Source organism: Lissotriton helveticus, chromosome 5_1 (assembly GCF_964261635.1).
Source record: "Lissotriton helveticus chromosome 5_1, aLisHel1.1, whole genome shotgun sequence".
Taxonomy (NCBI): Eukaryota; Metazoa; Chordata; class Amphibia; order Caudata; family Salamandridae; genus Lissotriton; species Lissotriton helveticus.
Genome location: NC_136065.1, coordinates 1,931,728,722 through 1,931,989,806, shown reverse-complemented (window position 1 = coordinate 1,931,989,806; position 261,085 = coordinate 1,931,728,722). Strand labels below are relative to the sequence as shown.

General features: G+C 47.1%; 1 long non-coding RNA gene across 1 annotated transcript; it reads right to left on the bottom strand.

The window, feature by feature from the left end:
- Nucleotides 1-57,021: 57,021 nt before the first annotated feature.
- On the bottom strand, nucleotides 57,022-260,309 carry LOC144753889 (uncharacterized). The gene is made up of 2 exons (XR_013594587.1): nucleotides 260,210-260,309; nucleotides 57,022-60,229 (listed from the first exon to the last, which is right to left on the bottom strand). It is a non-coding gene; the product is annotated as an uncharacterized LOC144753889 (long non-coding RNA).
- Nucleotides 260,310-261,085: the final 776 nt, after the last annotated feature.

The window sequence follows — 261,085 nt, the reverse complement described above, 5'->3', positions numbered from 1 at the left end:
TCTTGGTAACTTTGTTCACCAGAACAGATTTTCTTGCCTGGACCATGTAGATTGACCACAATGGGGATCTACACCGAAACACTCTGGACAATCTCCCCTTGCGGTCTCAGCCAGAGGGGCGGATTTACCTCACCCTGCAGCTGAGGTAAAGACCCAGGCTTTCTCCAATGAGGGGGGGATCTTTCAGGGAGGTACCCAATTGCAAGTTAAGGAACCAATCGACTCAAGCTCTGTCCCCACATCGCAATTGGAGGAGCGTGCTGTATTATCTATCTTGTCGCCCACCATACCCGGGTTGGGCGCTTTGGCTAAGCACACATGTGATACCGTGCCCGCATTAAGCGAAGTTTCTCCGCAACCCCAAGGCTCAGCACTAAGCGGGGCTTTCTTGCAACACCAAGGCTCAGGGTTGGTTATTCTGTCATGGAACGTGGCGGGCATCATGAATAAGGTGGGTACTCCGGAGTGGGAGACCCTGGTCGACGGGAGTGATATCCTTCTCCTACAGGAGACGTGGGCAAGGGAACCGCATTCCATGAGGGGGTATGATATTTCTGAAATCCCGGCAAAGTGGAACGGCAGGGGGAGACCCTCGGGTGGTCTAGCAATCTGGGTGGCGAGCCACATTGGGTGTCAGGTGGAAAGTATTGACACTTTCTCCCAGGACATCCAGTGTGTCCTCCTCAGTTGGCCTGGCAAAAGGTCCTGGGCAATTGTAAATGTCTACTCTCGACCAGTTGCTGTGGGCAATGAATCTTCCACCCTAGTCGAACTCTCATCCTTTCTAGGTCAATTACCAGCTGACCCGAAAATAGTGATGGGAGGGGACTTCAATTGCCACTTTGAACCACTCGAGGGTCTAATGGAGGGACCCCTCACAGCTGAGGATGATTATTGGGGAGTTCCCACCTCCTCCTCACCTCACCCCAAAGCATGGTCCCCGTTGGCAATACAACTCACCTCCCTCACTTTGAATTTTGCACTGAGGGCGTGTAATGGGCGCACTCCCTCCGATACTCCATCGGTGTGCACATTTAATAGAAAGGGGCACGAGTCCAGGCTGGATTATATTTTTATTGATATATCTCTATGGCCGAAAGTGAAAGACTTCAAAGTGGTATCAAGAACAGATAGTGATCACAATTCCCTTGTGCTGGAAATTCAGCACCCAGCCCCCGCTGTAGGGCCGCCAACTATTGATGCCGGAGGCGACCAGGGGGACATACTCCTCACTACAAGTAGGCGCCGGGTGAAATGGGGGAAGTTGGTCAATAATGAAAACGCCATGAATAAGCTATATGGCATAGTACTCCCCATGTTTCAGGAGGTGGATGCTCTCATTAGTCAACCTAGACTCTCTGACTATAATGAGAGACTTTCTGGCATCCATCAGACTTTGGTCAGGGACCTTGCAGATGTTTTTAACCCGGAGGTGTCCTCAAGAAGGAAAGTTACCCGTATTGCGACTTGGTATACTCCTACCTGTAGGAAAATCAAATCCGACCTACTTTTAGCCATCAAAGAAGGTAGTGATAGGGAGAGGGTTGTATCCCTGAGGAGGGAGTATAAGTCAGCATTAGCCAGCGCTAGGGCTGAGTGGGATTGGAACCACTGGCAGGAACTGTTTGAAGCCCTTAAGTGCAGAGACTCTAGGAAGTTCTGGGCTCTGGTTAATAACGGTACAGGGGTGCTCACGTCTGCTGTAGAGTCTAACATTGCCCCCTCTATTTGGGAGGCCCACTACGGAGCATTATATCATGCAACCACACTATGGCCCGATGGGGTGGCGGCGGAGTTCCCCTGTCCTCCAGATACGGCCCTGGAATTTTCTTTAGGGGAGGTGAAGACAGCACTGGAATGTCTGGCCTTGGGGAAGGCTCCAGGGTTGGACAAGCTACCCGGTGATCTGTTCAGGCACCATCCTGATATCTGGGCCCCGTACCTTCTCATTCTTTTTAACGCTATATTAGGAGGTATGGTGGTTCCTCCCTCTTGGTTAGGGGCCGAAATAGTGCCAATCCACAAGAAAGGTTCCCCTTTGAACCCAACAAACTATAGGCCAATTAGCCTTATAGACGTCCCCCAAAAGCTCTTTGCGCGTCTTATTTTGAACCATCTAATAGACTGGGCAGAGGACAATGACATTCTGAGTCCTCTGCAGGCTGGCTTCAGGAAGAACACGTCGACCATGGACCAGATCTTCCGCCTCGTCCTCCTTTATTGGAAGACCGTGAAGATCGAGGGGGGAAGACTGTACATGGTCTTCGTGGACCTGAGGTCAGCCTTTGACCTAGTCCCGCGCAGAAAGCTGTGGGAGGTGTTGGAAAAGCTAGGAGTTCCCCCCCAGCTTCTTAACATCTTAGTTAGGCTGCATGAGAACAACTATGCGCAGGTCAGGTGTGGGAAAGACGGCAAATTATCATCTAGGTTCCCCGTTTGTCGAGGGGTGAGGCAGGGTTGTGTCTTGGCACCAACCCTGTTTTGTTTATACATCAACCATGTCATCTCCCACCTGGAAAATGTCAATAACAACAACGCTCCTTGCTTGGCAGGAAGGAGGGTACCGGCAATTATGTTTGCCGATGATACCCTCCTTCTTTCCAAATCCCCCATGGGGATCCAGAGGATCCTGGACGGATTCGGACTTTTCTGTGCTCAGCACGGGTTGGAGGTAAACACAGAGAAGACAAAGTATATGATTTTTAATCCACCCACTAAAACAAGGCCTAATCCCACCCTGGGGACTGTTAGCCTCGAGAGGGTGTCCACCTTCATATATCTGGGGGTAACATTACAGGAAAATCTATCTTGGGACCATCAGATAGTACGCTCAAGGGTAAAACTGTCTCAACTGTCTGGTGCAATTCTGAAGGTGGCCAATTCTTCGTCCTTCAAGCCTGTAAGCCCGGCCCTCGAAACTTACAGGTCCCAGGCCAAGGCAGTGGCCATCTATGGCAGCGAACTCTGGGGGCATAAAGCGGCGAAGGACCTGACAACAGTTGAAAACAGTTTTTTAAGGCGCTTACTGGCTCTTCCACGTGCAACGCCACTCTTGCCCCTGAGAATGGACTTGGGGCTCCCCCCTATTGCAGAGGAGCTTGTGTCCAAACCAGTGAAGTTCTGGCACAGGCTCTGGTCTACGAATGAACTGCACCATTATAGGGAGGACCTTACCCACGTCATGAGCCTCAATTGCGGTGGAAAAATTCCTTGGCTTGTCTCTGTGAAAAACGAACTGATTGCAATGAATCTCCGTGACCTTTGGGAGGACCCAGCGCGAGGTTGTCAAGCAATCTCGCGCAAAGCCCTGTCAAAAAATTTTAAGGATAGGTCCCTTGCACTTTTGGTAAACGCTCAAAATAGTGGCACCCTCACTTTGCGATTTTTAGAATCCAAAAATTCATACACTTTTGAACCTTTTATGGATTTTATTTTTCCCATCCTAGCGAGAAAACTCTTTGTCCAATGGAGGCTTGGCACACTGCCTATCAAAACTTTCACATCCAAGTGGTCTAACACGGCCGACAAATCTTGTCCCTGCTGTAAAACCCACTTGGAAGATGATCTTCACATTCTGTTTGTGTGCCTCGCCTACCAAAGGCCCAGGAAACGCTGGATAGCACCACTATGCAAGAACCTAGAGTTCAGAGAGTATGCACAGGCATACAGGATCCTGAAAACCAGCACCTTGGGCCACATTGTGTTTGCCGTCTCTAAATTTCTTATGGCTATATGGCTCATCAGGAAAAAATATCTGCTGAACCCTCTTGAACTTTTAGTGTCTTAATCTTTTTTCACGCCGGTTGGGTGCATTTTATAACATGTATTTCTCTTAAAAATAATGTGTATTTTATTGTATGTGTTGTTTTTTACTGCATCTTTTATGGTCTACATGACCGAAATAAAGAATTTTTGGAATTGGATTGCAGAGCCCCTCGAGCGCACGATGGAGCCATAACACATCAGCCATTATGCACCTTTCGTTATGTGTAAAACATGGTAAAGGGTTCTGGTTCTTGAGAATGATGCCAGGGGCGGCTCTAGGCTCATGGCAGCCCTGGGCAGGGAGCGTAGGTAGAGCGCCCCGTAAGAGGGGGTCCGGGCGGGGCGAAGCCCGGAGGTCAGTGAAGAGGGGGGGGGGGTCAGGGTGTTTGGAAGTGGAACAGAGCCAAATTCCTGCCAGGGACCGCCACGCAAATATGTATCCATCCTCAGAGGATTATTATATTAAGGAGATATATTGGTGTGGTGCCCCCTGGGGTTTGGTGGCCCTGTGCAGGTGCACAGCTTGCACATGCCCAAGGCCGCCCCTGATGATGCAAAGGCTTGTGCCATTCCTCCGAATGACGGAACTGACGTAGGTCCCTTGTGGGTGTATTTCTTTTAAGGTTAAAGTGACACCCCTCACATGAACGAAATCACCTGTGCTCTTGTGTAGGAAGACGCCACCCACCGCCCCTCTTTCACTTTCTTCTCTGGCCTCGGCCCTGTCCCCCAGGTCGCCTCGAGTCCGAGTCATCGTGGGTTCAAGTCTCTTCCACTGAGTATTTGTTAAGAGGCATTCAGTAAAGAGGTTTTAGTGTGTGTGAGCAAAACAGCGCTTCAAATGAAACAAAACAACTGTGACTGCACGATAACCGGAGCAGGCAGACGACACAACAACACATGTGACTGCATGACAACCAGGGCAGGCAGACGACACAACGACACATGTGACTGCAAGACAACCAGGGCATGCAGACGACACAACGACACATGTGACTGCAAGACAACCTGGGCAGCCAGACAACTCAAAGACACCTGTGACTGCATGGTAACCAGGGCAGGCAGACGACTCAAAGACACCTGTGACTGCATGACAACAGGGGAGGCAGACGACACAACAACACATGTGACTGCAAGACAACCAGCACAGGCAGACAACTCAAAGATACCTGTGACTGCATGACAACCAGGCAGGCAGACGACTCAAAGATACCTGTGACTGCATGACAACCAGGGCAGGCAGACGACAAAACGACACATGTGACTGCAAGACAACCAGGGCAGGCAGACGACACAATGACACATGTGACTGCAAGACAACTAGGGCAGGCAGACGACAAAAACACATGTGACTGCATGACAATCAGGACAGGCAGACAACACAACAATAACATATGTGACTGCATGACAACCAGGGGAGGCAGACGACTCAAAGACACATGTGACTGCATTGCAACCAGGGCTGGCAGACGACACACCAACACATATGACTGCATGACACCAGGCAGGCAGATGACACAACAACACATGTGACTGCCTGACACCTGTGACTGCATGACAACCAGGGCAAGCAGATGACACAAAGACACCTGTGACTGCATGACAACCAGGGCAGGCAGACGACACACCGACACATGTGACTGCATGACAACAAGGGCAGGCAGATGACACACCAACACATGTGACTGCATGACAACAGGGCAGGCAGATGACACACCGACACATGTGACTGCATGACAACCAGGGCAGGCAAATGACTCAAAGACTCCTGTGGCTGCACGATAACGAGGGCAGGCAGACGACACACCGACACATGTGACTGCATGACAACAGGGCAGGCAGATGACACACCGACACAGGTGACTGCATGACAACCAGGGCAGACAGACAACACAAATACACCTGTGACTGCATTATTATAATTATTATTATCATTAGCAGATTTATACAGCGCATAGCTGCCCCAGCGACGAGGCGTCCCATTGCTACCAAAAATGCCTGTAAGTAGTGACATCCCGGGAAAAGGAGAGAAAGTTATGCCGGTAAAAGCCAGGTCTTTATGGCTTTCCGGAAAGCTAAGTAACCTTGGAGCCCTCTAATAGCAATCGGAAGAGAGTTCCAGAGTTTGGGCGCCAAAACATGACAACAAGGGCAGGCAGACGACTCAAAGACACCTGTGACTGCATGAACACCAGGGCAGGCAGACGACACAACACCAGGGACTGCATGACAAACAAAGAGCAGGCAGATGACTCAAAGACACCTGTGACTGCATAACAACCAGAGAGCAGGCAGACGACACAACGACACATGTGACTGCATGACTGTGACTGCATGACAACCAGGGCAGGCAGGCGACTCTAAGACATCTGTGACTGCATGACAACCAGGGTAAGCAGACGACTCAAAGACACCAGTGACTGCATGACAACAGGGCAGGCAGACGACACAACAACACATGTGACTGCAAGACAACCAGCGCTGGCAGACGACTCTAAGATACCTGTGACTGCATGACAACCAGGTCAGGCAAACGACTCAAAGATACCTGTGACTGCATGACAACCAGTGCAGGCAGACGACACAACGACACATGTGACTGCAAGACAACCAGGGCAGGCAGACGACACATGTGACTGCAAGACAACCAGGGCAGGCAGACGACTCAAAGACATCTGTGACTGCATGACAACCAGGGCAGGCAGACGACACAACAACAACACATGTGACTGCATGACAGCCAGGGCAGACAGACACAACAACACATGTGACTGCATGATAACCAGGGCAGGCAGATGATTCAAAGACACCTGTGACTGCATGACAACCAGGGCAGGCAGACGATTCAAAGACACCTGTGACTGCATGACAACCAGGGCAGGCAGACGACACAACAACAACACATGTGACTGCATGACAACCATGGGAGGCAGACGACTCAAAGACACATGTGACTGCATGGCAACCAGGGCAGGCAGACGACTCAAAGACACCTGTGACTGCATGACAACAGGGCAGGCAGACGACACAACAACAAATGTGACTGCAAGACAACCAGCGCAGGCAGACGACTCTAAGATACCTGTGACTGCATGACAACCAGGCCAGGCAGACGACACAACGACACATGTGACTGCAAGACAACCAGGGCAGGCAGACGACACAACGACACATGTGACTGCAAGACAACCAGGGCAGGCAGACGACTCAAAGACACCTGTGACTGCATGACAACCAGGGCAGGCAGACAACACAACAACACATGTGACTGCATGACAACCATGGGAGGCAGACGACTCAAAGACACATGTGACTGCATGGCAACCAGGGCAGGCAGACGACTCAAAGACACCTGTGACTGCATGACAACAAGGCAGGCAGACGACACAACAACACATGTGACTGCAAGACAACCAGCGCAGGCAGACGACTCTAAGATACCTGTGACTGCATGCCAACCAGGCCAGGCAGACGACTCAAAGATACCTGTGACTGCATGACAACCAGGGCAGGCAGAGGACACAACGACACATGTGACTGCAAGACAACCAGGGCAGGCAGACGACACAACGACACATGTGACTGCAAGACAACCAGGGCAGGCAGACGACTCAAAGACACCTGTGACTGCATGGCAACCAGGGCAGGCAGACGACACAACAACAACACATGTGACTGCATGTCAACCAGGGGAGGCAGACGACTCAAAGACACATGTGACTGCATGGCATCCAGGGCAGGCAGACGACTCAAAGATACCTGTCACTGCATGACAACCAGGGCAGGCAGATGACACAACAACACATGTGACTGCATGATAACCAGGGCAGGCAGATGATTCAAAGACACCTGTGACTGCATGACAACCAGGGCAGGCAGACGATTCAAAGACACCTGTGACTGCATGACAACCAGGGCAGGCAGACGATTCAAAGACACCTGTGACTGCATGACATCCAGAGAGCAAGCAGATGACACAACGACACATGTGACTGCATGACAACAGGACAGGCAGACGACACAATGACACATGTGACTGCATGACAGCCAGGGCAAACAGACACAACAACACATGTGGCTGCATGATAACCAGGGCAGGCAGATGATTCAAAGACACCTGTGACTGCATGACAACCAGGGCAGGCAGACGATTCAAAGACACCTGTGACTGCATGACAACCAGGGCAGGCAGACGATTCAAAGACACCTGTGACTGCATGACAACCAGAGAGCAAGCAGATGACACAACGACACATGTGACTGCATGACAACAGGACAGGCAGACGACACAACGACACACGTGACTGCATGACAACCAGGGCAGGCAGTCGTCTCAAAGACACCTGTGACTGCATGACAACAGGGCAGGCGGACAACACACAATGACACATGACTGCATGACAACCAGAGAGCAAGCAGATGACACAACGACACATGTTACTGCATGACAACAGGACAGGCAGACGACACAACGACACATGTGACTGCATGACAACCAGGGCAGGCAGACATCTCAAAGACACCTGCGACTGCATGACAACAGGGCAGGCGGACAACACACAATGACACATGACTGCATGACAAACAGAGAGCAGGCAGATGACACAACGACGCCTGTGACTGCGTGACAACCAAGGTAGTCAGACACCTGTGACTGCATGACAACCAGGGCAGATAGACGACTCAGAGACACTTGTGACTGCATGACAACCAGGGCAGGCAGATAACACAAGAACACATGTGACTGCATGACAACCAGGGCAGGCAGACGACTCAAGGACACCTGTGACTGCATGACAACCAGGGCAGGCAGATGACTCAAAGACACCTGTGACTGCACGACAACAGGGCAGGCAGTTGACACAATGACACGTGTGACTGCATAACAACCAAAGAGCAAGCAGGCAACACAAAGATGCCTGTGACTGCGTGACAACCATGATAGGCAGACAACCGTGACTGCATGACAACCAGGGCAGACAGACGACTCAAAGACACCTGTGACTGCATGACAACCATGGCAGACGGACGACACAACGGCATATGTGACTGTATGACAACCAGGACAGGCAGACGACACATGTGACTGCATAACAATCAGGGCAGGCTGATGACTCAAAGACAATTGTGACTGCATGACAACCAGAGAGCAGGCGGGCTACACAATGACACTTCACTGCATGGCAACCAGAGAGCAGGCAGGCGAGTCAAAGACTCCTGTGACTGCATGACAAATAGACAGCAGGCAGACGACACAACGATGCCTGTGACTTCGTGACAACCATGGTAGGCAGACAACCATGACTGCATGACAACCAGGGCAGACAGATGACTCAAAAACACCTGTGACTGCATGACAACCAGGGCAGGCAGACGACACAACAACACATGTGACTGCATGACAACGAGGGCAGGCAGACAACACAACGACACCCGTGACTGCATGACAACCAAAGCAGGCATACGACTCAAAGACACCTGTGACTGCATGACAACCAGAGAGCAGGCAGATGACACAATGACACATGTGACTGCATGACAACCAGGGCAGGCAAACGACACAACAATGACACATGTGACTGCATGACAACCAGGGCAGGCAGACGACTCAAAGACACCTGTGACTGCATGACAACCAGGGCAGGCAGATGACACACCGACACATGTGACTGCATGACAACCAGGGCAGACAGACGACACAAACACACCTGTGACTGCATTATTATAATTTTTATTATTAGCAGATTTATACAGCGCATAACTGCCCCAGCGACGGGGCGTACCAGCGCTACCAAACATGCCTGTAAGTAGTGACATCCCGGGAAAAGGAGAGAAAGTTATGCCGGGAAAAGCCAGGTCTTTATGGCTTTCCGGAAAGCTAAGTAACCTTGGAGCCCTCTAATAGCAATCGGAAGGGAGTTCCAGAGTTTGGCCGCCAAAACATGACAACAAGGGCAGGCAGACGACTCAAAGACACCTGTGACTGCATGCACACCAGGGCAGGCAGACGACACAACACCAGTGACTGCATGACAAACAAAGAGCAGGCAGACGACACAATGACAACCATGGTAGGCAGACAACCATGACTGCATGACAACCAGGGCAGGCAGACGACTCAAAGACACCTGTGACTGCATGACAACCAGGGCAGGCAGACGACACAAAGACACCTGTGACTGCATGACAACAGGGCAGGCAGATGACACACCGACACATGTGACTGCATGACAACCAGGGCAGACAGACGACACAAACACACCTGTGACTGCATTATTATAATTATTATTATCATTAGCAGATTTATACAGCGCATAACTGCCCCAGCGACGGGGCGTACCAGCGCTACCAAACATGCCTGTAAGTAGTGACATCCCGGGAAAAGGAGAGAAAGTTATGCCGGGAAAAGCCAGGTCTTTATGGCTTTCCGGAAAGCTAAGTAACCTTGGAGCCCTCTAATAGCAATCCGAAGGGAGTTCCAGAGTTTGGCCGCCAAAACATGACAACAAGGGCAGGCAGACGACTCAAAGACACCTGTGACTGCATGCACACCAGGGCAGGCAGACGACTCAAAGACACCTGTGACTGCATGCACACCAGGGCAGGCAGACGACACAACACCAGTGACTACATGACAAACAAAGAGCAGGCAGACGACACAATGACAACCATGGTAGGCAGACAACCATGACTGCATGACAACCAGGGCAGACAGACGACACAATGACACATGTGACTGCATGACAACCAGGGCAGGCAGACATCTCAAAGACACCTGCGACTGCATGACAACAGGGCAGGCGGACAACACACAATGACACATGACTGCATGACAAACAGAGAGCAGGCAGATGACACAACGACGCCTGTGACTGCGTGACAACCAAGGTAGTCAGACACCTGTGACTGCATGACAACCAGGGCAGATAGACGACTCAGAGACACTTGTGACTGCATGACAACCAGGGCAGGCAGATAACACAAGAACACATGTGACTGCATGACAACCAGGGCAGGCAGACGACTCAAGGACACCTGTGACTGCATGACAACCAGGGCAGGCAGATGACTCAAAGACACCTGTGACTGCACGACAACAGGGCAGGCAGTTGACACAATGACACGTGTGACTGCATAACAACCAAAGAGCAGGCAGGCAACACAAAGATGCCTGTGACTGCGTGACAACCATGATAGGCAGACAACCGTGACTGCATGACAACCAGGGCAGACAGACGACTCAAAGACACCTGTGACTGCATGACAACCATGGCAGACGGACGACACAACGACATATGTGACTGTATGACAACCAGGACAGGCAGACGACACATGTGACTGCATAACAGTCAGGGCAGGCTGATGACTCAAAGACAGTTGTGACTGCATGACAACCAGAGAGCAGGCGGGCTACACAACGATGCCTGTGACTTCGTGACAACCATGGTAGGCAGACAACCATGACTGCATGACAACCAGGGCAGACAGATGACTCAAAAACACCTGTGACTGCATGACAACCAGGGCAGGCAGACGACACAACAACACATGTGACTGCATGACAACCAGAGAGCAGGCAGGCGAGTCAAAGACTCCTGTGACTGCATGACAAATAGACAGGAGGCAGACGACACAACGATGCCTGTGACTTCGTGACAACCATGGTAGGCAGACAACCATGACTGCATGACAACCAGGGCAGACAGATGACTCAAAAACACCTGTGACTGCATGACAACCAGGGCAGGCAGACGACACAACAACACATGTGACTGCATGACAACGAGGGCAGGCACACAACACAACGACACCCGTGACTGCATGACAACCAAAGCAGGCATACGACTCAAAGACACCTGTGACTGCATGACAACCAGAGAGCAGGCAGATGACACAATGACACATGTGACTGCATGACAACCAGGGCAGGCAAACGACACAACAATGACACATGTGACTGCATGACAACCAGGGCAGGCAGACGACTCAAAGACACCTGTGACTGCATGACAACCAGGGCAGGCAGATGACACACCGACACATGTGACTGCATGACAACCAGGGCAGACAGACGACACAAACACACCTGTGACTGCATTATTATAATTTTTATTATTAGCAGATTTATACAGCGCATAACTGCCCCAGCGACGGGGCGTACCAGCGCTACCAAACATGCCTGTAAGTAGTGACATCCCGGGAAAAGGAGAGAAAGTTATGCCGGGAAAAGCCAGGTCTTTATGGCTTTCCGGAAAGCTAAGTAACCTTGGAGCCCTCTAATAGCAATCGGAAGGGAGTTCCAGAGTTTGGCCGCCAAAACATGACAACAAGGGCAGGCAGACGACTCAAAGATACCTGTGACTGCATTCACACCAGGGCAGGCAGACGACACAACACCTGTGACTGCATGACAAACAAAGAGCAGGCAGACGACACAATGACAACCATGGTAGGCAGACAACCATGACTGCATGACAACCAGGGCAGGCAGACGACTCAAAGACACCTGTGACTGCATGACAACCAGGGCAGGCAGACGACACAAAGACACCTGTGACTGCATGACAACAGGGCAGGCAGATGACACACCGACACATGTGACTGCATGACAACCAGGGCAGACAGACGACACAAACACACCTGTGACTGCATTATTATAATTATTATTATCATTAGCAGATTTATACAGCGCATAACTGCCCCAGCGACGGGGCGTACCAGCACTACCAAACATGCCTGTAAGTAGTGACATCCCGGGAAAAGGAGAGAAAGTTATGCCGGGAAAAGCCAGGTCTTTATGGCTTTCCGGAAAGCTAAGTAACCTTGGAGCCCTCTAATAGCAATCGGAAGGGAGTTCCAGAGTTTTGCCGCCAAAACATGACAACAAGGGCAGGCAGACGACTCAAAGACACCTGTGACTGCATGCACACCAGGGCAGGCAGACGACTCAAAGACACCTGTGACTGCATGCACACCAGGGCAGGCAGACGACACAACACCAGTGACTACATGACAAACAAAGAGCAGGCAGACGACACAATGACAACCATGGTAGGCAGACAACCATGACTGCATGACAACCAGGGCAGACAGACGACACAATGACACATGTGACTGCATGACAACCAGGGCAGGCAGACGACACAAAAACACCAGTGACTGCATAACAATCAGGGCAGGCAGACAACTCAAAGACACCTCTTACTGCATGACAAACAGAGAGCAGGCAGATGACACAAAGACACATGTTACTGCATGACAACCAGGGCAGGCAGACGACACAATGGCACATGAGACTGCATAACAACAGGGCAGGCAGACGACATAGCGATACATGTGACTGCATGACAACCAGAGAGCAGGCAGATGACACAATGACACATGTGACTGCATGACAACCAGGGCAGGCAGACGACACAACGACACATGTGACTGCATGACAACCAGGGCAGTTAGACGACTCAATGACACATGTGACTGCATGACAACCAGGGCAGGCAGACGACACAATGACACATGTGGCTGCATGACAACCAGAGAGCAGGCAGATGACACAATGACCCATGTGACTGCATGACAACCAGGGCAGGCAGATGACACAACGACACATGTGACTACATGACAACGAGGGTAGGCAGGTGACACAATGACACATGTGGCTGCATGACAACCAGAGAGCAGGCAGATGACACAATGACCCATGTGACTGCATGACAACCAGGGAAGGCAGATGACACAACGACACATGTGACTACATGACAACCAGGGTAGGCAGGCGACACAATGACACATGTGACTGCATGACAACCAGGGCAGGCAGATGACACAGTGACACATGTGACTGCATGACAACCAGGGCAGGCAGATGACACAATGACACATGTGACTGCATGACAACCAGGGCAGGCAGACTACTCAATGAAAGACAAGAAAGAAATGGAGTATTAGAGAATGAGAAGACCCTTACTATTGATTGGATTCCCATCACTCACCAAGACACGTAACTGCACACAGACAGAGGACACAAAGACAGGTAACTGCACACAGACAGACGACACAAAGACAGGTAGCTGCACACAGACAGACGACACAATACAGGTAACTGCACACAGACAGAAGACACAAAGACATGTGACTGCACATAGACTGTCTGCTGTCTCTGTGACATACGTGACTGCATGACAACCAAAGAGCAGGCAGACGACACAAAGACACCTGTGACTGCCTGACAACCGGAGAGCAGGCAGATGACACAAAGACACGTAACTGCACACAGACAGATGACACAAAGACACGTAACTGCACACAGACAGATGACACAAAGACACGTAACTGGACACAGACAGACAACACAAAGACACGTAACTGCACACAGACAGATGACACAAAGACACGTACCTGCACACAGACAGATGACACAAAGACACGTAACTGCACACAGACAGATGACACAAAGACACGTAACTGCACACAGACAGACCACACAAAGACAGGTAACTGCACACAGACAGAGGACACAAAGACACATAACTGCACACAGACAGACGACACAAAGACAGGTAACTGCACACAGACAGACGACACAAAGACAGGTAACTGCACACAGACAGAAGACACAAAGACATGTGACTGCACATAGACTGTCTGCTGTCTCTGTGACATACGTGACTGCATGACAACCAAAGAGCAGGCAGACGACACAAAGACACCTGTGACTGCCTGACAACCGGAGAGCAGGCAGATGACACAAAGACACGTAACTGCACACAGACAGATGACACAAAGACACGTAACTGCACACAGACAGATGACACAAAGACACGTAACTGCACACAGACAGATGACACAAAGACACGTACCTGCACACAGACAGATGACACAAAGACACGTAACTTCACACAGACAGACGACACAAAGACACGTAACTGCACACAGACAGAGGACACAAAGACAGGTAACTGCACACAGACAGACGACACAAAGACACGTAACTACACACAGACAGATGACACAAAGACACGTACCTGCACACAGACAGATGACACAAAGACAGGTAACTGCACACAGACAGAGGACACAAAGACACGTACCTGCACACAGACAGAGGACACAAAGACACGTACCTGCACACAGACAGAGGACACAAAGACACGTACCTGCACACAGACAGAGGACACAAAGACACGTACCTGCACACAGACAGAGGACACAAAGACACGTACCTGCACACAGACAGAGGACACAAAGACACGTACCTACACACAGACAGAGGACACAAAGACACGTAACTGCACACAGACAGAGGACACAAAGACACGTAACTGCACACAGACAGACGACACAAAGACACGTAACTACACACTGACAGAGCACACAAAGACACGTAACTGCACACAGACAGATGACACAAAGACAGGTAACTGCACACAGACAGACGAGACAAAGACACGTACCTGCACACAGACAGACGACACAAAGACACGTACCTGCACACAGACAGATGACACAAAGACAGGTAACTGCACACAGACAGAAGACACAAAGACATGTGACTGCACATAGACTGTCTTCTGTCTATGTGACATACGTGACTGCATGACAACCAAAGAGCAGGCAGACGACACAAAGACACCTGTGACTGCCTGACAACCGGAGAGCAGGCAGATGACACAAAGACACATGACTGCAGACAGACGAGACAACGACACTTGTGAATGCACCACTATTAGGGAGAAGACAAACGGCACAAATACACCTGTCGATGCACAACAATTTGGGACAAGACAGGCAGACGACACAAAGACGCGTAACTGCACACAGACAGAAGACACAAAGACACGTACCTGCACACAGACAGATGACACAAAGACAGGTAACTGCACACAGACAGAGGACACAAAGACATGCGACTGCACATAGACTGTCTTCTGTCTATGTGACATACGTGACTGCATGACAACCAAAGAGCAGGCAGACGACACAAAGACACCTGTGAATGCCTGACAACCAGAGAGCAGGCAGATGACACAAAGACACATGACTGCAGACAGACGAGACAACGACACTTGTGAATGCACCACTATTAGGGAGAAGACAAACGGCACAAATACACCTGTCGATGCACAACAATTTGGGACGAGGCAGGCAGACGACACAAAGACGCGTGTGTCTGCATAAAAAGGAGTGGCAGGCAGACGACACAAAACACCTGTGAGTGTACAAGCTAGGGATCAGGCAGACGACACAAAACACCTGTGAGTGCACAAAAACTAGGGATCAAGCAGAAGACACAAAACACCTGTGAGGGCACAACAACTAGGATTCAGGCAGACGACACAAAACACCTGTGAGTGTACAAGCTAGGGATCAGGCAGACGACACAAAACACCTGTGAGTGTACAAAAGCTAGGGATCAGGCAGACGACACAAAACACCTGTGAGGGCACAAAAACTAGGGATCAGGCAGACGACACAAACACCTGTGAGTGTACAAAAGCTAGGGATCAGGCAGACGACACAAAACACCTGTGAGTGTACAAAATCTAGGGATCAGGCAGACGACACAAAACACCTGTGAGGGCACAAAAACTAGGGATCAGGCAGACGACACAAACACCTGTGAGTGTACAAAAGCTAGGGATCAGGCAGACGACACAAAACACCTGTGAGTGCACAAAAACTAGGGGGCAGGCCGACGAGACAACAACACACGTGACGGCACAAAAACTATGAGGCAGGAAGACAACCCAACGACAGACGAGACTGCGCCGCACTTAGGAAGAAGCTAGATAACACAAAGAAACCTCTAGGTGTACAAAAACTAGGTGGCAGGCCTACGACACACAGACACGCGTAACTGCACAAAAACTCGGGGGCAAGCAGACAGCACAACGACGGGCGTGACTGCGCAGAAACCAGGGGGCACTCAGATGCCACAAAGCCGCATGTGGCTGCGCAATAACTAGCGGGCAGGGCCGGCAGACTACACAAAGACACATGTAACTGTACAAAAACTCGGGGGCAGGCGGACACCACAACGACGGGCGTGACTGCACAGAAACTAGGTGGCAGTCAGATGCCACAAACACGCATGTGGCTCCGCAATAACTAGCGGGCAGGCAGAATACACAAAGACACCTCTGAGGGCACAAAAACTAGGGGCAGGCGGACGACACAAGGACACACGTGAATGTACCACACATAAGGAGAAGCTTGACGGCACTTGTGAAGCACAACAAGTACATGGCAGGCAGAGGACACGAAAACACCAGTGACAGTGCTGGGGCACAATATTATATCGAATTATCGTTACCCGAAGTATTCTTCGGCTCTTAATTGTATATTTAAAAATGGTTTTCTGAATGCCGCTTTTCGTTGGCGCGTTTAAAACTGATCTGATACTACACTATTAGTTTAAGTTTAGACAATAAAATGCATTACTATTTAAGACCAATCCTCTAATCACACACCTCTTGTACTGGGAGGCATAATTCCATATTGCACGTAGGCCGCTCCCTCTTACCTCCAATTGTTAGTGTAAATAAAGAGTATAAACAGTACATTTGTCTTGAACACGTTTCTTTTTAAAATAAAAAAGACACATTCGCTAACAAAATGGAAAATGCAAGGTAAGCCATGCACTTCAGTTTGACTTTTCACGGTCCTTACACCGAACACGCTACAAAACCCACGAAAACATATTCACCGAGCAACGAAGCAATTTTAGTTCATTTAACAGTCGGGGCGACAGTTTACTTGAGTCAAGTACTCTCCCAAGGTGACTTCTCGTTAATTTACACATCCTTAATGGAATTATTCTTAATAGAATTACTCACAGCCCGAAGAACCGGCGTCCTTAGGTCTGTTAGCCATTGTTCGCGTTCGATATATATGTATATATATATATATATATATATATATATATATATATATATATATATATATATATATATATATATATCACATAAAGAATTCGCTGAATATTCACCGCTGGGGTGTACCGCCGGATGAATCTGAAATAAATTAGCCAGTACCACGTCTCTCCAAAGATTACACATCTTATGCACGCTATGTTATTTTGTCTTTGGTTATCGTATGCTATATAGGGTGCACTTTAGTGTAGCGCTGTGTCCAACAAGTACTTGGTTTCTTGGCGCTGCAGAGATCACTCTGGGCGCGGCGGGAGAACGCGCAGTCGAGTATGTATCTGGTGAATTTGTATTCGTATTTCAAGGACATAGTAGTAACACCTGCTCTAAGAATGACATGAAAGAGAAGCGACAATTCTTAGGGATTATCGGCAAAGCATAGCTGTTTAATCCGCTGCGAACCACACCATGACAGAGCGCGCGCTCTACGAACGACAAATAACGACTAAAGTATTGGTTACGGAGGGTGTCTGCAGGTGGACTACGAAATCCAATGCGTCAATACACCCGGTATCATATGTAATGTCTAGTCCCTGTTGTGTGGGTGTATTTCAATTTATAATGCGTTTTATTTGCCATAATCAGGCGGTGCGTCGGTCAGAGCTGGAGGTATTCGCGTAGGAACCAATGGCAGACACACTGATGGACTATTTCATGACACCGTCGAAGGAGGTTAGGTGAATTGTGCTTCGCTTAGGAGGTGACGTGTGTACACACCCTACAGATACGGTGCCTGAGATGGCTCCTGAACGCACCCAGTGTTTCTTCTAGGCGTAAATATAAATCTTCGCTTCCTTATCAACTCTAAAGAAATGCACCCGCTCTTCTTCCCACACGAGCATTTATCTGATCTGTTACAAAAGCAACACAAATTCTCACAAAAGTCTTAAATCGTCCTCTCCAAAAAATAATATTGCCACCTGGGTGCCCTCTCTCGAGGGCCCACTAATGTGAAGAGATGGCGACATCCTTTCTAACTTCCATCCACACAGCGTGAGTTTCTCTCGGAAATAACCAAGTGCCTCCGGATGCTTGGCGCTATTACAAATAAAAAATGACGCGCGTGGCTCACTCGGGCCTCCTTGCACCACCACCACCACACACACAAGCACCCCTTAAATTGTCGACTACCAGTAGACATTGAGGTTATTTTTGAAATTATGGGTGAAAAGCGCACTAATTATACGGCTACGGCCATGGTGTGGCACAAACAGCGTGATGAGGTCCGGAAACCCAAAAACAGCACATTCCACAAACAGAGAAGTAGGACTACACTTTTGCATCGTCCAAGGGGCTCTGGATGATTCCGTGACAACTGCCGCCATATAGAAAACATAGACAATCTGGTACCAAGAGAAATAAAATGCGACTTTTACTCAATCTTCGTTATCAAAATGTCTTTTTTGCGAGGGGCTGCTGACTTCTTCTCTTGAACCCAAGAAAACTTGCCAGACGGTGTAAACCTGGACTGTTCCAGCAAATCCTTGCGGCCCAGGCAGCCTACCGTGAAATTAAAAAAAAAACTCCCTTCTGCTTCCAACTCTCCCACCTAGGCGCACCTGCAACCAGACACCTCCCCAATCAGACGCGCTGGTCCCCCTGTAATCCCTGAAGACGTGTTCAGTGCCACGACGCCACCGTCGTTTTGGGGTGTTATATAGGAATGCTAGACACCATAACCCTCCTCGCCCAGATCTAGAGGAATTGGATGTTAACACCAACTGCCTTGAATTTATGTATCTGCATGAATGTATTCCGCTTTTCAACAACCAGATCGATATTCGTTTATTTTTCTGTCGGGGTTCGTGGTTTCCTTTGAATGCTATTGGTCCTGGTTTGCGTTTTTTTTTTTTTACTGGTGCTGTATGAGAAAAGGTTCGTTTGGGTGTGTGTATCCTGGGACCTTGTGAGACACATTCATAGGCCCTGCGCAGGCAGAGCACTAAGTGTGGTTCCAGAGTCCCTGTGAGACACCGTCACTGGCCCTGCGCAGGCAGAGCGCTGAGTGTGGACCTGCTGTGAGTCCTTGAGAGAGGCACCTATTAGCGCTGAGTACAGCTCCTTGAGTAAGTCCTTGTCAGACACAGGCACAGGCCCGGCGCAGGCAGAGCGCTGAGTGAGGTTATAGGCGCGCGTGAATCCTTGTGAGAGGCATCTCTAGGTCCAGCGCAGGTAGAGCGCTGAGTGCCGCTCCTTGTGAAACACATCCATAGGCCCAGTGGAGCGCTGAGGGTGGCTCCGGGTGTGAGTCATTGTGAGACACATCTTTGGCCCGGTCCAGGCTGACAGAGAGTGTGGTTCCGGGTGTGAGTCCTTGTGAAACACACTCACAGGCCCGGCGCAGGCAGAGCACCGATTGTGGCTCCGGGTGTGAGTACTTGTGAGACAGAGTCACAGGCCCGGCGCCGGCAGAGGGCCAAGAGTGGTTCCGGGTGTGAGTCCTTGTGAGACACAGCCATAGGCCCAACACGCTAAGTGCGGTTCCTGAGTCCCTGGGAGCAGTAGCCACAGGCCCGGGGAAGGGAGAGAGTGTGGTTCCGGGTGTGAGCCCTTTTGAGACGCATCCATAGGCCCAGAGCGCTTAGTGCTGTTTCTGAGTCCCTGGGAGCCGTAGCCACAGGCCGGGGAAGGGAGAGTGTGTGGTTCCGGGTGTGAGCCCTTTTGAGACGCATCCATAGGCCCGGGGCAGGCAGAGAGTGTGGTTCCGGGTGTGAGTCCTTGTGAGACACAGCCAAAGGCCCAGAGCGCTGAGTGTGGTTCCTGGATCCTTGTGAAACACATCCATAGGCCCGGTCCAGGCAGAGCGCTGAGGGCAGCTCCGGGTGTGAGTCATTGTGAGACACATATTTGGCCCGGTGCAGGCTGAGAGTGTGGTTCCGGGTGTGAGTCCTTTTGAGACACATCCGTAGGCCCGGGGCAGGCAGAGAGTGTGGTTCCGGGTGTGAGTCCTTGTGAGACACAGCCATAGGCCCAGAGCGCTGAGTGTGGTTCCTGAATCCTTGTGAAACACATCCATAGGCCCGGTCCAGGCAGAGCGCTGAGGGCGGCTCCGGGTGTGAGTCATTGTGAGACACATCTTTGGCCCGGTGCAGGCTGAGAGTGTGGTTCTGGGTGTGATTCCTTTTGAGACGCATCCGTAGGCCCGGGGCAGGCAGAGAGTGTGGTTCCGGGTGTGAGTCCTTATGAGATGCATCCATAGGCCCGGTGGTGCTGGCAGAGCGCTGAAGGCGGCTCCGGGTGTGAGTCCTTGTGAGACGCACCCATAGGCTGAGTGCGGTTCCTGAGCCCCTGGGAGCCGTAGCCACAGGCCCGGGGCAGGCAGAGAGTGTGGTTCCGGGTGTGAGTCCTTGTGAGACGTAGCCATAGGCCTGTAGCAGGCCCAGAGCGCTCCGAGCGTGCTTCCGGGTGTGTTACAGCAGGTGTACGGACCCCCTATTACATGAGGTCTGTCACAACAGCCTAACAGTACCACGAGAGGTGAAAGCGAGAGACAGGCTTCAGCAGAACCGCAGACACTTTCGATATTCTCAGAAGAGGCTATGAAAGCAAACGCGCTACTATGGTGCAAAAGTGATTCACTTTGCGGATTCACTGAGAAGCAGATATTGGAGAGAAGGGCCTGTTTCAGTTACACGCCCACTCTTCCCTCTTACGGTATGAGTGCTTCCAGCCTTCCATGGAGACTGCAACGCACGTGCACTTTGCAGTCAACCGCTTCGGTTCCCAGTGACCACCTCACAACCAACCACTCACCAGAGAACGAAGGCACAGACTTAGACAAGGGACACAGTTGAGGTTGTTGAGCCAAGAATTCGCTGCACCCTAGAAGACGAAACATGTCAACGTGAGGTTTCAACACATTCCAGTGAGGAAGGGAACACACTGCTTGTTTTTCCGAAGATTTCACCGATTCCTAGAAATGTTTTCGCGTAACTGATGGAAACCACACACACAGTAATTCACACACACGAACACTCACTCAGACACAGGAAAAGAGACACACAGAAGCATACAGGAGACACTCGTAGAGACACATAGAAACAAACAAACAAACAAACAGAGAAACACGCGCAGACGTGTTAGTAGAAAAACAGACTTTGACAGAAAAACAGATATACACACACGCAGACAAATATACAGAACATACAAATAAAAACACACATATGGAGAACATAGACAACCAGAGGCGGACAGACACACAGAAGGTGAACGAGGACACAAATACACATTCAGGCGTACGCAAATAAAGGGACGTACACATAAATGCTGCCACGTATACGGTGAAAGAAAAAGTCTCAGACACACGCGCACATAACACACAGATCTACGCACACATATAGAGATAAACACAGGAAGAGTGAAGCGATTGAAGGGAAACGAAGAATCAGATAGTGGTGGAAGAGAGGCACCAAAGACACAAATAAATAGGAGAAGAGAGGCATAATTAACGAGACAGTGAGCGACAAATTGAGAGAGTGGGAGTGCTACCAGAGGGAGACAAAACAGGAAGGAAAATAGCAACGAACAGAAAGATGGTCGATGGCAAAATACTTTTTATGTGCACTTCCGCCGCTCAAGAACCGGTAAAGCTGGACGGACGCTTGTTAAAAGTCTGTAAACAGAGACCGATAGCAGCAGCCTATCTGACTGCCTTCCCCAGCCCTCCCCGAGATGACCCACACATTTACACCAAAACCCTCAGGCCTGACTTGCATGTTCAGGTGAGAAACTGCACAGCAGCGCCCCCAGCGACAGAGCTCCATCCATCGCAGACCGCTCATCCGAAAATGTGCCCTTCGGGAAAAGGAGCTAGGACGAAAACCTCACGAGGAACAGAGGCAAATACTGTGAGGAGCTAGGCACATGGACAGGAAGCACGAGGAACTGGGGGCACATGGACAGAAAGAACGAGGATCCGGGGGCACATGGTAGGAATCACGAGGAACTGGGGGCACATGGACAGGAAGCACGAGGAGGTGGGGTTACATGGACAGGAAACATGAGGAGCTGGGGCACATGGACAGGAAGCACGAGGAACTGGGGGCACATGGACAGAAAAAACGAGGATCCGGGGGCACATGTTAGGAAGCACGAGGAGCTGGGGGCACATGCACAGGAAACACAAGGAGATGGGGACACATGGATAGGAAACATGAGGAGCTGGGGGCACATGGACAGGAAGCACGAGGAGCTGGGGGCACATGGACAGGAAGAACGAGGATCCGGGGGCACATGGTAGGAAGCACGAGGAGCTGGGGGCACATGGACAGGAAGCACGAGGAGCTGGGGGCACATGGACAGGAACCATGAGGAGCTGGGGCACATGGTCAGGAAGCACGAGGAGCTGGGGGCACATGGACAGGAAGCACGAGGAGCTGGGGGCACATGGACAGGAAACATGAGGAGCTGGGGCACATGGACAGGAAGCACGAGGAGCTGGGGGCACATGGACAGGAAGCACGAGGAGCTGGGGGCACATGGACAGGAAGAACGAGGATCCGGGGGCACATGGTAGGAAGCACGAGGAGCTAGGGGCACATGGACAGGAAGCACGAGGAGCTGGGGGCACATGGACAGGAAGAACGAGGATCAGGGGGCACATGGTAGGAAGCACGAGGAGCTGGGGGCACATGCACAGGAAACACAAGGAGCTGAGGCACATGGACAGGAAGCACGAGGAGCTGGGGGCACATGGACAAGAAACATGAGGAGCTGGGGCACATGGACAGGAAGCACGAGGAGCTGGGGGCATGTGGACAGGAAGCACGAGGAGCTGGGGGCACATGGACAAGAAGCAGAAGGTGCTGTGGCATACATGCAGGAAGCACTAGGGACTTGGGGCATATGGTCAGGAAACACAAGGAGCTGGGGCACATGTGCAGGAAACACGAGGAGGTACGGGCACTCGCGACCACCTCTCAGCCGTCCATATAAATGAATAGTCGGTCAGACAATAGAGAATACAAAGCAAGATTATTTATTAGTATACGCTCGAGCGGAGCCCAGTCTGACTAGCCTCCTTAGATTGCTGCAGAGGGACTGACCCCCGCCAACATTTCCAGTACCCACTAGGGACACGCCCAGACTCGAATTTTCCAATTAGTAGCTGGTGAACACAGGAGACACAGAAGGATGAGCTGCTATCCTGAGACCGGGTACATGTCAGTTTCAAGGTTACTCTGCCCGTGCCCGCCACTCTAAGGGTGGGAGCAGGCTTATTCTAACAAGAAAGGTATGTAGTAACAAAACAGTCTATTCATTAGTGCAGCAAAGCTCAACCTTGGAGAAATAGAAAAAAAAAACATCGAAGCTGCCTTCTGCAGAGGCAAACAGAATGAGACAGAAGCTTAATTTCGGTCTTGGTATGAAAATGGTGGAGGAATACAAAATGGTGTCGGAAATGCTAACTTAAAGTGTACAATGCAAAGGGAAATAGACCAAAACAATATTCCATTCCAACAGACCCTCCTTTTAGCATTTGATAACTATTTTGTCTAGCATTAGAAAGCAAATAACTCCTTGCAAATGAGGAAGACCACTATTACATGTTAATAGATACACTAATAATATTCGAAAATACCATAATTTATTGCGATGAGGTCTTGGACAGCCTGCATCATCATAGCTGTAGGCTTGGTATCATGTACTGGAGGCTTCGGTGTGGGTGTTAATTTTTTAACACAATAAGCACAGCAAGCAGGAAGGCAATGTATGGACAGGCAGCATGTGAAAATTATACCTGCAATTGCTACCAGAAAGATAAAGATCCCCCACCCCCAGGAGGCTAGTAGATCCCAGAACCAACGAGAAAGAGTTCAAGTCACATTCTCTTGGTGGATGTAGATGCGAGTCTATGCAACTTCTGTTTAGCAGCATAACATTAGGGGCATTCGTCTGATATGTACATGCAGCAACTGCAGCCTATGATGCGACAGGCCCATCCCCGGTCAGCAAGAATGACGTCTAACACCATCCGGTTCTGTAGAGCAACAAGCCTCGTAGCCTGGAGCTCAGCTGTAAGATTGGTCAAAATTCCTGCTGTAGTATTAATGACACTTCTACAATTCTGGGGAGCCGAAGACTGCTAAGGCTATTGAACATAGTGCCCCAAAAGGGTATGATATCCTTCATAGCATCTGTGAACTGCTGCAGAGTGGTGTCTGTCTGATATATGCCTTCTGTATTAATAGCTCTTCAAATTCAGGACAGATGGGCACTCCTACGCTGCAATCGATGGTCCTTATGATAATTGGGCGGTGCTATGTACACTGGGAGAAGGAGGAAAGATAGGTAACATATACCTGACTATCCCCCAGGAAGCCAAACATAAGCTTGAGAGCCACAAACAAAGTAGATATGCGGTGGTAGCAAAGGCGGGCTACTGCTCTTGCTCAATGTATATACAAAGTTGCAATTACTCTCTCCCACTGTTACCTTCCTAAGCCTTCGAACAGAGAAACCAGCTGTTGTGTTGACTACTGACACCGGCATTGCCTCATCCTGAGTAATATTACGCATTTGAAAGGAGGGAAAATATTCAGTGACGTTGAACCCCTGGAAATCCAACATTTCATTCTGAAGGCATCTACAATTTTCTCTCTCTCATAAACGTTCATGCAAGCTGTCAGAGACAATGTTTCAGGGGTCCCTTGTTCTCCTGGGGTAAACCCTTGGTGGACACGTATATATTCTAACACTGTGCGCTAATCAGCAGATGCCATAGACATAGTACAAGAATGATAATGAATGTACACCATAGTCAACAATTCAAACCATGTACATTGATACTTGTATAGCACACTACTCACCCGCAAGGGTCTCAAGGCACTTGTACGAATACCGCTGTGGAACCCATCCTGGCTTTCCCTGTGAGGTGTCCACTCCTGGGCACCCCCAAGGTGGAGGCCAGGCATCCTTAGCATTGTGGGGGCCGTTGTGGAGATTAAGCAAGCTATTGCCCAGAGTTGCAGAGTGGGACTCCATGATTGGAATAGGCACCGAGGCGAGAAATATCAGGTCCGTGGAATTTTGAGCCCAAGACCTGCCGAGGCAGGGAATTGAACCCTGGTCCCGGGCTAGATCTCTGCATCAAGGTCTGCCGCTCTAACCATTGAGCCACACTTCTCCACCAAACCATCCCTTGCAACTCCAAAGATAGGACAAGGGTAACAATAACAGACTATCACTCTTATGTGTAACTGAAGGGAGCAGTCCACATATTCAACAATTAGTAACATTAGACATATCATGGACTTGGTGAAGCTTTAGTAAAAACACATTATCTACATATGTCTTTCTGTGTTCACCTTTCTGAGGGGCCAAAGTATCAGGGGGAACAGGCGTTGTACCAATCAGAGACTGCACAGGATATTTCTCCTCAAAAAAGCATACTATTCCAAGTACCGCTATCAAAGAAATCAGAACAATCCTCATGAAACTATATGGCTGTACCTCCTCAATAATTGGGCGACCAAACGGATACATTGTAACCAGAGGAAAGGAAATGCAATGGAGCTGACAACAAGAAAACAAGAAAGGGGCAAATGTTCCCAGTGTCCTTCTGAGCGTCACTGGTCGACTCCTATTGTTCATCAACGTTGGCGCTGTTGACCACTGGCAGTGGAGCTAGGCGATCCCAGCTCTTCTGAAGGAATCCCACCTCGCTCAGGATAATGTACCCCCTTCCAAGGGAGCACACTCTATTTATCCTGTCCAATATCTGAACAATTCACCAATTTCACCTCTCCCTATTCTACTGTGGCCTGACTTATCGAGTCCGTCTCTGCTAATCTGACTTTTCCTTTGGTGCACTGTTCTTCCATCGGGGGCTACTCCAGGCACAGAAGGGTTAGCAAAAAGTTGTTTGGACACAGAGGGGCCAGTGGGCAGCGACTCAAGCACAGATGGGCTAGCAGAGCGGGGTTCCTGAGTGGCCCGGACCTCAGGGGGCACCGCTGCATTCAACACTGCATTATTCTCATTCTCCTTTTGGGTCCATGTTAGCTGGGCATCCGAAAAAAGGACAAAGCAGGGCACCTGCTCCCTGATGCCATCAAGAACCCATTGATCGTAAGGCAGGGACAAAGGCACTCGGCGGCAGTGATTGGTATGAATCCTGTTCTTTCGGCCGGTAACCTTCACAGTGGTGTGGGTGCCAAGGAGCACCTGCACTGGCCCCTTCAACCACGGCTCCAAACTTCCTTTCCTCTGAAATTGTCGCACTAATGCAAAATCACATATCGTGTCCTGGCCCCTCAGGTGCTGACGGAAGGGCGTCTTGGATCTGTTGGTGAATAGAAAGCTGACTTTTAGTTAACTCAGATAGGTAATCTACCAATAGAGGGTATTCAATTTCTGAAAATGTACGAGGCTGTGGTACACCCCACACATTTGCTGGGCATCCGAACGCAACCTCGTAAGGTGACAGTCCTGTCCTAGAGTGTGCCGTGACTCTCGTAGACAAAAGGGCTAATGATAAAGCATCTGTCCACTGCAACCCTGTGCTCTCCTGAATCTTTTCCAATTTCAGTTTGAGAGAAGGGGGGCGGAGCTTGCCTGGAACCAAAATGGCTGCCATGATGTGGGCAAGCATTGCCTTAATGAGATAAAGCGGGTCCATTCTAAATCTTCCCTCCTGCCTTCACGCCAACAGTATCTTGACTTGAATTCCCAAGGCGGGGCCACGATTGCACATGATCGAGCCTTTGTGTGCTAGAGAGGACTGACTAACCAGGATTAACTCTGGTTTTCTGTAGGCTGTCATCCCCTACCCCCCCGCCCCCACACCTGTCCTGATGAAGACCTGCATTGACTACACAATAGAGCATAGATTGGGTTGAAACGTAGACGTTCTTTCACGGTCCAGACCAAGGCTCTGCATGCAAAAGATTAATTTGTATACAGCAACAGAGTTGTGTTCTCTGTAATATTCTGACCTTCCTTTCCCTTGTACATATTTTAATCACCTTGTATATAATACTCACCAAACTTTATCACTGAGCACAAATGTCACTTGATCACGAATCACCTTAACCCCTTAATTGCTGCCGTCGGCCAACGGTCGTCACGGCCACTACCTCCCCAGTGCTGCGCACGACCGTTGGACGTCCATTCAGCACTAGTTCCAATGGACAGCGCAGCACTGGGGAGGTTTATTTACAAGCTCTAAAGGGGTTAAAGTTCACCTCGTGTTGACAGCCCTAATTTACAAATGTGTGGGTATATATAAATGATTCAATTTATATAAAATGACATAATACCCATCAATTTGCATTGCATTTGTTGTTTTTTGTTTTATTGTTTTGTATTCCATAAGTCAAAACAGCTCAGCTATGAATATTTGAGGATTGTAGAGAATGACATATTCACATATAATATGAATTGTTTGGATAAGAAATAGTTTGCACACCCGACAGAACCATTGTTTTTGTTTATTGAACTATTCTACTTGTCAGATAAGTCATTGCAGGTGGGGGTAAGAAATTGTAAAATCTCAATGTGCGCAGAGGAGGGGAGGGGTTTTACTTTTCTGAAGAAGCGCAGAGCAATAAGAAAAAGCGCATTTGGCAGCGGAAAGGGAACTCAGTACAGTTCGGTATAGACATACATAGAGTCATGTTTGGTTGAGATTGACTTGGATAGGGAGTCCACTGGTACTAACATGCTCACCAAGACAACGTTCATCTGCAGCACAATATTTGCTCGATGGCGACTGGTCAAGTTGACACATTTGGAGCGTACGTAAGTGCGCAGGACTCAGGCAACATCTGCCCCAGTGTATGAACCACAACCTGGAATTTTTTTGTTTCCTTTTTTGTTTGTTTATTTTTATTTTATTTATAAAGTTTTATACAGCGCGAACAAGATCCCAAAGGATTTCAGAGTGCTTTACAAAAGGATGGAAGGAAGGTAATAAATGCAATATCAACATCAATAAGAATAACATACATGTATAATTAAAGGACAAAGGGGTTAAAGGAGAGTAATACAATAACAGGTACATAGCAGGCTAAGAGAGGACAAACGATGAGGTAGAGATAAGTAGTAATCAATGAAGGTCTAACGGTTGTAGGATCAGTGACTTAGAGCAGATGATCCTAACCCATTTACGGTAAGAACTTGTTCATTAGGAATCTTTTGGCTTCTAATTTGACAGCCACCATTGAGGAGATTCTGCAAACTTCTGGGTGGAAGAGAGTTCCAGATCTTTGGGGCAGCGCCGGAGAAGGCTCGGTGGCAGGTTCTCTTTTTGCTAAAGATATGTGGTTTCAAGAGGAAAGTGTTAGAACTTCTTGAGGGTCTACCACCACTGCAGAATTATAGCTTTTGCGCTAGGTAACTGGGAGTTTTGAAATGGAGGGCTTAGTGAGCATGACAAGCAATCGTTAGCTGAATTCGAGATTCGTAGGGCAACCATTTAAGTAATTTTAGGACTGGGGATATGTACGCATTTCTTTTGGTACATGTAACCAGTCTAACCGTAGCGTTCAGTGATGCCCTTAGAGGAGCCAAGGTATATTTGGGGAGACCACAGAGTGTAGTGCTGCCATAGTCTAATCTCGGCAAAACAAGTGCTTGGACCACCTGCTTCAAATCAGTCTGTGGAAGGTATGGTTTGATATTTCTGAGTATCCTCATCAAGTGATTATCTCCCTTACACACATTGCTGATATGATTCTTCATGTTCAGATGCTTGTCCAGGGTGATTCCATGAGCTTTGGCTGAGTCTATAATGAGGGGAGAGCAGTTGAAGGCAGTGAGGTGATTCAACCAAAGGTCTAGCTGGGGGATGTGGTTTGGAGGAGAAATGAGAAAGAATTCTGTTTTGGAGGTGTTGAGCCGGAGGTGGTTCTCGGTTAACCAGTTTTGAGTTGAAGTTAGAGTAGTGTTGAGTGAGATGATGTTATCAGGGGAGGAGATTTTCAAATAAAGTTGGGCATCGTCCGCATACATATGGAAGAGAATGTTCGTGGAGTTTAGTGTATTAGCTAATGGTTCCAAGAACAGGTTGAAGAGTATAGGAGATAGGGCGGACCCTTGGGGGACCCCCATGAGTACTGGAAAGGGCTGGGAGAGAGAGTGGTTTGCCTTGAATCTTTGTGATCTGAGGTGGAGGAAGGACGAGAACCATTGTAGCACCCAACCAGAAAAGCCCATCCTGTTGTTGTTGGTTGGAATAGTTTCATATGACCAAACAGTAGAAATAAGGGGTTTGTTGATGGGATTCTGCCGATGCGAAGTTGGGATATGCATGGCGTGGGGGGGGATTCTGAGTCAAGTGGAAAATCTTAACTACAGTGCACAGAAAATAGCACAGACCAGGGTAAGAGTGGCATTGTACATAGCAACGCAGGAAGTCACACAAACAAAGGTAATTGGAGATAGATGGGTTAAACACCTGAATACATGACACAGAAACAGCCTATTACGCTTAATTTACTGACCTGGAATGTCCGAGGCCTGAATGATAATAGAAAGTTGGGAAAAGTTCTGGCATATCTCACCAGACACAATATTGATATTACGTTGTTGCAAGAGTCCCACCTCCCGCTCAACAGTACAATGCTTAACCGCAAGGGGCTACATGGTAATGTGCACGCGGCTGGGTTCATGTTTCATGCCGGGCGTCATCACCTGGTTGAATCAGAAGTCAGGTTTGCAGCTTTTGACATTGGAAACGGATGGGGATGGGAGATATGTTATTTCGAGATGTAGTGGAAAAGGAATAGATCTGATTACCGTTAACGTATATGGCCCAAATGATGATAACCCCCAAATTCTTTGAAGGGATTATAGAAAAGATTCAACAGCACGAGGCTGCCTCACAGTTATGGGGTGGGGACTTTAATTGTGTTCTAAACCCACAATTGGGCAGGTCAGGAGGGCCGGAACGATGCCCCACTGCAATGGCTCACGTAATCACAGGGGCGATGGCGCAATTGGATCTGTCAGATGTTTGGAGAACGAGATTCCACGGCAAGGGAGGATATACACACTATTCTACATTCTATAACTTACACACATGGATTGATTACTGATTGGCGTCTAGGGATTTGTACGCAAGAGTCCAGGATTGTGCAGTGCTACCTCGCTCTTTGTCAGATCACTCTCCAGTGCTCTTGGTCTTGGAGTGCTCACTCGAACGTGTTCCACCTTTCACATGGCGATTTCCTCCTTACTCCTTATTAGACTCTGTTTTCAAAGCTGACATGGCTGAAGCGATAGAAAGTTTTTTTGAACACAACATTGGCTCCGTAGACACTTTCGCAGTTTAATGGGAACCTTTCAAAGTTTATATTAGGGGAATTGCTATGACTAAGCACTCGGGTGTCCTTCGGGCGCTGCGAAAACGACTATCCAACTTGGAGGACAAACTACAGATGCTGGAAAGTGTACTACAGTCCGACCCTGATGAGCGGGTGCAGGGAGAGCTCTGAGAACTGATCCCCGAGTTCCATGACACTGCTGATTCGAAACTAAAACACTTAAGCAAGTATGCAACAGCACGCAATTATGGAGAAAGCGAGAGACCGGGCTCGGTCTTGGCTTCACTGCTGAGGAAGCGAAGGTAGAAAGTAGAGGTGACGGTAATTAACGGCGAGCAGCCGGAACCCCTCATGACTCCACTGGACATAGCTGACAGATTTTGGCACTATTATTCTAATCTGTATACATCTAGAGCTGGAGAACTTGACGCTCAGATTTTAGATTAATTGACCCGCATCAAACTTCCGTGGCTGACGAATACACACAGGGAATACCTCATGCACCCATTGGAAGTGGAAGAAATAATGACAGCGCTGGTAGGAATGAAAGCCGGTAGCGCCCCAAGTGCAGACGGGCTACCGGTATCCTTTTAAGGACTTACTCACTCCACACCTACACACGCTGTTCGAAGAGATCTATGAAAGTGGTCAGCTGCCTTCATCTATGAGATAGGCTCTTATTGTTGCCATTTTAAAACCAGGCAAAACACCAACGGAGTGCTCGTTCTATCGCCCACTGTCGTTGTTGAATGTCAATACAAAGCTGTACGCTACAATATTGGCTAATCACTTAACCTCACTGTTCCGTTGCTGGTTGCTCTGGAACAGGCTGGCGTCGTTCCCAGTAGAAACCTGACGTATAATTTAAGAACAGTATTCGGTGCGATTCAACATGTTAAGCCGGAAGTGCAAGCGATTGCAGTGTTCCTGGATATGGAGAAGGCATTCGATTTGGTCAAATGGTCTTTTTTGGGACAAGTTTTGATGCGGGTAGGGCTGGGGGGAATATTTCTACAGATGTTGGGCGTACTTTCCAGGAACCCGACTGCTGGAATAAAAATAGGGGACATGGTGACAGTCACAATACACATCACCAGAGGGATGTGGCAAGGATGTCCGCTCTCCCCGATTCTCTATGCTCTGACTGCGGAACCATTGGCCTGCGCGCTACGGGAATACCACAGATACAGAGGTATTAGTTTCCTGGGGTACGAGTTAGTTATATTCACGTACGCAGATGATACGCTGCTATTTATATGATACCCCGAACACAACCTATCCCCTGTCCTTCAGGAGGTGGTCAAGTTTGGCACACTATCTTGCTTTGAGGTTAACTGGACCAAATCAATCATATTCCCACTCACTACTGCCACGTTGCAGTTTGCCCCCGAGTTCCCATTGCAGTGGACGTCAGATCCGGTGCGCTATTTGGGAATCAAATTACATACGGACTTGGAGGTAGTGTTTCGAGAAAATTACAGAGTTGCAGTTAGTAAGTTAGAAGATGACGTTGAGCCATGGATTAGACTACCACTCTCGCTGACGGGCAAGGTCTCAATCATGAAAATAGTTGTGTTGCCACGATTTTTGTTCCTGTTTGCTAATATACTGATGGTCCTCCCTAGCTCTTTCTTTCGCACACTCACATTGTTACTACTCAGGCTGGCCTGGGCTTGGAAACATGCTAGGATACGCTGGGATATATTTACATTGCCTTACAGGATGGGCGGTCTTGGGGTACCGGACCTAATTCTGTACTATAGGGTCACGCAGTGCGCGCTTGCTCATTTTTGGATTCATGGCCCTGCCGATACAACGCACATCCGGATTGAGAAAGTAGTCATAGCACAACTTCCTCTGCCAGTGCTGTTATTCACATCTCCGGACCGCAGAACTGGGATCCTCGATTCAATCAATTAGACCGTACATGCCTGGCACCATCTTCTCAAGTTGCAAGCTGGAGTTATAGTGTACTCCCCATTTGCTCCCCTTAAATGGTGTCATTGGCTACCCACATGCACAGATAGAGAAGTAATTTGGGCGCTGAATGATATGAACATTTCAAAGATTGGTGAACTGTTAAAGGGAGGCACGGGGAAGACGTAGGATGAGGCGACTATACAAGGTCAAAATACCACATTGTTACACAGATTCCAATTCCACAGAATGAGGCACTCATTAAAAGAAATTCTGGGAAGTGACCTCGCTGAGCCACCTGATGTCGCCCCACTCACAACCATGATAAAAATAGAGGTGCCGGTGCGGATTGTGTCTAGGTTATACAAATCAGCACAGGGTTATCGGGCCAACCATTATACCAAAGCCCGTCTGGTCTGGCAGATAGACTTGGGGATGGAAATAGACATTGGAATGTGGAAGTACTGCTGTGAAAGCACAAAACGAATATCTCTGAATGGCAGACATAGGTTGATCCACTTTAAATTACTCAATAGTATGTGCTATATCCCTGAAAGATTACATAGGTATGGGCTGAGAGACTCAGCTGACTGTAATAGATGCAGGACTTTCCTGGCAGACTTTTTATATTTAGCATGGTTGTGCCCGGGAATTGCTATCTTCTGGGTTTTAATATTTCAGGCACTTGTAGAAATCACTAAAGAAAAATTGACCCCAGACCCTGCACTGGCACTACTAGGATATTCTAAACGCCTACCCAAAGCTATCAGACGTCTAATTAACATGGGGCTACTAATAGCAAGACGGAGGGTAGCAATTTGTTGGTCCTGTGGCCCGATTCCCACTATAGACAGCTGGTCAAGGGACATGATGTACTGCTGCACACAGACTGAAAACTACAGTGAACTACTACCACCACGCAGCCGACCAAAAATTTTGGGGGAGCTATATAGAACTTATAGAGCTATCAAGGATAACAATGAGTAAAGTAGGGATGCTCCTGCTTAGCTGTAGTAGGAAAGGAGCCAGACGAAGGGGAGGAGATAGCGAGGATATGCACAAGTTTTGATACAGTACTTAATGTATGTTCAATGCCTATATGTGATGCCTGCACGAATAAGGCCGCAATACAATTTTGGGGAATGTTTTTGCCAGTGTCACAGCTTTCTAAATGACAATTTGTGATGCATGCCCTGGAAGATTAATGTACTCCAGCTATGTAACACAGAGACATAAGGGGAATGTTCTGAGGTCTATTGTAATATCGATCATGTATACAGACTTATCACAACGTATCTCGGTATCTTGTGTTCGTTTAGGTTTTTGCAGTATTGAATTGCAATTCTGAATAAAAATATTAATAAAAATAAACTGTTTGAGACTATCGTTGTACTTCTCAACTAAGCCTGCTGAATGGGAGTGATGTGCGGCACAACATTTCTGCTTGATATGCAGACCATCACACACTAACTGGATGACCTTTGAATTAAAATGGCTGCCATTATCACTCCAAATCAAACGGGACAAACCAAAACGAGGGAAGAACTCCCTTAGGAGTGCCTTTGCAGTCGCCACAGCTGTGTTTTCTTTAGTGGGGTAAGGCTCAACCCATTTACTGAAGGCATAAACAACCGTTAACACATATTTCAAATTGTTGACTCGCTCCAGTTCTATAAAGTCCACCTGGAGGACTTCAAAAGGAAAAGTGGGAGGTGCAAAATTACCAGGGGGCATGTGGGTACCCTTCCCAGGATTGTGCATCATGTATACCATACAATATTTGATCAAGTGGGCAGCCGTTTTTGGAATATTGCCATTCTGCCATACAGGGTCTAACAGTTAGCAAATACCCTTAATACTAATAGGGGCTGGGCCATGGGCCAATGTTACTACAGGTAGAACGTATGCATCTGGCAACATCCATCTCTGCTTCCCTGACTTATCAATTCAACATCCCTCAGCATTCATATTCACTGTACTTTCTTGCCACATTGCTAATTTCTCTACTGTGGCCTTGCTCTGGATCTCCTTTATATTTTCAAGTGTATCCTCAAACATGGAGAACTCGGGCACCCACCTTGCGGGACCCGCTACAAACATTCTTTTCATTTTAGTTCGGGCTGTCTCCTTAGCTGTCTGATCTGCAAAAGTGTTCTGCTTACCCACGTTGTCAGTGACTTTCTTATGGGCGCTGCACTTTATTATTGCCAATTTCTTAGGAAAGGCCATAGCGGACAAAAGCCTATGTATAAGAGGGCCATGCTGGATGCGTGTCCCATGGGAAGTAAGGAACCCTCTCTCTGCCCAGAGCCGCCAAAAAGTATGGGTGACCAGAAGGCGTACTGGCTGTCAGTATAAATATTAGCAACCAGTCCCTTGCTCAATTCACAATCTCGAATAAGGGCGACTAATTCAGCTGCCTGGGCGGACTGATAGGGAACTCGTGATGTCTCAACAACCGTATGCAGCGTAGTAACTGCATATGCTGCAGTAGTGGTGCCATCCGGTAATTTGAAACAAGAACCATTGGCATATAGGGGGTCTTTTAGAATCCTGGTTGTGCCACGAGACCAGTACCTGCACCTCTTGGGGGCCGCTGCCGGGGCCACACACCTGCTCAGCGCTGCTGTTTCCGCTCTCCCTCCGCCGCAGCACTCTCCACATTGCTACTGCTGCCGCTGAGTGTGGGAGAGCGAGAGGGATAAAAACCACATCTCCCTGCAGCCCCTGCGACCGGAAGTCGCAGACCGGGCTATCGCGCCAGGAGGCGTTTAAAAACTCGCACCATACCCGGCGGAGCGGGGGTCTTTTAGAATCCTGGTTGTGCCACGAGACCAGTACCTGCACCTCTTGGGGGCCGCTGCCGGGGCCACACACCTGCTCAGCGCTGCTGTTTCCACTCTCCCTCCGCCACAGCACTCTCCACATTGCTACTGCTGTCGCTGAGTGGGGGAGAGCGAGAGGGATAAAAACCACATCTCCCTGCAGCCCCTGCGACCGGAAGTCGCAGACCGGGCTATCGCGCCAGGAGGCGTTTAAAAACTCGCCCCATACCCCGCTATGCGGGACGCGCACAGGCGGCGCCGGGCTAAGCCCGGGCAAAGGGCGGGCCATCTGTGGCCGTAAGAGGCCGAACGAGGCTGGGCTGGGCCATGGACCTTGGCTTTTTCTGCCCCTACACACCTCAAAACCTGTAAGACTCTTTATGCTCCATATTGTGTGTTATTTAGTGTGCCTCTGTAGACGTTGTGGCTTATAGCAGAGCCTGCTTAAGTAACAGTTGTAGTGCCGTTATATATTGCTCCGCATTTATTATTCTGATTTAAAATTGTCTAAACTCAGGTCGGCCAAAACCCCTCTTGTGACGAGCACAATGGACAACTACTCGGTTAAAGTAGTAAGTAAAATCAACCAAGAAAGGCGCCTTTCATTAAACCGGATAAGTCCTCCGGCCTCACCTACAAGTCAGGGCGTCCTCCCAGTTACTCCCTCTCTAGAACGCAGTTGTATTGAAGACTCGCAAATAATTATTGAGCATGAAACATCTGCACCTTCGGTGCAGATTCAGGCGGAGTAGGATAATCTTCTAGACATTTCACTATAACCCTCTCTGATAACTTCGCCGGCACCCTCCCCGGTACGAAGAGTAGTAAGGGCCTGTAGGAAGCAAGCTGCTAAGCGGGGGAATAGGAAACCTAAAAAAGCTGGGTCCACACCCATTAGCACTGGGGGAGTAATTGACACCTCAACTCAGGCTGAGTTGACTAATTTGAACTCTGATCAAATTGATCTGCTGGCTAGTATTATCGAATCTAAATTAGAAATTATGATTAAACCTCTTGTGGCAAAATTAGATGAGGTAACAAAAGAAGTAACTAGACTGGGCGGCCTTTTGAATTCTCATCTAACTCTGACCAAAGCAAATAAGAGTGTAAAGGCCGGCAATAATGTAAACAAGGAAGCAGCTGCGCCTTGCAATGGGGGGAACAGGCTGACACATACTGCACAAACTGCACTAGTCAATGTCATTCAATCACCCCCTCTACCGGCCATTATTCGCCAACCCTCTGTACAAGTTACTCAACCACCCCTCACGACCCCTAGTAACCAACCTACTATAACAGGGAGGAACAACGAAGGGAGGAGCGCAGTAAAGAGAAGATGCTCAGTCAATCTCCCACCAGAATGTGCACCTTATATAGTCGTACTTACAAATGTACCTGAGGGGGATTCCTATCTCACTGAGTCCCGGCCTGAAACCCAAGACATAATATCGACCCGTAGAGTCAGTTGGATAGGAAACTCTAGGAAAAATAGTAGGGGGGATTGTATTATTGTTAACTTCAAGCATCCGTAGCACGTTGCTACAGTCCTGCTTAGAGCGGCTTCCCTATCAATTGCCGATAACATTGTATGTGCACGCCCTCTTGGTTTCTTTTATAACCATCTTAATAACACCACACACTTAAATACTGACCAGCCCAAGCCATTTCAATCTCTACCTAGGCGATGCTTTGTTACCCCTCTTCCTCAATTTGGAATCCAACCACCAAATAGTCAGAACCCATACTGTTATAGGCTGTCCAGGCAATATAACCAATTTGATCAACCTCTCCTACTGGCCAATCGAACCAGGAAATCTCCCTGAACCATATTATCATGAAAGATTGTCTCCTACTAGAAAATTATAGTAAGATTGAGTGGCTGACTTACAATAAAAACAACCTGTTTAAACTAGGGAGACCGGAGCTTTTCTCCTCACCAGAGTCAATAAGACCGAAGGACTTTGCTCTAATTAAGGGAGCAATGGCAGATTTGCTGTCTCTGGAGAGAGAGGAACGTGAACTAAAAAAAACCACTGTAAGGGCCAATCTCATTATTACCAGCTCACCTGGTCCTGAAATCTACCTTAATGTGGTGAACCGTCCTTTCCATAGGCTTCTCCTAACCCGCTTCCGTTTTAATCTGATACACCTGAACTTAGGACTGTTCCCTTCTTGGAGTACCCCCGAAAAGGCATTGCCATGTTCCTGTGACAACTTTTCCACTCAGAACACATTGCACTTTCTGATGTTCTGTAGTCACTACACGGAATTAAGGATGAAATTCTTGGTCCCAATACTTAAGGAGGTGGGTTTTTTGCAGGTCAAGCCTGCCCTCTTGTACTTGCAATTATTACAGTCCCCTAGGACCATTTTTCACGTTGCAAGTTTTTTGGTGGGTGCTGTAAGGATAAGGAACAGGAAAAATTGTCTGACTAATTGTACATAAATGAATTTGGATGTAAATATGTATGATGTCTGTACTCTAAAAAGTGACAGGGAGGGCAATCAAATGGGCTAATGTTCTTATTCTATTTATTGTGTTTTTAATCTATGACATTTTTACTTTATGAAAAATCTCTGGAAATTTTTAACTGGCTTATGATTCTGTTTTTATTATGTATAAAGAATGTATTTAATTGTATACCTTGTATAGTACCATTGTCTTTTTACGATATTGATTTATCGAAATAAAGTATTCTGACTGACTGACTGACATCGGCATATAAGTCCCCTTGAGGGTCAGATAAGGGAACATCAGTCAGGTCTACCCGTCCCTTCGTCTCCGCCTCCGTCTGAAAAATGCAATCATGCATATCAACTTCCTCACTTTCGGAAGGGAGGAGTAGCAACGTCGCTGGATTTAGAGTGGCACATCTTTTAAGCGTAACATGTGGTGCAAAAAGAGTCAATTTGTAACCGGTCAGACTTCACTGGTGAAGTCCTGTGTCTTAGTTTTATTCAAAAGTGTGTCCACCGCATGGGGTACCATGACTGTGAGGTCAGTATCTAGTAGGAGCCCAGCCGATTGCCTTGTAGTAATGGCCACTTCCGTACCCGCTCTTAGACAGCTCAGGAAGGCTCTTGCGACTCTGGGGTAATCTTCTACCCTCCTTCGACAGTAGGTGACCTGGATAGGTGACCTGTCAACAATATTGAAATTTATAAAGGGACACTTCACGTCCATGTTGAGCCAAACGGAGCAATAACTTAACCCTACTGTCTTTGCATCCCTTTGCAGTGTCAGAAGCTATTAGTATATCATCCACATATTGAAGCACTAGCTTTGAAAGCTTGGCCATATGTTCTAGGGCTCTAGGTAGAGCCCTGAGGAACTTGACAGAATCTAAAGCTTCTGCCAGCTAGGGTAAAACCGAATAGATGTCTGCTATCGGGATGGATCAGAATCCTAAAGAATACATTTTTCAAGTCAATGACAGAAAAGAATTTAGCAGAGGAAGTAATCATTGTCAGAATGGCATTAATGTCAGGGACCACTGGGAACGGACGGACCACTATTTTATTAACTGCGCTCAGATCAATCACAAAACGATAAACATCTGGGTGATCATCGGGGGAGTCTGAAGATGCCTTTTTTAGAATAGGAAAAATAGGGCTATTACAGACATTGGCTGTTGTTTCTTCAACCTCTCTCATCTCAATCAAGTCCTGTATAGTCCGCAACGAAGCTCGCTACCCCGCTTGTGGAGTTTTGTACTGGGGAATATGAGGCAAAATGGCATTGTCTTTAACTGTATTGGAAACCGGGGAATTTGCAATAGGTCTACATCCATGTCACCTATTGCCCAAAGTGGGCGGCACATCCTTAAACTCAGCAGGAAGGGGTGCATCTTTGGACAGACGCTGCTTGGAGCTGATCACATTCGGACCCATTGTCATGTAAAGACCTTCCGGAGAGCAATAAATGGTTGCATGCAACTTCTTTAATGAATCTAGGCCCATTACATTTTTTCCACAGTTTGATGTCAATAGGAATGGTGAATTCACAGTAAAAGGTCCTATAGTCAATGTAAGTGGCTTGAAACTGTGGCTTACAGCCGGTACACCAGAAAATCATACTGAATCGTTATTATGGCCAGACAGACCTGTCCCAGGGACTAGTGACGGAGAAACAGAGCTATTCATTGCACCTGTGCCCACCAAGAATTCCTTAGCTGAGCCATGCAAATCTGCAATAACATAAGGTCTGCGCTGATCTACAGGTATCTGGACTGGTCCCTCATTCTGTCCCTGGCTGTCCTAGCTGTGAGACATTCCTGTCACTTCATCAAAATCATAGTCATCGTGGTAATACTGGCCACCCCTTTTTCATCAAAATAATTACTATCTGAACGATCCTGCGATGTAGCAGCATGCTGGGCTCTGTCCTGTCCACAAGCTCCACGACCCTGTCTACTAGAACCTCGTCCTCTAGGGGCCACAACTTTCTGCAACAACACGAGATACTCGCTACGCCAGTGTCCCTCCTCTTTACAATATGCACATTGATTTAACCCTACAGGCGTGGTATTCCTGCTGGTCCAAAACAATTGGCGGGCAGCATCACCTAGTCCTCTACCATTTCCCCGAGAAGCCTGCTGGAAGAATATTCTTGTCTTCAATCCCTTGTGCTTTTTCTCCACCGTCTCCTTCTGCTAATTTTCCCTTTGAGCATAATACTGTGGCATGCTCAATATTACAGAAGGAGAGAATGTCGTCCAAGTGCTCTCCGAAGCCTGCAACCGAGACACAATCTCTGAGAGCAGGTTCGTAACAAATCTGTTAACGAACAATTGGACACCCCCTCCACCGACAAATCCTGTCCGCTAAAGTCCAAAAACGTACGCTCAAACCGAGTGAAAAAATCAGACACTTGTCCCAATCTACTCTTCTTGGTGGAATAAGAGAATGCAAACAAGAGATAATTCAGCCAGGCAAGGCTAGTATCTCGGCCCTAAGCTTCTCACCAGTCTTCCTCTCCTGATCCCATGCTTTAATCTGATGCCATGTACCACCCAATTCTGCACCGTGGTCCTGTGTGTGTACCTGCCTCCAAATATCAACAGGTACCAGTAAACCAAAGAACATTTCAATATCCGCAAGCATCATCACTGTCGATGAAGCGGCCTCCATCAATTCCTTATAGTCCGCAGTAGGATTTTTCCTAGGGTCAGGTAACTGAGTCTTAAGGGATAACATCTCACTTCTCTTCCAGGGAGTATAAACCCATTGCTCTTGGAACTGAGCCTCTACCTTTGGTCTGATAATGACATCATGCTGGTCTCGCTGCTCTGGTATTTCTGGGTGATACATGGAGCGCACCTCCCTCATCGGAAACTGAGACACCATCTTTGGGCTCTTATCAAGCAGCCTACTCCGGTAGGCAACCATTGTCGCAACATTACCAAACACCTGACCAGGCGCCATGTCAGCTACTTAGACATGATCCTTAATATCATAGATAATCTGTGGCACTGCATCATTAAAACACTGCTCCCAAAGCCCAATCAAAGCAGCCGACATGTGCTTAAGAGCATGCTGCTGGACAAAAGGCTCATAGTATTTCATCACCTCCCACACATCCTCCACACTGTAAATGGGGTTACGAGCCCACTGAGCTGCTTGGTTAGCCACCACCTTTTTCTCGGCCTCCCCACATTGGATCGTATGAATGTCTGTCCTAACCGGTCCTTGAATTTCATCCAGTCCTTATCATCATGGCCACGTACTGGCTTGTCCAGACTCTCTCACGCTGGGATCTCCGGTCCACCCATCCGATCCCGATGTGGCCCGACCCCCCTACACGTCTGCGGGTAAGGAAGGGTCACTCACCCGATGGAGTCCATGTTCCGGCACCGACTGAAGGAAGTGACCCGATTAGAGCCACCCGGGTCACTCGCGGCTACCTCTCAGCCTTCCATACATATGAAGAGTCGATCAGACAGTAGAGAATACAAACCAAGTTTATTTATTAGTATACGCTCAAGCAGAGCCAAGTCTGACCAGCCCCCTTAGATTGCAGCAGAGTTATCATGGTTGAATAGGAATTGTGGGTTTCCTCTTGCCTTTTCAAAGACATAATATCGACCCGTAGAGTCAGTTGGATAGGAAACTCTAGGAAAAATAGTAGGGGGGATTGTATTATTGTTAACTTCAAGCATCCGCAGCACGTTGCTACAGTCCTGCTACAGAGCGGCTTCCCTATCAATTGCCGATAACATTGTATGTGCACGCCCTCTTGGTTTCTTTTATAACCATCTTAATAACACCACACACTTAAATACTGACCAGCCCAAGCCATTTCAATCTCTACCTAGGCGATGGTTTGTTACCCCTCTTCCTCAATTTGGAATCCAAACACCAAATAGTCAGGACCCATACTGTTATAGGCTGTCCAGGCAATATAACCAATTTGATCAACCTCTCCCACTGGCCAATCGAACCAGGAAATCTCCCTGAATCATATTATCATGAAAGATTGTCTCCTACTAGAAAATTATAGTAGGATTGAGTGGCTGACTTACATTAAAAACAGCCTGTTTAAACTAGGGAGACCGGAGCTTTTCTCCTCACCAGAGTCAATAAGACCGAAGGACATTGCTCTAATTAAGGGAGCAATGGCAGATTTGCTGTCTCTGGAGAGAGAGGAACGCGAACTAAAAAAAACCACTGTAAGGGCCAATTTAATTATTACCAGCTCACCTGGTCCTGAAATCCACCTTAATGTGGTGAACCGTCCTTTCCATAGGTTTCTCCTAACCCGCTTCCGTTTTAATCTGATACACCTGAACTTAGGACTGTTCCCTTCTTGGAGTACCCCCGAAAAGGCATTGCCGTGTTCCTGTGACAACTTTTCCACTCAGAATACATTGCACTTTCTGGTGTTCTGTAGTCACTACACGGAATTAAGGATGAAATTCTTGGTCCCAATACTTAAGGAGGTGGGTTTTTTGCAGGTCAAGCCTGCCCTCTTGTATTTGCAATTATTACAGTCCCCTAGGACCATTTTTCACGTTGCAAGTTTTTTGGTGGGTGCTGTAAGGATTAGGAACAGGAAAAATTGTCTGACTAATTGTAAATAAATTAATTTGGATGTAAATATGTATGATGTCTGTACTCTAAAAAGTGACAGGGAGGGCAATCAAATGGGCTAATGTTCTTATTCTATTTATTGTGTTTTTAATCTATGAAATTTTTACTTTATGAAAAATCTCTGGACATTTTTAACTGGCTTATGATTCTGTTTTTATTATGTATAAAGAATGTATTTAATTGTATACCTTGTATAGTACCATTGTCTTTTTATGATATTGATTTATCGAAATAAAGTATTCTGACTGACTGACTGACATCGGCATATAGGTCCCCTTGAGGGTCAGATAAGGGAATATCAGTCAGGTCTACCCGTCCCTTCGTCTCCTCCTCCGTCTGAAAAATGCAATCATGCATATCAACTTCCTCACTTTCGGAAGGGAGGAGTAGCAACGTCGCTGGATTTAGAGTGGCACATCTTTTAAGCGTAACATGTGGTGCAAAAAGAGTCAATTTGTAACCGGTCAGACTTCACTGGTGAAGTCCTGTGTCTTAGTTTTATTCAAAAGTGTGTCCACCGCATGGGGTACTATGACTGTGAGGTCAGTATCTAGTACGAGCCCAGCCGATTGCCTTGTAGTAATGGCCACTTCCGTACCCGCTCTTAGACAGCTCACGAAGGCTCTTGCGACAGGGTGAAGAAGAGCAGAAAATAAACACATGTTCGTTGCTTAGCTACAAAGGCCTGTGTTAAGACAGAAAGCTCACAACCGGCCGTCTCTTGTACATACAGCACAAACGGCTTCATGTAGTCAGCATACCAAGCACAGGTGCAGAGCAAAGCGCACATTTTAATTGCTCAAAAGACTGCTGACATTTAGACGTCCAAGGCAGGGGTTCATGCACATCTTTAGTGGTTAGCGCGAGCAGGGATTTTGTTAGTAATGATTAATTAGGGATCCAATGGTGACAGTAGTGATGCCAATAAAAACGTGCACATCCCTCTGAGTTTAAGGAATAGGCATTTTCACAATGGTGCTAATGTGCTCCGGGGCAATCTTCTACCCTCCTTCGACAGTAGGTGACCTGGATAGGTGACCTGTCAACAATATTGAAATTCAGAAAGGGACACTTTACGTCCATGTTGAGCCAAACGGAGCAATAACTTAACCCTACTGTCTTTGCATCCCTTTGCAGTGTCTGAAGCCATTAGTATATCATCCACATATTGAAGCACTAGCTTTGAAAGCTTGGCTATATGTTCTAGGGCTCTAGGTAGAGCCCTGGGGAACTTGACAGAATCTAAAGCTTCTGCCAGCTAGGGTAAAACCGAACAGATGTCTGCTATCGGGATGGATCAGAATCCTAAAGAATACATTTTTCAAGTCAATGACAGAAAAGAATTTAGCAGAGGAAGTAATCATTGTCAGAATGGCAGTAATGTCAGGGACCACTGGGAACGGACGGACCACTATTTTATTAACTGCGCTCAGATCAATCACAAAACGATAAACATCTGGGTGATCATCGGGGGAGTCTGAAGATGCCTTTTTTAGAATAGGAAAAATAGGGCTATTACAGACATTGACTGTTGTTTCTTCAACCTCTCTCATCTCAATCAAGTCCTGTATAGTCCGCAACGAAGCTCGCTACCCCGCTTGTGGAGTTCTGTACTGGGGAATATGAGGCAAAATGGCATTGTCTTTAACTGTATTGGAAACCGGGGGAATTTGCAATAGGTCTACATCCATGTCACCTATTGCCCAAAGTGGGCGGCACATCCTTAACCCCTTCGACGCTCATGACGAGCTGGGCTCGTCATGCAGTAGCCTCCTGCTACGCTCATGACGAGCCCAGCTCGTCATGAATGTGCGAGGATCGCGAAATCCCAGCACAGCAGGGGAATTCCCATAGCATCCAAGAGGTTAAACTCAGCAGGAAGGGGTGCATCTTTGGACAGACACTGCTTAGAGCTGACCACATTCGGACCCATTGTCATGTAAAGACCTTCCGGAGAGCAATAAATGGTTGCATGCAACTTCTTTAATGAATCTAGGCCCATTACATTTTTTCCACAGTTTGATGTCAATAGGAATGGTGAATTCACAGTAAAAGGTCCTATAGTCAATGTAAGTGGCTTGAAACTGTGGCTTACAGCCGGTATACCAGAAAATCATACTGAATCGTTATTATGGCCAGACAGACCTGTCCCAGGGACTAGTGACGGAGAAACAGAGCTATTCATTGCACCTGTGCCCACCAAGAATTCCTTAGCTGAGCCATGCAAAGCTGCAATAACATAAGGTCTGCGCTGATCTACAGGTATCTGGACTGGTCCCTCATTCTGTCCCTGGCTGTCCTAGCTGTGAGACATTCCTGTCACTTCATCAAAATCATAGTCATCGTGGTAATACTGGCCACCCCTTTTTCATCAAAATAATTACTATCTGAACGGTCCTGCGATGTAGCAGCATGCTGGGCTCTGTCCTGTCCACAAGCTCCACAACCCTGTCTACTAGAACCTCGTCCTCTAGGGGCCACAACTTTCTGCAACAACACGAGATACTTGCTACGCCAGTGTCCCGCCTCTTTACAATATGCACATTGATTTAACCCTACAGGCGTGGTATTCCTGCTGGTCCAAAACAATTGGCGGGCAGCATCACCTAGTGCTCTACCATTTCCCCGAGAAGCCTGCTGGAAGAATATCTTTGTCTTCAATCCCTTGTGCTTTTTCTCCACCGTCTCCTTCTGCTCATTTTCCCTTTGAGCATAATACTGTGGCATGCTCAATATTACAGAAGGAGAGAATGTCCTCCAAGTGCTCTCCGAAGCCTGCAACCGAGCCACAATCTCTGGGAGCAGGTTTGTAACAAATCTGTTAACGAACAATTGGACACCCCCTCCACCGACAAATCCTGTCCGCTAAAGTCCAAAAACTTACGCTCAAACCGAGTGAAAAAAACAGACACTTGTCCCAATCTACTCTTCTTGGTGGAATAAGAGAATAAAAACAAGAGATAATTCAGCCAGGCAAGGCTAGTATCTCGGCCCTAAGCTTCTCACCAGTCTTCCTCTCCTGATCCCATGCTTTAATCTGATGCCATGTACCACCCAATTCTGCACCGTGGTCCTGTGTGTGTACCTGCCTCCAAATATCAACAGGTACCAGTAAACCAAAGAACATTTCAATATCCGCAAGCATCATCACTGTCGATGAAGCGGCCTCCATCAATTCCTTATAGTCAGCAGTAGGATTTTTTCTAGGGTCAGGTAACTGAGTCTTAAGGGATAACATCTCACTTCTCTTCCAGGGAGTATAAACCCATTGCTCTTGGAACCGAGCCTCTACCTTTGGTCTGATAATGACATCATGCTGGTCTCGCTCTCTGGTATTTCTGGGTGATATATGGAGCGCACCTCCCTCATCGGAAACTGAGACACCATCTTTGGGCTCTTATCAAGCAGCCTACTCCGGTAGGCAACCATTGTCGCAACATTACCAAACACCTGACCAGGCGCCATGTCAGCTACTTAGACATGATCCTTAATATCATAGATAATCTGTGGCACTGCATCATTAAAACACTGCTGCCAAAGCCCAATCAAAGCAGCCGACATGTGCTTAAGGGCATGCTGCTGGACAAAAGGCTCATAGTATTTCATCACCTCCCACACATCCTCCACACTGTAAATGGGGTTACGAGCCCACTGAACTGCTTGGTTAGCCACCACCTTTTTCTCGGCCTCCCCACATTGGATCGTATGAATGTCTGTCCTAACCGGTCCTTGAATTTCATCCAGTCCTTATCATCATGGCCACGTACTGGCTTGTCAGTATTTTGTAACACTGGGAAATAGGGGAAAACCATAGGGGTGAAAACAGAGTTACCAGGTAATAACGTTGCTACTGGCGGTGTTGTTGGCGTAAGACCTGGCGAGAGGGAAGCAGAGACAAAAGATGTTGCCGGAACACCAACAAACATAGTTGCCACAATCAGCGCATGCAAAGAAAGGACAGGAGGTGCGGTGGCCAAAGCAGATGAAGCAGCAGTAGCAGAGGCAGAGACAACAGAAACAGAAGAATCGGGTGACTGAGGCGGTGGGGGAAGTACAGGGTATACCCTCTGCGGGGCATACGGTGGTCGAGCATCCAACAATTCCTCCACAAATTTATCATTATCATCTCGGGTTAGAGACTTTTCACAATGCAATCGAAAGTTCCTATCGGCACATTCTATTCCTTTCTCTGTTTGCTCTCTATCATATGCTACAGCTTTCTGAGTCACTGTCTGCATCTTTCCCTTCCGTCTCGGTTTAGCCTCCTTTTGCCATATTGTTAGGGAAACAAACATTGACTTATTCTTGCAAACAATTTATCCTGAAAAAAATAATATTTTTGTTCATCGAAAGTGCCCGTCAATGGCCACTACAACTCAGCATTGTCCTTTGAATATTTGTGCTGTAATGTACTAAACAAAATAGGGCCAAGGCCATGTTTCACGTACATGTCGAAGTCGGGAAGGCCTTCTGGAGGTGCAGGCTGACTCTCTTCCAAACGAACATCAGTAGAACAACGACAACCCACTCAACACAACTTAATGAAACATGGTATTTTTTTTCACTATTTATGTCGAACAGATACTAGCAAATATTGTACCAAGTTTGGGCCTCAGACCCCACCAAATACAAACCGAAATAATACCATGCTCATAAAAAACTCAAACAAATTCAAGTGCTTGTCCAAAAAAGGTCCTCAGACCGCACAAAGCACAAACCGAAATGGCGCCGTAGCCACCACAAACCAAAGCAAACTCACCTGGTGCACACAGGTCGAGCCAATTTATTCTCCACTGCTGACTCTTCGGACCAAATGGTCAGATCCAAGGGTTTCACCGTTCAGGACCCCAGCCGGGATGACCACTGGCCGAGACACCAGCCGGTCAGACAGACGGGACAGCTGCGAGTACCAGACTCTCTCACGCTGGGATCTCCGGTCCACCCATCCGATCCCGATGTGGCCCGACCCCCCCTACACGTCTGTGGGTAAGCAAGGGTCACTCACCCGATGGAGTCCCTGTTCCGGCACCGACTGAAGGAAGTGATCGGATTAGAGCCACCCGGGTCACTCGCGGCCACCTCTCAGCCTTCCATACATATGAAGAGTCGGTCAGACAGTAGAGAATACAAACCAAGTTTATTTATTAGTATACGCTCAAGCAGAGCCAAGTCTGACCAGCCCCCTTAGATTGCAGCAGAGGGACTGACCCCCGCCAACATGGTAATACATAATAAACATTTCCAGTACCCCTAAGGACATGCCCAGACTGGAATTTTTCCAGTTAGTAGCTAGTGGACAAAGGAGACTTAGAAGGATGAGCTGCTATCCTGAAACCGTGCACATGCGACATCGATCCATGTGACAGAAAGAATGAGGATCTTGTTCCATAGTTGAAGAAGCACAAGGATCCTGCATTTTTACCTCTCCTCCCGCGGACGTCCCGAAAAAAAACATCAGACCTTCCACTCAAAATAGGTCAGATGGTCTGCTACACCTACCCCGACGGCTCTACAACTTTGGTGTAGAGTTTCAGATGGCAGTGCCTGTGTGGGCACCACTGTGGAAACATGAATGTCTACACAACTCTAAATAGGACAGGCAGCCGTCATTTTGGTGGACAGGATCCTTCCCATGTTTGTGACAGAGTTCTTTGTCCACCAAATTCTAAATCGGGCCCAAAGTTCAAATGCTAGGTCTAGTTAGCGGTAGGCCTACTCAACATTTTCCAAGCCTGAGATGCAAGTACGTTTGTGACAAAACAATAACCCCTTTCCACATCAGGCCCCCTACTTTACTAGAGCGAGGACCTATGATGTGACAAGCCCAGGACCCAGTAACTCCATGTGTGGGCCGCACTATCGCCCTCGCAAGGTTCCTCCTCTGAAATGTATTTTGGACTTGACCAGGTCCATGATTTGACTCATCATTTACAGATGGAGGTTGCTGTGACAAATTTTAACGCACATAGGGGCATATTAGCAAGAACCTCGTTAAAATGATCGCCGTTTTAGCGGCAGGAAACTGCCGCTAAAATGGCGATAATGGGCTTGCTAATATGCGTTATAGAATTCCAATGGAAGCCCAGGTTAGATGTGCAAGACATCTAACCTGGACTTCTATTGAAATTCCATAACACATATTAACAAGCCATATTAGCAAGCATATTGTCGCCGTTTATGGGGCAGTTTCCTGCCACTAAAACAGCGATAATTTTAACGAGGTTCTTGCTAATATGCCCCATAGAGTTTAGAGTAGATTTCCTCGTTAATGAGAACTGTGTCTCATTTTAAAGAATATTGATACCAACCCATTAATAATTGGGTCATTTTTAAGTATTTGATTAGTTGGGTGGAGGGTGATTTTTTCTTTGCTCCCTTCTTTAAAAAATATAGTAAAAAGTGGTCGATTCCCATCAGTTTGTACTTCCATCAGGCTCCTGTAACCTGAGATCATTCTAACACCACTGCCACCAAATACTTGGTTCTGCCTCACTTTTTCACATTATTCTCTTCTCACCGTTTGACCCTCAGCATGGTTCATGGGAAAAGTTGTGTTTTAGATTTCCTGTAAATTTTAATTCATACTGGAGTTCAGCTAATGGTTCATGTTGCCTTGTTTCTCCTGGCATTTCATTATGTATTTTCATTAAAAAATTACCCCATGTCAACTGTTTTTGACAAAACTGTCATCTGACAGATTGTGAAGAGAAATGCTTACGAATATTACGGATGCACTGTACATACATAGTGAACAGCGCTGTAATTTTTCCATTAATTTTAAGTATGATTTTTATGCCTTAATTATGCGCTCCGAAACACGATCGGGGAAGTCTGCGCACAATAAAACAATTCATTGAAATTAAAACATCTGTTTAGAAACTCTTCGCAAGCGCTAACATACAGATGAGCAGGGAATCTGGACTTTACAAGGAAACGCGCCTGTTCCCTCGGCCCTTCCCCCATGGAGATGATGCTGAGACTGTTTTAAAGAGGGCAACGTACATTTATGGGGACAGGAAATAACACATTTCCCCTATTACAGGCACCAATAACGAGTAGAACAAAAAGATGAAAACTCCTTTGCATACGGGACAGACAAGGCCTCAAGTTCAAGGCCAAGTTGAAAGTCGGCTTTGATGGCCTGCCGGGGTGTGAAGGGTTCTGTTTTCTTCCCTCCCCCAGGGGGTCAGTAGTCAGTCTATTCATGGGCCTTTTAGTGCCACAGACGGGCCCATGCTCCACAGAGTTATAGGCCTCACATCCTACTGCGACACTCATGAACAACCACGACAGCACGGGCACTTAAAACGGATGCCTGAACACGACTCAAACACAAAACACGAAGGGTGGGCTTCAGCCATTCAAGAAGCTAGCGTTCCCAAAATGGCGGCCTGAATGATCGAGTAGCGCGTGGAAACTCTGGGTCTTTGCTATCCTAATCCCGCCAGGAATGGAATTTTGCTTGTTAAGTACCAGTGGAAAACAATAGTGGGGTATTTAAAAAAAAAGTCTGGGGATTTTTCTTTATTATTGTTTACCTTAGCTCTTCTCAGACGGCTGACTGATAAGTTTAGGTTGAAGTTTTCGCGAGGAACCTTGTAAAACGTGTAACGTCTCCTCCTCACGTGAAACGTCTGGTTCTCATGTAAAGCGCTCTAACGCCCATGGGTCGCGTTCACTCTCCATACAAAACTGCAAAAATTAGCTCATGCCATCTTGGAGTGATAATAAACGATACACTTTTCTCGGTGAAACATTCTCTGCTCTGGGCAAGCTGAAAGACTTGGGAGTGGAGCTGATACAATGATGAAAAAATCCTTTAACTGTCTGGATTTGAATCAAATGAACAAACCAGGGTAGATTACTTGGCCTGTTTTAGAGGGGGGGCCCTCAAAAGAGGCGAGAAACCAGGCGAAGTTGGACGACCAGGAATACCACAAGAGTCACACAAAGTGCAACACAAGGATTTTTGATAAGCTTTACAAAAAATGCTTTAAATGACTATTATTAGGTTACACCGACCTTTCGAGTAACATATAGGAATACTCAGAGAAGATGCGACAGACACAGTTTTCTAGGTATACTAGCATTGGTAAACATACATGTACTACAATATGAAGCCAGCTGTTGGGAGGAAATTCAGGTATCAATTACCATCAATGGCTCCAGAAGTTCTAGTGAATGTTAATGAAAAGCCGCCCTTAAGAACACCCTATAATATGTAAAAGTGGGCCTCCTTCGTTGTGAGGGATATCAGAGTAAAGGTTGAGGGTTTCATTTTATATCACAGACACCCTTTTGGCTCCATTCTCCTTGCCTTCTACCATCTTAAATTCAAACTAGGTACACAAATGAAATGATCATGAGTGCAAATCGACATCCGTAATTAATAAAACATGAACTTACGAATGGAAATCTATTTACACACATGAAAAAGGACACAAGCATTTTTAATAATTAAGTGGAAGTAAATCTGTGCCTCGGTCGGGGAGAGGTGGGTCTAGTGCTGGCATGCCTTGCAGAAGAGATTAATGAATACCCACAAACTTTACGTTTGGGTATATACACAGATGTTTGCAAGGCAGAATCACATTCTGCATATGGTCGGAGATGTGCTTCTGCCAAGTGCAGGATTTAATCAATTCATGGATGAGAATGAGGAGAGGACACATCCAAAATGTATGGGGTGTTGGAAAAGAGGTCTCTCCACCAGGAAACACGAAACTTCCCAGTACTGTACAGAAGGCACATTCTCAAATGTTGGGGAGGTTCCTTGGATCCTGTGATTAAAAAGGGAGTGGTAATTGATGCCATGGGAATAAAGGGTAGCGATAAGATTATCTAGCGTGGACACGTCTCTTCTCCATTGCTAAATACTTAGAGAGCATATGGGCAACTTGAAAAAACTGTCCATTAAAAGCTTGCACTCCACAGTTCCGCTGGTGTCGGGGCTTTGCACCAATAAATTACCAAAGGGCTGTTTGGCAGGACCAGGGCCGTGTGAGTCCCAAAGCATGAGGGTCCATGGCAAGTTAAGAAAATCTACACAAGATAAGATTCAAAGTCCAAACCATGAAGATTATTCAAATTTTAAAAATAATTACAGACAATAGAAGGTAGTTAGTCAATTCAAGTTAGGATCAATATATACCCTAAGTCAAGAGAATATTTTTAAGTACAGATTTAAATTATGGACTGTCATGGAGTCTGTCTCTGGAGAATAGGGAATAGGCTCTGGCACACAGACCAAACACAAGCACATTTTATAGGTTCAGAAATCTAGAAAAGCACGCTTTTTGAATTGTGTCAAGTGGTACCATAGAACATATTAATACAAGTTACATGACAGAAACCATTCAACTTTTCAAAAATTGTGGCACGTAAAACAGGATTACTCTAGGAACAAGCCTAAAATGAATAGTCAAGTAACCCGTTAACCTGTATATATGGGAACATGGTATTACGCTGCTAAACAGTGAACCATTAAAATGAAACCACAAACAGTTGTGGCTGTGAGTGTTTTGCCACATTACGAGAACAACTCTGGCATGGCTTCCTTCGAAGCACAAGATTGTTACAGTAAATGAAGATTCACCGCAAACTGAATCCCATTTTGACTATTTTGTGATCAGCAAAGCTCTGTTAAGTGAAAAACATGCAAGTAGCAAGCTTTCCATTGCACTTTTAAAAACCACATTTTCTTGAGCTGTAAATACAAAATGAGAAAGGGCTAGCAGATTAATTTGTGTTGCCTTGTCATGCTAACTTAAACACACATTAACAAACCATAGCATTTTAATTAATACATTTGCTCTGACACTTTCATTACCTCTGAAAAAGGATAAATCTTCATTACAAAGCTTCAAGGGAACTCTATCTATTAAGGCCAACATCGGCTTCCACAGACCCATTACATTATCAGATTGACCAATGCCCTCATTTACATTTCTTTCAGGCAGCAGGCACCTTAGCAAGGAGGCTTGTTTCTTGCTTTGCTGTCTGTCCCTCTGTTGGCTTCACAACACAGGAGGCTCCCTCCCTCCTGATTCAGATGAGGCATCTCAGCTGTCAGAATTAACCATCCTGGGCGCATGTCTTTTAACAAAAAATAAGAGAATTGTTTTTATGTTAGTGCTGTAATTATTAAAACTGATCTGACATTCCCCCTCTGGTAATGTTTGAAATAATCACAAAACACACTACAGAACTCTACAATAAACCATTTGTCACTTTTAGTTTTTTCATTTCTTCCAGTGCTTTTAACTCCTTATAAAAGTTTTGGTTTGATGTTTTCAAGCTCAATTTCTTCTCTCTTTTCATCTTACTGGTCACTGTCTTCCTTTTACAAGGACATGTTAACCTTTGCCTCAAGCATATAACTTCAAAACGGTTTAGTACAAGAAATAGACCAATTAAACATAGAAATATTTATCCCTGCTATTATAATTATTCTTCATTAGACCTTCACCCACATCACCAAACCATTCACTAATCTTGGCAATTCCCTTTCCTGTCGTAATGAACCATGAACCAACCACTTCCAAAATATTATCTTCTCGCAGCACATTAGTTATGTTATGACTATAGTCTGCCTATACAACCTGTCTGCCCCCTCCCTGGTCACGGTTGGAGTCCCTCAAGGTTCAACCCTGTCCTGCACCATCTTTAACCTTTACCTGGAACCGCTTGCCGAAGTACTATGCTCCGCGAACACCACTTACCACATGTACATGTACACTGACGACACCCAGATCTACATCAAAACCTCATCCCTCGAGGAGATTCTATCTCTGATGAGGCCTTGAAAATGACTGTCCAATGGCTCGCCTCCAATCAATTCAAACACATACAAAACACAATTTCTCCTAATTTCCCCACCAAAAACTAACTCTGAGATTCAGACATGGATTAAGGCTATTACAGCTCTAAACTGCCCACCGACCATTGTTGACTCGGCCAAATCTTTGGGCATAACCCTTGACTGCAACTTGAACATGCAAGACCACATCAACTAGATGGCCAAAGCAGTCTGATTCCACCTGAGCTACCTCTGCAAACTGAAACCCTTCCTTGAAGCTCCCGACCTAAAAATAGTAGTCCAGGCACTAGTCCTCTCTAGACTGGAATATGGCTGTCCTACCCTCTCGGGGCTACCTAAGATCTCCATGGCACCTTTAAAAGCCTGCCTCAACGCGGCTGCTTACTGGTACGAGGAAATTCAATCACATTTCACCTCATCTGAAATCTCTGAATTGGCTTCCTCTCAAGGCCAGAATTCAACTCAAATTGGCATGCATTACGCACAAGGCACTATACTCAAACTTCCCTGCATATCTTGCACAGAAACCTGTTATCTGGAGGAACCAGAAACTCTAGGTCCGCCAGAGACCTCTTGCTCCAACCTGCGGAAAAAAAAACCCTACAATCGGGCCTTTTCTGGGGCCGCACCAAGAGTATGGAGCTCTCTCCCGCCTGCCATCAGAAGAATCCCCTCACTGACACGATTCAAAAAGGATGCCAAAACCTTCCTTATGGGCAAATTCCTCACTTAATTTTCGCCTCAACCCCCAGACATCTGAGACTATCGCTATGAGTAAATGCATAATGCAAAATGTACTTACGCACCCTCTATCCCTTATGTACGTTTATGGCCATTGGCTGAAATAAAATAAAAGTAAAAGGGTGCTGTGCCATCGATCTGGAGTAGATCTATAGTAACACTGATATTAAAAAATAAGAAATAGAGAAGCTCCCACAACCTGTTTATTATCTCTCTGCTAGAAGCAGTTTTTTCGAACTAATATGAAAGTATCTGGAAGAAAGAATTCAACTGGAAACACCTTGTGATTTAGTCAGGTAATTCAGGTTCAGGTTCAGGTTCACTCAAGTATAAGAGAGATTCATCATTTCAGTCCCCTGAATTATTTAGCCATAAAACCTGCAAGGCCATTTAATAGTCTCAAAATAGTTTCTTTCTGGACTTTTGGGCTTCTTTAATTCTGGGGGATTGTTGAGGAATATTATGAATGTAAGATTTAAAATAGACACAGAGAAGAGATTGGTCATAATTTTGGTGATGCTGCATACTGGGACATGGATCAGATACCATTTAGGTTGATGTGGTGCCTATTATTGTGAGTATATCGCCTGGCATAACAATCGTACCCTAAATCCCACTATCCATCTTCTGTGAGCTCTGCCTTCCCAGTAATACCACGCCACTTGAATCCAAGCAGGATTGAAGGGCTCTGCTCAGTTTTGCCAAGCTTTGAAATTGAAAAAGCTGCACTGTGTCGAGTGGTGATACCAGCCACCGCAGGATTTTAGATAACTGGTGCAAACATTGGTTAATAAAGAAAACGGCTGCATCATCTGCACACATTATAATTGCTTAATTTGTGATTGTGTTTAATTTTTAAGCATTGTCTGACATAACATATGAATCTGTGCAGAATCCAAAGGGTTTCATGCAGTTGGCTACACAGTTCCAAGCAGCAGGTGCTCAACGTTTCATGTGCCAGCAATCAAAGCTCGCAGTGATACAAAACATCAGAATGCAAATATTCATTGAGCTCCATGCACCATAACATTTTTTGCAGGATTTGTCTCAACGAGATAAACAGCTCCAGTTTTTCTACTATTTGGATGATACCACGTTCAAACACTAGGGGATGACGGTTTCACTGGGGTGATGGATCTTTCGGGGGCAACAACATGGCACGGTTTTCAGTGGACAGGAGCGTAGGACGGAGCCTAAGCCGGTAGGGTCTCTGACTTCCAGAGAAGTGGGCAGAGGAGGAGATCGAGTCGGGAGAAGTGAAATATAGTAGGGCCCACGAGGTAGAGTAGGACTGAAAAAAATGGAAGAAAGGGTGGAAGGAGGTTCGCTTTTGACATTGAATTGCAGCAGAATGTGGTACTTTATGCCTTTGATTTTTTTAGGTTTTTTTTTCTCCTTTTCCTTCAGAGCTCCATTGGTTAGTCTGTCAATGAAATGAGGTTATGAGTCTTCTTAAAGTAAATGCTTGCAACATGAATGGTTTAAACAATAGGCAGGCTATTAAGATTATTATGCAATGGATAAAAGAGCATCAGATCAACATAGTTCTTTTGCAAGAAACTCATTTCAAGTCTGCGAAGTCTTATTTCGTCCTTACTTGGACTGATCAAACCTTTCTGTCATACACTCAATCCAATGGTGTCTGCATTTTTTTGTTTTAACATTTACAAAAGTAATCCTTCAACCATACTATAAACCAGGCCCTTCATTATGAAACAAAGCCATAGCTTGTATAAATATGAAATTTGCCTCTTTACAATATTGACCAGAAACATGCATTATGAATACAGATAAGGTACAACATCCAATATTAACTTACCTGGTTCAAGGGGTGTATGAGTGCATGCCAGAGCCAATGAAAGTCCTAGAAAACCCCAAAAAGGCTAATCACAAGACCCCACTCTTTTCTTTATAGGCTCTGAGTTGAGAATGCAGTGGGTGGACACAGGGTAGGCTGTAGCTAAGATGATAAGCAGTCATGTGACCTGCTCACAGCAAATTCCAATGCAGCAATAAGATGCTTCTGCGGAGGCAGAACATTAAATATTGGGACTATTGCATTCGAATATATGGGAATATTTTGCATGTTGTTCTTCAAATCTGTTTTTAAACCTTAGGTGGTTTCAGTTCATTTATTTCAGAAACAGTGCTGCCAAATAACGGCTTGATCCTATGCCTTTCAATACTTTCTTGAGGAAGTAAGAGCTCCAAAGTTCTCTAGTAGTAGTCATTTTGGCTTGCAGACCATGAACCATTGGAAAATGTGTTATGAATAGCCCTTCAGAACTCCTCTAAATCTTGTAAAAATGCAGCCAATTTCTTCATTAAATGGTCGAAAAATACCACATACAATTTAACGAAATTGACCTTCTGAATTAGGGCTTTGTCTTGTTTCCTAAGTGTCTTTTTCTGTGAGAGTTTTGTCTGAAACTGTTGTGTTAGAGGTCAGTTTCCTGAAGATTGTAGCCCACAGAACTCATGAAATGGCAATTTGACTTACAATTCATGTAACCTGTTCTCACCAGGGCTGGATTAGCCATTCAGCAAATAAGCAAGTGCTTAGGGCATCAAGGGAGGGGGTCACCACAGTGATAAGCGTGGCCAAAATACCACCTGAGTGACTTACCTCACTCACCTATAGTTACCAAAATAAGTCAGCCGGACAGTGGAGAAGAATAAACAAAGCAAGTTTATTAGGCCACAAACTCCCATATGAGAGGGCCCTATATCGACCTCACCCCTAAGAGTGTGCCGAGAAGGACTGACTCACATCATCATGGTGATACATTATATTACGAGAAGGCAGAGTAAAACACGCCCATAATGGAAAAGTACTGGTCCACCAGGGATGTGGACAATGGTCTCATACAAGAGGCATCTGCACCTGCAATAGCAACACTTGTTATCATCTCCCAAGGACACAGAGCCAGGCCGCTACATCCCCAGCGCATGAGAACGGCCTGATAAGGAGTTTCGCTAGCAGGAGTTTCAGTTACAGTAAACCAAGAAATGCATATATGCTGACACGAGGAATTACTCCTATTCCTACGGGAGGGGGAATGAGCAAGTACAGTTTGCACGCAGAGAGAATAATCCAAAATGGTGGCACACATGCTAAGCTAAGAACACTGCAAACAATATCACACGTATAAGTGAATAACTGCATAATGAGAACATGAACGTAAATGCGTAAGTGTAAGTAATTAGTTAGACACATTCCGCTAACTCATAAGCATAATGTACGAAGGGGGGCGGGGCTTGGGATTGACGCCTATCAGACCCTCCTTTTAGCGGACTGTGGCTAACACGTTTGTTTCCATTTATTAACCAAAAGGAGGGCCTTTACAGCAAAAATCCATGGGCAGGGGAACTTAAACCATAACATCATCATGAATCAGTATTAACCAATTCGCATCAGTAAGCTCAACAGCATCGGAGACAGGGTATTGTTTCAATCGTTTCGTAGACTTCTTCAAATTGCTGGCACACATGGAGCAACAGGGAGGAAGGCAATAAACGCAGAGGCAGCATGACAGTAGAAAACCTACAACACCTATAATGACCATGAATATTTTTCAACCCCAGGAAGAGAAAAGACCCCACAACCATGTCTGTAAGGACCAGGTACCATTATCTTGATGAAGTTCAGCAGCCAACCTATGAAGTTTCTGCACAGCCAAGTTAACAGTCGGGGCGGAGTCAGGAATATATACGCAGCAAGACGTCCCGATGACGCGGCAAGCTCCACCCCTATCTGCCAGGATGACGTCAAGAACCATTCTATTCTGAATCGTAAATAATCTCATAGCCTGCATCTCTAGTGACATGTTAGCTGCAATATCAGCTTCAGTGTTCACTACCTTTTCCATAACCCGTGAAAGGCGTCTAATGGATCTACTATTAAAAATAGGGCCCCAGAATGGCAACAGACCTTTAGAAAAGTCGTTAAACTGCTGCCCAGCGGTGTCTGTCTGATCGACGTCATCAACTTGAAGATCCCTCCTTTTTCGCTGTCCTTGCCCCACGTCAAACCTCCTATGTGTCTTGTGATAATCTGAAGGTGCTACATAAACAGGAGGGAGTAAATACGCCAGGTAGCATGTCCCACCCCAACCCTCAGGCAACCACAGGTACCCGTTATCACCACACACAAAGTAGACATTAGGGGGAGTGACAAGCGAAGGGCTAAGGGTCAACCTAATCGAAGTGGTCACATTACAAACACTATCACCCACCTTTATCGGACCTCTACCCTGTATACAGAAATAAGGTGAGGGTCCCACTACAGCTAGGGGCACTAAAGAATGACCACTACTGTTTGTAGCAGGAGGGCGTCGATATGCTAGAGAAGAGTTTAACTGTAGAAAACTCTCTCGTACCTGATCAGTGTCATTAGGTATCAGAAACTTGTCCAACTTTTTCGAGCAAGTTTCTAAGAATGTTTGGTCAAAACGTCCATCGGTAAATAATCGTCCAAGGGATGAGGGAGGCAAAGGGCGAACCCGCATCGTCAGTGTAGACCTACTGTCAGGGAGTCGTGGGGTGAGGGAGTCCGGCTGCTGAAAAAACTTCACCCTACCTATCAAGGTATACCAGCCAACGCAGCTATTCACAGGGGTCAATTGCAGTGCCAATAACCTGTCCTTCTTATACGCTGCAGAAGGGAGCAACCCACATACCCAGCAATCTGTCACATTGTATACTGCGTGTGCATGATGTAACGTTTTTATGAAGACATTATCACGGTAACCTTTTCTCATACATTGTTCACCATAATCGACAGTAACCATATTATGTTCTGGTAAGGGAGAAGGGGTAGGGACCATTGTGTGGACTGGGTAAGCTTTGTCTAGAAAAAACAGTATTCCAAGCATGATCAGGAAGACAATAATGAGCACTACAATAACCACAATTTTACTTTTTCGTGATAGGGCACGCCATGGTGAATCTGGTTCCGGTCTGCGGGGAGCAGCAAAAGGCTGTTCCTCATCGGGTATTGGACGACCAAAAGGGTACATTTCTGCTAAAGAACGGGGCAAGGGATATCCTAAAAGTTCAAAAACTAAGGACACTACTAAAAAGTTCAGACACTCCAAAACCGGCCAGAGGGGTTCTTCACCCTTCGATGGGCTGTTCTCCCTATGTCCGTTAAAGCCTCATAGGCAGGCTTTCAGCTTCGCAAACCCTATTCCCTCGGCGGAGCCACACAACTGTAGTGACTCAGGAGCACTAAACTTGGGCCCACGTTTGACTCTAATGTTCCATCCAACAATGTCTCAGAAGTGCACCAGGGCTCCTTTCAGCAGTCCATCCCTATTGCTGCATTAACCTATCGACTATAGTCCACTCCTATCCCTATCTCAGCCCTTCTTCCAGTGCTCAATGCATTTGCCTCTCTTTCCTGGGCCGCAAGTTATAGCGAGTGCTCCCTCGCACTTCGTGGTCTGAAAACAGAATTGGTTGGTCGTTCGAACAAGAGGTGGCTTCGGTCACCGGAGCACCGTGACCGATAGAAGCCTTGCTACTCGTACTCAGGGCTGGCTTCCGTGCTTTGTCGTCGTGCTCCTCCCCAATCAACACAGCATCAGTGAAAGGGAGATACTTAGGCAGCAATTCTGTTTCGTGATCTGCAATGCCACCTCTTACCCAAGCATCATAGGGTAAAGGCAGTGGAACCTTTTTCACATGAGAGGCATGCGTCCACGCCTTACGACCGTCCACTCGAAGTGCGGTGCGGGTGGTGAGCAGCACCAACCTCGGCTCAGACCACCTGGGCTCCAAGCAGGACTTCCGCTGGTACTTCTTAACGACGACCCAGTCCCCTGGGTTGATGCCGTGACCGGGCCCCTCAGGCAGCGGCTTCAGTGTGTCTGCTACCTGCTGGTGAACAGAATGGAGATCTTTAGTCAAGGCATACAAGTAGTCTGTCAACATAGGATATTCTATCTCTGAGAAACATTTGGGTCTAGGAACTCCCCACACATTTGCTGGCCTGCCGAATACAACTTCATGGGGAGAAACACCTGTCTTGGAATTTACTGTAACTCGTGTGGAGAGTAGAGCAAGGGGAAGAGCGTCTGGCCACCGCAACCCAGTACTTTCCTGTATCTTGGCCATTTTCAGTTTCAACGTACCATTAAATCTTTCAACTAAACCCGCCGCCTGTGGATGTAAGGCTGCGTGGAATTCTTGAGAGATTTGTAATCCCTTACATATATTTTTCATCAGTTCTGCATTGAAGGATGTACCGTTATCACTCCAGATCACCCTAGGTAACCCGAACCTGCTGAAATATTCCTTGATCAACATTTTAGCTGTCGACATGGCTGTACAGTCTTTTGTTGGAAAGGCCTCCACCCACCTACTGAATGCGCACACCACCACAAGTACATATTTGAGATTGTTCACTCTTTCCATTTCAATGTAATCCATCTGTATTACTTCAAAGGGGTATGATGGGGGTGCAAAGTTACCCACAGGGACAGGTGTTCCCTTCCCAGGATTGTGTGTTAGACAAATCATGCACTGTTGTACCATGCGTGTGGCCACCCTGGAAATGTTCTTATTACTCCATACGGGGTCTAATAATTTACATATTCCTTTAGCACTTATGTGAGCTGGTCCATGGGCCATCGTCACCACTGGAAGGACATATGCATTTGGGAGCAACCATCGTCTTTTGTCAGTCACATCCGTCCAACACTCATCCGAGTCCAGCTGTCCCTTTCCATTCTTCCATTCCCTCAGCTCCTCCTCAGTCACTTTCTCCTGTATGTTTCGCACACTCTGTACAGTATCTGAAAACATATTAATGTCTGGTACAGATCTAGCCGGTCCAGCCACAAACATTCGCGGGAGTCTGTTCCTGGCAGTTTCTTTGGCTGTCTGATCTGCAAACGCGTTTCCCTGTCCCACATCATCAACCACTGCTTTGTGTGCGCTACACTTTATGACTGCCAGCCTTCTGGGAAGCGTTAGAGCCGTCAACAAGCGCAATATCAATGGGCCGTGTTGAATGCGCTGTCCGTGTGATGTTAAAAATCCCCTCTCTGCCCACAGTCTTCCATAGCTATGAGCCACGCCAAAGGCGTATTGGCTGTCAGTATAAACGTTCACATCCAATCCTTCACTCAGTTCACATGCACGCATCAACGCTATTATCTCTGCGGCCTGAGCTGAGTTATACGGGACTCTAGAAGTCTCCACCACTGTGTGTAATGTTGTCACTGCATATGCTGCTGTTGTGGTGCCGTCCGCTAATTTAAAACAGGACCCATCAACATACAACTCTCCGTCAGGGTTATGTAGGGGTTTGTCCGTCAAATCTACTCTCCCTTTTGTTTCCTCCTCCGTTCGGAACAGGCAGTCATGTGCGTCACCAGTTTCCTCACCCGAAGGGAGGGGCAACAGTGTTGCTGGATTCAGGGTAGCACATCTTTTTATCGTCACATGTGGGGCAAATAATGTCATCTCATATCCTGTCAGACGAGCGCTAGTTAAATGCTGCGTCTGTGTTCTGTTTAGTAAAATGTCCACTGCATGTGGTACCATTACCGTAAGAGCTGAACCCAGTACGAGCCCTGCCGACTGTCTTATCGAGACTGCAGCAGCCGCTGTAGCCCTTAAACAGCTCGGAAGCGCTCTTGCCACATTGTCGAGCATTGCAGAGAAGTAAGCACACGGTCTCTGTTTCCCTCCAAAATCTTGTGTTAAAACAGACAACGCGCAACCTTCCGCCTCGTGCACATAGAGTACAAAAGGCTTCTGGTAATTGGGTGTTCCCAAAACGGGTGCAGAACATAAAGCAGTCTTCAACAACTCAAACGCTTCTTGGCATGCAGGGGTCCAAGGTAGGGGTTCACACACTTCTTTCGTAGTCAGATACAGCAGGGGTTTCGTTAGTAAAGCATAATTAGGTATCCACTGACGACAGTACGATGTTATTCCCAAGAATGCGCGCACCTCTCGCTGTGTGTTAGGGACTGTCATGTTAGTTATTGCCCTGATGCGCTCTGGTGTCAGCCTTCTCCCGTCCTTCGATAGGAGGTGACCGAGATAAGTAACCTCCTGTCGACAATATTGGAATTTAGGGAGAGACACCTTGTGTCCCTTCTGAGCCAAATGGTATAACAATTTAACTGTCGACTCTCGGCATCCCTCCTCATTGTCGGAGGCGATGAGAATATCGTCCACATATTGCAACAAGACATTGCCCTGTGGGAGCTCCAAATCATCTAACTGTGCCTTTAATGCTTGACTGTAAATACTGGGACTTTCTGTATAACCTTGAGGAATTCTCGTAAATCTAAAACTGCGTCCGGCCAATGAGAATCCGAAGAGGTACCTGCTATCTGGGTGTACGGGTATACTGAAGAACGCATTCTTAAGGTCCAATACTGAAAAATATTTTGCTGACGGAGGTATCATGGTCAAAATGGTAGTAATGTCAGAAACCACTGGGTACTGGGGCTCAACCACCTTATTAACATGGCGTAAATCAATCACAAAACGATAGACATCAGGTGTATTCTCACCCTCGGCACCTGAGGACCTTTTCAGTATCGGAAGTATCGGGCTATTACAAATGTTAGAGTCTGTCTCCTCAACCACCCCTGATCCGATCAAATCCTGTATAATCTGCAACAGAGCCCTCTCTCCATCTCTAGAAATCTTATATTGAGGTATGCGAGGCAGCTTTGCTCCCACCTTAACATTTATGGACACCGTTGCAATGTCCATCTTACCCACATCAGTATCGCTACAGGCCCACAAGCTCGGAGGGACATCCCTGAATTCAACTGGGAGGGGTTCATCCTTTGAAAAACATTGCTGCGCACGCGCGACTGAAGGACCCATTGTAAGGTACACACCATCCGGAGAGCAGTAAATCGTAGCATGCAATCTTTTTAACAGATCCAAACCCAGCAAATTCTCACCACAATTCGAAGTCAAAAGAAAAGGGGAGTCAACAGTAAAGGGGCCAATCGTAAGTGTCAATGGCTTAGAGATGGGGCTAATCACCGGGGTACCAGAAAACCCCACTGAAACATTAGTCTTGCCAGACAGAGCTGCCCCTGGAACCTGAGAACGTGCTACAGAACTTTTCGTAGCACCTGTATCCAATAAAAATTTCTGATGGGATCCCGACAAGTCTGCCGTTACATAAGGCCCACGTTGATCAACATCCACAGAAACAGGTCCCTCACTCTGCCCTACGCTGTCCTAGTTATAGGAAAATCCTGTGAAATCATCCTCGGCGTACGCATCGTTGTAGAACTGTCTATCCCTGCCATCATCGCCCTCCCTCTGAGAATGCCGTCTATCCCTTCCTCCGTCAAAATAATTTCCTCCAGGTCTCCTACCCTCCTCAGACTGCCTATTGTCTCTAGGCGCTTCTCCCCGACCTCGCCCCCTACCAGGTCCAGCCTGGGACCGCAGTAGTGGACAATCCTTCCACCAGTGCCCTTCCTGTTTGCAGTTAGCGCACTGGTTGGGTCCCAAACGCTCTCTTCTCTCTCCCCTCCCGAAACTACTTCCTCGACCACCTGACGCGGGCGGGGCTCCCCGTCCTCTGCCCTTCGCTACTTGCTGCAACAAAACCTTCGTCTTCAAATCTTTCGCCTTCTTTTCCTGCCTGTCTTTATTCTCATTCTCTCTATGTTCATAGTACTGGGCCATGCTTAAGATGCCTGAGGGGGTAGATGTTGTCCATTTACTTTCAGACGCTTGCAGTCGGGCCGATATTTCTGGCAGTAAATTCGTAACAAATCTATTGACAAAGAGACGCAGCCCACCATCTTGAGAGATATCCTGCCCGCTAAAATCCATAAACGTTTCCTCGAAGCGAGTGAAGAAATCTGAAACTGCCTCATCCTTTTTCTGTTTGCAAGCCGTTAACTTATCCCAATCTACCTTTTTTGGAGGAATGAGTGAATGCATATATTTAATTATGCGCCCGGGTAATGCTAGTATCTCAGGTTTCGGTTTTTCGCCTGGCTTACGTTCCTTATCCCAATCTGTAAATTCTGCCCAAGTCCCGCCTAACTCCTCTCTATGTTCCGAACCCTTCACCTGTCTCCACACATCCACGGGAACCAATAATCCGAAAAACAGTTCAATATCTGCTAACGTCATTACTGTTGAGGATGCTGCCTCTGTTAATTCCTTGTAATAAGCCGTTGGGTTTTTTCTAGAGTCGGGTAACTGCGCCTTCAGAGCTAATACCTCGCTCCTTTTCCAGGGCGTATACACCCATTGTTCTTGGAAATGAGCATCTACACGTGGTCTGGTTACTGCCAAGGTGGTCGGGTCTATTATTTCAGATACCTCAGGGTGAAATATAGGGTGTACCTCACGCATTGGATGTATCCCCGGGAAGTGAGTCTCACCTGTTACCGTTAGCTCATTCCTGTATTCCAACAAATACCTCAGACTACGGAGCACTTCCCCCGCACCAGTATTAGCCCTGTAAGCATGAGCCTTAATATCGCGAAGAATCGCCGGCGCCTCACCGCCATATCCCTGCTCCCATAACGCTATTAGGGTCGTTGACATGTGCCACAAAGCGTGCTGCTGCATTAAAGGCTCATAATCCTTCATAGTAGACCAAATATCCTCTAATGAATAAATGTTATTCCTGGCCCATTGACAAGCTTGATTAGCTACCATTGTTTTCTCGTCTAGGGGTACAGTACCGCGTGTTAGTAACTTTCGTACCTGATGGAGTAGACCTCCCTCCGCTCCTCTAGCAGGTGTTCGCAACGCGCTCTGAGGGGTGGCGCTGGCAGAAACAGTGGGGATAGCAGGGCCAGTAGAGAGCACCGGGGATAGCGCAGCAGACGCAGGGCTCGCCGCCGAGAAAGGGAGCAAGGGTGCCGTGGTAGAAGGGGAAGTAGGTCCCCCTGCAGAGGAAGCAGGTGTACCGGACAAGGGAGGGGCACCGACTTGGGGAACTGAAACCACCGCCTGTGGGGCGGAATCCCCGAGCACGGGGTACAGTGACTGTGGAGCATATGGGGGAGGAGGTCGAGCGCTCAAAATATCTTCCATCTCGTCTACGTCCTCTTCCTTTACCACATAGCACTTATTTTCCAACAACCGAAAACGCCTATCTGCGCGCTCAATCCGCAGTTCATTCTCTTTCTTAGTGTGTTCTCTCGCCTTTTGCGCCATAGTCTGAGCCGATCTTTTCTGAGCAACCTTCTCTTCCCTTATCTGCCGTTCCCGTACCTCCTTCTGCCACATTCGCAAAGAATCAAACATACTCTGGCGGCTGCGCCTAGCAAATAATTTGTCTTGTAAATAGTCTAATTTTTCTGCATCGAAAGAACCCAGTAGGGGCCACTGCAAATCCACATTATCCATTGTATACTTATGCCATAAAGAGGAAAACAAAATAGGAGGCAAGCCGTGTTTGACGTACATGTCGAAATTTGGAGAACCTTCCTGAGGGGCAGGTTGGCTCTTAGCCAATCTCACATCTGAGACCTCATCGCAACACCCGAAACACCGCAATTTACTAAAGCACGGCATTTTGTAATCCTACAACACACAACAACACAGGGAAAAATTCACAATATCATATGCATATATTAATCAAACAGAATCCGTACTAAAACACGTGTTACAAAAATGAGACAAGGCCCGTCGACCAAGTCCTGGGAAACCTGGACACTACCGCAGACTGAACAGCCTACACTCGCTGTTCCGAGACTGGGAAACCAATCCGTTTCCCGGGCAGCACTACAAATCGGCAGGTGCCACACCACGCGGGACCCAGCACTCTCCCGTAAATCACCACATTAGGTGTTCGGGTGAGCCCAAAATCCTCGCGCAGCAAGCCGCTCACCAACCCGCAGTACTATCCAGTCGGATTTTTCACAAACCCTCGTTCCCCAATCTCCATCAAGTCTGTCAGAGCGCTATCCACGCCCTGAGTTTCCCGGAGCACACTAGCCCCAGAAGCACACCGGCTCCTCCAATCACCAGAGACACACCGGTCTCACGGAGCACTCCGGCACCTCAATCACCAGTCGGACCACTTACCTTCCGTGCGCGGTCCCGACCTCTACCGTTCTCCACTTCCGGCTGGCTGGACCAACACGGTCAGCTCCAAGGTTCCGCCTTCCGGACTCCGGCGTAGGATCACGGACCGAGACCTCCTCCAATCAGCAGGGTGGGGCAGCGCTGTGAGAACCAAGCTCGGCATCAAAGTGGGTACCCGGACCCACCGTGCCGACCAGGGGGTCTCCGGTCTTCTGCTACCCACTTACGGGTGAGAAAGATCCTAATCGCGGAGTCCCTGTTCGGGCGCCATCTGATAAGCGTGGCCAAAATACCACCTGAGTGACTTACCTCACTCACCTATAGTTACCAAAATAAGTCAGCCGGACAGTGGAGAAGAATAAACAAAGCAAGTTTATTAGGCCACAAACTCCCATATGAGAGGGCCCTATATCGACCTCACCCCTAAGAGTGTGCCGAGAAGGACTGACTCACATCATCATGGTGATACATTATATTACGAGAAGGCAGAGTAAAACACGCCCATAATGGAAAAGTACTGGTCCACCAGGGATGTGGACAATGGTCTCATACAAGAGGCATCTGCACCTGCAATAGCAACACTTGTTATCATCTCCCAAGGACACAGAGCCAGGCCGCTACATCCCCAGCGCATGAGAACGGCCTGATAAGGAGTTTCGCTAGCAGGAGTTTCAGTTACAGTAAACCAAGAAATGCATATATGCTGACACGAGGAATTACTCCTATTCCTACGGGAGGGGGAATGAGCAAGTACAGTTTGCACGCAGAGAGAATAATCCAAAATGGTGGCACACATGCTAAGCTAAGAACACTGCAAACAATATCACACGTATAAGTGAATAACTGCATAATGAGAACATGAACGTAAATGCGTAAGTGTAAGTAATTAGTTAGACACATTCCGCTAACTCATAAGCATAATGTACGAAGGGGGGCGGGGCTTGGGATTGACGCCTATCAACAGAAATTTTCAATTGCGAGATTTACCATGAAGCAAAACGGCAGATGGTGCAGCGGAACTTATAAATAAAGTGAAAGTGTACAAAAATAAACATTCTTTTCCATCTTACTGTACGTTTTGTTTCATTAAAAAAAAATATATGTTTTTCGGTTTATTATTGTTCATATTTTGAATATTAGATAAATGTGGGAGCACCACAATCTTTAAAGTGCTTAGGGCCTCTAAAGATCTTAATCCACCCCTGGTTCTCACAAATCAGTAAAGCACTGGGTCTTTTCAATACCCTCAGAGCATTGATGTGCATTATATTTCCTCTCACGGTATATAATATTGCTGTAATCGCTACCTACTGTCATAGAAATCACACATACCGTTTTCAAAGTATGGTTATGGTGCACTGTATCACGCATTGCTCTAGTACGGTTACTTCTGGCTACCTAATTTCCCAATAACACATGCATCCCATGTAAATATAAATATTAGTATGTGTAACTTGCCTTTAAATGGCGCTTCATACTGCAGTTTTTGGTGTCTCTAAGAGCTGTCAACAGCACAATCTTAATTTACTTAATTACCGACCTCAAATGAGTGAAAGCTTGAATTGACCTCGGCGTGACCGATGACCTGCAGGTTACAACATAGTTAGTGATGAGCATTTAACTCACTGAGCCATTGTGCCAGCTAAGTTCACCGTGGCAAATGTTTTCATAGTATGTATTGTGCTTGTTGATATCCATTTCACCATCTATTGTTTTACGTGATTATCTCTAAAATGGAGACCTTACATTATTGTTTTCTTATGTATTTTCTTTGCTCAATACAAAATTATGGGTAGAATTTCCCCAGCACCAGTGAAAAAAGTGGAAAACATTTGTGTGGTAAGTATCGAGTGTTTCACGTGCACTGTTTTCAGATGTGTAGAAGGAGAGTTTCTGCTGCAGAGAAAAAGCCTCAGGAGGCAGAAAAAAAATATTGGGCATATTTCATTGGAATATATTGAAATATTTTACATGTTGTTCTTCAGATCAGTTTGTAAACCTTAGGGGGTTTCAGTTAATTTGTTTCAGAAATTGTGCTGTAAAATGAACTATTTGATACTTTGGTTCTCAGTGCTTTCATGAAGAAGGAAGAGCTCCAAACTTCTCTGGCAGTGGTGTGTACGGCTTCCAGACCATGAACTATTAGAAATGTTTTATGAGTAGCCCTTCAGTACTCCCCTAAATCCTATAAAATGTAGCCATTTTTTTCCTTAGATAGTCGCAAAATGCACCATAATATTTGACGCTTTCGCTACCTTATAATCTGGCACTTCTCACCACTAAACTTGTTTTAGACTCATAAAATCTGGCATTTCACACTGCAACAAAATCTGACAATTGTGAACTATCATACAGTTCGAAACTGCTCACTTCAATGAAGTCTGGCACCTCTCCTCTATCGTACATTCTAGAACTTCTCACTGTCATGCAGGCGGGAATCCAACACCACATAAACTATCCTTGCACACTACCATGCTCTCTGGAAAGGCGCCCATTTATCACTACCATGCAGTCTGGAGGCTCTCACCACAATGCGATCGGGCAGCTTCACTAGCACACATTTCGATATTTCTCACCTATACATGCAGTAAGGCAGCTCTCGCAAACATCTGTTACGTCACTTATGACTACCATACAATCTAAGACTGCATAGAGTAGGTTACCACCCTACTATACACTCTAGCATTCTACTCTGCCCAATAATATGGAATTGCTTACTAATATCTATTCTAAAACTCTCATTACAATACAATCTGCCATTTCTCACTTCCCTCCCACTCTCTCTCTGTCACCTACTCTATCATTTCTCACTACCACACAATGTAGCATCTCTTCATATCAAACAACGTGGAATTACCATCAATTCTAGCCGTATAGTCTGTAATTTCTCCTTACCACTCAATCTGGCATGTCTTCATATATTGCACTCTACTATTTCTCAATGTCATCCAGTCTGGCAGCTCTTCCTATTATATAGTCCGGCATTCCGCACTGCCGCCTAATCTGGCATCTCTTCCTATCATACAGTCTGACATTCCCCCATTTTACATCTCTTCATATTATACAATCTGACATTTCACCATCACCCAATCCGGCTTCTCTTCATGTCATACAATCTGACATTTCACCATCACCCTGTCTGACATCTCTTCATATTATACAATCTGACATTTCACCATCACCCTGTCTGACATCTCTTCATATTATACAATCTGACATTTCACCATCACCCAATCCGACATCTTTTCATATCATACATTCTGACATTTCACCATCACCCTGTCTGACATCATTTCATATTATACAATCTGACATTTCATCATCACACTATCTGACATCTCTAATCTAACATTTCATGACATTAACACCCGTTATGATTACTCAGGCTCTGGGTAACATAAGTGACTCTGTCCATTCTGTTAGTTTACGACTACAACAATTTCGCACAGTTGGCATGTTGTATCATACACCAGAGAGGGCAGGAGCTAATAATGGCAACGAGAAGATCAAATGCCCTAAATGTGGGTCTCAAGCTGCAAATCTTACTCATATGTTTATAGAATGCTCGGAATTGCGGACTTATTAGCAGAAGATTGGTCAAGTGTTTTTTAGTAAGTTTGGTGTGGGCCCTATGCTAGCGGATGTAGAAATTATGCTAGGCTATAAAGCTGATAAACCAGCTGTCGCATGGTCTTTCTCAATAATGATGGGGGTAGCTAGGCTAGCTATTGCTCGAAGGTGAATTTCACCACTACCTCCAATTATTTATGATTGGTGGTCTATAATTAAAGAAACCCATGGCCTGGAAACTGCTCTGGCAAAGACTAGGGGATTAGGATCTATGGTTAAGATTGGGAAAATTTGGGGTCCTATTGTCGCAATATAGATTAATTTAGATAAAGAAATCTATTACCCGGTCTTTATGCATGCAGGATTGATGGGTTGTAGTAAGAACGATTATTTATAGTGTATTGTAATTATTTTTGTTGAATTTTTGCTGATCAATTATACCAGATGTTGATTCTGATTATATTTATCTACTCGGATTTAGTGAATGTACTTTAATGATGACAGCTATTATTATTCACTGTGATTTATGCTATGAATTTATGCAAATAATATCCTAATGTGATGTCAATAAAAAATATTTAAAAAGAAGAAATTTCACCATCACCCAATCTGACATTTCTTCATATTATACAATCTGACATTCCGCCATCACTCAATCCGACATCCCTTCAAATTATACAATCTGACATTTCCCCCATCACCCATTCTGACATTTCCCCATCACCCAATCTGACATATATTCAAATTATACAATCTGACATTTCCCGTTACCCATTCTGACATTTCGACATCCCCATGGAGAAGTGTGGCTCAATGGTTAGAGCGGCAGACCCTGATGCAGAGGTCTAACCTGGGACCAGGGTTCAATTCCTGCCTTGGCGGGTTGTGGGCTCAATTTCCTCGGACCTGATAATTCTCGCCTCGGTGTCTATTCTAATCATGGGTTCTCTGCAACTCTAGGCAATAGCTTGCCTAATCTCCACAACGGCCCCAACAATGCTAGGATGCCTGGCTTCACCTTGGGGGTTCCCAGGAGTAGGCACTTCACAGGGAAAAGCGAGGAAGGGTTCCACAGCGGTATGCGTACAAGCGCCGTGATACCCTCATGGTCGATTCGTGGGCTATACAAGTACTACATTTACATTTACCCAATCTGACATCTAATCATATTATGCAATCTGACATTCCCCCATTTTACATCTCTTCATATCATACAATCTGACATTTCCCACTATCACCCAATCTGACATCTCTTCATATCATACAATCTGACAGTCCCCCATTTTACATCTCTTCATATCATACAGCTGGCAATCCCCCATTTTACATCTCTTCATCAATCTGACATTTCCCACTATCACCCAATCTGAAATCTCTTCATATCATACAATCTGACATTTCACCATCACACAATCTGACATCTCTTCATATTATACAATCTGACATTCCCCCATTTTACATCTCTTCATATCATACAATCTGACATTTCCCACTATTACCCAATTCGACATCTCTTCAAATGATAGAATCTGACATTTCCCACTATTACCCAATCTGACATCTAATCATATTATACAATGTGACATTCCCCCTCACTCAATCTGACATCTCTTCATATTATACAATCTGACATATCCCACTATCACCCAATCTTACATCTCTTCATATTATACAATCTGACATTCCCCCTCCCACCCAATCTAATATCTCTTCATATTATACAATCTGACATTTCCCACTATCATCCAGTCTGACATCTCTTCATATTATACAATGTTTCATCCCCCCTCTCACCCAATCTGACACCTGTTCAGATTATACAATCTGACATTTCCCACTATACTATCACCCTCACTGACATCTCCTCATTTTATACAATGTGATATTCCCCCTCTCTCCCAATCTGACATCTCTTCATATTATATAATGTGACATTCCCCCTCTCATCCAATCTGACATCTCTTCATAATATACAATCTGACATTCCCCCCTCACTCAATCTGACACCTCTTCATATTATACAATCTGACATTTCCCACTATCACCCAATCTGACATCTCTTCATATATTACAATGTGACATTCACCCTCCCACCCACACTGACATCTGTTCATTTTATACAATGTGACATTCCCCCTCTCACCCACACTGACATCTCTTCATATTATACAATGTGACATTCCCCCTCTCACCCACACTGACATCTCTTCATATTATACAATGTGACATTCCCCCTCTCACCCACACTGACATCTCTTCATATTATACAATGTGACATTCCCCCTCTCACCCACACTGACATCTCTTCATATTATACAATGTGACATTCCCCCTCTCACCCACACTGACATCTCTTCATATTATACAATGTGACATTTCCCTTTATCACCCAATCTGACATCTCTTCATATTATACAATCTGACATTTCCCACTATTACCACGCTGACATCTGTTCATTTTATACAATGTGACATTCCCCTCTCACCCACACTGACATCTCTTCATATTATACAATGTGACATTATCCCTCTCACCCACACTGACATCTCTTCATATTATACAATGTGACATTTCCCTCTATCACCCAATCTGACATCCCTCCAGAACGTACAATCGGCCATTTCTCACTATCATCCAATCACTCATCCAGTTGAGCAGGTCTTTCCTGCTCTCATACAATCAGCAATGAAGCTCGTGCTATTCGTTGACAGTGTAATTTCAATTTACGATATTTCACATTCTTCCTTTAAAATGTTGGACTTTTTTTTTAGTCTGGGCATTCTTTGCAGGACCCCTTGAGGTTTAGGGTCATTTTCTTACAGAATCCTGGAAGTGCAGAGTTTATTGCCGTGCTGAGGGCTGTGCGGCCCCTTTTATTAGAAAGAACCAAAGACAGAGCAGTCAGCGGAGCAGAAAGGAGGATTTGGGCACTTCCGGCTCCGCCTAGGAGAGGAGTGTACTGTAAACAAGGTGATGAGACTCAAAGCACTGGGAGAGAGGCAGAGACACTTAAATCCCTGGACATGTTATTTGTGGAAAATGGTTCAGGCAGAAGCCAGATCAGAGGCGCAGCTAGAGCTACATTTCGGGGGGCTACTAAAAATTTCAGGGAGGGGGAGGGGGGAAATGGGGGTGGTAATTCTTCAAGCAATATGCAGAGTGGAGATGAAGGGGCTCTAAGAAGGGGTGAAAACACAACAAAGCCTTGTTAGCAAGTAAATGGTCTTTTAAAGACCTGTGAAGTACTATGGTGCAGCTGTGTGTGTGCCCGGGAAGCTGTCTCAGCCCGGGCTGACACACACAACGGGGGTCGGGGGAGGCTGAAGCCTTTTGAGCCAATGGGCGTTGCGCGCCTGAGCCAGATGCACCGGCGCTATGCAGCTCCCTGCGGTTTCGTGGTGAGAGTAGAGGGGCACTGGTCTGTGAGGAGTCCAGGAGACGTCAGACAGGCCTTTGCCTCTAAAAGGCCAGCGGGCAAGGCTAGATTCGTGGCGAGGCCTGTTCTCAGCAGGCCATTGCTCACATAAAGGGGCAGTCCCGTGCATGTGAAGTATGTCCAAAAGTTGGAAGAGGTCAAGTAAGACAAGCAACTGTATCTCATGCACATTGTTTCTTTTTTGTAGTTTTATATAGCGCAAACTCGACCCGAAGGTATCAGAGCGTTTTACATGAGCACCAGATACCTTACACACGGACACATTAATTTTTAGGCATGGGGAGATTAAGTGATTTGCCCAGAATTACAGGATGATTGAGCCTCTGACTCAAATCTGTCTCCCCAGCTTCAAAGTCTGCAGCTCTAGCCATTAAGCCATTTCCTCTCCCCAAGCCTTGTTTATCAACTTGAAAAGATCTGTGCTGAAGACACCACCAAGACCTTACCCGAGGCTGCTTAAGTTTAGAAGGAGAAGGAGCTTAAACACACTTACCATTAGACACCACCAGGGCCGGACTGGACAAGCGGGTGCTAGGCGTTTTCCCGGTGGGCCGGAAGAGGGTGGGGGCCAGTTTTGGGTCAGTGGGGGCTGGTTTTGGACCAGTAGGGGTCGGTTTTGAAGCAGTGCTGCAATACCGGCCTCATGTAACACAAGCAGGAGCGGTGCTTCTTACTAGTACACCCCTACTGGGGCCAGTCGAGCAGATTGCCAGGGCTGGTTGCTGTCCCCAGTCCGGCCGGGGACACCACGCTTTGTCCAAAGCTGGAGGTTCCTGCCTGGAGGATCTTCTGGCACTTCTTTCTCACTGTTTCCGCAAGTCATATGGAATGAGGAGGGCAGAGGACTTCAGAGTCCAGCACAGTGTACAGAAGGTGAAACCCCGGCTTCTTCTTCATTGTCAAACGAACGCCATGTGTTCCTGGAAAGGCACAGGAACTAACATTTAAAACAACCCTTTCCAAGATGGTGTTTAGTCCATTGGAGGATGTTGAGGTTCCCAAGCCTAGATGCCAGACAGTTTTCTTTGCTGTAATATCAGTTCCTGCTTGAGGCATATATAAGGGAGCATTATACAAGAGAAAAGTGTGTCGCAATGCATCTCTTACATCAAAAAAAGGAGAGGGGGGACCTAGAGCTTGTTCTGGTCCAGTGTCCGGGCTCCACAAATGACTGTTAAATCACAAGGGACACTGTTCCATGAGGAGGGTGCAAGGTGTCACCCTGTCAAAGAGGAAAGATGTAGAATAGGGAAGATGAGAGAGGGAGAGTGAAAAAAAGAGCGGCATAGAGGTTCATCCCCAGTATCAAGGATTCAATCCCGAAGGGGAGGGCCAAGTCTTGCCTCTTAATCGCCCTCACACACCCCGAAGGATGTCATGCTTCATCATCGGGCTCTTGCTCCTCGTCGGGCCGGCGCTACAATGCCCGACGGGCCCCCGAAGGGTCGCTTTGATGGAGGTCTTTTAAGAGAAATGCTGTTTGGTGAATGCGGGTGTGTGGGGTGGATCTGGTAGAAATAGGTGGTGAGGTGCGTGCGTGAATAGGTGCAGTAAAAATACCTAGGGGTATCCATCAATCAATCAATCAATCAATCAATCATTTGTAAAGCGCACTACTCACCCGTGAGGGTCTCAAGGTGCTGGGATGGGGAATGCTGCTACTGCTCAAAAAGCCAGGTCTTGAGGAGTTTTCTGAAGGTCAACAGGTCTTGGGTCTGCCGTAGGTGGATGGGGAGGGTGTTCCAGGTCTTGGCGGCGAGGTGGGAGAACGATCTGCCGCCTGAGGTCGCTCTTTGGAAGCAGGGGACTGTAGCGAGGGCAAGGTCGGCGGAGCGGAGCTGGCGGGTGGGGGTGTAGAAGCTGAGTCGTCTGTTGAGGTACGTTGGTCCGTTGTTGCGGAGTGCCTTGTGTGCGTGGGTGAGGAGCTTGAAGGTTATCTTCTTGTTAACCGGGAGCCAGTGCAGGTCTCTCAGGTGGGGTGTGATGTGGCTGCGGCGAGGTATGTCGAGGATCAGGCGTGCAGAGGCGTTCTGGTACACTTTGGTACACTCTTTAATAGTGTGGTGCCCCCTGTAGGTTAAAAAACCCGGAGGTTGGTTAGTTACTAAAGGGCTTAATGTGCCTGTTCTGATTAGGGCTTGAGTGATGGTTCGTCTGGTGTTGATAGGTAGTCATTTAAATATTTTCTGGAGCATGCAGAGAGTGAGGAAGCAGGCGATTGAGACTTCATTGATCTGCCTTTTCATGGTGAGCTTGCTGTACAGCATGGGTACTCACAAACATCTTCCAAGGGGCCAATAAGTTTGGTCTGTGATGTGACCAAGGGCCGCATTGTTGCCAGGGGGGTGGCGGTTGGGTGGGGGGAGTTGGTGGAATGGTGGGTGTAAGGAAAGCGAAACATAATTGCACAATGTGAAACCAGAAAAACTCGGATGAATCCCAGCTTCTCCATTAATCAAATTGTGTGACCTAGGCAATTGTTTTATTTCACTTTCCCACCTTCTTCTTCATTATCACAAATAAGAGTACCTCAAAATAAATGACTTAAGAAAGTGCGCTGTACAAAACCTTCTCCTGTTTTTGATTTGTTTAACTATAACTTAGTTTATTTATAATAGGAACCCAGTTCACCCAAAAAGATGCACATATCAACTGATTTGCCTCTTTATTTGACCATTGTCATTATTGTCAGGGTGGAGGGAAGAATTAATGTTTATAAAATCATGTTTTAAAACTATCACTTTTAAAATAATACTTCCTAATGCACTGATATAATCTGATCTACAAAGGTGAAACAGTTCTGCGGGTTAATTAAATACACTTTTTGAATTATGTAGAGACCATCATATTTTTACACTTTTACTTCTAGAGGTCTTTAAAAATGAAAATGTTCTTACAGTTGTGCAGTGCAGGACTCCCTAGTTACTTCCTTTCTTTAACACAAATTAACATTTAAATAAATGTTTGCTTGTTTATTTAGCTTCAGTTTATTGTTATTGCAGAGTCCAGTAAACACTAGCCCAGAGTTGCTGTTGAGCAGGGGGCCACATTTAAAGGTCAGGAGGGCCGGATGCGGCACCAGGGCCGTACTTTGAGTGTCAGTGCTGCACAGGATAATGCCGAGGTTGTGGGCTTGGTATGGCAGAGTGGATGAGGATCCTAGTTAGGAGGGCCTCCAAGAATTGTTCCACAGGGAGGTGTAGTTCCAGAGGATCAGCACTCCAGTCTTGTCTGTGTTTAGTTTTAGGCAGTTGTTTTTCATCCAGTCGGTGACGCTTGTCATGCAGCTGTGGAAATTGGCCCTTATGGTGGAGGGTTCTTCTGATAGTGAGATGATGAGGTAGGTGTTATTTGTGTAGGATATGCTGCTTAGTTCATGGGTTCTGACGTTGTTGGCCAAAGGGCTAATTTAGGTGTTGAACAGAGTGGGGCTGAGGGACAAGCCTTGAAGGACGCCACAGATGATGTTCTTGGGTTGTGAGGTGAACGGTGGTAGGCGGGTTCTCTGGGTTCTTCCATTGAGGAAAGAGTTGATCCATTTGAGGGCATCTCTTCTGATTCCAATGTGATGAAGCCTTTTGATAAGGGTGTGGTAGGATACAGTTTCAAACGCTGCTGAGAAGTCGAGGGGGATCAGGGTGGTCGTTTTTTCCCCGATCCAGGAGTGATCTGATGTCATTGGTGGCAGCGATTAGGGCGGTTTCGGTGCTGTGGTTGATGCGGAATCCGGATTGGGAAGTGTCCAGAAGATTGTTGTTCTCCTGGTGTTGAGTAAGTTGGCGGTTAATGGCTTTTAAAAAATAAATTGGCGGGAAAGGGGAGCAGATCTATGCACCAGTAGTTCTTGAGTTCACCTCGACTGGAGGATGGTTTCTTGAGAAGAGGTTTGACTTCTGCGTGTTTCCGTTCTTTGGGAAAAGTGAACGTGATGGTGGATGCGTTGAAAATTCCGAGGTTCAAGATGTGGTGGGGCCTGCGGTCTGTGAGTGTGCCTGAGAGGTTGGCGTTCATGATGGCAGTGGTGTTCTGTGTGGTGAGTAGGTAGTCGGGGTTCACATCTGTGGGAGCAAAGAGACTGTAGAGGTTGTAGAAGGTGGGTTAGGGTTCGAAGTTTTTGTTGATGGTGGGGATCTTGTCATGGAAGAAGTCTGCCAGGGTGAGGGGGAGGCAGGCTTTCCCTGTGCATTTCAAAGGGCTCTTTGATTCAGTGACAGATGACAAGGAAAGGGAAAGAATACATCTTAGTAAGAGTGAGAGGGGACTGATAAGGGAATCATAAAGGTAGGACTGAGGGCCCAAGATTAACCTTTGATGCACAGATCACTACTGTTGACATCCAGGTATGAAACCTGGTCACTCCTGTGAATCTTGTTGTGGGTTAATCAGCTTCTGAGTCCTGTCTGCTGTGACAGACATCTTTCAGAAGGAAGGATGAAGGGGAGGGATGTCCATATCAAAGAAGTTGAATCCAACATAAAGCTTCAAAGGTCCAGCCCCTAAATCGCATTTTGTATCTGGAAAAGAACTATAAGTAGGGGAGTCTGAGACCACATACTTTGTCTTCTGCCCTGTAGACAGAGTCACTCCTGAGGCGGAAGCCGGGAGCAATAGAATCTGAACTGATACTTCGTGTGTTTTTAATATTGTATGCTGTGCTTTTAAAAAACGGATTCACTTATTTAGCTAAAACCTGACACCCACCTCAACCACGCCGAACAGCTGATCACTTGCTGAATTCGGCAAACGCTCGCTTTCCCTGCCGCCATTGCTAGGAGCGAGGAGCCTAGAGACACGCCCATCTCTGGTGGCCACGCCCCCTTTCTAATATAAACAGAGCGCGCTGACTACTAGCGCTGCCCTGTAGACAGAGTCACTCCTGAGGCGGAAGCCGGGAGCAATAGAATCTGAACTGATACTTCGTGTGTTTTTAATATTGTATGCTGTGCTTTTAAAAAACGGATTCACTTATTTAGCTAAAACCTGACACCCACCTCAACCACGCCGAACAGCTGATTACTTGCTGAATTCGGCAAACGCTCGCTTTCCCTGCCGCCATTGCTAGGAGCGAGGAGCCTAGAGACACGCCCATCTCTGGTGGCCACGCCCCTCCTATGCCTAAACTCCTACAATAAAATCATGAATACATTCCGGAAGCGCAGCGGACGTGCGCAGCGGGCGCGACGATGGCGCGCCGACGCCGCGCCAAAGGGGTGCCAGTCTGCGCCAGTCCGCGCCGGACCCGCGCCCAGAGCCCTAATTCCTATCCTGCCTCCACACCTTCCTAGTAAGTCTCTGAAATACTTCTCCTCCTACCTGACGGAGATTCGAAACACCATGCTCCGCCAGGATTGCCCACTTCTTAACTTAGACGCGCATTCCGACGTAATTTACAAAGCCTGCCCTAATTGCAATCTCAAACGCACCCACCCCCTCACTCAGACACCCCCAACTCCTGGAGCACCACATAAAGAGACCATGAGCATTAAATGCGCACTAGTGAATGCGAGATCTATGTGCAAACATAAAGAAGAGGTGGCCGAACTAATATCGGCACACAAATTGGATATTCTGTTTATAACAGAAACATGGGCCGACTTGGCTTCTGACCCCGATCTCGTGACAGCCGTCCCCGAGGGCTATTACATTGTTAGACAAGACAGACCGGCCGGAAAAAAAGGAGGCGGCCTCGCTATAATCCTACTGCAAAACCTAGCAGTAAAAACCGGAACCTCAGCCACTATCCCGGCTGAAACATTATCTTTCTCCATCACGCTTTCCCCCACCCAAGTGTTCAATGGAGTCCTGCTCTATCGCCCCCCTGCGGCCCGAACACCATTTCTCCAATCCATTAGCACTTTATTAGAAACAGTGCCAGAAGTCTCTGACTTCACAATACTCGGAGATTTCAACTTTCATTTAGAAAATACTTCAGACAAAGACACTCTGAGTCTGATTGAGGACCTTAAGGCAGTCGGCCTAAACCAGCTGGTCACCTTACCCACACACAAAGCAGGCCACACTCTTGACGGATTGTTCACGAATAACCCGGCCATTGCCCCTCCTACTGTAACTCCAATTGTATGGTCAGATCACGCAGTGGTGGTTTTCTGCGTTAGTGTTAAAAAACACAAAAATCAACCCTCGGCAAAAAAACAACAGAGGCTCAGTAGGGATTGGAAAAATATAGAAATGATCACCTTAGCCGAGACTCTTGGAAATACTAAACCACCCCCAGTATCCGACCCTCAACTAGCGGCAAATAATTATAACCAATGGCTTACAGATACCTTAAATCAAGTAGCGCCTCTAAAAAGAGTGCGGTCAAATCGTGTAACACCATCAGCCCCATGGTTCTCTGAACGGCTAAGAATAGAAAGACAGAAATGCCGCAATCTAGAAAGGCGTTGGCGAGTCAACTACGATAACAACGACAAAGAAAGATACAAACAAGCGCTATCAGACTACAGGAAGACGCTAAGACTGGAAAAAAGCAAATATTTCTGTGAACAGATAGAAAGAGCACAGAATTCCAGTAAGCAATTATACCAGACAGTGGCCACATTAACAACGATACCAACAGCCAATATCACTGAAACCTCCCAAGACCTCTGTAACAAAATGGCCGACTTTTTCAGGACCAAGGTAACTGAAATTTTCGATAAATTTAACAACATCACGAATGAGGAACTGTCAGACAACACCAAGAACACAGAACTTACGTCCTCATCTCTGAATGAATTTATCCCCCCATCACTAACAGAAATAAAAGATCTCATTAATACTACTATGTCAGGATCCCCTCTTGATCCATGCCCACCAACCATTATCAAACTAACATCTGATGTAGTAGCACCAATCCTGGAGAACATCTGCAGCACCATCTGCGAGACAGGAATATATCCCCAAAACTGGAAAACTGCAATAATAAAGCCTCTTTTAAAGAAACCAACTCTCAACACCTTGGAATTAAAAAATTACCGCCCTATAGCAGCCCTCCCTTACCCATCAAAAATCCTTGAAAAAGCCATAAACAAACAGCTGGCCAACTACATTGATCAAAATAACCTGTTAGATAACACCCAGTTCGGGTTCAGAAGAGGACATGGAACGGAGACAGCGCTCATCAAGGCCTCTGAAGAGATCAGACAGATCCTGGACCAGGGCGGTTCGGCTGTTCTGATCCTACTAGATCTATCAGCGGCCTTCGACACGGTCGATCATAACATCTTGATCGACCGTGTCAAAGCCATGGGCATAAAGGGCAGGGCGGCGGAACTTCTGACCTCTTTCCTGGCCAATAGAGAACAGTCAGTGAAGATGGGGAACTTCTATTCACCAACGTTCGTGCTGCCATGCGGAGTCCCCCAGGGATCCTCGCTGAGTCCGACACTGTTTAACATCTATGTGTCGGACCTGGCGAGGATCATTAAAACCCATGGAATGGGAGTAACTTCGTACGCCGACGACACCCAGTTGGTGTTGGCAGTACATAAAAACGGGATTGAAGTGGCAGCCAACTTTCAGACTGGTATGAGAGCCATTAGTCACTGGATGGACAATAACTGTCTAAAACTTAACACCGATAAGACCGAGGTAATGGTGTTTGGAGACCTAAAACCATCTTGGTCTCCGATCTGGTGGCCATCGGAAATGGGCAATCCACCTATCCCAGTTTCCAAGGTCAGAAACCTAGGAGTGTTGTTTGACAACAAACTGAGTTTCACCAATCACGCCAACGCAGTGGTCTCTTCTTCCTTCTTCACGCTACGGAAAGTGAAAAAGCTACTACCCTACCTACCACTGTCTGCAGGAAAAACCCTGATGTCCTCCTTGGTGTTATCCAAGGTGGACTACTGCAATGGGCTTCTGTTGAATGCCCAGGAGCAGGTCTTCAAAAAGCTACAAATGGTGCAGAACGCCGCGGCGCGAATCCTGACCAGAACACCCAAGTTTGCACCGATCTCATCAGTCATTTACCAACTGCACTGGCTCCCAATAAAAAAGAGAACAAAATTCAAGGCTCTGTGTATTATATACAGAGCACTGAACAGCCAAGGACCCGACTTCTTTAGGGAATCTCTGCAGCTGTACGTTCCCAAAAGAGCGCTAAGATCAGCCTCATCCGCATCACTATGCATTCAACGAGTGAGAACAGTCACCTGGGGAGACAGACGCTTCATGGTGGCCGCCTCGAGGCTCTGGAACTCCTTGCCCCATCACATAAAAACCAGCCCCTCACTGTTGCCCTTCAGAAGGCAAGTGAAGACATGGCTATTCACTCAATAATGCACGCACAGGATGTGCCTCTTTGTCTGCCTAGCGCCGAGACACCATTCATGGTATTTGTTCGCGCTTTAGAAATTTAGAAATAAATAAATAATTAAGCAGTCAGCCGGGCTGCATGAGGAGGGGAAGCTCTGCAAGACTTCCGCCTGTGACCAGGACTAGGGGCCTAGCCTGCTAGTCTCGCTGTTGGGTGAGGGGACATCACCCAGTGAAACCAAGATCACCTGCCCTGGAGTCCTGAGCGCCGTTACCTGCCTGCTTGCCAAGACCTATGGGAGCTTGAGGGAGAGGAGCATGTTTGAGGAATCAAGATCCAGGGAGTAGCCCAGACGTATGGTGCTCCTGAGCAAGGTGTGAGGAACTGTGCCGCACCGATCGGGTCGTTGCCCATTTGCTGTATTGGGAAGTTTGGCGATCCCATACACCAGGAGGGACCATCGAGCCTCAGGGACTGTGCCACACCAATATGGCTGTTACCTGTTTGCCACGTTATAAAGATTGGCAACCTAGTATGCCAGAAGGGGCCTCTGTGCACGAAGGACAGTGCTACATCAATTGTTCCATTGCCCGTGTGCAGCATTGTGGAAATTTGTGACCCCTTATGCTAGCAGGGGCTGCCGTGTCCTGAGAAATGGTGTCACATCAATTGGGTCATTGCCCTTGTGTGGGAAGTTGCAATGACCCCAAATGCCAGGAGGGGCAGTAGAAGAGGCAACCTGAGGCCAGCGTGACTGGACAGTGAAGATCGTTGGAGTGACCCCGTATGCCAGCAGGTACCCTTGAAGTGCTGAGGGCGGAGGTCTGGGTTGTTGCCCATGACCCAAATTGGTGCTACAAGTAAGACGAGGGAGGCTTTGTATATGAGGAGGCCCAAAAACAGAGGAGACGCAGTCAGAGCCCAGCTATAGCAAGGAGACTGCCCTCATCCCCAAGCAAGGACGAACAAGACTTACTGTGTCTCAATGGAGCAGGAGCAACTTTGATCGTCAGGACACTGGTAGGTGAGGCTCAGGAGAGAGAGTCGACATCTGCCAGGAGCTGCATGTGTGAACATGTGCAGCCCAAATTTTCCGAATCCAATGTATTGCTGCCAGGGTTCATTCCGCCAGAGCAGGTAAGCTGAGGCCTCGGTCTACCAGGCCCTGGGGGATATACTGCATTTGGTTTTTGCAACCCTTCTTGACTCGAAGTAACTACATCTAGTTGACTGGGGCCGAAGGAGAAACCCTGTGAACATGGCCTAGTTGTTTACATTCCCTGGATATTGCCGCATGTGAGTGGGAAATAACAACACACCTGTTGCATGGGAACTTGGTAGCCCGAGTGGTGGCCTGACAACTAGTAGGGTGCCTACCTCGAGGGGGGCTGTGGTATTGCATATTGAGTGTTGTTACTTTTTCTTTTTTAACAGATTCTTTTATTGGTATTACAATAAAAACAAATACAAAAATCAAACTGTGCACTGATAATTCTTTGACACTGTCTTAATTGAAACATAAGACCTTTCCTTTTCCTCCATCCACCGTCAACAGCAATGTTGGACTTGACCACATTAGGCAGCATTTCCTCCAAACTGACTGGGGCGAGGTCATCACATATATTACCTTGGTAGCTATTCCAACGTCCCCAGATCTTTGCCCACTTTTAGGGCCACCCCTGGCCTTCATATACCACCCACTTGGTCAATATACACCAATCTACATCACATTTCCAGTACACCAGCTGCAGCGCTTGTTCCGCGCCCCATAGTCTTGCCACATTCAGTTTAGCAACAGCCAACCCTAGGGTGAACCGGATACGCTCCATAAGGAGCAAATCTGTTTCTTCCCAGATATTCAGGAGACATCACACTGCTTAGGTAGTGGGGGAATTCCACATACCTCACCCATACATGCAACCTCTAGCCGGTGTGGTCTGAGTGTGATCGGAATAGTGAAGGATCTTTAATTGAACTAGGTGGAAACCCACCTGTATACACACCTCAGCAGGGGACACCAGGGCCTCTGCCCACTCGTTGTCCTCCTGGACTTCCAAGTCATGGTCCCAGTGCTCTTTCAAATGCCTGAGGGTGTCAGGAGCATCATTGAGTAGCTTTTTGTACGTTAGGGGTGAGGCTTTATGTGGCATGTACTTGTCAAGCAGTCTATCCTTCAGGGGCAAAGACTCAGAGAAATCCGCGGCTTTCAGCAGCACCGCCCTCAATGCGTAACATACCTGTATGTAGCAATATGTTTTGACCGGCATCAATTGGTAGTCCTGCTGCAAGTTTGCTAAGGGAATGTCATCTTACTGTGTCCACAAGACTCCCACCCGATATAGACCAATGAGGTCCCATATGTCAAACTTTACCAGTGTACCGAATGCTGCTGAGTCACAGATGAGAGTGGCCTGCGTGATTTTTCCCCTCCAGCCTAGGGCCTGTGTGGCTGTGTGCCAGCGATCAACTAGAGTCCCATTGGTCCATGAATGTTGGTGTTATGTTATGTTAATTTTTATTTATCAAGCTAATTATCACCAGCAGGTCTCTAAGCGCTGTCAAAAAAAGATCCAGCCTTCACAAGAGGGGATTCAGACTTCACCCCATGCCTCCTCAAAAGGTACTGTTTTTAATTTCTTCCTGAACAGGAAGGAGGGTGTGTACCTCGGAGTACTGTAAAGAGCCCTGAGATGTCCCCTTGGTTGCAGCACCAGTCTATCTATCTGGAATGCTGGTTCCTCCGGGGAACGGAAGACCCAACAATTTATTGTGGTCAATTTAACCTCCAGTAGTATTTTTGTATATCAAGTAGGGCTATCTCCCCATCATACCATCCCTTGTCACGTTCTGTTGCACTATTCATGCAGGGCCCCCATCCCAGACCAATGCCCAAACATCACTGTTAGAACTGGCACTTTCTGGTTGGCTGAAGGGGTGCCCCCAGACAGGCAGAACCTACCGCTCCCATCAAAGGTGGGTGATTACACTTGCTGTATAACCTGTGCTCACCCTTGGGTAGCTTGGCACTGAGCAGTCAGGAGTTCCTCAGCGGAAATGTGTAAAGCAAAGGCACAGCAGTCACATGCAATAAATACACTGAGCGTCACAAAAGAGACTTCACACAGGATGTTTGTAAATAACGTTTATATTCAACACACATATTCAATCATTATAACATGAACATCATATACTTTTGGCCATAAAATACATTTGGAAATATTACTAGCAGTACTAGGCCCATTTGTATCGTTATGATATCAACAGTATGTACACTGTGCACAACTCCTAATCTACCCCCCAATAGAGAGAGAGAGCACCCTTATGCGGTGCAACACGCTATCCACCCCAGGCCCACCCTAGCAATCCTGATAATATAGTCCTGCACAGTTATAGTGGAAACCCCGGGTCACAATGATATCAAACTTATGTACATACATGAAACAAGAACACTTTTTAGCAGCACCATGGGCAGGAGCCACGCGGGTAAACCCAATGTCAAATGTATTGTGCTTTTGCCATGAAATCAACGTATCAAGCAGCACCGTCGGCCAGTGTCGTGAATCCCATGCGGTCCACTGACTATCACTCCCACTCACACCGCACCACTGCAGGATGTGACAGATACCAGTCCAGTCTGTATGGAACACTCTTGCACACATATGCACTCAGCACCTTAATGCGGTTCTACTAGTACCCTGCAGGTCCAACGATCACACCCGCATACTCCATGACCCCAGCCTTCCTACACCCTCTTGTTCACCCCGATTGTGCTATACCCCCGGATGGAAGAAAACCAGCCTGCCTCCCGGATACTAGGCCTCATGCGTCCAAAGTCACACTTTGAGGCCGATTCCGATGTGGTTCGGAAAGGCTCCGATTCGTCCAAATCTGATTCGGAATTCGCCTTTCGAAACGACTTAGACACGCTTCCCAGGGACCGTTTACGATGGCTGGATAGCATTCGTACTGTCCGACTCGGTTCTGAAAGGCATTAGGAGTAACGGAGTCTTTCGGAGCCGAATCATACAGCTGTATGGACACGGTTTCCAAACGAGCGATTACGATGACTGATTTGGATAGCCGTTCCAATTCAGTCTGCCTGACTCAAAACAGCTGTCGGAATCTGTCTTTGAGGGCCCATAGAAGGTCCCACTTCACCCAGGGCCTTCCTAATTGGTCCTGTGAGAGTACCCATGGAACACTTCTCCACAACCATGCACAGTGTGGCAGGCACCATGGGGTGCCTGCCGCAGGGTGCAAAGTTTTCCCCAACCACCCCTTTTTTCAATGGGAAGCTGTGTTCTTGTGTGGAACACAAGCTCCCATTGAAGTCAATAAAAGTCCAACCGAACGATGTTGGGAAGCATTGCAATCGGTCGTTCGGACTCGCAGGACCCGATTCGTTGGGAAACGATTCCGAGACCGATTCGATCTGAACAATTTCCGAACGACATCGGAATCAGCCCCTAAGTCTTGGTCCTCAGGAAGCAGGTGGGGGTATGTAGCAAGTTTTAATTTGGAGGTAGACATAAACAAGGGATGGTTAGCAGTCACTCAGGAAGTTCACCCACATATCTAACAAGCATTTGCAATGCAATAGGTCTCGCATTAGGAAAGTTTGAGCTATTGGTATTGTAAATGACAAATTTTGTATTTATGTGTTGGTTTTGAAAATAGCTAAATTATTAGCTTTGTCATTTACAATGCCAATAGTTTTAACTTTCGCAAATGTGACACCTATAGCATTTGTAATGCAATATGTGTTGTATTTACGTGACTTCGATGTATTGATATTACAAACAACAATGGCTTTTTTAAAATAATTAATACGTAAATAAAAGTTATTGTAATTTATAATGGCAATAGCTTAAACTTTGGTAAATAACTTTTGTGAAGATTATGTTTAGTCACAGATTGATGCTGTGGTGGCTCTGAGTGATGTTGTGGTGCCCCTGAGTGATGCTGTGGTGGTGCTAATTGATGCTGTGGTGATGTGACAGATAGAAAGAGCGAGTGCGATATATAGATAAAGTGAGGGTGACAGATAGCTAGAGGGAGGGTGATAGATCGATAGAGGGATTGCGATAGATAGAGTGAGGGCGATAGATAGAGAGATAGATAGTTAGAGGGTGATAGATAGATAGACAGATAGATATAGTGAGGGCAATCAATAGATAGATAGATAGATAGATAGAGTGATGGCGATAGATAGAGTGAGTGCGATAGACAGATAGAGTGAGGGCGATAGATAGACAGATAGATAGAGTAAGGGCGATAGATAGAGTGAGGGCGATAGATAGAAAGATAGATAGCTAGATAGATAGAAAGATCGAGTGAGTGCGATAGATAGATAGAGTGAGGGCAAAAGATAGATAGATAGATAGAGTGAGGGCGATAGATAGACATATAGAGTGAGGGCGATAGATAGATAGATAGATAGAGACAGAACTCTGACATCCGAGAAAATCGGAAAATAGTCGGAGAAGAAGTCGGCTGAGGGGGATGAGAAAGGCAGGGAAGGAACTTAGGAGGCTGCACAAGAACTGGCCACACTGGAGAACAAGAAAAAAAGTTGCACAATACATATCAATAAAACATTATCACGAATAACAGTTTCCTGCGTACACTGAATCACAACCAGCTGCACGTTGCCAAGGCATGCACAGCAGCCAAAGTTTGTGTGCACACATTGATAATTGCTGTTCAATAAATGGACATCAAAGCGTCATGAAGAGCAGAAGAAAGAGTGGTACATCCCAATGACAGATAAATTACCCCATGACCTTTTTTTATTTTTTTTTAAACGCTCCTCGAGAAACCGACAGAAGTTTCAGCTATTTCAAAACAGGAAACCAATGAAACAGTCAAGTGCCGTGTGCACGCGCAGCATGTTGTATAATTTGTTATTGAATGTATTAATGTTTTTAGAGTTCGTTGTGGTCCGTAATGCTCTCTACCTGTTGGATTTTACACTACTTTCCTATATACAGCTACAATGTTAGAATACCATATTATAATACAATTAATATTACATGTTTCTGAAGAAATGTTAGTGCTTAAAATATCACATTGAAAGAGAGATCTAATTCCACAGCAGCATCAAAGTCTGTCAGTGGTTATAATATTTATTTTATGAGAAATGCATAAGGCAACCAGCATTATGTATACAAGGTCTCCTTTATTTCTTCGTGTTTTAGAATGGCTTACAAGGGCTAATCTCGGTCTTTAGAACACAAAACATTCTTCGCATTCACAAATGTGACAATACAGTGCAAAGGTGGGCTGCTCAAAGGTGGTGCTGTGCATGCGTTAAGGTTGGGAGTCACTCCGGTAACACACAGTGCATATGGTAAGAAACAGATGTAATGCGGGAACAAGCAGCTAAGTAAAAGTTTATTCATTAAAAAATATATATAATGCAGAACCCTCACCTCAAAGCAAGCGGGACTGCATTAAAAAACACTAGATAAAGCCGGGTTCCTTCTACTGTAAAATCCAGGCAGAGTACACTTTGTGTGAAGAAGTCCTCAACAGACACCACCACAACAACAACGTTAAACGCTATTTTTGCATTTTGGCAATGGTAAAGCATCAGCTATCACAGAGGAAACAAAATTAAAAGTAGCTGTTTGTCATTGCGGAGTCATGGTTCCTTCTTAGGGCAGTTCATCGCTGCTCCCGTCCCTGGCTGCCCCCAGCAACCCATGGGATCGGATGGAAAAGTCTTAACTCGCTCTCCTGATAAACTCACTTGCGTGACCCCACTGACCCCCTGATGACATCACCCAGCACAGGCCTGACCCGGTATGGCCATGGTGGCATCCTGACCAGCATCACCCAGCCCTCCTCTCTGATGACGGACTCATCTGCGGCTCAGTGCTGGCTGGCTGCAGTCTCGGGTGCGCGAGCCAGTCTTCTTCATACCAAAAGAAGCAGTGACGCACGGGAACCCACAACAAGTGATAACAAGATGTGCGCGCGCAGTCATGAAAACGAAACCTAGCGTGGGGGCGGGACTTCCGTCTTGTGCGCGAATCAGCGCCCACGGAGTTCCTGGCCCGAGTAGCAGTGGTGACGCGGGGCTCCCATGCCCGAGGGAGAGCCCCGCGGAGGCTACAGAACACCGGATTGGCGGTAAGTGGGACTGTACTCGGCAGCGGCGGGGGAGGGGGGGCGTGTGTGTATGTGTGCGCACATGTGTGTGTGTGTGTATGTGTGCGACAGCGGGGGTGTCTCTGTATGCGTGCGTGTGTGTATGTGCGCTCGTGTGTGTGTCTCTGGTGAGGTAAGGGGGGGAGCGTGTGTGTATGCAGTGTGTGTGTGTGTGTGCGCGTGTGTGTATGCGATGGCGGGGGTGCGTTCTTGTATGGATGCGTGCATGGGTGCTCGTGTGTGTGTGTCTCTGGGTATGCGCATGCATGTTGGAGCTTCCGAGGCAGGAGATGAGCACGGCGCCGTGCGCGCCCACGAGGTGCAATCTGTGCTCGTGCCCATCTCTTGTCCACATTCCCAAATACGGCTGACAATAGGTCTAGAAGCAGACAACAGCAATCAATGCTTCGCATTGAATGCAGGTCTGCTCGACCTAAAAACACAATGGAGTCATGTAGTTTCTTGAACTGCCTCTGAACTGTCTCGGAAGTGTTCCTTCAACCCAGTCAATCTCAGTCTCGCTACTAACTGGTGCCAAGTTGTCTTCGGGGGGGCTAGGTATGGGGAGATTGGGGAGTAACACAGGGGAGCTTCTCGATAGTAGGAGTCACCCTGAGTGGTACACGATGATCAGGGTCATGCCCAGGCAATCCGGGCACAGCATCTGGTGCGAGTTGGTATGAATCACACCAGACTCTTCAGGTCTCAAACACGAGGAGTTGCAAATTCTGTACCTCCCTGGAAATGAGGCACAATGACCAGTGCACATTGAGATGGGTTGCACCAGGCAATTCCGGTCACACAATGAAGAGTTGCAAAATCCGTACTTCCATGGAGAGGAGCCACTACGTCCAGTACATGATGATACAGGTTGCACCAGACCATTCTGGTCACAAACACACACACACAGGCACAAGTTCAGCACAGCCAGGAAGGGCGCTAGAGGGCGCACAGCGAGATGGCTGCGATGTAACACAGCTCTGCTGGACGGAGCAAATCAAGTCTAAAATCCTGCTGTTGCTGTGTCCAAAAGTGACTGAAAATAACCGATTGCGTTGCTGAATGCCCCTAGCAGCAAGCGAGAAGCAAATATACAGTCAGAATGCTGTTCCTCATCGCTTTTACTGCCGTTTGAGCTCACAGACCGGCGATCGCAAGATGGCGGCGGCGCTCTCCTAGATTCCAGTGCTGAAGGTTTTGCATACTACTTGCGGCCCACGCCGTGCCCTGAGGTCCCTTGGTAACTACAGCCTGTTGCTAGCCAGCCTTCCGGATGAAGCAACACATGGCTCCATGAGCCTACCGCCCGAAGGTGAGAGCTGGGTGATTGTGAGGTGAGAATCCCTGCCCTGGGAGGATCCTGCAGAGACGATCGCACCGGGAGCCGCTGTGACGGAGGCTTTCTGGCTGGGCGACTCCTGGGAGACGTGTGCCACCTGCATCGGCTCATCTTGGCATGCGACATACATAGCTCACCTGGTTGGAGAATATACAGCCAACGGCCCGGTGCTGTGGCCGACAATCCCGCACAGGTCTCCCACAATGCCTGGGTTGTGACTGTGAAAGACGTTGATGCAACTGCCTGGCCCCCAACAACATGCTGCACTGAAAACCCTGCTGCCACGCCAGGCAAGACTGAATGTACATTTGCACCAATGTGGTGAGAAACTTGGGGGGGGGAGGGCTAGCGATTGTGGACTAATACACTCACTGGAAGGCCTAAGTCCACATTGGTGCCACTACGCAGCACGCACAAAACTGAGGCGGGAGACTGCGATGAGCCCTGCAAACTGTGGAACTTCGGAGATATAGCGCATAACATCGGGCTGGAGGTGTGCCCAAGCCAGGATTACACAACACTGTCATGGGATCATATGGGCCTAACTGTCTCGTGCTTCACTATACTGGTGCCTTACATACCCCGAGCCCGATAACCATCCTGCTGGGACATTGTTGACACGCCGAGTGGCAGAGGTGGTCATACTGACTCTGGATCTCGATCGACGCACGGACAGCCCAGCTACTGAAGCTCAAACAAGATTTTACACAAGGGCTGAGGCTGAGACTGTACAGCTGCTGGCTGGTACTGTGTGGTGTCGTCGAGACTGTGGGGGTGAGTGGGAGACTCGTACATATACCTTGTTTCACGAACAGTGGCTGCACGCCGTCCGGTGGTACCAACATGGGGAAATCCGAGCGAAATCAGCCCGTCTAACTTTCGAGCTGCGCAAATCCAGCAAATCCAGGCAACAGGCGGTCTCGGACTCGGAGGTCGATGCTCCTTCAGACAGTCTCACAGCCATTGAGAAGACGCTATTAGCCGTACAAAACAGCTTGCAGATGACTGACGGAAAAATTGACAATCTGAATCTCAGAATGGACCACATGTCCACTAAACTGGATAAACTTGCGCTGAAACTAGGGGAAGCCCCAGGCGTAACAACAGGACTGCCCGAGTCCACCAATACTGGGGGCCTAGAACTTTATATTGAGACTCTGTTATAATCGATATTTGGTGCCAAGAATTTGTCAAAGATGTTGATTGGTGAGCATGCTCATAGAACATTGATCGCCCGACCGCCGCCGGGAGCTCCCCCGCGGCCTATAATAGCACACTTTCTCAATTACAGAGACCGTGATACAATTTTACGCCTAGCCAGAGAAAAGTGTAACATTATTCATGAAGGGAATCATCTCGCTTTCTATCCAGACTTTACAGCCGCTGTGCAAGCGGTGAAAAAGGAATGCCTCCCAACCAAGAAGCTCCTCATCGCCAAGAAGATTCCTTCCGCAATGTTATATCCTGCGCGGTTGCGTGTTGACGGGAAATCAAAGATCTTTCACAATCCCAAACCGGCATTGGACTATGCGAAAACCATCAAGCGGAGACACCGTACGCCTCCACCATCCTGGAAGTGATGAAGATGCGTCATTCCAACAAAATTCGGATTGATAGTGGGTGCTGCTTATCAGAGACATTTGGCTACTTCACCAAAGGTACAGCGAGACTTCGGACAATAGACTGGACACTGGAGCCGGGAGTTCACGATGGGGGACTGCTATCACTGCAGTTGACATCCTGGTCAATGGACTTGCAGATAAGATTTCATCAATATCCAGGGGAATTGTTTAACTTACTGGTTATTTGATTGTGGAAATGCAAGGGAGGGAACTTAGTTGATGGAGTCTCTGTCCACCTCCCATACATCTTGGGAGGGGTACTGTGCCTCTATGCGCCTAAATGGGTGATCCACAACACTGTTGGTTACTTGTCTGTTGTTTTTTGTTACCCTGGGCGTAGTTCGCGTAGTAGCGCTACGCGAAGCTACGCGAAGTGCACTTCGCACTACACGAACTTCACGTAGCACTACGCGAGCTGCGTAGTAGCATGTTCGCACTGTGCAAGATGCGTTTTCAATGATTGCACAGTGCGGACAAGCAACCAGCACTGTGCAAGCATTGAAAACGGCATCTTGCACAGTGCGAGCTGTAGTTTTCTGCTGCTCGAGTAGATTATTACTCGAGCGGCAGCTTTCTCAACGCGAACAGGTAGTTTCTCATTGAGAGCGGTCGCGAGCATGCGCAACCACTCACAATGAGAAACCTGACCTCCTCGCGTTGAGAATCTCGCCGGGATGTCATTTTGCTTGCTCGCGGTCGCGAACATGACGTTCAGCACCGCGAACAAGCAAAAAATGACCGCTGCACTACGCATGTTCGCACTGTGCTACGTGCAGCTCGCGTAGTGCGAAGTTGCGAAAACTTCGCAAACTCCGCGAGCGTAGCGTAGTGCTTCGCCCAGGGTTAGTTTTTTTACATTTCGGGGAGGGAAATGGGATGGCTTTGGCAGGTTGGGGTTGCTGAAGTGGGTGGGGGGCTGGCGAGTGGTTTTCAGGGTCTGCAACAACAGGTAACATCTGGGGGACCAAACCATGCTGCCAGGCGGGGGGCGGGCGATTTGGATATTTTGAGTTCATTTTGGAATACGTTCTCCTTGATTGTAGTGTTGGTAGGGATTGAGCTTGCATGCACTGAAATTACTTATTACATGTTAAATTGGAATTTGCTGTTACTTACACAACACCCCTATGGTTATAGGTGATAGATGTACGTATCTAACATGGAACGTCCGTGGACTCAATTCTCCTCAAAAGATTAGACAGGTATTTGCCTATCCGGAGAGACAGGGAATTCAAGTTGCTCTACTGCAGGAGACGCACCTCACTAATAGGACTGAGTCTGGGGTAGCACGTAGATGGGCTGGATACAAGCTTGCCTCATCTTACTCCGCATATGCTAGAGGGGTTCTGATCCTGGTAAAAAAAGGTACACCATTTACACCCTTAAAAACATACAATGATGACGAAGGACGCTGTGCCATGGTACACCGCAAGCTGGGTATGACACTGATTACTATTGTCAATATATACGGCCCTGTTGTAGATGATCCGCAGATTTTTCATCGCATGCTTAATGAGTTGCGAAACTGGTCGGAATCGCAACTATCCGGGGGGTGATCTCAACACTCGCCTGGATCCAATGAAAGATAAATCCGGTCCTCGCATTTCTCACACATGCAAGGTAGCTGAATGCATAAGAAACACCATGGTGGAATTTGGCTTGCTAGATGCTTGGTGCATTCGAAACGCCGAAACACGCCCTGGTACACATGCCACACCCACACACAACAGCTGGTCCCGCCTGGACTACTGGCCATTGTTCGAGAAAGCCAATGACTGGGTTACGGAGGTGGGGACCCTACTTCGTACAATGTCCGATCACAACCCAGTACAACTGATGATCATTATCCCTACTAATCTGCGGCGACCATTTACCTGGCGGTTTCCTGCAGAGGCCCTTTTGGACCCTATATATGAAGACACTATCCGTAAAGCGATAATACAGTACTTTGAATTAAATGTAGGAACTGTTGACAGTGTGGCCACCTTGTGGGAGGCCTTAAAAGTAACCATATGTGGGGTCTGCATTAGCACCACAGCAGGAATCCTGCGGGATATCAGATATCAATTGAAAAAACTAGAATCCTCCCTAGGGGACTTTGAACAAGAATACACGTCCACACCATGTACATCCACATTAGCCCGCATACATGAGAAACTTCTGGAATATGACTCGTTATCAAAACAAGAAGTCAATTATATCTCACATAGACACATCGCCATATCATACGGGGAAGGGGGCAGATTGGGTAGACAACTGGCCTTTAAATTCAAGTTTAGGGCCGACCACAACCACATCTCTAAAATAGTGGATGACCAGGGTAACGAGCACTTCGCTCACCAAGACATAGTGGACCAATACAGGGATTTTTACAAATCTATGTATACCTCTCGTGGGAGTCTAGATGATGTGAGAGCTGCAATTCTCTCCCTGCCAAATAAAAAGGCACCAGAGCCAGATGGCTTGTCAGCGGAATTTTACAAAGCATGTGTGACGCCTTACTTACTCGAAGTGTATGCCGAGGCACACGAGACCGGCAAGCTGCCGCCCTCCCTGAGACAGGCCTTGGTCATGGCGCTGCTTACGAAAGACAAACCTACGTCCACCTGTGATTCGTATCTGCCTCTTTCACTGATCAATCTGGACGCGAAAATCCTTGCCAAAATTCTGGCTACTTAACTCCAGCCGTTAATGCCACATTTGATCTTATCGTATCAATCTGGTTTTATACCTGAAAGATCCACGTCTCACAACCTGAGAACCATTTTTGCTATGTTTCACGTACTGAACCCAGGCCTGCAAGCAGCAGCAGTTATGCTTGACTTGGCTAAAGCATTTGACTCGATCGAATGGCCATACATGTTTCGCGTTTTAACTCGCATGGGGTTTCTGCCTGTCTCCTTGAGGTGGGTGCACCTATTGTATACGGAACCATCAGTGAAGGGTTGGAGGGCTGACTTCCAAGACTTTTTGTATTGAGCGAGGCACACGGCAGGGGTGCCCACTATCACCACTATTATTTGCCATTATGCTTGAACCATTAGCCTGTGTGATCAGACAGCGCCATAGAGAGGCAGCGTTAAATTTTCACCATCGCCCAGTGGGCATATCTCTATACGCTGATGATATGGTGTTGTTTATTCGAGAACCACAGCAGTACCTTGCCCCGGTGCTACAGGAATGTATCTGATTCGGCTTGTTCTCTGGCCTCACCATAAACTGGGTTAAATTGGTTGTAATACCATTAACGACAATCACCACTCCCCCAACTATGTAGTATCCACTGGTATGGTCCACAGAGTCGTCAAGTATCTAGGAGTGTGGATACACTGAGATCCTGAAGTGGTCATTAGGGAGAACTATGGAAAAGCATCTATGGCCTTAGAACAACAAGTGGACAGATGGTCGGCGCTACCATTGTTCCTGGCAGATCGCATAGCTCTGATAAAAATGGTTATTCTACCACGCTTCTTGTATCTCTTTAGTAATATTCCTATAAAATTGACTGCCCAACTTTTTAAAACCGTGCAAACTCTTTTGCTAAGACTGATTTGGAGGGGTAAACAGGCCCGAGTAGGCTGGAATACGCTCATATTGGACTATGACAGAGTCGGGTTTAATGCTCCAGATTTTTATCTTTATTATCTATGTGCCCACGCGAGAGTATGCCTATCACTGGTATCATCTACACAATTTTACACCACACGTTGCAGTAGAAGACGGTGATGCACACCCCGTCCCACTTGCCGGAGTGCTTACACACACATACACACATTGGCACACCGAGGTCGGAAATTAATACCATGGATGTTACTATAGGGGCCTGGCAGACAAACTGGAAAATTACAGACAAGCTTCCCTTATATACCCCGGCTTTGCCACTTGCATGCCATGCAGCACTTACAGTGACACAGGAGCAGGGGTCGATGAGGTTACTAAAGGAGGTTGGCATGGACCGAATGCAGGACATATATCCTGATGGGCATTTTATAACAGCTGAAGACACACAACACATTATCAATCAACCACTATTACGCCAATGCAAGGTCCACTGATTGAAGCTCGCACTTAAAAAGCATTACACGACCTTCCCTGCTGAACCTCCTACATCAAAAGCCCTACAGCTCCTACTGGTAGCACCCACACGCGTCAGATGATTACTAAATTACACATGGCGGTGAGAGAGGAAAAAGTGAGAAATACTGATTGAAGTCTGTACCGCTGGAATGTGAGGCTCGATCCCCCACTGACATCTCTAGAATGGGAACAGATTTGTGCTCTTACGGGCAAACTCACCTCTAATGGGAACTTGAGGCTCATACATTTTAAATATATCCACCAGGTATACCACACACCTCTCAAACTATATACCTGCGGTCTTAGGGACACGAGTAACAGTAAAAGATGTGGGCACTTGGATGCAGATTTCTGGCATCTGGCGCGGTACTGCACACCAGTGACTCAATATTGGGAGGAAATACTAGATTGCATTCAACACATGTCAGGAGCTACAATGGAACACACACCTGTAGTTTGCCTGCTGAGTTATGTTCCTGGACTGAAGGGAGTGATAGGCAGGTTTGTAAAACGTGCACTTTTATTGGCAAAGCAACACTTAGCACTCTCCTGGGAGGGTAAGCTGACCCCACGTCTTAAACATTGGGTTTGAGACATGATATAGTGTAAAGACAATCTCTAATTATATGCTGAGGAGCTTCCTGTGACCTCTAAACTTAAAGATATATGGGAACCCTTGTGTCAATATCTCTTAGAACAGACTCAAGAAGAAGCGGTCCCTGACACTGAGGAAAGTTGAACCTTATTTCTGCATTTAAATAACAACTGTTGTGCAAGAGTTCATACTTTTCATGATCCAGTACACTAGATGCAATGTGAATCACAGTGCTTATGATGTTGTTTTACTATATTACTTGATACAGTATCCGCCCTGCATGGTGATGGCAGTCACTGTCTACTTTTGATATCAATAAAAAGAGTTTAAAAAAAAGTTCAGCCCAGCCACATGAGTTAGAATGAGGCACTGTTACGGGGACACCCCCACTTCCAAGGGGCGCACCATGTGAATTGCACACTGCATGTAATGAGCATGCAGTCAGCATGTCGCATGAGAGAGATGGGGCACGATCAACATAATGGGCCACACGGTGTCCTGCAACCACCAACTAGAGTGGAGTAGTGTGGCTCACTGGTTAGAGGCAGCAGGCCTGAGAGCAGAAGTCAGCCCGGGACCAGGGTTCAATTCCTGACGTGGCAGGGTCGTGGACCTTGGTCAGCGGACTTGATAATTCTCGCTTCGGTGCTTACTCTAATCAGGGGTTCCACTCGGCAACTCTGGGCATTAGCTTGCCTAATCTCCACAACGGCCCCACCAATTCCGGGGATGCCTGGCTCCACCTTGGGGACTCCCAGCAAGGGACCATCCCACAGGGAAAGCCAGGACGGGTTCCCCAGAGTTATACAGCGCCGGGACGCCCCGTTGCTGGGGCAGCTGTGCGCTTTACAAGTATACTACATTTACATTTACATTTATGAGTGTCAGGGCCCCTGCAGTACAGGAACCATGCGCTTAGATGAGGGCAATATTTCTTGGGCTCCACACTAGACAATTGGATCTCCAGACACAAGTTTTTTTTCACCCTCACACTGCGCTACCAGTTGGGATTGTGTAGCCGATGTGAGTAATTGAGAGGGCACCGCTCTCCAGATGTCACAGGTAGATGGTGTATGTCCCTTGCTGGAAATCTTGGATATCCTCCCTGAGATCTACGGTAGAGCAGGAGACCCACACACGGGCCCTTGGAGAGCACACTACAGGGTGCCACACTTCAGCAAGTCTTCAACCCAGGCCAGCCACTATTCAGATAGGGCATGAAGTCGGTCAAGCCATGCCGAGGCAATGCACATCCGCAAAACTGCCATAGCTACAAATATAAAATGACCGGATTGAGCCTGCCTGGCATCATTGTCTACCCCAAGCAAAATTATTGATGATGTTAATGTAATTTCTATTTTCAGTGACATTTTCAGAAATGCTTCTATAGCATCCCAGGTTGGTTGCAAATGTGGGCACCTGGCAAAGATATGCACTATATCAGCCTCAAGGCTGTCACAGCGAGGGCATTTTATTCCACTTGTTCCTCCCCACTGCGCAATCCTTGCAGGTGTGTAATACAATGAATAGAGTGTTTTATAATGCTATGCCTGAAGGGCCGCTGAGCATAAAATTCTCTGCCCCAGGTCTAGTGAGCCTTGGAAACATTCCTGCGCTATACCTAACTTATGTGCCCATTTGCCTTCATATTTCTCCAAGTCATCTTGCTTATATTCAATGAATTCGGCATAGAATCGTCAGGGACTTCCAATGTTGGACAACTTGTTTCAATCTCCATAGTGGTGGCAGCAGTTTACTGTAAAAGAACAAGTCAGGATCCATTGTTACATAAATCCAGAGGTAGTGGAACCCCTCACAGACTATCCGCTGCACAGTCACAAGGTAATTGTGGCAGCCATCCCTGTAGTTTGTATACTTGGGAATTTCTCCACATAATTGCATATCCTAAGTAACGACAGAAGATGATAATGATCTGCATTAACCTGCTCAGCGTGTTTTCAGGATCTGTCACATAAAGCAGGACATCACCAGCTATAAAGATATTTTATTCTCCCAGTGATGAGTCCATTGCAGACTGCAGACTAGTGGATCCTGCCCGATCCAGCTGCCAAGGGATGTAGAGCTTGGGCAAAGATTAAGGGCGACAACGGGCAGCCCTGTCTAGTACCTCCCTAGAGCCTAAATTCAGGGGATGTCCCTCCATTTACCCTCACCTGTGCCAACAGATGTGCGTACAAAAGCTGCATCCAATGCATGAAGTGAAGGCCAAAGTCCAGTCTAGCCAGCACCTTAAACATAAAGGCCGACTCCACCAAATCAAATGCCAATCTGGCGTCCAGTGAGATCACCAGTGCGTGCTCCTGTAGATTAGGTGCCTGGCTTAGCATGCCATGAAGACATCTCAAGTGAAGGGCGGTGTTTCGATAGGGCATAAAGCCCAACTGGTCCTAGTGGACCAGGTCCGCAATCACCTTGGTCAGGCAGGAAGCCAAAGCCCTGGCCAACATCTTAACCTCAGCATTGAGGATTGATATTGGCCTGTAAGAGGCGCAATCAGAGGGTGGTTTTTCTCTGGTCTCTGGCAACGAGCCTTGCAGCCCGCTATCCTTAAACATCTTTAACATATGAGGAGCCAGTTTCTGGACCACTAGTTTGTATAGCTCAATTGGCACTCTGTTAGGGCCAACGGCCTTGCCCTAGTTCAGATCATGTATTGCTCTTATTATTTGATCTTCTGTTATCTCCTCTTCAAGGAGAGCAGGGTCTGAGGTCGGGAGGCTTGGCAGGCAGATGTTGGATGCTGTCATGACCGGGGAATATAACCTCACTCATCCAACCTGCATCTGGTCACTGTTGCTGGAGTTCAAATAGACAGAAAAGGAGGGCGCTCCTTTTGGTTCAATGTTGCTAAGCTCTGGAAATGTCTCCCCATGGTCATTAGGGGTCTGGACAATGAGATGTGCTTCCACAAAGCCATTAAAACTTGGCTCTTTCAACTGTGACCTCTTAGATGATTGATCCCTCCTGAACTCAGTCTTACTGTGCTCCTTCTTTCTCTTAGCGCTGGGATGCCTCTGGGTCGCTATGTGCTCTATAACTACTATACTATACTATACTATATTATACTATACTATACTATATTATACTATGCTATGTTATACTATACTACACTATTATGTGATAAGTTGAAGCTTCATCCCACCCCACATTGTAGGGGTATAACGCTGGAGCTTGCACTAATGCCCACTCCTTGGCGAATGAATGTTTAACTGATTCTGGAACAAGGTTGGAGAAAGCAGGTAAAATTACTGTTTCCCCCTCTAGGCAGTTCATGATACAAATTCTGGCGACCAATCTTTTTGAGCCAAGAGAATGTCATTGTATTTCGTATGATCGATGTGGGACACTCACTATCTTATCTGTGGTTTCCACTTGGATATAGTCACTCAATGCTACTGCTGCCAGACAATCCTTGAGGCTCCAGCGAGCTATTGTGACTTCTGACGCGCTGTCAAGCATGGTCAGAGCCCACTCCCAGCTCAGAAGCAGTGTCCTCAATATTCATGGCATGCTTGACTTTAAGCCCAACTACCTTCTTCTTTTTCAATTGAGGCTTGGACTGTTTAAGTTTATCTTCCTTTTTTATCATAATGTCAGAAGAGCATTGTGAGTTCTTCTTCGATTTCATGTATTCCTACGATCTGCGCTCTCACCATCCACCTTTCGTCTAGCATTTTTCGGATGACTCCTGAAAGCAACGAGAGGAATGTGTATCAGTATATTGATACCTGGCAGGTGTTTTAATATTATTTTGGTTAGGCAAATAATAGTGTTTTTCACCCAACCCGTGCTGTAGTCTTTTCTTTATTTTTCTTAATATCCTACTTCTTCTTAGAAGATTTGGGTGCTTGCTTCAAGTTATCCTTTTCAGAATTACTCTTTAATCTGTGGTTTGCTAGGTCTGACTTCCAAATGATCTCCACCTCCTGTTGTATAGGTATTCTTCGATAATTTTAAGTAATTTGTGCTCATGTTCTCCCAGAGCCAGATATGTGAGTTGCTGGCGTATAGCCAATGCTGCTGCTTCCCCTTTAATGGTATTTAACATTAGGGCAGAAACTGTGGCAAAGTTGCCCATCAGCTTCATCCCCAAACCCAGGGCAAGGGCTGCCCCGTACTCATTTTGGACTTCTGGCAAAACAGCTAATGAGGGTGAACCATGTGTTCTGTTATATACTGCAGCAAACACTGTTCCCCAAGTGGCAATGTCTTCCACTGGGGGAGCCATACCCATGTTAAAAGGTAGGGCCGATGTCGACCAAGAACCCTTCAGTATTTGCCCGGCGTTAGCCGCCTCTCATACCATTCGAGATTACCAAACAAAGAGGCAGGCGCTGGAGACAGAAGGCAGGAAACAGGAGTTTATTCCGACGGAGCAGAACACGTCAAATCAGACAACAGGGTATCTTCTCGAGGTGCTCTAACCGCATCTCTGAGGCCTGGCCTCTTATACACAAGTTTATGGCTTTATTACATTTATGACATCAGTGGTATTGCTTTGAAGTACGAAAAAGGCATCTTTGGAATCCCCGGTTCAGGCCCGTTCTCACACATATCTACAGTAGGGTCCCCACCCAAATCTCAGCATGATGGCTATCGCGCAGCTGGACATTCCGCTGGGAACAGGAATGCGGGCGATCGGTCGGATCTAAGGGTGGGAAGGCATTGATTAATCCCCGCTCCTTTGATGTGAGGCGAGGTCCTTCTGTAGGGGGCAATAAACCGTATCTGTTGGGCTAGGTGATGGCCTGGGATCAGGCCGGACAATCGGGCAGGGAGGAAGAGGTTATCAAAAGGGCCTGTTCTGTGAATGAGATGAAAGAGTGAGGGGGTTCAACACGGGATGTGGCCCGGGGACAGGGTCGCGCTGGAGGTGCGTTTATGGCCCAAGCAGGAGAGACCGGGGGCTGTCGGGGCACGGGGGGATGCTTGCGAGGCCGGGGAGTGAGGGGGAGAGACGCGCAGGCTATTGGCAGTGGGCAGAGAGGCCACGGCACACAAAATGGCTGCCACGTACGTGCACGTATGGATCTGAAAAGGACAAGATGGCGACGATAATGTTTATGCCACAATCCAGATTTTAACAGTCCTCCCTTTTCAACATATCTAGCCAGCTTGTCAATTTATGTCTATCCCCATTATATTACGTATTTCGATATCATACAGAGCTTTCATACGTTCAGCTTCGAAGTTCGGAGTCTTAGGGCAAATACAGTTAGCAAACAGTGAGCACAGAGGCGGCAAGCATTGAATACCCAGGCAGAGTCCACATATTACGACGATTGGTATCAGTATGATCATGAACAACCTCCATCCCCAGTCTTTTACAGCACTCCAGAACCAACTCCCAAGTGACCATCCGTCTTGTTCCTGATGAACTTCTGAGGAGAATCTGTGGAGGTGTTCAATGGCTTTGTAGACTGAGGGCGAATTGTCTGGTATGTAGGTACAACAGCTGGACCCGATGATACGGCATGCTCCTCCACGGTCCACCAGAACCACATCTAGAACAAGGCGGTTTTGAAGAGCCACCAGACGGACCGCCTGAAGCTCGGCTGTATTGTTTGTGAGGATACCAGCTGTAATGTTCATCGTTGTTTCGACTGCCTGGGATAAATGCCGAATGGCACGACTGTTCGCCATCGGACCCCAAAGTGGAACAAGTCCCTTTATGGCATCCAAGAATTGTGCTCCAGTGGAGTCGGCCTGCTCAATGTCCTTTGCTCATTTTTGTCGGTGATGGTTTGCCGGGGCCACACAGGGCAGAGGAAGGATGAAGGCAATGTAGCAGGTACCTCCCCAGCCCTTTGGGAGCCAGGTGTAGGCTTTTGTACCGCAGACGAAGTACATGTTTGGAGAGGTGACAAAAGAGGGCGGGTCCGTTGAGTCCAAAGTTCTGGTGATGCGGCAAGCGTTGTGGCCCACCAGTTGTGTCCCATGGCCTGTGATGCATACAAGGCCCGAGACATTGACGACAGATAGGGCCACAGTCAGGGTGGCAGCCGTTCGTTTCCGGAGGTAGGAGAAGGTGGGTCTGGCTGGATTGTTGAATACTTGCATCTCCACCCTTTCTTTGGCGGGGATGTCCATGTGAACAGAAGCATTGGAGGATAGAGGGCAGAAGGGAGCAGCAGTTCTTCCGGTTTTGTTCAGCCAGACCCCATGATAAAAGTGCGACATAGTTCCGCTGAAAGTGGCATTGTCTCTGTAGCTCTCTTGCAAGAGGATCAGCCAAGCAAGGCAGGAACCATGAACAGAGAAAGGTGAAGGGATGAAGGGGATGGAATGTCCGGTGGCATGTGGTATCAACCCACAGATCCAGCAATTCGTGGCATTGGCAGCAAGGTTGTGTTGGTGCAGCAACTGTACGAAGGAGTTGTTCCAGAACTCCTTACGCCTTTCTTGGATTTGAGGTGAAAGAGAGACCAGGTAGTGTTCTTTCATGGCGGTAGGCTGTGCAGTCGTTAGAAATGTCTTATGAGCCGGTGCGTTCTCTTCCATGATCCAGAAGGTAGTCATGAGGAGGAGGCAAAAGAGAAGTGCGATAAGAAGAGCAATAGTCTTTGAGCTGTGCAACCTGTCAGTTTTCGGGTTTCTGTAGTGGGTCTTCGGGTGTCCGGTTGCTTCCATCATCTTCGTATCGGGCGCTTCCATCCTCTTCAAGGTGCTCGGTAGTGGGCAGAACCACAAACTTCGTTGGGCTTCTCTCCTGGCAGCCTTAGTAGTGTTAGGCCACCAGTCTGAGAATTGTAACTTAGTCAGTGGTCTGCTTAGCCGAAGCTCCCTTCTTTCGTCGCAGGTTATACCCTTCTCTGGATGGCACAGTGGGATCAGGGAATTCCGCCAATTCGAGTGTCTCTGTCTCAGGGTAGCAGCTCAGGGATGGTCGGTCTTTGTTCAGGAGCTCTTCTTGGGTGGTCACGTCTTCGGTCGACGTCAGGGTCGGAGAGATTTTCTTGCAATGATGTGCATGCAGCCAATGTCGCTTTCCCTCCACTCGAAGCGCTGTTCGGGTGGTGATCAAAACTTGCCAGGGGCCCGTCCAGCAGGGTTCCAGACTCTTCTCCCGCTGGAAGTTCCGAATTAGGACGAAATCTCCAGGCTGGATGGTATGTCCGGGGCCCCTGGAAGCATCGGGGATGGCCTGCAGCACCTGATGATGAATAACAGACAGTGTTTTAGTTAGGTTATACAGATAGACAGACATTAGGACGTCCGGGACGTCGTGAATAGATGTCGGTTTGGGTGCAGACCAGATACTCATGGGTCGGCCAAAAACGACCTCGTAAGGGGTCAAGTGGTGTTTGGTGGGGGTGGAACGCATTGACAGCAATGCCAGGGGAAGAGCGTCTGGCCATTTTAGTCCTGTGGTAGCCACTATTTTTGCCAGTTTTAGTTTCAATGTGGCGTTGTGTCGCTCGACCAGTCCAGCTGATTGGGGTGAAAAACTGTGTGGAATTTCTGTCGTACCCCCAGCCCCTTCAGTATAAGCTGGATAACCTCGGCTACGAAATGGGGGCCATTGTCACTCCATAAAATACGACAAAGGCCGTAGCGAGGGAAGAACTCTTTCAGTAGTACTTTTGCAGTGGCAATGGCAGTGTTGTCACGCGTCGGGTAGGCTTCCACCCATTTGCTAAAAGCGCATACAACAACAAGTACATACTTCAGTCCTTGACATCTCTCTAACTGAATATGGTCCATCTGTAGGACTTCAAATGGGTGGTTGGGGACCCCAAATCCTCCTCGGGGTACGACAGTTCCTTTCCCAGGGTTGTGTTGCAGACAAACTAGGCATTGTTGGACAAGACGTTTGGCTGAGTCTGTAATTTTGTTGTTATGCCACACTCGGGAGACAAGTTCCGCCATAGGGGCTGCTCCTATGTGTGCAGGGGAGTGAGCCATGGTCAGTATAGGGATCAAGTATGAATTGGGTAGCAACCATTTGTTCGTGTCTTTTGTCCGCCAGCAGCCTTCATCGTCCTTCAGTCCCACCCGTGCCCATTCAGTCAATTCGTGTGGTGCACTGGCTATCTGGATGTCCCTAATGGTCTCCCTAGCGTCCTTCCATTTTTCTGTTTGTGACCTGGTCACGTATATGCGTGTTGTCGTCCTATTCTCTGCTGTCGTCCGGGCGGTGATGTCCGCCAGTGCATTCCCCTGTCCGACGATATCTGTCACCTTTTTGTGTGCCTGACATTTGATCACAGCAAGTCGTTTGGGAAGGAGAACTGCTTCAGTCAGAGCGGAGACTAGATCTCCGTGTAGGATGGGGGCGCCGTGTGAGGTCAGGAATCCCCTTTCCTTCCACAGGAGCCCAAAATGATGCACCACCCCGAAGGCATACTGGCTGTCCGTGTAAATGTTTGCTGTCGTCCCTGCTGCTAGGATACAAGCTCGTGTGAGGGCAATCAGTTCTGCTGCCTGTGCAGATTTCTGTGTGATGCGGGCGGTCTCAACTACAGTTCGGGCTGTGGTGACTGCATACGCAGCTGAGGTGGTGCCATCGGTGAGTTTGATGCAAGAGCCATCCACCCATAGCTCTCCGTCAGGATCTGGGAAAGCTGTGTCTCGAAGGTCCACTCTACTCCTAGTCTGTTCGTCCGTGAGGGTCACACAGTCATGTATAGGGGGCACATCAGGATCATTCTCAGGCAGAGGCAACAAGGTGGCTGGGTTCAGTGTGGTGCATCGTTTCAACGTGATGTGAGGTGCGAGCAGTGTCAGTTCGTACCCAGTCAGTCGTGCGCTGGTCAGGTGTTGTGTCTTGGTCTGGTTTAGGAGGGTGTCAACAGCATGGAGCACTAGTACAGTGAGGGGATTCGGGAGTACGATCCCCTCACTTTGTCGGATAGAGACAGCAGCAGCAGCTACTGCTCGAAGGCAGGCAGGCAAAGCTCTCGCTACAGGGTCAAGAGTGGCAGAGAAATAGGCACATGGTCGTTGTTTGGGGCCGATGGTTTGGGTCAGGACAGACAAAGCGCATCCCTCCCTTTCGTGGGTGTAGAGAGAGAAGGGTTTTGTATAATCAGGGGTTCCTAGGACTGATGCTGAACAAAGGGCGTCTCATAGTTCCTTGAAGGAGGATTGGCATTCAGGGGTCCAAGGGAGCGGGAAGGGGACATCTTTAGCCAGTAGGGAAAGTAGTGGTTTCACAATGAGGCTGAAATTTGGCAACCATTGTCGACAGAAGGAGGTGAGGCCTACCAACGAGCGGACTTGCTTCGGGGTTTTAGGGATAGGGGTCTCTAGAATAGCCTGAATTCGATCGGGTGTGAGTTTTCTCCCATCTTTGGACAAGAGGTGGCCTAGGTAAGTGACTTGAGGTTGGCAGAATTGCAACTTCTTCTTGGAGACCTTGTGGCCGTTTTCCACGAGGAAGTGCAGGAGTTGGATGGTGGCTGTGACTGCGAGTGGAGTGGTGTCGGCCGCCAAAAGGATATCATCGACGTACTGTATCAACACCACTCCATCCGGTAACTGGACTGCATCCAGCTGTCTCTTGAGGGCCTGGCTGTAGATGCTTGGACTTTCAGTGTAGCCCTGGGGTGCTCTACAAAATCTATATGAGCGGGATTTTAAAGTGAAGCCGAAAAGGTAGCGGCTGTCTGAGTGGATGGGGATGGAAAAAAATGCGTTCTTGAGATCGATTACCGTGAAGGTGGTGGCAGTGGAAGGAATCAGGGTCAGAATGGTGGTAATGTCTGAGACTACAGGGTACTGAGGTACGACTACTTTGTTGACTTCTCGTAGGTCGATGATGAAGCGGTACGCTTTTTCATCTCCCTCACCCTGCTTCTTCACAATGGGTAGGATAGGGCTGTTGCAAACATTGCTAACTACTTCTTCTACCACTCCTGCGTCTACCAGAGACTGGATGATTTTTACCAATGCCTTCTCGCCTTCGGGCGATATCCGATACTGTGGGAGTTTTGGGAGCACTGCGTCCTGTCGAACAGTTATGTGTACAGGGTCTATCATCATGCGTCCTACGTCCGAGTCAGTCTTTGCCCATAGGTACAGAGGTAGGGTGTCGAGTAAGGGCAAGTCAGCGTCAGTGATGGAAAACATGCGTTGTGTGTGACAAGATCTGAGCAGCGTTGGGTTGTCGTACAGAATGACTCGAACTCCGTCTTGTGAACACCTAATAGTAGCTCGAAAATGTTTCAACAAGTCAAGTCCCATAATAGCGTCGGGGGTGTTGGAGGAGAGCAAAAACGTCGTGTCAGTGGTGTTATTGTCCAAGTTAAAAGAGATCGGCGTGGACAAGGGATTGGCGGAGGGCGTTCCATCAAAACCTATTGATGTCACATGTGAGCCAGACAAGGGTGCCCTGGGAATCAATCGTTTAGATAACGCACTACGTGTTGCACCAGTATCTACCAGAAATGGAGACTTCGTACCTAGGACCTTAGCGCTGACATAAGGACCTTGCTGGTCAACATAGAGCTCGACTGGATCCCTTCCTTGCCCTTGGCAGTCCTATGCAAAGTCGTGGGCATTGTCGCAGTCAGACTGTTGGCACTGATTCTGTCGGGGACGGTCAAACATGTTCGGTCTGCCAGGTCTGTCATTGTTGGTGTCCTTTGTGTGCCCTCGTCCCTGTCCTCTATTCCTCGGCCCGCCCGCTACGTCTCTCGTGTCTTTATTTCTGAGTGCTTCTTGCAGAGCTGGACATTGAGATTTCCAATGGCCAAATCCTTTGCAAAACGCACACTGGTTCTCATCGAGGTCTGTTCGTGGAGCGCCGGGTGCGGGTGTGCGGTCTCTAGGGGGTGGATTTCTAGGAGCATTCGACTGGTAGTTCCCTCTATACTGTTCCCTTCCTATAGTCACCCCTTGCAACTGAGCAATCATCACCCTCTCTTTCAAGTCCTTTTTATTTTTCTCAGTCGCTTGATCGTTCTCGTTCTTTTGTCGCTCATAGTATTGAGCCATCTGAAGGATAGCTGCGGGCTTGGAGGCCGCCCAACTACTCTCGCTAGTCTGTAGTTTCTGCGAGACTTCTGGTGTCAGGCCTTTCACATAGTTCTGGACAAACAAGCGATGTCCGGTTGCAGTGGTCATGTTCTGGCCGCTGTAATCGGAGAACACCGTTTCAAACCGGGAGAAGTATTCTGATACGTCTTCCTGGGGTTTCTGGCGACAGGCCGTTACTATCGACCAGTCCACCTTCCTTTCTGGGACTAAGGTTTTTAATTTCTGCACGATCTTGTCTGGTAGGTCTAGGATGGCTTTCAAAGGTTTCTGTCCCGGCTCTCGCTGTTTGTCTACATCACCGAGTTGTATCCAGGTATGTCCGAACATCTTTCCGGATTTGCTTCCACACATCAGCTGGCAGACATAGCCCGAAAAACAAATCGATATCCGCTAGGGTCATAATCGTTGAACCCAATGCGGTGGCTAATTCTGTATAGAAGGCTGTGGGGTTCTTTCGCAGATCAGGCAAGGACTTTCGGAAAGTCAGGATGTCTTGCCGATCCCATGGTTGGTAAACCCAGTTGTAAACTACCCTCCCTCTCGCATCTTGGTGGTTAATATCGTCGTGCGTTCCCTGTCCTCGTGGGGGGAGCCAATAGGGGGCGGCCTCCTTTATGGGCATCATAGTGTCAATTTTTTCTACTCTGGCTTCAGTTGCTGCAGGAGTCGTGGTGTTAGTCTCTGGTTTCAGTTCCGTGAGGTGGCAGAAAACTTCAAGCGTACGCGTGAAGAGGTTCGCCACATCACACTCGCCCCCATCTCCGACATCAATTTTCCTATACAAAGTCGTTAGGTTTTCAGGGCCTTTTCCTTGGTATCGGTCCTCGTAGGCATTAAGGGTGTGGTAACAAAGGCGTACGACAAAGTGTCGTCTGTGGCTATTGGCATATGTATTGTACATATCCGTTACATAATCCTCACTTTCCTTTCGCACCACCAGTGTCTTTACAATCTTATCGATCCCAGCTCGTTCGTCCTTACTTTACCTATTCGATCTCGCGGGGTCTTTCCTCCCCGCTTCGGGATCATCTGAAGTCGCTACTCGCGCTGCGCTGAGTGCGAGGGGTTCGGTCGGCGCAGAGGCCATGAGGACCGAGGCTCCGGCACTACTCTCGCCTGTCGTTGGGGGTTGCGGGTGCTGCGCTAAGGGTTGGGAAGGGGCGTATGGAGGGGGCATGTAGATGATCGGGGGACCTAGTAGTAAATCATCGTTCGTTCGCTGTTTCGAAGGTAGCTCGGGGTAAAGTGTAGAGGGTGTCCTGACGGGACACTGGCCCGATGATTCGGAATCTTGTTTTAGCTTGGTTTCCTCTCTTTCTTTTATTTCTTCCTTCAATTTGTTAGCGGCTAGGTGAGCTGCTTTGCGTTATTCCTTTTCTAACCTGACCTCATTTCTCTTTTTCCGCTGTTCTGTTTCTTTGCGCCACATGCCGAAGCTGTCGAGCATGGTGGGTGTTGTCTTATTGTTATAAAGGGCTGTTCCCAGCGAGTTTATTTTATCGTTATCAAAGGATCCTATCAGTGGCCACTGATTTTCCCGATCCTTTCTTGTGTATTTATGCCACAGCTTACTATAAGCCACGGCGACTAGTCCATATTTAGTAAACATGTCCTTATTAGGGGTGCCCTCCAGTGGAGCCGGATGGTTCACCTCCAATAAGCGGTCCGGGCTGAACCAACTACCAACAAATGGGGCGAAGACAGGCATGACGGGTTACAAAGGGGACAAAAGTCTGCACTACCTATCCTTCACTATCCGCAAAGACTAAACAGAGTATTGCGACCCTGTGCTTATTTGTGAATAGAGAATAACCCAAAGAGAACCAATTCCGAACGATCAATGTTCGGATAAACAATCAATCAAATGAGGGATAAAAATAGGCATGACGGATTACAACGGGGGCAAAAGCCTGCGTTACCTATCCTTCACTATCTGCAAAGACTAAACAGAGTATTGCGACTCTGTGCTTGTTTGCAAATAGAGAATGATCCAAAGAGAACCAATTCCAAAACAGTAAATGCTTGGATAACAATCAATCAAATGGAGAGGGAAGCAGGCACGACGGATTACAATGGGGGCAAAAGCCTGCGTTACCTACCCTTCACTATCTGCAAAGACTAAACAGAGTATTGCGACTCTGTGCTTGTTTGCAAATAGAGAATCTCTCAGAAACAATCAAATGAGTAATACTAGTATTTTCAAACAATCAAACAATCAATTTGCAATTCGTCGTGTTACACGACCTTACCCGGACCGCATGGACGGTTTCTCGTCTTCCGCTTCCAGCGCCCGATCGTCCTCTATTCTCCGTAATTGCTGTGGCACTCCTGATGGTTCCCAGTCAGGACCGTAGATCACTCGAGAGAGAGGTCTGCTCAGAACCGGTGAAGTTCGGATGATCGGCTGCCAGACGAGGGTCTATCGGGCAGGAGCTCTTCCCGATCGTTGCAGTTGTTCACACTGTCGTCGGGACCTCTCCCACCGGATCCACGTGTCGCTGATGGGCCCCACGTTTGGGACACCAATTGTTAAAAGGTAGGGCCGATGTCGACCAAGAACCCTTCAGTATTTGCCCGGCGTTAGCCGCCTCGCATACCATTCGAGATTACCAAACAAAGAGGCAGGCGCTGGAGACAGAAGGCAGGAAACAGGAGTTTATTCCGACGGAGCAGAACACGTCAAATCAGACAACAGGGTATCTTCTCGAGGTGCTCTAACCGCATCTCTGAGGCCTGGCCTCTTATACACAAGTTTATGGCTTTATTACATTTATGACATCAGTGTATTGCTTTGAAGTACGAAAAAGGCATCTTTGGAATCCCCGGTTCAGGCCCGTTCTCACACATATCTACAGTAGGGGTCCCCACCCAAATCTCAGCATGATGGCTATCGCGCAGCTGGACATTCGGCTGGGAACAGGAATGCGGGCGATCGGTCGGATCTAAGGGTGGGAAGGCATTGATTAATCCCCGCTCCTTTGATGTGAGGCGAGGTCCTACTGTAGGGGGCAATAAACCGTATCTGTTGGGCTAGGTGATGGCCTGGGATCAGGCCGGACAATCGGGCAGGGAGGAAGAGGTTATCAATTGGGCCTGTTCTGTGAATGAGATGAAAGAGTGAGGGGGTTCAGAACGGGATGTGGCCCGGGGACAGGGTCGCGCTGGAGGTGCGTTTATGATATTATGATATGATATGATATGATATACCATTTATATAGCGCACTATCACTCCAAGGAGCATCTTGGCGCTTTGACTCAGACCGGCCGAAGATGGTTCGCAGTCATACTGTCCAGAAAGGGGAGGGAGCTAACCCTTACCAACCATGCGCTTGCTGAGGGCCTATTAGCACTTGATTTCAGAACCTTTCCCCAGGCCGATCTGCTATACAGTTTAGGCGGTTTCCCATTATGGAAACAACTAAAAGATCTGATCCCGCTCATGCCTCAGCTATGGTGGGTAATTCCGCACTTGACTTAAATGATTGACTACCTGTCAGCATTAATTCCGCTTGCACCCCTGGCGAAGCCATTTTTTACGTTTATGGCCCAAGCAGGAGAGACCGGGGGCTGTCGGGGCGCGGGGGGATGCTTGCGAGGCCGGGGAGTGAGGGGGAGAGACGCGCAGGCTATTGGCAGTGGGCAGAGAGGCCACGGCACACAAAATGGCTGCCACTTACGTGCACGTATGGATCTGAAAAGGACAAGATGGCGCCGATAATGTTTATGCCACAATCCAGATTTTAACACCCATTGGCAAGTATAATGCGAGAATTCTGTGTTTTTCCTGAGGTCCCTTATGGAGAAACACTGCTTCAAGCTAATTTGTTTTTTGTGCAATCCAGAATGGGATTTCCTCCCGTCTGGTGGAAATTTTACCCATGACTGCATTGATGGTAACGGGACTAATTCCTGGTGTAGCCAATTGTGGATGTGCAGCTTGAGCAGCCCTTGCACTTTTTACTGTCATTGTTCACATGACGAACTGTGTCAGACATCTATATATTCTGACTAGTCTTGTGTACAATGTACAAAGTTGTGACGCGGTCAGATATGTTGTGTCTGGAAATGGTGAGCAACTGACTAAAACTGGCCATGTTGCGCCCTCATTGCTAACGGAACCTGGTCTAACTTCATCTGTGGTGTGTGGTAGGGGTCTTCAAACCAATTTTGGGGTTCTTGGTATGTTCGTGGTATTTCTAGTGCCTCATAAGCTATGTAGTTATTAGGAACTGCAGCAGCAGTGCAACCATGAAAAAGTGTTGTTCATTCATTTGCTGCTGGGATTATGACCCACGAATAGAATACTTTTCTCCTGAATGCTTTGTGAACTTCAACCACGAAGATAATATCTCAAACCATAATGGGCAGTTTACGTTGTTGGAGCATCTGAGCAACCACATGTCTGCAGTAGCTAGTATGTTAATTGTTCTTTTGTAGTCAGCTATATAAATATGTGGATTTCAAAGAGGGTACCTCTATGGGGTGATCCTTTGAAAGTTTCAAACTTGAACAGCCTACAGTTAATACATAGGTGGTTGACTACTCAGCTGAGGATAATCTTTCCCTAACACCTTGGATGTCTCCTGTTACTAGCTGAGTAGAGGTCTTTGGGTATACAATAGTAAACTACTTCGACGATCCATTAAATAAGAATGTTGGTGGCGCAATGTCATATTGCTTATACTTTCCTGTGTAAAACTGCACGTTTGTTGTACAACTTAAACGTCAGGATTGTGCTAGACTAAATTTTGAGAACACCCTCAGAATATGTTGGCCTAAGTCCTACTAAGTTCACAGTACACCATCTGTACCTTTAACAAGGTAACACATGGATTGTGCAAACTAAGAACATGACAACCCTGACTCCTAAAGGAAATTGTGGAAACAGATCTAACCATTCCATTTGGTTACTTATGCATACCCAAAGAGATACACAAGAAATACTCTGCAAGGTGTTTCAATACCTATTGAAGCATTGTGATTCAAGAGTAAAATACGTGCACTGCAATAATCAATAGAAGGAAACAGAATAACGTAATTAGCATTATGAAAATGGAGGTAAAGATAAACAGTTCACCCATTGTGCTATTACAGTGAATATATGCTGGCATATAAGTACTGTAGTATATTGCCCTCCTACCTAGTGCTACCTAACCTAGTGTGTCTAGAGTGGGTGAATCTGCAAAATCCCTGTAGGGTGATCTAACTTCCCATTACATATGGATAAGTGTCATAAGGGTGCCCGTCTTGGTAGAGAGTTGGGCATCCTTCCTCGCAGAGGTAAACAGGAATCAGCTGGGCCGGAATTCCGGCATGTAGTGAACCCGTAGTGTCAGTGAAATGCTCCTCTAACTAAACAAGAAAGTGATGTCATTTATACAATAAACATCACCTAAATTGCCAATCCGAAATCTCAGCCAGGCAGCTACTGTTTTTGTTTTTTTAAACAAATCAGTTTTTTATTGAAAAGAAATCAACATAAAACAATGCAAATAAAACAAATACATTGAAGAGCAGTCGTCAAGATGTTCAAAGTCACGCAGCTTAAAATTGCAGTTAGATACAAATCAGCACAATGGGTCAGTTACAAAATCAGATGAATCATGGTCCCATTTATCTATTAAAACCGCTATTGTTGATTCTATTGTCATAGCTCTGTCGCTGAACGGACAATAATAACAACAACATTTTGCATGGAGAACTTAGCCCTTGTACAGAATGTTCATGATATTGTGATAATGTGCCTACGAAGTGGAAATGTAAGCAATACTGTTTCAGAGAATATTATCCTGCACAGGCAAGCAATAAAATGTGTTTAAATGTCATTGTGTTGAAGAAAGAAGGCAACCAAAAGACGTGAGCATGTAAAATGGTGGTGTTCCTGCTCGGGCCTAATATAATCACATGACAGTATATTTGGGCGAATCAGGTGAGGTTGTTGCAGAGGAACAGCAGGTGACTGTGCAGTGCTACATTGAGGTGCACTGGCAGGCCGCCATTGGCCACAGTACCGGATTAATAGCCATGGAGGGTGTGCATGTCAGCATTAGGGTGCCTTGGCAAAATAGTGTGCAGGGTTTTTCATTGACACAGCTGTGGAAACTCATCATTGAGGTACATTACGAGAGTGCTATAGCTATGGACCTCCATGTTGGGATGGCAGAGAGTGTTACATGTCTAAACTAGGCGCACAAGGATTTGTAGTAGGGTTTTCATTATAGAGAAGAGGTGCAAAATGTTTTGGGGGTGAATGGGGAGGGCAAGCATGGGATGGCAGGCACTAGAGAGAATGGACAGGCGCCTGGTATTGTCCGGTGTTTAGCGAGTGCCATGGGCCCTACAGCAAGGCAAAACGCATCTCTTTGTTGAATATAAAAGCACCGCTGTGCAGAGGGTGCAAAGTGCCCCTCACACCTCTGGGCCCACTAAGGATAGATAGGATCCCGGGGTGGGGGCAAACAAGATTCAAAGGACGATTTCTTTCTGTACTGCAGGATCACTCTGAGGTGCCATGGTGGGTGTCCGTCAGAAACTAAGGGGGTCGTAGGCTGAGCGAATACGACGAGCTCCAGAGCAGGTACATTGGAACTTTATATTTAATTGCATCTGTAGACACTGGTCAGGATTGATGTACATTGGCAGGGCTGCATGTGAGCATCCTCCCCATACTATGCAGGGGTAGAGAAACAATGAAAAAGCTGAATTCGTTTAGCTCTTGTGAGGATTTATTTTATTTATTTATTTTTGGCAATTTTTAAAGCGCTGCAAATACCCGTGGGTGTCTCGGCGCTAACAGCTAAAAGACACTAACCAGATAGTAAACAGAGAAACAGTGACTAAAGTGATCCACAAGAGTGTCATTGAGAAAACAGCCATGTCTTTAGCTGCTTTCTAAAGACAATCAAAGATGGACTGGTCTTTATATTGAGCGGAAGAGAGTTCCACAGTTTCGCCGCTGCTATGGTGAAACGTCTGTCTCCCCAGGTCACTTTCCTTGTTCTGGGAATCTGAAGCATGTGAGCCGTGTTGGAACGCAACGTTCTAGGGGTTGGCAGAGGTTTAAAAGAACTTCTCAGAAATCTAGGTCCCATGTTATTTATTGCCTTGTAGACAATACAAAGGGTCTTGAACTTCGTGCGACTTCTGGCTGGAAGCCAGTGCAGTTGGTCAAGATGTCTAGAGACAGAGCTGTATTTGGGAATACCTAGTAGGACTCTAGCAGAGGCGTTTTGTATTAGTTGCAATTTGGAGATAACCTTTTTTTGAGCATTGAGGAAAAGGGAGTTGCAGTAATCGATGCGAGAAAACACCAGTGTGGATATGAGTGTTTTTCCCATAGCTGTGGGAAGATACGGTAGTAGTTTCTTTATCTTCCTTAGGATGTTAAAGGAGGATGACACTACCGAATTCGCATGATGATGGAAAAGGAGCTTGTTGTCGAATATCACTCCCAGATTTCTAACTTTACTGACAGGTTGTGGTGGGGATCCTAGTTCCTCTGGCCACCACGAAGGGGACCACTCAGGTTGAATGTTTCCAAAGAGCATAACTTCTGTCTTAGCAGAGTTAAGTTTTAAGCAGTTGGAGGCCATCCAACTGCTAATGGCCCTCATACCATTCTTGAAGTTTGCTGCGACCGTAGGTCCATCTTTGTGAATAGACAGCACCAGCTGAGTATCATCAGCGTAAGTTGTCAAGTTGATGTTATGCTCCTTTATAACCCTCGCTAAGTCCGAAACATAGATATTAAAAAGGGTCGGACTTAGCGAGGAACCCTGAGGGACTCCACAGGGAAGGCTGAATGTGGGTGATGTGAAAGTACCCAGCTTGACCGCTTGGCTACGATCCGCCAAGAATGATGCAATGAGGTCCCTAGCTTTATGTTTAATGCCGATGGCCTCGACACGGCCGACCAAAGTTACGTGATCGACCGTGTCGAAAGCCGCCGACAGGTCCAACAGTATCAGGACAGCTTGTCCACCCTTATCCATTGTGGCCCTGATTTCGTCTGCCGCCTTGATCAGGGCAGTCTCTGTACCGTGACCTTGCCGGAAACCAAACTGGGTTTCATCTAGCAAGTCGTTGGTATGAATGTAGTCAGAAAGTTGTTTGTTCATGACCGATTCAAAAATCTTGGCAGGAAACGGCAGAGATGCAATGGGACGATAGCTGGAGGGTAGTGTAGGATCTAGGGAAGGTTTTTTAAGAAGCGGCCTAATAATGGTGTTTTTCCAAATGGTAGGGTAAGAACCAGTGGCAAACATACTGTTACAGATTCGTGCCAATGGCATTGAAATAATGTCTGGGATTTTATTGAGTATGGATGGGTGACAGGGATCCAAAGGGGAACCAGATTTGATTGACTGAGTTAATTTGTAAATGTCATGTGGGTTCGTGCTGGTGAATTCAGTAAATTCAGTGGAAGCTGTCAGAGTCTCATGTAGCTCGGGGTCAGAGGTATCAGAGGTTAACACTTTGGGGCTGAAGTCCCTAAATATAGATGTGACCTTTTCAGAGAAAAAGTCAGCCAGTGTGTTACAGAGATTTTGGGACGTTTCCGTCCGAGGATTAGAAGGTTCAGCAAGATGGTTGACAACTTCAAACAGTTTCTTCATGTTGCATTGGGCTTGGTTTATTTGGGCAGTATAATAGATGTTTTTCTCAGATATTATATTCTGCTTATAGCTGAGAAGTGCAGCTTTATAGGCACTCTTATCTGCTGAGTTGTAGTTTTTACGCCAATGTCGTTCCTTGTTACGACAGTATTGGCGTTGGAGTCTGAGGTTTTCGGTAAACCATGGGGCCGAAGGGGTCTTCCTGTTACATTTTCGTGTTTTGAGGGGAGCCAAGGTGAGAAAAGCTTTTTCCAGAATAGAGGTGTAAGTAACTGCTACATTATTTGGGTCATGTGTAGTGTCTATACTAGCAAAGTCGTCAGTGAGGATCTGAGCAAGTTGATTAAAATCAAGGTTTTTCCAATCTCTATAGGTGAAGTCAGATTTTAGAGACGTGGTGTAAGGAGCTGTAATTTTTATTCGTATATCAAATAAAATGGCAAAGTGGTCTGACCAAGTTAAAGGAAATATAGCGTTTTTGATAATATGAGGGTCATTAGTGAATATACCGTCAAGTGTATGGCCAGCTTCGTGGGTTGGCTCTGTGATCACTTGTTCAAGACCTACAGCAAGCAGATCGTTAATAAGCTGGTCAGTATCTTTGTCTGACCGAGAATCAAGATGAAAATTAAAATCTCCCAGGAGAGTGAAGTGTTTGTGATCTGCAGATAGCTCGCTCAGTTGATTAAGTTGAGAGAGAAAGATAGAGCGGGAGCCTGGAGGTCGGTAAAGAAGGCTACCTGTGAACGTTTGGTTGTTGGTGAGGGTAATTGTAAAAGCCAATGCCTCGCAACTTGAATGTTTAAGGTCGATGGTTTTCACGCGGAGGCAGTTACGGTATATTATTGCAATCCCCCCACCTTTATGGGCAGAAACGCGATCCTGCCTATGAACACAGTAGTCCTCTGGCATCGCAGCCTTAAAGTCAGGCCCAGATGCATTGTCTCCCCAAGTCTCAGTAAGAAATAGGAGATCAATAGCATAATTATTGAGCAACTCCAGAATGTCAATTTTATGACAAGGGAGCGAGCGGGCGTTAACAAGTGCGGCGTGTATAAGTTTCTGGGAGTTGGGTGAAGTGTGGGTTTGGGTAACCGTGCTCTTGTTAGTGCACAATGTACATAGGAAAGGACCTCCAATAGGGTCAGCTAGTAAGCATGTAGGAGGAACATGTACAGTCTGAAAAGTGGTATTGAACTGACGTAATTCAGTAGCAGTGTAGACTAACCTTGCTGAGGGTGACGATGTAAGGGGGGTGGCCCTGGGCTCGGTCCAGGCTCGGACGGGCGCAGACGGGCTTGGCTTAGGCGCGGCTTCGGCGCGCGCCCGGCGCGCCCGCTGCGCCAGCCCGCTGCGCCGTCTGGAGACAATGCACATTATATAGCTAGTTGAGGAGGGCGTGAGTCCTGCGCGACTAGAGCGCTGACCCCGCTATCCCAAGATGGCGCCCACCGCTGCCTGACGCGTCAAGAAATCGCCAAAGACAGAGGTAGGGAGAGTTGGAAATACGTGTAAAGGGTGTCAGAGTGCCTGCCAAAATTCCCAATTACTTTCTCGCTATAAAAAGCCCCCAAGAAGAAATTATCGATCTCAGTACAATTTTCTCGCTACCTGGTACAAAAACGCTAAGAGACACAGTAAAACACAATTAAAACAATTTCGCTGGAATATCACTGGTGTAGCGCGAGTAGCTCGCAGCCCCAGTCGCTATCACAGGGGAGAGCTTCTTTAGGAGTGGTATACAGCTGTTTTGCATAGATAGAACTATGTGTAGGAGAAGTCGAGGTGCGCTGGCCAACGTAGAGCTGCACTGGCAAAGCAGGGTGAGCTTCTCAGCCACAGAAAGCATGAACAGCTGTAGAACCATTTTGGGATATGACCGCTGAGCATGGAGGGGGTTCCGAGTGCACAGGGGCATGGGTGCTCAATACCTACAATCAGATACATTCACCAAGCCGCAAGGACGTGGAACACCCTCCCCTCCATCTACGTATGACCCAGAACCTGCTGACCTTCAGGAGACACCTCAAGACATGGCTGTTCGACCAGTAGCTGCCTACCCCACTGCCCCCTTAGCACCTTGAGACCCTCACGGGTGAGTAGCGCGCTCTACAAATGCTCTGATTGATTGATTGATAGACCAAGCGTTGAGCATGTTTCTCAATACTGGAAGGCCATATGTGGTTCTTGTTATCAGCACAGTGGTAGCGCACAGGGTCAGAAAAGGGGTACATTGTCAGAGTGTTGAGTGTGGTGCTCAATGCTAAAATATTTGAAGTGTTCAAGTTCATGGATGCAGTGCATTGGCAAAAGCTGAGTGTGGTTTTCAATTCTGCAGCGGTACTGACCCCCAGCAGCCATGCTGAAGCACAGGGGTATGGTACATTGTCCGAGCTCTGAGTGTAGTTCTCACAGGGGCAACACCTCCATTATGCCCCAGTGCTGGAAGAATCAGACCAAAACCTAAAATAAAATGATAATAAAGCAATTAATCAAACTGCTTTATTTTAATTTTATTTTACATGTAGAAGCCGGAGCCGTCAGCCAAGTCTTGGGGGTGGGGCCATCAGCAGCAGAAGTGGTGGGCATAGGGCACTGCTGTCAGTGCGCATGTCGATTTGGCCGGCCACCTCAGGATGGCCAAATCAACATGCGCACTGATATCTCCCCAAACGGAGCTGCATTGCCGGGCGGAGAGAACAGCAGACGCAGGCTTGAAGCCCCCTTTGGAGTGGAATTCAAACCCGCTTATGCCAATCCCAGTTCTTCTTGAGAAGCGCTGAGATTGGCCGTAGGGGATTCTGGGAACCTGTGCTTATTGGCACTGCAGTTCCTGGATTAAAGGAGCACAAGGCGAGGCGCAGGTGCTGAGTATCACAGAGGTGGCAGCCAACAGCAGAAAGGTAAGTGTACTTTTTTAAAAATTATTTTCCCCATGCTGCCCCCACTTCGTACTGGCAGCAGCCGCCACTGGTTCTCAGTACTAGAAGAGATGCTGAAGTTCAGGAATGTGGTGCGTTGGCGGAGGCTGAGGGTGGTTTTCAATACTGCACGGTGCTGACCCCCTCTCAGTACAAGAAGAGGTGGTGAAGTTTAGGAATGCAGTGCATTGGGGGAGGCTGAGTGTGGTTTTCAGTATTAGAACTGGGGAGGTGCTGACATTTAGGAATGCAGTGCATTTTCAGAGCTCTGAGTGTGGTTCTCAGTACTAGAATAGAAGAGGTGCTGAAGTTCAGGAATAAGGTACATTGTCAGAGCTCTGAGTGTGGTTCTCAGTACTAGAATAGAAGAGGTGCCGAAGTTCAGGAATAAGGTACATTGTCAGAGCTCTGAGTGTGGTTCTCAGTACTAGAATAGAAGAGGTGCCGAAGTTCAGGAATAAGGTACATTGTCAGAGCTCTGAGTGTGGTTCTCAGTACTAGAATAGAAGAGGTGCCGAAGTTCAGGAATAAGGTACATTGTCAGAGCTCTGAGTGTGGTTCTCAGTACTAGAATAGAAGAGGTGCTGAAGTTCAGGAATAAGGTACATTGTCAGAGCTCTGAGTGTGGTTCTCAGTACTAGAATAGAAGAGGTGCCGAAGTTCAGGAATAAGGTACATTGTCAGAGCTCTGAGTGTGGTTCTCAGTACTAGAATAGAAGAGGTGCCGAAGTTCAGGAATAAGGTACATTGTCAGAGCTCTGAGTGTGGTTCTCAGTACTAGAATAGAAGAGGTGCCGAAGTTCAGGAATAAGGTACATTGTCAGAGCTCTGAGTGTGGTTCTCAGTACTAGAATAGAAGAGGTGCTGAAGTTCAGGAATAAGGTACATTGTCAGAGCTCTGAGTGTGGTTCTCAGTACTAGAATAGAAGAGGTGCCGAAGTTCAGGAATAAGGTACATTGTCAGAGCTCTGAGTGTGGTTCTCAGTACTAGAATAGAAGAGGTGCCGAAGTTCAGGAATAAGGTACATTGTCAGAGCTCTGAGTGTGGTTCTCAGTATTAGAATATAGACAGTGACCTAGCTAGCCGTTGTGCTGCCCGTGACAGTCCCTGCGTTTGCTGCTCAGCGGTCGCTTGTAAGAGCAAGGGGGTGCTGGCGTTTCCACGTCAGCCCACTCGGCTGCAGGTAAGATGGGGACACTGCCCCCAAAGCTCATGCCGCCCTGGACGGACTGCTCCCCTACCCCCCATTGTCAGAGTGTTGTGCTCAATGTTAGAATATTTGAAGTGTTCAAGCTCATAGATGGAGTGCGAGGGCACAAGGGCTTGCTCGATGATGAGGATGGGGCCTGCTTTACGAAAGGAGAAGGGAGGGGTAGGGCATGAGGGCTCGTTTTATGAGGAGGATATGGGAGTGGGGGCAGAGGAGTGGGTGGGCCTTAGTGTTGGGCCCGAAGTATTCTCTGAAGGGGTAGGCCTCAAGGGGGTGGGAGTGCGGGCCTCAGGGTCAAGAGGGAGGAGAGGAGGGTGAGATACCGGCAGAGCTAGAGCCTGCATGGGGCATCCATGCCTGGGAGGGCCTGGATATCTTCTCATCCTGAAATGACAAAGTGAGGGGCCTGGCCAGGGTTGGCCAGCTGGATGCATACTTGGCAAAAGGGGGTTCTTTGCATAGTGAGGCAAGGGCCACAGGCCAAGGGAGGAGGGAAAGGGGGGGCCAGGGCAGGAAGGTAACTATGGGAAGGGGACACAGGTGGGAGTAGGACGCGGTTTTGTTCAGGGCCAAGCATCTGCGTCTGCACTCGTCGTGGCCTTGCTAGAGTGTGCTAGAGTGGAGTAGGGATGAGGAGGGTGGGGCGATGGCAGGGAGGGGGCAATGGAGTTGGGGGGAGGGGGGATGGACAAAAGCAAATACTAGTCAGGGTAAGAAAAGAAGGGTGGATCAGGCAGTAGGTTGGCAGGGAACCAGTACATCAGAACAGACATTTGTGTTGCAGGGCGAGGAGCGGCGCAGCATGGCAGACTCGGCAGGGCTGGGGGTGATTCGTGGTGCCGAGGAGAAGCGAGGGTGGAGCCCAGAATGGCGTGCCCGTTACCGGCGTGGGAACCCATTGCGGCCAGCAGAAGTAGGCCCAGAATGACCTAGCTGGCCCCAACACCCAGCGGGTCTCAGTGGACCGCTGGGGCAACAAGTAGGAACATCAGATGGGTGGGGGTGCTGGTGGAGTACGGCGGGTACACCTGGCTCCACAGCAGGCAGGAAGCGCGGTGTCCGGTAGGGCCCATAGATCAGATTTAAATCAGGAGTGGTCTCAGAATTTGGGGCAGGAGGAACTCGATTTTGATGAAGAAGGCCTTGAAGAAGGCAAATAATAATAACAATAATAATAATAATAATAATAATAATAATAATAATAATAATAAATAATAATAATAGGGAAATTTATAGAGCGCCTGGTTACGCGCACCGGCATGTCCCCGCGCTGTGACAAGTGGAAGCGACAGAATCAGGCGGCCAATAGCAGTGCAAGTCTAGCGGATAAAGAGATAGGTTTTAAGTTTCCCCCTGAATCTAGATTCAGATGGCTCCACTTACTCTCACTTACTCTGCTTTGCCGAACTTTTAGACAAGGAAGCTGTTTATCACCAACGGAGGGATCTTTAGTCCAAAGGGGCTCTGCTGCCAGGTCGCGCTGCTGGTGGGAGCAGTTCCGCATTCGGCGGCAACTCTGCATGCTCCCAGTGTGCGCTGGACCAAAGAATTAACACCAAACTACAGCCGGCCATACCGGGGGACTGCGAGGACCAGCAGCCTCTAGCTTGCACAGCTGGTGCCTCTTCCCCCGGCGGCCGCGCCCCCTCATCACTGCTCATTTAACTTTCGCGACACCCGCTCCGCGGGTGCCGCTCACTTACTCTGCTTTGCCGAACTTTTAGACAAGGAAGCTGTTTATCACCAACGGAGGGATCTTTAGTCCAAAGGGGCTCTGCTGCCAGGTCGCGCTGCTGGTGGGAGCAGTTCCGCATTCGGCGGCAACTCTGCATGCTCCCAGTGTGCGCTGGACCAAAGAATTAACACCAAACTACAGCCGGCCATACCGGGGGACTGCGAGGACCAGCAGCCTCTAGCTTGCACAGCTGGTGCCTCTTCCCCCGGCGGCCGCGCCCCCTCATCACTGCTCATTTAACTTTCGCGACACCCGCTCCGCGGGTGCCGCTCACTTACTCTGCTTTGCCGAACTTTTAGACAAGGAAGCTGTTTATCACCAACGGAGGGATTTTTAGTCCAAAGGGGCTCTGCTGCCAGGTCGCGCTGCTGGTGGGAGCAGTTCCGCATTCGGCGGCAACTCTGCATGCTCCCAGTGTGCGCTGGACCAAAGAATTAACACCAAACTACAGCCGGCCATACCGGGGGACTGCGAGGACCAGCAGCCTCTAGCTTGCACAGCTGGTGCCTCTTCCCCCGGCGGCCACGCCCCCTTATCTTAGCACAACATAAAAACCAGTCTAGTCCCTCCCGCAGCGCGGGACGCAGCGCGGGGCGAAGCCCGGGCAAAGGGCGGGCCCGTTTAAGCCCGTTCTGGACTGGGCTACCTTATGTATGGTTGCCTGCTCTATTATCCTCCTTTTATTTGTTACTGTCAGAGTATTTTAACTTTTATCCCTTAACTTGCTTCTCCTAGCTACACTAGCACTAGCGAGCCATCAACTGGTCTATAGTATGTCTCCCCGAAATACTAGAAACACTGTTAAAAAACAGGCTTTGGCAGCGGCCGAAGTCATCGGTCCGATCGACCAATTTATAACTAAGGCTAACGATGCCATCGAGCAGGGCATTATCTTATTAAATCGCCGAGTCTCCCAGGACCTGGCCATTGCGAGACGTTCCTCTATGGGCCTACTGGCCAGTGCGGTAACTCCGCTACGTTCAGCGGAATTACCCCTGCCAGTGTTAGTCCACGCTGAGGTAAACACGGTGCCTAGTATAGTGGACCTCTCGGCAACTTTGGATTTGTCAGAATCTCACCTGTCTCTTGAAAAATCCCCACTTATATTTGCCACTTACAGTGCCCCCGATCCCTCTTTAGTCACAGAAAGGGGTATTCGAGAAGGGGCCATTCCCAAAAAAAAGCCAAAAAGAAGGAAAACCGCTCATTCGCAGAACTCCACTACCTTTCCGTCCATGACTATCCCCAATACCCCTTCTGCTTCTCATCTCCCCTCCCAACCTATTAACCTTGTACCAACCCCCGATCAACCACCCTCTCTCATGCTAGCACCTGTAATGATTCCCACCGTTGATAACTTAAATCTTAGCAGCTCCAGTAGCTACGATAGTGACAGTAGCCTGGATGACAACGGGAATACAACTAATATTACCTGTGCTAACGATACCCTATTGCTTAACAAAATAGGTGAACTACTTAAGTCGTACCTTACCCCAATTGAAAAGGTATTACATCAGATGCAAATTCTACTAGTTCAACTAACTCAACCGTGCTCTGCTCCCGACCAAATCAGGACTAGTATACAAATACCAAATCCTGCTTTAGGGAAATCCCTATCAAACAATAGTAAAATCACTAAGCCCAGTCTGGCAAAAACGACTTCTCTTAACAACAACACTAACCAGATCTCCTTGCCGAAACCTATTCAAAAGCAACCACCACCTGCTCAGTCTAAGCCTCAATCCTCATCGAAGGCACTGAAACTTTTACCACCCAAATCCCTGATTAATTCTAACAAACCAAATGATCAACAGCCTACTCAACAAAAAAACCCTTCTCAGCCTTCCCTTCCCACCCCAGCACCCTCCCATCCGAAGCAACAATCGGTTGGCTTTAACAACGTCCCTAAAAACCGAAAGAGAGGGCCCCGTCCTGTACATCTTCCACCTGAGGCATCTCCTTATGTGGTAATTATGACAGGTGTCCCGGAACTCCCCCCCAGTCAAGACGAGCCAATCTGGTCACTCAAGAACAAAGTTATCTATTGGTTGTCCAACAATAGACCCCTATCAACTTTTTCGGACAACAGAGTTACCACCGTTCGCAGAGTGCCATGGCTCGGCACTGTGCCCAAAAACATTCAGGGCGACTGCATCATAGTGAATTTTGTTGACCCTAACACGGTAGAGCACATTTGCTCCTGGGGCGATCGCACTTCTGCTGAAGGGATAGCCACCCATAACCTGTCATATTTCTACCCACCAGTTCCACGTCATAACACAGTCCCCCCTTGGAGTTGGACGAGAGTGGGTAACTGGGATGGTAACAGAGACCATGGTCACTGGGCAGGTTATGGCTTTTCCAACTCAGTCTTCGGACATCCTTCCAATTGGAGAGGTCCACCATTATCCAACAGATATGAATGTTTGGACATGGTTGACTGACCATTAGTCCTCACCGTCAACATCCAAGATTCCATAAACACCCAGATCCCCATGATCCATTCCTTAGGCAAAAATCATCTTTCCCTGCCCGGCGCTGTCATTAAACCCTTCTCCTCACTGCCAAAACCCCTCTTACATTCGCCATCTTTGCAGGTTTGTGCTTTTAGTTCTGCTCCTCCTACTACTTCGGAGGAGATACATATAAGTCAACAAAATAGTTTATCTATATCAACTAGTTTATCTAATAACACTGTCTTTTCCACTACTCCGTCCCCCCACATATGTGTTTTAACACCGTCCGATCACCCCTTGACCTCATATACCCCTTCAACCTCTACTAAGGATATTGCTATCATGTTCTGGAATGTAGCGGGCCTTAGGTCAAAACACACTTACAACCCTGGATCGACCTGGTTAATAGCCATGACATAGTTTGCCTCCAGGAAACCTGGGCCATTGAGCCGATTCACATTCATGGTTTCAAAACCTTCTATGTGTCCGCCACTCCATCTGCTCAAGGAAGACACAAGGGCGGATTGGCTATCTATGTCTCGAACCAAATTCCGTTTACCATGACTGAATTATCCCAGGTGTCTGCAATCTCTCAAATCCTTAAGTTTACTGTCAAAAGCTCTGTCTACTATGTTATAAATATGTATAATAATGTGCCATCGGTTGACAGTGTAAAGTCATTGACGGAAATTACTCGATTTCTGCATGACCAGAAAGTTATAAATGCTCAGTCACAATGTTATTTTGTGTGGGGTGGGGACTTTAATGTCTATCTATGTAGTAATTACAACAAAGGTGTATGTGGCCTTCAAGACGAGCATGACTCTCCCATTACCCACTTTGTCCATTCGAGCTTAGGGTCAGCTTTCAATACATCTTTATTCTCACTGGAACTTGAATTTGCGAACGATCTTGTAACACCTGCTGTCGATTTTAAGCCAACATTCCATGGTAGAGGATTGCTGTCAACGATCGACTTTATACTGTGTTCGCAGATTCTAGGACCCAGACTAAAAAACTTTTCTACCGGCACAGACCCTTCTAGCGACCACTTTCCTAATAGTATTACTATAACAATTACCCTGGTTCCCGTATCTAGCACCAAGCCCAGTATTTTAACGCAGCAATCACTGGAGATGGGTCGAACTAATGGTTACACAGTAAAGTGGTCTAAGATTAACCCCAAAGACGTCATTGAAAAGGTCATCCAACAAACCCTCCCTCAAATATACACCTGTTTAGATGAGACTTCTCCTCCACAGCTGATTCTGTGTAGTTTTGCAAAGATCCTAGAAACCATGCGGCAGGAACTTACCCGCCATCACAGCATGAAAAAAGATAAAGATAGTCGGGGGTGGTTTGATTCCGATTGTCGTAGGGCCCATAATGCACTCAAACGAGCCCTTCACACCCAAGACAGGGATGCAGTTCAAATCTCATTTTTAAGAAGGCAATATAAATTGGCCATAAAAGCTCGTAAGCGTGAAATAAAAAATAACCTTTGGGCCCAACTCCATGAGAGTACAAAATCAAAGGACAGCACGTTATTTTGGCAAACAGTCAAGTCCCCTTTTTTGGCAGATGATACCGCCTCTTCCCATTTAGATGTGGCGATACCTGCTGAAAAATGGGTAACCCATTTTTCCCAGATATTTGGGAATCCACCTCCAACTACTGATGATACCACATCTGGGGAGACCTGTACCAATAGTAATAACATCTTTCCAATAGACATTCATTTTGACCTTGGAGACGTGAACATAGCACTAACGTCTTCCAAGACTGGTAAAGCACCCGGCCCTGATGGGGTTCCCCTAGATATATTTGTGAATAACCTCGAATTATGGTCCCCAATAGTAACTCAAGTCATGTCCGCAGCCTCTCAGGTTGGTTTAATTAATTCCTGGTCCACTTCTGTCCTTCTCCCTATTTTTAAAAAGGGAGATAGAGACAATCCAGCTTGCTACCGACCAATTTCCCTCTTGGACTCGCTGGGCAAGGTCGCTGGGAGACTTCTCCTGGAACGTCTCCAGGACTGGGCGAAGGAGAACAAGATCATCACAGACCTCCAGTTTGGGTTCCAAGAGGGATTAGGTACAGTGGAACAGGCTCTTAATCTTACCTTACTTATGGGGAAATATGCTTGGGCTAAAGGTGGCAATCTTTATTTGGTCTATGTGGATCTAAGTTCCGCATTCGACTGCGTGATTCATTCCAAGCTATGGGAGATCCTAATCAAACTGGGAGTAGACCCTCCAATCCTGAAGTTCCTCCGAGAGCTTTATTCGGATGCCAAAGCCTGTGTGAGGTTTGGTATTAACGGAGAACTAACGGATTCTTTTGGAATCACAAAAGGAGTTAGACAAGGGTGTGTCCTTGCCCCATTCCTATTCAACATCTATACTAATGGCTTGGAACAAGCAATGCTGATAGGGAACAAGGACCTCCCCTGTATAAAGGCTCGCCCGATTCCAGCACTTCTTTATGCCGATGATTCGGTAATTTTAGCAAGGACGCCCAACCAGCTCCAGCTACAACTCAACAAGTATTGCCAATATATGCTTTCCCTTGGTCTTAAAGTCAACAAATCTAAGACCTTTGTAATGCATATTGGTAAGAAAGCCCAGAAATGTAAGTCCATCTATATTGAGAACACTAGGTTAGATAGTGCTAGGTACTATCCGTACTTAGGAATTCTCATTGACCATCAAATGACGTGGAAACCTGCCATATCTAGTAGAAAACTGCAGCTCCAGCGCACAACATCAGCACTAACCTCATTCTCAAGGAAACTGGGCAAGCCGGCTCCTGCAGCATTATTGCAAATCTATCAAGCTAAATGCATAAGCGTGGCTACCTATGGAGCGGGTGTATGGGGCTATGCCCCTGTCCAAGAACTCCAGGTAGTCGAAAATGACTTCCTGAAGTACATGTTAGCCCTACCCAGAAGTGCCTCCAATTACGGTAGCCATATGGAACTCGGTTGGGAGTACCTATCTGACACCATAAGGTACCAACCGATTCTCCTGTGGCATCGTATATGGACCAAGGAACAATGTCTTCTAACTCGGTCACTAATAACGGATTGCCTCACCTTGACCCATTGGAAAAAGATTCCTTGGCTGGTGTATGTATATAAATTTCTGAATGATTTGAACTGTCTAGAGTTTTTTATAAATCCCACTTCACTTTCGACCATATCTAGAAAGTCTTTAAAGAAGCTATGTGTCTCGCATTTGAGCGATTTACGCTTGTGCTCCGAAATCAGCAAGCAGTCGACTATTCATCTAATGTCGATTCAATCTTCATATGGTCTGCAACCCTACCTGTTTTTTTATTTGTCTAACCATGACAGATATGTTTTAACCCGTTTTAGATTTAACTCTTTCTACCGCCTTGTCTCATTCCCTACACCCTCAGATTGGTCACGCGAATTGGCCAAATGTCCCTGTGATGACTGTACCCCTCAGTCTATGTTACATGTAATTTTATTTTGTACTTTTTATGAAATCCCACGCAAACGTTGGTTGGTCCCTTTGCTTAGATCACTAGGACTGAGAAGATGCAGACCTGCCCTTTTGGCATTACAATGCTTAGATTCTCCTTACGTTGCAAAAACAGTAGCTTATTATTTAAAAGCTTGTATCAAAATTCGGTCTAATCTTGCGGCGTTTGCACAGTAAATATATTTTTTTTTTATACTGTTGTTATTTTTTATATTAATACAGAGAAAACTGATTTCATGCCAAAACGGACATATTACTGTACATAGCTGTCAAATATTATATGAAGAACAAAATGCTGTAAATAACTGTATATGAATTGTACGATTTACTTTTATGATTGTAAATTCAATCGAATAAAGTTACTTTTTGACTTTGACAGATGGCTCCAGGCGCAACTCCGACGGCAGTCCATTCCAGCTTCTGGCTGCCAGATACCGGAAGGACCTGCCCCCCATCAGAACCTTTCTTACTTTGGGGACTTTCAGTAGCCCAGCACCGGTGGAGCGCAGGGCACGAGATGGCTCATAGCGAGAAATCAGGTCCCGCAACGGTATCGGCGCCTTACCGTACAAGATGCGGTGGCATGTGCACAATGCCTTATACTCGATCCTACTTCTCACTGGGAGCCAGTGAAGTGCCTGAAGAGCTCTCCCTGAGGCCGACCTTCTGGGTAATCTCAAGACTAAACGGGCCGCGGCATTCTGCAGTACCTGGAGACGACTGATGTTCTTTCCCGTCGCCCCCAGATATAGCAGATTACTGTAGTCCAGTCGTGCCGTTACCAGGGCATGCACCAGCGTCCTTCGGGCCTCCGCAGGAAGCAAATCAAGGATCTTCCGTAGGCTTTTTAGGACACCGAAGCATACCCCCACCACTCAGTTAATCTGGGGTCCGAATGTGAGGTCAGCATCAAGCCATACACCAAGATTTTTGGCTTCTTGACACGGTGTAGGTGTCACCCCCAGACAGGATGGCCACCATGCCGACGACCACACCGACGGGCCTCCCCCCACCACGAGCACCTCTGTCTTGCTGCCATTTAACTTTAGGCAGTTGGTAGACATCCAGGCTGCCAACTCCTGCATGCAAACTCTAAACTTCTCTGCAGCAAGACCGGGCGCGCGCGATAGGGAGATGGCCAGCTGCGTGCCATCGGCATACGACACTATGCGAAGCCTATGGCCCTCCACTATGGTACCCACTGGGGAGACATACAGGTTAAATAGAGTTGGGCTCAGGGACGACCCTTGGGGCACGCCCTGACCCAAATCAACCACTCTCGAATAGTAGTCTCCCTGCCTGACCTGAAAGCCTCTATCTATCAAGAAGGACTGGATCCACTTCAATGCAGCGCCAGAGATCCCACCTTCATTCAGACACTGTAGCAAGGTGGCATGAGCTACAGTGTCGAATGCTGCGCTTAGATCCAACAGGATCAAGGCCATAGTTTTGCCCTCATCCACCCCCTGCCTCATGGTCTCAACTGCCCTAAGTAGGGCCGACTCCGTGGAGTGCCGGGGCCGGAATCCGAACTGAGTATCGTGAAGGAGGCTTGCCTCCTCCACAAACTCCATTAGCTGCATATTCATGGCCTTCTCCGCCACTTTGGCCATGTCGGGTAAAAGGGAGATTGGGCGAAGATTTTCTAATTTTTCGAAGCTAATGTTTGGCTTCTTTTGCAGGGGAAGCACTACCACCTGTTTCCAGTCTTTGGATACGGTATGGGTCCTAAAGGAGACATCTAGTAGATGCCTAATGTAGGGCTCCAAAAGCGGAAGGCTATCGGCCAGACGTTTAGGGGATGTCGAGTCCCTAGGGGAATCCGATTTTACCAACCTACAGATCTGTATCAACACATCTGGAGGAGGAGTAGTAAAATTTGCCAGCACATGTAGGCCCTCGGTTTCCCTAGGAGCTTCAACAAACTCAGATCCTGCCATGGTCTGGCTAGGGAAGGAGGAGTATATTTTAGAGACTTTTTCCGCGAAGAAATCCGCGATACGATTGCACGAGTCCACCAAGCAATCCCTTGGTGCAACGGCGGACTTTCCTACCGAAAGAGTCTTATAAATCAGGAACAATTCTTTCGCGGAGTTCTCTGCCTCCCTGATTTTATCAGCATAGTAGGCTGCTTTAGCCTTCCTAATCCTCCCATGGTAACTGCGCCTCTTTACTAAATATTCTTGTTTGACCTGGCTCCAAAAGGCCACCCGCCACTGCCTCTCTGAGCGCTTGCACTCCTCCTTAGCTGCCCGCAGCTCATCGTTGTACCACTGGGCCGTTCTCTGAGTACGGCAGCCCTCCTTCTTCCGGCATAGAGGGGCCCTGCAGTCCAGTGCCTCCATAATGCGTTTGGTCAGATTGTTACTGGCTGTTTCCACATCCTCCCCCCCCGGTCCCCCTCCCGATGTAAGTGCCGCATTGAACTTTGTTTGCGAAAACTTAGCCCACTTGCGGCTAAGATAGTTTAGGGGTGCCTGTTCCGGTGCTGGAGGAGGATGATCGGGAGGAGGGGCCAAGTTAATGTGTCGACTAGTATGTTTCAGGCACTGGCAGAGAAGCAGCGAAAGGCGCTTGGGCCTGCGGTGAGGCCACCGAGGACTTCGGAAAGTACAGGGCCACTGGCGAGGTGGACTGCAACTATACAGGCACCCTCCTTGGAGCCAGGTAAGGCCAAAAGTGTAAAAGCGAAGCCTTTAATGCTGTCAGTGGGCATGGGGGGAGGGGCTGAAGGAAAGGAGAGGGTGGTTAAGAAAAGGGAAGTACGTCATTGACATTGGGATAGGCACAATGGAAGCAGGAGACACAAAGGGGACAAAAATAGAAAGCGGGACCAACACAGAGAAAGTGTCTGAGGACAGTGAGAAGAAAGGAGACAAAAAATAAGGACCAGAGAGCAAGGAACTAAAAATTAAGAAACTCCCATACATCGTGTTGACGAAGCCTTTAGGGGCAGACTTATGCTGGCAACGAAGAAACGCATCTGGAAAGGGGAATATGTCAAAATGCTTAAGCTGCTGCATAGGGAGGTGAGGTCCAAAGAAGGGTCCAAAGAGGAGGAATATAAATCGGCCAAGCAGCAGAGGATCCAGTTGACGATAGGGAACTGGACAGCAGCGTTTTTGATATACGCAAGTATATTTTGTGAAAAACACCCAGAGCGCTGTGTGGTATTATTTAAATACATGGATGTCTTTAGGAAGAAACAGAGGGGGATACGCATGGGCCCAATATGATGAGGAATTTAGAGCATGCATAGCATGGGACCCCGAAGTGAAATGGGGGGAGATGTACACAGATTTGTGGTAGAATATAATGGGAGCGGCCAAAGGGGGGAAGGCAATATTTACGCCAGCGGTTTGCCTATTGTTTATCACCCTTTCAGAAGCGACCCAACTGGGAGGGGTGGGGGTACAGGGAAGAGTCAGTCAGGATTATTTAACAGAGGCTTGTGCACACAGAAGTTCTGTAAGTTTCGCCACAGCTGCTTTAAATGTGGAGGCCGGCACACACTGGTCTACTGCTTCGGGCGGGGGCTGAAACCAGCAGGGAAGTCAGCAATGGCACCAGACAGGGGGGGCACCAGCAGCAGTTTTTGGGCATGCGGGGAGGTAAAGGGCCCCAAGGGCATGTGCCAAAAGTATTGTACTCCGGTTAAACTCGAGAGAGTGGATGTGGGGCTACAGGGATATGAGGATCAAGGGGCAGCACAGGTTTTGAGAGACGGGTTTAGATGGGGGGTTTGTTTGCGGTACAAGGGTACAAGACACAGAAGATGGACAGATAATTTGAAATCAGCCACAGAACAAAAACAGATAGTCAAAGAAAAGCAAAATAAAGAGGTGAAAGAGGGGAGGATGGCAAGGCCCTGAGGACTGGCCCATGGAGAACCTAATCATTTCTCCCATTGGAGTGGTGCCAAAAAAGGAAACGGGTCAATACAAACTGATACAGCATTTGGCCAGAAGGGTCCTCAGTCAATGATTTTATCGCTGGAGGCAGCCACGGTATCATATTCATCAGTTGACGTGGCCATGTCACTAGTAGTGACAGGGGGCGCAGCTGCACCAATGGCAAAATATGACATAAAATCGGCTTTTTGGTTGCTTCCAGTCCATCCAGATGACTGGGATCTTCTGGATATCCATTTTGAAGGAAAATGGTAAGTGGATAAAGCAATGTTGATGGGATGCTCTATTTCATGTCCATTTTTGCGTGCTTCAGCACGTTTATACAGTGGCTATTTTCACCGCACACAGGGCACCAGCTGGTAACACACTATCTGGATGACTTTTTTTTTGTGGGTTCCCCGGGCTCTGCGGAATGCAAGGCAGCACTGGACAGTTTGCATGAGCCAATGGGGGAACTTGGGATGCCACTGGCACTGGAAAAGACGATGGGCCCCAGCACGGCACTGTCTTTTTTGGGAATTGAGATTGACAATAGGGCAATGTGGGCATGCTTACCAGAGGACAAATAAGAGATAATGTTGGTCTTGTTAAGAGGCATGTTGTCGCGGGACAAAGTGAAGGTTAAATAAATACAGATACTCTTGGGTCATCTCAACTTTGCGTGCAGAGTAGTGAGGGCATGAATGAGATTATGTAGGAGACTGGGGCGAGCGTTGTCAGGGCAATATTTATCTCACAATCACGTTCGGCTTTCTGCTGGGGTGAAGGAGGACTTGAGGATGTGGACTGTGTTTTAACAGTCATACAATGGTGTCCCCCTGGCAAGAGAAGAGGACCTGACATGGGACGTGCAAATATTTTCTGATGCAGCAGGTAGCAGGGGCCTTGGCTTGTTCTGGTAAGAGAGGTGGTGTGCAGAGCAATGGGCATCACATTGAAAGGACGGTGGCAGAAGCATAGCTTTCCTTGAATGTTTTCCTTTAGTGGTAGCGGTAACACTATGGGGTCGATTCCGATTCGGGAAAAAAACCGTCCGTATGATTTGTATCTGGAGCCCTCTCCGTACGAATCGTACCTGTCCGTCCGAGTCGCGAAGTACGATCCGTATTCTGTGAATCCGTCCGAATCGTCGCGATCCGTACGTATTGCAAGGCTGAAACCGTGAACCGCACGACTCGTACACATACCGTACGACTCGTACACATGCCGTACGACCCGATGAGTACGATCCAGACCGGGGTACGAGGACGCGATTCGTACGGTCCACATCAGGTAAGGGCGAGTCGTACGGAAAAGCACACAAACACATACACACCGTACGGTCCGTACCCCCATAATCGCAGGGGTACGCACCGTACCCCTGCGATCATGGGGTGTACGAGCCGTACCCCCATTGTACGATCGGTGTACGAGCCGTACCCCCATTGTACGATCGGTGTACGAGCCGTACACCCATCGCACAATGGGGGTACGGCTCGTACACCGATCGTACAATGGGGGTACGGCTCGTACACCGATCGTACAATGGGGGTACGGCTCGTACACAGATCGTACAATGGGGGTACGGCTCATACACAGATCGTACAATGGGGGTACGGCTCGTACACCGATCGTACAATGGGGGTACGGCTCATACACAGATCGTACAATGGGGGTACGGCTCGTACACCGATCGTACAATGGGGGTACGGCTCGTACACCCCATGAGCGCAGGGGTACGGTGCGTACCTCTGCGATCATGGGGGGTACGCTCCGTACCCGGGGGGGCCGTTCCGTACCTGTTTCGGCGCGAACTCTGCTTGTACGGCTGTTTTCAGCTCCCGTAGAAAAAGGGTCGTACGGTGCGTACCCGACACGTATCGTACTTGCTGGGTCGTAAAAACCAGCCGCGAACCGTACAGATGTCGCGTACAGCGGGTTCCGAGGGAGAATCGTACGGAGATTAGAGTCATACGGTGTCTTGTACGACTCGTACGGAGTACGGCTCCTGGTACGAATCGTACTTCGTCGTACGTACGGGATGTTTACAGGTACGATTCGTACGGGGAAAAAACGCTCCGTACGACGATTCGGAGCGCTTTTTACCAGATCAGAATCGACCCCTATGGGGGGAGGAATTAGCTCATGAGAAAGTTCTCTTTAGAGTGGACAACATAGCAGTAGTCGAAATTGTGAATCGCCAGTCCACAAGGGATGAGCAGGTTTTGAAATTGCCAAGAGTATTTGTGTTGGGCTGCTTGAGACACGATATAGCTTTTAGGGCATTACACATGCCAGGAGTGGACAATGACATAGCGGATGCTTTGTCTCGTTCACAGTGGGGGAGATTTCGTGGGCTGGCCAAGGATGCCGACAGGACCCCGATGCCAATGCTACCCCATTTGTGGTACGTAGGCAACATAGGATGCTACAATTGGTGGTAGGGTCATTGTCAGAATCGACTAGGGAGGCATACAGCCTAGCATGGAAAGAGTTTCTGTGGTCAGGCGCACAGTGGTGGGCCTAGGGTTGGCGGTGGTCGGAAGATGTTATTCAGTTTATATTGGATCTGATTAACAAAGGTTTGTCGAGGGTCACAATCGCCGGGAAGCTAGCAGGTATTGCCTTCATGGGTAAGCTGCTATTGGTTTACCCTCTGGCGGCAGGGGCACCAGGAACTAGAATTCTAGAGGGATGGACAAGGGAGAAAGGTTCTGGGCGAAATCTCAGGAAGCCGCTTTCTTGGCGGAAGCTGATTCAGTTATTGGAGGTACTCCCTGAGGTATGTAAGGATGAGCTAGAGACATGCCTGTTCTGGAGGGGGAGTTTTCTGGCAAGACATGGTCCCTCACAGGACTGGGGTCCAAATATGGTTGAGCCGGTCCAAAACAGGCCAGAAGGGGTTAGGAAAATTGGTTAGGTTGCAAGCAGTGGACCCCCCTTCTACGTGCCAACTCAGGTGGGCATCTCAATGGTTCAGCTTGTCAGGAAGGTCAAGGGGGGCGGTATTCAAACACTCGCAGTTTTGCATAAAGCTTTGCACCTCATCGGGGTAGATGGGGTGGGTTTTGGAACACATTCTTTCTGCATTGGGGCAGCAACAGAGGCAAGCAAAAGGGGCTGGGCACAAGAGGATATCATGCATCTGGGCCGCTGGTCTTCCGATTGCTCCAGGCTCTATGTGAGAAGGGGAAATGGGGAGGAGCATGCGTGGGCAGCAATGTATGAAGCTCATGTTAATTTCTCTCATTTCAGGCTCGGTGCCTGTCCCCCAGGCGGAGGAATTGACCATTTGGGTCATACGGCACTCATTTGTGAAATGGGCACAAGTGCAGGCGCGACAGAGCTACTTTCGTTTAAACTTAGGTTTTAAAGAACGCATGTTTAAAGTTGTGTGGAGGCATGTGCTGGAAGGAGCTAATACCCTGTTAAAATAACTGGATGTTGGGCAGTACGTGTCCCGATATTTTGGTGTTACGACCAGTGCAAAGAAAAGGCTGTGGTTTTGATGAGGAGTATGATTAAGGAGCAGTGGGGAGGTTGTTTTGTTTTATGGATCGAGTTTGTGCCTCGCAGGGTGTGGCGTGGAGCCGTAATCCTGGTGCTATCGATAGGGCTAGGCGAAAGGTGAATACCGAAATGGCACGTTTTTGCAGGAGTCTGGGTTTTGGACGGATTCGTCACTCCGAGATACGTTTTAATAAAGTGGAATTTTTCAGGGAGGATGATGGTGTAAACCTTTCTAGGATGGGCTTGGACCTATGCCTTTTGGAAGTCAGGGAGGTGTTTGCAAGGTCTTTGAATGTGCAAAGGCACACGGGCAGAGGGCCCGTTGACCAGAACAGAAAGGGAAGCAGAAAATGGGTAGGGGACACTCCTCCTTTTCTGGGTGGCGGGGTTTTATGGTTTAAATCTTTTTATTGATTTCAACACAAAGAAGAAAATAAGGCCCTTGGCCCCTCAGTGATATGTAAAGAGACAAAAATGCCGCGTTGCGACGTTACCATAGGTAATAATCATGGAGCGGGACCACGGAACAAACAAGGAAGGGAACAAATGAAGGAAGGGAAATTCCCCCCCCCTCCAGCCCACCCCCACACTCCACCCCCATCCCCCCCCACCCACCCCTCATCCGCCTTGAACCAAAAAAAACAAGATGGGAAAGAAAGGGGGAAGGAGTGTGGAAAAGGGATAGCAGCCTGGTATTCAGCGGCCACTCTTGCGAGCTGTCTGGGAGGTGCTGCTTGGAATCTGTATGTTATGGAGATGAAGCAGGCGCAGGTATCGAGGACATGTCAAATCCCGAAACTCGGATACCAGCAATGTCAGGAAGGGCCGCCACAGCTCTGGAAATTCTGACCCCCTGCAAGCCAACGTAAGAGTGAGTTTCTCCATACCCAATACCAGCCAGAGTCTCTGAAGCCAGCTAGTATGCATAGGGAGCTGGGTGGAGCACCAGTGTATCAGGATATTCTGTACTGCCGACCCCAGAGCAATTGCGATCTGCCGACCCCTCTTGGATTTGAGTGGATATGTCAATGGTTTAGGCAGACCTAGTAGAATGTAAGATGAGAATTGTGGGAGATGTGTCTCAAAGTGTAAATCGATTTTGTCAATCACTTGGGTCCAATATGATTGTATGCAGGTACAGCTCCACAGAACATGCTCCAACGTACCCACCTCCCCGCACTCCCTCCAGCACACGTCACTCCTTCGGGAGTCAAAGTGATGTAAGCGTTCTGGCGTGTAATACCAGTAGGTGACAATCTTGGTCAGGGTTTCAGTGAGGCCCATGTGGTAGGCCGAGTGCCGTGCCCTATGGTATATGCCTTCCCATTCCTTGTGGTTCAATGTTCGTCCCAAGTCTCTTTCCCACCAGGCACGTGTGTAACTAGTGTTGGCTAAAAGCATTCTATAGAGGTCAGAGATGATCTTCTTATCGGAAGTGCGTGTTACTAGCCATTTCTCATAGGGGGTTAATAGACGCTGTGCCTGTGGTTTGACTTGTGGGTGTAATGCCCAGTGACGGATCTGGAGACATGGCAAACGTTCCGTTTCTGGGATATCATAGTGTTCTTTGAGCTGCGGTAAAGGAATGATGCCGCCAAGTCGAAGAGCTGACCTAGGGACCTACAGAGAGAGGAACGCCATGCCTGAAAGGCCCATGCATCAGTGCCAGACTGGAAGTCCGGATTGTCAAACAATGGTGTGAGGGGTGAAGGAAAGGTGGTCAGCTGTGAAGACACGCTTGTACGGTCCCACGAGTCCATGATAGTGCCTGTGATCCACGAAGCATATAGGTTAGGAGGGGGGTGAGATTTGCGGAGGAAGAGAACACCCTGCAGTGGTCTACCTGCTACAGCCTGGTCCTGGAACAGCCCATGCTTCTCCGACTCCAACCGTAGCCATTCCACCATATAGCGAAGCTGGACAACGTGATAGTATAATTGGATGTCTGGTACCCCTACTCCCCCCCCCCTCCGGCGGGAGAACTGCGACCTGGTGTCGGAAGCGGGGTTTACGGCCATGCTAAATGAAATGCGACAGATCCGCCTGGGTCTGTTGAATCCAGCTGGGCGGAGGCCGGAGAGGAAGAGTCTGGAAGAGATATAGGATCTGGGGGAGGATAGTCATCTTGGTAGCCACAATCCTGCCCAACCAAGATAGTGAGCAATGTTTCCACCTGCTTAATTCTGCGCGTATGTGAGTGCGAAGCCTAGAGTAGTTTATGTCAGCGATAGCTTGGATAGTGGGGGCCAATTGGATACCTAAGTAAGGAATTGCCGCTGTTGCCCATTGCACTGGGTGTTCCTCCTGGAAAAATGTAAGGGTGTGCGGGGATAGGGGGGTGTCCAGAGCCATGGATTTGTCCATGTTGATTTTAAACCCCGATCCGCGCGCGAAGCTATCTAGTTCAATAAAGAGGGCGCGCAGGGCTGTGACTGGTTCTGATGGAGAGAGCAGAATGTCATCCGCATATAAACTAATGGTGTGGATGTCCCCCCCAAATGTAATCCCGGTTATATGGGAATGCCTTCACACTGGCAGCGCCAGAGGCTCCATATAGAGCGCAAAAAGGAGGGGTGACAGAGGGCACCCCTGCCTTGTGCCCCTGCCCCTGCCGATGGGAAAGCGAGAAGATGTGGGACCATTAACTCAGACCGTCGCCATGGGGAAGTGCTAGCAATTTAAGAATTGGGTACGAAACTTTTCGCCTAAACCAGCAGCCATCAGTACCATCTCGAGATATGGCCAGTGCACCCTGTCAAAGGCCTTCTCTGCATCAATGGCCAGGAGCATATATGCCCCCTGGGTACGGGATGCCTTTTCTATCAGGTGGACGATGCGTTTGGTGTTGTCACTAGTTTGCCTCTGCGGTATAAAGCCGGCTCGGTCGGGCTCAACCAATTGGGCCATATATGGTGCCAGGCGGGCTGCTAAGATACTGGTTTATAGTTTAATATCTACGTTTAACAAAGAAATAGGACTATATGCGCTGCATTCCATCTTGTTTTTCTCTGGCTTCGGGATAACCACTACTGCAGCCTCCAACATCTCCCCCGGTATGTTGCCAGAGCGCTCGAAGGTGTTGAAGAGGCTCGTCAATATGGGAGCTAACTGGCTGCAGAATGACTTGTAGAAAGTGGCCGTATATCCATCAGGGCCGGGTGATTTACCTAATTTGAGGCGAGAAATCGCTGAGATTAATTCCTCCATCTATATAGCTCTGTCTAGGAACTCGGCCTGAGACTGGGACAAGACGAGCTTATGGGCCTGTGCAACATACTCAGCGCTTTGTTGAGCATCAAGAGAATCTCTGGTATAAAGGTCAGCGTAAAAATCTCTGAATGCTTCAGCTATCGCTGCGTCATCGGTAACAGAGTCACCCCCGGGTGTACGGATGGCCTGCACTCCCTGACGTTGTCGGTTTTCACGTAATTTATTAGCGAGGAGGCGACCACATCTGTCCCCTGCTGTATAGTAGGAATGTCAGAGTCTGAGAGCCGCATATTCAGCCTTGTCCTGATCTAAGGCTGCGAGCTGCTTTCGTTCTACACAGAGCTGCCGCCAAGCGCGCGAAGCCCCGGTTCTTTGGTGCAGCTGCTCTAACTCCGAGACCCTCTGAGTGAGTTCCGCTCTCTTACGACACCTTTCCTCGTTCTGAGCTGAGGATATGGCTATGAATTCTGCCAGAGGACCGCTTTTAGTGCCGTCCATTGAGTCCCCGGGGAGGTGTCCTCATTAGCATTGAGAGTAATAAAGTTAGTGATAGCTTTCTGAATTTGTTTGATCACTATGTGGTGATGTAGTAGCGTGTCCCGCAGTCACCAGTACCTCAGGGGTCGGGAGGAGCGCGGTAACTGGAAGGAAGCCAGGACCGGGGTGTGATCTGAGAGTGATGCAGTCCGAATTTCAGCGTCTGTGGCATTGGCTCAGAAGGAGGTAGTGCTGAGGAAGTAGTCAAGGTGGGCATACATCTTGTGGGACCCTGAGTAGAAGGTGTAGCTGCGAGTACGTGTGTGAAAGTGTTCCTAAAGGTCCGAAAGCCCTAGGTCCTGGAGGTGTGCCTGCCCCATGTGTGAAAGTACTCCCACTTGTGTTGTCCTCTGGCAGGAGCGATCTAGGTCATTATCAAAGACGATATTAAGGTCCCCCCCAGTAACAAGTGGCGGTCTGAGGCTGTGGCTGCTTCGCGGAGGGCATTGAGAAAGAAATTTGGCCTGCCCTTCATTGGGCGCGTAGACAGACCCAACGACAAATGTCATATCCCCCAGCAGGAGCTGGTATGTGAGCAGGCGACCCCTAATTTTGGCCTCCTTCTGTATGACCCTACCGGGGAATGAGCTGGAGACCAGAATGGCCACCCCTGCTGACTTCGAGGTGCAAGAGGAAAACAGTTGCGTGGGGGAAGAACTAAGACCTCACCCTGTGGTGATCTTTAGAGAGAAGGTGAGTTTCTTGAAGGAGGCAGATGTCCGCCTTGGAGTGTACCAAATAGTTCAGGACTGCTCTGCGCTTAATCGGGTTAATTAAGCCCCGCACGTTAAGGGTGAGGACTGTGAGGGAGTCATGTGACATCAAGGGGTTTGATAGTGAAATTTTGCTGTGAGTGCGGCTGGGCGTAGTGCGCGTCATGGTGCAGGAGGTCTAACCAGTAGATCAGAAGGGGAAACATATCAGTAGGGGCAGGTGGGGAAGGCGGACGAGGGAACCCAAACTCAAAAAGTCCCCAAAAAACTGATAACAGATCATAAGTCCCAACGGGGAACAAAAAACCCAGTCTCTGTAAAAAAAACATGTTCTGGAAAAAGCGTCCACCCTCCCGGAGGAGCCGGGAAGTCGGCGAAGTGGGACTCGTAGTGTGACCAAGGGGGGAGATCCAGGTCACCCCGTTGCCCACCCATAGTCAGAGAGTCACCATCAGGTACGAATAGGTGTTCAGTCCTCATTCAGCGGCAGGGCTCGGTTGCGCCAATGCATCAGTAGCAGAGGTGAGTGTGTCATGTTGACCCTTCGCTATTTCCTGCTTGTCCGGTTTTCGGAATTGCGGCCGTCATTTAGGTCGTTGCCACCCTGAGGGAGACATCTCCGGCTCCCGATTCAGTGCTCCGCCGGTCATCCTCCTCGTTGGGCACCGCCAAATCCAACAGCTGGCACGTGTCGATGAGGAAGCGCATCTGGTGAAGTTTACCCTGAAAGCGAAAAATTAGGCGGAACGGATGACCCCAGGAGTAAGTGACGTTTTGTCACCTAAGGTGCTCTGTCACTGGGTGGAACTGTCGCCGTTGCTGTAGGGTGTTCAGGGACAAGTCCTGGAAAAGCACCGGGGAGTGTCCTTTGTAGGAGATAGGGTGAAGGGACCTTGCCTTTGAGAGGATAGCTTCTTTGGTTTTAAAGTCTTGCAAACAGACAAGGATATCAGCAGGTGGGGCGTTGGGCGCCCGAGGTGGACCAATTATATGTGCCCTGTCAAGGACAATGGTGGTGCCAGCAGGAGCAGCCAAGATGTGTCGGAAGAGATCCTCTGTGAATGCAAATACTTCTTTGGTATCGTCCGAAACTTTCACCCTCAGGATCCTGATGTTGTGGCGACGTGACCTGTTTTCTTAGTCTTCCAGGTGTGTTTGGACGTCCAGGTGCTGATCCTGCAGGCGGAGCATCTCTTGTTGGAGCATGGCCACCTCCGTTGTCACGGCGTCGCTCTTGTCCTAAAGGGTTGCGACTCGCTCACCCACACCGTCTACATCTCTATGGATTTCTCGCATCTCGGCAGTGAGTTCCGTTTTCACAGTTTGTATATCTGCCCTGAGGGTGTTGAAAAGCCATTCCAGGAACGCTTTAGTAATGAGTTCGCCTCCGGTGTCAGGTTGAGCCCGAGGGGTCACCATCTAAGAAAACGTGGTTGGTAAATCAGGGTTAGTCTGCGCTCTTCCAAAGATATCCTTCAGGGACTTCTGTTTCCTCGTTCTGGCCGAGGATATAGTCATGAGGTCCTCGGTATGGAGCCAACGTAGGGGCACCACAATCGTACGCCCCACTGTCCGAAAGCAGGCTCTGAGCGTCTATCTCGCTGCCCTCTAGGGCATGCCACAAGTTCCTGTGCCTCCAAAGTGCCCCTGCCGCCCCAGAGGAGTTCAAATAGGGCGTCGCCGACCAGGCCCAGGCTGAAGCACCCCCTCCCGCCAGGCTCGTCCCAAACCGTGGGGTTCCACAGGTGGTGCAGAGTGCGGCTCACCTGACCGAGGGGTCTTCCTGTAGCTAGCTAAACCCAGAAGTCAATACATCCATATAGGGGGCCACGAGCCCGAACTGGCGTGTCCCAGGGATCCCAGTCCCGCCACACTCTCCACCAGGTTGCCAACACTCGCCCCTCTGCCTCCACAGCTCCTCAGTCTGCCTCCGGCCACTACTCCAGGCTTGGTCCAGGCACAACAGGCCCACCCATCCACTCAATCTCTGTCTTGGAACCCTCCAGAAGGCACCAGCTGGGGGATGCGTGAGTGTGGCCGGGGGACCTAGGCTGCTCCAGGCTCTTGATAAGCAATTGAAACTGAGGTGCCGTGCAATGGGCCCCCCCAGTGGGGGAAGTTGAGGTATCCTGGGGAGCGAAGTTGAGTCCCTGCCTCCCCGGCGTAAGGATTGCGTTGTCCCCCAGGAAGCTGCCCCGGCAGTCCGGGCCCGCAGTGGGGGAGCGTCTCTGTCTTCGCTAAGGAGGTAAGTGCCCATTGTGTGGGAGCCCGAATCCACTGCTGTCTCCCCCAGGTGTCATGGGCGTAGGGGCGCCTCACAGCCCAGGCCGAACTCAGCTGCGTCTATCAAGTAGCTGGCTCCCAATCGCCACCACTCAGCACCGCGTGCGGGGCCTCCGCTCCCTCTCGGCTCACCTCCACCGACAGCCTGCTCCAAGATCGAGGCCGGGGCTCTTGCTGGGCGCTGCGTTGTGCTGGGAATATGGCAGCGTTGATGAAGGAGGGCTCTCGCCTAATGGCGCCGTTGCTGTGACTCCACAGCCCCTGCCCTCTGCGGCGGCTGGGCCACACGCCTGCCCCCTCACCGATCAAGGCGTGCGCCCCTCCCTGGACCGGTCCCAGGAAGCGCCACGGGGTGTAACCGGGTTCAGCCAGGCCACGCGGGTGTTCCACACCGCTGGTCTCCGGCCCCCTTTGCAGTTCTCCTTCTCCGCTGTGAGCCGGGGGGGCCAGTTACGGTTGTCGCCTCAGGTGCTTGTAGCGATGTCTGGGGAGGGCCGCCGCCACAAATGCAGGAGAGGGAAGGTCTCACCTCGATCGCCGCCAGATAGGTGCTCTGCCTCCAGGCCGTCCGACGGGGTGCCGGCCCAGTGCCGCTGACGGGATCCACCACCGTTTGGGACTCCAGTCCCTAGCGGCAGCGAGATAGGTGGCACAGATCCCTAGGTATGTTGGGGGTGACCCGCGTGTCTTCCAGGTCTGCCTGGCTGAGGCCCTTGCGCTAGATGCTGGCCTCGACGGCTTCCAAAGCGAGCCATCCATCCTTCAGGGCCTCCGCCACAGCGTGAGCCACACGGGCCAGCCGCTCCCTTCTCCGTCCGTTTCAGCTGCTGGCGCTTGGCGACCACAGCCTCCCACCACCGACACCGAGGGCACCGATGTGTTGGAGGAGTCTTCCGGGACCGGAATCTGCTGTCCTGACTCTCTTGGGAGCTGTAAGAAGCTATTTTCAGGGGGCGGCGAGTAGGAGCTCCAGAGGTCACGTCCTACCTCGCTGCCATCTTGGCCACGCCCCCATGTCGGGGGTTTTAAAAGTTTGCCAGGGTTGACAGAAGTTTTTGGGGTACCGTTGAAAGTTGGGGTCATGGGCAAGAAAAGGGTAGGCACGTAATTTGAGGTTCAGTTGTAGAAGTTTGGTGATTTCGTTTCAGAGAGGCAGGCATAGGATGTTGGTTAATAAAAGTGTATATTTTAACTGCAATACATTGTAATGTTGTTTATATGTTAATGGCAGGCTGGGGGCCTGTTGAGGGGATCGTAGGGGTGGGGTCATTACCCCCAGGTCGCTTATGTCCTCGTCCTATTCATTAACAATGTGGAGATAACCATCTCCCGACAGAAAAAAAGACAAGAGGAATGCTGGGACCCTAATACTGCCCCTCCCACCGGGAGTACATAAGCAGTACTTACCCAGCATCCCGCCTGTTCTTTTTTTCTGTCTGTCGACAGAATGGCCATGGATGTGCTGGTGCTGCTCCTGCTGGGCTGGAGTGGCGGTGCTTCTTCCTCCACCCGCCCGGCTGCCTGGCTGTGCGGGCGCAGGGTTTTCCTGGACTGTCTCTCGGCCTGCCAGGCTTGCTGGGAGTCAGTCTCTGTTCCTGCCAGGATCCTACTTGGCCACGCGGTCCTTTGTGGCTGGGGCGTGTGTTCCTGTTTCCTTACTGTTGGTGGGTGTGTCTTCCCGAGGCTGGCCAGGTGGGACGTGCCTCGCTTGCGAAGGTTCCTCGTTTCTCCAGGATTCCTGCTGGCAGTTGATGAGGGGGGTCTTGGTGCTGGTGTTGGCCCCCACCCCGGGTGAGTCCCGCTTGGCGGTTTTATTTTCCTTCTTCTTTTCTCTTCATGGGCACTTCGTAGCATAACATGCTTTATGCTGTTTCCAGGACAAACACCGCATTATGCAGTTTTGAGTGGGATGCCGTTGCCCTCCAGATGGCCCGGGACGTTGCCTTCGGTGTTCCTCTGTGTGACTGGCGAGGTGTTGCAGGTTTCCCTCCGCCTTCCTGTTGCACGGACGGCTCGGTTGTGTGCCTAGTACTGCGGGGTGCTCTGTCTCTGCTGTTGTGTGCTCCCGCTGCCTGTGCCTATTCGGCTGTTGGCGGTTTTGATCCCTGCATTATGTTGGTAGAATGCCGGCTCATTGGTAGGGTTTGTGAGCTTTCTTCCTTACAGCCCTGCACCACGCGCGGTGCGTGAGTCTTGCACTGGGTACGGCTCGTGTGTGTTGCGATCATTTGTTGCAACTCATACCTTCGTGGCTCTTGCTCTGCCTTCCGTTCTTTTGTTTTGATCTGTGTGGTCCGGCTGATTGGCATCTCATGCATGTTGCCGTGCTGCACTGTTTTTGGGCTGCGGGTTCAGTCCCCGGCCGTGATGGCTACATGACATGCTGCTATGCTGTGCTGTCTGCGTTGGCTGGTTTTGGTCCCGGCGGGTGGTGCTGGGCCCTTCGCCTTGCATTTTCTCTCCTCCTGTGGGCGACTGCCTCTCGGGTGGCCTGCGCTCTTCATTTTTGGCCTTGACGGTCTCTGTCCTGCCTGCTGTCATTTTGGGCTCTTGTGGCATCTGCCCCCTTTTTCTGTTGCTGGGGTCTTGCCTTGGTGTTGCGGGCCTCGCTGCTGTGGCTCGATTTTCCTTTGCGGGGTCAGGCTCGCCCCCCCCCCTTCCACCCTGCGCTTGCTGTGCGCTGGTGGTTTCCTGCCCTGTGGCGCTCCGTCCCTGGGTGGTTGTGCCTTTCCTGGTTCAGGGCTGGTATGGGTGATGCCGTGTTGGAGCATCAGTTGGGTTCCTCGTGGTCCCCCCAGTCCGTCTTGCATGTTTCCCGGCCTGGTTCTCTTTGTCGGTGCTGCGTGCCTGGTGGTGTGTTTTGTCTGGCCTTTGTTCCTGGCTGCATGTCTCTCCTTTGCTGTGTGGTGAGTCCTGGTGTCGTCCCTGCCACGCCTGCATGTCTGGCATTTCTTTTGTGTTTTGCCAGCCCTTGAGGGTGTTCCGAGGTGTTCGGCTGTCGTCCTGGGTGGTGCTGTGTTTCTGCCTCCCTTTTGGCGCAGTGGCCGCAGATCTGGTGTCTTCCTGGGGTTCCCTGCTCTGGCCGGTGGCTGGCTTCCCTGGGTGTTGCGGGTGGCCGCCGTGCCCCTCGCCCTTGTTTGTGTATGGTCGGTTGTTCTTCGGCTGCCCCCCTCGCTGGTGCTTGCCCTCTCTTGGGCTTTTGATCCTGCCGGGGTCTGCCCTCTCTTTCTGTCGTGCCTGCCCGGTCCTGCTCCTCAGGGTGTTCATGGTACTGGTTCTGTGGTCTGGCCTCGGGGTGCTGGGTCCGCAGTGTGGTGCGGTGTCGGCTTCCTCCTGGTTCCCAGAGTTTGTGTCTCCAGCTCTTCCTTTCCTTTGCACCCCTCTCCCCAGGGTATGTTCCCTGTGGCGGTTTGCTTGTTTGGTCCTTGGTGGTTCGTGCCCCTGCTGTTTGTGCCTGGCGGTCTTTCGCTGTTGCCCTGTCCTAGGCTCTGGCCCCTGTTTTCCCCTCTTCCGTTCTACAGTTGGAGTTCCGTCTGGGCTCAGGGGCGGTTGCTCCCTGGGGGGAGAGGAGGAGGGGGGGCTGGTATGGTCTGGTCCCCTTCCTGGGTGCCTGGCTGGGGTCCTCTGGGGCTTTCTGGCTCCTGTGGGTTTTCTGGCGCCTGTTGGTCGCTTTCTTTGGCCCTGTGTCTTTGCCTGTGTTCTCTCTGACTGGCCTGGCGGGTCACTCCGCTGGTGTCAGGCCCTGTCCTGGTGTGACCGTCTGGGCCTGCTCCTGCTGTCGGTTCTCTTTCCGGGGTTGCTTCTCCTGTGGTTGGGTGTCCGTTTCTCTCCCTGGTCCTGGTGTCTCCGGTCTGGGCTGTTGGGGTTGCCCCAAACCGAGTGTGGGTGTTTGCCCCCTTCTCTTGTTGGGATGTGGTTCTGTGGTGCTTGTCTTGGCCTCTGGGGTTTCCTCCCTTATGGCTGCAGGTTGTCCGGGGTCTGCTGCTGGTTGGCCCTCTGGCTTCTCTGCTTCCTCCGGTTTCCGCTCGTCGGTTTTCTCTGTTTGTTTCTTCCGGCCTTCTGTGTGGTCCGGCGGCCCTCCTGCCCTTAATTCAGCCTTTGTGCTGCCTGGGCTCCTTCAGGAGGCTGGTTGGGCCTGCGTGGGAGGGTTGCTTGGCTCCTGTCCTGGCTTCCTGGTTCCTTTGCGTTTGTTGTCCTGTTTCTTAGCCTGTTTTCTTGGCTCCTTTCCGGCGTTGGCTAGAGTCGGGCCTGGTTGGTTTCTGGCCTGTGGGCTGTGCGCCATGTGGCCTTTTCCGCTGCTCCTGCCCATGCTGCTGGCTTGGCCGGGGTGTTGGGTGCCTGTGTGGTCCTCCACTGTGCTGGCGCATGTTTTTTCTGCCCTCTGTGGTTCGGTGGTTTCTTGCCTGATTGTTTCCTGGTTTGGGGGTTGCCAGGGGTTCCCGTTGCCCTGGGCTTGCGCCTTGTCTTGTTTTCCCTCCCTCTGGGGTTGTGGGTTTTTGGGGTTGTGGCCGGTGGCCCTGTCCCCTCCCTTGCTGGGCCTGTTCGGTTCCGGCTTGTTGGTTTCCGGTTTTTTGTTGGCTTCTCTGTTGTTTGGTCTACTGTTTGTTCTTTCTGGGGGCTTCTCTGGCCTGTGGTCTTTTGGATTGGCGTCCTCTGCCTCTGCTGGTCTGGGTTTGGGGCTGTCCTGGTTCGGGTAGCAGCCCCCTTCCCTGTGGGGTTTTTGGCCACCTGGGGTTTCTGGTCTCTGTCTCTTTCCCTCTCTTTTTGGCCTGGCCTCTTGTGGCGGCTCATCCCTCTGGGTTGGGTGCGTGGTGGTTGTCGTTTAATGGCCCTGGTGGTGCTGGAGTTTCTTTCCTGGTTCCTGGGCCTCCTCTGCTAGGTTGGGTTGGCTTCCTCCTCTGTCCTCTCTGGGGGGCTGGTCGTTTGGTTTGGTGGGTTGGGTCCGTTTCTGGCCTGTGCTTCCCTCCTTCCTTGTTGGTCTGGGTGTTTGTGCCTGCACCCTGTTGGCCGGTCTTGGCTTCTTGCTTTGGCCTTCTTCTGGGTGGTCGTGTCTGCTCGGTGTCTCTGCGGCTGCTGGGTCCTGTGTGCCCTCCTACTGGTTCTGAGCTGGGCTGGCATGTCAGGGGGGTCCCTTGGCCGTGTCCTTTGGGTCTTTGCCCTGGTTGCCCTGTCTTCGGTTTGTCTGATTTTTGGGCCTCCTTGTTGTGGCTGTGGCCTTCAGTTTTTTTCTTGGTTGTCTCTGGTCCGTGTTTGGTCCCTGCTGTCCTGTTCGGGTTGCGGTCTGGTAGCTTCCTGCGGTCCCCCCTTCCCTCCTTTTCGTGCTCCTTTGGGTTGCTGCATTTGTTATGGTTTCCTGGGTGCGTTTGTGGGTTCGGAAGGCCGGTTTTCTGCTTTGGTATGCTCCACATTGTTAATGAATGGGACGAGGACATAAGGGACCTGGGGGTAATGCTCTATTACTTACCGGTAATCTTCATTACTCCGGGTCCCGTTGTCCTCGTCCCATTCATACACCCCTTCCTCCCGCCCGGGCGGCCGGCCTTCCTGTTTGAGCTTGGTTGTACAGGCAGGATGCTTATGTACTCCCGGTGGGAGGGGCAGTATTAGGGTCCCAGCATTCCTCTTCTCTTTTTTTCTGTCGGGAGAGGTTTATCTCCACATTGTTAATGAATGGGATGAGGACAACGGGACCCGGAGTAATGAAGATTACCGGTAAGTAATAGAGCAGGGATTAGATATCAGATGTATAGGGAGGTTTTAGTTTTGTAAGGCAGTTGCCAGGTATGTTATTGTGATATGCGCCTGTTTCAAAAAAGGGGCTTTTTTCACACATCAAAATAGTTTCGTGTCTGGTCTGCACCCCTCCCTCCCACAGTAGAGATGGCACACAGACAGGGGCAGGAAGTGAACCAGCAGAGGTGGGCAGGACAGCTATCAACCTCATGGCAGAGGTGCATCGAGGGAGCGGGCGCTGAGGACCCTGCCAGTAAATAAAACGAGGGGGGTAGTGCTGCCAGCCAGGCATGGTGCCCACACGGCCGTAGCTCACGTACAGACACGCACAGCTCCTCCCCACACACAGGAGTGGGCGCGTCGCAGTGCTTACTCTACCTCGGTTTAGGACGTGACCCTGCCAGCTCAGGTTTTACAAGGACGGAAATGAAAAGTAAACTCTGTCTGAAAGCTTCACCTGCGCATTTAAGGAGACTTTAAAAGGGGCCCTGGAATGTGCAAACACACCGGGGACAGAACTGGGACAGGCCCAGAGTTCAAAGGTAAGGGGGTTTAAAGGGACACACCCCGCCAGGGAGAGATAAGAGAGTCCGAGGCAAGTGATGGAGGGAGAAGACGTGCCTCGACTCCCTCAACTACACACTGCACTTAGAAGCTTCATTTACACACTCAGCGCTTCTGCGAAGGCGCCTCCCGAACAATAATCATCATAATTACGTAACGCTTCAGAAGGAACTTCTGCCTTACTAATGAGTAGAAATGAAAGAGGTTACAAACATCGAATTTAATGGTACTCAAATCACCGGACCAGGGAAAGATGACAAGCTGAGTGTGCCTTGCTGGCATGGGAACTCGTAACCTGCAACTCACACCAACCAAGCCCTGCAGGTGAGCGTTCATCTCCCTAAGCCATCCTGCTGGGGTGGCCCAGGGTGCGTGTATTGGTGTCTTTAAACCAAGTGTGTGGTTGGGAGGGGGATAAAATGCGGACCTTTACTGATGAAATTCTGCGTAAATAACAGCTCGCGCTTAGATGCAGAGCTGGTATTTTTGACTTACGGTGTTTGTGGTGTCGCGGTGGTTAGAGTCGGCCGGATTCTCTTCTGTGCGCTCGGGGAGTGCGGCGTTAGTTTATTTTCTCTACATTATTAGTGGATAATCAAAACAAAAACTACTTGCTTCTTAGAAGCCTGGCGCCGCCTCGCGTTGATTCCACCCACTGCCCCCCGTTTCCACCACCCTGCACTTCCTGTCTCCTTATCTCTTTCTGGTGGGCTCATTTTCATCCACGCGTCTTCCTTTGGTCATAGTTTTCTTACCTTTAAAATCTTTTCTATCTTTGTGCCTCTTGCGATGAGTAAAAGTCTGAGGATGTGCAAAAAACGAGTGCCGCTACGCAATAAGTGCATACACCAGCACAAATAAAGCAGTGTACAGCCACATCTCATAATGTTGGAGGCGTGTGCCCCTTTCAGATTTAGCACAGCTCTTCAGTGATGCCGCCCTCCGGTGGATGGTGCCTATGTCCATCTGTCACCCTGAGCTGCCCCATTTACCGAGAGATGCTTATCAGCCTTATAGGGGACGCAGACGGCTTCTTCCGATGCGCACTCCTAAGAACAGGGCCGTTACCACCCACATCCCGTCCTAACAAACTGCAAGCAGACATCTCCCACAGCATGTCCTAGCGCACTGCATGCAGGTGACTCCTTCAGCATGCCCTAACACATTGGATGCAGGTATGTCCCATAGCATGCCCTAACGCATCTCACACAGCCTGCATCATTGCCTGCAGGTTTTTCCTACAGCATGCCCTAATGCACTGCATACAGGTGTCTCCTACAGCATGTCCTAACGCATTGCATGCAGGTGTCTCCTACAGCATGCCCTAATGCACTGCATGCAGGTGTCTCCTACAGCATGCCCTAATGCACTGCATACAGGTGTCTCCTACAGCATGTCCTAACGCATTGCATGCAGGTGTCTCCTACAGCATGCCCTAATGCACTGCATGCAGGTGTCTCCTACAGCATGCCCTAATGCACTGCATACAGGTGTCTCCTACAGCATGTCCTAACGCATTGCATGCAGGTGTCTCGTACAGCATGCCCTAATGCACTGCATGCAGGTGTCTCCTACAGCATGCCCTAATGCACTGCATGCAGGTGTCTCCTACAGATTGTCCTAACGCATTGCATGCAGGTGTCTCCTACAGCATGCCCTAATGCACTGCATGCAGGTGTCTCCTACAGCATGCCCTAATGCACTGCATGCAGGTGTCTCCTACAGCATGTCCTAACGCATTGCATGCAGGTGTCTCGTACAGCATGCCCTAATGCACTGCATGCAGGTGTCTCCTACAGCATGCCCTAATGCACTGCATGCAGGTGTCTCCTACAGATTGTCCTAACGCATTGCATGCAGGTGTCTCCTACAGCATGCCCTAATGCACTGCATGCAGGTGTCTCCTACAGCATGCCCTAATGCACTGCATGCAGGTGTCTCCTACAGCATGTCCTAACGCATTGCATGCAGGTGTCTCGTACAGCATGCCCTAATGCACTGCATGCAGGTGTCTCCTACAGCATGCCCTAATGCACTGCATGCAGGTGTCTCCTACAGCATGCCCTAATGCACTGCATGCAGGTGTCTCCTACAGCATGTCCTAACGCATTGCATGCAGGTGTCTCCTACAGCATGCCCTAATGCACTGCATGCAGGTGTCTCCTACAGCATGCCCTAATGCACTGCATACAGGTGTCTCCTACAGCATGTCCTAACGCATTGCATGCAGGTGTCTCGTACAGCATGCCCTAATGCACTGCATGCAGGTGTCTCCTACAGCATGCCCTAATGCACTGCATGCAGGTGTCTCCTACAGCATGTCCTAACGCATTGCATGCAGGTGTCTCGTACAGCATGCCCTAATGCACTGCATGCAGGTGTCTCCTACAGCATGCCCTAATGCACTGCATGCAGGTGTCTCCTACAGCATGCCCTAATGCACTGCATACAGGTGTCTCCTACAGCATGTCCTAACACATTGCATGCAGGTGTCTCGTACAGCATGCCCTAATGCACTGCATGCAGGTGTCTCCTACAGCATGCCATAATGCACTGAATGCAGGTGTCTCCTACAGCATGTCCTAACGCATTGCATGCAGGTGTCTCGTACAGCATGCCCTAATGCACTGCATGCTGGTTTTTCCTACAGCATGCCCTAACGCATTGCATGCAGGTGTCTCTCAGAGCATGCCCTAATGCACTGCATGCAGGTGTCTCCTACAGCATGCCCTAATGCACTGCATGCAGGTGTCTCCCACAGCATGCCTTAGCGCATTACATGCAGGTGTCTCCCAGAGCATGTCTTAGCACACTGCATGCATCTGTCTCCCACAGCATGCTCCAACACACTGTAAGAAGGTGTCTCCCAGAGCATGCCCCAATGCACTGCATGCATCTGTCTCTCACAGCATGCCCTCAACGCACTGCAGGCAGGTGTCTGCCAGAGCATGCCCCAAAGTACTGTAAGCAGGTGTCTCCCAGAGCATGCCCCAACGCACTGTAAGCAGGTGTCTCCCAGAGCATGCCCAAACGCACTGTAAGCAGGTGTCTCTCACAGCATGCCCCAACGCACTGCAGGCAGGTGTCTCCCAGAGCATGCCCCAACGCACTGTAAGCAGGTGTCTCCCAGAGCATGCCCAAACGCACTGTAAGCAGGTGTCTCTCACAGCATGCCCCAACGCACTGCATGCAGGTGTCTTCCACGACATGAGCTAGCGCACTGCATGCAGGTGTCTCTCCGAGCATGCCTTAGCGCACTACATGCATCTGTCTCCCACAGACATGCCCCAACGCACTGTATTTAACAACAAGGGGTGGTGATGGACAGAGTTTCTGAATTAAGCAGAATACTCTCACCCAGTCAAGAGATCAGGGCTAGATCCAACACCGTTTTTTAGCACTGTAAGCAGGTGTCTCCCAGAGCATGCCACCACGCACTGTAAGCAGGTGTCTCCCAGAGCATGCCCCAACGCACTGTAAGCAGGTGTCTCCCAGAGCATGCCACCACGCACTGCATGCATCTGTCTCCCACAGCATGCCCCAACGCACTGTAAGCAGGTGTCTGACAGAGCATGCCACCACGCACTGTAAGCAGGTGTCTCCCAGAGCATGCCCCAACGCACTGTAAGCAGGTGTCTCCCAGAGCGTGCCCCAATGCACTGCAGGCAGATGTCTCCCCGAGCATGCCACCACGCACTGTAAGCAGGTGTCTCCCAGAGCATGCCCCAACGTACTGCAGGCAGGTGTCTCCGCGAGCATGCCCCAACGCATTGTAAGCAGGTGTCTCCCAAAGCATGTCACCGTGCACTGTAAGCAGGTGTCTCCGAGAGCGTGCCCCAACGCACTGCAGGCAGGTGTCTCCCAGATCATGCCCCAACACACTGTAAGCAGGTGTCTCCCCGAGCATGCCACCACGCACTGTAAGCAGGTGTCTCCCAGAGCATGCCCCAACGCACTGCAGGCAGGTGTCTCCGCGAGCATGCCCCAACGCATTGTAAGCAGGTGTCTCCCAGAGCATGCCACCGTGCACTGTAAGCAGGTGTCTCCCAGAGCGTGCCCCAACGCACTGCAGGCAGGTGTCTCCCAGAGCATGCCCCAACGCACTGTAAGCAGGTGTCTCCCAGAGCATGCCACCACCCACTGTAAGCAGGTGTCTCCCACAGCATGCCACCACGCACTGTAAGCAGGTGTCTCCCAGAGCATGCCACAACGCACTGTAAACAGGTGTCTCCCAGAGCATGCCAACCACGCACTGTAAGCAGGTGTCTCCCAGAGCATGCCACCACGCACTGTAAGCAGGTGTCTCCCAGAGCATGCCACCACGCACTGTAAGCAGGTGTCTCCCAGAGCATGCCACAACGCACTGTAAACAGGTGTCTCCCAGAGCAAGCCAACCACGCACTGTAAGCAGGTGTCTCCCAGAGCATGCCACCACGCACTGTAAGCAGGTGTCTCCCAGAGCGTGCCCCAATGCACTGTAAGCAGGTGTCTCCCAGAGCATGCCACCACGCACTGTAAGCAGGTGCCACCACGCACTGTAAGCAGGTGTCTCCCAGAGCATGCCACAACGCACTGTAAACAGGTGTCTCCCAGAGCATGCCAACCACGCACTGTAAGCAGGTGTCTCCCAGAGCATGCCACAACACACTGTAAGCAGGTGTCTCCCAGAGCATGCCACAATGCACTGCATGCAGGTGTCTCCCAGAGCACCCCCCAACACACTGCAGGCAGGTGTCTCCCAGAGCATGCCCCAACGCACTGTAAGCAGGTGTCTCCCAGAGCATGCCACAACGCACTGTAAATAGGTGTCTCCCAGAGCATGCCAACCACGCACTGTAAGCAGGTGTCTCCCAGAGCATGCCACCACGCACTGCAGGCAGGTGTCTCCAAGAGCATGCCCCAACGCACTGTAAGCAGGTGTCTCCCAGAGCATGCGACAACGCACTGTAAACAGGTGTCTCCCAGAGCATGCCAACCACGCACTGTAAGCAGGTGTCTCCCAGAGCATGCCACCACGCACTGTAAGCAGGTGTCTCCCAGAGCGTGCCCCAACGCACTGTAAGCAGGTGTCTACCAGAGCATGTCCCAATGCACTGCATGCACGTGTCTCCCAGAGCATGCCCCAACGCACTGCATGCATCTGTCTCTCAAAGCATGCCCTCAACGCACTGGAGGCAGGTGTCTGCCAGAGCATGCCCCAAAGTACTGTAAGCAGGTGTCTCCCAGAGCATGCCCCAACGCACTGTAAGCAGGTGTCTCCCAGAGCATGCCCAAACACACTGTAAGCAGGTGTCTCTCACAGCATGCCCCAACGCACTGCAGGCAGGTGTCTCCCAGAGCATGCCCCAACGCACTGTAAGCAGGTGTCTCCCAGAGCATGCCCCAACGCACTGTAAGCAGGTGTCTCCCAGAGCATGCCCAAACACACTGTAAGCAGGTGTCTCTCACAGCATGCCCCAACGCACTGCAGGCAGGTGTCTCCCAGAGCATGCCCCAACGCACTGTAAGCAGGTGTCTCCCAGAGCATGCCCCAACGCACTGTAAGCAGGTGTCTCCCAGAGCATGCCCAAACACACTGTAAGCAGGTGTCTCTCACAGCATGCCCCAACGCACTGCAGGCAGGTGTCTCCCAGAGCATGCCCCAACGCACTGTAAGCAGGTGTCTCCCACAGCATGCCACCACGCACTGTAAGCAGGTGTCTCCCAGAGCGTGCCACAACGCACTGTAAACAGGTGTCTCCCAGAGCATGCCAACCACGCACTGTAAGCCGGTGTCTCCCAGAGCATGTCACCACGCACTGTAAGCAGGTGTCTCCCAGAGCATGCCACCACGCACTGTAAGCAGGTGTCTCCCAGAGCATGCCACAACGCACTGTAAACAGGTGTCTCCCAGAGCAAGCCAACCACGCACTGTAAGCAGGTGTCTCCCAGAGCATGCCACCACGCACTGTAAGCAGGTGTCTCCCAGAGCGTGCCCCAATACACTGTAAGCAGGTGTCTCCCAGAGCATGCCACCACGCACTGTAAGCAGGTGCCACCACGCACTGTAAGCAGGTGTCTCCCAGAGCATGCCACAACGCACTGTAAACAGGTGTCTCCCAGAGCATGCCAACCACGCACTGTAAGCAGGTGTCTCCCAGAGCATGCCACAACACACTGTAAGCAGGTGTCTCCCAGAGCATGCCACAATGCACTGCATGCAGGTGTCTCCCAGAGCACGCCCCAACACACTGCAGGCAGGTGTCTCCCAGAGCATGCCCCAACGCACTGTAAGCAGGTGTCTCCCAGAGCATGCCACAACGCACTGTAAATAGGTGTCTCCCAGAGCATGCCAACCACGCACTGTAAGCAGGTGTCTCCCAGAGCATGCCACCACGCACTGCAGGCAGGTGTCTCCAAGAGCATGCCCCAACGCACTGTAAGCAGGTGTCTCCCAGAGCATGCGACAACGCACTGTAAACAGGTGTCTCCCAGAGCATGCCAACCACGCACTGTAAGCAGGTGTCTCCCAGAGCATGCCACCACGCACTGTAAGCAGGTGTCTCCCAGAGCGTGCCCCAACGCACTGTAAGCAGGTGTCTACCAGAGCATGTCCCAATGCACTGCATGCACGTGTCTCCCAGAGCATGCCCCAACGCACTGCATGCATCTGTCTCTCACAGCATGCCCTCAACGCACTGGAGGCAGGTGTCTGCCAGAGCATGCCCCAAAGTACTGTAAGCAGGTGTCTCCCAGAGCATGCCCCAACGCACTGTAAGCAGGTGTCTCCCAGAGCATGCCCAAACACACTGTAAGCAGGTGTCTCTCACAGCATGCCCCAACGCACTGCAGGCAGGTGTCTCCCAGAGCATGCCCCAACGCACTGTAAGCAGGTGTCTCCCAGAGCATGCCCCAACGCACTGTAAGCAGGTGTCTCCCAGAGCATGCCCAAATGCACTGTAAGCAGGTGTCTCTCACAGCATGCCCCAACGCACTGCATGCAGGTGTCTTCCACGACATGAGCTAGCGCACTGCATGCAGGTGTCTCTCCGAGCATGCCTTAGCGCACTACATGCATCTGTCTCCCACAGCATGTCTTAGCGCACTGCATGCATCTGACTCCCACAGTATGCCCCAACGCACTGTAAGCAGGTGTCTCCCAGAGCATGCCACCACGCACTGCATGCATCTGTCTCCCACAGTATGCCCCAACGCACTGTAAGCAGGTGTCTCCCAGAGCATGCCACCACGCACTGTAAGCAGGTGTCTCCCAGAGCATGCCCCAACGCACTGTAAGCAGGTGTCTCCCAGAGCATGCCACCACCCACTGCATGCATCTGTCTCCCACAGCATGCCCCAACGCACTGTAAGCAGGTGTCTCGCAGAGCATGCCACCACGCACTGTAAGCAGGTGTCTCCCAGAGCATGCCCCAACGCACTGTAAGCAGGTGTCTCCCAGAGCGTGCCCCAATGCACTGCAGGCAGATGTCTCCCCGAGCATGCCACCACGCACTGTAAGCAGGTGTCTCCCAGAGCATGCCCCAACGTACTGCAGGCAGGTGTCTCCGCGAGCATGCCCCAACGCATTGTAAGCAGGTGTCTCCCAAAGCATGTCACCGTGCACTGTAAGCAGGTGTCTCCCAGAGCGTGCCCCAACGCACTGCAGGCAGGTGTCTCCCAGATCATGCCCCAACACACTGTAAGCAGGTGTCTCCCCGAGCATGCCACCACGCACTGTAAGCAGGTGTCTCCCAGAGCATGCCCCAACGCACTGCAGGCAGGTGTCTCTGCGAGCATGCCCCAACGCATTGTAAGCAGGTGTCTCCCAGAGCATGCCACCGTGCACTGTAAGCAGGTGTCTCCCAGAGCGTGCCCCAACGCACTGCAGGCAGGTGTCTCCCAGAGCATGCCCCAACGCACTGTAAGCAGGTGTCTCCCAGAGCATGCCACCACCCACTGTAAGCAGGTGTCTCCCACAGCATGCCACCACGCACTGTAAGCAGGTGTCTCCCAGAGCATGCCACAACGCACTGTAAACAGGTGTCTCCCAGAGCATGCCAACCACGCACTGTAAGCAGGTGTCTCCCAGAGCATGCCACCACGCACTGTAAGCAGGTGTCTCCCAGAGCATGCCACCACGCACTGTAAGCAGGTGTCTCCCAGAGCATGCCACAACGCACTGTAAACAGGTGTCTCCCAGAGCATGCCAACCACGCACTGTAAGCAGGTGTCTCCCAATGCATGCCACCACGCACTGTAAGCAGGTGTCTCCCAGGGCGTGCCCCAACGCACTGTAAGCAGGTGTCTCCCAGAGCATGCCACCACGCACTGTAAGCAGGTGCCACCACGCACTGTAAGCAGGTGTCTCCCAGAGCATGCCACAACGCACTGTAAACAGGTGTCTCCCAGAGCATGCCAACCATGCACTGTAAGCAGGTGTCTCCCAGAGCATGCCACAACACACTATAAGCAGGTGTCTCCCAGAGCATGCCACAATGCACTGCATGCAGGTGTCTCCCAGAGCACGCCCCAAAACACTGCAGGCAGGTGTCTCCCAGAGCATGCCCCAACGCACTGTAAGCAGGTGTCTCCCAGAGCATGCCACAACGCACTGTAAATAGGTGTCTCCCAGAGCATGCCAACCACGCACTGTAAGCAGGTGTCTCCCAGAGCATGCCACCACGCACTGCAGGCAGGTGTCTCCAAGAGCATGCCCCAACGCACTGTAAGCAGGTGTCTCCCAGAGCATGCGACAACGCACTGTAAACAGGTGTCTCCCAGAGCATGCCAACCGCGCACTGTAAGCAGGTGTCTCCCAGAGCATGCCACCACGCACTGTAAGCAGGTGTCTCCCAGAGCGTGCCCCAACGCACTGTAAGCAGGTGTCTACCAGAGCATGCCACCACGCACTGTAAGCAGGTGTCTCCCAGAGCATGCCACAACGCACTGTAAGCAGGTGTCTACCAGAGCATGCCCCAATGCACTGCATGCACGTGTCTCCCAGAGCATGCCCCAACACACTGCAGGCAGGGGTCTCTGAGTGCATGCCCAAACGCACTGTAAGCAGGTGTCTCCCAGAGCATGCCACCACGCACTGTAAGCAGGTGTCTCCCAGAGCATGCCACCACACACTGTAAGCAGGTGTCTCCCACAGCATGCCCCAACGCACTGTAAGCAGGTGTCTCCCAGAGCATGCCAACCACGCACTGTAAGCAGGTGTATCCCAGAGCATGCCACCACGCACTGTAAGCAGGTGTCTCCCAGAGCGTACCTCAACGCACTGTAAGCAGGTGTATCCCAGAGCATGCCACCACGCACTGTAAGCAGGTGTATCCCAGAGCATGCCACCACGCACTGTAAGCAGGTGTCTCCCACAGCATGCCACAACGCACTGTAAACAGGTGTCTCCCAGAGCATGGAAACCACGCACTGTAAGCAGGTGTATCCCAGAGCATGCCACCACGCACTGTAAGCAGGTGTCTCCCAGAGCGTACCCCAACGCACTGCAGGCAGGTGTCTCCCCGAGCATGCCACCACGCACTGTAAGCAGGTGTCTCCCAGAGCATGCCCCAATGCACTGTAAGCAGGCGTCTCCCAGAGCATGCCACAACGCACTGTAAGCAGGTGTCTCCCAGAGCATGCCCCAACGCACTGAAAGCAGGTGTCTCTCAGAGCATGCCCCAACGCACTGTAAGCAGGTGTCTCCCAGAGCATGCCACCACACACTGTAAGCAGGTGTCTCCCAGAGCATGCCCCAATGCACTGTAAGCAGGTGTCTCCCAGAGCATGCCCCAATGCACTGTAAACAGGTGTCTCCCACATCATGCCACCACGCACTTTAAGCAGGTGTCCTCCTTAGCTTGTCCCATGGAAGTAGGTGCTGGTTTCTGTTGCCCACATTCTTCTGCACGCAGGCGGGCATCTGCCGGGGGGGAAGAAGACGCGCCTGTATGTACTTCCTGGGATCTTGCAGGGCTCCTTGAGCAAGAGATTCCCTTGGATTGTAATGCAGAAAGGCGCCCTCCCTTCCGCACGAACACACACACACTAGGGCTCCCTCTCACTCACTCACCTGATGATACAAACCGCACCAAAAGGCGCCCAGGTGAGGAAAGCGCTTCGTTGCCCTACCAATGGGTGAAGGCGCTATACAATCTGGATAACATCTCAAGCAGGGTTTTTTTTTTCACCGTGACCAGCCACGGATGCCTTGGTATTCGTTTCTTCAGTAGTTATTGTCTTGGGCCTATCCACAGGACAGCTGTAGGATTTGTGTCTAGAAGATTTCATTGCTTCTCCATGTGCTTTCGTACATGTGGGTTCCTCCCACAAAACAACCAGGGCAAGCGACTCACCTTCAGAAAGCAACCCAAAACATAACACATTGCATAATTAATGACTGGTTTGTCAAAGAACTACCTTTTCTCTGTCTGCTCCCACAGCTCAAAGTGAAAACCAACACACCATATTCAATGCATCATACACAGCACTTACAATACACAAACGGACACACCTCCAATAATCCAAATTTGGGCTTTCACCAGAGAACATTCTACACCTAGTCGTAAATAACACCACAAACTCCCGTGCAAATGTCACCTTCAAATGGTCCTACCCTAACAGTACAGATAGACACCATTTGTGAGAAATGGGCTCTTCTAGGACATAATATCGAGATAAATAGTATGAAGACACAAAAATACCATCTAAAAATGTTGAGAACCCAAATATCAACATCCTATATAACACAAAAAGACAAATATCGACAACAAAAGCACAGTTGTAAAATTATTTTAAAAGTTTTAAAAATATTAAAAATAACTAAATATTGAAGTAAAACATGTATTGTCAAAACAGTTAAACAAATCATGACCTAAGCCATTAAAAAACAAATATTGTAAAACAAAATAAATCTACAATTCACTAAAAAATTGTTTATATATTCATTTTAAACATATTTAAAGTATAAACATATACTAATACCAACACAAATATAATTCATGTTCATCATATAAGGTCACCCACTAGGCAAATTCCTTTACTGGACACAACCACTAGAGTTCAGTTATCAATGGGTAAGTTCTCATAACACCAGGTTTTTGTTTCAGTCATGGACATGGACATATTAGCATATCACTGTGTAAGGCATTTCATGTGACAAGAAGCAATCTGAATCAAAAATTTGGTATGTATAAAATAGACATAAGTTTATTACACATTTATCTTGAATTTTTTAAAAAGCAGATATACAATAAAACGTCTATCCCAAATGTGCATTTTGGAAAATTACTCTTACAAAGTAGACTGTAAACTGTCGCCTTCATAAACTGAAAAGATTTTGTAAAGATTTAGTGAAGACTGAATGCGAACATTAAAGTTTTTCTTCTTAAAAAAATAAGTAGATCGCGATCACGTGACCAGTTTGCAGCCACTCACACAGTCCTGTGTATCTACCAATAGCAGACTGGCTGCTATTTAAAGAATAACTAACAAAATACCAGCGTTTCCTACTGGGATCATCAGAATCCAGAACGCTGTAGACGGAGGTGCAGGGAGGCCAGCTCTATTTATGCAGGTAAGAAACACTGAAGGGTTGAACAGCTAGGTGCTTAAAATGATGCCTTTACGCTTAGATAGTTACCGCGCCAGCAGTAAATCAATGCATTTTCAAACGGTTAGATCAAGTCCCTGTAGCACGTACTCCGTGTTAGTTATAAAGCATACTGGATGGCACCGTACTGCAAGAGCGATGTGGTTACGATTATACTAGCAATGCGGTGCTGGCATAACACCGTGCTCCAGTCCCACTACCATACGGGTTTCTGCAACGATTATTAAAATACTTGTGATAATGTAACAAGCCCCACGTATAGAATAATGTGGAAATTTTTAAACAGGGGGTAGTTAAACAGCCATGAAAGCAACACTGGGCAATTTAGAACCCCGATGATGCTGGCACAAACCTAAAGTATGGAGGGCAATTTTGAGCGCCCGCTTCCAATGACATTAATATCCCACTGTGATGACCGCTGGCTATGTAAAGGGAAGAATAAAAATAGAATAGGCAGCTAATAACACTATTTTTGCAAAACAGATGGCAACTAGCTTAAAAAATTTTAAACAAATTTTTTTAAAAAATTTATTAATTTACAGATGGAACTGATATCGCAAGCAGTATAACAACAGCCATGAAGCACATGTATTAAACGGCTGTAGCGATTACGCAAGAATTGCTATCGGTAAGTTATATTCCCAATAGGCGACAGACTAAGTATCCACGAAATAGCTGCAAAAAGAGGGGAAATCTTCGATTAAAAATAGTAAAAGACCTTATTTCTCCTAAATTGCAGTGTATACAGATGTAATAGTGTACGAATCCTCTGGTGGCCCCTCCGATACAGCGATAAGTAATCAACACTCACAATTGAGGTATTTATGTCACCCATTGACTCTTTATTTACCTTTCGTGTATAAATAATAGTGGATACTTAATTCATCTCTGGTCTTTATCTGTACCCCCATAGCGAAACGTTTTATCCTATCCCGAATATATGGGACGTTACTATCTTCATATGTGGACCCAAACCAGGACACATCTAGGCTTTGTCATCACAAAAGCTGGTGACTGAACAAATTGTGAATACAGTCACAAAATCTGAAGGTAAGACATCTTCATACGAGTGGCCGGTTTATTGACATACCCGCCCAGTAATAATTGAAATAGATCTCTTATTCTGGAGACTCCCAGTAATATCACCACACTTTGTGTTATACTCCTCAAGCAAATTCAATGGCACAACCATTAGCATAAAAAACGACTGTTCTCGATAACGTTTCGTAAGCTGACATCTCTCGTAACTGTTCATGAGAGGACACCAGGACAAATCGCTGAAATGATAGAATGTGATTGATTATGTGACAGCTGCTTTATTGTTTTCTATTGATGTACACTTGTTATAATATTGTAGTAATATTGTGTTTCTTTTTAGAAACTGTCCTGATGAAGGTTTTTTAAACCGAAACGCCGCGTCGACCTGTGTTCCTTTGAACATTTTTAACAATTTTTTGTGTATATTTTTATGTATTTGTTGTATTCGTTGTGTACAATATATCTGCTTTTTAAAAAATTCAAGATAAATGTGTAATAAACTTATGTCTATTTTATACATACCAAATTTTTGATTCAGATTGCTTCTTGTCACATGAAATGCCTTACACAGTGATATGCTAATATGTCCATGTCCATGACTGAAACAAAAACCTGGTGTTATGAGAACTTACCCATTGATAACTGAACTCTAGTGGTTGTGTCCAGTAAAGGAATTTGCCTAGTGGGTGGCCTACGTAGCAGGTACCCCACCTTTTGATTATTCTCTAACGTAGGGACATTGCAACACTTTTCTCTGTCATTTCCCCTGGTCCCAATTTGTTCCTAAGGGGTCCCCCTATACTTTCTTTACATCATATAAGGTCCACAAACCAATAAAAGATTACTAACCCTGCAACCAATGAAATTAAACTTAAAAAGAGTTAGCAAATAAAAAGACTTTCTTCAATTCAATAAATAATATAAAAGAAAAATGAAAATATGCAACTTTCTGCTACAGCAGACGCTGCCACTGCTGGGAAGCATCGGCCCAATTGAATTTGAAGACAAACAGGCTGTAAAACATTAAAAAAAGAAAACCTCAACGATTGCAAAGTAAGTACTGTTTTAAAACATAGCTTAAACTTAACTATAAACATCATTTAAATATCTTGTCATGCACAAAACAAGTTAGGAACTATTCTAAAAATATGATTCCCCAAGTTCCTGAAGAAGCGACTGGGCAACTCCTTACCACATACAAACTAAAAAGACTAATAACTAGAACAAGTAGGGTTAATAGGGAAAACCCAAGAGCACCGACAACATATGGAGAAATATCAATCTCTCCAAGTGTAACAATAACACATGCTAGCCAAATGTTCTTGCTGCAAGATGTAAGAAAGTGGCTCTGTATGTACTGGACCAAAGTAAGGTACAGTGTGCAGAGAGTCCACAGTACCCAGAGCTTTGGCAGAGGCTAAAGTTAGATATAACCTTACTGTCTAAAGTGGTAGCTTGGTCGAGCAGTAAAGCAGTATCAGAGGACAGTGTAAAGCATTTGTTGGACACACTCAGTCAGCAAATGGTCTCACACACTCAATAACTGAACTCTAGGTGAATTGTTTTGTATGAAAAGATATTGTTGTTTTATTTAGAACCAACAAGGTATCAAAATATAATTTCTCAGGTTGAGTTACTTTAGTTAAATACTTTTCAAATAGGCAATAGACTTTTTAATCACAATAGATTTTGTTGTTGCAATAGGCAACACAATCTCAAACACAATGCAACATTGAGCTCAATGGGAATTTCTAGTTAAATGCAATTAGTTACTTTGTAGATTACTTTTCTAACCTCAAGACTGGATCCTAGATTCAGTCCTGCGACATGTCCTGTAAACAGTTAGGTAAAAGCGTTTTGGTTACAGTAGCGATTTTTAAGGAATATTATTGTATTTTAAAAGTTGACACTTAGAAACTTTTTCAGGTGAAATTACCACTGTTATCCTATGGAAGGAAATTCAGTTTGCAGGTAAAGTATGTTCGTGTTACTTTTGTAATCCAGTGCTCGGCTCCTTGGTTCAGCACTGGGACATCTATCTAAAACAGGCAAGTAATTACGTTTTTATCGCTGGCACAAATTTTAAAGAATATTTGTAAGTTTCAAAAATCGACACAGAAACTTTTTCAGCAAAAAGCAGGCAATGATATCCTATGGAGGGAAATTCAAGCTACTGGTAAGTACGGTTAAAAGTACTTTGCAGGGTCAGTACCCTGGAATGGCCCTGGGTACTGTAGGGGCCCGGGGCTCATGCACCTGTGCCCACACCACTGGCATAGGGCACCCAGCTAGAGGGGTGACTGATGTATGCCAGTGCAGTGGGTTTGTGGGCATGGCACGCAGGGATGTGTGCCATGTCGCCTGTTTGTTTAGTTCTGCACCAGGACACTCAGCCTGCAAGGGCAGTGTGTGTGTGTCAGGGTGCAGGCCCCCTAAGGGTGGCACAATAAGTGCTGCAGCCCTTAGGGGTCTTCTCTGGTCACAATGCCCTGGGTACCTATGGTACCATTTACCAGGGGCTGACATGTGGCCAGAGATGCCAACTGGGTTTCAGCTTCAACACAGTTTTAGGGAAGGAACACAGGCTCTGGGCACCTGATTGGCAGGAGCCCTGGGCACACTCAGTCAAAGTACATGAGCAATTCAGCCAAAAGTGGAGGCATACCATGCAAAAAAGATGGCACTTTCACACACAAGACAATGAAAAAAAAAGAATGATTGTCTATGCAACTAGCAGTAATTTACCCATCCTGGCACAATTTAACACATATATGATGGATAGGAAGTTTAAATCGTACACAGCAACATTTATACAAATATACACTATACATGGGTGATATCATAACACAAATATCCCTTTAATATATAACACTACTGGATGAAAACTAAAACAATTAGAGCCCCCAAAAATCATGATTGATTTTGAACAAGCTATGATTTCAGCAATGCACAGCAATATAAGCTGCTACCACCATTTTAATCAAAGTATATGGAGGAACCTACAAAAGTCAACACTTAGGGGCCGATTTCAATGTCAGCAGAATTCTTCTAACCGACACCGACTCGGTCCTGGGATCGACCGACACCCGGTCATCGGTCCCGCCCCACTTATTTAGGATGCGACCAAACACTGTTCTGACTGCCTAGATCAGAGCTTTCCAAAGTGTGTGCCGCGACACCGTACTGTGTCGCCTCCACTCTGTGGGTGTGTCGCGTGACAATGACTCCCCCTCGTGTGTGGCAGCCCGGGCTCAGACAGCTCCCGGGCACACACGCAGCCGCATCCGAGCACTTCACAGGTTATTAAAAGACCGTGTGCATGTTAAAGAGGCTTTGTTGATATTTCACCCCTTCTAAGAGCCCCTGCAGCGCCACTCTACCTACTGCTTAATGTTTCAGCCCCCCCCCCGAAATTTTTTCTGAGCCCCCCCTCCCCGAAATGTGGCTCTAGTTGCGCCTCTGCGCTGGGGGGTGCCTGCTGCTGTTAATATGCTCTGTAGCGCCTCCCTCCACCCTGGGCCCAGCAGGCACCAGTCTCGCCTGCCAAGCACCAGCCTTAGCCAGGGGCACCGGCTGCTGCAAACATGATTCCTGCTCCTTGACCTTGTCGGACACCTGGCAGTGGCAGCTTCCGAGCAGTTTCGGAAGGAGTCTCTGCTTGGCGCACTGGTTCAAGGCGCTGCATCTTATTACTTAGAAAACTCAGGCGTTAGCAGAGAGGTGGGGACTCTGTCCAGCCTCAGGTCCATGGGCTTTTTATTTTATTTATTTTATTTAGAAGTTTTCTATAGCGCTAACAAGACCCGAAGGTATCAGAGCGCTTTATCTTATGACCTCCGCATTTATTTATAAACATTACATAATTGTATTTGTCTATTTTGTTGAATTTATTTTTCAGTAGTTACATTTAATAATTACATCACAACCAACGGCTCCTTGTAATGCACAAACAGCAGAGGCAATGCTTTTCCAGGGGCGGCTCACGTGAGAAGTTCCTGAGAGAAGGGTAACGGCGAAAGGGTGCTATAGATAGGGGGGGGCAGAGATAGAGGGAGTGATAGAGAGGGAGAGAGCGAGAGAGAGAGGGGAGAGACAGAGAGAGAGAGAGAGATGCTGAAGGATGGAGAGAGGGAGCGAGAGACATACCGAGGGAGAGAAACACAGAGAGAGAGAGAGGGAGAGAGACTGAAGGATGGAGAGAGAGAGATAAAGAGAGAGGAGGGATAGAGAGGGGGGATAGAGAGGGGAGAGAGACTGAAGGATGGAGACAGAGAGAGATAGGAAGAGAGAGAGAGGAGAGAGAGATACTGAAGGATGGAGGGAGAGGGCGCGAGAGATACTGAGGGAGAGAGCCAGAGAGAGAGAGAGAGAAAGAGTGTGGGAGAGAGAGAGACTGCAGGGAGAGGGAGAGGAGGGAGGAGAGGGAGAGGAGGGAGAGAGGGAGAGGAGGGAGAGGAAAAGGAGTGAGAGTGAGATGGAGTGGAGGGAGAGGGAGGGAAAGGAGGGAGAGGAAGAGGAGAGAGGGAGAGGGGGAGAGGAGACAGAGGGAGAGGAGACAGAGGGAGAGGAGGTAGAGGAAGAGGAGTGAGAGTGAGACGGAGTGGAGGGAGAGGGAGGGAGAGGAGGGAGAGGGGAGAGAGGGAGAGGGGAGAGGGGGAGAGAGGAGGGAGAGGAAGAGGAGACAGAGGGAGAGGAGGGAGAGGAAGAGGAGTGAGAGGGAGACGGAGAGGGAGAGGAGACAGAGGGAGAGGAGGGAGAGGAAGAGGAGTGAGAGGGAGATGGAGAGGGAGAGGGAGAGGAGGGAGAGGAGTGAGACAGAGAGGAGGGAGAGAGAGGGAGAGGAGGGAGAGAGACATAGGGAGAGGAGGGAGAGGAAGAGGAGTGAGACGGAGAGGGAGAGGAGGGAGAGGGAGAGGAGGGAGAGGAGGGAGAGGAGGGAGAGAGAGGGAGAGGAGGGAGAGGGAGAGGAGGGAGACGGAGAGGAGGGAGAGGGAGGGAGAGAGGGAGAGGAGCGAGAGAGGGAGAGGAGGGAGAGGAGTGAGAGGGAGACGGAGATGAAAGAGAGGGAGAGGGAGAGGAGTGAGAGGGAGACAGAGAGGAGAGAGAAGGGAGGGAGAGGGAGGGAGGGGGAGGGAAAGTGAGGGAGGGAGAGGAGGGTGAGAGGGAGAGGAGGGTGAGAGGTAGAGGAGGGAGAGGAGGTAGAGGGAGAGGAGTGAGATGGAGAGGAGGGAGAGAGGAAGAGGAGGGAGAGAGGGAAAGGAGGGAGAGAGAGGGAGAGGAGACAGATGGAGAGGAGACAGAGGGAGAGGAGACAGAGGGAGAGGAGACAGAGGGAGAGGAGTGAGAAAGACGGAGAGGAGGGAGAGGAGTGAGACGGAGAGGAGTGAGACGGAGAGGAGGGAGAGGAAGAGGAGGGAGAGAGGGAGAGGAGGGGGAGAGGAGTGAGAGGGAGACGGAGAGAAGAGGGGGAGGAGACAGAGGAAGACGGAGAGAAGAGGGAGAGGAGACAGAGGGAGAGGAGACAGAGGGAGAGGAGACAGAGGGAGAGGAGGAGGAGTGAGACAGAGAGGGAGAGGAGGGAGAGGGAGAGAAGGGAGAGGAGGGAGATGGAGAGGAGGGAGAGAGAGGGAGAGGAGGGGGAGAGGAGACGGAGAGAAGAGGGAGAGGAGACAGAGGGAGAGGAGACAGTGGGAGATGAGACAGAGGGAGAGGAGGGAGAGGAGACAGAGAGAGAGGAGGGAGAGGAAGATGAGTGAGAGGGAGACAGAGAGGAGGGAGAGGGAGGGAGAGAGGAGAGAGGAGGGAGAGGAAGAGGAGGGAGAGAGGGAGAGGCAGATGAGGGAGAGGAGAGAGAGGGAGAGGAGGGAGAGGAGAGAGAGATGGGAGAGGGAGAGATGGGAGAGGGAGAGATGGGAGAGGGAGAGATGGGAGAGGGAGAGGTGGGAGAGAGATGGATAGCAAGGCACGGTGAAGTAAGGATGATGTGCCTTTTGGCGCGCTGCGCTGAGAAAAGTGGCCTAACCTGAGTTTAATGCACAGAGACCGGCTGATAAGTTGCATGATTGGTCCTGAACGGATTTTTGTATAACTCAATTCAGCAAGGCATCAGGTGGACCTTGTGCTTGGTTGGAAGGGTTGGCAGTGCGTGCACCCCCTTTTTGTGCTGTAAATCAATGGGGCATGTGTCAATGTGTGCATGGTTATATTCTTGTTTCAGGCACACACCTAACCTTGCTTACACCCAGTTTTGCTAGTCACTGTCTTTGTTAGAACCTTCCTGATTTCTCCAATTTGCTTGAAACTGCACCATTGGCCCACTGTTTTTTCAAAATTTTCTTGCAGGAGAACCCCCAGAACTCCCTGTAGGAGGTTTGGCTCGCTGCTGCGCTCGCTCGCATTACCGTGTCACAAGATGAAGATTGTCAAAAAGGTGTGTCACCGACGTGGAAAGTTTGGAAAGCTGTGGCCTAGATCATAATTAGGCGGTCGGAAAGTAAACCGAGTGGCTCTTTATGAAGGCTCCGATCATTGGTAGGAGCCTTTACGTGCCGCATTGTAATCGGCCCTTTAGTAAATAATCAGAACAAATGCAGAATTTATACAGTAAGTAAAATAATGAATGACAGAAGCCTACCTCCCTGCCACAGAAGTAACTATACACTACAACATGTTAATAAAATCTCAATACTACCAAAGAAATTAAAACAAACTCTCGCTACTAACTGACTGTTTTGAAGATATTTGGGTTGGCAGCTGGCACCAACTAGGATGCAGACGACAGCTCAAATTTAACATTCCATGGTGGAACTGTTCCTTTCAAGAAAACCTTGAAAGAAGCCTCCCTACAGTATACACATTTCTAGAAATACAAAAAAAAAGAACAAAGCTGGGAAGAGCTATGACTAGAACGATCCCTAACACAGCTAAAAGCAAAAATATCCAACAAATCCAAACAAACACATGAAATAATAGCAAACAAAGTTGATTATTTACTAATAACCAAGGCCTACCTTACCCCTAAAAATAATAGCCAGAACAGTACTATAAAAATATCAGACAATGCCTCAAACAAAAAATCACGTAAACAAATAAATGACACTTACCTAAACACTTTTATAAATGTTGCAATAATACTTTATTAATATCATCACTCAAAAAAAGAAAACATTAAAAAGAACTTGGAAAATAATAATTCAGAATGATAAAAATAAATATTAATAATTCTTATTTATAAAAAATATTTCTCACAAGAACAGTAAGCATACAATAATATACAGCACACAGCGATAAAATAAAATTACAAATACTTATACACTAGCAAAATATACACAAACACAATACAATAGAAATAAATAAATCCCACCCAATAAATAAATAATATAAAAAGTCAATTACAACTATTCCTAAAATTGTTAAAAAAAATATAATGTTTCTTTACAATAAAAACACATATTAAAAAAATTTAACTGAATAGCCCTCGAACAGCTACAACAAGGCCCTATGCTAACTATAACCTAAAAATTATATTAACATACAAATACTAATCTAAGTACAAGCTACCACCACCTCTACAAATTAGCCTTAGCAGAGTACAACAACAAGAAGCTACTGACCTGCAGAATCTAGTTACAAAAGCTGACTACAAAATAAGCAAGAGGTAAAAAGTGATGGAATAATTGAATTAAAAAAATACTTTCAAACCATAGAAAGCAATGCAATAAATAAATCCAACTTTAAAAAAATATATTTTGAGTAAAATGTACATATTTCTTAAATATTGTAAGTATACATAAATAATGTTTTAAAAAAATGTCTCACATAGAAATGTAAACATATATAAATAAAGAAAAATTATGAATTTTAATGGATAAAATATAAAGAAAGAAAATGTAAAATAAACATTTGAAAACTGAGGGGCCTATTACGATGGCGGGCGGACTTTGTCCGCCGGCCACCCTACCGGGAAACAGGACCGCCCGCCATTCTTGCGGCCGTCCCGCCCGTAGCATTAAGATGCGCCCACCACACTGGCTGCCACCTTGTGCATTCAAATGTAGGGGGGTACCATAGGTACCCCCCGAGTGCAGCCCCAACACCCTGGGGCCCGCAACGGGGCCCCAATGTAAAAAACACATACCTCTCCATGGCGGAGACTCCACCACGGAAAGACCTTTCTCCCCCAACATCCTGATAGAGATCAGGCACTGCCACCATATTGCTGGGCTTTTCTGCCCGGTTGGCAATCTGGCAGATTGCCTACTGGCGGAAAACTGCCACACGGTCTTCCCTTCCGCCGCGGTCCCCCCGCCATCGTAATGTGGTGGGGGGGAAAGGTAGGAGGGCGGTGACTTTTGGTGGGAGGATCGCCACCGCCATACAGTCAGTGGAGATCCGCCTGCTATAATAATAGACCCCTATGTGTTGAAAAGTTTAAAAATACAATGCAGACGGCTTTGATCACATAAGATTAGAAAAAAGGGTTGGAGTTTGAAGGGCTGCACTTAGCCACACTGGAGGAAGTGTTAAACTTTGGGAGGTTAAATGTAGTATTCCAACTCCAAACATAACCACATTGGTGAAAGTGGTGTACTTCGTGGGGACGGGGAAGAGTTTGTATTTATTATTCTCATCCCAAACTAAGCCCCATTAAAGAAAGTGTTGAACTTTGGGGAAGGGTAGATTTTCCATTCCCACTCCAAGCTACATTGGTAAAAGTGTTGAACTTTGAGGGGGATGTGGGGGCTAGATTTACTATTCCCACTCCAAACATACCTAAATTAAAGTAAGTGATGGACTTTGAGTGGTTGTATTTGCTATTCATTTTCCAAACTTAGCCACATTGAGAAAAGTGTTTGAATTTGTGGGGAGTGGAAGCAGTGGTATATTTTTGGGCCGTAATAGTTCACCAGTGTTTATATATAAGTATAGGGGTCTACTCTTCCCCACAATACTCCTACGCTGGTCAATCAGGAAAAATTTGGCAGCTCAAATAATTGCTGATCAACCAGCACAGGAGTATTGTGGGGGAAGAGTTGCTCCCTATGCTTACATGTAAACATTAGAGAACCATTACTGTTGAAATATACATCAATGTTTCCATTAGTGGCTCTCATTCAGTGGGAGGATGTTCACATCAGTAAAAGATGTTTGACTTTCATTCTGCAAAGCAATAAAAGGATTTCATGGCTTCTAGGTTGCATCCATATTGGGCCTGATAAAGATCAGTTTTTTCTAAAAATAATTTATAAGGGTTGTAACGTTGACATTCTTCAAAGTACTCAATTGGATATTAGTCATAGCAAACAAGCAAAAACCACTGATTGAATGACTTCATTTAAATTGTTAACAATTTTATGTACAAAGCTTAGTCTATTTCCATGTATATATTAATTTTTTCATGGTCCTTCACCACTTACTTGAGCACTGCATGGTTTCATTTCTTGATTTCTTAGAAGTACCTGCATGCTTGTATCATAACATGTGGAAAACAATATATTTTTCATCATACATGAGAACATCAAAAATTGAGAGTTCCTGTTTTCATTCATTGGTTATTGGAGAGTACTGGGGTGGACTCTGTTACAGAGTTACACAAGAATTATTATTTCAAATCTATCTGACAAAATCACTGATATCGTTTTGCACCCCAGAAACAGGAAAACACAAGATCAGCCACTTGACCCTTGGAGAGCAGTTCCAGTCCCTGGTTGCCAGCAGAAGTTAGAAGTCTGTGAGTCCCAGTGTGAATCATCTTCCAGAAGAAGTCAGGAGTCCTCATCCAGCATGACCTTCTCTTTCACATGGAGTCTTCCCAAGGCCAGGAATGTTCTGAGGAAGTGGTTGTGGGGGTAGCAGATTTATCCTGTCCCCTAGGCAGTGATTCTCCCACCCAAGCATGAATATTTTCTCGCAATATGCCACCTCATTTTACAGCATTTATCATTCCCTTTCTGTAAAATTAGTCAAGAGCGACAGCCAGCTGTCACCAGGTAGGCCTGTCTATAGCTTATAAGCACTCCCCTTTTAGATGAGCTCACCTCCCACCCAACAGGATCAAAGCTGGTTCTCCTGCACTACTGTGACTGGAGCTTGGCTGTCTAGGAGAGAGCTGGGAATTCTAGAAAAAGGCCCTCCTTGGCTTCTCCAAGTCGAAAGAGGTACTGCTAATGTTGACCTTGGTTCTGCCAGTTGTTGGTGTTCACTCCAAGACAGCTAATCCCTGATAGGTGGTCAACACTTAATACTCATTGGCCCTTCTCGTTCTGAGAGGTAGGCCACTGTCCTCTGAATAAGGGTCGATAACTCAGTGGAGTATCTCAAACCTCATGTCCTAAGGCAGCGTATGCATGTAGTTGAGTCTCATCCACGTTTGCCACTTTTTTTATTACTAATGTTGGTCCTACCAAGAGCACCATTATCACTACCATCACTACCACTACTTCTACTATTATGACATCAACTAGCACCTCTACTACTACTGCTACTACTTCTCTTACCCATAGAGGTTTTACTACTGTCACTAATAGCACTAATACCACTGCAAACTACTAGTCCCACTACTCCAATAACTCATATTGCTAGTTCTACTTCCACTATTACTGCTAGTACTGCTGTTACCACTACCATTAGTTCCACTGCTACTGCTTTTACTACTACTACTGTGCATGATTCTGATTTAGAATGAGAGACCCGAGATTTGAAGCAAAAGAGCAATTGAAGTAGGCACTTGTATGCAGCAAGAGCTGCCAGGAGGGAAGAGGGTATGTAGACAAAAACAGGGAAGAGGGGGCATGGGCAATGAGAGGGGCACTTGCTAAGCCCCAGGAAAGCGCAACTGGTGGGGACACGGGAGCATATAGCTAAGGGCGAGGGGTGCACTTCAGAGAAATAATGCTATTAATATTACTGCTAGTACTACTATGACATTACTGCTATTATTATTACTACCAATACTGCTACCACTACAGCTACTATTACTATTTCTGTTCCTACTACCTCTAATCCAGTTATGACTACTAATGGTTTAATTCATTTCCGTCCATTGTATAGCACAAACTTAAAAGTTGAATGGTGTCTAGGAAATTGAATAATACTTATTGTTATCGCCTGTTTAGCAGCCTCGTAAAAATAACCATGACCTGCAGACTTCTGGGTGTGCACTAATGGCGTAACACAAGGTACAAGTTTGGAAAAAAAGAAACAGTTATTGTAAAAGTAACAGCTCCCAATACACCCACAAAAGAGGCATTATGAAATATTACATGGCTATTTAGACCTAGTGGCAACAAGTATTGGCAAGGACAATAGGTCTGGAATTGGCAATCATGTGGTTTTATTTCTTTCTTTTTGCAAACATACGCAATAAACATTAATGTGTAAAGTAAAGTAATAAAAAGTAAAAATGTTGCTCTCCAAAGATGCAGTAAATATTTGCAAAAAATAATTTAAAAAAGGAATTCCACGAAAAAAAATAAAAAACATGGAATAAAAGCAGAGGATCACCTGGGGTCTGTGGCACTGAAATGGACCACGTTTTAGGTGGATGCGTACGTGTGCAAGAGCAAAATGCCATCACTCACAGTGCAGAAAGCCAGTGACTGAAGTAGTATTGCCACGTGCTATACTGTGATGGTAGAAGTAAAATGAGAATGACACTTGAACAAACCAGTGGATAAACAGAGCTGACCGAGATTACCTCCCTTTATGTACAAATAAGTGCATACTTTTTAAAATTTGTTTGGAAAACGTGCTGTTGGCGGGACTGGAAGCTGTCTCTGGCTAGACCTAAAAATAAGTGCAAACCCATTGCGCTCACTCATGTGTTTGACAATTGTGTGTGCAAAATCGAGCCCTACAAGTTAGAGTGCATGCAAAATAGGCACCAATACGGGAACAGCACACCTATCACCTGGTGCAAATCCTACGCAGACCAGAGATTTTGCGCCATTTATACTGCCTGTAGGAGAGTAGGATCTGCTTCCTATGGTTACCCCCACTTTTTGCTGTGTTTCACTGGTTTATCAACTTTAGTCTGGCCGTGGCCCTGCTAATCAGGACCACAGCCTAGCTGTTCTCTCTTAATTGATTGCATGTACTTTAGGTACATACCAGATGGGTTACTGGGTCACCCTTATGAGTCCCTAGTATATGGTACCTTAGCTACCAAGGGCATAGGTACCCCAGAGGCCTACTAGGGGCTGAAGCATGTATTATGCCACCGCTGGGAAGCCTTCCAAAATGGCACCACAGGTCTGCACTTGCAGCCTGGGTAGGGTGGTATAAGCACCCCTTATTAGCTATAGTATACCTATATCTACCTATATATTTATAGACACATATTAACCTACAAGTCACTCCTATGGCAGAGTGCTTGGTTTTGTGTGAGAGGGTGCCCTAGCATGAGCTGAGCCCCTCTACAGCTTTCGGAATCCCTTCCTTATAGCTGTTCTATGATATAGCCATACCATATACTCTTAAGTGCATTATATTCCTCGGGGTTAATGCTAACTTTGGTTTGGCTTTATCAAAACATGTCATGTTTGGTGTCAAACACTTTGGAATACTACCCCCCGCCAGTTTTGGTGGCGGGGGTAGCATTCCACCCTTCTAGAGAGAGAAGACATGTACACACTGGTATACCTGGTAGAAGTTTAAAAGAGCCTCAGCATCACAAAATGGATGCTGCTGCCACAGACACGAGTCTGACCTCCGACTGCTGGATGAAACTCCGGCATGGGGAGGCCTGGACAATAGCTTTCCTGTACAGGTAGATGTCAGCACCTCCCCAGACAGGCTTTAGTGTATTGGGGCAGGGTGGGTTGCATTCAGTGAATGCTTTTCAGACACTGCCTGGGGCACATAAGGTGCTCCATGATTTCCCAGTTCACACCGGTTGCTGGGGCACTCAGCCCCAGCTCTGGCGCGAAACTAGACAAAGGGGAAGGGGTGTAACCACCCCCTCCCCAGGTACTCCCATAGGTGGGACCCAAGAGTTAGTCCAACCCCTAAACTTAGTATAAGTCACTAGGACTTTAGATTACCCTTGACGAAACTCTGACAAAGAAATCTTGGACCTTCGACTGGAAGACAGAAGAAATCTCCCTTGGGGTCAAGGAGTGACTCCCCTGTTCAAACATGCACCAAAGAAGCATCTTGCCGGTCTGCATTTTTGAGGCTCCCGCCACATCCCGAAGTATCTGTGACACAGACCATGTACTTCCAGACATCTCCGAGGCTGACAAGAGTCCCCAGTGGAACTGAGACCTGTAGCTATCACGAGACACGAGGGACGTGGGACCGGAACTCCTGGACATCCTGCAATTTTGTAAGTGCACCAACTTTCCGAAGTTTCCCAAAGTTGTGCATTGGGCTATTTGTTGCCCTTGCCCCGAGCACCTTTTGCACCAAAGGTGAGAGACCTACACTCCATGGGTGTTCCGTGGGCCCGCTTTTTGCATTGCAGCTTGAGGCTCCTTGGCAATCTCGAGTCCGTTGGCTAGTTGGTCCCCACGAAGGACAATCCTTTGTTTCTTGGGCTTTGCTGGTGGCTCCAGAAGTGCCCTGACTCCCCTCCAAAGGGTGAGTCCCTCAGATCTTGCTGGTCTGCACCAAACCCAATCTTGTCATCTTGCGTGGGTTGCTGTTGCCCAGGCTTGCTGGGTCCAATCCTGATACCTACGCTGCAGCACTCGACAACTGACGTGGGACAGCTAGAATCCAGCTCCTGGTTGTCATCGACGCCTCCTGGACCTCGTGACTGAAGAGTCAAGCTTCACCTACTTCACCTTAAAGCACCCGACATCGGCTGGCATCTTTCTGTCGCCATCCTGGTCATTGGCTAGTGACCCAGACTCTGTCCCCTCTGCTTTCAGGTTCTTCTGATCTCAGATCCACCCTTGGATCCATCCGGACACTTTGCTCCCGGTCGCCTGCAGCACTTCTTTGCAGTTCTCCGTAGGAATCGACAACGAAACCTGACACGAAAAGATACCTATGCACCCGGCTTCCCTGGGTGAGGTAACACAAGTACTTCGGTGCTCCTGTGGGCCTTGACTCTCGATGTGTCCAGTACTGAAGGGGTTCCCTTGCATTCCACTCCTAAGTGTCCAAAATCTTTAACTTTGTAACTTTAACTTTCGCCATAGAAGTCACTGGTGATTTGCTGCTGTGTTTAGACACTGCACACGTCCCCTATGGGTCTCCAGCGTCCCTACCGTGGGTGGTTCCTTGTTGCCCCAGCGGTTGTACAGGCCCTAGGCCTCACTTCTAACTCTCACGTGGTCTTATACCACTTTCTTAGTATATGGTTTGTGAGGCCCCTAGGGAACAACGTATACTGTGCTAGTTTACTGTGTGCTTTTTAAGTTCTTGTATTATACTTTTGCCTCTAGCCTCATAAAGAGACTACAGGAGTTGTGTTTAGAATAAATACATATATTTTATATATATACCTGGTGTGGTGCTCTTTCACTTGATCATTCAAGAGATTATAGACTGGTAACATAGGTTGCTTTACATTCCTTCAAGATTTAGCCAGAAGGCTGCTCTCCACAGCTACCACTAGGATAGCTTTTTATAAAGGTTGTCTAAACCTACCATCAATAAGGGCTGTTTGGACTGGTGCAAGGTGCCCACTAGAATAGTGGACAGCAGATGTCAGGCCAACTTCTCACGTTGGTGTACAGCGTGTGGGATTCCAGCTTGCATTGTTTTATCAGATAATCTTGAGAATATCATTTGAAAAAAATCACTAAAGGTACCATAGGTACATATAATTCAAGCTTAGAATACAGTAGGTGCTACTAAACTTAGAGTTGTGTGTCAAGGGCCTAGCACACCCTTTCTACAACTCAAGAGAGGTTTAGTAGGAAACCAAATAGTATAGGTAGGTGCACACACCACACCTCACTAGTCATGACTTCAAAGGAGGGACCCAGTGGGTCTGTTCCAGATGCCAGTCAAGGACAGGTATCTAAGTATGACACATTCATTTCCAAGAGTTAAGGACTTTCTGTGCCATGAGAAAATTGAAGCCAGGACAGAACCCCTATACTCAACGCCTTATAGAGGTGTTAATGTTTGATGACGTTAAGAAAGCATCAGATCCTGACAAGGTAAGCAATGGGGTAGATACATCAGAAGAAGAGAACCCTGGTGGGTTGCCCCACAAGGACTCTGATGATGTGGACCAGGTAGATGTCAGTGACCTAAACCTGGGGAACCCAGATCTACCTGGGGATGAAGAAGGCCAAAGATGCCCTCTCTTTGTCCCCCAAGTAGACTTGCTGGTGTGCCTAGAATAGAAAGGTCTCCTTCTCAGGAGTCCAATCATTCTGGTACATCTGTAGGGTCTTCAGCCTCTGCTCATTTGAGAAGAGGGGGCATAATGCTAAGATGAGAGAAGCCCAGCTTAGAATAAGGAAACAAGAAGTAACCTTAGAAAAGGAGACCCTAGCTCTTGAAAGACTCATTGTCAGTGAAATTGCTCTCCCACCCTCGCAGCTCCACCATTAAGTGAGGTGCCCCTGCCCCTGCACTCTTGAGTGTTGGTGATCGAGGCCCTCCTCCACCCGCAGGTTTCCCTGCGCCTCATCCCTGGTGGTCCAGTGGACCTCTGTCTCCTTTCTCTCACTCTGCTCCTTCACTCGTTTTTCTATCTTTCACCTTTCTGTACCTTTCTGCATCTCTGCTCTTTTGTGCCTTATTTCTGCCCATTTTCCCTTTCTCTCCCTCTGCTCCTTCACTCGTTTTCACTCGTTTTTCTACCCTTTCTATCTTTCACCTTTCTGCACCTCTGCTCTTTTGTGCCTTATTTCTGCCCATTTTCCCTTTCTCTCCCTCTGCTCCTTCACTCGTTTTCGCTCGTTTTTCTACCCTTTCTATCTTTCACCTTTCTGCTCTTTTCTGCATCTCTGCTCTTTTGTGCCTTATTTCTGCTTATTTTCCCTTTTTTCTTTATCCCTTCTTTCCTCCCTTTACCTTTCCCCGCCGCTGCTGCCCCCGCGGCCCCTCCCCCCCAGCGCGACCGGCCCATTCCATCTCCCCTCCCTGCTCCCGCCTCCCAGCTGTCCAGCCCTCCCCAACCCCTACTTAATGGAAGCCACTGCGGGGACAGGCGAGCAAGACCACTGACTCATTGTCAGTGAAATTGCTCTCCCACCCTCGCAGCTCCACCATTAAGTTAGGTGCCCCTGCCCCTGCACTCTTGAGTGTTGGTGATCGAGGCCCTCCTCCACCCGCAGGTTTCCCTGCGCCTCATCCCTGGTGGTCTAGTGGACCTCTGTCTCCTTTCTCTCACTCTGCTCCTTCACTCATTTTTCTACCCTTTCTATCTTTCACCTTTCTGCACCTTTCTGCATCTCTGCTCTTTTGTGCCTTATTTCTGCCCATTTTCCCTTTCTCTCCCTCTGCTCCTTCACTCGTTTTCACTCGTTTTTCTACCCTTTCTATCTTTCACCTTTCTGCTCTTTTCTGCATCTCTGCTCTTTTGTGCCTTATTTCTGCTCACTTTCCCTTTTTTCTTTATCCCTTCTTTCCTCCCTTTACCCTTCCCCGCCGCTGCTGCCCCCGCGGCCCCTTCCCTCCTAGCGTGACCGGCCCAATCCAGCTCCCCTCCCCGCTCCCGCCTCCCAGCTGTCCAGCCCTCCCCGACCCCTACTTAATGGCGGCCACTGCGGTGCACCGAAGGCGCGTCTAAGGCAAGCACGTCTGCGACCCGTCCTGACCAGCACCAGGAACCCTGGACCTCCGCCCCGCCAACGCTATGACCCAGCAGCACACCACGCACTCAACCCAGGCTGCAACAACAACTGCAAGCTAGCATCACCATCCAACACCCATGGACCCTTCAGCTGTCACCGCTGCCGGCACACCTGCAGCACCGCCAAGAACACGGATCCAGCACAACCCGCCCACAAGAACACAACCGAACCGAAGACCCTGCAATGCATCCTCCTCAACGTCCGATCCCACCACAAACACGCCACAGAAATCTGGGACCTCCTCGACAGCACCACCCCGGACGTAGCATTCTTCACCGAAACCTGGACCAACACCACCTCGGGACCGGACATCGCCATCCCCCAAGGATACAAGATCTCCAGGAAGGACCGCCCCACCCACCCATGAGGAGGAATCGCCATCGTCCACAAATCCAGCCTCCACCTGAGCACACTCCCTGATGAGTCCACAGAACTGATGGAACACCTTCACTTCAAGATACTGGCCAGCCCCACCGCCGCCCTCCGAGGAACCCTCATCTACCGACCCCCTGGACCCCGCGGACCCTTCGCCAACTCCATCACGGACATTATCTCCCCGCAGGCCATCGCATCCACCAACTACACCCTGCTGGGAGACCTCAACTTCCACCTCGACAATCAACTGGACCCCAACACCACATGCCTCCTGGACAACCTCCACAACATTGGACTCTGCCAGATCGTGACCGAGCCCACACACTCAGCAGGACACACCCTCGACCCCCTCTTCACTACAGGAAACTCCATCACCTTCAGCCACACCACCGAACTCCCATGGACCGACCATCGTTGCGTCCACTTCACCTTCAGAACACCCACCATCCACAGACACCAGCACCTGCTTCCACAAAGAAACTGGACCAAAATCACCGACGACCAGCTCACCCCCTCACTCAACAACTCCACCCCAACCATCGCGGAAAACGACGACCCCAACACCGCAGCCCGAACCCTGCATAGATGGATCTCGGACAGCACCAACACCATAGCCCCCCTCAAGAAAAACAACAATACCCGTGCCAAGAAAGCCAGATGGTTTACCACCGAACTTCGAGAGTCCAGGCGCACATGCCGCCGCCTCGAAAAGGCCTGGAGAAACACCAAATCCACAGAAGCCCACAACAACTTCAGAGCCGCCACCAACGCCCACCATCAACTCATCAGAGAAACGAGGAAAAAAGCGATTGAAGACAGAATCTCCACCCACGCACACAACAGCAAGGAACTCTTCAGCATCAAGGAGTTCGCCCAACCCACCAGCGAGTCTACCGACATCCCTCCCTCACAAGAACTCTGCGATAAACTCAGCACCTTTTTCCACCACAAAATCAAGAGCATCTACGACAACTTCGACAAAGACAACCAACACACTGAACCCTCACCAACCACCCCCGACACCCGGAAACCAGCGATTGATGACTGGACAGCCCTCACCACCGAAGACACACTGAAGACAATGAAGTCAATCCACTCAGGGGCCCCCACGGACCCCTGCCCCCACCACATCTTCAACAGAGCCGCCGACACCATCGCACCCATGCTCCGCCACACCATCAACCGCTCCCTGGCGACCACCTCGTTCCCCGACGACTGGAAACACGCCGAGGTCAACCCCCTCCTAAAGAAACCCTCAGCAGACCCCACCGACCTCAAAAACTACAGACCCATCTCCCTGCTCCCTTTCCCAGTGAAAGTCATCGAGAAAGCCATCAACAGCCAACTCGCCACATTCATTGAAGAACACAACATCCTCGACTCCTCCCAATCCGGCTTCAGAAAAAACCACAGTACGGAAACCGCCCTCCTAGCCGCAACAGACGACATCCGCACCCTACTGGACAAAGGAGAAACAGTAGCCCTCATCCTCCTAGACCTATCAGCGGCGTTCGACACAGTCTCCCACCGCACCCTAATACGCAGACTCTATGACGCAGGAATCCAGGACAAGGCCCTCAACTGGATCTGCTCCTTCCTCTCTGGCAGGACGCAACAGGTCAGAATCCCCCCTTTCCTCTCAGACCCCACACCTACCACCTGCGGAGTCCCCCAGGGCTCCTCCCTCAGCCCGACGCTCTTCAACGTCTACATTGCTCCACTTGCCCCCATCGTCAGAGCCTACGGACTCAACATCGTGTCATACGCAGACGACACCCAGCTCATCCTCTCCCTATCCAATGAGCCCAACACCGCCAGACGCAACTTTCGAGAAGGCATGGAAGCCGTCGCCAAATGGATGAAAAACAGCTGCCTACAACTAAACACCAACAAAACAGAAGTACTCATCATGGGCCCAAACCCCGACGCCTGGAGCGACACCTGGTGGCCCACCGCCCTCGGAAACCCGCCAACCCCCACAGACCACACACGCAACCTGGGAATCATCCTGGACTCCGAGCTCAAAATGGACCGCCAGATCAACTCTGTCTCATCTTCCTGCTTCCACACCCTCCGCCTCCTTCGTAAGACCTTCAAATGGATCCCCCTCGAACACCGAAAGACAGTCACTCACGCCCTGGTCACCAGCAGACTCGACTACGGCAACGCACTCTACGCCGGAATAAACAAAAACCTCATTCGCAAGCTCCAGAACATCCAGAACGCCGCCGCAAGACTGGTCCTCAACCTGCCAAAACACTGCCACATCTCCCAGCACCTGCGCACACTCCACTGGCTCCCCGTCGAGGCGAGAATCACCTTTAAGATGCTCACCCACGCACACAAGGCCCTCCGCGGCACCGGACCAGCATACCTGAACAGCCGGCTCAAATTCCACGCACCCCAAAGGACCCTACGATCAGCCCAGCTCTCCTACGCCATGGTCTCCCGCACCAGAAAGACCAGATCGGGAGGCCGCTCCTTCTCCTTTCTCGCGGCCAAAGCATGGAACCCCCTTCAGCTCCACCTCAGACAGACAACATCGCTCCCCATCTTCGCAAGAAACCTCAAAACCTGGCTCTTCGACAGACCCCCTCCTTGATGGAATGGAACCTGCACCACCTTCCCCCCCCCACCCCTAGCGCCTTGAGACCCTTACGGGTGAGAAGACATGCTTTAACAAACTCCTGATTGATTGATTGAAAGAGAGAGAAAAAAGATGGGGCTAGAGCCCCATGGTGGCTGCAATATCCCTGGTGGTAGGGATAGGTCTTATGACCATGGAAACTTAAACAAGATTGTCCCTCCCTATCAGAATGGGGATGACATCCACAACTGGATTACTGCACTGGAGAGGGCTTGCAAAGTACAGAAGGTACCCCAGAAGCAGTGGGCAGCTATGTTGTGGCTCTCCTTTGCAGACAAAGGTAGAGATAAGCTCCTCGCTGTAAGAGAAGAGGATGCTGATGATTACAAGGTCCTGAAAAGTGCTCTGATAGATGTGCTTGGCTTAACCACTGAACAGTACGGGATACAGTTCAGAGACATCCAGAAGGCACAGACTCAGGACTGGGTTGACTTTGTTGATTGTGCTACTAAGGCTCTGGAGGGCTGGTTACTGGGCAGTGAAGTGTGTGACTATACAGGATTGTATAATCTGATCATGAGAGAACAAATTCCTAATAACTGTTAGAACCAGCTGTTGCATCAGCACCTGGTTGACTCTAATCTGACCTCTCCCCAAGAATTGGGAAAGAAGGCAGACAGGGTGAAGCAGAAGGTACAGAACCAAGGTGGTGACCAAATGAAGCAAGATCAAAAGGGTGGGGAGAAAGGTAAAGACCAGAAGTCTTCACAAGGTCCCCAAAAATCTTCTAATGGTGGGGGTCCCCAATCCAAAAAGAAAGAAGGCCCAAAGAAACCATGGTGCAAAGTTTGGAAAGAATAATAGTCACTGGACTAGTGATTACACCAAAAAGGAGACAGCTCCAGCCACCATTGCCCCTAAGGCAACTGTTCCCCCTAGTTCAGCTCCAAGTGGTGGTTCCCAGCAAAAGGATGTAGTAGGGTTGACCCTGGGATCTGAGATGGACTCTGGCCGAGTCAGAGTACCAACTCAAGCTGTTTTGGTCTGTGATGGAGGCATGGATATGACCTCCTCTGTGAGTCCCAGTAATCTGGGCCAGTACAGACAAACACCTTTAATTAATGAGAAAAAGGCTGAGGCCTGTAGGGACATAGAGGCAAGTATCAAAATGGTGACAACAGACTTTGTGAACCCTGGACAAATCATACTTGGTGAGACTTACCAAGTGATCAACGCCAGCAATGTCAGGACAAACCATGCCATGGCAGTTGTTGATTTCTCCGAGGAAGGGGTAACTGGCCTTAAGAAGGTTGTGATCAGTGCAGACCTCCCTATAGAATGCTTGCTTGGCAATGATTTGGAAACTTCAGCCTGGTCTGAAGTGGAGTTAAGGACACATGCAGCAATGCTTGGAATTCCTGCACATGTGTTTGCTGTGACTAGGTCACATGTCAGAAAGTCTAACACTAGACAGGCACTGGATTCTGGAATAATGGACCAGTTGCCTACCAAGAAAAGAAGCAGTAGGGTAAAGGCAGTGCCTTCCCCCTGACTCAGAGTGTGAGTCTGAAGAAGGAACTGTGCCAGAGGAGCTTGAACCTGATCAGGTTGAGTTCTTAGGGACAGGGGGCCCTTCCAGGACAGATCTGAGTCAGGCGCAGTTGAGCTGCCCTTCTCTTGAACCCCTCAGACAGCAAGCTGCTGGTGAGGCTGCTGGGAATGCTAGTGGCACCCATGAGACTTACTGGGATGATGGACTCCTGTATTCAGAGAGTAGAGACCCCAAGCCTGGTGCAGCCAGGAGGTTGGTCATACCTTTGGCATTCAGGGGCTTCCTATTGACACTAGCCCATGATATTCCCCTAGCAGGACACCTAGGCCAGAACAAGACTTGGGACAGAATTGTCCCTCACTTTCACTAGCCCCACATGTCTGAAGACACCGAGGAGTTTTGTCGCTCCTGTGTAACCTGCCAAGCCAGTGGCAAAGCAGGTGGCACTACAAAGGCCCACCTTATGCCATTACTTGTGGTAGGGGTTCCCTTTGAACGTGTAGGGATTGACATTGTTGGACCAATGGATCCCCAAACTGCATCTGGGCACAGGTTTATCCTAGTGGTAGTGGATCATGCCACTAGGTACCCAGAGGCAATTCCCCTTAGGACCACTACAGCACCTGTTGTGGCAAGAGCCCTCTTGAGAGTTTTCTCAAGAGTGGGTTTTCCTAAGGAGGTAGTATAAGACAGAGGTGCAAACTTTATGTTTAGCTACTTGACTGCAATATGGAAGGAGTTTGGAGTTAACTACAAGTTCACCACACCCTATCATCCACAATGCAACGGTTTAGTTGAAAGGTTCGACAAAACCTTAAAGGGTATGATTAACCTCTTGCGTGCTCATGACGAGCTCAGCTCGTCATGAGGCATGGTTGCGCTGTGCTGATGACGAGCTGAGCTCGTCCTGACCTCCGCGGAACACCCACGCGGGGATAATTCCCCTGCTGTCCTGGGCATTCCATTCAAACGGGCGTGGTCATGACGAGCTCAACTCGTTATCAGCACAGCGCCACCGTGCTGCGTGACGAGCTGAGCTCGTCATGAGCACCGCGGTACCGCGCACGCCCCCGTCCACCCACGTCGTGGGGGAATTAGCCCCGCGGCAAAGGGGTTAAGGGTCTCCCAGAAAAGCTCAGGCGGAGATGGGATATCCTGCTACCCTGCCTTTTGTTTGTCTACAGGGAGGTTCCACAGAAGGGGGTTGGCTACAGCCCATTTGAACTTCTGTTCGGGCACCCTGTCAGAGGACCACTTTGTCCGGTGAAGGAGGGATGGGAGTTACCTCTCAAACCCCCTAAACAGGATATTGTGGACTATGTACTTGGTCTCCCCTCCCGGACGGCTGAGTACATGAAAAAGGCAACTAAAAACCTTGAGGCTAGCCAGGAATTACAGTAAGCCTCTCATGACCAAAAGGCTGGACTGACTGTTTACCAGCCAGGACAGAAAGTGTGGGTGTTGGAGCCTGTGGCCCCAGCAGCTCTCCAATACAAGTGGAGTGTGCCCCACACTATTGTTGAACAGAAGGGAGAGGTCACCTATTTGGTAGATCTTGGAACTCCCAGGAGCCCCCATAGGGTGCTTCATGTCAACACATTGAAACCATATGTTGACAGGGCAGACATGGGCTTGCTCATGGCTACTGATGAAGGACATGAGGAAGAGAGTGACCCTCTCCCAGACCTGCTCTCTCAGAACTCTGATGATGGAGTAGCCTTGGCAGGCAGAGTCACTGATGAGCAGCAAACTGATTGCAGACAAGTTCTACAACAGTTCAGACATATGTTTTCACTGACTCCAAGTCAGACTACTTGGTGCACTCATGAAGTGGACACTGGGTACAGTCTGCCTGTTAAAAATAAGATTTACCGGCAACCTGAAAATGTCAGTGACTGTATCAGGACAGAAGTCCAGAAAATGTTGGGTCTGGGAGTGATTGAAACTTCAGATAGCCCTTGGGCTAGTCCAGTAGTCCTAGTATCCAAACCTCACACCCACGGTGGTAAGAGAGAGATGAGGTTTTGTGTAGACTACAGAGGTCTCAATGCAGTCACTAGGACTGATACCCATCCAATTCCTAGAGCAGATGAGCTCATAGATATGTTGGCATCTGCCAAATTTCTGAGCACATTTGATCTAACAGCTGGCTACTGGCAGATCTGGCTAGCTGATGATGCAAAGCCAAAAACAGCATTTTCAACCCCTAGTGGGCATTATCAGTTTGTGGTAATGCCCTTTGGTCTGAAAAATGCACCTGCCACATTTCAAAGTTTGCTGAATAAAGTCCTCGCAGGCCTGGAAGCTTATAGAGCAGCTTATCTAGATGATATTTCTGTCTTTAGCTCCATCTGGGAAGATCACCTGATCCACCTGAAAAATGTTTTGGAGGCCCTGCAGAAGGCAGGCCTAACTATCAAGGCTACTAAGTGCCAGATAGGGCAGAGTCAGGTTGTGCACCTGGGCCACCTTGTAGGTGGATGCCAGGTTCAACCATTGCAGAGCAAAATCCAGACCATAATGGAGTGGGTTGCTCCAAAAACCCAGACTCAGAGCTTTCTTGGACCTGACTGGGTACTATCGGAGATTTGTCAAGGGCTATGGTTCCATAGTGACACCCCTGAATGACTTAACTTCTAAAAGAATGCCTAAGAAAGTTCAGTGGACAGTCAGCTGTCAAAAGGCATTTGATGACCTGAAGCAGGCCATGTGCACTGCACCAATTCTGCAAAGTCCTATCTATTCCAAATAATTCATTGTCCAAACAGATGCATCTGAGTTGGGGGTAGGGGCTGTGCTGTCACAATTGAATGATGAAGGTCAGGACAAGCCAGTAGCTCTTATTAGCAGAAGGCTGACCCCTAGAGAGAAACGTTGGTCAGCTATTGAGAGGGAGGACTTTACTGTGGTTTGGGCTCTGAAGAAGCTGAGGCCATACTTGTTAGGCACTCACTTCACAGTTCAGACAGACCATAAGCCCCTCTTACGGCTAAAACAGATGAAGGATGAAAACCCCAAACTTCGCAGGTGGTCCATTTCGCTACAGAGGATGGACTATACAGTGGAACATAGACCTGGGAGTAACCATGCCAATGCAGATGGACTCTCCAGATATTTCCATTTAGAACATGGAGACTCAACTGGTCAAGGTTAGTTTAATGTCCCTGCGTTTGGGGGGATTGTGTAGGAGAGTAGGATCTGCTTCCTATGGTTACCCCCACTTTTTGCAGTGTTTCACTGGTTTATCGACTTAATTCTGGCTGTGGCCCTGCTAATCAGGACCACAGCCTAGCTGCTCTCTCTCTACATTGATTGCATGTACTTTAGGTACATACCAGATTGGTTATTGGGTCACCCTTATGAGTCCCTAGTATATGGTACCTTAGGTACCGAGGGCATAGGTACCCCAGAGGCCTACCAGGGGCTGAAGCATGTATTATGCCACCCCTGGGAAGTCTTCCAAAATGGCACCCCAGGTCTGCAGTTGCAGCCTGGGTAAGGTGGTATAAGCACCCCTTACTTAGATATAGTATACCTATATCTACCTATATATATCGACACATATTGACCTATAAGTCACTCCCATGGCAGGCCTTGACAATCCTGAAGGCAGAGTCCTTGGTTTTGTGTGAGAGGGTGCCCTAGCATGAGCTGAGCCCCTCTGTAGCTTTCGGACTTCCTTCCTTATAGCTGTTCTTTGATATAGCCATACCATATACTCCTAAGTGCATTATAATCCTCGCGGTTAATGCTAACTTTGGTTTGGCTTTATCAAAACATGTTGTGTCAAACACTTTGGAATACTATCCCCCTCCGCCAGTTCTGGCGGCGGGGGTAGCATTCCACCCTTCTAGAGGGGGAAGACATGTACAGGTTGGTATACCCAGTAGTGTTTGAAAGAGCCTCAGCATCACAAAATGGATGCTGCTGCCACAGACACAAGTCTGACCTCCTGCTGCTGGACGAAAGTCCGGCAGGGGAGGCCTGGACAATAGGTTTCCTGTCCAGGGAGGTGCCAGCACCTCCCCAGACAGGCTTTAGTGTATTGGGGCAGGGTGGGTTACATTCAGTGAATGGTTTTCAGACACTGCCTGGGGCATTTCCCAGTTCAAACCAGTTGCTGGGGCACTCAGCCCCGCTCTGGCGTGAAACTGGACAAAGGGGAAGGGGTGTAACCACCCCCTCCCCAGGTCCTCCCATAGGTGGGACCCTAGAGTTAGTCCAACCCCTAAACTTAGTATAAGTATAGGAACCCAGTCACTAGGACTTTAGATTACCCTGGACGAAATTCTGATGAAGAAATCTTGGACCTTCTTCGACATTCCATACCGACTGGAAGACGGAAAAAATCTCCCTTGGGGTCAAGGAGTGACTCCCCTGTTCAAACAGGCACCAAAGAAGCATCTTGCGGTCTGCATTTTCGAGGCTCCCGCCGAATCCCGAAGAATCTGTGACACACGACATGAACTTCCAGACATCTCCGAGGCTGACAAAAGTCCCTAGTGAAGCTGAGACCTGTATCTATCACAAGAGACGTGGGACCGGAACTCCTGGACATCCTGCAATTTTGCAAGTAAACCTACTTCCCGAAGTTTACCGAAGTTGTGCATCGGGTTCTTTTTTGCCCTCGCCACAAGCACCTTTTGCACCGAAGCTGAGAGGCCCACACTCCACGAGTGTCCCGTGGGCCCACTTTTTGCATCGCAGCTTGAGGCTCCTTTGCGATCTCTAGTCCATTGGCTAGTGGTTCCCCACGATGGACAATCCTTTGTTTCTTTGGTTTTCCTGATTGCTCCAGACGTGTCCTGACTCCCCTCCAACGGGTGAGTCCCTCAGACTTTGCTGGTCTGCACCCAAGCCAATATTGTCATCTTGCGTGGGTAGCTTTTGCCAAGGCTTGTTGATCCAATCCGGATACCGATGCTGCAGCACTCGACATCTGACATGGGACAGCTCGAATCCAGCTCCTGGTGGTCGTCGACACCTCCTGGACCTCGTGGCTGAAGAGTCAAGCTTCACCTACTTCACCTTAAAGCACCAGACATCGGCTGGCATCTTCCTGTCGCCATCCTTGTCACTGGCTAGTGACCCAGACTCTGTCCCCTCTGCTTTCAGGTTCTCCTGATCTCCGATCCACTCTTGGATCCATCCGGACACTTTGCTCCCGGTCGCCTGCAGCACTTCTTTGCAGCTCTCCTTAGGAATCGACGACGAAACCCGACACGAAAAGACTCCTATGCACCCGGCTTCCCTGGGTAAGGTAACACGAGTACTTCGGTGCTCCCTTGGGTCTTGACTCTCGAAGTGTCCAGTACTGAAGGGGTTTCCTCGCATTCCACTCCTAAGTGTCCTAAATCTTTAACTTTGTAACTTTAACTTTCGCCATAGAAGTCAATGGTGATTCGTGGCTGTGTTTAGACTCTGCTCTAGGCCTCACTTCTAACTCTCACGTAGTTCTTATACCACTTTCTTAGTATATGCTTTGTGAGGCCCCTAGGGCAAAACGTATACTGTGTTAGTTTACTGTGTGCTATTTAAATTCTTGTATTGTACTTTTGACTCTAGCCTCATAAAGAGACTAGAGGGGTTGTGTTTAGAATAAAGACATATATTTTATATATATAAATGGTGTGGTGCTCTTTGATTTGATCATTCAAGAGGTGATAGACTGGTAAAACAAGCTGCTCTACATTCCTTCAAGACTTAGCCTGAAGGCTGCTCTCCACAGCTACCACTAGGATAGATTTCAATAAAGGTTGTCTAAACCTACCATCAATAAGGGTCATTTGGACTAGTGCAAGGTGCCCACTAGAATAGTGGACATCATATGCCAGGCCAACTTCTCACACTGCCTGCGTATAAATTATTTTTATTGTTATATTATGCATGTTTTATGTAGCACATATCTGCAATTTAATTGGCCCGGTCATGCTTTTGTTTGCAGACATATGTGCGGGTGGCTGTGAATTTAACAACCGGGGGACATTTGTGAGGTGGTCTGTAGATACCCCTTCCAATACAGTGAGGGTAGACTAGTTTTGGATGTCTGGTTGTGTGTGCCTGCATTCAAAGAGCGTGGGCCATTGCAATCTGCCAGCATAACCCGTATATGGTTGAGGTGTTTTTAGGGTTGTCTCTGTGGTGATTGTCAGTGTGTTCTGGTCATTTTAGCTTCCCCCTAAAATGCATCAGCTGATTGAGGAAGACTTTTTGCTTGAGTACTTGGTATACCTTGGTACCCCTCATGCTATAGTAGAACAGTGGGGTGATTGTGTGAGATGATAAGTAGGGTCAAGTTTATTCTGTCAGGTTTCTAGTTTGGATATATGTGTAATCCCAGAGTAAGGGCAGAGACACCTGAATTATGTGATTCTATGGCCACAGCATTGTATGCATAATTACAGCCTGACTGCACTTGCCATAGTACACCAACTGCTTAATAACTTCTAGATTTAAACTACAGTTTTTATTTGTAGCTCAAACAGATCAAAAGGAATAAAAAAGCACCACATGATATGCTTCACAACGGCAGACTCTTTTCGGAGGTCAACTGTTCACCTTTCAAATGCTGATTGCAAAATAAGGTCTTCAACTCATACCAATAAAGTGAAACCTTTGCCCAGACAGTACTAATCTAGGTTAAAATGACTACATAGTCAATTCTTTTAGAGATTGTGCATTATAATGCCGCATAATTTCCCTGTTTGTGCCACATGATGTGTCAACCTTGCTGCATATTTTGGTCCTCCATGGCCGCATGATTCCAGTGGCCCTGAGTAAAGGTTTAAATCATTGCCTAGGTCGGCCAAAGAAGTAAGCCTGTCTGTAGTTGTGATTCGCTTCCTTAAAGTGTTTCACCCAGTACTGTGCACATTCATTTTACAAACCAGATGCAGCTTTGAAGCATAACTGGGAAACCAGGCCAGGCCAGGTTTCGAAGGTGGGAGGGTACATTGCCTTACTCAGGAACCCCCTGGCACAGCCCTTAATCTGCTGCACTCTCACTCACCCTCAAGAAGCCTCTTCTTCTCAGCAGAGCAATCTCAGCATAGACAAGACACCATGGATAAGCAATGAGCCTTGGCCCTGCCCTATGCCGCTTCTCATGTGTAACTGTGTACCCACATGTAGAACCAATTCACTGAAAACTAAACTGATTTAACTTGATGATCTGGTTAATTCCTAATGAAACACAATTCTGAGTAGGTGTAGCACTCAATACTGGAGGAGAAAACATTAATGTATATTTAAACCAACATTTTTAAAAGAATAATAATAATAATATAATATTGAATACTAAATTTAGTGGGCCTACAACGTCGTCTCACTCCCAAAAAACTAGACAAAAGTAAATCAAGAAACCTGCCAGTCAATTGTCAGCTGTTTCATATAAGGGGAACATTGTTTGCACCGGCCTCTGGGAAGGCTGTCTGGAGCCAAAGGGGTTTTAATCCACTGTCAGAACATTTTTATAGGCAAATTAGAGATTATTTTAACAAAAAAATATAAGCCGTCATCAATGCAATGCACCATCTATGTTTAGAGATTAAAACAAAAGGAAGTAGAGAAATTGTATATATATAATAATATTGATGCAACAACCTTTATAATTGCATGATCTGACAAGAAGACTGAAAAGTACATATGGTAAATGCTGACTACCTACCATGACATTTCCGGTAATTGTAGAGGAATTGTTAATAAGTATGCTCTGTTAGATGATGCGTGATGCACTGATCTTACAGGGCTTGTGTTGTATGGGCTCATCCCCTGCATTGCTGTTGCAAGGATGCCCCCTTGACTCATGTTGATCTGACAAGGTACTGCAATGTCACTGTGATGTTTTTAGGTCAGGCCTAGGCAGTGCGCATGCACTGTCTTCGAGACATGCTGTATTCACTTCATGGGCTTTGGTCACGCTCTCGCTACCAATTCGTAAAAGTGTGTGTTGTTCCGAAAAGCTTTCTTCTCTATGGTTTCTTGTGTTTATATCTTCCACCTTCTCATTGTGTTGCTCCTCCCCTGGAGTATTGGCCTGTTATATGTCCCCTACTCATTTGTTTATTTCTGGTTTGTTGGTGCACTCTTTTTTCTTTGTTCACCCAATCCTGTAGTTCATGAAGGGCTTCTATGTTCACCCAATTCTATATGCTTCATGAAGAGAGTTAAACAATTGCCGTTGTAGAGCATTGTTTCCATTTCATATTTTGTTTTGATGCTCCAGAGGTCAACTATTTACTATATACATATTATGGTATTGTTTCCTTTCCTATTTTGTTTTGGTTTAATTTTATTTGTCGGCAGCTCTGTATATGGCACCACATTTTTTAATTTTATTTATTATGATCAAGGAGAGCAGACGCCAAGACTTGAACCCAGGTCCCCAGCCCCAAAGTGGTGACTCTGTATGTTGCGCCACTTTCAGCTCCTCTCCCTCCCCCTTGTGCTTGGTGCTCCGATGCCACGCAGGCAGTTGCAGCATGGCAACCTAAATACTGTCTAACATTTGTTTGGTCCTCCTGTGGCTCCTTATGGAAGCGAACTATGTATATTTGATTTTTGACCAATAAGGCCGTTTGACTTGACACTTTGATCCTAAATACTTTTCTATTCTTGCATGACATCGCACCAACCTCCCCCCTTTCTTTTCCATCACCCATTAGGGCACCAATTTGTGTTTTTTTTCAAACAAGCAATGTATTGTGTTTTGTGCAAGGTTCATTGTGATTAAACAACAGGGTACCTGCAAGATTGCCTGATTTGTTTTGTGTAGATATTCTGTATAACTTTAATCTCACTGCTATTGCATTATTAGTTGTTTGCTTTTTAACCCCTCCCCTGCTGGTGACGGAACCACTCCGTTATCAGCTGCGGTCGCGCTGTGCTGATGACGGAGCGGTTCCGTCACGGCCCGCTCGGCACGCCTGCGCGGCGCGGATTCCGTGCCTGCGCTGAGCGTTCCATTGAGAGGGCGGGACCGCGACAGAACTGCTCCGTCATGAGCACAGCGCAACCGCGGCTGGTGACGGAGCGGTTCCGTCACCAGCAAGCGGCCGCCCCGCCCCCTTAGCACTGCGGCGGAATAGCTGCCACAGTGAAGGGGTTAAATGAACTTGTACTGGGACCCCTTCTCAATGTACAGCATTATACCCAGGTCCCAGGGACTTCAATTGGGTTTACCCTTTTTTTTGTAACCCAGTCCCAAAGTCAGCAGCTCTGTATGTTGCAACACAATCAGCCCCTCCCACTCCCACTTGTACCTAGTGCTCCCGTCTTGGTCCTCACCCCTTCTACTTTCCGACCGACATCGAAATCAGACCCATAATGTCCATGTGGCATTATATCCGGATAGGAAAATTGAAGTTTATGATGTCTGGAGAGGAAAGAAGCAGGCTGATTGCACGTGCGAGTTCGTGAGACATGAAATAAGGTTCAAACATAAGAAGTGCAGTCAAAGTGTCACAATAAAAGTAAACACTACTAACTCGGTTGTGTTCTCCCAGCCCCTTCCGAGAGACACCACAGCCCCTTCTACCTCCCTTGAAGACGTCAAATCAAACTCCACCTGCACCATCCCTCAGTAGCCCTTTACTCCCTCACCTCCTCTTGCCAAAGAAAACCCACATTTTTAAGTGGAAATATCCTGAACAGATCATGCAGGCCAAGCTGAAAGTTAAGCCTGTTACAAGTAAAATCAAAGCAGTAGACTTAAAAGCGAACAAGAACTCGTAGGGCAACTATTAAAGCAATCTCATCTCCACCAAGCCCAGGAAATCCAGCAACCCCCGAAACTTACGTGTGAGAGCGCAGTGTATCCAACACCATACAAACCCCAACCCACAGGAGAACTCTTCTGCACGATCAAAGCTTCTTGATACCTGTAAAGATGAATGTACACAGCTGTCCTATCACAATACTTTTTTCCATCCCACTGGACCCAGGTACAAATCAATCAGATGCCTGACAGCAGAGAGCAGAAGCTGGGAAGAGGGGCAGCTGGTGGGGGATAATGAAGAAGGGTAGAGGGGGAGGCATGAGAGGATGGATTGAGTACCACAGCATCATCCTTTAGTAAGGGGTGGACAGCAGATTCATCAGGGTTGGAGGAGGGGGAGCCGGCGCGGAATAATGAAGAGAGGTTGAGGGGGAGGCAGGATAGGATGGAGTGAGTGTCACAGTATCATCCCGCAGTAAGGGGTGGGCGGCAGAGTGGGTGGTCAGTTCATTGGGGTTGGAGGAGGGGGAGCCGGCAAGGGATAATGAACAACGGTTGAGGAGAAGGTAGGAGAGGATAGATTCAGTACCACAGTATCATCCTGTTGTAAAAGTTGGGCAGCAGAGCTGAGAGAAGCTCTGTTGTCATGCCTGTCACTCCTGCTGCCCTACCTACTTGGAGAACGTCACTTAGAGAGTCCATAGGAGCTGGCCCAGAAGCCCTGCTTATCCCTCATCAGGGACTAAAAGAGTTCACAAGTGCTGGTGAGGCACCCCCAGGGACCGGTGACTCTGAACGTTGAGCACACGGCCCTGCACTATTGTGGTATTTAGTAACTGTGGGCATCTCCAGTCCTACCCCCCCACTCTCCCCATCCCTTGCCCAAGTAGACAGTGGCTAGCCTGGCCACAGACCTTTCAGTAGCCTTTAGCATTTTTTATAGGAATAAAGTGTCTCTAAGATTCACCTGAGGAGTCGTGCGTTACTGTACCATGCTGTTCAGTGCTGTGCAGAGATCCAGTCTCAAAATCCACCTACCCTGGCCCATCTCTAATGTCATTTGTCCAATCAGTGACCTGATTTCTGTCTGTGTCCCTCCTAATACCTACAAGCAGCTAGAGTAACTCTCATGGTGGCTGGAACAGAACTATTGGCATTAATGTGCACATTAATGGTGCCAAAGGCACCACGTTTCAAAGCCTAAGGATGTATTTAACTCTGATCCAAAAGGCCGTCCAGGTCAACCTGTGTGTCCAAATGTCATTGGAGTTGTCCTCCAGATATGGGGAACCACTAAAAGCTTGGCGGGACAGGAGAACCACTGTAAATCAGCAGAGTTACCACCCACGGAGCTTCAGCTTTCCCCATCTCATTTAGAGGTTGGCGAACTCCTGATTGACAGCTGATGGCAGTCAAGGGTAGTGACCTGTCTACCCCAGTGTTGATGCCTTTCTTGCATAGGTAGGGTACCTTGGGTAGTTTCGCTGCACGGGTCAACTATGGGAGAAATGGAGACCCCAGACGTAAAAGTAAACAATACTCCCAGATTGAAGCGAGAAAACTACTTGTGCTTCAGGGCAGGCCAGTGCTTTTTTGTTTTTCACAAACAAAATTCCACTTTGAGAGTTTGCTTATGGGAATAAAATTTAAAAATGCCTACACGCCCAAAAATCATGGCACGCGCTTCTCTCACGAAACTGCACTTATCTTGTCAGTGGGACAGTTTACGTCAGAAATGCCCCTGCTGCTGTAGTCTACACAAAATAGGTTGGAAGTTCTACAATGTGGTGGATGAATGTGAGGGCATTGCCACTCCAATGGCCTACAAAGACAACCCGCTGAATTATAAATGATCCCAACAGTTTTTTAAAAATGAGGTGGCTACCAAACTCGGGAATTAGGCTAGTACGATACCTTTGTGGGGCACTGCCGTTAGAAATTTGAGCGAGCTCATTAAAAATTAGTACCAGTACCAAGAGCACCGTAAAATGTTAACCTCAACCCTTGAAATGTTTCCATACCTAGACTTTGTAAATATTTTAGTACCTTTGAACTCAACTTTGACTCTAATGTTTTGACCAGTGTTATAAAATAGACCCAAGAAGATTAGTGGTTGCTTCCAAAAGCTACAGTTGTGTTTTTTCTTACGTGTACCTCAGGTGTCCCTTTCAGTGCCCCAGAAGTACACGTTTATTTATTTCGGCCTTTAGGGACAGCTCTGGAGCTTGCCATTGTGTTGAAGCTCCACATGATAACATAGGGTTGTTGCTTGCAATGAGATGTTACTGGACAGGAATGAAACGGAACAAACCACAAACCATAAACCAGGATCTGAATCAATCTGAACTACAACTTGAACCATAACAAAGCTAATCAGGGTTATGACTTCCTAGCATTTAAAGCAAAAACACAAATCCAGACTATCATTGTTTCCTTCTACATTATCAGTACTTTTTTTTAAAAGAGCTCTAATAATGTTGCTCGAATATGATTTCACCTCAAATACATGAAAAGACAAGAGGCGTTTGGCAAAACAGGAATAAATTGGTTTAATTAAGTGCAGCGGCCGGAAGAGTATCAACAGAGGTGCGTTTGAAGACAGTCTCAAAGCACAGAAGCTTGGGCCACACATGTATCCATTTTGTGGGTAAAATAAAACACTGATGGCTCTCGACTTCGGGAGGAGCTAGCGCAGTGGCGGCTTGCATAGGTAACGTTGTGGGTCGGCAAAGTGGGGTGGGGCTGGGTGGGGGGTAGTTGAGTTCGACATACGATGGGAAAGTGGAGAGTAACGAAATTAATAAATAAAAGCACTTATCTTGCGTTCACAGCATCGCCGGTCGGCTATATGGGGTACAGCAGACTGTGACCAAGGTGACATGTTAGATTGGAGTAACCAGTAACACAACACCACTGAGGCAGTAGATCCTTTACAGTTGTGGATGGTGCTTGTAAGTATGATATAGAGCCGAACTGCAGCACAAATCCCTATTAACAGTGGTAATTAAGCAGTAAATTATTTGGAAGATGATCAAACTTCATAAAGCAACAAAGCCTTACTGCTGGTAGGGTCCTACCAAAACCATAGCCCAATTTCAACTATGGTGCAAATTTTAATACAAAGTCCTGGAGAACAAATATTGCACATAGGAATAGCAGTCCAGTGGTAGAACGAACCAAAATATGGCATGGTTAGTGATGAAAGTCAGTGGAAAAGTGTTGTAAACTGTACTTGGTGGTGGCAACAAAAAACTTGTATGATGAATAGAACACCCTCTTTAGGAAATCTACCAAACGTAGCCCAACATAGTCACTAGTTCAGAAAATGAGCAGTTAATGCCAGAATATTACATGGATCACTTTATGTTGCATTGAGCAATGGAAATCTATTGTAGCACACTTATCTGGAGTAGAAGTCTCCTTGTAGTGAGTTGGCTTCTGCGGGGTGGGAGTCATCACATCTGCAGGTTGTCTCCATGGGAGCCACCCTGTTAACAATCAGTGCATCCATCTAGGGAGTTTCCAGAATTTCAATGCAGAGAACTGATGTTAAGGACCATCCCCCACACGGTGTATATCTAGGAGCATTCCCCTGCACAAAGATTTCCGTGATGTGGGGAGTCCACTGTCCTGCACGGCATGCGGCATGATTGAAGATCGTCACCAACCGGAGCTCACGGCTTAGGCAGCCATTTCCCCATAGTTGTGGACTCGCCCGCACACTTGGGGACCATCTTAATAGCCCTTGTTTAAGCACAGCCTGGTTCCATGCCTTCTTTAGACCCCTTTGACAAGTCATCGGCTTCCCTCTTTGCATTCGACAGATGCCACACTCTACTAGCAGAACTTCTAGGGCCTTGCTCACTCTATGAAAGCAGCGCTTATCTCCGCTGTCTGCTGGAGCCCACAGGCATGGTCATCGGAATCTGATCAAAAGGTCTGATTATACTCCAAAATCAGTTACAGTACCGAGGAGATGAGATTGTCTGTGTTTGTTTACTGTATATAAGAAAAACTCTAGCTGGATATTACTGTACAACCATGAGTTAGATATAACTTGTACCACATAATCCAAGCCACTGAGACAAGCCTTCACCACTTCACCTTTGAACGTGCACCTATGACCAGTGTCAAGCTTTTTAATTACGATATGGACCATGGAGTAGGAATAAGAAATAGGATGATCGAGTGGATAAATCTACGGCAAGCATCTCAGCCTGTCACGCTTTGGTCTAGAAAAGCTGTCACCAAATAGGTACCATTTTAGTGTATTGCATGGTTCGAGAGTTCTGTTTCATCGCTCTGTTGAAGTCAGAATACCTTAAGAAAAAGTGTGTAGAAGACTCAGAAAGATATCTGAAGGTAGACCACCTGGTGAATCTGAGAATACCACAGTGAACCTGTAGGGTGTGAACTATTTAGAATCATTCTTGGCCTTACAGCCGAGGTGTTCCACTTGTCAGCAGTAGAGAATGGGTAGAAACCTTAGGGCTCCCCCTTCTTTTGTTTTTTAATTGTTATACTGTTGACCTCATTAAAAGTGATTCCTCTGTAGGCCGAACATAACCTTCCTGCACCTGATTAATCTGTTGATTCACGTTTATCAAATTGGTGTAACTGGCTCATGATATCATCATCAATTATTCTGCATTGTTTTCCAGAGATACAAAGCTCTAAATGAATACCTGGGAATGTGTGACAGTCGTGTGTGGTTTAAGCCTTTTGGCAGAAGTACTAGTCCCTGGCTTCTGTGGCACCTAGCACCGCAATCTTAAACCCACGTGCAACCGTGTGCGCTATTGTGGTACTCGTTTTAAGGTGTAGAAGCTGTGTCGCTACGAGTTTGGCAGGGTACATTTGTAAATGCTGAGGGCTCAGTAGGGTGATGTATGGTCTCCCTGCCTGGCAGACTTCTAAAATGTTCTCCTAAAAGCTTCACCTACAATTGCTAAGCTATAAAGTGACTTTGTAGTGTATTCTCCATTGACCCATTTACACTACCATTGAAACACTGCCATCACAGAGGACTCTTGGGGTTCAATCTAAGAAAAGTAGATCCTTGGTTGCTTTAATAATTGGGTCCTTCCCATGTATACCAGACAAGGTAGAACTTTGGTGAAGGCTTAGTCTTTGCTCCCCTGGGTCCAGCCAGTTACTGCAATTTTTGAACAAAGAATATCAATTTTTTTTATTTCTAGGAGCCTTTTTCCTGAAATTGAAGGGTTGTCTTTAGATATATTCATTCATTTGTAGAGCGCAGCTGTCACCATTACAGGCATCCTGGCGCTAAATAGATCAGAGGAAACAGAAGTGGTCACGGGGAGTGTGAGCTTTCAGGCGGTGACCACGGGAAATAACCAGGTTTTAATCCTTCTTCTAAATGGGAGGAGTTCAGAGATGTGCCTAATCTCAGCAGGGAGAGTGTTCCAGAGTTTGGCAGCTGCCACCTCAAAGGATCTGCCTCCGGATCTAACTTTCTTGAATCTGGGTACAACAACCAGCTTGGCCTCAGAAGATCGAAGCTGTCTGGTAGGAGTATACCAGGCAAATTTCGATTGTAAAGGGGCAGGGCCAGTTCCATGCAGCGCCCTAAAGACTATGCAGAGGGCCTTGAATTGTATCCTCTGTCTCACCGGCAGCCAGTGTAATTTACCCACGGCGGACGGCCCATGAGATCTTCTCGGAAGCCCCAAGGCCAGCTTAGCAGCTGCTGATTGGACCCTTAGGAGCCTATCCAAAAGGAACCCAGGGGATCCCAGCAGGAGGGCGTTGCAATAGTCCAGCCTGCTAAGGATGGTACATCTTACCACCTGGGCACGGGCCTGGGATGGTAGGAGAGGCAGGACTTTTCTTAGGGAGCGAAGGACTGCAAAGCAGCAGGCAGACGTCTTTTGCACATGCGTCACCATACTGAGCCTTTAATCCAACATGACCCCTAGATTCCGGACTGATTCCACCGGTCGAACTGTGGTCCCTGTTTCCGGGGGCCAAAAGTTGTTTCGAAATGGTCGGGAAATCTTAGTACCGGCACTAAAGAGCACCTCCGTCTTTCCTGCATTGAACTGGAGGGAATTGTCCTTTAACCATCGAGACGTGTCACGTAGACAATTGTGGAGGACCTCCACAGATGTTGAGTCCTCACCTTCCAAGGAGAGGATCATCTGCGTGTCGTCAGCATAGTTGACAATCCTGATGTTAAAGCTTTTAATGAGTGAAATCAGGGGTCTGAGATAAAGATTGAAAAGGATTGGGCTGATTGCGGAGCCCTGAGTAACCCCATGAGATATCAAGGAGAAACCTGACTGAAAAGGTGGAAGGGACACTGCCTGCTGCCTATCCTGCAGGAATGATTGGAACCACTGCAACACTGTACCTCTCACTCCCGCCTCAAACAGCCGCCTCAACAGAATACGTTTATCTATGGTTTGACTACAGGGCAGGGAAAGTGGACGGTATGCTAAGTGCTCGCCGAGAGAAACACTTTTTGGAAGGTGTTGGATTATAGATTATAAAATAAGGTGAGCTGCTAACCCTTAATCCCGCCACTCTCCTCTTCTGACTACCTTCGTCACCTAACAGTGCTTCACAATAACACAGACTGGGAGGGCGCTGCCATGGTTCAAGGCCAAGAAGGAACCTTATGTGCACTATAAACGTGATTTTGTTTTTGGTGTGGCCTAGCGACAGCTTCACGTCTCCAAGCAAAAAAATCATGATAAAAATACATGCATATTTATTAGAGGGGGGCAGTCCACTGAGTTGTTCGATCCACACTCCAGCCTGAAGATAGTCTCCGGCTCAGTGCGATGGCCTGTGGGGCCTCAATTCTATAACGAGCCAAGTTTTCATGTGGCTTCTGCATGCCTCCCTCCGTCTACCTTGGACGCCTTACTGACAGAGCTACCGACTGTGGAACTGGGGAACACGGCTGGAGTCTCGGTGTCAACTCAACATCATGTGATTCTGGGCAAATCACTTAATCTCCCCGTGCCTATAAATAAGGCATGTGACTTTGTGTAATATAACTGGTGCTCATGTTAAGCGCTCCAGTTTCTTCTGGTTAAGTTCAAGCTATATTTAAAATGTGCCTAAGGGATAAAACAAAGCCTTAAGATAACAGACAACAAATTTCAAATAAATACCCATTTACTGGCTAATTTGTACAAAATGAAACCAGAAAACCTGGATATCATGCCTTTCCCACTTAAATTCTGTGCTCAGAGGCAAATATTTTATTTCACAAAACCTCCTTTTTCTTTATTATTGGGTATGAAAGCACTTCAAGAGATGTGAGATCAGACTACCAGTTGTACAAAACTATCACTTTTAATAAGTACTGCTCAGTGCAGTGCTATAATGATGTCAAAGCCTCCACATGTTAAAGGAATACAGTTTTCGAATTTTGAAAATACTTTATCATAATTTACTTGATGTTTTTTTGTATGTTTTACATAGCAAATATTTTCATGGCTAAACTTGAGCATTGGTTCTATGATTCAAGCCAGACGCTCAGCTCAGTCCTGACTCGACTCTCCCTGTTTATTTGTTGGCTCTCCCTCCTCTAATATTTATATATAGAGGGGTTTTCAGGCAGCCCTCTGCATCCCTTAGTCTGTTCAAGTGCCATTCACATTTTGTTTTCTGCCCACTACAGCCTACATACATAGAGCACAGAGCAATGGATCACCCCACTGTAGCCATTGGCTCTGGCTGTCTTCCCCACGTGATGACAATTTTCTCTTGCAATTCAGTGGTAGGGTGGTAGGCAAATAGCTGCTTTCATTTCTTTTTTTTATTTATTCTTACAATGGTTCATTTTTAATTACTTTTCTGCAGACATGCATTGCACCGTTAGAGGACAGTATTTTTACTTTTGTTACTTATACCCTTTTAAGATCTACAACATATGTGTACAAAACAACAGCATAGATCAAATAAATTGCAGACTTGCCAAGGCCAGATCGATTTGCTTTGCCAAATCTTGTTTAAACTGCCTTGTGCATGAGTTAAAACTTGAACTAGATGAAGAGCCAACAGCAAACATCAGCTCGATCAGGGCCAACCATCACATGCCGACCTGTTGAAAAGGACTAACTCCCCTCAGAAGTGAGGAAAATTGTCCAGTGTGTTTAGATCGGTTATATCAACAGGCCTTAACCCCTAACCCCCATTAATCCCTTTCGATCTAGCATCCTACTTTGGAAGCGCTATATGGACAATATTTTTGTCATATGGCGAGGCACTACAGAAGCCACAGTCTCATTTAATCGCTGGTTTAACATCTGTAATACTTTCCTGAAATTTTCCTGTGAATACAGCCAGTACAGGAAACCTATGGCCAGGAATGCCTTACTTGGCTATTCAAGTTATCATCCCAAGGGGTCTATTAGGATGGCGGTCGGAAAATTACTCCGACCGCCATGGTAGCGGGGAAACACTGCACTCTAGGACAGCAGGAAAACCGCCGATCTTATTAGTATGCTGCGCAGTCAAAATCCGACCGCCGCGGTCGGATCACGACAGTTAACATTGCCTCGGTTGCTGCTGCAGCAGCACCGCTGCGATGTCCAAAAATAACATGTCCTGCATGTCCCTGCACTGTGTGGCAGGCACTGCACAGTGCCTGCCACCTAGTATAGGGATATGTAGGGGGGTACCATGGGTACCCCTCCACAAACTCCCACAGCACATTGGGGGCCCGCAATGGACCCCGGAGACATTCTCCGCATGCGTTTCCATGGCGGTCCCACTGCTGCAGAAAAGTTGGCTACCATCGGGATCATAATCGTGCTGGCGGTGCTTGGCCCTGATCTGCCACAATTGTAGCAGTCAAGCTCTGCCTGCCCACCAGGCAAGCGGGCGGACTGCAACTGGTGGAAAAGTGGCAGGCGGAAAATCACACCGCTGTGGTCACGACCGTAATGCTCATCGGACCAGCGGTTTTCAGGGTTTCGATCGCGGGAGGATGTCTGCTGTCGGTCCGGCGGTTGCTACGGCACATCTGCCCGCCATCCTAATAGACCCCTAAGTCTCTCTGGGATAACTTGTAATGTGATCATTATTTAAGGTTACAACGCTACTGTTCTGATATCAGAAAGTACAAAATCCGTGTAGCAAATCTATCCTCATAACTTGTGGATCACCAGTTGACACATTCTTTGAAACATATATCTGCAAAAAGAGCAAGAAATAACAACTGTGATGCTCTTTTAGAGGCAAGACCACCAAAAGATCCCTGTGACACCAATTGTAACTCTGAACGATTGGTGTATTTGAGCACATGCCCGTGTGGATTTTAATACGTCGGAATGACGATGCAGAAGATAAAGACCCGGATAATGGAACATAAAAGTACCATTTAATGCAACAAACAAGCTACCAAACTGAGCATGTATTTTTTAGAGAAGGGTCACAAAGCAGAAGAACTGACCTAGACAGTGTTGTATAAACCGATCATCCCTCAGTGTATTGTGAATACCACCCAATACCTTTTCAAGAGAGAATAAAGATGGGTATTTAGGCTGCACTGTCATAAACAAGGTCTCAATGAAGACATCTCCTGGTTTACTTTATTGAAGACCTGAAACTTGGCTCCACATTTTTAAAGACATTGTTCACACTGTCATGACACCATTGTGTTTAGTGAGGTATCCGCTCCACCGGCGGTCATAGTCTGATTGTTTGACTTCTACTTGTATTGTCAACCACGAACCACACATCACATTAGACTATACATTGCATAAGTCTGGAGGTTCTGAAATAGACGGTCCACTCTTGAATGTGACCTGTCAACATTTAGGAAACCCCATATAACTTGAAATCTCCTTTGATGTTACCATATGTGTTTTTTTATATACATGAGCGAGAGGACATGAACCACGATTTCCAACCACCATTTATAGAATTATTCTAAATGATTACACCAATAGACTAGCAGTCTCAAACACATAATATATGATGCCACCGTAAGAAGCAACATGGACAGCATCTTACACATTACACTTTCCATCAACCTGCAGTCTTATCTTAGACACCTTAGTCAGACTTAGACAATGGGCATATCAGAATGCAGTTACGCTTAGAGCTCGCACAAACTACGTATCCCATCATCCCTGTACTTCCGGTATAGACGCACCATTCATGGGTCAGGTTTAGACAATGGCCGTGTCAGTAGCGTGACTTCTCTCCGTTTTTTTCAACTACATATCCCATCAGCCTTGTAGTTGTAGTAGATACATGGGTCAGTTTCAGGCAGTGGGTATGATAGAAATGCAACAGTATTCAACATAAAATATACACCCGCATAGGAACCAGTGATCCTTCCTAGGCACAATCCGCGCCGCTTGCATCTCTGCCTTAAAGTATGGGGGGGTTTTTGCCCCGCGCTCGGCTTTTCCGACCTGGGTTCATCTCGCACTCATGTTCAGTGTTTTCCCAGTTTACATGATGTAGAACGCTGTCTGACCACCCCATGATCGGCCTTTCCACACCCGGATTTAGCCCATTATTAACCCCGGGCGTAGTTGGCGTAGCGGGTCTACGCGGAGGTCCACAGAGTTGGGAACAAACTTCGTGGAACTCCACTTTACCACCCGCCTCCACCCCCCCTATTAACAATTAATTCTACATTAATCAATAGTAAAATAAAAACACTTACCTGTACTGCGGCGACCCCGGGCTGCCCTCCTCCTCTTCCTCGCCATCTGGGTAGTCCTTGCGAGAAATGCCTATGCGCGGGCGCGTGCGCATTTCTCTCAAGAATCACCCACAGACAGCAAGGAAGAGGAGGAGGGAAGCCCGAGGACGCCGCAGTACAAGGAAGTGTTTTTTAATTTACTTTTAATTAATGTAGAAATAATTGTTAATAGGGGGGTTGGAGGAGGGGGCTGGCCAACTCCGCTCCGCTGTGGAGTGTGTAGAGATTTGCCTACTCTGCGTTCTCCACGGAACGCGGAGTAGGCAAATCTCCTCACACTCCGTGGGCAGTCGGAGTTCTCCGCCCGCCCTTACCCATTATGTCTTCCTGGGCTAAGCAGTTCTGGGTGACCCACCTTCCCAAAAGGTAACGCCTGGGTCATTACCGAGGCCTGCTGATATTACCGGTCTAACACACCGGATTAATTTCTTTACTTAGGCCTGCTGATATAACTGGCCTAAACACACCAGACAATTTTCCCCACTTCTTTGGGGAGTTAGTCTTTTTTCAACAGGCCGGCATAGGATTGTTGGCCCCGATCAAGCTGTCGTTTGCGGTCAGATCGTGATCTAGATGGCCACTTGTCGCACACCTGTTATAGCTTCATAAAGATCAAGTAGTATATAGAGGAGTATATCACTGCACTCCATACGGCTATCCACCGCCTGTGCGATACTACTCTTGTAGAGACACTGAAACATACGTCCTGTTATGCTCCTGACATTATCACAATCAGGAGGCTGTCCAATCCCAATTCATTGTGAGATTATACATATGAATGCACTATTGAGTCAACTGTTTTATTAATTTTATTTTGACGTTATAACCTTCTGATACCCTATTTGCCCTTCTAATTAAAAGACTAATATGCCAACTCGAGTTTGCACCAAGGTAAAGCTGATGCTTATCACCTGACATTATGGGTAAGCTAGAGCATATATACTCATTCTCTGGAATCACAGACTGAGTGGTATGATAGAGGAATATTTTGAATTCTGTGAGTTAAAAATGGTTCCCTACATTTTATGGTGAACCTTTGCAGTGAGTGCACTGGTTTAACTATGTGTATGTTATTCTGAATCAACTTATCTCTTTCAGGTAAACATCTACCAGTGGATCTCTGACCGAGTGGTGTCCCACTCCTACAATGGTTTTGTATACCATCACGTTTACTTATGAAATAGCATGTTTTCTATATGAGCCATACTAAACACATTTTCACATTGGTCCTGCAGAAAGCTCCAACACCTCTGCAGAGGGTATTAGGCTGAAACATGTTGACCCTCATGGTTTCTTACCGGTACACAGACAAAATATCGAGTTTTAAATTTCGATATACAATTATATTGAAGTTTAAATATCGAAGGGACATAATATAGAAGGTAAGTAATATCGACACTCTTAATATCGATATTAGTAATATCGAAGTTTTAAATATCGATGTCAGTAATATCGAAGTAAATAATTTCGATGTTACTAATATCGATTTTTAAATAAATTTTGTGTATATTATATTGTATTTATTATGTTTAATAATTTATTTTTAATGTAATTTAATTAAATGTTGTCTTTTAGTACTGTAGCGGGTTGTGGGTTTATAGGAGAACAGGGTGGGAAGTAATTTAATTATGTTAAATTAATTATTAATTAGTAGGAATTATAAATTAATTAATTGAGAAAATTTTTTAAATAATTATAATTAATTGAATAATTGATAAATATGTTCTGTAGCGGGTTATGGGTTTATAGGGGAATAGGGTGGGAAGTAATTTAATTATGTTAAATTAATTATTAATTAGTAGGAATTATTAATTAATTAATTGAGAATTATTTGTAATTAATATTAATTAATTGATTAATTGATAAATATGTTCTGTAGCGGGTTATGGGTTTATAGGGGAATAGGGTGGGAAGTAATATAATTATGTTAAATTAATTATTAATTAGTAGGAATTATTAATGAAATAATTGAGAATTCTTTTTAATTAATTTTAATTAATTGATTAATTGATAAATATGTTCTGTAGCGGGTTATGGGTTTATAGAGGAATAGGGTGGGAAGTAATTTAATTATGTAGAATTAATTATTGATAAGTAGGAAGCATACATTAATTGTTATTAATTGGTAAATAATTATAATTAATTGGTAATTAATTTTAAATAATTCATTAATTGATAAATGTGTTCTGTTGCGGGTTGTGTGTTTATAGGGGAATATGGTGGGAACTAATTTTAATGTAATTAAGTAATAATGAATTATTTTTTATAAGTATGTTATTTCAACCCCTACGCTATCCAACACTTTCCATACTGTTGCACTCTCTGGAGTGGGAATAGTAATTTTTACCCCTACGCTATCCAACACTTTCCCTACTGTTGCACTCTCTGGAGTTGGAATAGTAATTGTTACCCCTACGCGATCCAACACTTTCCCTACTGTTGCACTCTCTGGAGTTGGAATAGTATTTGTTACCCCTACGCTATCCAACACTTTCCCTACTGTTGCACTCTCTGGAGTTGGAATAGTAATTGTTACCCCTACACTATCCAACACTTTCCCTACTGTTGCACTCTCTGGAGTTGGGATTGTAATTTTTAATCCTACGCTATCCAACACTTTCCCTACTGTTGCACTCTCTGGAGTTGGAATAGTAATTGTTACCCCTACGCTATCCAACACTTTCCCTACTGTTGCACTCTCTGGAGTTGGAATAGTAATTGTTACCCCTACGCTACCCAACACTTTCCCTACTGTTGCACTCTCTGGAGTTGGAATAGTAATTGTTACCCCTACACGATCCAACACTTTCCCTACTGTTGCACTCTCTGGAGTTGGAATAGTATTTGTTACCCCTACGCTATCCAACACTTTCCCTACTGTGGCACTCTCTGGAGTTGGAATAGTAATTGTTACCCCTACGCTATCCAACACTTTCCCTACTGTTGCACTCTCTGGAGTTGGAATAGTAATTTTTAATCCTACGCTATCCAACACTTTCCCTACTGTTGCACTCTCTGGAGTTGGAATAGTAATTGTTACCCCTATGCTATCCAACACTTTTCCTACTGTTGCACTCTCTGGAGTTGGAATAGTAATTGTTACCCCTACGCTATCCAACACTTTCCCTACTGTTGCACTCTCTGGAGTGGGAATAGTAATTGTTACCCCTACGCTATCCAACACTTTCCCTACTGTTGCACTCTCTGGAGTGGGAATAGTAATTGTTACCCCTACGCTATCCAACACTTTCCCTACTGTTGCACTCTCTGGAGTTGGAATAGTAATTGTTACCCCTACGCTATCCAACACTTTCCCTACTGTTGCACTCTCTGGAGTGGGAATAGTAATTTTTACTCATACACTATCTAAAATGTATTTAGCTTTTTTATTAGTATTATGTTGTTATTAATTGTTATTTATGTGAATATTCTATGTATATAAATGTATTAGTAATTTATTATATTTTTATTTTTTTATAAGTTATGAAAATAATTATTTTAGAGTTAATATTAATGAAAAATATATTATGTATTATATATTTATTAATATTAATGTGTATTACATTATGTATTAATTTTAAATATTATAGTACATTTTTAAATATGTTTATTACATTTATAAGTATTATTTTGTTAATATTAGATTTTTATTTAACAAAAAAAAAAACGATATTTTACAAAAAACGATATTTTTGTCATTCTATATTTTTTTTCTCGATATATTTGTACTTACCTTGTTAGGGATAGGATTCCTATATTTTTGACTTCGATATTTTTGTTCCGATATTTTTGTATATCGATATTTGTGTTATCGATATTTTGTCAGACATTCTTCTTTAACAGGTTAAATATCCTGTCATAGTTTGATTGTAATCCTAGCCCAGAGACTTCCCAATAAAGTTAACAGCGTACCCTGGAATGAGTTTTACTTCACATACTCTTTCTGTCTTTTCACCCCTCACCACACCCTGCTCATCTACATGTTATAGGGGTAAACAACTTTTACAACGAAACTTTTACAACGCACTACCATTACAACGCGGTCATTACAACGCAAACCATTACAACGCATTGCGCTGGGGGCGCTCTAGGATAGAGAATAGGTTAATTTACTATCCAATAACCTTCCCTAGTGTCCACGGGGACTGGAGTTGGAATAGTAAATTAAAGTATTCACTATCCAACACCCAAAAGCACTATGCGTTGTAATGGATTGCGATGTAAAAACCGCGTTGTAAAGGCAGGAGTTGTAATAGCCTGCGTTGTAACGTCATACATCCGTTATAGGATACCTCTTTCTAACACAGAAAACATCCTTGAGCGCCTCCCTCTCTGTGAGGGGGTTGTAACCTGCATTATGACCAGGTTCATAATGTGAGGAAGTTTCCCCTTTGATGAAGCATGCCACCTACGGGTGGGCGAAGGACCGGTCCTTTAAAAGGGACACCTTCTTAGCACTCCTCCACTTCTCTTAGACCCAGGGACCTTTTTGTGGTTTTAGTTTCTGAAAAGAGGAGTTGCCCCCAGCTGGTCTTTAAATCTCCTTGGGCTCTCCTTTGTGATATACTGAGCTAAAACTTGTACACATGAAAGCTATCAGCACTTTGCGGTCTCTGAGAGCAGCCCGACTTTGCAGTGACTCTTGGCATTGCTCTGAAGATGGCAAAGGGCAGTCCACACTTACAGGAAAACTAGAAAAGACACCTATAAAGCAACTGAAGTGCAGCACTAGACTGGGGAGCCAGAGCCGCTCTAGCAAAAAATGCTCAAACCAGACCGGCTCCCTTCATCTCCTCACACACTCTCTCTCGTTCCATTCATCCATTCACTCTCTTCCCTTCTCTCCTGTCTCTCTTTTCCCTTTCTGATCTGCCTTCCCCCTCACTTCCTCTCTCTCTTGGAGTCTCCCAGTGTCTCCTGCAATTAACCTAGGGGAACTGGGGAAAACACTGTGGCACTAGAATCAGCCTCCTGCCATAAAAACTCGGCCTCAAGGTCTGCAGCCCACTGGGGAAATGCCTGAGGAATAAAAGTCCTTTCTGGCCCTGCTTAACTGGGGAGCCAAGCTCGAGGGAAAATAATGAAATCTAGAAAATAAAGTAAAATAAAAAAAACATTCTAGATTGGATAGTTATATGCCATGGTTTTTAAAGGGTACCAGTTCCAGGCACCTAGTGTAGGGCCACCCTCGAGGATAAGAGTTATCTGTGACAGTTGCCATTAGAAACAGCATGATTTCTTTTACTACATAAGGTTCAATGGTGCAGCCCTAGCCCCTGTGAGTAGAAGATAAGAGAGGGCAGGGATGAAGGTGGCTGAGATGGATATCATGTTAGCAATGGTGCTTGCACTCAAATGTGGCCATACACCATGGGCAATATTTTTCTAGCCGACCCCAGCGAACTCCAGAACTAATGCCACTTCTCACTGCTTCCATTTCCCGCCAAAGTCCTGGAGAAGGCCATCAACCATTACCTCACCGAACACCTCGAGAGAAACAACCTGCTAGATACCTCCCAATTCGGTTTCCGAGCCAACCACAGCACCAAGACCACCCTGATCGCCTCCACGGATGGCATCCACACCCTACTCGACAGAGGAGAATCAAATGCCCTGATCCTTCTCGACTTCTCTGCAACTTTCGACACCGTTTCCCACCACACACTCATCATAGACTGCAACAGATAGGAATCAAGGAAGACGCACTCAGATGGATTGCATCATTCCTCACAGGATGCATGTAGAGAACCCACCTGCTCCCCTTCACCTCGGAAAACACGAGCACCATTTTCAGCATACCTCAGGGCCCATCCTTCAGCTCCACCCCCCTTCAACACCTACAGGACGCCTCTAGCCAGCATTGTCAAAACCCACAATATCAACATCATCATATCCTGAGCTAATGACACCCAGCTCATCCTCACGATCTCAGCAGACCCCACCACCACCAAGACCAACTTCCACAACTACATGAACAATGTGGCAGCTTGATGTAGGACACCTGTCTGAAGCTCAACACGGACAAGACCGAAGTGCTGATCTTTGGCAACCATGTCTCCCTCTGGAACGACGCATGATGGCCCGCTGAACTCAGACCCACCCCCACACCAAAAGAACATACCCAAAACCTCGACACCATCCTGGGCAGCAAACTCACCATGACACAAGATCGACACAGTCTCCTCTTCCTTCTTACACACTCTTTGCATGCTCCGAGGAATCTTCAAATGGCTCTCCACAAACTAGAGAAAAATAGTCACGCAATCTCTAATCTCTAGCCATCTGGACTACGGCAATGCACTATTCGCAGGAACCACCGCCGAACTCATAGGAATGCTCCAGACAGTACATAATTCAGTGGCCAGATTGATCCTCAACCTTCCCAAATGGACCCAAGTCTCCCAACACCTGAGGACCCTCCACTGGCTCCCCGACCAGAAAAGATGCCAATTCAAACTACTGACACACGCCTACAAAGCCCTTCATGAGCAAGGACCAGCAAACATGAACCACCGACTGAACTTCCACCAACCATCAAGAAACATCCTCTCTGCCTCCCTCACCCTTGCACAGACACTGCGTATTTGGCGTAGCCACAGAAGAAGCTGCTCCTTCTCCCACCTCAACGCCAAGTTCTGGAACTCTCTTCACCTCCGAACATCACCATCACATATGGACTTCAGGAAGACACTCAAGACCTGGCTTTTCGACTAAGCCCAGCAACCCAGCGCCTGGATACCCTCACATGTGATTAGCCACGCTATACAGGTAATGATTGATTGATTGATTGAACAAGGATGTATGCCCCAGCGCAATGTGGATTCCGGCAATGTTGCCAATGGCGTTATGCATTCCAGGCCAGTGCGATTTCTTGCAAGACTGTTGCTACACATCCTCCCACAAGTCATGACAGTGGTGTTTTATACACTAGTCAGTCATCAGACACTGGGCACTGTTTCGTCTAAGAGCTGAGCCTTCGGTCCTGCCACCCCGAACAAGAGACTTGAACCCTGAGCAGCCTCTGACATAGTGAGTTTCCTCCTGACATAACTGGTGGACACAATGATCACTCCTGTTCACCTGACACTTTAAGGGCTTATGTGGCACACTTGTGTGGCGCACCTGGCATAATGTAACATTTCATATCATGAGGTGCATTGAAGACTTGATGACTTAACTGCCACATGGACAGTGATGGGCATCATTTCTTGGCACAGATATTTAAATTGGTGTTCTTTATGCATAGGATTTTTTTAGCTGAAGTTATGCAATGGGACAGGCTATAAAGCTGGCTGCGCATCACCTGCGGTACAAATGTTAACCTGCTTTGCAACTAGAGTTTGGTGGCTGGCTCATAACCTTTATATCAGCAGAGACGTGATTTTCTGTATTAGAGAAGTTTTCTTGCTGGGCTCTCTGGCACAACTTGAAGTACTACAACATTTAATACATCGCAGTGCAGACCTGCCTTGAACTGTCCTGCCAGGCCAGATTTGGGGGACGGTTCGGCTCTGGACAACGGGTGAATGCGGGGTGCGGGCTACATTATATTTATCTTTTCGAACTTATACCTGTTTTACTGCTGTAAGTTTCTTTGATGTTAGGTTTTGATATTCTGATATGATTTAGAGGTATCAAGTGTTATATAACGGGAATCCACAAGGGGGCGGCAAACCTTCGTGCACCGGCAAGATTAGAGTCCAGCTGACATCCCGGGTAGTTCCCCTCTCCTAGTTAAGAATGTGTTTTAAAATGATTTATTAGAAGGTCGCGGCCCTTACCGCCTTATCAGCTATTTAAAATGTAATGTAAATGTACTATACGATAGTTTGTTTTCCTTGGAGATGTCTTAGCGCATCTCCCTAAAACTTCCGACAGAAGACAACACTTTTGGTGCCTAAGACAATTGTCTGGAAAACCAACTCCAAATTAGTAATTAGTCGAATTCTGATTTTAGGGTGGACCGGTATAGTCTTCCGTAGGCAAAGTCCGTGTCAGAGGCAGAACATATGATAGCCACAACCACGTAAGGAAGGTGCGACAATGTTTGTTGGCACTCCCCAATGACCACCTTCACCACGGATTACCCCACCACCACCCTTTAACAGAGCACGGGTCCCATAACCACTCTCTCAGATGCATTTCATAAGTTATATAGCGCCACTAATACCAGTGTAGGATGTCAGCGCACTTTGCATTACACACACATTACACAGAGACAATTAATCATACCTTTGTAAATCAGAGTAAAGGAAATGTTACATAAGGCAAAGGCTTCCAAGGTGTAGGGGTGATATGTCATCCATACTAGTAAGCAATATGGTTTAAGAGAGCTTGGTATAGTGAAACACAAACTCAAAATTTAAAAAGGAACATCATAGTTAGGGGTTCTCTTTAATATTAAGAATCTATTTCTGCGCAAATTAACCCTTTCTGCAACATTAACCTATGCTCTAATCCATACTTTGCAATGTGCAGTTCTTAGATGAAAGTTAATAACTCAGTGTATTAGGATTTTAACTTATAAATTGCAAGTCACAATAAGATGCCTCTTTTAAAAGCAGTAACCCACTGACTTATTTACATTATATGCACTTTGTGATCTGCATGCAGACATATTTACTCTCTGCGCTACTTTGTAGTGAGTCAAAATCTCAACTAGATCAAACTCAGATTTCTACCTAGGAAGAACATTGATCACAGGAGTTATCTTGAGATTGTTTTTTTTGTCTAGAAATTACTGGAGGAATGTGCAGGTGCTTAAAGACCATAATAAACTTGCAAACATGGTGATTCCTCCGGAAGTCAGCACCCAATACGGTGGCACCAGTCGTGGCCAGCATGTCTCATGGGGGGGGCACGGGGTCACGCGCGGAGGGGCGGTTAATTTAACAACAAAAAATAGACTTACTATACCGGCGGCTGGGTCCCGCGTCTTCTCGGCTCCTGCTCTCCTGCATCCGGCAGGAACAGGAAGCAGGCAGTCAGGCTCCCTCCGGACACTTCCCTAAGACAATCACAACGCTGCAAGCAGCGTTGTGATTGGTGGGGACGCCGTCTAGCCAGGAGCTTAAGGGGATGCCATTTTCTCCATGTAGGCTGCATTTTAGCCTGCATGGAGAAGATCAGAGTGTGCATGACTGGTTTGGGCGGCCCCAGAGGGCCGGCCAAGCAGTCACTGCGCCCTCAGAAGTGGGCACACCACTCCTCCCCTGTCCTATCTGCTCGCAGAGCAGTCCCGCCTACCCGCCCTCCCGCAACCCAAATATAAAATGGTAATAACGGAAAGTTATTAACATTTTACGTTTCTGCTTCTCGCACTGCGAGAAAGCAGTGGGGCGACGCTCCTCCGCCCTAGTAAGGAGCCACCCCTGGGTGGCACTGGTCGTACCGACCTGCAATTACAACGTATGAATTGCTACAGAGAAGCTTAACCTTTGAAAAGGGGTTTAACCGTGAACTGTGAACTAATAAAGAAATACACCATTTCAGGTGACAGGATTGGTAAGTGACATAAACCCCTTCTGCTTAAATGTTTGACAATCTCCAGGCCAGGAGCTCTAATCCAAGAAGGGCCTTCTCAGTCTTCCATCTTTGTGTGGAGGAGGAGGATTTTGTTTATGTGTTACTGCAAGGCTGCGTGTGCTAAATTAAGTATTCGAATTATAGTATACAATGTGTAATTAGATAGAGCTTAGCAGAAGTGTGGTATGAAGCACTATATACAAATGATTTCAGTGTACTGATTACAGTACATGGAGACCCCAAGCTCAACATCTATTCATTGACTGTCTAAAATATGTACCCTTCCAAGTCACTTCTACATAATGCCCCTGTTATCACTGTAGCGCGTGCCTGGCCAAGGCAGAGTTTTGCCTTTTTCTTAGACAAGGATCCATAATTGGGCTCCAGGTCATATACATTTTGAAATTGAACTGTAAAGTCCTCTGATGTCCTCAGGACCAAATCTGCACTCTAGAAAAATATATAAATAAATGAAAATTAAATAAATATGTCGATGTGTGATGTTGTCTACGGTGAGAAGTGGACTTAACTACATCTAGTTAATTGGTCAAGCTCTTAGAACAAAAACTGTCATGAAGCGCTTCATAACACAATCATTATTACTGCACTTATTATATTATTGCTTTTGTGTACAACACTGTTGCTTTAGCCTCACTCCTGGTTGTTGGCATTCTATATTTGGATATTGTCACTGCACTTTGAGCAGTGGTTTTAAAGCCTCTTGTTCGTTGGAAGGATGGTAAACCAGTGCTTAATTTGTAAAAAAAAAAAAAAAGTAAGTACCAGGGCTCTTTTCGAGAGGTCACTGCAACCTGCATTACTCATTGCCCCTGCCAGTGCTGACAATGACAGAACCAACACAAGAACTAACAAGTGCACTCCAACAAGTGTGAAGACACCCAAAACTATAATAATGGCGTGAGCAACAGATATTATTCATTTTAATGTTCATTAGCTTATTGTTATTGTGCATACCTCAAAATTTGACAGACAGCGCCACCATGTGGTGGACTGTCACTAGAGCCAGTGCTGGCAATTAAGTGGGGTGCCGAGCACCGGAAACCACTGTCTCAAATTAAGCACTGGCTCATTCACGAATGGAGAAAGCCTTTCAATGGGAAGCCTGCCTTTTGATTACATTTAGTATAAAGACGTTTTATCACATATTGTGTGGTTCTGTAGCCATTTAGAAACTCTTCATCCTTAGGTATCAGAGAGACCCCGTTTATGGTTAAATTACACTCCTGTGGTAAGAACATTTTTTATATCACCAATAAGTTTAGTACCTTCATATGATGGTGTACGAGGTGTATATGCACCGAGGGTTGATTCTGTGAAGTTTTGTGTAGATGGGTCTAATTGGGGCTGGAGGAAGAAATTATTCGGAAGTCAAAAAAGTTATACTTGTACAAATTCCCAAATATTTTAGCTTACCTCCACAGAAAAAATTCAAAATTTCAAAACCAATAGGTCTGGGTCAACCTTTTGGTTTTGTAAATGCTCGATTTTGGTTTGTCATGGTTTTTGTGAAATGTTATTGGTGTATTGCTGGGCCTTCCTCAATCAAAAGAGAATTTTTTTTGCTGAAAGCAAATATATTTTTGGCCTTAAAATCACAAATTGCCATAGTAGTTCCTGGCATTAAGGTGAACTACTTTGTGTGTGGATGTGATCTTTTTAAAGAGTGGAAAGCCACTACTCACATAGTAAAGTTAGCCAGTGGCTGAAGTGGGCTGACTTATTGTTCCATGGTGTATGCTGTAAGTGCATGCTGTATTGGGTGCAAGAAAAATGTGAATTACACAATAACAGACCAATGAATGAAGAGGGCTCGCTGAAAGTCCCTATAAGCAAATTATACATATAATTTTAGTAAAATCAAAAAGTCTTGGCTAACACCAGACCTAAAAAAAATGCCTGAAAGATATGTAAATGTAAATGTAAATGTATTTGAGCTTGTAAAGCGCACTGCTACCTGTCCATAGGTTTCCTGGCGCTGTATAACTCTGGGGAACCCGTCCTGGCTTTCCCTGTGGGATGGTCCCTGCTGGGAGTTCCCAAGGTGGAGCCAGGCATCCCCGGAATTGATGGGGCCGTTGTGGAGATTAGGCAAGCTAATGCCCAGAGTTGCCGAGTGGAACCCCTGATTAGAGTAAGCACCGAAGCGAGAATTATCAAGTACGCTGACCCAAGTCCACGACCCTGCCGCGTCAGGAATTGAACCCTGGTCCCGGGCCGACTTCTGCTCCCGGGTCTGCCGCCTCTTACCAGTGAGCCACACTACTCCACCAGATATACTCAAATATGAACCAAATGAGTTTTAACTTTATTGAATTGTTTATTGAAAAACAACATTTACTGATTATATGGCAGTTGGATTTGCAAACAGACTCGCAAACCAACATTTTAATCTGAGCTCAGAGTTTGATTGGCTCTTAAGGGATGATAGTATTAGCCCTGGCAACTGTTTTTGCAGGTGGCGAACCAGTTGGAGAGTTACAAATCTTATTTTTGAGAAAATATTTCTTGGTGCCTTGTTGGGCAGCATGACGGGTGTGCGCACCAAGGTGAGGGCAGGTCCGCATGCCAGAAGGTGAAAATTGTGTGTTTTCCTCAAAGAATATAAGCAGTTTGTAGTTCACAAATGACTACCCATATTTTATAGTAGTTCAGCCTGAAATGGCATAAGACAGATATCGAGTAAACACGCTACAGCTAGAATGATTTAATATGCTGACATTTTACAGCATGGCAAACTCCAACTCATTTTCGACTTTGTCTTGTGCCCTGAGTTGATTTTCACTTTTTATTTTAGGTAGAGCCTAGGCAGCACATCTGCTGCTCTGTGAGGCATTTTGTATTCGAGTATGGACTTGAAACCCCGCCCACTCTCCACCCATATTTTTCATTGTCTTATGTCATTGTCCTTCATAAACGCTGGCTTCTGATTGGTTAATAGGCTTGTTAGTCCCTCCTTAGTATCGCTGTCTCTTCATTTGTAACTTCCCATGAGGACTGGTCCTTTTACTTCTGTTGTTACATGGTATGTCTTATTTAGTTGTAGGCACTATTTTCTTTAGTGAGTTTCTCTACTGCAGGTACGACATGCTTTCCTGTAACATTCAGCGAGCCATGCGAGCTTTCACTTTCCGAGCAGCCCGGGAAAAAGGCGCTTCTTTGAAATAAAAAAGGTCTTGCATTTATAAGAGGTTGAGCTATTGGCATTGCAAATGACAATTACTTTTATTTATGTGTTAAATATCAAAACAGAAATAAAAGGCATTGTCATTTGCAATGTCAATAGCTAAACTCTTGCAAATGTAAGACCTAATGCATTTCAAATGCTTATTGTTTAAAGAGATTGCTCCCCACGATACTCCCTCCTCCCTGTCCGCTGCTCCGATTCCCACTTTGCTCCCAGGCATTTTGCCACCTACAACTGCAGCACTGTTTAATTAGGCGTTGCAGAGCAGGCAGTGAAATGCCCGACTGCAAGACTGACGCGGCACGAAGTCCGCATACCGATGTAGCTTTCATATTCAAAGATTAATGAAGAGACTACTGCAGATACCTGCAAGCTCATTTGCAGGATGGAGTCAGTTTTGGCTGTAATATTTTCTTTGCTTTTATATTTGTATTGATTTTTATAAATATATAATTAAGGCTTCAAGTTTTAATTTTTTACTGATTTTTACAGATAAATACAGGCAGAAAATAATCTATTTTCTGCCTGTAGTTATTTTGAAAAGAGGAAAAATACAGAAAATTGGGCTTCTTGTGAGTGACTTTCCTTGTTGTCCTACAGGAATTCCAGACCAACTGCTAAGCAGATAGACACCATGGGGATTTAAAAACAGGATGAGATTTCCTTAAATATAGGCATATGCCCACATATTTTTGTATATACTGGTAATATTGACTTCTCGGTGTAATGTCTTGTTACATTTTGCTGCTTAATTTGCTAAAAAGCGACTGGCATCAAAGTATAAGTGCATGTTTACCAGTTAAATAAATGTAGAAATATACAATTTTTATGACCCCCCGTTTTTCTTAAAACATAAAATAAATATGGATAAATACAGATGAAAATGTTATAAAAGCAAATACGATAAAACCGTGAACAGATGTATGACCCTTCAAGGGACACATTTTTCTATTTATAAGCTTATAACCGCAGAGCAGTAACCATGATAAACCATGGAGCACATCTGAACGTCTACAGTCAACTTGACTATCAGCTTGGATAAGAATAGGAAATATGTATTTGGTAAAGAGCGTGTCGTCATGCTTACCCGACAGAGAGTTATGGAGAGAGAGAGGAAAAAGGTGAGGAGGAAAAGGAAGACCAAGAGAGGTATATAGTTGTGTTCTGACAGTTGTGATGTGGAATATATTTACATATGGCACTGTTTAGGTGTGGCCAGCAAGATGGCAGCTAGACGTAGCCTTGCGGAACTCCATCCAGGCCTAAGTAATCCTTTGGGAATCCTGAAGCCCTGGAACCCATTGGTTCCCCAAAGTTACTGAACTGTGCATGGCAGTGACCTGGTGTGAGTTTCGCTGCCCCTTGGTGACTGCAGCGACTGCCAGATGAGCAGCGGCTTGTAATGAGAAATGGCCCAAATAACCCAAGATGGCAGCTGCCTGCATCAGACCTGGCCGAGGTGAGCGGTGAGGCCCCCACCCTCCTGGTGTACATCGTTGGGTGAGTGGAAACTGTTGCACCTTGTTTGCAGCCACCTGCTTTCCCTGCGCTGTTGGTGGAGACAAGGGACTGTGTCTGGGTGGGGTGCCGTGTGCAGTGGGGGCCAGGCTGTGGTCAGTGAGTGGAGTGAGCCCCCCACGGTATGGCGGCCCCTAAAGAGGCCACGTGAGGCCAGGTCCTTCGGGGAGATATATTCTGCAGCGGCAGGTCCACTATTGACCTCGGCTGCAGAGCAGAGTAAGTAAACAGCAGCATGGAACGGAGACACCTGGATGCCTGATCCTGGGAGACGCATGAGCTGTGGCATCGTAGCCGCAATTGATACTGGAGCAGGCCTCGCCCGAAGCGGCAAATCCAGGCGTGGTGGTGAGGGGCCTGGCCCTGGAAACGAGAGCAGGGATGCCAGCACCACCCCTGGTATTGGAGCAGAAAAGGTAGGGGGTGGTGCCCCATTTTACTGCCTCCGTCCACTCCCCTGTGATTTGGAGAGTCATGAATTGTTTGGCCTCAGTCCCCCCTTTTCTTCTCTCTCCCCCCACGGTGTGAACATTGGAGCAGGACCCCAGATGGTGTCTTGCTTGGGGACGGCTACATAGAGGCGGGAGTGCCTGCCTACTGCACTTTCCCCCACGCATGGCTGAAGCGCTCGTCTCAGAGATGAAACCTGGGGGAGCAATTGATTGCAGTGCAGAGACTTGGCCAATAATCTTTTTCCACAGCTCCACGGCCACCCCTCGTGGGTGCCATGGGGATTACCAGCGAACAAGGGAGTACTGCCCATTATCGCTCTGGAGAAACACTATACGGAGGGTTACCCTTACCACTCCTCACCTTCCCCCTGTACCTTCATACACAGTTGCAGCAAAGAATGCCATAGTGGGTGACTCTACTCTTTTTCAATATGGTCAACGACAAATACCCCCAAACCGCCTCGCCAAAGCAAAATTGATAGATTTACCAAGGTGGTTGACCCTCACCCGGACAACTCTGCTGTCCCCTTATTGTCCGATAATGTAGCTCTGCTAGTGGTGATTCAAACTTCTAGGACGGTCCTGAAATACAGTATTGGTCAAGTCCAGTCCGAGGTGTCAGTTCTGAGGCAGGATATCCACAATGTCATGGAACGCGTGACAGCCGCAAGGATAGAGTTTCCGAACTTGAGGACCCATTCCATTGGGAAAGACCCTGCAGAGGTGAAGGTGATCACCAAGGACCTTACATGGAAGGTAGGCAATGCTGAAAACTGGGCACAGTGAAATAATAGGAGACTGGTAGGATTCTCAGAAGGGGTCAAGGGAGGCTATATGGTTGAATTCGTAGGGCAGTGGTTTTGCTCCACATTCACGCCTGGTAACTTCTCCACATGCTTCATCATCGATCGGGCACACAGAGTGCTCACTGGTTGGCCACCATCTGATGCTCCCCCACATCCAATAATTGGGTGTTTTCGGAACGTCCAGGCCTGGGATGTGATCCTTAGAGAGGCAAGACAGAAAGGTGTCATCAAATACAATGCCTGCACCATTATGCTGTTCCCAGACTACTCCAGGGAGGTTTCAAAAGCAGAGGTGGCCGTTCAAAGCAGTAAAGGCCAAGCTGCAGTACATGCAGTCGCAGTATATGTTGCTCTTCCCTGCCAAACTGAAAGTACTATTTCAAAAAAGGCCCATATTTCCTAACACCTGAAGATGCCTGGCAATGGCTCGAGGAGCGGCCCCAGCTTTGGACATCACAGGGACAGCCACAAGGGGCTACTGGCCATGAAGGACTGGGGGCCAAGGCAGAACTTTGCTCTTCAATAAGGGACTGGAGAGCCTGGGCTGGGAGAGGCGGAGGTAGACCCTCACAGGGGTTTTAGCAGCTATGTTGGAAGTGAGGGGTCAAAGGATTCGGAGGGAGAGTTACTTCTTCGGGGGGCGTCAGCCTTCTTCGATGGGCAGTGATGATACAGCAACTTGGCAGATGACGGAAGGCGACAGGGGCCGTGGCTTGGATGGTGCAGAATATAACCCTGCAATGGTGCACAGAAAGATTAGTGATCCAGTGGACTCTAAATTCTGATGGGGCCTGGTAGGGCCCCAGGGGGGGAACACTTTATGGGTAATGGAGGTACAATGTTTGGTCTGCGGTTGCGGCTTGCTGAAGGGCCTCCCCAGTTTGATGTGTAGTGGACAGTAGTGTGACTGCAAAGTAGATTTTAATTTTGTACTGTTTAATGGTGGGGGTAGGCAACAGACCTCTCAAAGCTTGTTTGTGAGTAGTTGTGTTTGGTTTACAAGGTGTTGATGTTCGGGATGACTGGTGGGGAGATGGGATGGGGGTTAAGTGCTGGGATTTGTTGTCTTTTTGTTGTCTTGTTAGTTGCGAGTGGCAGAAATAGTATTGAAGCGTTCAGTCCAAGGGCGAGATTTCTATCAAGCTGTAAACACAATGACATCCACGATGCAGGGTAGGTCCTTGGGTGAAACACAATTTTCCATATTCTCTTTGAATGTCAATAGTCTGAGCAAAAAGATGAAGTGGGGCTTGGTGACACAATATATACACAGACTTTGGATTGATGTGGTCCTGCTTCAAGAAACACATTTACGAGGTATACGCTGCCCATTCCTTAGTAGGGGAGCATACACTCCTGTGACACATGCGGGATTCCCTTCTTGATCCAGGGGGGTGGCCATATTGATTAGAAAGACCACTCCGTTCCAGGTCACCTGGACATGAATAGTTCCAAGTGGAACATATGTTGGAGTTAAGGGGATGGGGGAGGACAATCATTACCCATGTTAGTGTTTAGGCACGCCCCCGCCTACAGGCCCCCTCAATAGAAAAGGTGGCCTCCATAATTATGGAGGCATCTTCCTCTGTGCATATCATGGGAGGAGACTTCAATGACATCATGGCAAGCAACTTTGATCGCTTCAGGCAGGTGGCTGCATGGACACGCAATACACCTCTGGTGCACTTTGTGGCTACATTGGGGCTCTCAGATCTTTGGAGGCGGTGCCACCCTAGTGCAAGAGGATTACTCATACTTCTCTGGAGTATTCTCTAGGCTCGACTATTTCTTTGCTGCGGCAGGTGAGATGGTGGTGGTAACCGAGCAGACTATTTAACACGAGGATTATTGGACCATTCCGAGCTCTGGGTCTCGGTGGAGAAGAGGAGGTGAGTAGTGATTGCAGGATTGAAGTTGAATGCTTGGGCCCTGAGGGATGCAGATGTGATCCAAGAAATACAGAGACCTGGAACTGCACTTCACTGAAAACAAGGGCTCTGTGGAGTCCGCACTGATGCTCTGGGGGGCATTTAAGGCAGTTCTGCGGGCCTGAACACAAAATATACCGATCTGAAAAAACAGGCACGAGGTAGAAAAGATTGAGGAGCTTCAATGCCAGTTGCAAACCTTGGAAGCCACTTACTAGAATAAAGTTTAGATAGTTGATAGAGGACTGTGCCTTCTTAAAGAGTTTTTCGTACATGGAATAATTTACAGAATTCAATGATCGTTTCCAAACATGGTATGTTTATTCCAAATTTTCACACATAAAACAAAGGACAGCCAACACGTGTTTCGCCCGTTTGGCCCGACAGCCATTTGGCCCTGGGAGCAGCGAGGCAGAGTCAGTTGGCCACCCAACACCGTCTCTATGACATTGGTGATAAGGCGAGCAAGTTGCTGGCGTGGCTAAGCATGAAAGAGACAGAGACGCTTTGCGTGGGAGCCATTACAACTCTTATGGAAGAGTCCTGTATGACTGACACCCAAATAGTGGGGAAGTTTGCCCGCTATTATGTGGAGTTCTATGGAGAGCATCTGCTGCCAGGACCAGACCGAATCAGAGATTTTCTTGCAACAGTGATGACCCCCAGTGCACCCTGCCGAGGACCATATGTCTCTTGAAGGTAAAATAGACCTCTCCAAAGTCTAGGCTGCCATCGTGAGACTTGAACCTGGGAAGACTTTTGAGCCTAATGGACTCTCAGCCGAATGTTTTAAAAGATGCACTGGCACACTAGGACCTCATCTCCTGAACCTGTTTCCCGAAGTGCATGATAGGGGGGCGCTGCCATCAGACTTACAGTGTGCAACCATAACTGCGATACACGAAGAGGGCAAGCCTAGAACTAGCGGTGACTCACACCACCCGATTTCGCTCTTGAATGTAGAGACTAAGGTGTTGGCCACAATCCTTATGCCTAGGCTTTTAAACGTTATTGTTCCGTTGGGAACGTCTGGAAGAGCGGCAAAATGGCATAGTTTGCGGGTGGATTTTCAAGTGAATGTTGGGGAATTCCTTTCATACTGTCAATTGCGCTCAACACTGTACTGCCATGTGAAAGATGGGTCTGTGCTTCCCGAGAACTCACCCCTGGAGGATAGGCTCCTTCTGGACCCCATGATTTAAAAGGCTGTGTCGCTAACGTACAAAAAACTCATAAATAACACTCCTGACTGCCTGGGGCCTTTGCAGGAAGCCTGGGAATCGGACGTGGGCCTACTGGAAGATGATGCTTGGGGAAATAGCCATTAGAGAGCGCTTTCGTTTGATCCAGCTTCACATCCTCCATAGGTCTTATGCCTCCAGAATGGTGCAGGTCCATATTAGAGGCGGAGGCTCCGAGGAATGTGTCAGGAGGAGTGGTGGGAGGGAGTCATTCTTTCATATTTTGTGCTCTTGCCCCAAGCTTCAGAAGTACTGGAAGGGTGTTGCCCCTGTAATGGAGACGGTGGTGGGTGTACATGTCCCACTGGATCCCCGATGGCACATCCTTCGCGTCAAGGTTCAAGATTACATGGCCCAAGTGGTCCAAGATATGGCTCGCATTGGCATGGGTGGTGGCTAAAAGGAACATTGCGTGTGCCTTGGGAGCAACGGAACCTCCGACTATGGCTGCATGGCTCTGCGACATGGATCGGTGTCAAGGTACAGAGCGGGTGTTATATCAAAGCCTTGGATCCCCCCCCCCAAGTGGGAGAAACTATGGGAGCCATGGACGTTGTATAGAGGTTTGTGAGGGGTTCCATGAGACACATTGATAGGCTTAAAGGGTGCATCCTGAAATGTTTGTTGGCGGGGGAGGGGATGATTTACGTCGCTTTTTCTTGTATGCCTATGTGTCATACTCTTTGAGCACTATGGGGCTGAGAATTGCATATTATGATGGCACTGTCAACTGCTTATGTCTGAAGCTTGTTTAGTGCATTAATAAAAATATTGAAAAAAAAAGTTATTATTCCGCTGGCACATGGAGACCAATTGGGCTTCATGCCACATAGATCCACCAGGCTTAGCTTACAATGGCTGCACAATTGGTTGGCGGATATTCAAGGTAGGGGGACGCCGCATGTTTTTCTTTCCTTAGATGCGGAGAAAGCATTTCATGCTATACATTGGCCCTATTCACAGCAAACACTGGTAACATTCTGCTGTGGCCCTAGGTATAGGCAGTGGGTAGCAGTATTATACCACGCCCCAATGGCCGTGGTGAGAGTGAATGGGATCCTCTCAACACCGTTCCCGATTGTGCAGGGGATGCAGCAGGGATGCTTTTTGTTTCGTCTCCTGTTCACTCTCAATATAGAACCGCTTGCATGTATGATTTGTGCTCACCCTGATATTCGGGCATTCTGGATTCCAGTCGCAGGAAGAGAAAATCTCGCTCTATGCTGATGATATCCTCCTGTACATCATGGAGCCTCCTGCCAGAATCCCGTACATTTTCCAGACCATGGAGTCATTTGGTAGTTACTACGGTTACAAAATAAGTTGGGGAAAATTGGTGAAATTTTAACCTCATGGAGCCTCTAATACCGTTGCCTTACCAGGTATACTGCGATTTGAAACATCGAGTTTTAAATACTTGGGCATCCATGTTACGCCTGATGGAGACCTGTGTCTAGCAGCCAACCTTGGAAAGGTGTTTACTACCTTTCAGGGAGATGCAGACCATTAGCGTGGTCAGCCCCTGACCATTCTGGGAAGGGCTGCCATCTTCAAGATGAGTCCACTCCCCAAGCTACTTTATAGACTTCAAAATAAACATTATAATATCCCTGAGGAGATGTTTAACAAAGTAGATAAAGAGGTGAGGATGCTATTGTGGAATAAAGGACACCCTAGGGTGGTGCTGCGGACAGTACAGCGGAACTCCTACAATATTTCAGGTATGCGGGCCTATTATTGGCAATGCACCTGATACCCATCAATGACTGGATGCTTGCAGCACAACATCACCTAACTTACATGTTCGAGAGGTCTCGGCTACTGCTGCGCTCCTCTCTACATTACATATATGACGGGGCTGGTTCAGGTACGCTACTGCCAATGACGCAGGTGACATTGGGCGTATGGAGGGGGCCACCAAAACTATGGGCTTGGTGTCAACGGTAACCAGGGAAACACACTATTGTGGGAAGGGGTCATGATGAGAGAATTGGGGAAGCTACGAGGGTTTGAACCCTGGGACTTGTATGGCATCTCCAAAAGAGGTGATGTACTGGAGGATGGGGACTTAATGCCCTTTCTTTGAGCAGGGAATACCACTTTCATCAGAATCAATACGTAAAGTTTGCGCAACTCCAACATGCCTGCCATGCCTGATAGCTGATAGAAGTTCTCGGACCAGAAATCCAGAATTTGGTTAATCTTTCCCTCTGTACAGGGCAGGTCCCCATGGACTGGAAGAGGGCGTTAGTAAGACCACTGAGGAAAAACACTGCCATTCCCTGGACGGTGTTGGCGAACCTAAGGCCTATTTCTCTTCTTCCCTATCTGGGGAAAATTATAGAGAAATATGTAAATCGCCATTTATCCAGCTACACTGAGCTAGTAGGCGGTCTGGATCCATCCCAGTCGGGCTTTAGACCAAGACACAGCACTGAGACCACCTTGCTGTCAGTCGCAGACGATCTACGCATGTTCCAGGATAAAGGTCATTCTGTTATCCTGGTTCTGCTGGATCTGTCTGCGGCGTTTGACACCGTGTCATATGACATCATGACCACCAGGCTAGTTAACATCGGCCTGGAAGGCAAGGCGCTGTCATGGCTGAGGAGTTTCCTGACAGGTCGCACCCAAAGGGTTACTCTGGGGGCTTACCGGTCAGAGGAGTTGGAGATCTCTAAGGGGGTGCCACAGGGCTCTTGTCTGAGCCCTACTCTTTTTAACATCTATGTGGCCTCCCTAGCTAACATCATGAGATCTCATGGATTTATTCCTGTGTCATATGCAGATGACACCCAACTCCTCTTTCCTTTTGAAACCCTTACGGTGGAGGTCAGGAACTCCTTTGCTCAGGGGATGAAGGCGGTGGCACACTGGATGGCATCCAACTTCCTGCAGTGCAATGTTGCAAAGACGGAGGTGATGCTGTTCGGTGAGGCCAAACTTCTGTGGACTCCAGACTGGTGGCCTCAAGATCTTGGCCCGGCTCCAGAGCCTAAGCAGGTAGTGAAAAACCTCGGCGTCCGACTAGATCAGGAGCTTTCCTTAAAACATCATGGTAATCAAGTGGTGGGCTCCTGCTTTCATATCATCGGGATGCTACGAAAGGTATTTCCCCTACTACCAGACTCTACTAGGAGAACTTTGGTGCAGGCCCTAGTATTGAGTCGCTTGGACTACTGCAATGGATTGCTGCTGTCAACAAATGAAGCAGTAATCTCCAGGCTCCAGGTGATCCAGAATACCGCTGCCCGTCTGGTTTTGAACCAGCCCTCTCGCACCCCCTCTAAACCCCTTCTGAAAAAGCTGCACTGGCTGTCCATCAAACAGAGGGTGAAGTTTAAGATCTGTTGTATAATGCATAAGTGTCTACAGGGGAAGGGCCCAGCATATCTGACTAATAAATTCTCCCGGTATATACCGACACGCTCCTTGAGATCCAGTGAGCAGGCCTTGTTACAGGTCCCAAGATTTAAAAAAGTAAGACAAGGGGGAAGAGCTCTCGCTGTTGCTGGTCTAACCTTGTGGAACAGCCTCCCACTGTTTTTGAGACTGTGCAAGGACCACTTTCCTTTTAGGAAACAATTGAAAACCTTCCTTTTTCAAAATTGATCCATACCTATGGCCAAGCTCCGCTAGTTGTTTTTTTTAGCTGCCAAAGGCGCGGAGATACTCCTTTGGGAGGTGATCCTAGCGCGGTATAAACATGCAAATACAAATACAAAATACAGGCCGAAGGGTTGTACACTGCTGACATACCTGAATATGCCCCTCTTGAGGGCTGGTTACTTATGGAGGAGCTTGCGAGCAAGGCTATCTCGTACACCTACTGTTGTTATTGTTAATTAGATTTGTATAGCGCACAGCTGCCCCAGTGAAGAGGAGTCCTGGCGCTGCCAGCATCAAGAAAACGGAACTTAGAACCAAGACAGTAAGACGCCAGAAACAGGAAAGGAGGCAAAAAATTACTAAGCAGAAGGAAATTACTGATTGCTCTCCTAAAGTCCAGCAGATGTTCCATCCTGCGTATCTGAAGCGGCTAAGAATTCCATAACTTGGCTGCCAAGCAGCGAAAGGAATGACCCCCAGCCCGAAGGCGTTTTACATGGGGAACACTAACCAGGTGCTGCATTCGGCTACCATTGCTCACTCCACAAGCTCGTGTTCTTCCCCACCAACAGAACCTCTGTTTTATTAGTGTTCATCTGGAGGCAATTTATTGTCATTCACTCTGCAACGGCAGCCAGGCCCCTTCTAAACCTAAAGGCATCCAATGTGGAACCGTCTGCCAGGGCCAGCACCAGCTGAGTATCATCTGCATACGAAACCATGGTGAGGCCCCAGTGCCTGGCCACCGCTGCAAGAGGCTGAACATACAAGTTAAACAGTAAAGGGCTCAGTGCAGAGCCCTGAGGCACCCCCTGATCGATGGAATGCGCCTGAGAGAGAAACGGGGGCCGACACTCAGAACCATTCCAGTGCCAGGCCCACCACACCTGATTCTGCCAGCCGCTGTAGCAGAATCTCATGCGAGACCGTATCAAAAGCGGCACTCAGATCAAGCAAGATCAGTGCCGCCGTCTGACCGGAATCAAGAATGGTCTGCAGATGTTCTGTCACAGCCAGAAGAGCAGTCTCCGTTCTGTGACCAGGGCGGCAGCCATTTTGTGATGGGTCCAAGATGTTATTGGTGCTCAGGAAACTCATGTATGTATGTATGTATGTATCGCATACTTCTATAGCGCAAAAACTGTCACCCAAAGGGTAACCTGACCAATTACGCAATCACAAAGTTACACTGCCCTGGGGAAAAGGTAAGTCTTCAAATCTTTTTTAAAGGGTGAGAATTCTCCCAGGCTCCTCAGAGACAGAGAGAGTGAGTTCCAAAGTTTAGCGGCCGTGTAGCCAAAAGAACGGCCACCCATCCGTAACCTCTGAATTCTAGGAACTACCACCAAACATGCCGAGGAAGAACGTAGAGGTCTGGAGGTGGAGTGCCATGAAAAAAGCTCTTGCAACAAAACCGGCCCCTGACCATGAAGGGCCTTGAAAACTAAGCAAGATGCTTTAAAACAAATACGCTGCTGGACAGGCAGCCAATGAAGATCTTTGAGCGCCAAAGAGGAGGAAGCAGAGCGCAACCGAGAAAGGGCAAGCTTAGCTGCCATATTCTGTATGCGCTGCAGCTTACTGATCAAGGTGCTAGGTGCGCCCAGAAGCAGTGCGTTGCAGTAGTCTAACCTAGTGAGAATGATGCCACGCACTACCTCCGGTCTAGCCTGCGCCGGAAGCATGGGAAGGATCTTACGCAGAGTACGGAGCAACAGCATGCAGGTGGCGATTGTCTTATTGACAAAAGCATCCAGTTGTAAATTAGGGCCAAACATGACCCCCAGGTTGCGGGCGGAGTCCGCCGCCGCCACCGTGCCTAAGGAAGATGTTGGCCAGAAATCCAACGGCAAAGGACGCGGGGTACGGTCTATAGAGCAATACAGCACCTCCGTCTTGGATCCATTGAACTGGAGGGAATTATGTTGCAACCAGTCCGCAGTAGCTGTCATACAACGATGGAAAGTCTCTTTAGACATAGCATCTTTGCCTTCAAAGGAAAAGATGAGCTGCCTATCATCGGCATAATTGATTACCGAGATACCAAAAGATTTGATCAATGTAATCAGAGGCCGGAGATACAGATTGAATAATATAGGGCTGATTGCCGACCCCTGGGGCACTCCTTGCCCTACTCTTTTGATGCCAGATCTAAAAGGCGGCAGAGCCACCACCTGATGTCTGTTATGAAGGTAGGAAACTAGCCAATCCCGCGCCAACCCAGCTACCCCGATCTCTTCCAGTCTGCTGATAACTATAGCGTAGCTGACCGTGTCAAACGTGGCCGACATGTCGAGCTGCACTAAAAAGCTGCCCGACCAGTGTCGACCCGTGAACGAAGATCGTCCAGAACGAATACCAGCGCAGATTCCGTGCCATGGGCTGGCCGGAAGCCGAACTGCGCCACGTCTATTTATTTATTTATTTATTAATTTTCTAAAGCGCGACAGCTACCCAACAAAGGGTTTCCCGGCGCTGAGAGACACTAAATTGCAGAGCAGGATGTTAAACTCTGAGCGGGAGGCTAGAACAATTTACTGGTTAAAAAGCCATGTTTTGGTTGCTTTGCGAAAGTGGTCATAGCGAGTTTCCAGACGTAAGTTCAGTGGGAGAGTGTTCCATAGCTTGGGGCCCAGCAGTGAGAAAGACCTTCCTCCGATCGTAGCTCTGCGCACTTTCGGTACGCAAAAGAGGCCTTGAGATGCCGACCTGAGACAGCGGGCCGGCATATAAGCCTGCACAAGGGATTGTAGATATCTGGGGGCATTACCCCATTTGATTTTGTGCATGAGGCACAGAGTCTAAAATTTCACTCGATTTTCGATTTTTAACCAATGGAGCGCCTTGATGTGTCCAGATATTCTCTCCCTTCTGGGGCACTTGCAGAGTAATCTGGCCGCGGCATTTTGGGCAAGTTGGAGACGTCTCTTGACTGCTTGTGTTGATCCCAGGTATAGGACGTTCCCGTAGTCTAATCGGGAGGTGATCAGAGCATTGACTACTGACTTCTGCGTGTCTTCTGGCAACATCCAGATGATTTTTCTAAGCCATCTCAGTATGGTGAAACAGATGGCTGCGACATTGTTGACTTGTGGCTCCATGGTTAATTTATTGTCGATGATGATACCCAGATTACGTACTTGGTTAGACGGAGTAGGGAGAAGGCCCATTTCAGAGGGCCAGTGCCTAGGGTTCCACAAGTAGTGATCTGAACCCACTACTAGGACCTCCGTCTTGTTGCCACTTAACTTGAGTAGGTTGTTACTCATCCAAGTTGCAATCTTTCTGAGGCCATTTTGAAGGCAAGAGGGAGCGTCCTGTTCACCCTTTGAAAGGGAGAAAATAATCTGGGAATCGTCTGCGTATGTATACATATTTAGACCTGTATCTTCCGCAATCTGGGCAAGAGGGGTTACGTACAGATTAAAAAGTAGGGGACTCACGACTGATCCCTGGGGAACCCCATAGGGGGAATGATGGATTTTTGAAGTCGAGGTATTGGAGGCAATCCGAAAAGTCCTAAGAGTAAGGAACGATGCAATCCAATCCAATGCAGTTCCTCTAATGCCCATGGCCGAGAGAGATTTTAACAAAATGGGGTGGGAGATGGTGTCAAATGCTGCGCTGAGATCCAGAAGGATCAGCGCAGCAGACTCCCCTCTGTCGACCAAAAGGCGAAGATTTTCCGTCACCCCAAGCAATGTAGTCTCGGTCGAGAAGCCAGGGCGGAAACCCGATTGTGAAGAGTGTAATAGGCCATTTTTCTCCGAGTATTTAACAAGGTGCCCTTGGACATGGGTCTCCAGGATTTTGGAGAAGGCAGGTAGCAGTGATATCGGACGGAAGTTGGCCATGATTTTGGGGTCTGCAGAAGGTTTTTTTAACAGTGGCGAGACCATTGCGTGTTTCCACATGGATGGAACCTTCGCTGAAGATAGGGATAAATTGAGGGTCTGACATATCACAGACATAACGTCTAGACAGATGTTAGTTTCCAAAAAGCTGGACAGAGACTGACTGACAAGTTTCTCCATGATCTTAACAGGAAAAGGAAGCAGCGAGATTGGCCGATAGTTCGCCGGGCAGGTAGGGTCCAATGTGGGCTTCTTTAAAAGAGGAGAGACCACTGCTAGTTTCCAACATTCAGGCACTGTGGCGGTACTGAAGTACTGGTGACAAATAGAATAAAGAGGAGGGAAGAGTTCCTCTTGGAACACCTTCCAAAATTTATGAGGCAGCGGGTCCATCTGAGAGCCCGATGAAACACCATTCGCCAGAGCACAGAAATCCTCTAGAGAAGAGAGAGTGAAACTATCCAGCCGAAGTTGGCCTGCTACTTCCTCTGGACCATCTGGAATAGATAGGGGTGCTGAAACCGCCGAGGGCTGGAGGCAAGGAGTGCCTGGGCTGGAAAGTCCGCTCAAAATGATGGCAATTTTGTCCTCAAATGCGGCTGCCAAGGAGTCACAAAGGGACTGAGAGGCCGAGATATTATTCATGGCACAGGCTGGACGGGAGAGGTCGTTAACAATTTTAAACAAAGTCTGCGACTTGTTTGTTGCCTGCAACAGCATGCCCTCGAGATACTTGGCTTTAGCACACTTAATCTGTGCTTTATAATCCAAAAGTGTCTGTTTGAAAAAGGCTCTATCTGGCTCTAAATAATGCTTCCTCCAAGCTCTTTCCGCCTGTTTACACCGCAATTTCTGCTGAAGAAGATCATTAGAATACCAAGGCATGGCAAGCTTATGCCTACCTCTAACTCTCCGCAAGGGAGCCACTTTATCCAAGGCATTTGTAATTTGCTGGCACAGCCTTAAGTATCTCTCTTCCACATTTTCCCCCAAGGAGAAGCCACCGGCTAACAAAGATATTGGACTAGAATTTTTCAGGAGTCTAGACCATTGCCTACTGAGTTTGGTAGAACCTGAGCTATTATCTCTCAATGAGTCAGCAGGGAGGTATAGGGAGAGATGGACAAGAGCATGGTCCATCCAACATTGGATAGTTATGTTCCTAATCGTGGCTTGAGTGACATCCGCAAAAACTAAATCTAAAGCATGGCCCTTCAAGTGAGGCTGGGAGAGTACCAGCTGTTGCAGCTGTATATTGCCGCAAGCCTGGCAAAGGTCTCTACAAGCTGTATCAAATGGCCCATTTGGCCACAAATTAAAATACCCCAAGACTATTAGCCTGGCATGTGTATTAGAGAGATCATAAATAAGATCAATCAGCTCAGGTAGAGTAGATAGTGTATTACCAGGTGGTCTATAACACAACAACCCCGAATACAGAACTCATTTTTGCCCTTTAAGAGAAAAGCCCATGAGTTCAAAAACTTGGACCTCCTTAATCTGAAACTGAGATATAGCCAAAGTGTCTCTAAAAATATACCCCACGCCTCCACCTCTGCTCCCCACACGAGGATTATGCCTGATTTTATAGCCCAGGGGGCAGGCCAATCCAAGTTGTACATCACTGTCAGCTCGAGTCCATGTCTCTGTGAGAAAAAGCACATCCAACCCACAGGATTCGATTAAGAGTGAAATTTCAACATGGTGTTTACAGAGGGACCGAACATTAAGCAAACCGCAAGATAGTACCCCGGGGCCACTGGTGATAGTATCCGGCAGGCTACTCACCTTATGGTGCTGGTCAAGCTGAACAAGCTCCTCCCTAGAGTACGCCTGACGGGAAGGAGCAGGAGAAGCAGCATGACTGGCGCTGGTCGCGACCTCAGCGCGAACGGGCGCAAACGGGCTTACCTCTGGCGCACCTCCGGTATGCATCTTAAATACCGTTAAGCGCGGCAGTCCTGCGAGGCAAACCTCTGGCCCCTCACCCAAGATGGCGCCTGTGAATCGGCACCTCCTGGCTACCCACACCCAAGATGGCGGCCAAAACGCAGCGATACGGTCCCAACGAGCCCTGGATCGGCCTGAGTCCCGCAAAGTGCGGGTGAATAACAATTATAGTGCGGGTAAGATCTATTTATCACCCCCAGGGATGTCCAAAATGGTGATGAGCGCCTGCATCCTAGAATCGAGCAGCGCGATAGTGCAGAGTATTTTTAAAATAATAAAATCACAGCAAGGCAAGCGAGTGCACAGCAGGCAAGTAAAGTCTATCTATGCTGAAGTAAAGCCTGCTTTTATGGGCTCCTCCGAGCGCGGGAGTCCTGTGAGGCAAACCTCTGGCCCCTCACCCAAGATGGTGCCTGTGAATAGGCACCTCCTGGCTACCCACACCCAAGATGGCGGCCAAAACGCCTCGATACGGTCCCAACGAGCCCTGGATCGGCCTGAGTCCCGCAAAGTGCGGGTGAATAACAATTATAGTGCGGGTAAGATGTATTTATCGCCCCCAAGGATGTCCAAAATGGTGATGAGCGCCTGCGTCCTAGAATCGAGCAGCGCGATAGTGCAGAGTATTTTTAAAATAATAAAATCACAGCAAGGCAAGCGAGCGCGCAGCAGGCAAGTAACGTCATCAGTATGTTATTGACATGCAGCTCTGCAATCTTAGCCACCCAGGGGAGGAGAGATATTGGTCGAAAGTTTTCCAGTTTTGCTGGGTCAAGCAATGGTTTTTTAAGTATAGGAGATACCCTCGCCTGTTTCCACGGCAATGCAACCACCGCTGTGGAAAAAGAGATGTTAATTATCTGGCACAAAGGGGCCAGGAAAAGAGAGAGTGAGTCCCTTAACTGGACAGGTTTTAGAGGATCAGCCGGAGAGCCAGATTTGACTTTTCTACTTAGCCGAATAAACTCTTACTGCGAGATACTCAGAATAGCTGTCAGAGAGTGCAGTGGCGGGGATCCACAAAGAGCTATAGGAGGAGAAGAAGACCCTTGTGGGAAGGACCGATAGATGGTGCGAAGTTTCTCAACAAAAAAAGTAGGTAGATCCTCACACTGCTGCTCAGATGTGATAACAGATACCGAATTTTTCCTTACCCTAAGGTCTTTAAGGATCTTGAAAATGCATTTGGCCGGGTTAGGGCTAAGCTTTATTTCGTTGGCATAGTAGGCCGCTCAAACAGTACATCTGCGCCCACATGCATCAAGGGATTTTGGAGTCGCAAACGGTGCGAGTCGGAAAATTCGGCCGTTTGCGATTCCAAAATCACTTTTTGGGATGCATTATACATTTTTTCAAAAATCGCAATTTTTTGCGATTTCTAGAAATGCGATTGCATTTAAGGAATCGCATTTTTGCGGTTCCTTAAATGCAATGCATGAATTTTTAAAAAAATGCGAAATCGAAAATAGGAGGTGCAAATTAACACAAGGTTGACCCTCGTGTCAATTTGCGAAATCTTTCAAAAATGCTCAAAAAAGCATTTTTTGAAAGTGTCATGTTACACACACACATGTCCTTTGGACATGTGTGTGTGAAACTTGCACTTAAAAAAACATTTCAAGGGTGCAGGGGGGGGTCCTTTGGACCCCCCTCAGCAACCTTGAAATGCATTAACAAATTGCGATTCGCAAAATAAAAATCGCAAAAAGTTAATGCCTTCCCATTGATTCCTATGGGCCTCTAGGCCCATAGGAATCAATGTAATGCCATTCCTTAATTGCGATTCGCAATTAAGGAATCGCAAATAAAGAAAATTAAGGAATCGGAAAAACTTTTTCAATTTCTTGATGCATAGGATTTTGCAATTCCTAAATTGCGATTCCTTAATTTTCGCAATTTAGGAATCGCAAAATCCTACAATGATGCATGTGGCGGATAGTTCTGTGATAGTGTTTAATCGCGGCCAAACAGCAATTTATTTTTTCATTGGGTCGTAGTCCTTTCTCCACTTGCAATATCAACAATAATATCCCAGACACACTAGGCGGCCTTAATGCATCCACGGGCCTTGGGCAGAATTTCCCCCTTGTCTCTATGCACTGTCCTCCTCCTACCCCTTACCCTATCCCCTCACCCTTCCTCGCTCCATCCACCTTGTCCCCTATGTTCTTTAAATGCTTTTCTTGATATGTATCTAACTTTTAGCTGATGTAAATTGCAACATTATTGTTCCTCATGGAAAGTGCTCTGGTTCCTTCGGGTCTAGCCATCGCTATACAAAACTCATTAATTAAATATGCTCCCATTTAGTACTCTTTCTCTCTTTGTCTACTTTCCTAGCTCTGATCCCCTCTCCCCTGAATCTCTCCCCTTGCCTGCTACTCTGCCTAGCCCCCTATCCTTTGTGCCCTTTGACTAAGAACTCCTTCTCCCCTTGTTGGTGAAAGATCCAATATTTATACTCTTGAGTCTCAGCGAACCCGCTGAGAGAGTCCACTGCACCAAGGGAGCCACTCACACTTGAAGTATGGTATGGCACCCCTTGCCAAAGCACTCCCTCGCCCTTTTTTGGGGAAGGATCCATTATGTTGGCCTTGGAGTCTCAGAGACCCCTCTGAGAGAGCCACTGCATAAAGGAAGCCTCTCGCAACAGAGATGGGGAAGTGATACCACTTCCCCTGGGATCACAGTTTACTGGACTTTGGACGTTGCTTTGACTTGTCTACCGGTTTGTGTCCCCGTCACCCTTCCCCTTCTCTTCCCATGCTTTGTCTCTCACCCTCCCCTCCTCTTTCCCGCCTTCATTATCTGTCTACTTCCCCTGCCCCTACCCCCTCACCTGAATCTCTCCCCTTGCCTGCCTTTCCCCTTACGTATTTGCGCTTATTGTTTATCTCGACCTTACAAGTAACTATGTTGCTATGCTCTAAGAACTGTGTAACCTTTGTAACAATGTAACCTGTAACTATGATCTGATGCTCATGTAAAGCGCTCTGATACCTCCAGCGCTATATAAAACCTTTAAAATAAATAACATTTAAATAAAAGTAGTAAAAAAGTCTAGGCTCCAGCTGATGCAGTCTAGGGTACTTCACCGGTTATATTACGACTGAGCCAAGCTGCAGAGGATGGGGAGGGTGGCTGCCCGGATTGTTTACCATTACCGGGGGCTAGAGGAGACTTCCAGCACACTCTTTGGAGCTGCCCCACTATTCAAACTTATTGGGCCACGGTTGTATGAGAACTCCAGGCTATCCTGCAGGTAGATGTCCCAACTAAACCAAAATGTGTCTTTCTGCGGATACTGATGAAGGTGAATGTACTGGGGGTTCAACTCCTTTTCTGTAATTTGCATTTGATCGTGTTTCGGACACTGCACGTCAGCCACTTTACAAATATGCATCCTTTAGGAGCACCAATTCAGGTGCTATGTGATGCCTGATTATTTTGTTGTTTATGAAAATCAAATAAAGATATATTTTTTAAAGTGGGGACAATGGTACTTCAGAGTGGTTGTACAACAAGGAAAGATGTGACCACGCTGTTCCAGAAGGGCCTACAACTTGTGATGACTTCTGCATTACCTAGGGTACTATTGTCTGATTTGTGATTTTTTTATGCCTTCTGAGTTTGTTTCCAGAGGTAGAGGATATTTATTAATGCGTTCAGAGCTTTAGGTTAAGTAATAGATAGTCGCCTTGCTTAGCGGACCACTCTTTAATTAGCTTAGACAAGACACACAGGGATTGGTGCCATATGACCCGAAAAGATGTCCCTGATTATTTGCCAAACTTACTCCCAATAGGTTTATCCAACTTACAATTACAGTGCACTTGTTCAATTCTTGTTGTTCGCCCTTAAAGTATCAACATATCAAGGAGTGTCATTAGCCCATCTTATTCATTTTGTGTGCTGTCCGATGCGCGGTACAACCCCAGTGTTATTCCCACATTACCTAATTTTCCGAAATCCTAACTGTACTCGTTTAATAACTCTGAAGTTGAGTTTTGAAACTCTGTTCATCATAATTTTAGCTTGCAATTGAAATTCAACAGGAAAATTGTTTTTTAGTTGCCAATCGATGGGATCTTTTGGGATGTTGGCTGTTTCACCTTCTAGCGTAAAGCCATCCACTTTCCATTTAACACAGAGATACCACAGTACTTCAAGTATTTTTTGAGTAAAAAAGATTTTCAAAGTTTACTACATTTTCCATGTAATTAATAATTTGTATCCGCTTTATTTCTCCTCAGATATCTTTGCTGTCCTGGGCCACTACAGTTTTGATCTTGCTTTTGACCGAAGAATTCAGCCTATCCCTAGATTCAATGTCTGTGGGAGTATGTACATGCCAAAGGTCTCCAAGGGCTAAGCTCTTGCACAGGAACCTCAATTTTTAAAGGAGTTTGGTGGACAGCCTGTCTAAGAGGACAGTCTGCCTAGTGGAGGTTGAAGTCTACTACAATTACTGAGTCAGGTGGGATTTAGATAAGTGAGGTTACGTTTTGAATTCATCCTATTCTAGTTCATTGTTTGTAGGTTCAAATACATTTAAAATTCCCAGGGGCATATCAACAAGGGGGAGTTAAAAAATTATCGCCGCTTTTGCGGCCGTTTTCAGCCAAAAAGCGGCGATAATTCTAACGCCCTATTAGCAAGGTCACGCTAACGCGTAAATCCATGTTTTTTCGCCCTTTCCCTTAACGCCCAGCCTGCTTTGAAACTGACTTAGAGATAATATCCTATGGAAGGTGGATATCATGGCTAAGTATGTGAGGCCCTATCAGCAAGCTATCGCCAAAAGTTGTGTGAATATCGCTGGATTTCCAGCGATAATCACACAGTTAGGCAGCTTGCACTCTTAATTTTATCACTGAGGAGATAAGCGTTGCTGATAGCACGCTATCTCCGCGACAAAATTTAGAGTTGAGTGGCGATATTTATCCAAGTGCTAAGTGGGCGTAGCGATAATTATCGCCCCCCTCTTGATGATATGCCTCCCAGTTTTTTTTAATATGCTGTTATCTAGCATCCTTCTAGTTCGCCTTCCAATTTGTTTTTATAGTAGCTTTTTTGGATTAATTATCGGAATTCCATTTTTTCCTAGCTCTTATCTTTAATGAGAGAACTTTGATTATCCATTTTTTTTGGAAATTTTTGCTCCGTTGGTACTTTATTTTTGCCTCCTGCAATAATGCAATATCTTCACTGAGTCTTGCTTTAGAGGCCAGATTTCCTCTTTTTAATGAGCGATTTAAAACTTTTTACATTTAAGGTTAGACCATGTATGCTGTATATCATCATTGAAATTGTTAAAGCCAGGTGTATTACCTTAGGGGTTCTGTTCCGTGAATTAGATGTATGTTGGAGTGCAGCATTACCTTTCTGAGGCAGCAAAGCTGAGAGTGAAGAGAAAAGATGTTATTTTAAGCGGCCACAACTGTTCCAGTATATGTGCTGCCTGTCAGGATAGGCACTGTGGTCTGCACAGAGACAGGAGAGGTTTAGAAAAAAGAAAGACCACATAAAGAAAGAATTAATAGGTCAGGCCCATTAAGTACCAGTGCAAAGGCAGTGTATAAAACTTTAGATGATCCGACCATATGGAGGAACTTCAGCTAACTCCACATTACAATCAGCTGTCATTTTATGAACCACGTGGTGGCCAGTTGTGATGCCAGAGTAGCTACACTATCGTCTCAACCATTGTGGTGACATCACTGATAACTGCGCATCCATCCATCGAATGTCAAGCGTGTGGAGCAGGACCCCAGCTATGTTGGCCAAAAGGCATGTTGACAGAGGTCTGGACTCCCACTTCCTTCCAGGGCACTGAGCTTCATTCAACGCTTACTCGCCCAATCCATGAACTCTAGCCTGTGTTGTTGGCCCTCCATGTCTTTAGGTTATGCAGCCAATTAGACGAAAGAGAAGCTGGACAGCGGCACGAGGTCTGTGGAAGGGTTGTTTTATAGCATTTTAGGACCCTAGTGTAATTTTCCAGATTCATGCCCTTATATAGGTATAAATCACATTGTCCTTATAAAGGCATAGAAATCATAACCATATTTAGACATAACCGATCCAGTCCAAATACGGCATGGCTACTTCCACTAGTTCCGAAAAGCCAAAACGATTTTTTGGAAAACTCGGCTTCAGCAGTTAGGGACTTACCCATGCTTGAATATTGATTTGTCCAAGAACTCATGGAGTTTTCAAAGAACTACGACTCTTACGTCAAACTCGGCACCTTCAAGGTATAAATATGCCCACACTTGCCCTAGCAAACACATGGTGGTTTGGAGCAGTTCGACTATCTACTTGCCCGACGCATCTCGCTACAGCAAGTGCCGAAGAAAGCCGACCCTCCAGTTGACGCAATGAGAGAGACGCTGTCTTTTCTCTTGCCGAGAAATCCAGCTCCAGTGTTTCCAAGCTCACCTTGCGGGGTGTTGGGAAATCGAGTCCGGAGACAAAGAGATACCAGACCTCCTTCATTCTAAACCAAGGTACGGAGCTGATTAGACCCTAAGAGAAATCTTGGATAGATTCTTGGCAAAAGAATGCTAAACTTATGCTACACCTCACTTACTTCTTCCCTCGTACTAGACTTAGGTTAGGTACATCGGGGTAGGCGTATTTTAGAAGCACCAGTTGAGTACTTTTAGTCTTTATTTATTTATGTATGTATTTTATGGCTTAGAAACCATACCATGTTTTTACAGTATTATTTTATAATACTCTTCTTGCTGTATGCATTATACTTTACAGCCAGTATTACGACTGTATCAGTTCATTTCTTCTGCATGAGAAAGAAGACTGTTCGATAAATACTTTTATTGAAAACGCCAGTCTCTCTATTTCTCTGCACCTCTGGTGAAATGAAGAATGCACGAATGACTGAGTAAAATATCTATCTATTGTTTCCACGACTCTGAAGATACGTTTTATCTTGGGGAAGCAAAGTTGTCATGTTTATGCGGTTGTCAGAAACGTATCCATTTTTGTGAATTCAAGAAAGTTTCTAGTGACCTCTGAGCTAGCTGGCACTCACAATTAAGTCTAATATATTCGATAGAGACCTAGTAGACATAAGTCCTACGTCACATCTATAGGATATATTATTCCAATGCGCAGAGCCTATTGGGAATATAGGAACTACACTACATGGCGCCCAACGTGGGACAATGCACTAATTTAACGCTAGATACTAGAGTAACTCAGTCGTGCTTTTCACAGAGACCCCTTTTTCCCGTAAAATACTCCAATAGACGTCTGGAGTGGGTTAAAGGATAAAATATCGGGCATAATTGAGTAGGGAGAAAATCCTATGTATTAGTTTTGGGTTTTGTTCAACGTTGAAGGATACAGTGTTCCAAAATATTGTGCACCTTATCTTTGTTTACTTGAAACCTGCTCTGCAAACTTTCAATCAACAAAATGTTGACTAGTGACGAAGAAAACAGTGGAGATGCATTAAATGCAAACCAACCCGGGTTTAAACCTTACAGTTTTCGCAGAAACAGATGTGGATGCTATAATCATCCTGGAAAACATACGGAAAACCATCGCTATAAAGCTTATAGAAAATGGCCTATCATCAAGAGGTGGTAGGGTAATGTTTGTCATAGAGGCACACGAATATCGGCAGACAGAGGTATGCTATTCATGGATTATCTTCCCTGAAGCAAATCCTAGAACACATGTGTTCCACTTCTACACGATAGAGGAATCTCCAGCGGAATACACTCCTTTAGAGGATATTGAAATTCCTTTTTTTTTTTAAGTTGTTTATTGACAAACTGATAGGGAAGACATTTCATTGTACATGTAATGAGAAAATCATTATTTACAGAGTATATACAGCGCGCTCCCTGACAGGAGCTAGTTCCGTTTTCCACTTAGAACACAGAATATGATAATTCAATTCATACATACATAAAACGAGAAAAAAGTAATGCAAAACTAAAACCAAAAGAAAAAAAAGAAAGAAAGAAAAAAAAAAGATAGTAGTTTTGTCCACCAATGTAAATTACTATACATAAGTAGGCGCAGGGCCATCAATAAATTTGCCCCATATTTTCTCGAATTTTTGTAATGAGCGAGCTCCTCTTAGTTTAGCTAATCCTAACTCCATAGAGTGAATTTCATTAATTAATGACCACCATTCCCAGATATTAGGAGGTTTGGGACATATCCAAGCTCTAGCCAGTGTAAGTTTTGCACAGGATATGAGAATCGTTATCAAAGTAGATTGGGGATGAGAGGCAGGATGTATATCCAGTAGTACAGACGATATAGTAAGAACAGGTAAGAGGATTTTTTTTTATTTCCAAAACTTTGAGTACGTCCCCCCAAAAATCCCTTAGGGTTGGACAGGAAAACAACATGTGTCCTAGGTCTGCTGCATAAGCGGAGCATTTGGGACATTTAGTACGATCCCCTTGGATGTTATTGAGGGACCACTTGGAGATCTTTTCCGGTGTGTAGTATAACATACATGTTGTGCGAAACTGTTGTAATCTTAAACTAGATGACCGTACAGCATTGTTAATATTAGCTAAAGAACATGTAATTTGTTTGGAGGTTATGTTTAAGCCAGTTTTGTTACTCCATTTTTCAGCTAATTTTGTACAGTCATCAGTTTTCACATCGCAAAAACATTTGTAAGCTTCACTTATCACTGATTTATTTTTACTAGAATATAAACAGTTCCAAATGTCACAATCTAGAATATTATGTAGTTGTTACTTTCTTATTAATAAATCGTGTATTTGTATATATTTAAATCTCATTGTTTCCGTTATATTATAGAGAGTTTGGAGAGTGTAAAAATCCAGAAACCCTTGTGCACCATATAAATCTCCCAAAGTATTAATACCATAAGCAGACCATCTACGGGCCATTCCGTCGTTGAAAATTCCCGGAAGACCTGGATTACCCCATAAAGGCAATTTCGGGTGATAACAAGAGGTTTTGCAGTAGGCCATAATGTTAACCCATATCCTGACTATATCTTTAGCGGTCTTAAATTTCACCCTCTTGTAATAATTAGGGTCGTTAGCTCGCAATAAAAACAAATTTGATTCAGATTTTAACATAAAGATATGAAAAAAAAAAGTATCTTCGTTAAGTAACAGAGATCGAAGGCGCCTAATAAATGAAGACCAAAAATATAACTTAAAATCAGGGCAGTTTAAACCGCCCTTGTCTGTGCTATTTTTTAGGAGCTTCAGTGACCTTCTAGCTTTTTTGTACCCCAAAATAAAACTGCTAAATATACCGTTTAGCTGTTTAAAAAAAGAGTTGTTTAGAACTAATGGAATGGAGCGGAAGAGGTAAAGAAATTTAGGTAGTATCTTCATTTTAATAAGGTTAATTCTGCCGATTAAGTTCAAAGGTAATCTATGCCATTTTTTTAGCAGGACGATAGTGGATTTAATTAATTTGTTATAGTTAAGATTATTTATTTCTCGTATTTTGGATGTGATTTTAACACCTAAGTATGTGGCGGTCTTACAAATCTCAGGGACGTTAAGCACCGGTGTATAATTGGCTATAATTTGTGTTTTGTTTATGTTCAGTTTGTAACCCGATACTTTGCCAAATTCTTGAGCCTCAATATTTATCCCATGTAGTGTTTTGATTATGTCAGAAGAATAGATAGCAATATCGTCGGCATATGCCGTGATTTTCAATACCTGTTCATTAGATTTAAAATGAACAATTTCGGGTTGTGTCTGAAGAGAATGTAAGAATGGTTCAAGTGAGAGGGCGAATAGTAGAGGTGATAGAGGACAGCCTTGGCGAGTGCCCCGGGATATCGCAAAATCTGTAGAAGTCTGTCCCCTATAATCGATACAAGCTGAAGGATTGTCGTATAGTGCCTGTATCCCCTTAAAAAAATGCCCATTAAACCCCATTTTAGTCATGACGCGCCAAAGATAGTCCCACCCCACTCGGTCAAAAGCCTTCTCGGCATCCAACAATATCATACCGAGTGGGGTGGACTCTATCTCCGCCACGTCAAACGCGGTTATAGCCGTATTAACATGAATAGTCATGTCTCTACCAGTAATAAACCCGTGTTGTTGCGGATTAACTATTTTAGGCATAAGAGGAGCCAGCCTAGAGGCTAAAATGTTGGCAAATATTTTGGCATCTGTATTGATCAAAGATATGGGTCTGTATGACCCCCTCTCTTCTTTTGGTTTACCCTTTTTAGGAAAGAATATTATTTTGGCTTTGTTCCATGATTTGGGAGCTTGTCCTGTCACCCCAATGGATTGTATAACCTGTAATAGTATGGGGATCAGTTCCTCTAAACATATCTTATAGATCTCTAGGGGAATGGTATCTTCCCCAGCGGCTTTTCCTGCAGATAAGACAGCAATGGCTTGACGCAATTCTTGTTCTGTAATATTTTCAGACAGAAGGTCTGTTTCTAAAATATCGAGTGCAATTAGAGGAATTTCATCTAAATATTTCTGTATTGTAATTTCATTCGGGAAAGATTCTGGGGTATATAAAGTCCTGTAGTAATCCACGAATTGTTCCAATATATCATGAGGCTGATCGTATAATTTGTTATCGGAGCCTCGGATGTTAGTAATCAAAGTACAAGCTCTGTCTTCTGCCGCTTTATACGCCAATATTTTGCCAATTTTATCCCCACCCTCATATTGTTCTATCTTATATTTATGTATATTAATACTGTTTTTTTTTATAAACTTTGCTTTGGTTTCTGATTTTAATTGACTTAGCTTAAGACCTATTTCTACTACCGTTGGCAAGTTTAGCCGTAGTGCTGTGGGCAACTGTACTTCCTGAGCAGCAATATTAGAGATCAGAGATTTATTGATTTTGCGACGCTCAGAATTTTGTCTGAACACATATTTCTGCGTAAAGCCCCGGATGCTTGCCTTGCAGGCGTCCCAGACCGTGTTGCATGTGGCAGAGTTCTGGTTAATTTCTAAAAAATCAGTGAGATGAGTTTTTAACTGTGAGATATAAACAAGATCTGATATTAAATATCTGGGAAAAGAAAATAATCTAGGGCAAGTATGTGTGTGTGGAGTGTCAAATGTCAGCATTATGGGGTTATGGTCAGATGTAATACGGGGGCATATCTCCATTGTACTGACGTTAAGAAGATTAGGGTTAGCAAAAGCCATATCTAACCGGGAGCAGAGTTTGTGGGGTGCTGAGTAATATGTGTAGCCGGGAGAATTTGAGTGTAAATATCTCCACGCGTCTTTAATGTTATGAATACGGCATAAATCTAAAATTGAAGCTCTAGTTTTACGCATCCGTTGAAAACTCCCTGGTCTAGTGGTATCTAATTGATAGTCCATGATGCAGTTAAAGTCCCCCATTATAATAAGCTCACCATCCCAATCTAGAAGTTTTATGTTCAAATCGTTGAAGACCTTGAGTTCGTCCAGATTTGAGCCATACACCACACAGACAACATATTTATAATTTTCAGTACTTATTTGAGCCATAGCCCATCTACCGTCTTTATCATGACTAATTTGCAGGATTTCTACTTTGAATCGTTTATCTTTAAGGATTGCTACCCCTCTAATCGTAGTCCCAAAAGTAGAACAGCTGACAATATCATAGCCTAGTTGACAGAGTAGTTTTTTATCCTTGCCGGCTATGTGCGTTTCAGAAAGCAGCATAAGATGGGGGTTGTATAATCTCAGCTCTTCTGATATCAGACGTCGTTTATTTTTACTATTTAGCCCCGCAACGTTCCAGGCAAGGCACTTTATTTTATGCATTTAAAAGCTAAACAACCGACATGATAATAAACCAAGTGGAAATTCTTTTTTTTCCTTAAACCACACAAAACTGATAGTTTACTTTCCTTTTTATCTTTTGTAGCGTGTCTTCCCCTCAGGTTGCCAACAATTTTTTCTGTTTTTTCACCCCCCCAACCCCGCCACCCTGCGGAGAGCCAAGAACTCCCTCCCACCCACCCCCCTGTCACCTACCCACAGCGGGAAGGGACTACCCTTCAGTTTCTGCTGCCGTTGGACAGGCAGCTTCTGCATCAGACTACCTGTAAAGCCCCACCACCACCCCCTCCAATAAACTCCAATACACTCTAAATCTCTTGAAACTTAATTTCCATAACCTTAATTATGTATCAGCATAGTCAAAAAATTCAATATTCCTAGCTAGTGTCTAAAGTCTAGCTTTTACTTAATCCTGATAAATATTGTTCGGCTTCTCTTGGATCATTGAAAAATTGTGTATGGCCGTCTTTAATGATTTTTAGACGTGCTGGCTCTTGAAGAAAAACGTGCCCCCCCGCCGATTTGATTGGATCGATTAGCTTACGTAGTTTCCCAACGTCTGTCCATAGTGGCTTTACTGAGATCAGACCGTACAAACAATGATAAATTCCCTATAGTTATAGATGTGTTAGGCCGAGCTTTTTGCCATACGGCCTGTCTCAGTAAAAAGTTGCCAAAAAAAAAAAAAGAAAAGGACGTGGAAATTTGCTCGCCTTGTGCTTTTGAATTAGAGATATTGAAATTCCATTAACATATCAAGACCATGCGCTCTGGTTTAAAAGTGCCCTACAACATCAAAATCACATTACCAGGCTTGGTCCACTAGGTAGACCAGGAGCAACATGGCCAGTACTAGCAAGCTATACACCACATCCTGACATTGAAAGAATGACAGATGTAGAACTATTAGCTCAGCTAAAACAATTAATTAAAATACATAGACAATTGGTTCAATATGTCATGCGGACTCTAACAGTCCAACCTGCTATAAGAAGTCCACAGCACACCCCTTATCAGGGGAACACAAACAAAATTACACCACAGGCTATACAATCGATCATTGGTAAATAACCCACAAAAAGGGAACAAATTCCATTCTGGTTAGCTCAAAAATTACTCAGATCGAGGCAGTATTTCCCGATAGTACACCTCAAGAGAAACACAGGATTCTAACAATCTGTTTACCAATGGAGATCGCACCACACCTGGAGGACTGTGACACTTGGGGTACAGACTTTTCTGCAATCTACACAAAAACACATGGTGTCCATGTCCATGGCGGTAATACCAGACATCCTGAAACAGATTCAAAATGAATACGTGGCAGAGCCTGCTTTAAATCTCGGTATGAAGTTACTGAAGGATTTCAAACAGGTCTCAGCTATAATATTAGCTAAAATTAAAGGTGAAGCAGCATCCGTGGCAATCCGCCAAAAACTAAAAGAACTTGATGTAACAGAGCAACCGTATGAACTGGCCAGAATAATAGAAAAATCCTATGTAGAACTAAGTAGGGATAGTTTGGGTGGGAAACCAGTTAAGCCCAAACTAACAGAAAATCCTGAAAACGTTTTTATTAAAAACATTCTCACTTCTCCTAAAAAGAAGTGGGAAAATACTAGACAGACACTTCCTAAGGAGAAGCGTTCTCAATTCAGAGGTAAGTCACCTCAGAAGGAGCCCTCTGAAAAGATATATACCCTCAGAAATAGAGATAAATTGAGAAAACCTGATAGATATCAAGATACTGATACACGTTCCTCTGGTACGTTTCAGACTTCCTCACAGAAATCAGAAAGAAGAGGACGATCAGAACACAAGGACGAACGCGTGAAGTCCAAAGACGATCAACACGTTCCAAAAAATAAGAAAACCCAGTTCACCAAGAAGAAGGTAGCAGGTCTAAAAATCAGACATGCCGAGGATCTTGAGGACACAACTCAAGAACGGGGAGTGGGCTCAAACAATGCTGGACAGCGCAGCAGAAGTTACCATAGCTCGCAAGATCCTGAAGGATCATCTGGAGGCAGTGGACCTGAATTAATACATTCAAGTTGACACTGCCGATACCAGGGTTAGTGTACCCCATAAGTTATATGAAGTAACACTCCGGATAGAGGGGGACATAACTAGAAAAATAAGAGCACTCTTTTGGGAAAAACTCTCTAAAGGATATGACATCCTTCTGGCTGAAAAAGACTGGCCACCTGAATTTGTCAGGGAGTGCCCACATGACGAAGGGATCATTATGCCAGCCCTCTCAAATCATATTCCTATTCATAAAATATACACCTATGCCAGAAAATGGGCTGTAGCCCAGGCTCCAGTATTATATATAAAAATCATGTGGGATGGGAGGAGGACTCTCCTTACCATAAGATCCAGTTAAAAAATCAACCAACTGCTCAGAGGCAGTATCCAGTTAAGCAAGAAGCTAAAAAACAGGTCAGGGAGATCTTAGATCGACTTGAATACCAAGGGGTGATTGAAACATGCACCTCGTCCATGAACAATCCTTTTTTTCCTATCTCCAAACCAGACAATACAAAACCTTTGCAGTACAGAATGCACACATTGCAGCACTGATGAATAACAAACCGTGCGCAAAAAATATAAAACCACATTAGATAGTTCTAACGGTTTCTTCTGTCAAAACATTGCACTTGAAAGCAGGTACTTGATCGCTTTCTCAATTATGGGGACACAGCGTCACTTCTGTCGTCTCCCCCAGGGATTCAAGAATAGTCCAGGGTTATTTTCAGCCAGAGTAACAGAGTTACTACAAACGTATGATGATGAGGCATTATCTTATGTCGATGACATCTATCTAACAGACGATGACTTGGACAGGCACTTGAACAGGATGAACACCATAATACTTGGGTTCACCTCTGAAGGGTACAAATTAAACTTTAAAAAATCAAGAATTGCCCATCTCAACGTCCTATTCTTACGATACGAACTTTCAGGTGAAGGCAAGAGCCTGGCAGCAAACTTTTTAGAAAAGTGTTCCCTGCTCCAACCTCCAAAAATGCGGAAAAACTTACAGTCAATTCTAGTCTTCCTGAATTTCGGAAGAACTTACATTCTAAATTACGCAGAGAGGGTTAAACCTCTCTACGAATTAATAAAACCTGATTTCAAAACAACAAATTGGACTCAAAAACACACAGAAATGTTGCGTTCAGTGCAAACAGACATGTTAGCAACAACGCATTTACAGACACGTGTAAACGTACGCAACCTTGTAATCCGAATCATCCCAGGAAGATGCAGATTCACTTACTTAAGCTTTAATGAAGGTGAAAAGGTACCAATAGCTTATAAATCACACTTGTACACACAAGCTGAAATGAAATTCACTTCAACAGAAAAAATTCTGACAGCGGTTCAAACTGCAGTAGCAAAAGAGAGTGCACTTGCACAGGGAAAACGCATAATGGTCGTTACGCCTGTACCTGCCTTAGAGGCAGTGACAAAAGCGATCATTCCGAATGCAAAAGCTTTACATCAAAGGTGGATACAATGGGTTAATTCTTTTGCTGCAACAGACGTTGAATACGTTTTTGACACTTACTTGAAAACTCAACAATTTATACAATACGAACAAGAATGTCCTCTGTCGACTGAGATTCTGCCTCTAGAACATTACGGATGTATAATTTATTCGGACGGATCAGCACAGCCCGCAATTGGGGGAAAATTAGCTTATAGTGCTGCGTGCGCGATTGTTAAATGTCGCTGGCGCGATGGTAAATTCCGACCTATGGTCACAAAAACTCAATCACTAGGACATTTTACAGCTCAGCGAGCTGAACTCCAAGCATTCAAGATGGCGCTTGAAAGTGCCGATCGAAGATTCCCCACACTCATAGTGTGCGATTCGTATTACTGCATTCAATCTTACAATGAATACTTGCAGAACTAGGTTCAAAACGGTTTCAAAGATGCAAAAGGTGGCACAATCAAGCATAAAATGCTTTGGGAACAAGTAGTTCAATTACAGGAAGAACTACAAAAGACTCATGTGATCCATACACTGAGTCATCAGCGTGATGGAGTTCACATTGCAGGGAATTCATTGGCTGATGAAGCCGCGAAGGCAGCTGTGCAAACGGCTTCCGTAGCTGCAATCACTCGTTCAAAAACAAAAAAAGACGGCGAAACAATGCTAGCTGTCAATGCCACAAGCAAAGGCAGCGGTGCAGCGTTACCTCTAAACTATTCACTCGAATATTCATACATAATTGATGCAAACTCTGTTCCTTTTGCTCGAATCCCTGGAGTGGGGGATAGGGTGATTCCAAACAGGAAACGTAGAGGTGCTTTGATACAAGAAGCACATATGGGAGAGGGTCTGATACATCAAGGGATCTTAAAATCTCTACTAGAATTAAAAAAGACGTACTGGTGGAAAGGGATGAATTCCCACATTTACGAATTTGCAATTAATTGCGATGTCTGCTACAGAGATCACAGCATATAATGCCGCCAGATACCTGACTACAGTATAGCCAGCCCAATAAAGACACCATTGTTAGACAGCACTAGACTATCTACACGCAGACGTCACTGTGGACGAATGCGGTCCCAACAACTATTAGGACAGTATTCATTTGGATGTGGCCTCAGCGCTCGGCTGACGCTCGAGCTGTTATAAAAGATTTGCGAGTCTTTATTGGCACATACACAATCGGCACGCTACATTCTGACCAGGGTCCTGCGTTTAGCTCCATAGCTTACAAAGAGGCCATGGCCAGCTTGGGTGTTGCATTGTGGTACTCAAGTCCATTCCATCCTGAGGGAAATTCGGTTGTGGAAAGAAAAAAACGTGACATAAAGCAATCTATAACAGCAAGGCTATTAGGCTCGGGTGACGGGTGGGTCAAACATTTAATAAGTGTCCAACGTAGTCTTAACAATCAGCCAAGAAATTCTCTGGGTGGATTCACTCCATATGAAATCCTTTTTGGTACTAGAATGATTATCGATCGTCATACTTCAGTGGTAGAACAAAAACCCTTTGATATCAAAGACCGTTTGGCTGTTTTGCAGGACTTAAATGAAATAAGAAGAGGTCTAAGCAACACATTACAGAAGCCAACGACCACTGAAGAAAAACCACCTATCCCAGCAAGACCTGTCTGGATTCCAAAGATTGGGGATCTGGTCAGAGAAAAAATAACAGATAAGAAGGAATTTGGGCCTTCTTACAGAAAACCAGTACCTGTGCTAGCAATCCACGGATCAAGAACAGTGTTACTGCCGCCCCTTGCTGGAAGTAAGGAGAACTGGTTTGGTATCCATCGACCTGGTAAAACCACATCATGTGGCCGATAATAAGTAGTAGGTCCAGTGGACTCCAAAGGTGTAGCAGACGACCAAATCTCGCTACTATCCAAGAGGTTCAAACCGTGAGACTCATTACCTTTGAAGAATCTGCAGTAAGAAAAGAAGGACTATGCAACAAAGCCATGGAACTTGTGCCTCTTGAAACCCAAATAACAGTTCGTCAAGAAACTCCCGTCTACAATGATGTAGCATCTGACTATACTAATATGTCAAGTGACCAAGCAACTCCAGCGAATTCAAATAATCCAGATGCAATACCAGCAATTGACAGAACTGCCTCTGGCTATTTCATCAATTTTGATATGTTTTCTGAGGATCCCAGTGAGCCTGAAACAACGCCAGCAAATAAAACTTTCAAGGAACAAATAACAGAACTCTTTCACCAGCTTGCAAATACATATCTGGTTTCACCATGGGTTGAATCTTGGATTGTGTTAGGTGTACTTTTTCTCCTACTATGGCTCATTCTTGTTTTAAGTTTGGGAAAGCTGATAGATGGAAAATATAGTAAAATGGACACAACAAGTAAGAACATCAACTTGCTCTTGATGCCACACAAATCATCTCATCGTGAACAAAGAGACCTGTCATCAGTGAACATCACAGTCGTTCCTCTACCTGGTGGTATAGCATGGGACAGAACTGATTATGACATTTATGGTCCTGTAGAGTTGTTGAAGATTCCACACCAATTTAAGGTTTCCTTGAGTGACTTTGTTTCACCCAGCACATTTTTTGATGAGTGGGACTTTGAGACTGTTAATAACATGATGGCAGACTTAGAAATGTCAGCAAAATTTACAAAACATGAATACTTAGAAGGTTCATCAGATTATGAACAAATGTATTGTTTTAATCATTATGGTCATCATTATTTGCACAAATCTGCAAACCTTAGAAATGTTTTTACTTATAATCAATGGGAACATTGTCCGACGCCACCAAAGGGTAGCTCAAAAACATTTTATGAAAAATGTCCATACTTCTCAGGTTTTAATGTCACAAATCCAGAAACATTTTACTTAAAAATGTTTATAAGACAGGAATGAAAAGTATGTTGACTAAATACTAAGCAAATGTATTCTGCGGCCTTTAATGCTCAATTGTCCACATTAGGGAGCCGATTAGGATGGCGGACGGACTTTGTCCGTCCGCCATCCTGTCGTAGCAAGGGACCGTCCGCCATAATGGCGGAGGTCCCGTGCGCCGAATTAGGATGCACCCGCCACAGTGGCGGGTGCAACCCGCATTTTTAACATTGCGGCGGGCGGTGCTGAAAGCACCGCCCGCCGCAATGCTAAAAATGCATGTTGTGCGTTTCAAAGCACAACATGACAGGCACCACGCTTGGTTCCTGATAGCACGCAATAGTTGGATTAAGTACCTTAAGTAACGATCACTAGAAATTACAAACCATTAACTAAGGAGTGCCATAGGCCGTCCACATATTTTTTCTGAATCATAGTAACCACGCGGGGCCTGCCATGTTGTACTTTGAAACGCAGGGGGGTACCATAGGGTCCCCCCATGTGCACCCTCCACCCCCCTTTATCCTGGGGGCCCGCAACGGGCCCCCAAAGTAAAGACCGTATGCCTTTCCGTGGCGGCATTGCCGCCACAGAAAGGCAATCCCCAAAGTCCATCCTAATATGGCTGGCAGTGTCTGATAGACACCACCACCATATTAGACCTTTTCCGCCACAGTCGCAAGGCGACCGCGCGGAAAAGTGGCGGATGGTCTTCCCGTCCGCTGCGGACCCCCCAGCAATCCTAATGTGGCGGGGGGTCATTTCAGGGAGGATGGTGGATGGATTGCCCCCGCCGGGCCGGCGGAGGCTACCGCCAGCCCGGCGGGGGAAATCCGTCCACCATCCTAATCGGCCCCTATGTTTTGACTTTTGGAAAGAAAACATTGAAACAAAACTGTCTGGGGCACAAAAGACTGGCAGGTGCAAGGTTTAGAAGCATTATTCAGAGCCCGCATCATCCCAGAACAAATAATGTTCTTAAATGAAACTGTTCAACAGACATATTGTCTTGGCCTGGCTAAGATAAAAGACTTAAACAAACTGTCCATACCTAAGCCCACACCTGATAGTAATGGAACTACAGGTGAGGAGGTAGACGTGAAATATATTTTACAACAGAACAGAACTAATCCTGATTGGAAGAAGTGGTTAATCTGGCCCACAAACACGAATAACTGTCAAGATAGATTCCTGAATAAGACACAGGGGTTTACAGTAACTAGGCCAGATCCAAGATATGTCCAGAGACAACATCCAGGGATAATAACAACATACAGTGTAGGAAAACTGTGCCTTGAGTCGCTACAAAAATCCGCACTCCCAGATATAAAACAACACCTAACTTTACTTAAAGATGGTGTTGATTTGAGAGACTTCTTACAAGGACCTCGTAAACCACGTCATAAACGTTTCATATATGCTGGTATTTATGCTGCTTATAATGAAGTATGGAAAGTCACGCAAATGAAAACTGCAGAACGAATACGAGAAATTGATCGTAGTAATTTAGAGAAAGCTCTCTCTGTAGTTGACAATTGTTTAACGACTCTGTCATCCAGAATTTATTCTTTGGACAGCATTGTATCCTCTGCCATAGACATAATGGAACAGGACTTGCTCATGTTACAACATGGACAGTCTCAATTGCGTTCTATAATGCTGCTAGGCTGGACGTTACAAAATCTTCGTTCCGGCTATGTGCCGTGGCGTCTAATCAACACCACGTCATTGTTTGCTGGCTTTAACCTTACAGATAAACAAATCTCTCTGGCACAGAGGGGAGCAGACTATACGGTGCTGAGCATAGAAAAACTGGAAAGATTACCATTAACCGTTTCTGAGAAACCAGCCATAGATTGGCTAATCCATGGCACCATCACGATACCAGTGACGATTTTCCAGTATTAGTATTGCTTGAAACACATACCAGCAGGCCTGTATGAAAGGTTCGGTAAAGAATAAATAAAGTCGACCTGGGATTTACCATACACACACAAATGTTGGGAGTGGGGAAAAGGAGGTATTTCTTAGTGGTAAAAATTGTAAAAGCACACTGAGCGGTGCACTTTAATGTCAGGGTATTAATTTACATGGAGCCTGCGATGGCTCTTCGACCAACTTATCCTGCCACCTGCAAGGTTCTCCGGCAGCAGTGATAGATCCAATTTTTAGGCTACTATCCCATGGGAGCTACATAATGTTGAATGATCACAGCTGTTGTAGAATGATGCCAGGAATAGCCTATCTCATTAGTGTGTCAGCCAGGGTCACTTGCTGTATGCAAGTATTGTTTCCTAAAACTAAGTCAGACGGGGAGTCGCCGCTATGGCCTTCACTGAACATCTCTTCTATACGGATTGATACTTTAAGCAGAATGAAAGCTATTCTTTTACAAAAAACTGTGCCACTGACCTCGTCCAAAGAGACGTATGATCTGCAAGTTGCAAGGTCCTCTGCAGAGATACATGCCCTATTATCAACAAACTGCCCCATACATTTCGCAGAAATGTTAGGTCGTATCTTAAACATGTCTGATACCAGTGGTATTGTACATGTATTTAAGACAATTTTTTCGGGACTGTTAGCACCCTTTGAAGCAGTCCTAGGCATTTTTCCAAACTTTGTGCACTCTGTGTTTGGCGGCCTGCCTCTCATTTTGGGACTCGTAGCAGGGATACTATTTTTGTTCCTTCTGCTCCGATATGGCAAGTCCAGTAAACAGCGATACCCAGATTACCATGGAGAACACAGATTCTTGGCTTGGCTAGTTTAAGAGATCTGAATACCACGTGGTTCCTATCGTTCAGACCAATCTGGCAAAATTGCATCTTACCTGTGCCTACTTTGTGGAGAGGAATGCGTGTTGGATATTTGTCTGACACTTCCATCAGCACTGCCAACGGATGTTGACGCTTTGCTTGGTTGGGTAACAGCTCATGCATTGTGTTGTCCCCAGCAGCTACCTATCCTGATGACGGCATTCATTGAGGTTTCACCAACAATTCCAGCTGAAGGTGAGATACGTGGACCAACAGGCACACAGGTAGCATCTACTGCAAACATTGCTAATGCAACTGACGCTGATGGCGATGCTTCTCATCTGTGTACGATTGATCTACTTAATGAAGTGGTTCAACTTTCACCTACTGTGGTAGACAATTTCTTTGCCAGCTTAGAAGATTTAATGTTTTCTCCTGACACCGAGAATAACTTTTGAAATTAATACACAGCGTTCCATCAACTTTGAATTCGACCTTCGTTTTTCAAAACAAAAACTTCTAACTTTGGAACTCTATTTTTCTACGATTTTTTTTTCTCTCTGCAAAATTTTAACTTTGGCACAAAGTAATCTGCTTAAAGTAGAACTGTTCTTAGAGAACAAAAATTCTTTGAATACTTCATAGAAACAATATTTACCTTATACACAAGCCAAACCAGTTTATATATTCTGCTATGGGATGGTCTCGACCTTTTTCTTCTGTATTCAAGAGCCATTTCATTAACCCTTTCGGTGCTGATGACGGCTCCCAGCCGTCATGAGTCACAGTGCTTGTGTGCTGATGACGGCTGATGACACCCATTTCAATTGACCTGCAGCACAGCAGGGGAAACTCTCAAGCAGTCAATGAGTTAATGTAATTTTTATGATTCATTCAGTTATCATTGCCAATATCATACTATATGCTTAATAAGGAATCATTGCTTTCAAATACGTACAGTACAAATACTCATTTTCGTGTACAACCATTTCAAATGCATTTTATGTATTTTTGGGTGGCATTGTAAACACATGCTTTAGATAAGTTTTAGTACTTAAATTTAGTAATGTCGAACATGATAAAGTGGAGTGGGTGTTGTATAGCATTTTAGGACCCTAGTGTAATTTTCCCGATTCATGCCCTAATATAGGTATAAATCACATTGTCCTTATATAGGCATAGAAATCATAACCATGATATTTAGACATAACCGACCCAGTCCAAGTATGGCATGGCTACTTCCACTAGTTCCGAAAAAGCCACAACGATTTCTTGGAAAACTCGGCTTCAGCAGTTAGGTACTTCCCCTTGCTTGAATATTGATTTGTCCAAGAACTCATGGAGTTTTTAAAGAACTACGACCCTTTGATGACGTTATTATGTCCAACTTTATGTCAAACTCTGCACCTTCAAGGTATAAATATGCCCACACTTACCCTAGAAAACACACAGTGGTTTGGAGTAGTTCGACTATCTACTTGCCCAACGCATATCGCTACAGCAAGTGCCGAAGGAAGCCGACCCTCCAGCTGACGCACTGAGAGAGACGCTGTCTTTTCTCTTGCCGAGAAATCCAGCTCCAGTGTTTCCAAGCTCCCCTTGCGGGGTGTTGGGAAATCGAGTCCGGAGACAAAGAGATACCAGACCTCCTTCATTCTAAACCAAGGTACGGAGCTGATTAGACCCTAAGAACAATCTTGGATAGATTCTTGGCAAAAGAATACTAAACTTATGCTACACCTCACTTACTTCTTCCCTCGTACTAGTCTTAGGTTAGGTACATCGGGTAGGCGTATTTTAGAAGCACCAGTTGAGTACTTTTAGTCTTTATTTATTTATGTATGTATTTTATGGCTTAGAAACCATACCATGCTTTAACAGTATTATTCTATAATACTCTTCTTGCTGTATGCATTATACTTTACAGTCAGTATTACAATTGAAGCAGTTCATTTCTTCTGCATGAGAAAGAAGACTGTTCAATAAATACTTTTATTGAAAACGCCCGTCTCTCTATTTCTCTGCATCTCTGGTGAAACGAAGCATGCACGAATGACTGAGTAAAATATCTATCTATTGTTTCCACGACTCTGAAGATACGTTTTATCTTGGGGAAACAAAGCTGTCATGTTTATGCGGTTGTCAGAAACTAATCCCTTCTTGTGAATTCGAGAAAGTTTCTAGTGACCTCTGAGCTAGCTGGCACTCACAATTAAGTCTAATATATTCGATAGGGACCTAGTCGACATTAGTCCTACGTCACATGTATAGGATATATTATTCCAATGCGCAGAGCCTATTGGGAATATAGGAACTACACAACAGGGTGACTTGTGGACGTGGAGAGGGCTGCGACCAGAGCCTCATCACCATCAAACAAGTAGGACGTTCGTTAGATTCTTGTGGTTCTTCCACCGGACAGCTGACATCTTAGACTTGAAAGAGCTTTGAGAGAGTAGGCCTATTTATTGTCGTATTTTCAGCCAGGGACGTCTGAGACATCCAATAAACACATGATAATGCCACCATTCTTTCCAGCTACAAGGCACAAGCCATCTATAGGATCTACATGTAACAGCCACCATGCTGCAGCTTTGATGGGAGGGTGCCTGGGCACCATCTATTGAGGCATCTCTTCCAGAAATGTGCAGAGTTGTTTGGCAATGTGTTCAATGGGTGCTGCTTTACAATGTTTACTACCACGGAAGGCAGATTGATAAGGTGATAGGAGGCCAGGTTGGAAGGGTCTTTTTTAACTATAACTTATTCATAACTACAAAGGCGCTAACACTGACGCGGTATGTAGTGTACATGCATTTGTGCATGTGTGTGTGTGTAATAAAAAGTACATCTAAAAACAAATCATAGAAATGCAAAGATTAATTTACGTGCCGTAAATACCACGCCTGTTATCCTTGAACATTTTCAGATATCTACCTGACTTAAACCGCCGCAAAAGTTGTCAGATTCCAAATGTGTCAATCACAAAGACTGACAGTTTAATCCATCATTAGAAATGTTCATAAGATAGAAACAACTCTGAAGTCTGCCATTTTACCTTGTACTAACATTAGCTAAAGCCAGTGAGGTAAGCCCTGTTCGCAGGGCCATAGCTCACGCTACATTCCTTGCGCTGCAATGGCGACTCTGTATGTAATTGGGATACATTGTAGCTTCTATGTCCTATGTATTAGTTGCTTTGTGCATTTAATGCACAACATTTGAACTTGAAAGCTGAGACTTACCTATCTGGTGCCCCTTCCTCTCCTTTTATCAAGGTTTCAGCCAGCATAGCGAAAGTATTATGTGTTTTATGAGCAGTGGCATAGCAAGGTCAGGTGGTACCCAGTGCGGAAAATTTCTTGTCACCCCCGGCTTGACAAAATGGCAAAAATATGTGTTTAAAACTAATAGGACACGTTACAACACAAACATTTACACTGCATGCCTTTACAACACAGTTTATACATCGCAACATCCGTTACAATGCATTATTTTACAAAGCATGCCATCACAACGCATTTTTAGAAACTACATTTACAACGCTTTCTATTAAAACGCATACCATTACAACGCATAAAATTACAATGTATAATACTTTGAGGGCAACAGTAGGGTATGTGTTGGATAGTGTAGGGGTAAAAATTACTATTGCTACTCCAGTGAGTGCAACAGTAGGGTAAGTGCTGGATAGTGTAGGGCTAAAAATTACTATTGCCACTCCAGTGAGTGCAACAGTAGGGTAAGTGTTGGATAGTGTAGGGGTAAAATGACAATTCCCACTCCAGTGAGTGCAACAGTAGGGTAAGTGTTGGATAGTGTAGGGATAACAAATACTATTCCCCATTACTTAACTTATAATGCGTTGTAATGGTATGCGTTGTAGTAACATGCGTTGTAATGGCATGCGCTGTAGTGACATGCGTTGTAATGGCTGCATTGGAATGGCTTGCGATGTAAAGGCAGTTGCGTTGTAATGACTGCGTTGTAAATGTAGTGCGTTGTAATGAATGTGTTGTAATGGTTGTTTCCCGTTTAAAACACATATTTGTGCCATTTTGTCAACCCCTCATTGATGACACGTGTAACCCCCAACTTGACAAAATGGCAAGTTGGGGCAATTGTTTCTGGTATTTATTGATCCTTATGCAGATTCCCTGTGTTATAGTCCTTCGTCAGATTCTTTGTGGTATTTAAGGGTCCCTATTCAGATTCCTAGTGCTATTAATCCATAGGCATAATCCTTATGGTAACTGTCCTTAGGCAGATTTTCGAGGTATGCATTGGCCCTTATACATATTCCTTGTGGTATTGTCCTTTACCAGATTGTTCGTGTTTTTTTATGGGCACTTTATGTAGATTTCTAGTGCTATTAATCCATAGGTAGAATCCTTATGGTAATGGTCATTGAGCCGATTGATTGTGGGATTTACTGTTCCTTGTGCAGATTCTTTGTGTTATTCATCCTTAGGCAGATTCTTTGACGGTATTTACTGATTCCCATACAGATTCCTAGTGGTATTAGTCCTTAGGCAGATTCTTTGTGGTATATATTGGTCCTTTGCAGAATCCTTATGGTAATGGTCCTTAAGCCGATTTATTGTGGTATTTACTGATTCTTATGCAGATTCCTTGTGGTATTGGTCCTTGGACAGAGCCTCTGGGATATGTATTGGTCCTTAGGCAGATTCCTAGTGGTATTACTCCTTAGGCAGATACTTTGTGCTATATATTGGTCCTTATGCAGATTCCTAGTGGTATTACTCCTTATACATATTCCTAGTGATATTCGTCCTTAGGCAGATTCTTTGTGGGATATATTGGTCCTAATGCAGATTCCTATAGGTATTACTCCTTAGGCAGATTTCTTATAGTATATATTGGTCCTTATGCATTTTCCTAATGGTGTTACTCCTTAGGCAGATTCTTTGTGGTATATATTGGTCCTTATGCAGATTCCTAGTTGTATTACTCCTTGGACAGATTATTTGCTGTATATATTGGTCCTTATGCAGATTCTAGTGGTATTACTCCTTATGCAGATTCCTAGTGGTATTACTCCTTAGGCAGAATCATTGTGGTATTTACTGGTCCTTATGCAGATTTCTAGTGGTATTGCTCCTAAGGCAGATTTCTTGTAGGTCCATTTTCGAATCTAGTGCAACTGTGAAATCTCCTCCCTCAACACAGAGTCCTGGGAAGGAATGATTATTACAATTTCCAACTTAAATAGAATTTTCTTTAATTCCTAAAACAAAGCTATGGTAATGCAAAGCGAATACCTCAAGCAAAGCTATTACCTATCTGTGCGTTTTATCATGAGGAATTATTTCAACTTTCGAATTAGCTTAGTTTGTAAATATCCTTTTGGCCCTTCCGTTGTGTCAAACATGCACTAATAACACTTTTATTTCATCCATTTCCTATTCGAGATGTGAGAATCGTAAAGCAAAAGGTATGTTACTACAATGGAGTTCTATCTGTTTTACGATTATTTGAATATATGAAAATATATTACATATATGTGTTGAAATGTTTCATAATCACCCTTCGCTTACATATTTAAAAGAAACCATTCACAAAACTATTGTTTCCAGTATTGTGTTCCATAGAACTTAATTGTAGAGAAACCTGGCAACCAGTGAACTAATGATCAACATATTTGGAAGATAGTTCGGGCTAGAGTTACTGAGGATCTTTCCAGCCTTGAGACAATGATAAGGCTGTCTTTAGTCAAGACAAATATTCTTGTTTAATAAAGGATATGCCTGAATTATATAAATACTAAGAGTGCCATGTAACAGGAAAAACTCATTTGTTAATAATTTCTTAATATCGTGGCTTAAAAGTCTTAAAACTCTTTTATGACTGGAAGAAATGCTCAGAGCCCGATTATGAGTTTGGCAGTCATGCTGCCTGATTGCGTGTTGGCGGTCAGGAGAACGCCGCCAAGCTGGCGCCATCCCAACTGCTGTATTACGATTACACCGCCAGGCTGGCAGTGAGTGTAGTGTCGGCTGAGCCTGAAGCGTATGGCGCTGCCATGGCAACGCCACTTGCACGCCAAAAGCACCGTCCACCGTGCAGGTAAACATCCTTCACAACGCGGTCAAAACACTGCGGTGCCATTACGACGCATCTTTTACAACGCAAGTCGTTGCCACGACTTGCACTGGAGGGCGCTCTAGACTAAGGAATAGTAGATGTACTATTTCAACACCTTCCCTACTGTACGTAGGCTGGAGTTGGAATAGTAAATCTTACTATTCCTAAGTCCAGCACCCTACAGCGCAAGTCGTGGTAACGACTTGCATTGTAAAAGATGCGTTGTGATGTACCGCAATCATTTTGATCGCGTTGTAACATCATACATCCAGCGTGCACAATGTTGTGCATGGCACACAGTGCACACACAACAGTGCAATAGGAGGGGGGTACAACATGTACCCCCATGCACCTTGCCCAATGAGTAAAATCGTCCGGGCCCCTTCCCTGCCTTTCCTCCAACCTTGTCATGCCAGGGTGCCCGCCATGAAAGGTCGGCGGAAAGGCAGGTCGTGATTGAGACGGCATTGCAGGCACCGCCTCCCATTCCCGCCACTTTGGTGACAGCCACGGGAGCCAGGATCCTGGCGGTGGCGGAGGTCTTGTGGCGGTCTGACCGCCATGGTCATAAAGGCGGTCAGGCCGCCGAGGAGGTGGTGGTCGGACCACCGCCGCGAGTACGGCAGCCTTTGGACCGCCATACTCATAATCAGGCCGTCAGTAAATCGAGCCCTTGGAATGTACACTCAAATAAACGCTCTCTTGGTAATGGTGGATTTTCTTTATGCAATTTTTGTAAAATTCCCTAAAATACTGGCCACTGTTCATATTTTTCAAGAATATAGATATTAAGACAGTTGGATTTTGGAAATCTCTACTGACAAATCTGCATATTCAGCTTCCAGAATCAGCATGTGTTTGATTAAGGGCTGCTGAAGCTACTCTGTATTGGATTTGTAAATCCTGCTGGTGTTGCAAATTATAGAGAGCACATAATAAAACACTATGTTTGGAGTACTCTTCACCATTGCTGGTGTAAGTGTCTGGCACAACATGTAGGGTAGTACCTATCTTTGGATACTTTTTCACATTTCTCTTTCTAAATATGTATTTGGGAAAGCAGACCTCTAAATTTGTGGTTGAAACAAAGTCTTAGAAAAAGAATCAAAGATTTGATTTTGTAGGTTGGGATTTGCAGATAGCAATAGGGTGGGTTTGTGAGCCTAGTCTGGTAAACACAGACATCAGGCCATATATGGTGAACCAGTCTGATAAACACAGGCCATGACGGCCTCTAGTTGATAGACCAATCAGATATAGAAGGTATGTGGCCAGCACAGTTTAGTGTACCAATCTTATGAACGTGGATATGTCAGATAAATACAGACCTCGGACATGCTGTGTTAGATCCCCCTAATGTGGCTGTGCTCCATGTCTGCTAAAATTTCCAGCAGCAGTTTAAGTTTGATTGGGCTAGTTGAGTAAATGTGGGATTAGTCACCTTGCAGCCATGGTCCTGCTTTTACGGACTGGCTAGTAAACACATTCACAGCATGTTTGAACTGCAAAATCTGTGCTATAAAGCTCAATATACGAGTTACTTCAACTTGTATATTTTTGGACTTTTTAAGTTTACTATACGCACACACTACATTTATGTGTGTCAACATATGTATATACTGCAAAGAGGCAATTGCCACTGTGTAGTTATACATAAGTCAGAGTTTCCATTGGAAAAACGTTGTTTGTTTTGCTAATTACTTTGGCACCATTGAATGAATCTTCACGAAACTTTCCACAAATAAGTTCATCTACCTCAGCTCTGTCCTGGAAAGTTTTGTGGTGAGCCATAGAGGAACAATGTTGAGTGGAGAGGGTGGGCAATTGGCTGCTCAAGGAGGCTTGGCTGCCTGTGGGGTGGGGCACAGGGCCTGGCCAGAGGCTGCCCTGGGTTCAACTCCACACCACTGATGACCAAAGGCCATGCACATCATTGGGTTGGCTGCAGGAGGCCAACGCCACCCCCTCCCCTCCCCCCGCCCCCACCGCACAAAGCGAAGGCAGTGTGTGCTGGAGGGTTGGGCGCAGATATAATACGATCATACTTTATTTTCTTAAACGCATACAAATTTACTGATCGACTGAAAAAAATAAAGGTTAGAAGTGGAGGTATGCGTAGGTCTTCAAATAAAAAAACTACAGTTTTAAAAGCAAAAAAACACAGAAATTCACCAATTATACGTAACTGATTTAAGTATAGGTCATAACCATGATGTATATGATCTTATACTAACATCTCTGGTTCTGGTAGCTTTTACAAATCACTCAGCCTTCGGTCTTATGGTTATTGATGCCATGATGTCATCAAGCACTCTATTACACAGCTTCCTGTTGTGTCCTATCGCTTTCTTCATATAACGCATGTGATACACACTCGTGTATCTTACAACATAGAGGAAACAGAAATCGCTACGTATTTCACTCACTTGATTTTAGGCCTTTATCGTTCAAAAAGTGGTTCCTGCGTTCAGAGTAATGAGAACCAGATAAGAGGAGCTGTAGAAAAGAGCGATGCCTCGGGGTGTGAGGCTCTGTGAGGCTGACCGCAGGCCCCCAGCTCCCCACGCCCCCTGCGTACAGTATCTGTGGGGGCAAGGGGGCGGGGCGGGGGTGCAGGCAGGCCCCATGCTACACTGGCGCTGCGTATATTTCCGAGAAAATGATCGACGTCTTATGAATCCAGTTCCGGACAGTAATGGCGTGCCTACAGAATCCGGAAATCGCCATTCCCCCTCACGGCGTCCTGCGATTTTTTTTTAACTAAAATCTATAAAAAAGCACGATTTCTTTGTTCCGATATCTCTCAATCTCGCGCAAAAAACGAGGTTAGCGCTGACCCTGCACCCCAGTATCTTGCCTTCTGAATCTAGACACCAGATAATGATAAGGGGGCTCGGAATGAAACGTATTGAATTCGGCGGTAATTGGAGTTAGGCCGGCGTTTACGAGCAAACCTCTCCCCAACGAAAAGCCTGTTTAGCTCACAGAAACACGAAAATATTACTCACTTCGACCAGGCACAAAACGTCCGATATCTGTTCATTTTCATCACCCAAAAAATAAACAATCAACACTCGTTGGCTCCGGGTATTTAATTTTTTAATTGTTGCAGTTTTATATAGCGCAAACTTGACCCGAAGGTAGTGGAGGCTTTATATGAGCACCAGTTACGTTACACAAGGACACGTTTGCAGAATGCGCAGGACGTGCTGAAAAGCAACAAGAACACACACACATGCAAACTCAATCAGGAGAATAAATAAATGCAATTGGATTACTTCGTCACTAGTTTTATTTCGGCA